Here is a 288,358-nt window from a genome sequence, read left to right as displayed (position 1 = left end):
CATAGAGAGACAAGCAAAGAGCACACGCTCACTCAGAGGCACAGAACACCATCACCCATACACCATCCACGCACATCACAGTATACACCCCAACACATCACCCGCACATCACCTCACACATATCACTCACACCACATCCATGGCACCCCAAAGACACCCCAGGTTTTCAGAGGAGGAGCTAAGGGTCATGGCGGAGGAAATCATCCGGGTAGAGCCACAGCTATTCAGATCACAGGTGCAGCAGACGTCCACTGCAAGGAAGATGGAGCTATGGCGGAGAATCGTTGACAGGGTCAACGCCATGGGACAGCACCCAAGAACAAGGGATGACATCAGGAAGAGGTGGAATGACCTACCGGGGAAGGTACGTTCCGTGGTTTCAAGACACCAGATTTCTGTACAGAGGACTGGCAGTAGACCCACACCTCCTCCCCCACAACTAACAACATGGGAGGAGCAAGTCTTGGCGATCATCCATCCTGAGGGCCTCGCAGGAGTAGCAGGAGGACTGGACTCTGGGAAGTCAAATCTTTACTACTATATCCCCCACCCTACCTGCATGCCATCACAAACTCCTACCCTCACCCCCATCACTCCAACACCTCACATATATCCCACCATCACAACCCACCCATCTCAATACCAAGCCCTGCATGCAACAACAATGCATGGACCCCCATCACAGACCTGCATTGACACCCATCATCCCAGCATGCCCAATAGAGAGACTCACCCATCCCACAAAATCACCACTCACACAAGGCCAAACCCACAGGGAAAGCACAATCAGACAGGGAAACACACCCATTGCACAAGATGGCACACACAAATACATTAACAATGCATTTGCATCCCAACAGGGCCCCTACCCAACGTCACTGGAGAAGAGGTGCCAGCTACATCCAGCCCCCCGCCAGAAGAGGCCCACAGTGATGGCAGCAGCTCTGCACGCCTGGATCACGATGACCAACCTGGCCCATCAGGGACCTCTGGACAGTCGATTACCCTGCCACAGTCCCAACCCACCACAGAGCCTCCCCCCTCAGGAAACACCAGCACAGCACCCACCCAGAGAGCCCATGCCACTGTCTCCAGGACACGTCAATCAGCAGTGTGTCCACCACTATAGGGACCCCAGGCAACCCCACAAACACAGGACAATCAGGGACCTGGGGTCAGTGGCAGTGGGCATACGGTTCAGGGGACAGAGGCACAGGACAACAGGGAAGCTGGCTGGACTGCTGTGCGACGGGGGAGGACAGGCCCAGGGAACCAACCCTCCACGAGGCACTCTCCAACATCCTGGGAGCATACCACCATTCCTAGGAGACCATGGGCCAGGTACTGGCCAAGTTACAGGAGACCCAGCGGCTGCAGGAGGGACAGTACCTGGGGATCAGGGAGGACCTAACTAAAATATACACCATCCTGGTCACCATTGCAGGGGTGCTGGCTGACATGGGCAAGACCATGAGGGAGGCAGTGGCACAACAAAGGGCCCCTGACACTAGCCAAACTGAGGAACAGTTTTCCACCTCCTGCAGCGGTAGTGGACAGGAGGCCCCGCCACAGGACCAACAGGCCACCAGCACCCCACCCACTGCAGAAGAACCACCCCACAAATGGTCCCTGCGATCCAGGCAGTAGACAGAGAACATTGTCAAGACCCCCACCAGGAAATAAGACTCTCCTGATTGTCACCCTTCTGTCCCACTATGTCACCCTGTCCACCTTGAACTGCCATTGCTCCACTTCCAATGCCCCATTGGACAATGCACCTGTGATACCAATAGACTGAACTCTAACTGGACATTCCTCCACCATCACCTCAGCCCCTTGCAATTACCCCCATACTATTTGCACAGAAAATAAACACCCTTGAAACAGAAACCATACTGGAGTCAGTGTAATGATTATAAAGATGTATTATTACAACATTATCCAAGCATTGCACCGTCTATGTTCAGTGAAATATACCACAGGATGACCTTTGGTGGGCAGCAGTACATATAGCAGTAGCCAGAATGGGATACACAGATCTGAAAATAGTGATTCCAAAGGGAACAGTCAGTGTCCATAGACAGAGGGTAAGAGGATGCCATGTACAATTTCCAAAAGTTTACTGTAATGTAAATTAGAGTTACAGTCTCTTACGTGTGTGTCACTGGAGGTACTGCTGTATAATGTTTGTTCTGTTGTCCACATCTTCTTCATCTGCCTCCTCTTCCTCACTGTCCACAGGCTCCACTGCTGCCACAAGACCATCTCCAGGCTCATCCTCCTGCAGAAAAGGCACCTGATGTCTCAAGGCCAGGTTGTGCAACATACAGCATGCCACGATGATCTGGCACGCCTTCTTGGGTGAGTAGTACAGGGATCCACCAGTCAGATGGAGGCACCGGAACCTGGCCTTCAGGAGGCCAAAGGTTCTCTCAATAATCCTCCTTGTACACACATGTTCCTCATTGTAACGCTCCTCTGCCCTTGACCTGTGTTTCCTCACTGGGGTCAGTAGCCATGAGAGGTTGGGGTAACCAGAGTCACCTGTAAATATCAAGGGACAACTATTAGACACACACTAACCCTTAGGGACAACCCCATACCCAGACACCTTCCTATAGTGGGTGGGGACCCTGGGCTCACCTATTAGCCACACCCGGTGCCTCTGGAGTTGGCCCATCACATAAGGGATGCTGCTATTCGTCAAGATATAGGCGTCATGCACAGAGTCAAGATATTTGGCATTGATATGGGAGATGTACTGGTCCGCCAAACACACCATCTGCACATTGATCAAGTGATAGCTTTTTCTATTCCTGTAAACCTGTTCATTTCTCCGGGGGGGAACAAATGACACATCTGTACCATCAATCGCATCAATGATGTTGGGGATATGTCCCAGAGCATAGAAGTTAGCTTTCACTGTGGCCAAATCCTCCACCTGGGGGAAAACGATGTAGCTGTGCATGTGTTTCAGCAGGGCAGACAACACTCTGGTCAACACGTTGGAGAACACTGGCTGAGACATTCCTGATGCCATGGCCACTGTAGTTTGAAATGAACCACTTGCCAGGAAATGAAGCACTGACAGAACCTGCACTAGAGTGGGGATTCCTGTGGGCTGACAGATAGCTGACATCACGTCTGGCTCCAATTGGGCACACAGCTCTTGAATTGTGGCACAATCAAGTCTGTATGTGATGATAATGTGTCTGTCCTCCATTGTCGACAGGTCCACCAGGGGTCTGTACACCGGAGGATGCCGCCACCTCATCATCTGCCTCAGCGGTTGTAGCCAATGGAGAACGGTGAGCAGAAGGTCATATTTCCACATAGAATGCACAACTGTTGCTGAAGTTAGGTCACAGAAGCAGTATGTGAAGTCGAGAGTAAGTTGATGGGCCAATGTCTGCTGTGACGCAGTTAGGTGCCAAGCCATGTGCCCCCCTGAAATGGCGGCTGCCTGACCTGTGAGAAAGGACAAGTGGAAATGAGGTAATTCCGCTGGTGTTGTGCGCTGTCGCGGTAGGCAGTCGATGACCGCCGCACAACTTCGCATTGGTTATCATTGGGCCATTTGGGTTCCAGGAGTCAATGGCGATGTACTCCGGCGGTGACAGTACGCACTGCTGCGGACGTGACCGCTATTTTCTAACAACTCACTCACTTGCTATCTGACCGTCAACAGGAGAGGACATACACTGCAATTGCTGCTGTGACCTGAGTCTGGAAGCGACAATGTCTAGAGTGTCTGGGGAAAGGGTCCCTGCCTTCACTACGGAGGAGTTGGAGAAACTGGTGGATGGGTCCCTACCTCAGTACACGTCACTCTACGGTCCTCCAGACAAACAGGTGAGTACACTGAGAGCATGATGTGTGGGCAATGCATGTTTTGAGTGGTGTGGATGTAAGCCACATGTTGGGGGGTGCTGAGGCATCCTGGCCTGAGTTCTGCATGAGAGGTGGTCAGTGTATGTGCTCAGGGCATGGGTGGGAACTGGGGGGCAATGAGTATGCGGTCTGGACGGGTGAGTAATTAACTTTCCTCCTGTCTTTTGCCTCTAGGTCAGCACCCACCAGAAAAGGGGTATTTGGTGTGCCATCGCCAAGGAGGTGCGGACCCTGTCACAGGTGGAGCACCCACTGCTGCAAGAGATGGGAGAACCTGCGCCGCTGGACGAAGAAAACGGCAGACGCCCAGCTGGGGCTGGCCTCCCAACGTGGAAGGGGTGCCCGTCGCACCATGACCCCCCTGATGTTCCGCATCCTGGCGGTGGCCTATCCGGAGCTGGATGGGCGCTTGAGGGCATCACAGCAACCACAAGGGGGTGAGTACAGATTCTGATTCCTGACTTTGCACGCTTTAGGAGGTAGCTGGTTTGGGTATGTGGGCTGTGGGTGACAATAGGCCAGGGCGATCATGGCAGGGTAGGTCCTTTGTGTGCAGGCTCTGAAGCACTCCAAACCCAATGGTGTAAGTGGGCATATACTACTGGGCAGGGTCCTGTGGGTGTCAGGTGTGCAGATGCTGGCGTTAGCCATTGTACCCCATGGGCTTGTGACTACCTTAGTGACTGGTTGGGCATGGCCTAGTGCATAGGGCTGATCCCTGTATGTTGTGTACACCAACAGTGGTGTTGTTGCTGGCACTGACCAACTGTATCCTCTGTCTCTCCCCCCCTCTTTGTTTTGTCACCCTGTCCTTGTGTGCATTAGCATCATCTGGCGGAGGAGCAGAGGCACAGTCGACGGAGAGAGCCGCATCCCACATGGCCCATGAGGGCGAATCCACTGAGGGTGAAGGCACCAGTGGGACAGAGGGCGAGGGGAGCACCACGACGGGGACAGGAGGGGAGACCAGTGACAGCGACTCCTTATCCGATGGAGGCTCCCTGGCTGTGGCGGACATCTCTGTGCCCACCCCAACAACAGGTACAGCCGCCACCCCCCCTACCAGCACCGCCCTCCCAGCAGCTCCTCAGCATGTTTCCTGTGCCCGCTCACCCAGGAGGGTGGGCATCTCCTTCGCCCCAGGCACCTCAGGCCCTGCCCCAGTCAGCCCTGCTGCCCTCAGTGAGGAGGCTATTGACCTCCTGAGATCCCTCACTGTTGGGCAGCCAACCATTCTGAATGCCATCCAGGGTGTCAAGAGGCATTTGCAAGAAACAAATGCATACCTGGAGGACATTCACTCCTGCGTGGTGGCCCAAGAGAGAGCATTTCAGGCTCTGGCCTCAGCACTGATGGCAGCCATTGTCCCTGTGGCTAGCCTCCCCCCTCCAACTTCCTCTAACCAGTCCTAATCCCCTCAATCCCAACCTACCCCAAGCACACCTTCAGACCAGCATTCACCCAAATCAACACACAAAAGTGGCTCAGGCAAACATAAGCACCACACCTCATCTCACAGGTACTCACACAAGCACCATTCCCATGGAGACACAGCAACATCCACTGCCTCCACTGTGTCCCCCTCCTCCTCTTCGTCCACCCCACTCCCAGTCTCATCTCCACTCACACCTGCATGCACTACATCCTCATCCACTACCTCCATCACCAGCACGCCCATCACTACACACCCCTCACGAGCAGTCACCACCCCCACGACCATGCACACATCCCCTGTGTCCTCTCCAGTGTGTCTGTGACCCCTCCTCCCAAAGTACACAAACGCAAGCAACCACCCACCCATTAGCCATCCACCTCACAACAGCATCCAGCCCATGCACCTTCACCCAAACTCAGCAGAAAGACACCTCCTACAACCACTCCGACTTCCTCCATTCCCAAACCCTCTCCATCTTCCCGTCCCAGTGTGTCTAAAAAACTTTTCCTTGCTAACTTTGACCTCTTCCCTGCACCCCTCCCGTCCTTCCCCTCAGGCCAGGGTTTCAAGATCCCAGGCCAGCACCTCAGCCACCAAGTCAGCGCTCGCGGTGGTACCTGCAAGTCCCAGGGGATCAAAGGGGGCACCCGTCAGGACTGCCAGTGTGGAAGCGACCCCTACAAAGGACCAACCCATTCCGCCACCTGCCAAGGTGAAGAGGGTGCTTGCACGGCCAAAAAGGAGGACCCAACCAGCAAGGCCTCCTCCAAAACTGCATCTGCCAGTGCCAAGGACCCAGCAGCATCAGGCAAGGTGGGGAAGGGCAAGAAAACCCAGGGCAAGGCACTTCAGGCCTTGGAGCCTCCAGGTGAGGGACTGGTGCCCACCATAAGAACTGACAGCCCAGCAACCTGTACCACAGAAGGCACCGCCGCAAGCACCGCCACCTGCGCCGCCATCTGCACCCCCACATGCCCAGCCAGTGCCACTACATCTGTCATCAGCAGCATCCCCAGTGGGCAGCCATCCGGGGATGCAGGAGGTGGCCTGGATCCTCCACCCACCACTTGAAGCACCAGCACCAGCACTATCAGCAGTTTGCAGCCTAGGTCGCCGCAGGATGGAGTGTGGCTCTGCCTCCATGGAGTATCATGCTACCTGTTCCCTGCACATCTCGTGGCTCAGACACCCAGGTGAGGGAATGGGAACTGCCACACCCCAGGTGCAGCATCACTGGGCACAAGGCCCCCTCCAGAACCAGTGGAGCTATGCATCCACTCACCCTATCCTTAGCAGGATGAAGCGCACTGGGCACAAAGCCCTCTCCAGAACCAGTGGAGACATACATCCACTCACCCTATCCTTGGCAGGATGAAGCACACTGGGCACAAAGCCCCCTCCAGAACCAGTGGAGATATGCATCCACTATCACTTTCCTTGACAGGCTGAAGCACACTGGGCACAAAGCCCCCTCCAGAACCAGTGGAGATATGCATCCACTATCACCTTCCTTGGCAGGATGAAGCACACTGGGCACAAAGCCCCCTCCAGAACCAGTGGAGATATGCATCTACTATCACTTTCTTTGGCAGGATTAAGCACACTGGGCACAACGCCCCCTCCAGAACCAGTGGAGATATGCATCCACTATCACTTTCCTTGGCAGGATGAAGCACACTGGGCATAAAGCCCCCTCCAGAACCAGTGGAGATATGCATCCACTATCACTTTCCTTGGCAGGATAAAGCACACTGGGCACAAAGCCCCCTCCAGAACCAGTGGAGATATGCATCCACTCACTCTATCTTTGGCAGGCTGAAGCACACTGGGCAAAAAGTCCCCTCCAGAACCAGTGGAGATATGCATCCACTATCACTTTTCTTGGCAGGATGAAGCACACTGGGCACAAAGCCCCCTCCAGAACCAGTGGAGATATGCATCCACTCACCCTATCCTTGGCAGGATGAAGCACACTGGGCACAAAGCCCCCTCCAGAACCAGTGGAGATATGCATCCACTATCACTTTCCTTGGCAGGATGAAGCACACTGGGCACAAAGCCCCCTCCAGAACCAGTGGAGGTATGCATCCACTATCACTTTCCTTGGCAGGATGAAGCACACTGGGCACAAAGCCCCCTCTAGAACCAGTGGAGATATGCATCCACTCACCCTATCCTTGGCAGGATGAAGCACACTGGGCACAAAGCTCCCTCCAGAACCAATGGAGATATGCATCCACTATCACTTTCCTTGGCAGGATGAAACACACTGGGCACAAGGCCCCCTCCAGAACTAGTGGAGATATGCATCCACTATCACTTTCCTTGGCAGGATGAAGCACACTGGGCACAAAGCCCCCTCCAGAACCAGTGGCGATATTCATCCACTATCACTTTCCTTGGCAGGATGAAGCCACTGGGCACTAAGCCCCCTCCAGCACCAGTGGATCATGTCACCCACTTGAGAGTCTGTGGGCTTGCACTCCCCAGGACCAAGCAGTGGGCAAACCACCCACTTGAGAGACTGTGGCCTTGCACTCCCCAGGACCAAGCAGTGGGCATGTTGCCTCCTCCAGGAGCAGTGGCGTAGTACCATCTTCCGGCTGAGGTGCCCCCCCTCCCCTTCCCCCTGAGGTGCCTGTGTGTTTTCGACCTGATGCCCCTGCAATGTTCTCTCCGTTTTGAGGCAGAGTCAAGTGTGGGCTTCGCCCCTGTTTTTTTGGCCCACTGGTCCACGGACAATTGCAAAGGACAGTGTACGGCCCTCTGTACATATTGTAAATATTTGTATATACTGTTGTTTACAATCGTTAGCTTTATCTGCATTTTCTAACTATCACTGATTTAACTCAATTCCTTTTGTCCTTCCGTTCTTCCAGGGGGTTACGGGGTCTACATGTAATGTTGCTGCATATGTTTTTGTGTATGGTGTTGTGGGTGAGGGTGGGGGTGTTGCATGTGTGTGTCACCCTCTTTTTCCTCCCCCCCTCCACTGTGTACTAGGTGCAGTACTCACAGTGGTTGTCGCCGCCGCCTTCTTTGATGTTCCTGGTGTATTAGCAGATACACCAGCATCGGCAGGACCTGTAGTTTGGGCTCCATGGCGTCCTGGTTCTTCGTTGAGTGTCGAAAGGTGAGTGGTTTCCCTTCCAAAGACTGTTTCCGCCATGCTTTTGATGTTGTTGGTACCGCCCTGGAAAAGCTGGCGGATTGGTGCCTTGTAATACTGTGGGCGGTACATTGTCTTCCGTCTGTCTGTTGGCGGTGACCGCCGCGGTGTTTGTTGCTACCGCCGTGGCGGTCGGAGTTTTAAAGTGGCTGTCTGTGTTGGCGGTTTCCACCGTGGTCGTGATTCCATTTTTTGTACCGCGGGCCTGTTGGCGGTATTACCGCCGCTTTAACACCGACCGCCAGGGTTGTAATGAGAGCCGAAGTGTCTATCCCACACCACCTCTCTGAGGAAGCCTTGGGCTTCTTGACTTCCCTCCTCTGAAGACAAGAGCTAAAAAGCTATTTTTAATGCTTAGGGTAAGGCTCAAGGGTAAGACAAACCCCAAGGACACCAGAGGTAACAGGCTCAGATAGTTAGAGGCTCTCAGAGTCTTTGGATAATGATAGATTTAAACTAACACAAGTCCATGTACTACACTGTACAGACATGTCCTCAATGATGAGATAAGAATGATCCAAGCAGTACTACCGGATGCTCTAAATGTTAAATGGCAAATGCTAATTTGTTTTAGCTAATGTGAGAATGCCCTAGAGTATCTGAATACTGGGATTGGGCCACTGAGCTATTTAATTTGAATACTGGACTCTGGTTGAAAGACGCCTCATGCATGCTTATTGGGTGTAGCAAATAGCAATAAATCAACGAAAAAAGCAACACTCCTTGATATTAAATTTAACAGCCAACTACCACAAAATTCAAATAAAAGCAATAAAGGGAAAATTGCAAAAAACAACTTTAAACTTTTTGCCACAAGACTGCCACAGTAACACGAAGACGTGTCGCCTTGTGGGAAAAGTGTAACAGTGAAAATATAACTAAGGGCCTATGTTCCGCGTTTGGCAGATGGAATACTATGTCAAAAATGTGGTGAATGTCCAACCACAAGTGCAATTTAACTTATACCACTTGCAATACAGCGGACAGCATATTTGCCATGTTTTGACGTATTAGCCTGTCTGCCAAACTCTAAATAAGAGCATATGTTTTGCTATGGTTCTTCTAAATGGGATCAGGCCCAAAGTTCGGCCAAATGGCTAGAGAAAGTAGCCAGATAAGACTTGGAGATTTGTTCCAGTTGGGGCTTTTAGGATTTAGACCATTATCAGAAGTGGTGCAGAATAAAATGGTATTTTTCACACCCAATAAATATCACTACCCCCCAATGTGGGGTATTTATTGGGTGTGGTAAATACCTTCCGAGTTTTGAGCTCAGAAATAAGGTGGGACATGCAAACTCAGTTTTCAACACAGTGATTTCTGCATGTTCTGCCTTTTTTCTGGGCCTTTTTTCCCAGTTAGATTTCATCATGTTTGCCCTGCTTGAATTCATCAGGGCAAACCTATAAGGGTGTGAAAATTATCACACAACTCGGAATTACCAACCCTGTGAAAACTCCAGTTTGCCTAGAAATCACAATTTAGCCCTGAATTTTAATCAATGCCTGAGTCATCATTATGGAGCTCAACATTTACCACAAGAGAGGATTTTGAGGCTTAATTTAATGAAGGTTCAATGAGGATAGAAAGTTGAAGACAGGTAAGACAGACAGCAAGGTCATCGGTTTCTCAAGCCATCCGCTCTCTGTCAGTTGTTCTTTAGCAGTGCTGCAACAGCTTTTTCATGGGCAAGACCACAGACGCCGGAGCAGTTGATTAGACTTGTTGAAATTAGAGCTTTGTGGAGAAGAAAAAAGGCCAGAGTGGGATAAACTGCTGGTGAAGGCTTGGAATGTTGTGTCTTTCTCACAATGACCTTGTGACTACATCTCTGTCCTCCAATGCATCTTAGATATTTTTTATTTTTGGATTGTAAAGCTTTACCACAAGTCAAAGATGAATTGCACTCACAGGAATATCAAAGTTGAGGTTTCCCAGAGTTTGTTCCTCAAACTAAATAGGAAGCTTTAGGATGGTCACCTTATGTTCAAACTTTAGAAAAACACTAATCTGGTATGTACCAATGTCTCTCTGACTCTTAGACAAAGGCAGACAGGTGGCGAATCCTCTTCAAGGTGTACGCAGTGGAGATCACTTGGTAATCTTTTCTTCCTGGCATCAGGATTTTGGAACCTGGGCATCCGGCACCAGGAATGCAGGGTAAGAGAAGCATACAGAGCTCTTGCTTGTCCTTGGAAGTAGAACAAGAAACTGGCTTTGTCAGAAATGGAAGGCAAACGCCGTCTAAAATAACTCTGCCAAGGAGAACAGTTCTTAGTTTATTAATCCATGGAATCAGGAATTCTGTTCTTAATTCAAACCGCTGATAGAAAAATTATGGAGCCAGCTCCACATTTTACAATAGAAAGCCCTACACTTATTATTTAACTTTCCACGGCACCAAGACACCAATCCAAATCTTTCCTTTAACTTACCAATGCCACATTTTATTACTGTGACACCTTCAAATCATGAGAGATTTGATGTTGTGTCAGCACAATTTTCACATTCCCTAAACCTCGGTTCCAAGAAAGCCTATGCTTTCTGGCAAAAATCATCTCTTTCATTTGTTCACTTCTTCTTCAACTTTAAAGTAAAGTCCATTGGTGAGTTAGAACAGATTAAAGACCTTGGGCTAGATGTATCAAAGATTTTTGCATTCGTAAATGGTGCGAATTGCAAAATTCCACTGTTTGCGAATGCAAAAATGCCTTTCAGAATGTATGAAAGGCATTCGCAGTGCAATTTCAAGGAATCTCTAAAATAGCGATTCCCTGAAATTGCGACTCCATTTAGGGAATTGCAAATTGCGATTCCATAAATAGGTAAACGCAAATAGGGAATACCTATTTGCGATTACCAGTGCACATGTATCCTGCATTTCATAAATGCGAATTTGGCATTTAGGAAATGCAATTACCACGAATTGAAGGTTGGTAGTAAGCATGTGCAATTTTTTAAAATGCATTTTTTAAAATTACATGTCCACAAATATTTTACTGGGGTGCATCACAGGGGGCCTTAGGCCCCCAGCACCCTGGGATATGCATTACCTAATTTGCGAACTCCTAACAGGAATTCGCAAATTCGGATCTGCAAAACCATTCGCACCTATGGGCCTAGGCCATAGGGATGAATGGAGTCCCATTCCCTAATTGCAATTTGCTAATAGCGATTGCTATTTTTAAGAAATCGCTATTACCAAATCGCAATTTTCATACATTCCATTTTGCATTTCTTAAATAGCAATTTCTTAAAATTCGCTATATATGAAATGCAAACCGGGAGCTTGATACATCTAGCCCCTTATCTGCTGGCCATGGAACAATCAGCGTGTTTTGATCCCTGGAAAAGCAGAAACCTCTAGTGGTCGTCCCTTTACTGGGAATGGTGTAACATTTCAGGCACAGCTCTCTTGTATATCTGTATAGCTCTATTATGGTCAGTTCCACTGACGTTTGTATATTAGCCTAGTCCACTCACTGAACTAAAGCAACAATTGTTATCCTCTGGGAACGATATAGTTTAGACATAAAATCTCACAAAAAACTCCTGAATCATGATTTCTATATAAAGATAAATACACATTTACAGCTGCTACTAGGGAGATATCGATGTATAATTTAAGTCTAATACAGCTGTTTAAAGAAAGGTTTCTCTGTGTCTACATGCTGGAAGGGGCTCACCGAAATTTGGCATTCTTTTTTTATTAGCAATTATTAATCACCTATCAGCATAGAAGACATCATGGTAACGTAAATTCACATTTATTGCAACAAAGTCTATTACATTAAGCCCATATTTTTTAAGCCCAAAATTCTCCTGCGCAAAGTTTATCCAGGCGTATCAGTGGAACTTCATCTTCAACTTCCCTGACAAATTTACAGAACTGGATTTTGAGTCAACCACAAAGAAATAAAAGTAAAGAAGATACAATACGCTGTATACTGTGAAGCCAGCCTCATAGTTGGAAGTAATCTTTTGTCAGCACAATACTAGACTTTCAGAAGATAATGAAGAAGGTAAAATAACTAAATTAGTACATATACTTTCCTTTGGCCTGGGGTGCCCTTTATTTTGAAGGATTACACTTTCTGTAATTCTGTTAACCATTGTGGTGAGCCTCCCGCCACATCCTCTACTTACGTTTTCATGACATATGGCTTATTTTTGGTCCCAGTGGACTTTTTGAGATATTCTAAGAATCCGGTTAAGTATTCTAAGACGCTACTGTTTACAATGCACCTGCTAGACTGATAGAGGAAATTAAACCCTGGAAGCATTACTTAAAAGAGTGCAGGCTTTATTGATTCAGGGAGTGACCAAGGGAGATATATAGGCTGAACAAGCTGGAAAAAGGTTTCCACACACTGCTCTATATTGTGATAGGCCTGTAACCTATATGAAAAAGCAGAAGCAGAACAGCAGAAGCAGAGCATACTTCACTAAGTAATTGCTCCTATCTTGAGGCCACCACCCAAGGAACTTGAGTGGAAATATAACACACACGTTATAACAGTGAATCAGTGGCATGACCGGCAGCTGTGATGTATGTCACCCCGTAAATTCAGCATCAGTATTTTGAGCCCATGCCAAACAGCAGTGTTTCTTTCTCTCTCCTCTCAGTTGTCTTCCTCCTCTGACCTGGGTCACTCTGCCGAACAAACGTAAAGTTAACAATGAAAGGTGCCTAATTGTTAAAGCAATTAGTAAGTCATGCGCTTGAGCATACAGACTAAATATGAGTATGCCTTATGGTTGCTGATTCGCATTCATACAACATGGAGCAAATAACCAAGGACCATTTAAGAGAAGTCATAAAGACAATTCTTTAGAGCCAAACTAGGAAACAATTACAAACTATGAAAAACCCACCTCACAAATACATAACACATCTCCTGGTGTATGACCCACAAAACACAATTAGTCCAACGAAACAAGCCTATGTTCCCTGTCTCCCCATCCTCTCAAATTTGTTTCCTCTTGACCACCTTTCTAGATCTTTCATGCTGCCCATCTTTCCTTCCTTTAACCAATGTCACATCTGTTCAGTAACCCTTTTTGAGTCCCTAAGCTTGATTCAACTTACCAGAAAAGGTGCAAACATCGCTCTTAGCTCAAGCAGTCGCATTCTTTTCTTCCTGCAACTTTTCCTAGAGCAGTAAAGCACACCGTCATACGCCTCCCACGCCTATACCACCAAAGGAGGTCCAGAAGTAAAAAAAACTATAACCAAAGTTACAGCCTTAAAATTATTCTAATAGACCTCCACCCATAAATCTCAAATAACTAACAAAAAACACCTGCTTGCACCTCCGTACCTAAAAATGAAAAAATCAAGTTTACCATCCTTAGGAATGGTCCTCCCCAGCAGGTGTGCAAGATTAAGCAAAGAAGGCCATAATGCACCCTACTCTGACCCTGAAACCTACTTAGCCCCTGCACTCGACGGACATAACTTTTAATCCATACTTAGTGGACTGCACCAGGTGCCCATCGGATGGCACAGCACAGATAACTATACACCATTCAGGACATGTCAAAAAGTAACTTTACTAGGACATCCCTACATGCACCAAACTGGCAAACAATTACAAGATATGCAAAAGCCCACCTCACTAAAACATAAAATATCTCCTACCATTCCCAGATTTAAACCTCCCTCGAGTACCCAAAGCCCAAACAAGTCCAAAAACATCTAGTGTAAGTCCTCTGAGTTCAGTCCTCTCAAATATAGGTATTTTCAAGTCCCCAGAAACCACACACCGCAGCTTTTCCAGAACCATAAAACAGATTACAAATCCCAAATCCACACACCCTAACCCCTCAACGTCCCTTCTAGACACTTAGGCTCTCATTTTGTCCCTGGCGGACATATACCGTCACATTATAAGTGTAGCGGGTTGGCCCCTGCCAACCCGTCACATCTCCACTCATACCGCCACACCGGTATGAACCACCGGGCCGGAGATGTGCAGCTCCGACCCGCAGGTCCACACAAGAACGCCGGCGGTATTATGAGCCACCTTCCGCCATGGTTTCCGCAGTGGTAGGACTGCCACGAAAACCATGGTGGCAGGGCTACCGGCGACTGGAAATTCCTTCCCTGTCACCGGTAGACGGCTCCCACCCCAGTAATCACCTGACCCCCCCGCAACCTCCTAGAGTCACAGCACCCCCCCACACCCGACTCCCCTGCCAGCAATCATGTACACACACACCCACACGCACCACAAATACACCCATTCACCTCCACTTCCATACACGCATTCACTCACACTCATCCATACACGCATACACTCATCCATACACGCATTCACTCACACTCATCCATACATGCATTCACTCACACTCATCCATACACGCATTCACTCACACATACTCACACGCATCCACACTAACATGCTCACATGCATCCACACTAACATGCAAACACGCACTAACTGTAACATTCATACACGCATTCACTCACATGCATACAACCATGGATACACCACAAAACTCACAAACGCATTCACACATACACACACTCACACCCCACACCCTCCTCCCCTGTCAGATGCCCGACTTAACTTGTCTAGCGAGGTCATCCAGCAGGGAAGGGGTGCTGCTACCGCCAAAGGACACCGCCAGGCCGTCTGTATGGTGAAAATGTGGCTCGCGGTGTCCTACTGGCAGGGCGGTGCAGGTGGTAGCACCGTCCAGGCACCTTGACCGCCAGCATGGCTACTGCCGGATATCCGCCCGAAATGTGGTGGAAATCCGGCAGTAACCATATTATGGCGGGCGGAAGACCAGCAGCCCTGACGGTCTTCTGGCGCCCGTGGCTTTGGCGGTCTCGCTTTGAGACTGCCAAAGTCATAAAGGGGGACTTAGCAATTACATCCCTAAGTGCCAAAAAATAATACGTGTTACCCAATAATGACAAGAGGATGCCAATTGATCTATAAAGATTGTGATCCTCCTGACAGATATTACTCTGTTTGCGAACACTGGCGCCTTGTCCCACACAAAAAACCTAATTTCCTTGTGAACCGTTCTTTGTGCATTCACTATTTCTCCTGGCTTCCTTGTTCCCTGCCAAACCTATCTCTGAAGTAACTCTGTCATCGAAAGAGGCTAACGCATATTTACAGTGTGCTCGAAGTAAGGTATTCATCATCCTCTGCAAGATGGCAGAGGCCCCAAGTAACCCGAAGGCAATACTGTGAATTGGTACAGGCCGCCCAGTGTGGAAATCGCACTTTTTTCTTTGTACTTCAGGTTTCAGAGAATCTGCTTATATCCTTTACATAAATATAGGGTGCTGATCTATTGAGCTTTTTTTAATCTGTCTTTTGTCAGTAGAAAGAACTGGATAAGTATCAAATTAGGATATTTTAATTATTTCCCTAAAAAGTATAGAGAAGAGTACGGTACCATCCGGCTTCAGTACCAGACCCACTGGCAAATTTAATTTGCTTACTGATGGTCCGATCAATCCTTGCTTTAACATGTTTTTCACTTCTTCTATCGTATTTCTTCTTGTTTCCGGTATTCGATAATGTTTTAACCATATTGTTTTCCCTTGCTTTGTTGCTATTAAATGTTGGATAATATGGGTGAGACCGGTACTTGATGAAAAAGTCCCTGGGCATGACGTTGAACAGGAATATAGGTCCTGTTGTTTTAACACACTCAGGTCTAGATCAATGCACTTTAGGTCTTCTAGTCTGGTTTTAAAAACACTGCAAATAGATTAAGTGGTGGTCTCGCCCATTTGTTAGGAGATTCACTTGATTTTTTAAAAATTGTGCTTATTGGCATTTGTATCCTTACAACAGCAGTGTAAATAACACTGCAAATATATTCAAGCATTATAAGATGTTCAATCCAATACAGCTAGTAATCAATACAGTCCCTCAGTATAACATTACAACTAAATTATTAGGTCAAACTTGGGCATACATTCAAAGGTCATCCGGTATATAAATTCCAATCATGTTTCTAAGGTCAGTAGTGTCCATCGCCCATCCTGTTAGGTTCCAGGCGGTGAGCTATAGGTCCCTCTGTCAACCTTCCTCCGACTCCACAAAAGGTGGCAGGATAGTTACCCAGTCATCTGCGAGAGGTCGGCACTGCAGTGCTCAGGGCTGACTGCTCTTCTAGCAACCAACGGTCGACCTCCCAATTCAACCTACAATGGAGGGCCCTCAAGCGATCTTGATGAAGCAGAAAATGAAGGTTTTGATTTATTAACGCTTAAACGTAGTGCTGAAATAATCATGTGTGACTTTAACCGAACTAATTAAGATTGTACGGGGACAAAATGTGCCCTCAGAGTAGTTTGCCATCATTTATACGCGTGCTTTATATAACATGGTGAATTAGAATTGCACTAATCCGACATAATCATAAACGTGTGCTACGATTTGCTTGTTTGAAATGTCTAGCTTAGCATTACTTTAGCGGAGGCTTTGGCCTAGTTGCCCGGTCTCACGGTTTAGATGCTCGTATTTTTCCACTGTGCTATTAAACGTGTATTTTTGCTTGAAGCTGTACTTTTCCACAGAAACTGTTCACATGCTTATCTTAAAGTTAGTGCCAGCCTGGCATATTTTCTCTTTAATTCAAGGTCGACTTGCAGGTGCGGACAATGGAGGCTCTGAGAGTAAGCTAATTGGGAGACAATGTTGCAACTTGCGTACCCATCTCCAAGGATAATGTATGCTTAAGTAAAAGCTTGAGAACTGTCGCTTTTGATTGGTCAATTTGAAGCTAACCTATGAACCCTCCAATGGAGACCCTACAGGACTCGAACTGTTGTCTATAAAAACCAGGTGCACGAGAAGAAGGTAGCCATTACAGCCATTGGGCTATTATCGGCCATTACCCGGACACTACGCCATTTTGACTTCGTAGCTATTATGGCCCACTTTGCTGCGACGCCATTTTGAGAGACTTTGATTCTTTCTCTAATCGAGAGAAAGAGACTTTAAATGATTCTTGCCCTAGAGACTGTAACTTTGATCTGATCCCTTTGCATGAAATAGTAGTTTTATCTTGCCGCTGTGAGGCAATTGCCCCGTTCACCCCTGCCCCTTTGTCCCGTCCCATGCTGATCGAGAAGCGGTACCCATGCTGACCGAAGAACGGTACCTGTGAGACGAAGACTTCCTTGTATGCTGATCGTGATTGGTAAATATGAAAGGAAATTGTAAAATTGCATTGTGTTCCTTTTAGGTAACCAACTGCTGATTTTGGTAAGAGCCCTAGTAAGGAGTTTTTCTAAATTAATGTTGCTAAATTGTTTTTGCATGAAGTCCCACATGCCGATGCTAATTTGAGGTTAGACGAGGTTTCCATCTGTCGCACGATGCAATTTGAGATCTTGTTATGCTGACTAAATGTATGCCATTAGTTCATTACAGATTATCGTATTAGTGATTTGCATTGCCATTATCGAATGCCTTGTGATTCAAATGCTTCATAGATTACACTTGTTTCGACGTTATGGACAGCTATTAATGTTCATATATGTTTATCATTTGGTGTTGAGACACATTTATATTGTGCTAGCTTTGTTAATATAGGGAAATAAATTCACTAACTTTGCCATAAACTGGTGTGGTTATTCCTGACTGAAAGGTCAGGGTTCGCCGAAATGTATTCTGGATTAATTGTAAAGTGTTATGTCGTTCAAGGGGTTGCTTATGTTCGTTATTGATTATTGATTTTGACGAGATTGATCGATTAAGAGTACAGAGAGTTCCCACTTAGTCAAAAGATTCATCGGCCTAAAGAGCGTTCAAACGCAGGTAAATTATTACTACGGACCGCTCTATCAGTAGATGGTAGCAGAGGACGGTTTCGTCTTTTGGGACCCTGTACTATTAAAGTACATGGTGTCGAATTAACGGTTACGCATTTTGAGACCCCATTCGAAAAGTTGAATTAGATTTTCTTGGGTAGAACGGATTGACAAGATGATGATGGGCTAGGTCCACCGCGACTTTCCCGGGATCTCGGAGCTTGCGGATGGAGAGAACGGAGGTGTGGAATCAGCGCTGGCGGTACTAGTGATGGTATGAGTGAAGTTAGGGTTTTGCGCTTGCACAGCTTATTGCCGCAGGGTGTGTGAAAAGGTTGCGAGGATTTTCTTTTTAAGGATAGCGGAGGTGCGACTCCGAGTGTAGAAGTAGAGAAGTCGTCGAACTTCATAGAGTTAGCGGAGGTGCGGCTCCGAGTGTGAGAGTAGGGAAGTCGTCGAACTTCATGTGCGTGTGGCGCTTTGTGCATAAAAAGGTCCACGTGGTTGTTGTTGTTGAGACGGGCCCTGCGAGGTCAAGAGACTCCGGAGTATGTTGATCCATGTTGTGGTCTGGGCGGTTTAGTAGGTTGATCGGGCGTGGTCAACGAGTCGGTACGTGTGTTAGGGAGTGAAAGAAACTTCGACTTCGGGCATTGACAAGATTCTAAGTGCACTAGAACAGATCATTGACAAGTTGAGAGTAGGTCTGCGGGTCAGATTTGCTTGCGAATGTGGGGACTGAGAAAGACGGAATAGCGGCCAGAGGCTAGTGAAAGGTCCCGAGGCTAGTGAAAGGTCCCTAAGGTCCTGAAGCGATTGTGTTACCCTTCCTGTAGTAAACCGACAGATCTGTTTTATTTTTTGGTAGCTCGCGATACATGCAGAAGTTGTTACGAGAGGAGGTGAGTGAAGGAAGACTAGCCGCGAGGCTTTGTCAGCCGCAGTGTGTGTGAGTGTGACGTCACTAAGAGCCGCGCTGGGATAGGTTGGTTGCAGAGAAGGGTCGCGCACGGATTGGACGCAGTCCGTGGGACTCGATTGGAAGGGGAAAGGCAGGTGAAGAGTATTCCGGGAATTAAAGTCACCTATTGATTACAAATTTTGTGGAATTAAAGTTACCTATTGATTATAAACTTGGTTAAATAAAAGACGAGAAAAATGAAATTCTTTAAAGCATTCAGGAGCGCGATGAAGGGGGAGTCTTACATTAAAGCGAGCGTAGGAGAAGAGACGCCGCCCGAGGGTACACCAGCTTACATTGTAATGGAAGAAAAGGGGGTAGCTCCGTGTCTTTGGCTAAAGCAATGGCACAAGTGGACAGAGAAACATGGGAGCGTAGCGTTCCCGATACACGGGACATTCAATATAAGGATTTTAGAGAATTTGAGATTCACGATGTACGACATGAAGGTGCCTCCAAGGCCAGCACAGTTTGAGGCTCTAGCAATTTGGGAACTAATGGCCAGACAGCAACAGCAAAAGAAGTTCGAGACCAGAATGAGGAAGGTAGAAAAGACACTAGCGGATGCTAGGTGGGATAATGTACAGAAGGTGTGGAGGTCAGATGTATTGCAGGGGATCAAATTGTTCCCCGCAATTACTAAGGAAGGAGAAGAGACAGGTAAGAAAGCCACCTGTAAGACAGACAGAAAGTGTTCCAAGGATAGAGAGGACGAGGAAAAGTTGAGAAGAGAAGAGGAGTTAGAGGATGAGGAGTTGATAATGCAATTGCTGAACGACCGTCCACCGCCTTATGCAGAGAATGGACAAGGTCCAAGTACCAGTTCTGCCCCTCCGGCACCGGTACAGAACAATGAAACTCAGAGTTCAGGAGCATCATCGGGACCAAAGGACCCGAGTCTGCTGTTCACCCCGCAGATACCGCAGGTTAGGAGAATATATCCAGATGTGCCCGTGTTGAAACCAGCGGGAAATTATCAGCCGCAGATACCAGGGTACTACAGTAGTGATAACGGTGCAGGAATGATTCTAGATCCAACCGTAAGGGGAGTACAGAATGGTTACAACCAAACAATGGCACAAGCTGAATCAACTCAGTTTTTGATGCCTCAAAAGCAGATGCAGGGAGGAAACGCACATGCTCAAATGACGGGGAGCCAGATGGGCATGCCGGCAGTGATGACCCATGGTGTGGGAATGAACATGCCACAGAACATGGCGAATGGACAGAACCCAGACGCGATATCCTTACCCATTACTGTAGGTCCAGCGGTACCTCTGTATAGTCAGCCTAATTCGGGTCTGAACAGTCAGGGATCAATGCTGCAGAATGGGACAGAAAGAAGGTGCATGGAAAACACTCCAGGGATAACTCCGATAGCGGCTCAGCCAACTGGGTCTGGGTCCTTGATGGAGTTTAGTCCCATATGTGCTCAGTCAACACTGGTGAGGTCGAGCCCCCCACTGATAATACCTCTCACATCGAACACTGAAAAGCTGCCGCAGCCATCGATGGCAGTCGATGTGAACGCTACCCTGATGGGGGTGAATGCGCAACAGCTGACACAGTGGTTCAACAGTCTGAATTCCACACAAAATTCAGCTAGTGGGAAAGGAGAAGACTATATGAATAGGGTCAGGTTGAACATGGAAGCACAAGAATTGGTGGAAGGGACTATGGGTGTGAACAGGTTAGAGTCCTACACGGAAGAAGAGCTGAGGTATCTATGTCCCAGGATTACGAAGGAAGTGAACAAGATACATAAGAGCTTGCAGGAAGCAGCTGACAGAAACGGGGTTGACATAGACAAGACGAAACACTTGAGCAGGAGCTACAGGTTAGATTTTGGGACCACAGATTTTGAACACATGAGGTCAGCAGGCATGAAGACACACCTTAGAGAATTGCTGCAGAGTGCACAAGTGTGGAGGTGCTTAGACAAATGGGAAAGCAGGTGGGTAAAGAGGAAGGAAAAGAGGAGGGACAGTGCTACAGAACACAATGAGAAAAGACCGCAGAGTAGTGATACAGTAACTATGTTACCAATGAGGGAGACAGCAGGGGGAAAATTAGTACATGTACCATGGCACAGAAGCGACATTCAGTCCTTTACGGATGATTTTCCCAAACTAAGAGAAAAACCGATTGAATGGTATCAGCAGACTGATAGGTTTGTGAAGCTTGCAAAATGTCTCTGGGAAGACCTGAACACTCTCTTTGAGATTGTGGTTCCGGCAGATTTGTGGGAGGATTGCAAAAGAGCTGTAGGTTGGCCGACAAGTGAACCAGAGAGGGACAGGGAGACAGGTGCACCGTCACATTTGGTGATGAGCTTGTACTATAAGGTGATTGAGCATTTGAAAACGAAGGTACCCGCGAAGAACGTGGATTGGCAGAAGATTGATCGAACTGCCCAAGAGACTAAAGAATCGATTCATAGTTACTATGAGAGGTTGTTGAAGGCGTTCAAGAATTACAGTGGCACGGAAACAATAGAGGCGAAGGACATGCTCCATTTTGTCTTCAGATTTGTGGAAGGGCTGAGGCCAGAGATAAGTCAGATGATAAAGTCGCATTTGATTTGTTGGCAGTCGAAACCGATTGATGAGGTCTTGACTTATGCGAAATACTGTAGCGACGAAATTGAGGTAAAACAGAAAAGGCTGAAAGAGAAGGTGATGATGATGCAGCTTAAGGCAGCTCAGACAGGTTTGCAAGGTCTGCAAGGTTTGCAAGGGATGCAAGGGTTCCAACAGCAGGTACCGCAACCGCAGTTGCAGTTGCAGGGAAACATGGCGTTTCAGCCACAGGCCAGAGGCAGAGGCAGAGGAGGTTTTGTGAATAATGGTCCGGATTTGAACACTGTTGTGACGGGTGTGCAGGCGATGAAGAAGGTGATGCCGTGTCACCTGTGCGGAATCGTCGGTCATTGGAAACGCGAGTGCCCGATGGTGGTGCAGGAAGGTGCAGGTGTAGGTGCAGGTGTAGGTGCAGGTGCAGGTGTAGGTGTTGGTCAGCAAAACAATGATGTCAATGCATTTCAGACAATGAGGGGACCGAAATTGAGAGGTCCAAGCCCAAATTTTCAGACTGTAAATCAATTGCAGGGATTGCAACCTATGCAGCCGCAGCAGATGCAGATGCCTCGTATGCAGATGACGCAAATGCAGCCAATGCAACAGCAGTTACCTATGGTACCTAATCAGCAAATGCAAATACCATTGGCACCAATGAGTCAGCAGCAAGTGATGGTTCCTCCACAGGTCTCGGGTCAGGTAATGAGTACAAATGGCACCGTACAACAGTTCCCATTACACAGTGAGAGTGGAATAAACGACGTATGGGAGAGTGAAAGTTCAGGAGAAGAAGGAGATTGTGTGCTTGCGGCATCCTTGGAAGTTGATCAAAGGGGTCCGTACGTAGAGGGAAGAGTAATGGGTCATCGTGTCTCATTCTTGGTTGACACGGGAGCCACACGTTCAACAGTTAAGAGCAGTGAAGTACCAAATTTGCCACTCTCAGGGAGGACAGTTCAAGTGGTGGGAGTAGCAAACAGACATCTGACGAACCCAATTACAGATCCGGTACCAGTCAGCATCGGTAACTATCAAGGGGTGCATCAGTTTGTGGTATGTGACTCAAGCCCGATAGCACTATTAGGAAGAGACCTATTGTGCAAATTGGGTTGTTCGATCATGTGTTCGAACGAAGGAATAACAATCCAGACGAGCAGTGACGGGGAAGAAGAGGACAGTGTAGAGGGGGATGAGGTGGAAACTGTAGATGAAGAGTATCCTCTGATTTGTCTTTTCCCGATGATAACTGAAGAAGACATCCCAGCTGAATTACGGGAAACAGTCGGAAAGGAAGTGTGGGACATGACAGGGAAAGAGGTGGGATTGATGAAAGGAGTGGAACCAGTGAAAGTGGCTGTAAAGCCCAATGCAATCTTTCCCCAGACCCCACAATACCACATTCCACAAGATACCCTCATGAAAGTTGCTCAACTCATTGACGAATTTGTAAAGCAGGGGGTACTGAAAGAAGTGTTAAGCAGTCCATGTAATTCACCAATAATGGGACTAATAAAGCCGAGTGGAAAGGTCCGACTCGTGCAGGATTTGAGGAAAATAAATGACATCATAGTCAAGTGCTGCCCTGTCGTACCGAATCCAGCTGTGATAATGTTTCAAGTTCCTTGCGATGCTGAATGGTTTTCAGTCATCGATTTGTCACAGGCATTCTTTTCTGTGCCTCTTCATGAGGACAGCCAATTCCTCTTTTGTTTCAAATTCCTAGACAGAGTGTACAGTTGGTGTCGAATTCCTCAAGGGTTTTCTGAGTCACCGTCAATATTCAATCAGATCCTAAAGAAAGATTTGGAAGAATTAGAATTGCCATTCGAGTCAACCCTAGTACAGTACATTGATGACCTACTGGTTGCATCAAAGACAGAAAGTGGCTACACAGCCGATACCATTGCTCTGTTGAACCATTTGGGATGGAATGGACATAAGGTGTCTCCTTCCAAATTACAGTTCTGTCAGAAGAAAGTGAAATACTTGGGTCACCAAATAGAGAAAGGGACACGGAGAATAATGAAGGAAAGAATTACAAGTATACTCCAAATGAGTCCACCAAAGACAAGGAAGGAGGTGAGGAAGTTTTTGGGAATGGTGGGATATTGTCGCCAGTGGATACCCAACTTCTCGTCTCTAGCAAAGCCCCTACTGAAATTGACCCAAAAGGATGCCTTGGATGAAATTGAGCTGAAAGGAGACGAGATGGATGCTTTTGTTGAATTAAAGGAATGCATGTGCAGGGCTCCAGCTTTAGGTATGCCTGATTATACGAAGCCTTTCACATTGTTTTGTCATGAACGTGATGCATGTTCTTTGTCTGTCTTGACCCAAGCCCATGGTGGCGTGAACAGACCAGTGGCGTATTTTTCAGCTACTTTGGATCCGGTTGCAGCAGCACTCCCAGGGTGTTTGCGCGCCGTAGCAGCAGTTGGTATCAGCCTCACTCAGAGTGAAGGAATAGTGATGGGACACCCAGTAACAGTCATGGTCCCTCACTCAGTTGAGATACTTTTGACCCGCTCCCGAACGCAACACATGACTGGAGCAAGACTCACAAGGTATGAAACGATAATTCTGGGCTCACCGAATGTGCAGCTGAAAAGGTGCACTACGTTGAATCCAGCAACCTTGCTTCCTGGAGAAAATGCCGAAATTGAGAACGCTGAAGACGTCGAGCATGACTGCCTTCAGGTGACTGAATTTTGCACAAAACCTCGACCGGACATCAAGGATACCAAGCTTGATGAAAATGACCAAATTCTTTTTGTTGATGGTTCATGTCTAAGAGATGGGATGGGGATTTTGAAAGCAGGATATGCTGTATGTACTGTAACAGGGGTCTTGGAAGCGGGATGGCTTCAAGGAGTCTATTCTGCACAAGTAGCAGAACTTGTAGCCCTTACCAGAGCATGTCAACTGTCTACATTGATGAAAGTCACCATTTACACTGATAGTCAATACGGGTTTGGGATTGTGCATGACTTTGGACAACTATGGTCACAGAGAGGGTTCCTGACTTCTTCAGGATCCCCAGTGAAGAACGGGGAGAGGATAAGGGAACTGTTACACGCCATTCAAGTGCCAGCTGAAGTTGCAGTGGTAAAGTGTAGTGCTCATACGAAAGGACAGGACTATGTGTCTCTGGGAAATGCATATGCGGATCAAGTCGCAAGATTTTGTGCCTTGAACTGTATATTACTAAGGGATGATTGGAATACGATAAATGAGCCAGAACTCGAACCGGCTGAAGCATTTGCCTTGAAGGTTGTAGATACGATAGATGAACTGAAAGCATTGCAAAATAATGTCAGGGAGGATGAAAGAGATTCCTGGATTAAATCACAATGTATAAAGAGACAAGACGAGTTATGGGTTTCACATGAGGGAAAATATGTTTTGCCAAATAGTCTCTTATCACAGCTTGCGCGGTTCTATCATGGCCAGGCTCACCTAGGGAGAGATGCCATGATAAGATTGTTCAAAACTGATTGGTTTAACCCCAGATTTCGCCAAGCTGCAGAAGCAGTTTGCCATCGATGTGTCACTTGCCAGCAGATGAACCCAGGAAAGGGAACAGTTATGAGCGCGAGTCACATTGGTAGGGCAAGCGGTCCTTTTAGTCGAATGCAGATGGACTTCATTGAGATGCCTGTGCATGGGGGTCTGAAATATGTGTTGGTGATTGTGTGCATTTTTAGTCACTGGATTGAGGCATACCCCACACGTAGAAACGACAGCCTTACAGTTGCCAAGCTATTGTTGAGGGAGTTGATACCATGTTTCGGATTCCCGATCTCTTTAGAATCAGATAGGGGAAGTCACTTCAATAACGAGGTGATAAAGTTACTTTGCGAAGCGCTGAACATTGAGCAAAAGCTGCACTGTAGCTATCGCCCTGAAGCCTCAGGACTGGTGGAGCAGATGAATGGTACGCTGAAATCGAGAATGGCAAAAATATGTGCATCGACAAATCTGAAATGGCCTGACGCATTGCCTTTAGTGCTAATGTCAATGAGAAACACTCCTGATAGAAAAACTGGATTGTCTCCGCATGAAATTCTCATGGGCAGGGCTATGAGACTTCCTGCAGTTCCCGCAAACATGCTTTTGAATATTACAGATGATATGGTGTTAGACTACTGCAAAGGACTGGCTGACGTGGTTCGCTCTTTCTCTCACCAGGTGGAAGCGACCACCTTGCCACCGATCCAAGGTCCAGGACACGCACTGAAAGCAGGTGACTGGGTCGTGGTAAAGAAGCACGTGAGAAAGTCGTGTCTGGAACCCCGTTGGAAAGGCCCTTTTCAAGTGATCCTGACGACAACTACCGCTGTGAAGTGTGCGGGGGTTCCCAACTGGATTCACGCCAGTCACACCAAGAAGGTGTTGTGTCCCACAGATGAGGAAGTTGAAGCGCTGAAACTACCAGTGCCTGATAAAACAGTGCTGAGTGCTGAGACAGAACAAAAGCGAACTGAAAGCGAACAGGCAGAAGCAGGAGAGAAAGAGATATTCTCCGACGACGAAGACACCAACTCACTTGGGGGAGACCAAGGGGAAAGTTCAGACAGCGACGAAGAAGCTGCAGGTGACAAAGAGCCTGAAGCAGCTGAGGGTAGCAAAAAGCCTGAAGCAGCTGAAGGTGACAAGGAGCCTGAAGCAGCTGAAAGTGATAAAGAGCCTGAAGAAAGTAACGGTGACGAAGGGCTCGGAAAAGGTGAAGAGGCAGGAGAGCCTGATCAGAGGAGGGCTTTCCCAGAAGCAGACGACACAGAAAAAGAAAAGGAGAACGTGATCGATTCCCCGGAAGAAGGGGATAAGGGAGAAAAGAACGAAAAGGTTCAAGCTTCCACAGAAAAGATCGCAGGTCCATCAAATGGACATGGTGCAAAGAGAAGACTGAGTATCTCACCAATAAAAGAAAAGGGTAAAGGAAGTTTGAACGAGGGAGGAAGGCCGAAAGTGAAAGAGAAAAGAAAGGAAGTGACTGTTGTGGAACAATCGTCAAGTGAGGAAAAAGACTTGACAAAAGAGGAAAGTACCAGCGAAGCAGAGTCGAAAAGAGAAGCAAAATTGAAAAGGAAAAGGATACCAAACAGGAGGTATTCCGGTCCTGAATGGGCATATGCAGTCAATGATGATTGGACTGACGAGTTTGTATCTCTAAGCATCGAGAACGAAGAAGAAGAAGAGATACCAATAGAAAAGAAAAGTTTCATAGACTCTGTCGATTGAAAGAGTAAATGATATTGCTTGCTACAATATAACGTGAAGGAAACAACCAGCTGAGACATTGTTAAACCGGATGAGACATTTGCTAAACTGATAAAGACTGAGTTATTGCCGAATTGAGTCAAATGCTGCTAACCGATAAGTGACTGGCCTTTTGAAGAAGACGGTGTGAACATTGCGCTTGTTCAGCTTTGTAACTGAATTACTAAATAGTTTCATTTATAGGTGCTTCTAGCTCTCTGATTCTATACAGATCATGACTAGGTACGCTACGCAAAATAACAGAAAGAAATATTGTAAATATGTGTGTATAGGCTTGGTAATTACATGTGTAATAATAATAATGGCAATTGTGATTGGAATGCATGGAAAGGGTGAAAGTGAGAATATCGAGGCTTCTACTATTGCTCCTGTTACTGTCACTGAACTAACACCATTGAAAAGACTAGCATTGGATGAGAGGCTCTTGCACGATAAGAAAGAGCTTTCGTATAACGTTTTCTATCGCTTACTAACAGAGTATGTTGAGACTATGGATGCGAAGGATTGTTATGTGTGTACACAGATACCGACATCGGTAAAGGAAGGGGTAACTTATCACCACATGCCTCTTACATATGGGATTACATGTAGTATAGTAATGTCTAGGTTTTATGGTCAAACTAACATACAGTATTTTTACTCGAATTATGATGTTACCTTTGCTTATGTTCCTATAATAGCGCAGCTAAGCCAGATTGCTAAAGATTGGGATGCTAAAATAATGAGGGAATTTTTCGAGCCAATGCAACCTTTTGAAACGGCTCATGCTCATAGGGAGAACCTTACTTGCTCAGTCTCTGCTGTAGAAATAAGCTTTTTAGATCGCACAGATGATAGAAGGGCACAAATGAATGCGAAATTAGAAAAGGAGCTAAGTAAGAGGACTTCAGTAGATAATTATGATTTTGCTGCTATAAAGACACAAGGGAAAATAGCTTTAGATGCTTGGCATGTAGGGAAATTTTTTATATATCGAGGAGAATCTTATTATGACAATATTTTTGTAGGAGCGAGTGAATGCAAACATACGTTTATTTTTAAGGCCAAATGGACATTCATGATGAACGGACTTGACCCTGTCATTCCAGGTGTATATTACATTTGTGGGCATAATGCCTATTATCGTCTTCCAAAGGGATGGTGGGGGAGATGTTATTTGGGTATAGTGTTCCCAAAGGTTTATCAACTGGATGACGTATCGATGATTCAAAAGACATCTGGATCTCATCGTATCCAGAAAAGAGAGACCGCAGCTGCTGTGGTAGGAGATATATTTGGAGCCATGATTCCTTCATTGGGAGTTGTGTTGAATTCCATCAAGATACGAAAGTTGTCTACTATAGTGGATAACATGTTGACAAAGTTTTCAGGTGCTATAATCCTGATAGATGCTGAGCTTGCAGCGGAAAGAGCTATGACTCTTCAAAATAGGCTTGCTTTAGACATTCTTTTAGCAAAGGATGGAGGCGTTTGCAAAATGATTGGTGCACGTCACTGTTGTACCTATATACCTGATAATAGTGTGAAGATTAAAACTATGCTTGCTAATCTAACAAAAGAAAGTGCAGATTTGAAGGAATTGAAAGAACCAGGAGTGTGGGAGAAGGTTGGAAAGGGACTTGCTTCAGTGGGACATTGGATTGGGGGAATTTGGAATGGAATATTATTGAAAATAATAGAAGGAATATTAATAGTAATAATTTGTGTATTTGGAATTTGGGGAATAAAAAGGGGAATAATAATGATTATGGAAAGAATTAAAAGAAGAAAAGAAGAGAAAATTATGAAAAGAATGGCAGAAGAATACAAAGCGCAAACTAGGGGTACTAAAAGGAAAAGGGAACTGACAGAATTTTAATGGAATAAAATTTGTGGGCGTGGTTTGGTGTGATGACAAGTAGTCATCAGAGGAGGGATTGATGAAGCAGAAAATGAAGGTTTTGATTTATTAACGCTTAAACGTAGTGCTGAAATAATCATGTGTGACTTTAACCGAACTAATTAAGATTGTACGGGGACAAAATGTGCCCTCAGAGTAGTTTGCCATCATTTATACGCGTGCTTTATATAACGTGGTGAATTAGAATTGCACTAATCCGACATAATCATAAACATGTGCTACGATTTGCTTGTTTGAAATGTCTAGCTTAGCATTACTTTAGCGGAGGCTTTGGCCTAGTTGCCCGGTCTCACGGTTTAGATGCTCGTATTTTTCCACTGTGCTATTAAACGTGTATTTTTGCTTGAAGCTGTACTTTTCCACAGAAACTGTTCACATGCTTATCTTAAAGTTAGTGCCAGCCTGGCATATTTTCTCTTTAATTCAAGGTCGACTTGCAGGTGCGGACAATGGAGGCTCTGAGAGTAAGCTAATTGGGAGACAATGTTGCAACTTGCGTACCCATCTCCAAGGATAATGTATGCTTAAGTAAAAGCTTGAGAACTGTCGCTTTTGATTGGTCAATTTGAAGCTAACCTATGAACCCTCCAATGGAGACCCTACAGGACTCGAACTGTTGTCTATAAAAACCAGGTGCACGAGAAGAAGGTAGCCATTACAGCCATTGGGCTATTATCGGCCATTACCCGGACACTACGCCATTTTGACTTCGTAGCTATTATGGCCCACTTTGCTGCGACGCCATTTTGAGAGACTTTGATTCTTTCTCTAATCGAGAGAAAGAGACTTTAAATGATTCTTGCCCTAGAGACTGTAACTTTGATCTGATCCCTTTGCATGAAATAGTAGTTTTATCTTGCCGCTGTGAGGCAATTGCCCTGTTCACCCCTGCCCCTTTGTCCCGTCCCATGCTGATCGAGAAGCGGTACCCATGCTGACCGAAGAACGGTACCTGTGAGACGAAGACTTCCTTGTATGCTGATCGTGATTGGTAAATATGAAAGGAAATTGTAAAATTGCATTGTGTTCCTTTTAGGTAACCAACTGCTGATTTTGGTAAGAGCCCTAGTTAGGAGTTTTTCTAAATTAATGTTGCTAAATTGTTTTTGCATGAAGTCCCACATGCCGATGCTAATTTGAGGTTAGACGAGGTTTCCATCTGTTGCACGATGCAATTTGAGATCTTGTTATGCTGACTAAATGTATGCCATTAGTTCATTACAGATTATCGTATTAGTGATTTGCATTGCCATTATCGAATGCCTTGTGATTCAAATGCTTCATAGATTACACTTGTTTCGACGTTATGGACAGCTATTAATGTTCATATATGTTTATCATTTGGTGTTGAGACACATTTATATTGTGCTAGCTTTGTTAATATAGGGAAATAAATTCACTAACTTTGCCATAAACTGGTGTGGTTATTCCTGACTGAAAGGTCAGGGTTCGCTGAAATGTATTCTGGATTAATTGTAAAGTGTTATGTCGTTCAAGGGGTTGCTTATGTTCGTTATTGATTATTGATTTTGATGAGATTGATCGATTAAGAGTACAGAGAGTTCCCACTTAGTCAAAAGATTCATCGGCCTAAAGAGCGTTCAAACGCAGGTAAATTATTACTACGGACCGCTCTATCAATCTCCAATGCATTGCAAGGGATTGCCGGGCCAGGACTAGACCAATTCCAAAAATCTAGCACCTGCTCCCTTTGCTTTCAGGATAGGTGACAGTCCCAAAAGGCAGACCTCCAGTTTTAGGAAGTCGGCCTGGGCCAATGTATGCTCTAGGTCTGTTGTCACCTTCTGCCAGAAGCGGGTTACCTAGGAGCAAGACCAAGTCATATGTATGAAATCAGTGTCTAGTTTGTTGCATCTTGGACATCTGTTATCTGCCATTCCCTGCATCGTGGTAAATCTTTGTGGAGTAAAGTATATCATATGGAGGTAGCTGAACTGGGTAAAGCGGCATCTGGTGTTACGTGATACCTTATGCACTTGTTCTAATGCCCTGGTCCAGTCCTTGCTGTTAATCTCCCTATTTGGCATAGCCTCCCGCCTCCGTCAAGCAGCTCCATATTAGCCTGAGTTTGAAGCAAGGCCGACTTGTAAAGCCAGGAGGCCATCTTGTGGCCACCCCCAAAAGTGAGGACAGTTTGCAACACTTTGTGAGTTTGCCACTTGGACTGTCCTGCCTGCCACAGTGTATGTATCACCCGGGTTATTGTCGCGTACAGCAGGAATTGTGAGGCAGGTAGATCGGAATCACCTTTCACGTCTCCAGTGTTCACAGTCTATCCACATCAAAACAATCACCAACTGTAATCAGGTCCATAGCCGTCCAAGTGGCAAGTCTCCTTCTCATGAAGAACCCATTGCATTTTGTGGGGAGGCCGACCAATGGGACAGCCAGAGCGTGATATGAGGAATTTTCCGTGAGCTCAGTAAATTTCCTCCAGCTTCGCAGGGCTATCCATAGTAGTTTAGGGAGTGGGTCCAGGGAGAGGCGTTTCCCTCAGTAAAAGGGATATCAACGTCCAATCACTGTGAAGGTCGCTGTAGCAACCCAGTTTGTCCCGGTATAGGCCCGCCAACCATTTAGCCAACCACTGAGTATGAGCATTGAATGATACAATTTGAAGTTTGGGACTCCGAGGCCTTCCTCCTGCGTTGGGTGTTAAAGGATATGTAAGTTATACACCTGCCCCATCCCATATGAGTTCCTGTACCATGGTGTCTAAAGTCCAGAACTACGACCTGGGAATCCAGAGTGGAAGGTTCACAAAAAAGTATGGTACTTTAAGCAATATATTCATCTTTGTCAGCACTATTCCTGCCATTATGGGAAATTTCTTGAATGCCAGAATGCGCCACTACTCCGCAGCAAACTGAGTACTGCCCCAAGGTTACCCACTCTGCTATCCACATCCCAGTGATGAATTTTGACCCCATGATATTGGAGTGCCGGAAGTTCCCACTGAATACCATGGGCTCATATAATCTATTGAATATCGCTACTGGGAAGGCATATGTCTTCTCCCAATTTGTTTTCAAGCTCATTGCTTCTCCCAAAAAGCGCAGCATGGAGGCTCCCCAGAGTACTCTCTACCCTGAATCATGCAGGAAGAGGAGCATAACATCCCTGCAGAGGGATATGTTATGTTCCCTGTTGTGCAGTGGTATGACCCTACCGAGGCCATCTGCCATGATAATACTAGCAAAGGGCTCAATGGCAACTGAAAACAACAGGGGGGATAAGGGACATACCTGCCTAATACCTGTTCGGGTAGAGGTTCCCAAATATTTTGCCACATTTTCAGCCAAGCTGTGCTTTATTGTACAATAGCATAATCCATTTGTCCATTCAGGCAGCGCATTATTGCGCGTAATTATTGCCATTGTAATGTATCAAAAACAGAAAACAACGGCATTCAGGAAGGACTCCCAGGGACTCTCGTCTAGCATTCTGTAGAGGAGTCTGATATTTAAGGAAGTGTTGCGGTGTGGGATAAACCCATTTTGGTCTATGTGTTACAACTGGGGCAAAAGGGGCTGCAGTTGGCCAGCCAGGATCTTACTAAGTATTTTAAAGTCAAGGTTCAACATCGACATAAGCCGGTAGGAGGAGGTCTCTTCCAGACCCTTCCATGACTTAGATGAGGATAGCAGCAACACCACTACCTGCAGGTCAATGTAGGGTACTCGCCTTCCAGGCCTCTTTATACAGCCCCGTCAGATGGAGAAAGAGGAGAGATGCATACATCTGATAAAACTCGTCTGGAAATCTGCCTATGCCAGGATTCTCCCCAGTAGCTAGCTCTTTGATGGCTCCTCTAGTTTCTTATTGTGTAATCTGTTGCCCCAGTGACTGTTGGATGTTATCCGGGAGAGTACGTAGGGCCGCTCTATCCAGGAACTGTTTGATAATATCGTCCTCAGCCAGACCTGACCCACTATACAGGTCATTATAATGCTCTACAAATAGGTCATGTATAGCTATTTATGTATGTTTCAGTGTACCCAAATTGTCTCAGAGCGCCTGTTCTATGCCAGTCCAGCGGTCTAGGTTTACGAGCCATGCTAAAAGTCACCCTGCTTTGCCTCCCTTTGAATGCACCCCATCCACATATTCTTTGTACCGCTGTGATGCCGCAGTGTGTTGTTTCTGTGCCTCCATGAGGTCCAGCTGCCGGGCCAGTTCTAGAAGCACCCAGACCTCCAGCTCATGCAGGGTAATCTTCAAGCAGGTAATCTATGCTTCCAGCAATTTACGGACCTGTGTGCCCAGACAGTGATCAAACCCTGATCAAACCCCTGATCAAAACCTTAAAAGTGTTCCAAACTATGAAAGTGTGTGCTGTGGTTAGATTGCGCTGAAAGTACTCTCTATGGCATTCCCCAGGGAATCCTGAAACAGATGGTCATTTAACAGCTTGGGGCGAAGCCTCCATGTGGGAATTGGAGCTAGCCTCTTTCCTCCCTATTCCCTCACCAATTTATGTCTATGTCTCCAGAAACCCAGCAATTCACAGTGATCCACCCATTCTTGAAAGTATTTGGTCACCCTTCTGGTTCGGGAATCAAGAAGTGGAGGGGTAGACAAGTCAAGAGAGATATCTGTCACACAATTATAGCCCCTGCCCAACATTCGGATCGTATGTGTGGTGGAAGCCAATATCGGCGCTAAAGAGTCTAGGGATACGATCTGATTTACATTGGGTACATAAATGCTGCCAAACTCTACCATCTAGAGTTTGCTCTAGAGTCCTCTGAATAAGCGTGTACCTGCCCTCTCTGTCTGTTCTCTGTGAGGCGCATCTGAACGGGACCCCAGACCTAATCCAACTGAGCGTTCTCCTGGCAAAGGCAGAGTAGTTTGTAGCATAAACCTGTCCCTTCTATCTCTGTTGCAGATTAGAGACCTCAGTACCTGCCAGATGTGTTTCCTGGAGAAGGTAGAAATCAACACCCCTCCTCCTTAAATTAGAATATATCTGGTGGCTTTATGAGCAGAATGCATGCCTCTGACATTCCATGTTATTATGGTATAGTTAGGTATCAGAGAAGTCAAAGAGGAATCATGACAGATTCTGGAACCCTGCCCACCAACTCCGCAAGCGGGACCCCACTGCTAGCAGAGACGCAAAGTGGCATTGGAAACTGACCAACTCAGATAAGGTCAACTCTACAGTTTGGCAACTTGGACCTTAGATTGCCCATTCAATTTGATCAAACAATCCGCAACTCCCAGGACGCACTGACAATGGTCAGGTGCCCAAAACCCATCAAACCATTAACCTGGATACAACTGTGCTCCAATCTCAAGGACGTTCCGTGCGATCCCAGTGGGGTGGGTGAGCAGCCATTGTGCTCACAAGTGGGAGTAGGCCGCCATTCTTTCCCATCACAGTAGTCAGTTTATTGTTCAGCACTCTGTACCAATGGCTACAAGCACCGGCTCAGAGTCCATCAAAGTCCCCAGTCTGCACTGATCCCTTGGAATCTTAAGTGGAAATGGTGAAGGGTGCCAGGAGGAGTTAAAGTAGAGGTCATCCCCTGTGTGTAGCAGAAACAATACACAATCTTAATTTCATTTTTTTTATCCTACTGCCACATTTGTATTTGTTGGTGGTATTCTAAGTTGTGCTTCATATTCTCTCTCATCTCCCTCAACCTACTTTCTGAGTGGCTTACATATTCCAACATATTGTTGGAATTGTCTTTCTCTTTCTCCAATCTTCTCTGGCTAGATCGAGCAAAGTTCTGGGCTTCCTTCCAAACAACAACTCAAAAGGTGAATATCCTGTACTACTCTGCTCTTTGCATCAGAAGGCAAACAAGGCTACAGGAAGCATCTGATCCGATTTCCTAGTTTTAGATTTAAGTAGTTTTAAAGCTGCAGTATAACTTTCTACAAGGCCATCTGTTTGAGGGTGGTAAGCACTGTTTTAATCTGCTGTATACCTAATTGTTGGCATAATTGGGTCATTAGTTTAGACGTAAAGGGCTTCCTGACCTGTTAAAATTTCTCTTGGGAAACCAACCCTTGAGAATATTTCCCCCATCATGCTGGCTATCTGTGTAGTATTAGGTTGGAGTAGTGGGACTGCTTCGGTGTATCGTGTGGTGCAATCCACCATGACAATAACAAAAAAATAACCATATGGGGAAGATATTAAGGGTCTAATTATATTCACCCCAACCCTTGAAAAGGGCACCTCTACATTGGGTAAAGGACACAATGGGGCTTTTAGGGGCTGATACTGGCTATTTGTTGGCATATTCACATTCCCTACAATATTTCTTTATGTGGCTAAAACGCTGGGCCAATAAAACTGGTAGAGTATGGCTTTTTCAGTCTTTTCTCTACCAAAATACCCTACAGTAAATAACTATGGCCCAAATACATACTTTTGTTCTTTAAAAAGTTCCAGGATTATGAGCTGTAAGGGTTGAGATTTCCCTTTCTTCCCATATAGTAACCAATTCTGTTTGAAAACCTAGTGATCAGCCTCATTAATATTGTCTTACTAAGTGGCTCTAGCGCAGGCCTCCTGCAGAAGGGGGGTTCTCTTTCTGCGCTCCCCTTCAGCTTCTATCTGATTCCAATGACTCTGTCTCCTTCCACGTTGGGAATCCTGAAAAGTCCTTGCGTTTTTCATGTCTTTTCAGATTATTTCTTATCTTCATTTTAGTGACAAGCCATTCCTCAACATCCACATCTGTAAAAGGTGCCTCTTACCACCATTAATCCCCTTTCCCCCATGTTTCCTGAATTGAAGCACTAACCTCAGATAATCAGTCCCAACAATAGGTTCTAGTAGCTTTGGAAAAACAGTTATTAGGTTGTGGTTCCGAAGATACAGGCATACTCCTACCACTAATCAGTTGAGGGCCTTTCATTTTCTTTGACCCTATGGGTTTCAATCCATGCTCACTATGTAATTCTCTTTCCATGTTTCCCCCTTCCTCTTTTCCTCCTCTACCCTCTTGAGCATGATTAGAAGCCCCAGCTATCTCAACAGCAGATTCCAGAGTCACTTTGCTAAGTTGCTTAACTCAGCTGTACAGGGGGAGGAATTGTTCTGGATTTGTTTTCTCCAACATATCTTCTTTTGTGGCAGACTCTGGCTTTAAGCATCTGTCAGTCAATATTTTAACCCTATAAAACAAGGCTTGTGAGGTTTCGCCTGGTCCCTCTTTTACTTGTTGCAGTCGTATCCTAAATGTCTCCTCATCCATGCCTAGGCTTTCCAGTATACTTTTCTTAATTAATGTCAGCATATGTGGTTGTTCTGCAGGCATTAGAGGCTTAGTATGCCGTTTGTAGTTTCTCTGTTAGCAAGGGTCCCACGTATTGCTCCCATCAGTCCACCGCCCGAGCGGCGACATGAGCAATTCTTTTGAAATTGTTAAAGGAAAAGTCCAGGAAGTAAAAGACACTGATTAAGATTTTATGGGTCTTCTACACTGCTAATTCAAACCACTGGAGTAGGTCCACATCACCTGCCCATCAACGGTTTGGCTGTTTTGTTGTACTCTGGGAAATGTTCAGCAACAGATGCTTCTGGGAGAGAAGTATGGGTACGGTGGAGTTGGGGGCAAATGGGGTACTGTTCTTAGTTTGTTATTTGGCACCAACCTCGTTTGTAGCCTAGCCCAAGACAAGGTCACATTATCTTTGCCTAATTTAAAAGAGACTCTGAACGCCCTTCTGCAGACACAGTCTACTCACACTCCTGCCCACAACCACTCAAGAGATGAAACTTATTATATTATGAAATGTGAACAGTCTCTTGGACCGCATTAAGAGAACAGCTGTCCTCCAAAAACAACAAAAGCCCCTCATTCTGATGCTTCAAGAAACACACTTGATGGGGTCACACTAGCCTTTCCTCTGATGCTACGATGTCAGGGTGTATCACGCTTGATTTACTTGAGGTTCCTAGTGGGTGGCAACCCTCCTTCAAAGGAGTCTGCCCCTCTCAGTGACCGGCACAATGGCTGATCCCTTGGGTAGATACATAAGGGTGGAGGACCTTCTAGAGGGGAAACACCTTGGCTTTCTCAGTGTATGACCATGGCTGCCCTGACTCACATTCTCTCCAAGATGTCACAATGTACAACAGTGATTGGGGGTGACAATAATACCACTTTGAGGCCAGATCTAAATGTCTTGGGCACCCTGACTGCAGACCTCTGGGAGCACGCTATTAAACTATGTGACTGGATGCAGGCCCTGGGCTTCTGTGATAGCTAGAGAAACTGGCATCCCTTAAGGAGGGAATACACTGACATGTCAGCGTCACAGAAATTCCTCTCACATATAGATCTCATACTCCTTCTTGGGACTTCCCTGCTGCAGGCCACCTTGGCAGAAATACACCCTAGGGTGATATCGGACTACTTTTCGGTGACAGTAGAGCTGGGGTGTGGTGTTCGAGACATGTGACTGATGCAGTGCGTCAATGCCTGGTAACTCCAGGATGAAAACTGCACAGACCTCCTCTCCACAGAATTAGACCACTACTTTACACTGTTGCACTGTTGCAAGCCACTCACCTGAACTCCAGGTAGTTCCGATGGGGCGACAATAATCCCCGAATCCTAATGAGAACTGACTGGGCAGCAATGAAGGACACACTGCAACACTAGAAGCTTCCAAGCGGAATGCTGGTTGGGATGACTGAGAAAGCGAAAAATACCAACACTTCTACGTATTTGGATTTCTCTACACCGGGCACTACTGTGCTCAAGGATACCTGGATTCTGGTTCTGGATATTGGCAATCAGGATTATTCAGATACAAGGGTCTGAACTCGGATGTCCCTATAATGAAACAACACTTTAAAACAGGAAAAACTAACCAGATCTTTGGCATTAACTAACATCAAATCAACATACCGATAATTCACACTAGAACCTCCCAGTGTGATTCAAACATTATCCAGGAATTATCATGAACTGGAATTATCATGTACGAGTATTTCAATGAGAGAAAATAACTGGGTTAATCTCAACAAAACTACTCCAAATTCTTGAGCAGTTCAAGAGTCTCAAGAGTTCAAGGCTTATAAGCAAATATGCAATGGCAATCATATTATAGTTCTCAACTGTCCCAAAGGTCTTTAGAACACAAACATCAGATTCTGATCGAGAAAACACGGATTGAAAACCAACTATGAGCACATGATCCAGGAAGGAACAGTTATTACAAGAAATACAACTTTTCAATAATGTCTTTTCAGTCACAAGATTGATCTGAATATTATTCCTGGCTTTTAGATGAGTTTGATTAATCAGCATTGATCAAGATCCCAAATTAAACAGAAAAACTCATGTTACCTTATTTGGGATGACTTGTGTCCTTTTTCCAGTGCAAGAAACTGCGATGCGAGAGATGAACTGCAAGGTGCTCGCCTTTTACAAGTACTGTGGCACCTGCGGAGAAGATCGGAAATACTAGGTAGGAGTTGGTGCAAGGAGAAACCTGTCGCTGTGAAGGTATGGATGCTGCTACGAAGAGAGGACTGCCGCTGCGAAAGGAAAGCTGACAAAGACTGGAGACAGATAAGCATAGCTTCCAAGTTAAACAAGGCTAAGCAGGGTTTAGTCTGAAACGCCGCCTTTTATAGCCGGCCCAAACGAGGTGCAAGGAAACACATGGTGAAAACAGAGGAACTCGCTAGTCATCATTGTAATTGCACGTTTTTCCAACTATTGTTTTCCATAAGGAAGCTCAATTAAGAACTTGTTAGTCATTATTGTAATTGCACATTGTTTCTCAACTGTCTTTTTTCCATTATAAGGATCAATTCCTCTGATTCGCAAGGGAACAGAAACACTTGCGGGGATCGATCTCTGGGGCAGCAACAGTGGTAGCAAAGCGTGACACAGCCAGGAAATGGAGATCAGATGCACTGCCTACCCTTCTGGAGTGCCACAGGAGAATGGACTGGTGTGCACAACTTGAAAAACTTATTTACATTGTCAGGATTGCGTGTGGAAAGATTCCCAGATATGGTTCAAAGAGCTAAATGCTTAGATCTCTCACAAGACTATGAATACATGTTGGAGGGTGGTTTACAAAAGGTTGCACTGGATGCAGGGGTGATTTTATGTTTTATTTGTTGTACTGTGTTGAAAGCAAACCGGAAATCAATAAAATAAATTGTTTATTACAAAGAAAACATCCAGATCTTCACCTCCTGTATATTTGTATAAATACCATAGAGGGCAAGGCCATATACCCTCGCTGCTGGCCTAACCAATCTGCCAGTTTCCCAATAGCTCTATCCTGGTTGTGAGTCACCTTATCTATCTGTTCTGCTTGGGTCTGCAAGAGTTTTTGGAATGACTCATGGTCTTCCTTTGAAACAACCAAAACCTTCTCTAGGGGTCTTTCTAGTCATTGCTGGCCATCAGCAATTTTAGTGGCAAAAGTCACCATTTCGTCCGATCCCACTACTTACATCACTTTCTGGAGGGATGGTCGTAAATAAGCTTTAGGAGACTTATCTGAGACTGATTGCGAATTATGACTTTATTGGTAACACACTATATTATTATAAAGATAGATAGATAGATAGATAGATAGATAGATAGATAGATAGATAGATAGATAGATAGATAGATAGATAGATAGATAGATAGATAGATATGTAGGAGAAAAAATAACAGGCTTAGATTCTAGTCCCTCGTTCATATGGGTACAGAAAGGTGTGAACGGTCTTTCGTACTGTCTTCCTTCTGTTCTTCTTTTCCAGGTTTGGTGGGAAGTTACCATCACCTCTTCAATAAAGAAGAGTGCCCAGGTAAGTGTTCTGTATATTTTCCTATAAAATTGCCCCTGGCTGATCTGTGGTACGTCTTTTCCCCTTTCCTCTAGGGTATATCATGACTAGGCCTGGGCAGAACTCATGGAGTTTAACTCCGTGGAATTCTGCAGAGTTACAAAAAAAAACTCTGTGAGATTCTGTGGAGTTCTGCGAGTGGGTGGAAATAGGCACGTAGCACTGCTCATGTTGTGATTTAGGGCTGGGAGCTCGATCCACACTGAAAAATCAGTGCAAACGGCACAAAGCTGCACAGAGGGTGCAGCTTCTCAAGTTGATTTTGCTTCTGCTCTTCTACTCAAGCAGCAGCTTTCAGACCGTAAACGGTCATGACCTCCAGCGACTGCCCGCGTTCGAGAAATATCACAGAGTGCCCCCTAGTGACTAAAAATTGCATTTGGGGGCACCAAATCTTGCTTCCCCACTTACGGTTAGTGAGCCACGAGAGAGAAAAAACTCTGCCACCTGTAGGTTGGCAGAATTTAGCTGGAACTCCATGTTACAAGTGTAACCCGGAGAGGTCAAAACTCTGCTATCTCCATCAGCGGAGCACAGTATATTGTCCACTCCAGCTGTGCCACTAGAAATCCTGAGGGTTTGGATCCATGTGGAACAATCCCTCACCAACATTTACCTGTGCCCTCCAATAATAATTTCCTCATTGTTGCTAGCTTTATTGCCAGATGTGTTAGCTATCGTTGGTGGCATCCACCACTCCTCTGTCCTGGCCTCCTCCTTGTTCTCCTCGTCCTTTCCAGTTCAAGGTTTATCTGGGTTTGGGTCAGTTGCCTCCTCCTGTTGCCTCTCTGCCCCAGGGTCGCAGGTGTCCTGTCTCTTTTCAGCTTCTGTGAGTCACAATCCTTCCCATGGATCCAAGCTCCTCTGGGTGTGGCTTCTCTCTCAGTGCTCTCTCCACTTTGCTCCTGTTCCTTCCCCTTCCTCTTTGTGGGTGTTTCTCTCCTTTCCTCCACCCCCGTCCTGTAGGAAGATGCCCATCTTTATTTTCCTTCTTTTCTCTGTCTCCACCTTGTTTCCTTTTCTCCAGCTAATGGTTGTGCTTTCTCTCTTTCAAGTTTATCAACCTGGTTGATGCTTCGTGTCATGGGAACTCCATTTTCCAACTGAGGTAAGTTATTCCTGTTTTCACTCGTCCCTTCACAACCTGTTTATACCTCTTCCAAGCCAAAGGTGGCATTGAATATTACATCAGTACTTTAACTCTTATTTTCCTGACTCCCACAAATCCAGAGTTATTCTGATCTTCAACACATGTGCTCCCGGTGCCAGGACATGCAATCTCTGCCACTGTGAATTAGAAAGAGCATCCTCCATGTTAATGTCAATACCTGGCATATGTCTGACTTTAAACAGCACAATTAAAATGTAGACGTCCTAGCATGGAAACTCACAACAGTTTCAGTACTCTTTTTTCCTTTCTGTCCATTCCTCAAACAATTATCATGTAACTGTCCATATTAAATGTCAATTTCTTGTCAGCCAAAACCTGTCTCCACAGCACTAATGCCTCCTTCTTTTACCTTCAGAACACAATCTAAAAAGGCAATGATTTTTGCCTGCCTCTGTCAGTGCTCTAGCTATGACTCTGTACACCACTTCCCATCCCAAAAGTCCGAAACCTCCTTCACCTGCTGCATCTGAAAAAATCTGAATCCGCCACATCTCATCATTCAAAGCCCACATCAAAAAGAAATAAAGAAACGCCTCATAAATGATTTTCATACTCTCAAGTCAGCCCTCTGTCCAGCTCTCGATATCATTGTATAATGTGGCAACAGTGCTCATGATACTGCTAAACCCAACATCCTAAAAAAAGTAATTTCTGCTCTAACAACTCTACAAGTGAAGTTCAAATACCACAGAATAATTGGATCCTTACTCAGCTCAATCTTCTTTCACAACTACAGCTTCATCTAAGTCGCAAGTACTCTTCAACTTTTGTCCTTGGTAACCTAACCTTCTTCTTCATAAACTCAATTTTAATACCTACAAAAGTCAATTCCAAACTTAGACATTCGGGTTCTTCCTGGTGCTATTGGAATGTCCAACTTATTTGTCAAAACTTGAAATTCTAACAATGCTTTTTCACAAATTCTCGATTTTTGATCGCCCGCAAAATGAAAATTGTCTACGTAGTGAATAACTTGCTCCAAGTCAAAGGTAGCTGAAAATGACCATTGTGAAAATGTACTAAACATCACAAACAGTGAACACTAAGTTGCACAATCCAACGGTAAAACTTTGTCTACAAAGATAGCTCCTTCAAATTGAATCCCAACAAACAGAAATCATTTGGATGTATCATGAGCAGTTTGAAGGCAAACTTTAGGCACATTATGCAAGTCCGTCCCATCACCACATTACCTCACCAACATAATGGCATCACCAACCAAAGCATTTGTGATGGAAGCATCAGCATTTTAATAAAATACTTAGGCAGCTGGCCTTCAGGCAACAAAAGTGATAAATCAATCTGCGACCATCTTTGGTAAACAATGAAATTAGGCAAAGTTCATTCATAAATGGGCTCCACAGCTCTTCCTCCTACAACAACCTTCTTAGTTTGTTACTGAACAACATGTGATAATGCCCTATTAATTTCAATTTTTCTGCCTACCTCTTCTCCCTCGGCCCCTCGTAACTTAATTTAAAACCATCCTTAAATCCCCATCCCAAAATGTTTGTTGCTTTGCTTTCAGAGTAGAAAGCTAATCAATCAAAAATGCATGCACTGTAACTGATGTATGAGCCTTTACCTAAAACCTGTGGTTGTCTCCTAGCACTGTTCTGCTGTCACTTCACCCAGGGGGCAGTCTGTACAAAGCAGTGTGCAATCAGATGATTTCCTTCAAATTTTGCACATTCATTTTTAAACTTGTTCAACACCAGTGAACAATACCCCTTGCTGAAGGCCCAGCATGAACTTCTTAGAGACCCTAGCTTTCTTGGTACTCCTGCCCCCCAAACTGGGTGGGACGCTTAAGATAAAATTCATACTGTTTTGGTAAGCCACATTTGCTGTAAAGTGCCGCTGTTGGCCTTGTAGCCATTCTTTGCAGCCATAATTTATTGACCACCACCCTCCTGTATTTTTTCGGGTTTACCTCAATCCTTGGCTGAATGTCTTCATACCCTAACCTTGCTAATTCTCCAAAGTCCAATTAGGCTTTGCTCATCATATTCATGTATTAAAATAATGTGTCACATCACCCTGGATGGCATTCGCAATAGACACATTTATCGAAAAGGCAGATATCCATATCTCAGTACAATAACCACTCAGAGGTACCTTGACAAATCTCACTTTTCTCCATTGGGCCTTTTATCTGTATATCCCTCTACAACATTATCAATACATCATTAAAGTTCTTTTCCAAATCTTAAGCTTTTTTGCCTGGAGACAAATGAGCTCCGAATGACCCACAGATAGCTACATCTTTTAATATCTTTGCTATCCTTGCAACTTCCATCCTTGTTTAGACCCCTTCTTATACTTTCTTTGTCACATCTTTTGAGATAGCTTATCCCACCAGTCCTTCTTTGACCTCCTACATTTTCTTTTTTATCATTTGTCGCAAGCCCCATGCCTTTACCCACTTTCTTTCTGCCTCTTATCCCATGCCACACTATACTCACCCTCGTTCACATTCACTGACTTAACCTCAACTACACTTCCTTTGCCCCAATTGTTTTCTCAAATCCCAAGATAACCACCACTTTTCATACTTTCATATAGTCTCTTAGATGTCAGTGATGCCACGCTTGCTTGAATCTTGTAGTTCTCCTTCTTCCTGCCCTTCCCGGAGTGTTAATGTGCTCTGCTTTTTGTTATTACACCTACCTGCACCTCATGGGTCCTCAAGCACACCTACCTTTTCCTCTGCTCATGCACAGACTTCAGCACCTTTTTCAGCCAATTAATTATTTTACCCCTATAAAACTACGCAGATCTTCATTGTAGTTCAGTTCAACTGCCTCCATGTCTGGCATCCTACACAATAGCACACTTCTAGTGTGCTTGGTACTACCCAACACCAGCATCGTTCACATCCTAAGACCATGATTTGGCATGCAGAATCGGACAATGCTTCCTGCTATGACAAGAGAGCCACACAGGATGACTGTCTCTCTTTCTGCCAGTATACCAAAAAGTGGTGGATGGAATGCCTGAATTAATTTCGACCACTGGTAATTACTTGGGGATGTATCCTAGTACATTGTTATTATGCAGGCCATGCCACCTCAATTTGGACCCAGCCATATGCAATCAGTACTGATCCTGCTTCAACAGGAACTCTCCAGCCCAAACTGCCAGGCCAGGTCATCCCTGAACCAGACACAAGCAACCCAAGACTGGTTTTAACCAGATTGGGGTTCATCAGTTGGGAGTAATTTGGTTCAGTGGCACAGTGAGCATGGGACTCAAGTACGGGCATACTCATCGCACTTAGTGTGTTGCACTGAACTACACAAAAAAGTGATGGCGAAACTGTGTTGGTCTGGATGGGTCCCCTTCTCTTACTCAGGGCACACCAATTTCAAAGTTATACAAAGTAACATTTCTATCTCCCGACCCCCAGTCGGCTGTACGGCACCTGCACCTACACTACCTGGTGTCTGCCATATTGCACTTTGTTTCCAAAGCCAGGTGTCAAAGTGGCCAGGCATTTAGCCCACCTCTGGTGTCTTGCCACTCTTTCCCACCATCAACATAAACTTCTGCAGGTAGACCAGAGAAGCCTGCAGCTGTTTATGGAAGGCTGCCTGAGATTATGTGGCTGACACTTCAATCTTACCCAGCCCTCCAATCAGCTCTGCACACCCCATCAACTTTAGCCTCAATGGTAAGGTCTCTGAGCAGATGCCGTCCAACGCAACAAAACGCCCAGCATCCACCTTGCTCCTACCCAACTGCCAGTTCTAACTTGACTCCCCTTTATAAATAACTCTCTTACTCTTATCTCTTCCCAGTGGGAGCGAGCAAGCCACCACTGCTACCACCATCCCACTCGCCACTTGTTTCCTCAGCATAGCCTACATGATTCTGTCTAACATGATCAATTACACCGATAACCATTTTTGTAGCACTTCCTTATGAGTGTTAACTACTACTAAAAGGAACCCTTTTTAGCAACATTAGAATAACGTAAGTTTGAGAAAACTACATTACGGCTCTAAACGTATACCTTGGAGTTTGCATGCAGCTCATTGAGGCCAGTTCACAATTCACTGTGCTTAATTAAAGAGATTGTACTTGTGAACTTCAGGTAACACTGGGATCTCTGCTACAAAAGCAGTAACCCACTGAGTAATTACATAAAACACAAATATGTGAACTGCATGTTACGAAGTCTGCTTTTCAGCAAACATATTAAGGGCCATATGCATGAAAAATGGGGTCTGCGAATCGCAAAATGCGATTATTAAGAAATCGCTATTTCCGAGTCGCAATTGGCTATGTTACAAAATTGCGATTCGGAATTAGCGATTTCTTAAAAATCGCTATTTGTGCTTTGCGAGGCCCATTTACCGAATCGCAATTTGCATTCTCGCAATTTGTGATTTTTGGGCGATTCGGTAAAAAATCGCAAAATGCGAGAAAGTTCGAGAATGCACACCTGGAGGAGCCTGATGACATCACCAGCAGGAAATGAGTCATCCCAGGCAGTTTCAGGTGCCACACCCAAACCCGCATCCTGAGTGAGAGCAGCCCAGTCACATAGAGCAGCACTCTGAAGGAGCAGCAACACCTGAGCCAGAATGGAGCCCCAAGGTACTTCACAGGAGAAGCAGGAGAGGAAGCGCAAACTCAAGTTGAGTGAACAGGAGCTGAAGGTACTGACAGAAGAGGTTGTGAGGATCCATGACTGCCTGTTTGGTAAATCATCACTCCAGGTTCCTGAGAGCGAGAAAAGAAGGCTATGGCTTGACATCCAGGGTAAAATCAGCGCCATTGGAGTGGCACACCGGTCCATTGAGGAGATTAGGAAAAGGTGGTACGACCTGCGGTCCCGGGCAAAGGAGAGGGTGGCAAGGAGACTTGCAGAGACCAGGGGCACAGGTGGCGGACCACCAACCGAACCACCTGCCACACCACTGGAGGACCTGGTGGAATCCACACTCCTCCCTGAAACAGTGACAGGGGTCACAGATATCGACACCTCCGCTCAACCGAGTAACAGCCAAGGTAAGTGCAATGTTGTTGTGTGAACCCAATATGTGCATGCATAAAAGCCCCTTAGGAATTAGCATGTCATGGGACAGAGATCTGCCACTCTCAGTGAGGTAGCCTTGGGGGACACTGAGGACAGTTCGAGCCTTAGTAGTGTGGCAGTATCTGCATCAGACACCAGACGGCGCAGTGCCAGGCGCAGCACTGCCACTGAGGGTGACATTCAGGGTGCCAGTGAGTCAACTGGGCACCCGAGTGGTGTGCGTGGGAGGAGGAAGTGACTCTTTTTCCGCATTGACACTGGTGTTCCCACTATGATGTAATAGTGCGGGACTCAGTTCATTTGTTTATGTTAGTTTTTGCCATCACCTGTTTACTTCATTTTTCACCATTCATTACCTGACATAAGGTAATACATTTCTATCACTACAGGTACAGTTGTCAGTGGAGTTTTGTCATTCATACTCACGTCTGAAATGGTTGTGTGTGATGTCAGCACGCCTTTGCCTTCCCTCTGCTGCACTGGTCCTGTCTGCTGGCTGTAGAGGTGGTATGGGATCGTCATCCTCATCTGATTCAGTGTCACTGATTTCTATAGGTATGCCCCTGGTTGTAGCTATATTGTGCAAGATTGCACAAGTAGCCACTATTCTACATGTGGTTTCAGGACTGTACCGTAGTGCCCCTCCACTCTTGTGGAGGCAACGGAAGTGACTCTTCAGGAGGCCAAATGTGCGCTCCACCACGTTGCGGGTTGCCCTGTGTGATGCATTGTATCTCCGTTCTGCTGGTGTTGTGGGATTGAGGTAGGGCGTCATCATGTAGGTGCAAACTGCGTAGGCACTGTCTCCTGGAAGGGACAGAAGGTGTGATGAGTAACTCAGCCATCTGACATGGGTATGTTATCTATGCGCCAGTGTAAAGAGTGACAGTACCTAGTAGATATCCTTCACCAAACTCCCCAGCTAGCAGTCTTGTGTGAATGCCGCTGTGACGAAAGATGTATGAATCATGTGTGCTCCCTGGGTATCTGGCCACGAGATCAGTTATGATATAGGAGGCATTGCATATCACCTGTATATTCATGGAATGTTGGTGTTTACGGTTGCGGTACACATACTCTGTGACTGATGGTGAACATATTGCCACATGTGTGCCATCTATGGCACCTAGGACGTGGGGGAACTGTGCTATCTGATAAAACTCAATTTTTGTCTGCTGTATTTCCTGTGGGGTGTGGGGGAATCTGATGTACTGTTGGAGTTTGCTTAGCATGGCGTTGATAAATGCATTGAAAAATCTGGAGAGGGTGCTCTGTGACACCCCCCCTCAGCCGCTGCTATGACCCCTTGATAGCTCCCTGAGGCGAGTAGGTGTAAGGAGCATAATACCTGCACATGGGTGGGGATACTATGTGTCCTTAGTGTTCTGCGCTGCAGTATGGGTTGTAGCTCAGCTATCAGATCAAGTATCATGGCTGAGTTCAACCTATACCTCTCATATATTTCCTCCTCTGTCAGGTCAAAAAGTGTAATGCGCACTCTGAAAATGCGCTCCTGTCTCCTCCTCCCTCTCCTCAAACCTGCCAGGATCCTCATCCTCCTCGCCATGACGTAGAATGCAGCCATTGTGGAACAGAGTCTGAGGCATTCTGGGCCTCTTTATATAGGTTGCACCTAGTTACCACCTGCTTTCACTTAGTGGTATTTTGCATGTGCAAAATTGCATTCTGCGAAAAATCGCTATTTGCGATTTTTTGATGCATCTATTTGCGATTTGGAATTTGCGATTCGCATTTTGCACCTCCCAATTTCCTACTGGAAATACCGAATCGCAAAATGCGACTCGCAAAAACAGGTTGCACCGCCAAAAATCGCAAATTTTGAGATTTCTTATTTTTGGTCTGCGAATGCCTTTCATGCATCGCAGACCACGTTTTTCCACTCGCAAACGGGCGAATTTACCGATTCGCACCGTTTGCGAGTGCAAAAATATTTCATACATCTGGCCCTAAGTCTCTTTGCAATTTTATGATGAGTCTAACCTTCGATTAGCCTGCACATTGACATCTCCAGCAAGCACGCTACCTATACCATAGTTTGCTGGATACAAAAAGATCTCTTAGCAGGTACCTTAATCTGTTTGTAGTCAGGTAAGCAAGCAAAACTATATTTACTTGTTGACACATTCTTTGGTGACTCAGTTTAAAACAAATAAACGTTTTTGGTTGTCTGACTCCGCCCTCTCTTCAACTGCCTTCCTTTATTTTTTTACATTTCCTGCACTGCATATGTCCTTGTTGGGGCACTCAGTGGTGATTCTGGAATGTTTCAAACGAAAACGTTGCTTCCACTGGATTGAACTAATATAAACACGGCAGCGTTTACATGAGACTCCCTGCCAGCCTGCCCTTATCCCCAGCCCATTGAGTCTGAAGAGGCACGCCGCTTTGCAGCTCCTTCTTGAAAAAAACATCTCGTCGACTGTCTGAATTGAGTATGCGCACTAATCTGTCTCTCTAGGATGCAAACCCGACCGTTGATCCACCGTACCTAACTCGCACAGACTCGGGAAGTAACGTATTAGTCACGTGACCGTGACAGATAGTAACGTATTTGTCACGTGGCGTGTTTGAAAGTGGAGGCGTTGCTCCAATGGGAACCAGCAAGCCCCGTTTCTGCTGTTGTGCAGGAAGTTGGGGCTGGTGATTGAGGAGGCATGGCAGAGTGCACGGAGGTATTGATTATGCATTCCCTTTGTTAGCCCATGTGAGTGTAGATAAGCGGCGTACCTGAGTGCATAAACAAGTAGGCGCATATGAGCTCTTGAAAATGTGAGGTTCGTTTTTGATGTGGGAAAGTGGATAATCAGCTTGCGTGTACCTCAGTGCAAGGGTAAATAATCATTCGTGGGAGCCTACCTCATACGTGCCAATAGACCCGATTCAGACGGGAGACTCCAGATTTGTGATGTACAAAATGTTTTTTTTTTTTCCTGCTGTTGAAAATACTGCGGAGGAACCTACAGAGCTGCATAAAGCTGCCACCTTACTTGAAACCATAAACTGCATACCTCTGTCTAACACTTCCTCCCCCATAATGTTTCTAATTATCTGATCCCATAACACAATAACTGAACTTTAGGGCTCATCACGCATTACATGGAAAAACTTTCCACATCGGATCAAAACAAAAGACAACATTCTTTTAGCCACACCCTGCACTGTGCAGCTTGCTGCCCATGTAGACAAGTGCTTCATAGAGGTAGCAAGTGCTAGATCAGTGTTGCGATACAATAAAATACCTATAAGTGAATGCCAGACCCTGTTTGGGGGAACCACAGCACAGGCCAGGCAGAGGCTGTTGGGCCCAACTGTAGTGGTTGAGGTTATTTACCACAGATTTTCCACGATCTGACATATAATTGCTAGGCTAACCGTGCCATATACAACCTTTTAAGTACTTGTCTGTCAGCAGTTGGAGCCTTCTCAGGGAAGTCGTTAGAGGTGCAAGAGCTCAGAGATCAACACTCAACCAGCTGGTACAATAACATAATGACCGCCCCAGTGTTTCTCTTTCATGGCAAAAGAAAATAGTTTTGATATCACAGCACTATTAAACACTACACAGTTAAATGGGTATAACATAGTGGTCTACTAAGATGCATTCTAACAGTGAAGCATTGCACTCCTCCTTCTTCCCAGTAATCATTTTGCCTCCCGCAATGGAGATCTTGCTATTACCAACCCCTGACCATCTATGGATTTTGGCAAATATTAGGCTCAGGTGTTTATGACTGAAAAATTTCTCCCTGATTCAATGAGCAACTCGGTTCAATGTCTTTATTGTTGTTTTTCAAATAGTCCCATGCAAGTGTTGGGCTTGCTTCATGCCCGAGTCTTTTGTCTCCCTGGTGCATGGTGTAGACTAGGCCCTGCAGTTTACCTGCTTTGATCATAGTAGCCTGGATTATGTGGAGGACTTGGATTGCATTCCTGTCCTCATTTCTTGAGCCTTTGTTTGCGGGGTTGCTTTGGCGATAGTCACGCTTAGGCAAAGGTTTTGCAAGACAGTCTCAGGGAGGGTGGTGTGTGCAGTGGGCCCCAACTCCAGAAGTTCTTCTCTTCTGGTCGGCTGCAGTCCAGCGCTCAGCAGTGGCAGTTGCAGCCTTCAGGGTGAGTTCCTCATGGTGGTGTCCTAAGAGGCAGTTGTGGCCTCCAGCCCGAACAGGATTTTCCACTTTGGCTGCAATTCTTATTCCTCACTGGCAGCCCCACCAGTCTGTTGAGCATGCTGCAGACTGCCAGGCTACTCACTCACTTAAGCTTTAGTGCAATTGTAGTAAATCTTAATCTCGAACTGCAAAGATAGACCGGTGTACCCTTTTCCAGCACAGGGCGCTCCTAGATTGCTCTCTTTAGTCATCAGATTTTTCTGGGGCTCTTCGAGCCAGGCATCTCCTCCTGCAGAGCCGGACACGACCTGCCCCTCTCTCAGTATTCAGGCCGGCTTCTAGGCTCTTTAAGCAGACATTAACTCTTGTTGCACAGCAGCTCTTGAGTACTTTGTGGTCTGCTTCCTTTGGGAGTGCAGAGAGACCTACAAAAATTTCAACAAATAATCTCTGTAACTCATGGGCACCAGGCAGTGAACGTTGGAGACAAGTGAGAAGTGAAAGCTGCAAATCTAAACACACAAACAATTACAGCTCTCAATTACTTTCGTTTCTAGAGTCAATATTGACAGTGAGAGTTATAATTTAAAGTTTTATTAATCAGTTCGTAAATTTCTTTATTATCGAGTAGAGTACAAATTACAGAACATAGCATAAAGCGTGTCACATAAATCTGATCCCTAGTCTAATTTCTTAAATAAGAAATAATATTTAGTTGAATAACTCATGGAGAGTTCTCTCGTATAGCAGTCTTAGAAAGCTCAGTAAAAGACAATAATTCTAAGTCAGAAGGTTATCAAGAATAAAATACAAAATAGAAAAAAAAGAGCAAGTGTCTGAGAGTCTGTCTCGCCACAAAGGCTGTCTGGCTCAGAAAACAAGTATCAAGGACAGGTGTCATAGTCTGGATCTGAGATGAGTGTCTATGTGTGTTCTTTTGCTGAGACATCTTTTATAGTAAATTCAATATTACAATTTTAACAATCATCGAAATGGAGGGTAGAATTTTCAGAGGACAGGTACAGTTTCTGCTGTTGATATGGTAAGTTCTAACAAAGAGCATTCTAACTACAAGATACATTTCACTGAACTTTTAGCTGCTTTGAAATATCGACTAAAGTTGTCATCCACATTGGGTTTCTGTAAGACAGAACTTTTATGTACAATTACGTCTCCTCATTTCCACTCTCACATGTCTTTACACTAGAAGCCCGTTCTTATAGAAACAAATATTAAGATTAGTATGGCAAAAAAGCAGTTTCAGTACAGGTCAAGTAGTTAAGCAGAAAAGAAGAATATATATATTTTTTTCTATTAGCTTAGGAAGTTTGCATCATGTAAGTTATGTGAACAGCCTTGACAGAGGTAAAAGAAGCAAGTTCATCAATAAGGAATTTGCCATCGTTAGCATTTTCTGTCAAGTGCATGTCATGCAGGCTTAAGAAAGGAAAATACATGTTTAGCTTGCAGTGTTTGTTTTAGGCCTATAATTCACTCATACCGTTTTATGTTTAAATGCATTTATTTCTATTAAAATCTCTATCAGCTTCCCCCATTTGATAGTTTGGAACCATCACAAAATATCCTTCACAAATACATGTCAAAGTACACTTTCATCTTCTGTATCTCTCCTTTTCCTTTTCAAATTTTCTCTTTCTTTCAGTCTCTTATATTCTTCATTTGCTTGTTAATTTAAAGAAAGCAAGCTACTGTTATCAATACAGGAACTAAGATAGTCTTAAGAATCACCCCACCTACTGCATTTAACCAACTACCTATTGTAAAAATCCCTTTTGCAAAGCTTTGAACTATGCTAAAGTCTCTAAAGATTGAAGATCAAGTGTCAAATCAGAAGTATTCTTTGCATACTCTATTATTTTTTTCTTTAGTCGGGAATATAAGTGCAAAAATTCTCTATTTTCAGCATCTTACAGACTCTGCCTTTTTGTGCTAATATAGCCAAAGCATCCCAATTTTGAAAAACCATATATCTAAATTGGTATAAGCTCTGTGTTTTCTACTTGTAAAGCTCCAGATGTACTAGTGGCTAATCTGTCTACAACTGATTTTCTCATCATTCAGTACTACTCCCACAGCAGGTAAAATTGCGCCAAAAAATATCACCCACTAATTGTGTTCCCTCATTTACACTATGTGTGTATCTATGTGCAGGTGTCAATGCTAATGCATCTAAGCTCTGATTATGATACATTTTAGGAAAAAGCAAACCTAAATAACAAATACCCTCCTTATAAGCAGGCAATCTAAAGTAAGCATTCTCTCCGCAGAAAATAAACTCCTGGTATTGTTGGATCATCTTCTTGTAATATCTGCCATGATCCCCCCCTGACAATTCAAAAACATGAACACAATCACTATTTCCCAATGGTGTCTTTCTGCTAAAAATCTTCCCTTAAACACACACACTCTTCCTTTGGGTCTTTTATCTTATTTCCGTCTAGGGGCAGACATCTTTTTTTCTGAACTCTTCTTTTCTCCATACATTCTTTTGAACATCTTCCTTTTTATATGCATTCTTTGCAAACTGCTCCTTTCTTTCTTCTAACATTAAGACAGAGTCTTTCTCTAGTGGATTCATTAAACATGTGAGGTTTTTCTCATGTGCCTTAAGTGTTGACAGGAAGAGTGGTCTAAAGTAATGCCATGCAGTCTCCATCTCTCTAGCTTGAGGATGTATATTTATACTCTTCATTAGTGGAATCTTTGAAAGAATCATGCCACAGTTTTGAGTAATAGTATTCAAAATGTCTTTGTCTATATACTAAACTAAGAAATATACTACACAAAATAACAAAGGAATGTGGAATATTGTGAAAGGAAACTTACACGTCAGTAAATCTAGTCTATTCTTGTATTAGTCTAGAATAAACATTTGTTGAGTAATCTTCGTGCATTTCTGCACCTGTACTAGTCCTCAGTTTTTCTGCATCTTCTGCTTTTGCACTCCTACTTACAGCGTCTTCAAACCCTCTCACCTACCGACCCCTTTTCTCCTTGCAATGCCTGTGATGTGAAAACAATGTGCCTTCCTTCTCCTAAAACTTGTATTCCCTGTGGTGGTGTCTGCACAACAATCTAAATTTTGAGTTGTTTGAGTATTTCTTGTTACCCTTATACCTCCAATAGCTTCTTGAACTACTGTAGCTGGTGTACATACAACCTGTGCAGATACTGCTTGTGTCAAAATTCATTTAGTAATTTAAGCAGGAATCGTTATCACAGAAGCTGTAGCATCTGTAGCCATTTATAGTCTGAGCAGTTGCCATTTGTGCTGGAACACTTGTGATCATTTGCTGTGTTACAGACGGTGTAGTAACAGGTTGTGCTACAGTTGGTTGTATCAAAACCGGTGATACAACTGCTCGTTATATTGCTTGTATCAAACTAGTAACCTGAGAACTATTAGGATCTCCAGGAGCCGTAGGTATTGTCACGTTGCTTGTCAACCTTGCTGCAGCATTTGATACCAGAACCACACACAGTGGCAGGCAAGTAGTTAATAATTCATCTACAATATCATCACCTGAATTGGTATCAGATTCTATTTAATCTCTCATTTCTTTATCCTCTTTAATCTTTTTCTTTTTAGGTTTTTCATATTTCTGTAATTGACCACCCTTTTGTTATTACAGGATATAATCTGCCACCTTCTATTGTACCTTTTTCATATCTTTGACTTTTTTAATCCCAAATTGCATCTACATAATTTCTCATTGCTCTTTTTATTTGTCTCTGACATTTCTCTCTCTTTATTTCAAGCCACTTTCTCCCAAGCACTAAGTGCTTCAAACTGTGTAGGTCTTGGACATGGGTACTTGCAAACATTTTCCCAGGGGCCACAAGTTTTGTCTGTGATGTGAACAAGGGCACATTGATATCAGCAGGATGGCAGTTGGGAGCTGGGCAGGATAGACGGTAAGGTCGTTGCAGGGGAAGTGAAGCATACATCTAGTGTCTGAACTGCACAATGTAAAACCAAAAACTAATCCCAGCTTCTCCAATTAAACATAATGTGTGATCCTAGGTAATTGTTTTATTTCACTTTCCCTGATTTTTCTTAATTATCAAATATAAGAGGACCTCAAAATATATAATTTCAGGATACCTTCTCCAGTGTTTCATTTAATAAACTGTAATGTTCATCTTGTATAGTAAAAAACCCAGGGCACCTCAAGAGTGCACCTAACAGCTGACTCGCCACTTAGTTCACTATTGGCATTGCTGTCAGGATGGGGGGGAGGGACGAATGAATGTTTCTACATTCATGTTTGAAAACGTACTTCTTAAAAAATATTTCTCAATGCTCTGATATATTCTGATTGTGAAATAAATTTACGAGTTTCTTCTTGTAAGAGACTGAATTTCTACAAGATAGAATACAAGGCTTCGGAGTATGCTTTAAGATAGCATTTTATTTTGCTGCAGCGGGTCACCCCCAAAGAGTGTCGATGACACTCTCTGGCCAAGAGCAACTGATCTCTTCTCCTTTCTTCCTATGTCTTATTGCAGTACCCATTTTACCACACTATACATTCGGCATAATTTCCAAACACGTTCAAGCAAACATTTCCTGTAACACCGTTGAACCACAAGAACAGCATGTTTAAAGCACAGAAATAACATTTCTGAGAGAATGGGGCGGCTAGGCCCTCTGCAAAGTTTCGAAAGTAATTCTAAGAAACCAGCACATTTGTAAGAAACGAAAATGAGCAGGGCTGCTGAAGGTATACAGTTTTGCTTGTAGCATATACAGAATGGAGATTAAAGGTTAGACAAAAGAGAGCCTTCACGCCAAGTTAAGAAATCCATTTTCCACATGATGTACGACAGTGAAACAGTTCTGCATTTTAATGAAATACTTTTTTTTATTTTTTGAACAGACTTTCATACTTTTATACTGTTGCTGCAAGATGTCTTAAAAAATGAAGATGCTTCTAATCTTAACCGTGCAGGACACCCTAGTTACTTCCTTTCTTGAACTTCAATAAACCTTTAAATGCTTTCCTGTTTATTTAACATCTTTTTAATCTTGGCGCTGAGTCAAGCAAACAGCAGCCCAGTGATGCTGTGGATCAGGGGCTCCATGTAAAGGTTGAGGAGGGAGGGCACAGGCGGCCCTTGTCATACTTAGAGTATTTCTAGTCTAAGAGGTGGCTTCTTTTCACAAAGTTTCTCTCGCAATTTGTCAATAATTCTCAAATTAAATGTACCCCATCTTGGAAGACTCGATGCTCCTTCTTTCTTGGTGATCTTGCACCATTGACAAATCCAAACACATGTAATCCTTTCTCAATCATTATATGCTATGAGGGCGCACCCTCAGGAAGGGCTGCCTCACCCTCTCTTATCGGAATCGTCACATCACCTCTCATTAAATTTCCAAGAGCTTTGAAAAAGTCATGATTGTAATTCAATTTCCACAAATATTAAAAAATCTGATTATAAGCTTCTCATTGTTTTGAAATTCTTAAGTAAAAGTCGAATCTTAGAACCCTTATCTTCAAATCAGAATGCAGTTCAGTAATCTGATCAACCAATAATTTCACTGTTGTTGGCGTAAATCATCCAATCACATTGCAACATTACACAAACTAACCAATACCAGTGCTGCACAATATTACACAACAATTCACTCCTCGTAGCAGTTCACCCTCCTTTACAATTTCTTTGTAAAATACAAAGCTTAAATTCTAATAACTGCGCACATAAAAATAACATCAGTCTTTGTCTGCTTCTTCTAAAGAAATCATTAGAGCAATTCAACACACGAAATTCAATTGGTCTTTCGCACCTTCCAATTTTTCAACAACTATAGTTTTTCACTCACAATGCTGAGCTCTCGACCTGCGGAAATCACCTCAAATGTTTTGTCTCACCATTGTGCAATATAAGAACAACTGCAAAAATGTATACGTCATTAGCTACTTGTTTAGTCGACGATGTCTCACGACTTCTACTTCATCTAACAGACAAGAATACCAAAGACTATATATCTCTATTGTGGGATCTTAGACTACTTCTTAGTCTGATAACCTTTATAAATTTTTTGACAAAACCACATTTAACCATATACGCAAAAGAAATGCACTTCAAAACATCAATAATCAATTTTCAACAAAGTTCGCAATGCATAAACCACATTAGTCATCAAAATTTCTGACGCATCACCCTATTGATACTCACACCCATTGAACTACCTATCTTCAGTTGCTATCAGGAACCACTTCAGGAACAGCACTTAATCAATCTTCAAATTCAGGTTCTGGGCAATTGCGCTTTATCTAACGTGGTGTTTTGCTTTTCACTAATGACCGAGCTGAACTACCCATGCACTGACAAAAAATCTCTGGAAGGCACTTCTTAGTCCAAAGAAGACATTTATAATTTCACTACACAAGGTTCCTAAAAGGAGATTAGCATGTTGAAAGCACACGTTTAAAAATAGTCACACCAATGAAATGAAAACATACACAAATGAATCTCCACTGCAATATACACAGCAAATGTATGTATCTATATTATAATGCAAAGCAAATGATGAATTAAAAATGCATCACCGCAGGGCCTGTCAGGTGCTTCATCTTCCTCCTGCTAGCAAGCTGATGACCCCGTTCAACTGCGAAAGAGAGCTCTACCCTCACTGGAAATCTATATGAGGCATCCGACGTCTGAATCCTGATTGAGGTCTCTCAATCTCCTACTGTCGAACTAAGTCTGTTTTATAACTTAAAAAAAAACAGAGAAAGAGCTTTACCCCTCAAGTTGCGCAAGAAGTATTCAAACATGCTGGCTAGTTTAGGTATGCTTTGAAAATAACACGTTGGGATTTGGCCACAATCCCAAGATGTCAAGTCAAAGCAAGGCCGTTCCCTGCCGTCTGAGTACATTCATATCAACCAAAGCCCTTGGTGGGAATTAATACGAGAACAAGACAGAATGCACAGTTTACAATGTGGAAAATCACTGGCAGACTTTAACATGGCAGTGTCTAATGCTACGATAAAGTCAATAGGCAGAATGAAGCTAAGGCTAAACTGAATACAAAATGGAGTCTGTAACTGGTGAACACTGGAGAGCTAAGGCAGGTGCGAAGTGGTGCAACACAAAGTCAGTGGTCAAAACACACATTTCACTATAAGTGGGCACTTTTTAATTATTGCAGCTCTTTTTCTCAATATCTAACCTTACCTCTGTGTAGAGACTGACATAAATTCCAACTAATAATCTCTGCAACTCTTGGGCTCCAAGGCAAATGAATCTTGGGGAAAAGTGAGAAGTGAAAGCTGCAAATCTAAACACATAAGGAATAACAAATCTCAAGTACTTTAATTTCAATGATGATAGTGTGAGTTATAATTTAAAGGTTTTATTAATCATTAGTTTGTAGATCTCTTTATTATCAAGTAGAGTACAAATTACAGAATTTAGCATAAAGTGTGTCCCCTAAATCTGACCCATACCCTAATTTCTAAAATAAGAAATATTTAGTTGAATAGCTCATGAGGTTTTCGCTCATATTCACTCATATAGCAGTCCTAGGAAGCTCAGTAACAGACAATAATTCTGAGTCAGAAAGTTATCAAGAATAAAATACACAAAAAAGTGTCTGAGAGTCTGTCTAGCCACAAAAGTTGTCTGGCTCATAAAACAGATAGCAAGGACAAGTCTCACAGCGTAAAATTTTCAGAGGACTGGGACAGTTTCTGTTGATTTTGTAAGTTTTACCAAAGAGCATTGTGATAGGGGTAGCGCAATGATGACACTAAGCCCATGGTAAAATAGTGCACACGTGGGCTTTATTTAAGGTTACAGTTAATTCTTTGAGTATATGTTCCGTTGTTCTGCCGGTATTCATCTAGTGTTCCTCTCTCGTCTTCTTTCCAGGTGGGCTCCCAGAAGGCACCTGTCGAGGCCACGCTCTTCCCAGAGAGTGGCCGAAGTTCGGGTGTTCTGCCTCCTGGCCCTCCGCTGCGTCTCGTGGTGCCGCTGGTGGACCCGGTGCTGCCGGTGTCTTCCTTGCTCTCCGCCACCTGGACACTGTGGACTGCTTCCCTGCTCTCTACTGTAGAACCGCTGCCGAGTTTGTTCCTGCTTTCCCCTCCCGTAACGCCGCCAAGTTTGTCTCTGCTCTCTTATCCTGGAACGCGCAGAGATCCTTCCTCCTCTCCTCTTCTTTTGGTGACGGCACGAAGGGTGTTTTCCTGCCTGCCGTCACCAGGAAGTCATTCTTGATTGGTATCCGACCAGAGGATATCCGGGTCGGGAATCACATCGTTACTGGTGCCCCAGGGGCATGGCGGGTCTGACTGAAGCAGTGTCGTCCCGTCACATTCCCCCCACCCCCTAGGAAGTGGCTGATAGAGCCACGCGTCTGACAGGTACTGGGACAGGTCGTCCGCATTAGTCTGACGGACCCCAGGGGAATTAAGAACCTGAAAGGAGAAAGATTATAATGAAAGGAACCACTGGAAGACACGGGCGTTACTATCCTTGTGACGAGCCAACCATGTCAAAGGTGCATGATCAGTAATCAAAGTAACAGGACGCCCGGCTAAATAATAACGTAGGAACTCTACCGCCCACTTGATGGCTAGACACTCTTTATCAAGGGTCGGATAATGGCGCTCACCTGGTAACAGTTTGTGGCTGATATAGACGACAGGATGTAGAAACCCATCCCCATCCGATTGAGACAATACCACCCTCAGGCCCAGATAGGAGGCATCCGTTTGGACTAGGAATGGTTTACTGAAATCTGGACAACAGAGAACTGGTTCAGAGGTCAAAAGAGTTTTCAGGTGCTCAAAACTGTGCCTCTCGAGGTCAGAGAGGTATAGTCTTACCCAATAAATCAGTAAGAGGGGCAGCAATCTCCGAAAAATGGGGTATAAACCGTCAGTAATACCCCACCATGCCGAGGAAAGCCCTGATGTCTTTTTTCCGACGCGGAAGGGGCAGATGAGTAATAGCCTGCACCTTCTCAATTTGGGGCTGGACCTTCCCTTCCCCTATGATGTAACCGAGGTATCTAATGGTATTGTGTTCCAATTTACACTTCTCAGGGTTTGCAGTAAGGTGGGCTGCGCGTAAAGCTTGTATTACGTGGCGTAAAGGGTCGAGATGGTCCTCCCAAGTGGCACTATAAATAACTATATCATCCAAGTATGCGGTGGCATATGGCTGTAAGGGGCGTAGAATCATATCTATGAGACGCTGGAAAGTAGCTGGTGCCCTGTGGAGACCAAACCGTAGAACAGTAAACTGATACAGGCCTGAGGGTGTGGCGAACACCGTCTTTTCCCTATCTTCAGTTCTAAGGGGTAGTTGCTAATATTCCTTTGTTAAATCCAGGGTGGTCATATATGTAGCCTGTCCTAAACATTCCAATAACTCATCAGTCATTGGTATGAATCAAAATGAGACAAAGCATTTAGAGGAGGAGTCACTCGATCCTATGACTCAAACACTTCTTCGAAGAAAAACAACTTGTAACACTCCGAGCCCGACACTAGATGGCAGACTATGCATAACATGTGAATCTGCAGCGGAACATGCCACGAAAAGATGTACACTGGGTAAGTGACATCTTCTCTCTCTCTCTCTCTCTATATATATATATATATATATATATATATATATATATATATATATATATATATATTAATATATATAACACACTCCACAGGCTTGTGAATCGTGATAAAGACATTTTAATGGCAACGCGTTTCGATCTCCCAGAGATCTTCCTCACTGCCAATAAGAATAATGTGCACCACCTCCCTCAAAAACACGAGATACCCTAGACACTGTAAAAAGACTATAAGCCTTTGACAAGGGTGGATGTTTCAGCAAGAGGAGGTGACCGAGAGAGAGAAAACTCCGGATTTTGGAGTCTGAATATATTGTGCGCCTTAACATTAAGGCCCGATGGGTCTGAATCTTGATGAGGAGATTTCGGTCCATATAGGTTGACAGCATTCTGAATATGGGACAATTGGCAATAGCTTTCTTATCTGTGTGCATTACGGTGATGAGTGGTTTTATGGAAGACAAAAGTTAGGTGCATCTCTGGTGGGATGATAGGTGGAAACTTCTCTCAGCACTCTCTTTATCTGATATGTGTACGTATCTATTTTTGTGGGTGCACAGTGTGCTTTTTTGCAGAAGATTGACATGAAACAACAAATTAAAATGATATATTGTTGGATTGATATGTAAGCTAAGTATATACTGTACGCGATGAGATCTAGGCGGTGCTACAAATGTTTCGACAGACAAATCATGTGTAAGAGATTATGATACACTATATGGCCACTTTGCCAGTAAATAGGGCACTGACACGCGATGGGATCTAGGCAGGGTCACAAGTATTTGCTCAGACAAATCATGTGCAAGTGATTATGATATATTATATGGCCACTGGGCCTGTATATAGGGTATAGATATTTGTGTAAGGGTTCTGGAAATGATGTAAATATGATTGCATTTCAAAATTGAATATTACTGGCCAAAACACGTGTGCTGAGTATTTAAAAAATGTGGATGTGTAAATTGGCAGATATATCACGAATATGATTAGAGGTTCATTAATTGTATATATATTTATTTTCGGTCTTCTTATTTTGTCAAAGGCATATAGTCTTTTTACTGTGTCCAGAGTATCTCAAGTGTTCTTAAGGGAGTTGATGCACATTATTCTTATTGGGTGTGAGGAAGAACTCTGGGAGGTCGAAAAGCGTTGCCATAAAAAATTTTTTATCACGATTCACAAGCCTGTGGAGTGCATTTTTTCAGGTACTGGTGACAGTGGTACCTGGATTCCTTTTCTCTTTCTATAGAGCGGTGGCCAGCTTCCGTTCATCGCACTGACCTTGCTAGTGTGGAAGCAGCCGGGGAACGCCGGAAAATGTGAAATATGATATATATATACACACACATATATATTCACTGCAAAAAACAAAGGTTACAGGGACGATATAGTTAGATCCTGAATTTACTTGTACAAAACAATAGAAATTCAGCAGTTATAGTTAGCTATTTCAAGTTAACTATAACTCGCGCCCTTGCCATGCACAGTTTTCTCATCAGTAATTTTATTGAAATGTTGTAGTGATGCCATAGAAGGTGTCATCAACGATATATGTGGAGTAATTAGCTGTGCGTGGCAAAGGCGCAATTTATAGTTACTTGAAATAAGTGTAACTACAACTGCTGAATTTCTATGGTTTGTGTGGGTAAGATGTGAACTTAACTATAACATCTCTGTAACTTTTTTTTTTGTGTGTGTGTGTGTGTGTATATATGTATATATATATATGTATATGCAGTCATTTTGTATACCTAAATATAGTGTAGTACTTCCCTATAATCAGATTTTCATATTTTAACTTTTTTTTCAGGCTTAAAGCCCTACACACACTCTTCCACATATGTAAATAAGATGTATTTATTGTGCATTCATTGATTGCTCTATGTAGTTTGTCCTGTTTTGCTATAATTAAAGTAATCAGGGGTGTGGAATTCATGTAGCCCGACAGGTTGGACATATTGTTTGGGATCAAAGACAACAAACTTTCATGTTTATTTTGTCCTTGCGACATGTAACCCCAACTCCCTTCAGCACAAACCCTTTGGCTGACAGTTTTCAATGCCACATTACGAATCAGGGAAGTGGATTGCCTGCATTTAACTTAATATTTGTGTCCCTATCGTAATGCTGTTTGAACTTGTATTTTTGGTTCAATAATGCAAAGCCTTTATTATTATTAGAGTTACTGCTACAAGGAAATGTTGTAGGGTAGAACTGCACTTCTGACAGAGGTTCCAGTATAAAAATGTGTACACAAGTTGGCAAATTCTACCAATATGAGGCTACATATAGTGCTCCCAGAATGCTCTCTGATTACATGCAAATATTTGCAGAAACTTGAAAGCAAGATTGATGATTCTTTACTTTCAAAATAAAATGTTCACAAAGAATGCAACAGGAAAATAAACATTTTGCTAATGTGTTGTGAAATTTTAGATACCATTTGTGTTGATAGATTTCCCAAAAATATATATAATAGAAAATCAATGTAACCAGTTTGAGCAAGATTCTGGAAAACATGAAAATAAACTATAATTGCCAAAGTCAATAGGCCTACCATTGGTGGTCAGCATAACAAACAATGGCAAAAGCAAAAATATTTTTGGTCTCCAGTAGTCCCTGGCACTGAACTGAGAGCGGGGGAGAGAGAGAGGAGAAATAAAGAGCAAAATAGAGAGAGACAAAGAGAGAAAATAGAAAGCAAGAGAAGTTCTTGGTTAACACCAGACATAATTGGGGCGTTCTGACCCTTGAACTACTGCTTACTGCTATTTCCAGCCCCAGTATTTAGATCTGCAGAAAAGTGGTAAAATAAGGGAATTGCCAGTGTTCAAACCTTACTATCGAATGAGCCCTGGCATAATCAGGGAGGCATTTATTCGAGCTCTTATATAATGAGATTGCTGCCATAATTTATTGCTGCTCTAAGTGGTACCAAAGGGACATGTCGATTTTTCAAAAAAACTTTTTAGCAGAAGAAGGAGATTTATGAAGCAACCTGTCCCACGGACAAGTAGATAACTTATTACATTTGTTAAATTCCACAATCCTGGTAAAATATATATGTGGGAGTATATATACTTCCACATCTAGGTCTATGTGTACATTAATGTATATAACATACTTAAGCATTTTGCATATTAATATTGAGGTACAAGGAATAAATCCCTATATATCTGCATCCTATCCATTCGTACATGCTAATAATTATAGTGACATGTTCATGCACACCCATGTATGCTGTGTGTGTATATATAGACACTGCATATATGTTCTTATTTTTTTGTTTATCAAAACAAATTGTTATACACTTCGATTAGAATTAATTTTCCCTTTATTCATATTTATAGACAGTAATCTGACATATATGTAACTACTGCAGAAAGGAGCAGCAACATATACAGAGAAAGTCACTTAAAAAAAATATATTTTCTATATACAATCAGCTACTGAAGGGTGTAATGTATAACCAGAAGTGTCTTGTTCAATATGGGGTAGTTAAGATTTTTTTTGTTTAAATATTTCTAGATTAAAAAAAAAAATACATAGATAACATACATATGTGTGTTTGTGCTCGAATATACCTAACTTTACCATCCTTATATAAACTATAGACCCATATATCTCCATATATGTACACACCAATAATTATGTCTTTATAGATAGATAGATATATCATACATACACACACATTGATTGTGATGTCTTGTACATACTGTTGCGCTATACACTGTTGTGTTGCGAGTATAGTGGTCATGTAGGAAGAGCTAGCTCTTGACTTATTTTCTGAAGCTGAGATAGTTGTCAGTGAATTCTGTGTTTGACCCAGTAAAGCATCCAAATCTACTTAAATAGCTGTAAATCTAAAACATGAATTGATTTATGTTCATATGACCAATGCCAGTGTAAAACTTAATCTATTTATATTTCAACGTATGAGCCTTCACACTTTACTAGGTGGAGAAATTCACGATCCTACACCACACAAAATATGGAGCTGTTTGAGTCATTTTCATGTCCAGCCTGCACGCTTAACAAAGCCTGGTTTGGTTTATGTGTACAAATTGGATGCAACAACCATTAGGAAGATTATATAAATTACCCCAAGTTATGAATGTTTGTATGCAAACTGTCTTTCGAATTGCACTCTCTATCCTTCCCTTTACAACACTCATGTTCCAAACTCAAATCTTAAAACTGCAGAAAATGCAGCATACTTTCGTTTTTTCCATGGTAGCATAGTGCTACATGCACATTTTCCTTGTCTGCAGGAGTAACCACCCACAGAAGTTTAAGAATCTGCATACACTGTTCATTCTGAGCACTCAAGTTGAAGGAGGTGCCAACAAGTGAATTAGACACTTGTTTCTGGGTTTATACCAATTCAAACCCTTTATCAATTGATCTTCTCAGGAGGGCACTGGAAAAATAAAAACATCACTTAACAGGCTTCCTTAAGAAACACCACAGAAGTACAGTGCTTTTCTTTAGACAAATAACCAACACTGCAAGCTTTATTCAAGTCTAGAAATGATAAATAATTATAAAAATTCAAAAAATGAGTTGTAAATGCTTCCTGTGGCAGAAGACCTCCCTGGTCACTCACTCACTACCTCTGTATCTAAATGCACTGTACATAGTATGAAGGTGTGAACTAAGAAAGAGCATGCCTTAAGGCATTCAGCTGACATATCTCCATTTCTGGTCTCTAGGATAGACAGAGAAGCTCTGGGCTTTTGTGTATAAAGCTGCATGGGTCTCAGAATGACCACTACTGATATGACATAGTCAGAGACTTGAGTATGACATATCTCTTTACTGTTAATCCCCTAGTTTAAAAAAACACATATTGTCATTCAGCATGGATGCCAAAGATTCACTGAAAAATTTAGCTGTGGCAGTGCAGAATAACACCATCATAATGTCATGTTGGACCATCAAACTCCAAAAACTAAAGCTTGCCCTAAGACGTCCTTTTCTTTGGTGCTTTAGTCAGCTAGTATTCTTTTTTCAGTGTGCCATAGCTAGTATGTTTACTTTATGCTGTTGATCATAATTTGGGCCTTTTCTTGTTTGCTTGTGGTGAGTCAGGACCAACATTGCTTCTAAGTGAGACAGTAAGAGCTCTGTTGTACAGTGGAGTCTTTTTTGCATCGACTTGGGTCTGTCTGCTGACCTGATACAAAAATAGTGGCTCCTATAAATACTTTAGAAAAAAGTTCAGTTCTGAAGCACAATTAATGCTAATTCAAAAAAAGCTCAAAGGATACCATTAGACAGCAGTGTGAAATACATTGGAACAAACACAGGGCTATGTACCAGAAAGAGTAGTACCTGATTTATTAAAAGCTAAAATAAATTGACAAAACGTGAATATTGTGAACTTTTGTGTTCGCTGTTACAAGTAAATCACACACAATTGTGAACAGAAAAGTGCCCATAAAACAAACTATTCAGTGGCTTAGTTTGTGTCGTATTTTTTTTCCAGAACAGATATAAATATATCAATATTGGTTCACATGGGGAAAGTGGATAGAGTTTTGACTCATAACAATGAGCAGGGCATCATAAGGAATGAGGTGGAATCCCAGGAAGAGAGAGAGCAGGCTCACGGTTCACAGGGAACTGATAGGTGCCCTCACAAATGTGTCAGTAGATCTAGTCATTAAGAAGGGCAGAAACCCAATTGGCCAAAGGTGTTGGGTTGGCTGCTCCAACTAAAAAGGCATAAAATTAATCAAAGTAGAGCAAACTTGTCGAATCGTAAAGTACCAACACTACAATTTATCACCCGGAAATGCAGAAAGGGTCCTCGTATGACAGGAAGGAAGAGCTGATGCTTTTCTACACAGATTGTTTTTCACAGTTTGTTTAAAAAAAAAAAAAGGTATATAAATAAATATATTATTATAAAAGGATAAAGAGTTTTCAGCAGAACTGTGGGACAATGCCAAGGTACAAATAGTTATGTGTACAGTTGGTAGCCCCGGTGGCCAGCAGCTAATGTCACTTGGTGTCCCATTTATTTTGTTCAATTAGGAATCACAGACAGAGAGCTTAGAACATACCCTCCCCCCAACCGCTTGCATAATTGAGGCTAAGGGCATACGGTGTTGGGTAGGTGAACTTAGTAGGAACAATGAGAAATGAGGGACTGATCGCCTTTAAAAGAAGAGGGAGGATAGGTTTCGTTTAGTGTGGGAGACGTAACAAGCGGTCATGGCTGTGTCATGCGATTGACCTTCGGGTATTCATTATCGCTCCATTAATATTTCGTCAACCGGTCTGGTGACTTTGGAGTGGTTGCTGAGGATTTGTTTTTCTAGTCGAGGAAAACACAGTGTGTAGTCCTTTGCTGCTGGAGTCTGTGCTGTGCCAACTGTATTGGCGTCTCTCACAGGATTGCTCAGTCGGGAGTGGATAAAGAGCTGGAGAGTCCTGAGCTTTTATGGGGTAAAGCATTTGTGTTGAACCTGCATCATATATTCTACGAGGGGTTGCCAGATACAAGCGTATTTATTGTTTGTGCTAGGCAGCTTATGTGTTAGCTGTTCCATGGCAAGAACCTGCCACATCTAATAGAACCAAAAGGACCCAGGCGGTGGGTCGTTTTATTTCCAGTAGAGGGCAGTCTGTTTGGCAGATCCAGCCATGTTGTGTGAGTGTACAGTCAAAGACTGACATGCCCTCCATGGTCCCCGGTCTTATCTCCTGGGAGAATAATGTGAGGGTCAGCTGGGATGGGATAGCCTTGGGTTCCCTTGATGTGTTCTACCATTTCCTTCTAGAATGTTTAGGTAAGTGCGCAGTCCCACCAGACATGCATGAAGGTGCTGATGAAGGATATATATGGTGCAGTCGGCTAGGGGTTGAGGTAACATTTGTACACCACTTTGTAAGCCAACTCCCTTTGGGGAATGCTTGATAATGGTTTAGGTATGTTTTGCCACGGGTGGTTCCAGGCCCTAAAGTAGGTATCTTTCTGCATGTCCATGGCCTACCTTGTTTGGTAAGTGTGCTCTGCCCTGCTCTTGGAATCCTGGCGAAGGCGGTATGTCCTTGAGATTAAGTGATAAGAGAAGATTCCCAGTGGGAACACAAAGCTATCAACCACTCAACACACTGTGTCAACCACTCATTCACTCCAATGATCAATCTCAATAAAATAATATACTTGAAAGTTATTTAATAAAATAATCCCATATAAATACTTGATAAAAACAACCATTAAAAGGCCAGCGGAAAACTTCTACAAAACTAATTAATAAAAACAATATATCTAGGAAACAGAACACAACATGAGGGAGTCAAAACACAAGACATCCATTCTAGTCTATTATATTTGAGCTGTCCCAATTTTGGTATGCACCGGCTAATTGTTTGTGCACACAATCCCTATTCAGTTTTAAGCCTGTTCCAATGGATCCAACAATCCAGTTTGCATCTATGCGTTTCGGTGATCTTTCAAAGTCCTTCCACCACCTTCTTCAGGACAATTGAATATTCTCCCAACATAAAATTGTCAAATCTATACAAAAACAAACAAACAAAAATACATAAATTCCCAAGATCCTTATAAACCCAAAAACCTCCTTTAGGAATGCATCCCATTTAACCACAACCTCCCGTTATTACCGGAGTATAATCAAAAAAGGGGAATACCCCAATCCCTTTATGAAGAGCATCACATGGAGGAATTTGCTACACACAATGAATTATCTCTGTACTTTCCTAGAGAAAATTCACTTACTCCTCTCCCCATCGTAAACCCTCACCACTCGCCTGCATCCAGCAAACAGACACGAGCTCACCAATCATCGCAAATCATTATTCTTATCCATACAATATTTCTTGCTTCACAATAGTCCAAAGACGGATCACTTCTATATGGGCAAGACAAAACAGATTAGTAGGCTATTATAATCCTATCTATAGATTGTCTTTGATTATTTTTTTGTGTCATATGTGATTTATCCTCCACGTGCACAACTCATTTTATTTCACCCAAGTATAATATATGTGAAAATAGAAGAGACAAAAATGGTGGTTAACAGTGATCTTTTGTAATAATAATACCAATGTTGTCCGCAGGGCTTACCATAGAGTCCACTTGTTTTTCAAATTCATCTAAATAGTTAGGAAGAGCCCTGTGCCATCAAATTAGCTCCCAGTCTCTGATCTATGGGTAGAGAACAGGGATAAGGTTGCTTTTTAAATTTCACATAATGAGTCCACTTTCACCATTCATCAGTGGGGGAATACAAACACTGTTGACTCTCAACCGCCCCACTCCACCGTCCTCTACACCAAGAATAGTTGTCCGTCTCAGCTCCTTGTATTTCACGTATAATTACTGCACAAAGACCTTGCTGTAAAGAAGAATACTTAGAAAAAAACATATCTAATCATTGTGCAGAGACCATCGAGGAGCATATTCAGTCGACACCCAACTCAGGTGTCATAGATTTGGCATAGCACTATTTATCATGGTTAAAAAAGGTTCAGACTTGGCAAGTACTTTTAAATGGCAAGTCAAATTGGCAGTGAAACTGCACACACAGGCCTTGCAATGGCAGGCCTGAGACAAGGTTAAGGGGCTACTTAAGTGAGTGGCACAATCAGTGCTGCAGGCCTACTAGTAGCATTTAATATACAGGCCCTGTGCACATATAGTGAAGTAAATTAAATAGTCCAATTGGGTATGATCCAATGTAAACCATGTTTAAAGGGAGAGCGCATCTGCACTTTAGCACTGATTAGCAGTGGTAAAGTGCACAGAGTCTAAAAACTAGCAAAAACGGTGTCCAAAAAGTGGAGGGAGGCAGGCAAAAAGTTAGGGGTGACCACCCTAAGGCTGTCAGGTCTAACATTATCTATGTATTATAATTGATTATTCAATATTCAGGATTCATTACGGGTTCCGCATGGAATTAAGTTAGCACAGAATGTGATTAAATATTTTTCCAGAGCCTTCATACCTTTGGGTAAATACTCTGGATTTGAATAAGCCCCATACAATTTTTTGTGCAGAAGAAAGTGTGGAAATTTGGGGTTTGCCCTATCAAAAAGTGCTTGAAATGCAATTAGAACTGAGGGCAAATGTCTGTGTATGCCATTGGATTGAATGAATGTGAGGTTGGGAGGTATGCTACTCTGAGTGAGGAGTTCAAGAAGGTTTTTGAGAGGGGATTTAGGTAGGTACAAAAATTACAAACACAATCATTGTACCGGAGAATGTGAGACCTGTACGGCAGACAGTTTGGAATGTACCTTTATTTTATGGGACAAAAAAAGGAGATATTACAGGAGTTATGCTCACAATTGAGCCAATTAAATGTTTAGATTGGTTGCTGCCCATTGTCATTTCACTGAAGAGTTTGGGAGAACCAAGATTATGTGTGGATCTTCGGTGTTTGAATGTTGCCGTATGGATAGATAGTTATCCATTACTTAATCTGCAAGAATTAATAGCATTAATGTCCGGTGCTGCTGCGTTTTCCACCATTGATTTAACCAGCGCGTATCATTAGGTCAAACTACAGGAGATTCTAAACACTTCACTGTACTGATTACTCTGGAAGGAGCATTCCAGTATAAACACATGCCATTTGGATTGGCCAGTGCTTCAGCTGTATTCCAGAGGTTTAAGAATGAGACATTAAGAGGCACGGAAGGGGTCGGAGTGTTTCAAGATGATGTGTTGGTTTTTTAAAAGGATATTGAAACAGTTGATGTGAACCTTAAAAAGTGTTGTCTGTAGCTGAGTTAACGGTGGAGGAAAGTAAATGTAAGTTTGTAAATCGGAAGTGGAGTATTTATGGCAGAGAATTTCAAGTATTGGAATTACACTAAAGTATTATCATGCAAAAGCAATTGTTGATGCCCCTGTACCTTCCGATAAGGTTTAGTTAAGAAACTTTTTGAGGTTAGAAGAATTTTGTGCCAGATAAAGTATGTACGTAATAATGAGCAAGAATATAGTTTTAAAATTCTAAATATAGAAATCATACATGAACTGTTTGAAAACACTCATCAATGGGAAAAATGTTGGTAGTGGTGGATGCTAGTAGTTATGGTTTGGGAGTGGTGTTGGAACAAAGGAATGAATCAGAGGATTGGGTTGTGGCGGATGGTTCATGTGTTCTTGGGTCAGCTGAAAATAATTGTTCCGTGATCGAAAGTGAATCATTAGCATGTACTTAGGCCACAGACCATTTCAAGATTTATTTGTGTGGCACAAAGTATTTGCTTAGAACTGATCATAAACCTTGTTTGGCACCACGAGGTGGGAGGAACTAGGTCACCAAGGTTGGCAATAGTAGCGTCTAAAATGAGAAGCTTACCATTATTCAGTTGCACATGTTTCTGGTAAGTTGAATAGACAAGCCAACAGATTTTCTAGGTTGCCTTTGGATGAGACTAACTGGAGATGAAAATGGACGAGGAATGTGAAGTTCCTGCCACGTTTGAGTGTGTGTAGGGATGTTTTGCAGCACATGGAGGAGTTGCATATTGGGAAGAGTGGGCAAAGGTGATGACAAAGGATCATGATATGGTATTTGTGAGGAAATTTCTTCTGAAAGGATGGTTACGGATGATGGGGTGCTGCTCATTTCAAGGAAGATGAAGGAGTTTTTGATGTCATCAGGCATTATACGTACACCTATTGCATTGTATGACCCGAGTCAAAAGGTCAGGTGGAGAGGTTTCAACAGAATTGTAAAAGAGTCAATCCATTTAACTCTCAAGTCATGGTTGTGTTGGAGGAGGACTTTGCATGCCACATCACTATATTATAGGGTAAATCTTAATTCTGTAACTGGCAGGAGCCCTTTTGCATTGTTAAGAGGAGGAAATACCATGACTACACTGGTACCTTGGTGGTTACTGAAACACCAGCAGGTGAAACATGAGATGAATAGTGATATAGAGATGAAGCAGCAAGTGAAAAAATTTAAAGAGAAGAGTAAACCACATGTTGAAATTTCATAGGAAAGAAAGAACAATTCTGGGCTAGCAGTGGGAAGTTTGGTTTGAATTAGGAAGCTGGGAATTGTATCTAAAGGACATTCATTATGGTCTTATCCACAGTGGGTTTTGGAAATCCTGAGAACTGCAGTGTGTATTCAGGGTGGAAGAGTATGGAGCATGGGTACAGTGTATTTATGTAAATGGGAGGTGCAAGAGTTAGCAATGAAAAATGATGATGATGGAAATGCGTTCTTGGATGTTGGGGACAAGTAATTGGGCATAGTTGCGGAGAGTGTACCCTTTATAAGGGAAGAAGTGGTGGATGGTGATAGGTGTTAGTTTGAGATTATGACTATTACTAGTTCACTATCAGAATAATGTGTCGAGTTAAATTTTAACATTGTTTTGGTATACACAGATGTGTTCCATTGTTACTGTGGTTCTTCTGGTGGCATCAGAGGGATTTTGTAGTTCTGTTAGAAGGAAGCAGGATGTGTGGTAGTCTGGATGTACATGTGAGTGAGATGTTGTTGGGATTTGGAATGTGGAATGCAAGGAATGCGGTTAGAACAAGGACACGAAGAAGAAACCATGTTAACATATTGCTTCATCTAACTTGTATTACAATAAACGTACTTGGAAGATCACCTTGGCAAACCTATTACTTACAAGTTTCTAAAGCATTATTATTCTGTTACTCTTAAGTGAAGTCCACCTATCACATTGCCTATTTCTAAGTTTTTAGCACATGCTTGGTACATTTGAACAAATGCATTGACAAACTATGCAATAATGCTACTATTTTATGACATCTTTTTTTTAATCTGTATTTTTCCTTAATTTCATTTTACAATGGCCAGACAGTGAAGGCTTGTCTTTGAGCCAGTTGTCTGGTAAATTACCCAGTCTTATGACTGGCTCTTTAGGAACAGTGTCAGATTGTTAAGCTCTCGAGGTTGATAGAGCTTTTTTGCCAGAAAAGGTCTTGTTTTATATTACCAGACACACAACATGTTTTGTCGCTTCTATATTTCATCCTGGCATTTACCATAGTACCAAACTCTGTGTGATTAAGATGTTACACATCACTGACTGCTTTGTCAGGCCTGTCTGTGCATCATAACATGATTCCATTCAGAAATGCGTTTAATCCTGTATCTTCCACAACTTTGGTGTTCTGAGTTTTCTGGTTAGTTGCTGGGGGAGTTATTGCTGTGTTTGTAGTTTGTGACCCCCTTAGACCAGAGGTTTGAAACTTTTTTATGCTGCCCCACGCACTCCCCCAAGTGGAAAAAAAAAATCATCAGGCCACCCCTCCAGAATTTTTACAATTATTCTAATAAATTGGCAAATATGTCTAGGCGTATTTAAACATTTTTTTTTTAAATGCAATAAATTCTGTTCTGCTTAAAAGAAAACACTGTTATCTGCGTAATGCTTCTATTACCAGAGCCTGGTGCCCCCCTGGGATCACTTGAGGACCCCCTAGGCGGGCCCACCCCCCTAGTTTGAAGACCTGTGCCTTAGACTAAAGGAAAGTGGTGTCCGGGGCTTTCTTGGCTTCAAGGTGGTTGGAGCACATTATAAATGGGGTAGATAGTCTTGTGACTCTATAGTGAGAATGTTTTATTACAAGAAGATGGCACTTGTCAATCAGTATGACTGACAGGCTTTAAACTGTTATAATTATCTCTAGTCTTGTAATAGAATGTATAAGCTCACTCACTATTGAGATGTGAATGTCCCCTGCATGATATACGTGTGTTCCCCTGTCCTAAGTGGTGAATGAGTTTGTATGTGTTATACTGACTTTTATTTTTGCCCTAATGTCAGATCTAATCTAAGCAAGTGTACAGAGGCCTAGGGCGGTCTCTGACTATGCAAGGGTCGGACCTGTCATGTGACTCAGAGGGGCACATTCAGCACCTCTTTGGTTCACATAAGACTGGTCAACTTGTTCTAGTATAGCATAAAAAGCAGGAGTGGCAGTATATTGTGTTTTAAGTATGATAGTGTGACCAGACCTTTTTACCTGTGTCACTGAGATTGTGGCTTACAGGCCCCTCTTTTGGGTACCCCTGGTTTGGCATGGAACAAGATGGAGCATTTTTTGGAATACTTCCGCAACGTCATTAGTACTAAATAAATTATTTTCCAAGCCCTGAGGAAGTCAATGAGATTACCTTCTCATAAGACGAAACACGCGTTGGCTGTTTGTCTGTTCACCAATACAAGGAAATCACACCTTAAGAATAACTTGGATTTATGATAGAACTTCCCGGTCTTCAGTACATTTGATTGCTTGAAAAGGACCATACTATATCCCAACACGGACTTTTTCTTCACGAGTGCCTTGGTGTCCATTTGTGTATGCTGTGTTTTTCTTTGAGAAGCCAAGGAGGAGTGGGGAGGACCCTCCTGCCAGGAGCACCGTGCCCATGAATAATAGACTTACAGAATAACTTGTTGATTTACTGTGAGCGCCTATTCCTATGAACTCTCTTCCCTTTTATTTTCTATATCTACAACGGTCATATAGCTGCTCTGACATCGTCCAGCAGCCCATTCAATGCTGCATCTACCTAACCAGCCAGACAGGGCTACAACATCTGAGCCGGCACCTGTGTGAGGTGCCAAGGCCACCAATCGAGGCTGCACTGAACACAGACGGTTGAGTGAGGAGAGCCACAGACTGTGCCAAGCCTCCACACTGGCATCCGAGGAAAGCTTTCAATGTCCCTGGGCCTATGGGGAAAAGCTTAGCCCCTGGGTATGCTGTACCTGAGCATGAAAGACTCAGAAACTAACTTCCAAGCCACAACACCACAAGGAGTAAGAGTTTTTTGTAATGAAGTGATTGCACGTTTGACTGATGGGGCACAGAATGTATATCTGAGCCTTATTCATGCTTCTACCATAATTGCTGGGGGGAGAAAATTATCATGGGTCACCTGGGTGACATATATCATAAGGGGGTATTAGCAGTGTAGTGCTTACTACAAGGGAGAGTCGTGACCAGGATCGCTATCCTTTATATTGGATTGAATTGTTTAGTCCTTAGTACTACTGCAAGATTATAAAGCACTTTCATTTCTAAAAAGACAAACCATAGTAGTAAGAACCCCCAGACACCAATGGCAAAAGACCTCAGCCAGCACATTTAGGGCCGAGTAGCCACTCTGCCCCGTGGCCCTACGAACGGGGTGTGACATTAATGTGACAGAAGGTTTAGATTAAATTTACAGATTCAGAAAAGGATTATCCTGCCCTGTTGCGACCTGAATTCTCTGTGTTCTATTCTAGTTTGATTTTACAATAATAATGGACCCGCTAGGAGCTACTGAACCTGTTGGCTGCAGTAATTTCAAGAGCCTGTTGATTTCACCTCAGAGAAAGATGGGTTCTACTGATGCCCGGATTTTAATTTACTGAGCTGGTTTTGCTGCATATTCTATTGAAGATGATGTCTCAGGGCTAGCTATAATAAATATAGGATAGCCTGCAAGGGGATTTGTGATGTGCTGTGACACGAAAATGTGTGGTGCTTACTCAACACAGCTGTTATTTGAAGTGTTGTTTGACATCTAAGCTGTGCCATTATGTGAGTTGGTTTTCTTTGAAGCCGGAAGTTTAACTCTAAAGAAGTTACAATCTTGGCATCTGCGTCTTTAATAGAAAATAAACTTGCCGTCATATAATTGAGAGAGAGCCCACTGTTTGATTTTAATAATATAGATAAAAGCTACTTGAGCAGCTTTCATCTACATTGATTTGCACATTTTTAGAGGGCTGTTTTACAAGCTCTGTCTGGGATAGGAATGAGAATGTGTTTAATTTGTGGAACTGTATAAGAAAGGTGGCAGGGAACATTCACAGTATGGTTGCTTTTATGGAACGTTTGCAGATATGATGGCATTGTCGACGTTTAATCTATGTTTTTGTTTTTTGACTAATTGCCTAATTTTAATTCTGCAGTGTATTGTGTGCCTTGTGTTTTTCTTTTCTTATGACATGTTCTTTTGTGATTTAGGAACAAGTAAAACTGATTTTCGGATTGAAATATCTCGATGCAGTCTATTCCATCCCAGTCAAGCAGCAAGCCCCGTTGTATGGAGTTATTCTTACTCATGGAGCTGGAGGAGATATGAATTCCAAACAGTTGGGGTCTCTTGCATCATACCTGGCAGCTCATGGGATTCTGTGTCTCAGATTCACCTGTAAAGGACCGAACCTCGTTTATAGAACAAAAGCGTATAAAGTAGCATTGGTAAAATATTTTTTTACATGGTATTGATTGGATTGAGGATGTCCTTTATATCAGACGTTAGTAAAGCTCATCCACAATAGTCTACTAAGAAAATTTCCCATAGGAACATACCGACTCATCTAGGTTTACTGACTAGGTAGTTATTGTTTTTATGTGCCTACTATTACTCTGTGTGTGTGGGGCGGTGGGGGAGGGGCATGGGCAAGATGCCATTCCTCGAGCATGTTGCATTTTTAAATTACAACATGCAGAGCTGTGAGGTTCCTGGGTTCCATACCTAAGTAGAAGATCAATTGTGTTTTTTATTTGCAATACTTTTAGCCCCAGATTTATAACGGGTTAACAGGGCTTCTGAACCAGAATGTAGTGGGGGGAAGGGGGACAGCACTCAATATACTACTCTCGCTTGGAACCAGGGAACTTTACAACTGTAAACAAGGCTGACTCAGCCTTTGATCCAGTTAAAGATCTTGTTTTGACCCCTTTATCGATAAAATTCGAAATACTCACACTGTGAGTCAGTAGAATGTTTTATATACTTTCAACGTGCAGGTGTCTCCAGGTTAGCCAGAGCTATTTCTGAGCTCTAGTTTTCTAGAAGATTGTTAGCCTTTTGTACAGACATTAGAAACAGTCTAGAACAGTGGATGGCCTGTCATTTGATGGTGTACTTAAATTAATCGTTTCTGCCTGTGGGCTTTGCTTGGTTTATTTTCTTGCAAAGACTTTCATACTATCTCAGATTACGTTTTGTGTCGTACTGAAAGCCATTGTTATTAATGCTGAACCCCAAACTGCAGTATGCCCATTGCCCAATTCACATCGGTGCTTATTATTTCTTGAAGGAGCAATCGACGTTTTAGCAATGGCAAGCCATTCTCTTTGATTATTAATTTGTCTTTCTAAACAATCCCTTTTTTCGTTGTTTTAACAGTTTAATTACATTCTACATACAAATGTGTACAATAAGGGATCAAGTGAGAATTTTAAATAAACATTAGTAACGAAAGGCACTGTATTACACAATTATAACATTACATTAAGAGCTACATTTTCCGTTGCTATTTACCGCATGGGTGATTGCCACAGTCCGGGTGCAGGGACTGTGGGAGGGCATGGTAGTCTTAGGTTGAGAGCACTGTGTACTGTCTAGTGATGCAGGGCTGAGCAAGGACCGAGGTGCAATGCTGCCTGCAGCCTTAAAACAAACATTGGCAAAGCCAGTAGGTTGCATCTATGAAAGAGCTATTGGCTTTGCCAATGTGTTTTACCCATGTTGTACACCAGAATGGCTGCTGTTCCACATGGCTAAAAGGTAGTGGCATAGAGGAGAGTGGGATGGAGTGGAGTGGCATAGTCACGTAGGCTGATGTGGAGTGGCACAGAATTGAGTGGCGAAGTATGGAGTGGAGTGCAGTGTCATGGAGTGTGGGAGAGTGGCATAGTGTTGTGCAGTAGTACAGGGGAGTGGTGTAAAGTGGATAGATGCAGAGTGGAGAGCCGTGAGGGGCATTGAGTTAAAAACCACAAAGCAGAAAGGTAAGCAATTGGTGGAATGTGTTCAGAGAAGCTTTCTGAATGTCCCCAAGAAGTCTTTGCAAACCAGACAACTGTACTGTCTGGTAGACTTCGACCTAAAAACTACCATTATCGCTGTTACAGATTTTCCAGTTACAATTGTATGATCTAAATGAAAACCTGTGTATTGCATTTTATTTTATTGTATTCCATTGTTCTGTAATTGCATTTATGTATTGAATTTTCTGATGGATACAACTACCTGTGGATTCCTCACCTAATGAATAGAGTTACCTAATGAATACTCCCATGGCGCCAGCATTCCGTCGAATGCTGGCGCCATGGGAGTATTCATTAGGTAACTCTATTCATTAGGTGAGGAATCCACAGGTAGCTAATGTATCCACCAGAAAAGTCGTTACCGAAGGTAAGTAACTCGTTCTTTAGGAACTGTACTTATCTCTGAACTGTAGTGCAGGACTAATTGTCAATGTTTTACCATAAGTAAATCTTGAACATTGTTAAACGTACCGTAAAGTCTGCATGCTGCGGTAATGACACTAGCAAGCAAGGGATTGCTACTGCACCACTTAGATTTTGGTGACTTTCCTGCCAACCACTGAACTGTTTATACCCTGGCCCTGTTAAGAGTTGATTCCTTCTGGCAGAAACCAACTTCATTACTATTTCTTTATCGAAACCCCAGGTTCCGGACTGCACATACCTTTTTTCTCGGCTCTTTTTTGCCTTGATCAGGTCTTGCTTACCACCCTTGGTTGGGGAGGAAGTCATTTATATCCTTTTGCACCCTAGAAGATTAACGATAAAGAACAGCTGAATGACCTTGTCCAACTGCACATGATTTATCTCACGTGCCTTTAATGTTTCACCTATTTTCTTTTACTAGCGTCATTAAATAAACACACTCCATTGAAGGCGGGGGCCTCCTAGCAACATTATTTTCTTTTATTGCGTGCTTAAGCAATTTTGTAACATTAAAGACAAAAATAAATCCATCCTGTGTTTCATTAAGCTCCATGGCTGACGGTTTATCTAACAAGGAATACGAGGGATGGAGGAAGGGCAAGCAAGATGACGGGCAGCAGGAAGGGGGAGGTAATGAGCAAGCAATACCCCATGATGGTGGGAGAGTATGGGGCAAGCAGCCACGGGGGCACAGGAGGTAGCAAGCGACCACAGGAGGAGGGTGGTGGGTGGGTAGGACAAGTAAGAATGCAGAGTGGCGGAGAGCGACTTGAAATACATGCAAGTGCTATGGACGGAGCAGCAGGAAGGGAGAGTGGGAAGGGGCAAGAAATAGCACGTTGGGAGCAGCGGAATGGCTCTGATTAAGTTGAATCATCCTGTGCTTTGGTCCCTGCTCCACAGCAAGCATCGGAAGTAATTTTTCAGTTGCACTGGCCAACGAAGAAGGCTGCACAGAAGAGTGGTGGTAAAGCAGACAAATGGGAAGAAACGGGGGCTCCAAGCTTTTTTTGTAAACATTAGTGTCTCGCTAGCAAGACGCATACACTAGTGCATGCTCTCGCAGACTTGACCCTACAAATGTGGTTGTGTCCTTAATAAGCAGAGAAGAGGCTGGTCCCCATTAGCAAAGTACAATAAAGAATGCATCCTTTGCTGTAATTTCTATAAATTGCGTGTACAACCAGCGTAAATCTTTTGTATCAAGCAAACAAATGAACACAATTTCTTTCACTTGCGTTTATAGTTTGTTTTCCCCACATACAGTATACTGTTTTGAAAAAAGCGAGAGAATATTGCTTTCATTTTAACCAATACCATTTTCCCATGCTCCAAACACAAAGAAAAGCAATATGTCGAGTTTTCACCAGTGGTAGAACTGCAAGTAGAAAAAGAGGAAAAAGCATTATCAGCGAGTTTAAACTCCAAGCTTGTCACAAAAAAATAATCTATACAACACAATATTTCTTATCATTTTTGTATACCCAAAAAACATTTCTCCAAACAGGAAAAATTGGGATAACAGCCCAGTAGATGATCTTCTACATGGGGATATGACTGGATCAAGATCTGAACTCATTCAACCCCACTACTAGTGCAGTGTTTCAAGGGTGTGGATGCATTGTATTTCAGGATCTTTCTGAGTAGTTTTATAGGATTTAAAGGCCTTGTCCTGCTAAGTTTTGTTCTTTTAAGGGTCCTTTTTTTACTTGAGATGGTGTCAAGACGTTTTGACCCTTTTTAATTTGAAGGTTCCCTTTAGGACAGGGACCTTGTGTGATGCACTTTTCTTTTTCTACAGTGTTGCCACTCCAGAAGAAAAAGGGGTGTTTGAGTGGGAAGGGAGCCAGCAGAGGGAGGGAAAAGAAGGCCTTAAAAGTTACTTAAGATGAATGGAAACTCTGCTAAAACATTCTGATGGAGTAGTGGTGCAAGGATCCACAGGATTCTGGTTCTTTTGGGCACCAATTGTGAGGAATAATTAAATATGTGTCAACAAAAAGTGACACAAAAATGTGAACTATTGTGCTATCACCCATTGCCTGGAGCACGTACCTTGCTGGAGTATTTCATATGTATTTGAGCTAAAAAAAAAAAAACATATCATTGATTATTACAAAGGTTTTACACAGCAGCTCTTTGTGTTTAAAAAAAAGTGTCAAGATACTGTGTGGTAAGTGCACCTTTTTCCAACCTTATCCTTGAATGGAAAGATTTCTTTGAGATCGCTCTAGGTGAAAGGATTGGATGAGCTCTTAGTTAGCAATTTAAATACAATGCTACCCTGGACATCAGTTGGGCTTACCTGATGGCCTGGATTAGATTAGGAGGGAATTAAATGTGATTATTTATGAAGATTTCCTTACATAACGAAGGCATGATGGAAAATGTACTTTTAAGTATCCAAGTACAGGTGGGTAATTTATTGTGAGTGTAAATTAAACATGTTATTGAAATTAGATCACAGTTGTCCCAAATTATTCTGAGCGATGTGGTGTGCCACAGATTGCATCCTACTGGGATTGTTTACAAGTCATATATCTTGTGATCTGATCTGCAATCATGCAAAGTGTAGTTTAATATCATAGATACGTCTTTACTGGGAATGTTTAAACACATTGTCCCTTGTAGCCTGATCTGGGATCATTGGAAAGGTAGTTCAGGCCAAGCAAAACAGGGCTAGAGTCACATTCTTAAAAACAAATGACATGAGAACTTTATTGACAGTGTTTCAATTTATTAGCTAAAATGTAAAGTGCCTGAAGTTTCATGAAAATGGCATCTGTTGAACATTTTTAGTGCTGTCACTGGTCAACTGAGCTAGGATGATGGGAGTGCAGTTCAAATTGGACAAAATACAAGGCTAGTGTCACGTCCTTACAAGTTAAAAAAAAACTCTTAAGAAGATACAGTGATTTCAGATAGCTCATTCATACCTGAGTTAATGATGTCAGATTTGAGGAACATAAGGATAACCTTCGTAAGTGGCAGTCGATCTGTGCCTCCTCCTCCTCCTATGTGGTCGGCTCGTACTACATCCAACACTGTCCATGTGATTTTGTTCTCATCATGGGGAGGTTCAATAAAGTGTTCAACCAAAACTGCCACGGTAATTTGTAACAAATGCAGGACTCTTGCTAATCCTCTTTCTCATTTTTGATTAGTTTTCCCTTGTAAAGTTTATTGCAAGGGTCAAGTACCCATATGTGACATTCTTGCATTTGCAATTCGAAAATATCGTATGAATAGCCTTCTAGCCCATGTGTTGAAATCATGTGCCCTTATAGTTTGGGAACATTTACCGTTTATGATCTCCTTGAACAGGTTCCAAATTCCATCAGTCTCTGGTTGTGGGTTCTGTGTAGTCTCTAACTAGATGGTCTTTGATATTTCTTTCTCCTTTTTATATTAAAAGGTTGGCAGGGCAATAGGGTTTTTCAAAGTAAATAGAATGAATCAGGAAGACTGAAGCTTTGTCTTTTATCAAGTATAATTGGTAGGTGAGAACCGGGTTCTTGATTTGCATGTTTTAATTTTTTTTCGGATATTGACTCTTGGGTAGTTTTTCTTATAGATATTCTGTATGCATATTCCTCTTTAGAAAAGAGCAAAAGAACGATGGATTGGGATGCTACCCCAAGCGATTGAAAGTGGTTGGACAAATTGCAAACATTCCTCTCATCACCTTCTGTGTGTTTGATGCATCCTTGTGGACTCTCACATCTAACACCAAAATACAGTTTGATGCTGTTGCTTTTCCCTCAACAGCTTAAGAGACCGAGGTCTGGTAGAACAAAGCTGAGTTGTAAGCAACCAGGCATGGGTACAAATGGATTGTTTTGGCATCCTGCCTTTGCCCTTTTAAGTGCATCCGAAATGTTTTATGTAAACCCAACAGACTTGTTAAACAGGCTATGACACTAATATCCAAGGTGGGCCACTGTGATTGGAGCCCGACTGGCTGGTGGGACAGAAAAATGGCCCAGCCTATGTGTCAGCTAACATTTGCCTGTGACGGGGAGCCCTATTTGAAATGTGCCTTAAGTGTTTTGTGAAACATTCTGGCAGACGTACCAAGCAGGATGTGGCATTCAAACACGACTTGACACTTTCATGTCAAAAAGGGTCATCCCTGCACCCTATGCATATTCTGTCAAGTTTAGATGAGTCATATCTGCCATTTCAGGACAGGTTATTTGCTTCTAGGAGCAAGCTCACACCTCATTCAACTCTTTTTGAATGCTAATTACTAGTTGGCAAAAGCTGGAGAGTAAAATGCAGATTCAGCTTCCTGGGAATTTTGGCAGGGTAACGGTAACTTTCTAACAGTTAGATTTCTGTAATATGTAGAAAAATGTCTTACTTTTAAATACCATGCACACTTCCTCATGGGCAATAAGGCCTACTTAGGAGTGTCTTATTAATATTTAAAAGGAAAGTTTAGGCCTGTCAAAAGGAATTATTTTGACAGATCGAATTTGCAGTTCAAACCTGCACAGCCAGGTTACTAATGGTAGGCCTGCAGTCATGTTTAAATTGTCAGTATAGTGGATGGCACAATAGGTGCTGCAATCCATTTGTGACAGTTAACTTACAGGCGCTGGGTACACTTTGGTACAATATTCTAGTCACTTATGTGTAAGTTAGATTTGCCAACCAGGGGTATGCCAATTTCATCATATTTGAAGAGGAGCACAACTCGTCACCACTGGTTAGCAGGAGTACGGTTCACATAGTTCTACGGCCAACAAAAACAGTCAGTGCAAAAATATGTTGGAATACGCAGCAAAATATGGTAAGTTCAAACAGGCTTAAAAAGAAATCCACATTGTTGGATAATGGTTCTAAAATAGATTCATACCCAGTAACAACGGGTGTTCATTGAGGTCTTGTGAGCTGTTTTTGAGTTTAGGAAGTAGATATCAAATTGGAGTATTTTATTTAGCAAAAACTCCAATTAGTTTTGACCAGTCCAACCTTCTGAACGTCCATGCTCTAATTGATGAGCAATGTCTTCCATTAGTTGCCTATTTTAGTCTATCTTCAATTTTCTGTGATGATTTTGGTCAGAAACCTGTTGAGCCCTTCTGTGGTGTAGTCCTCCTGGTTGACAACTACTTATGCTCTGCATTTTTTTAACTAAATCTTTGTTCCCTTTGAGTCCCAACAAGTCTTCTGTCTGTGATCTTAAAATGTTGGGTTTGTAGTACTTTATTCACTATTAACCAACTAGAGAAGAGATCAAAGTTTTTTCGAAATGTTAAAATGTAATCAGGTATCACTGGTACAAAGGTGGACTTCTTACACAGGCCTGCCCCTTTCACATGTGTATTAAACTTTTTGTCTTGACAATTCTTGAAAGAAGCCAATAGTTTTAGTCTAACTAAACGAAAACCTATGAGTCCAAAGGGGACTAAAGAGAGCCATTTTGATAGTAGTGACATTTGGTTATTGAATAGAACTGAGTTGAGAATATTGTGAACTGGAGTTGTGTCCTTATTTCCCATGGTTGTTTGCCTCATCATCTTCCTCCTGCCTCTCTCTAGAAAAGGCTATAGAATACTGCATCAGTTGCACTCAGTGCTTAATGTTCCTTTTTCTGGGCCTTGATCGTTGTTTGAATCTGATGACAAGGTCTCTAGGAAAGGTAATTATTCTTGTCTAGATTGACATCTAAAATCTGTGACTGACCTAGTAGATTCAAGTGTTCATTAGAAATCTTCTTTCAAGTAGGAGGAGATCACCTCTAGCTTGAAGTTTTTTTTTTTTATCCTTCAATAGTTTAGTAAACTTCTGATCTAGTGTGAATTCCTTTAATTCTTCAATATGTTTCTTTATCCTTACTAAGAGTTCCTTACTTTTTGTTAGGATCTCACTGTTCTTTATCTCTTCTTCGAGTTTCTGAACTTCTAAAAGGTTTTTTTTTTTTTTACAAAAGAAATTGGGCTGTTTCTATAGAAAGGACCATCCAAACTCTACTACATTTGGTGCCTGTACAGCTGAATTCTTTTGTTTTGTAATAGATGTGGTCTTCTGTGAAATTGACAAGAATATTTTTGTTTTATAGAATCTGTTTTTATTAGTAGGTTTGAAGTATACTTCAAGCCGAACACGGCACTTAATGAACATATACCAAAATTAACAATGGAGATCACTGCCACAGTCAATCAATCAACATATTTATCACTATTATCCTCACTGTGAGACTACATATATATTTTCAGACTTTATACATATACTTCTAAAGTCGTTACTTTACTTCCATTCCCACATGGGTAGTAATGTGCCCTCTTGTTCTCCTATGACTCATCTGTTGTGTCACTCAATGATGGACTATCTCTTTCTTCAAAGTTAGTTATTAGTGTGCCCCAGGTTTGTGTGTCTTTTGCAGATTTATTATCTGTTCTAACTTGTCTAAGGCGTACCTATTCCACCACCACCCACGCCAGCACGTCCTTTTTCCTATGCTTCACATTTGGTTCCAGTTGACCTGGCCATGTGGACTAGAATATTTTAAACTTGTATCCCAACTTGTGCCCGCCTTTAAGTGTTCAAGAAGAATGTGACAGTAAGAAAGTGGATTATTATTTAGGGTGAAGAAGTGCATGCTTCAAAGGACAAGGCCATCACCTGATGGCATAGGCATAAAATCAATTAAACCCGTGCTTAATCCCTGGTAACAAAACACAGTGCTGTCGGGCTTAAATTAAAGGCAATATGCAAAGTATTTAAGCAATGCATATACTGTAGAAAACACAAAACATAATAGAACACAACCAATTTTAAAATAATAAGACTAATTAGACCGAAATGACAAAAATTTAAAAAAGGGAACCAGAGATATGAATTTATAGAGACTGAAATGAAAATAATGCTAAAAATCACAAAGCACCAGTGTTATGTAAAATGATGGTAAAACATTGAGGCCACTTTGGGTAAAAAAAATCAAATTAGTCGTTATTTGGCAAAATTAGTTACAATGCTAGCCTGTCCCTGTTCTACCTGAGAGGGGCCTACCTGCAGTTTGCCGAGATCTCTCTTGGAGAGAATTATTTTGGTCACCGGTTTAGATGCCAGAAAAGACGTTTCTTTATACAGTTTCCCTTGCATAGAAGAGGCATTAAGGGAAATGCATTTTTATGCATCAATACAATAATACACGAGGAAAACATTTATTGTAAGTGTAATTTAACAATGGCATGGGAATTGGATCACAGCTGTCTCAATTAATTTTGCGTGGCGTTGATGGCCATGGATTGCACTTGACTGAGATTGTTCACAAGTCTTGTCTCTCATGGCCTGATCTGAGATCATGGGAAGTGCAGTTCAAGCTGTGCAAAATAGGGGCTAGCGTAAGTCCTAAAAGTTATGTGCCTACTGCACTGCGCTCTCCAGCCATACTTTTAACTAGGTGCAGAGCTGAACCTTTTAAAATTGGGTATGTTGTTTCCACCCACAGGTAGTATTGCCGAGCAGCATCCCACACACTCCGTCTCCCCTTTCAGTACTGCTTCACCATGCTCTTAAAGAAGGTGGGCCTCGGTAGAGGCTAATAGTAAACAGTCAAATTTATATCCATTGTCATTAAGAGTGATGGTATGGTTGCAGTAAAGCCAGCGTTGTATGGACCCCAAATTCTTTCATGCTTATTTAGGCTTATTTATTCAGCATTGAGCATCATATTCATGGGCCTGTGGCAACATGTATCTGCTCATCCTCCTGAGCCGTTAGTTTATGGAGTATGTTTTTTCCAGTTTTGAACAATATTCATTTTGGCATGAGTAAACCAAAATTGCTCAGTGTCTTCATAGTATAGGCAGTGTTTAAATTTTCCATAAATCCAAGGGGAGTGATTTTGGGAGTTGTTGTTCTCTTCCAACCCACTACATCTTGTGAGGATTTAACATCATCAGTCTTAAATTTCAGAAGGCAATCCAATCCTCTCTACCTATGGATAAAGTGTTCCTTTCATGAACACACCTTGGACAGAATTCAGAGAAACATCCAAGTTCTGGTGATTAAGATGCTCTTGTGTAGTAAATTTGGTGCAGGTATTTAGACCAAGGAAACCTTGCAGAGACAGCTATTATTCTGGGTATCAATTGTGCCTCTCTCCACTCTTCCTCAATTGGTGTTCCCAGGTAAGCCTCCTACTTGGTCTTCAGCATTGTGAACAGATCATGGCTATCTAAAATTTGTGATGTATAGACTTGGCAGGCCTTGCTGTGAACCCGCATCTATTGCCAGTTCTCGCTCTAGCGTGCTGAATTCCTGGAATGCTTTTTTTGACTTGGGTCAAAGGAGTGGTGCAGTTGAATGTATCCATGGAACTTAATCGCTTGTATCTACTATTCAGATTTTAGTTACGCAAAGTTTGTGATAATTCCGTGTGTGAGCATGTCTTCCAGTTTTGATATGCAACAGTGGTCTCACCACCTAAAACCTTCTAAGCCCACCACTTGCCTAACCGAAGTTCCTGCCTATAGAAGTGCCTCCCTTCTAAAACCTCCTGTCCACCCAAAAGCATTTTTTAATGCTTTTTGCCGTGATCAAAACACCATTTGTGTCACAGGAGGAACCCTCTTCGGGATGTAACCATATGGAGCATGTGATTGGTGTTTGTGCATTCAAGGGCCCATTGCTCCAACTTAAACCCTAGTCAGTCCTTGATTCAGATAACTAGTCATTTAAAACATTTAAATATGCCATCTGAGATAATGTGTCTGCCACCCACAACCTGTGTGGCCCCCAAACGTTCCCTACACAGCTTGCTGACTCCATCCTAACAGGTTAGTTCTGATGGATACAACTACCTGTGGATTCCTCACCTAATGAATACTCCCATGGCGCCAGCATTCGACGGAAATCTTCTTCCCAGCTTCTGCACGTCGCCGACGTCAGTTCCCTTTTTTCCGTGCATTCGAAACGGTTATCTTCGAGGGAGCTACTGTTACTTTCGTGGTTACAGTATATATTTTCTGCTGTGTGAATTTTCTCTGCGGTTATTATGTCTCGGAGAAAGTCGGGTTTCAAGCCCTGTCGGGAGTGTGGGGGCAAGATGTCTGTTACTGATCCTCACTCCGACTGTTTATGGTGCTTAAGCTCCGATCACGACATCGCAACATGTGATTCATGTCAACACATGAATCCAAAAGCCCTAAAAGAACGAGAGGCTAAACTCTTCATGGCGAAGTCGAAGAGGAAGGAAAAAAGGCATCATAAGAAGTCCTCCTCGCCGAGGTCTCATCGGCGTCATCGAGACTCCCGGCACCGTAGGGATTCACGGCGTCATTCCAGCAAGGAGTCTCGTTCGAGGTCGCCTTCGGCTCGGCGTCGAAAGACTTGGGAGGTCAGTCCCACGGTCACGACACATCCGTCGACGCCGTTGCCTTCTCCGGCGTCACCGACTTCGCCTGGACAGACTTCAGTGATTGAGGTGACGCAGCCTCAGGTGTTTTCTCCGGCGTCGCAGACGTCGAGGCTGGCGTCGGGGTCGCCTTCGATCCAGGCACCCCAGTATCCAGCTTTTCCTGCCCCTGGAGCCGATAATACCGCATTTTTGAATGCGATGTATACCATCTTTCAGCAGATGGCTCCAGGAGGTGCTCCAATTGGTCCGTCGGGGCCGTTGGCTTTTTCCTTGGGTGCTCCGGCGCCTTTACGGCCGGCACCCTTTATGCCCTTTCTCCCTTTAGGGGATGTGGGCTCAGCTCCGATGTTGGCCCGGAGGTTTCCATCCCGTCGACTTTGGGATTTCGACCTGTGACTCCGGCGTGACCATCAGAAGCTCCAAGACGCGACTCTCTTCGTCCGGCTCCTACTTCGGCGCCGAAGCTGCCTGTGGCGCCGGACATGGCGTCGGATTGATCCAGAGATCGGCGCCGATCCTCGAATTCGGCGGAGGCCATGTCGACTCCGCGTATCGAAGAAAGGCTGCACTCTAGAAGGCGTGCTCTCCGTCTTTTGGAAGAGCAGGAATACCAACGAGTCTTGGAGGAAGGAGAGATTGAGGACTCTGGTGATGGACTTCATGGTCTGGATACAGCCAGTGGGCTGGATACTTCCCCTGAGTGGGACCTATCATCTCCAGGGGAGTATACGGAGGAGGCTGCTACCTTTCACGCTGTGGTAAGAAAGGCAGCTAACTTTCTGGAACTGCCTTTGCCGGTGGCAGAGGCGAAACAGAATTTGCTGACTGAGGTGCTACATCCGGCTTCTACTGCAGCGGAGCCTCTTTTGCCATTCAATGAGGCTTTGCTTGATCCGTTGTTAGAGGTGTGGTAGAAGCCAGTATCTTCCTCGGCTGTTCATAGGGCTGTGGCCAGGAGATATCGGGCTGCGCCATCTGACCCTGGCTTCCTGTCTAGACATCCTACGCCGGAGAGCTTGGTGGTGCAGGCCTCCTGTTCTTCTAGATCAGCGCCTGGATCTTTCCCGACGGTACCAGGGGACAGGGACTCCAAAAAGTTGGACGCACAATCCAAAAAGATTTTTTTGGCCTGCAGTATGGCGTTGAAGGCCACCAACGCGACTTGCATTTTGGGGAGATACATCCATGCTCTTATGGATGACATATCATCTTCGTATACGGAGCTTCCCCAAGGACTTTTGAGCATTGTTTCGGATGCCCAGGCTGCCGCCACCCATATTATCCAGTCTGGGTTGGATACGACCGACTCGGTGGCTAGGCGATGGGCACGGCTGTGGTGGCGAGGGGACAGGCTTGGCTCCGCAACTCAGGGTTCTCTGCGGACGTGCAGTCGACCCTGTTGGACCTCCCGTTTGATGGGGACAAACTGTTTGGAGCCAAAGCGGATTCGGCCTTGGAAAGGTTTAAAGAGAGCAGAGCCACGGCCAAGTCACTGGGACTGCAAGCCCCTTCTTCTGCCTCCTCTAGGTTTTTTAGGAGGTTTCGTGGTTTTGGACGGGGTTCTTCCTCCTCTTCCTTTCAGGGGAGATACCAGCAACCTGCCTCTTCTCTCACCTTTAGATCGATTAGAGGGAGAGGTAGGATCCGCACCAGGGGAGCTTCTCAGCAGCACTCTGCCTCTTCCTCGTCCTCTGGAGGGGTGCAGCAGGGGAAGCAGCCTTAGGCTTCCACCAGTCCCCACTCACTCCTCTCCTGTAGGGGGAAGGTTACGACACTTTCTTCACAAGTGGCAGACTATTACATCGGACACTTGGGTTATCAGCATTGTGGGGAAAGGCTACACCCTTCCCTTTCGGGAGTTTACGCCCCCCATCCCGCCCCGCCCATCGTATTGTTCAAAAGAACATCTCCTGTTGCTAGAACAGGAAGTTCAAATCCTCCTATTAAAGGGCGCGGTGGAGTTGGTCCCAGAGCAGGAAAGGGGTCAAGGTTGTTACTCGAGATACTTCCTGATTCCCAAGAAGGATGGTCGGTTGAGACCAATTCTGGACCTGAGGATCTTGAATTGGTTCCTCAAGCAGGAAAAGTTCAAGATGCTGACCCTAGCTCAGGTGCTTTTGGCGTTGAACAATGGAGATTGGATGGTGTCTGTCGACTTGCAGGATGCTTATTTTCATATCCCGATACTCAAGTCGCACAGGAAGTATCTCTGGTTTGTGGTAGGGTCGCAGCACTATCAGTTTGCGGTCCTCCCATTTGGTCTTACTTCAGCACCTCGAGTCTTCACGAAGGTGATGTCGGTGGTTGCGGCAGAGCTCAGGAGAAAGGGGATAGCAGTATTCCCTTACCTGGACGACTGGTTGATCAAAGCCAAGTCCCCGGAGCTTGCGTCGCATCATCTATAGTCAACAACCCTGTTGTTGTTCGACCTGGGCTTTTCCGTGAACGTGCCCAAATCTCACCTAGAGCCCTCTCAACGTCTCCTGTTCATAGGGGCAGTACTGGATACAACATTGGATCGAGCCTTTCCTCCGCCTCAGCGGATTCAAGATATTCAGGAGTTGGTTCCAATGTTTCGAAATGGAGTGGTCATTCCAGTCCTCAAGGTCCTTCGTCTGCTTGGTCTGTTTGCCTCCTGCATACTGTTGGTCACCCATGCTCGCTGGCACATGAGTGGTGCCTCCGAAGGCAGTGGTCTCAACACAAAGGAGATCTCAAAAGTTCTGTCAAAATCTCCAGAGATGCTGCTGCGGACTTGAAGTGGTGGATTGCAGGCGACAATCTTTCTCAAGGAAAGCCGTTCGCGCAGTCACCACCGGTGACCACGGTCATAACGGATGCTTCCACTCTAGGGTGGGGAGCTCATCTGGGGGATCTGGAGATCAAAGGGCTTTGGTCTCCAGAGGAACAGATTTTTCATATCAATCTGTTGGAGTTGCGGGCTGTACGTCTGGCTCTTAAGGCCTTCCTCCCTTCCCTTCGCCGTCAGTCGGTTCAGGTCCTGACGGACAATACTACCGCGATGTGGTATATAAACAAACAGGGAGGAGTGGGGTCGTACCTTCTCTGCAGAGAAGCTCTTCGACTATGGTCCTGGGCAAAGGACCATCAGATTTGCTTGGTAGCAAATCACCTGGCCGGAGTCTTGAATGTATGTGCGGACAATCTCAGTCGCCATTTCTCGGCCGACCACGAGTGGCGTCTCCATCCAGATCAAGTCCGTCTAATCTTCCAGTTGTGGGGGGGTTCCTCGGATAGATCTGTTTGCCACCCGGGAGAACATGCACTGTCCGTTATACTGCAGTCTCCAGTGTCCGGTGCAGGGGGCTTTGGGGGACGCGTTTCAGAGGACCTGGTGCGACCAGTTGCTTTACGCGTTTCCCCCCCATACCCTTGATTCCTCGAGTATTGAGGAAAATTTGCCAAGACCGGGCCCAAGTAATCTTAATAGCTCCGGATTGGCCAAGGAGGGTATGGTATTCCGATCTTCTCCAACTCTCTATGTGCCCTCCGCTCCGTCTCCCTCTCAGGGCAGACCTCCTCTTGCAGTCGCAGGGGCAGGTTTTACACCCCCACCTCCAGAGCCTGCGCCTTCATGCCTGGAGATTGAACGGGGCAACCTGAGTTCCTTCTCTCTCCCGCCTGATGTAGTGGATGTTATCTTAGCGGCCAGGCGACACTCCACTAAAACTATCTACGCTAATAGGTGGTCTAAATTTGTGGTATGGTGTGGAGAGAGACAGATTGATCCCTTACGTGCTCATTTGTCAGATGTTTTATCTTTTGCTTTGTCTCTAGCGCAGAAAGGTTGTGCAGTGGCTACTATTAAAGGTTACTTGTCTGCCTTGTCAGCCTTCATTTGTCTGCCAGACCAACCATCACTGTTTAAGTCTCCTATTGTTCTTAGATTCTTGAAGGGTCTTCTAAATAAATATCCTCCAAAACCATTCGTTATGCCACAATGGGATTTGTCCTTGGTCCTGACTTTCCTTATGGGGTCCCCTTTTGAGCCTATGCATTCCTGCTCCTTAAGGTATTTAGTTATTAAAACAGTTTTCCTGGTGGCCATAACATCTGCAAGGAGAGTGAGTGATTTGCAGGCTTTATCAGTAAAACCCCCTTATACAACTTTTTATGCGGATAAGGTGGTGTTGAGGACCAAGGCTGCTTTCCTTCCGAAGGTTGTTTCACCCTTCCATTTGGCCCAGACAATCACTTTGTCCACGTTCTATCCTCCGCCTCATCCTTCAAAGGAGGAAGAAAGACTACATCGCTTGGACCCAAAGAGGGCGTTAAGCTTCTACATTGACAGAATGAAGGATATCAGGCTGGAGGATCAGCTGTTTATCGGATACGTGGGCAAGAGGAGAGGAAAGGCAGTCCACAAGAGAACACTCTCCAGGTGGGTTGTTCTTTGCATTAAAATCTGTTACTCTTTAGCAAAGAAGGATCCTCCTGATGGTATTAGAGCTCATTCCACCAGGGCTAAGTCGGCCACTTCGGCTTTGGCTATGGGTGTTCCTGTGGTCGACATCTGCAAGGCCGCAACTTGGTCGTCCCTTCACACTTTTGTGAAGCACTACTGCTTGGACTCTGAGGTCAGAAGGGACGGCCATTTTGCACGGTCAGTGCTGCAGGATTTCTTGGTTTGACCATACAGGTACCCACCACCGAGTGCGGTACTGCTTTGGGACTCTATTCATTAGGTGAGGAATCCACAGGTAGTTGTATCCATCAGAAGAACGAGTTACTTACCTTCGGTAACGACTTTTCTGGTGGATACATTAGCTACCTGTGGATTCCTCACGGTCCCACCCGCCTCCCCGTTGCCTGTCTGGTCTAACCAAGTAATCCTTGAGTGTGCTCCTCTTGGTCTTTGGGGCTGTAATAGATTTTGTATATATGGATACTTGTTCATGTATATATATATATATTTCCTCGCGTATATGCATATTTGATATATATAAATGTTTTGTTTTAGAAAGAAACAAGAGTCCTATTAAATCTATGGCCTTTTCATGGAAATGTTGTGTACTTTACAATGTTATCAGATGTTGCCTTGATCTCTCATTGCATAGGGTTATTGTTCTCATGCACGGAAAAAATGTTGGTACTGACGTCGGCGAGGACCTCTTATTGCCTGTATGACGTCAGACGGCGTCGAGTGGGCTAATGTGACGTCCTCGTCGACGTGCAGAAGCTGGGAAGAAGATTTCCGTTGAATGCTGGCGCCATGGGAGTATTCATTAGGTGAGGAATCCACAGGTAGCTAATGTATCCACCAGAAAAGTTGTTACCGAAGGTAAGTAACTCGTTCGTCTCCAACTGACTTAAGACTTCGGGTCTTCCCAATGCTGTTACCCCTTTTGCCAGACCTAACGCGACTCCCCTTTATTAAAAACTCCCTTACACGCATACCTAAGTCCCTCCTGTAGTCTTTAATAGACCTATCCTCTAAATCATAGTCTGTAGGGTGTGCCAAGTGCCTGAAAACTTAGGGGTTACATGTTGCCCAGCCCTCTAGCACTGCAGGTGTTCATTCACACAGCATAATAAATGGCGTCTTTACCATCCAACCATACAAGTAAACCAATGTGCAGGCAATAAAGTGATTTTGCCCAGGATTACAGTTTGATCACATAATGAAATTAAGATTCATAATAAGACTCCTCATGCTGAATCTACAAACTCTGCTGGAAGCAAGTTACACCTGAATTATGAGCCCCAATCAGGGAGAAACCAACCTTGGGTTGCTTGTGTTCCAGTTAAACGAGGACCTAGCCGGGCGGTTCGGGCTGGACCGCTCCTATTGGAGCAGGGTCAAAACTGATTTGCATATGGCTCGGTCCAAGTGAGGTGGCATGATGGGCAAAGGGAGTGGTTGAAATGCTACCCTGGGCGATTGCCAGTGGTTAAACTTGTTACAACCATTCCTCTCATCGCCATTTGCTTGTTTGATGTTCCACCCTAAACGGAATGGGTATGTCCAGATGTGGCTCCCATACTCGCTGAGCCACTGGAACCAAGCTACAAGTGACAAACCCCAGTCAGAGTGAAATTGGTTTGGGTTGCTTGTGTTCCATTTCAGGGAGAACCTGGCCTGGCAGCTCAGGCTGGACTGTTCCTTTTGGAACAGGGTCAAGTTTAATTTGTAAATAGCTGGGTCCAAACTTAGGTGGCTTGCTGGGCAAAAGAATGATGGGTTGAAATGCTACCCTGAGCGATTACCAGTGGTTAGACTTGTTGCAAGCATTCCTCCTATCATCTTTTGAGTGTTTGAATCTACAAAATAGCCAGTAAACCACACTGAATGTTCCTTCCAACCATTGTCACATTCCCTTACTGAGTGCACCAAAATGGTTTGCCAAATTGTTCAATGCGTGCGTGGTAAAACGAATGTATACATATCTGTGAACTTTAATATTCTGGTTGTAGAATCCTGAGGCCTATAGCCGCTTTTAGACAAATGTTTATGTTTATAAATACACAAATACAACACAGCCAGCTTGGGCAGGAGACTCAGATTTTGGTGAGCAAAAAATTAAGACGATATTTAGCTTTCTCCCTCTTACATTTTTTATCCAATAAAAGTCAATGGGAGAATGAATTTTGCCTGATATTTTTCTAATACTCCTTCTTAAGGGCTCCTACATGTTGGCATATATGTAAATCTTTATATTGAAAGAAATCCCTTTTGTAAGATTAACAACTCTTTTTGTCACAGAAATGCCTCACTTGAACATGAAATGCAGTGTTTGTATAGGCAGGATCCTGCAGCTGTTAGTGAGGCAGATCACGGCAGGCCTCACTAAAATGTACTGATTATGACCCAGTGGAATTCACCAACACCAGAATACTCAGCGGTATCCACCCTTTGTGTTCAGACCAGCAACTGCTAGGGGTGAGCTAGGTCTTATATTTTCTGTAGTTCCATCTGGGTCCAACAGATATGCTTCGCTTAGCTATTACCACTTTTTTTTAGTCTCATCCTGGGTGGAAGTTAGTTACAGCCTACACTTAGATGTCTTGACAACAAAAAGACACTCTCCTTGTAGTCACTTCATATGTGGTTAAAGATAGTATTATTTGTAGGTAGTTTTTGTGTTTTTCTTCTCCACAAGCTATACATGGGCTAGGTTAATGCATCTGTCCACACGAGTGATTACACCAATAACCATTGATTTAGCACTACGCGACACGTATTTATTAGTACCCAAAGGAACCCTATTTAGCAGCCTTGGAATAAGGAAAGTTTAAGAAAAAACAATACGATTCTAAACTTAAACCCTGCAGCTTACTTGCAGCCCCTAGATGTTGGTTCACAATTCAGAGAGCTTTGTTACAAAGATTCTAACGTATCACCTGCAAATAACAAGCATCTCTGCCACAAAAAGAGCACCCAAGTTGATTATTTGTATAAAATACTCCGCTTTGACCTGCATGTTAAAACCACTTTTCGGCAAACATATTACCCCTCTCTGCTGTTTGGTGACGAGTCAAAGCTGTGTCTTGACTACACACAGCTATGCCCAGCAAGTGCATTACCCACTAGGTTACTTTCAGCTGTTATACCCTGGAAAAAGATGGCAGACTGAGTGGTGATTCTTGAATGTTTTAAACCGAAATCTCTGGGTTTGGCTAATAAATGCTATGGTAATCTCAACCAGGAGGCTTCTTGCCACCCTTTTCTTAGATCCCGGCCCACAGAGTTCACCAGCAACCAGTGCTGCTGGACCAATTTTTAGAGTGGGAGAGGCCACCACTGTTAATGCATCGAAGTCATAGGGCCTGTGAAAAAGCCAAATGTTACACAAATAAATACTGTAGCAAATGAGCCACAGCCAATTCAGCAAGAGCAGTAAGGGTGTGGTATGCATATGGTGGTGCATTTTGGAGCACACTGTTGCAGATGTATTGATATAACATAGTATGGTAGCACATTGTCATTTACAGACAGCACAACTTCCATTAAGATGGCCACTACATTTTCACAGAGGTACTTTTATTGATAGAAGTATATAGCACACAAATGAAAACGTGGGGAGATCGATTGTCGGTGACTAATTATCATTTACACATCACTCAAGTGTATTGATCCTATTAAAAAGCTTTGCTTTTATCAGATTTCATACTTACAAAACATGGATTTATTTGTGCTTAACTATTGGTGTATTTGGATGTTTTTAAATATTTGTACAATTCACATACATGTATTTAAATTGTATTGTGCTGGAAATAATTGGCATCCTACAGTACAGCCTTTCCATTAGATATTATAAGTGTGTGTAAAACTCCAGTAAGAATGTGCATCTCTGCTGTGTAATCCAGCAAGACTGGCACGTAGTTTCACTTTAAATATCCTCTCACATTGTAGTAAAAAAACGAAACAAAAACACCAATCTCCATGTTAAGGGAATAAGCAGCAATTTCTCAGAAGACGTTCAACCTCTGGCTTTAAACGCATAGCGAAAGAATTATGTTGAAGACAAAATGTAAAGGTATCTTTATTGCCGATTCAGCTTCTGAACTTCAGCATGGTTATTTATAGGAATGCTGCCACACCCGCCCCCACCTTCCAGCACCTATGACCACAACATCCGCCTACGTTCTGCAGGTAGGCACCCCGCTCTGCAGCTCCGTTATTATCAAAACTTCTCTTTCTAACGTTTTAGAAGTTTACGCAGTCACTGTCGCTTCGCATTGAAAACACTTCCGTGGACCACTTTACCCAAGCCGCGCTGACCGAGGAAGTGACCCATTTGACGTGCTTTTTGCGTGATGATGCTGTATTGAAAGGGGCGTTGCCCTAGTGGGAACCCATTGCAGTAGTGCTGCTGATGTTGTGCGGAAGCTGGGACCTGTGACGTAGAGGAGACATGGCAGAGTTTGCAGAGGTGACTATATTTACCTTTGTGAGCTCGAGGTGCAGCATGTTGTTTAACATACTTATCCATTTCATATGGACGAGTTCGTTTTATTGTTTCCATATGGGAATGAGGCACCCTGCCTCTTCAGTGTGAATGTAGATAGTCGTAATAGATTCACGTATTAGAGTGGGCTACGTGCGGGGGCTTTTAAAAAAAAATTTAACCTCTAAGCTGCTGGGCCTCGCCACCCCAGTGCTGAGCTCTTTTTTGGCTATTTGGGTGGTTTGCGCTTAGGCCTTCATAACTTCTTGTCCACATAATCTATCCACGCCAAATTTGCGTCCTTTTTTCCCAACATCCTAGGGATTCTAATGGTATCCAGAGTTTGTGGTTTCCCCTGGAGGAGACCAAGAAATTAGCCAAAATACAGTGAAAATTTCGTTTTTGTTTAAAAAAAATGGGGAAAAGGGGCTGCCGAAGAAGGCTTGTGGTTTTTCCCCTGAAAATGGCATCAACAAAGGGTTTCTGGTGCTAAAATCACCATCTTCCCACCTTTCAGGAACGGGCAAACTTGAATCAGAAAACCACATTTTTCAACACAAATTTGGCATTTTACTGGGACATACCCCATTTTTACTATTTTTGGTGCTTTCAGCCTCCTTCCAGGTAGTGACAGGAATGGGTGTGAAACCAATGCTGGATCCCGGACAGCTAAACATTTCTGAAAAGTAGGTAAAATTCTGAATTCAGCAAGGGGTCATTTGTGTAGATCCTACAAGGTTTTCCTACAGAAAATAACAGCTGAAATAAAAAAAAAATGAAATTGAGCTGAAAACAACAGCCATTGTTCTTTGTTTTACTCTGTAACTTTTTCCTGCGATGTCAGATTTTTTAAAGCAATATACTGTTATGTCTGCTGGACTCTTCTGGTTGCGGGGATATATAGGGCTTGTAGGTTCATCAAGAACCCTAGGTACCCAGAGCCAATAAATGAGCTGCACCCTGCAGTTGGTTTTCATTCTATACTGGGTTTACAGCAATTAATTTGCTGAAATATGAAGAGTGAAAAATAGGTATCAAGAAAACCTTTGCATTTCCAAAATGGGCTCAAGATAAGGTGTTGCGGAGCAGTGGTTATTTGCACATCCCTGAATTCCAGGGGTGCCCATACTAGCATGTGAATTGCACGGCATTTCTCAAATAGACGTCTTTATTACACACACTCGTATTTGGATGGAAAAAATGTAGAGAAAGATAAGGGGCAATAACACTTGTTTTGCTATTCTATGTTCCCCCAAGTCTCCCGACAAAAATGGTACCTCACTTGTATGGGTAGGCCTAGCGCCTGCGACAGGAAATGCCCCAAAACACAACGTGGACACATCACATTTTCCCAAAGAAAACAGTGCCTACCTGTAGATTTTAGCCTCTAGCTCAGCCGGCACCTAGGGAAACCTACCAAACCTGTGCAATTTTGAAAACTAGAGACCTAGGGGAATCCAAGATGGGGTGACTTGTGGGGCTCTGACCAGGTTCTGTTACCCAGAATCCTTTGCAAACCTCAAAATGTGGCTAAAAAAACACGTTTTCCTCACATTTCGGTGACAGAAAGTTCTGGAATCTGAGAGGAGCCACAAATGTCCTTCCACCCAGCGTTCCCCCAAGTCTCCCGATAAAAATGATACCTCACTTGTGTGGGTAGGCCTAGCGCCTGCGCAGGAAATGCCCCAAAACACAACGTGGACACATCCCATTTTTTGACAGAAAACAGAGCTGTTTTTTGCAAAGTGCCTACCTGTAGATTGTGGCCTCTAGCTCAGCCGGCACCTAGGGAAACCTACCAAACCTGTGCATTTTTGAAAACTAGAGACCTAGGGGAATCCAAGATGGGGTGACTTGTGGGGCTCTGACCAGGTTCTGTTACCCAGAATCCTTTGCAAACCTCAAAATGTGGCAAAAAAAACACGTTTTCCTCACATTTCGGTGACATAAAGTTCTGGAATCTGAGAGAAGCCACAAATGTCCTTCTACCCAGCGTTCCCCCAAGTCTCCCGATAAAAATTATACCTCACTTGTGTGGGTAGGCCTAGCGCCCGCGGCAGGAAATGCTCCAAAACACAACGTGGACACATCCCATTTTTTGACAGAAAACAGAGCAGTTTTTTTGCAAAGTGCCTACCTGTAGATTTTGGCCTCTAGCTCAGCCGGCACCTAGGGAAACCTACCAAACCTGTGCATTTGTGAAAACTAGAGACCTAGGGGAATCCAAGATGGGATGACTTGTGGGGCTCTGACCAGGTTCTGTTACCCAGAATCCTTTGCAAACCTCAAAATGTGGCTAAAAAAACACGTTTTCCTCACATTTCGGTGACAGAAAGTTCTGGAATCTGAGAGGAGCCACAAATTTCCTTCCACCCAGCGTTCCCCCAAGTCTCCCGATAACAATGATACCTCACTTGTGTGGGTAGGCCTAGCGCCCGCGACAGGAATGGATCACACAAGGGTCAATGGTAGTCCTTGCATGAGGGCTACTGTTAACCCTGGAGTGATTCATTCCTGAAGCAGGCACTAGGCGCAGGCACTCTAGCGGGGTTGTGTTTTTATCAGGACAAGTGGGGAAACACTGGGTGGTAGGAATTTTGAGGATCCCTGCACATTCCTGTAGTTTCTGTGATAAAAAAGAAAGGAAAAATAGTGGTTTTAATCAACGTTTCACTTTTGCAGGGTATTCTGGGTAAGAAAACTTTGTTAAATCCAAACACACCACATTTACGTGGGCTGCCTTGGGTGTCTAGTTTTCAGAAATGTCTGCGTTTGGTAGGGTTCCCTACATGGCTGCCGAGCCCAGGACCAAATACTTAGGTGACTGTCTTAAAAAACGAGGCTGTTTTGTGGTAGGTAATTATAATGGCTCCCTGCAGATCCCTGTACTTCTGCTCATTGGAATGCAAGGAAAATGTGTTTTTTAAGCACATTTTGTGATTTCAAGGGGATTCTGGGTGAAGGAAAACTGGTGAGAGCCACGCAAGTCCTGCACCCTTGGACTCCCCTGGTACTAGTTTGTTAAAGTTAACCCACCACTTACACTGGTTGGTTTTAGCACCTCCAGAAATTATGGTTTCAAAGCATGAATACTTATCAAAGTATCTGAATATTGAAACCAAGCCTTCTGAAGGTGGGCCATAAAGCCGCGTCCAGGCACCAACTTCTTTATGGTCCATTCACACGCCATTCACGCACAACAAACAACCCTTTCATATCGCCAGCCACGAGCCCAATCCAACCAATCACTGCACTCACATTAACTTACCGCTGCCAGACAAGGGCCTATCACATTCACACGCCACAGAACGGAATAAGTTTGACTACATTTTACCACCTGTCAAGTAACTGCCTCCTTCTTCCTTAACATTACCAAATGCATGCGTAACAATCCTTTACTAATGACTCCTGTGACAGCCACCTGAGGCTCAGGAAGACATGTTTTTCATGCACCTTTAACGCACTCTCTGTGCTAAATCCAACTCCTTCCAGTTTGTGGATGCAAGTTGGGGGTGTCCGAGTATGCCGTACAAAGCGATTCCTCGAACTGAGTGAGCATATATACCTTTGAAACTAAGGGAGACATGCTGGGGATTTCTCATGATGTTACCTAAAGAGATGGTCATAGGCTAACTGCCTCCTTCTTCCTTAACATTACCAAATGCATGCGTAACAAACCTTTACTAATGACTCCTGTGACAGCCACCTGAGGCTCAGGAAGACATGTTTTTCATGCGCTTTTAACACACTCTCTGTGCTAAATCCAACTCCTTCCAGTTTGTGGATGCAAGTTGGGGGTGTCAGAGTATGCCGTACAAAGCAATTCTTCAAACTGAGAGAGCATATCTACCTTTGAAACTAAGGGAGACATGCTGGGGATTTCTCATGATGTTCCCTAAAGAGAAGGTCATAGGCTATGAAAAAAGGGTAGTGTTTGGTACATAGGGGAGTCCATGAGAACGTAGCATATGCCCCAGCCAACATTATGTGCAGTGATGTGACTATAATGCACTTATACATCAAACTGAACATCTACTAAGTTCTGATGGAGGATGAACATGAAAAGCAGGTCAAAAACTGACCTATACAAGTCATTCTCCTTCAGTGCTGGGATGGCTCCAATGGGTTTGAATCCATAGGTGTAGATGATGTACATCTGTACTACCTTTACTATCTGCCTTCTACCTGTGCAATAACCCTGTGAAGGCACTCCTACCATAAGCTTTCCTTACCCATTCATGTCTCTGTTCTCATCAGAGTCCTGGCTAATCCTGTATAATTGCCAAGTGAACCTATACTAGTTTGTGGATGCAAGTTGGGGGTTTCCAAGTATGCCGTACAAAGTGATTCTTCGAACTGAGAGAGCATATCTACCGTTGAAAGTAAGGTAGACATGCTGGTGAAGAAAGGGTACTCCGTGACAATGTGGCATATGTTCTGTCCACTAGTATATGCAGTAGGGGGAATATAATGCATGTTAATTGAACAGAACACCGACCACGTTCTGACGGTGGATTTAGCTCTCAAGCAGTCCAAAAGGAAGTCCATGATGAAGTAAAATTCTGTGGCTCCTTGCCTAACGAAGCAGTTGCCCATGGACGTTCGGTATCCATGCACTGCCACTGAAAGGATTACCCAATGGCAGCTCAACCTCAGTTGATTTCCCACAACTTTGCTTTAGTATGATACAACGTAAAGCAAGTAGGGATGCAGCGGCCTGGTTATGATGGACACTGGGGACAGTAATACCGACTCTCCTGCCGCTTTCCATGCTTCGAGCACACTTTACAGCGACGACATGGACGATCCTTTTTGGGTGGTTTAGGAATGCGATCAGCAAAGTGTCGCTCCTGCAGCCTTGCCACATCCTCCAGAACATATGAGGTGGAGGCTGCTGCTTCTTCTGTAACAGCAGTGAGGCTTTCAATTGCAGACAACTGGAAGTCAAGGAAAGTCATGAGTATTCCTGTGGTTGTCTGACGGTAAACAACATACGCATTACAGTATATGTTGCCATCTGAATCAGGTGGGTTAACAGTTTCTTGTACCAAGTGCGAGTTTTACGACACGTATTGTATGGTTGAAGAACCTGGTCGTTCTTGTCCACTCCGAGCATGTACTTATTGTAATCAAGTATACAGATGGGCTTGTGGACTTCGGCCATCTGACCCCAAACCGTGATGGGAGAAGTGCTCTCATCATGAATTGTAGTGAGCACGTATACATCACGCCTATCTAGGAACTTGACTGCGAGCAGTTCGTTAGAACGCAATGCAGTACTCTGGGATTTCTGGAGCTTCTTGCAAACAAGCTCCTGCTGGAATCCTTTGCGGTTACAACGAACTGTACCGCAGGCCACAGTGCCAGCTTTGTAGAGCTCACTGAACAGCTCTACTCCTGTATAGAAATTGTCCACATAAAGGTTATAACCTTTGTGAAGAAGTGGCTGGACAAGTTCCCATACAATCTTACCGGTGACCCCTAACGCAGGAGGGCAACCTACAGGGTTTAGGGTAGAATCCTTCCCTATATACACTCTCAAGCTGTAAACATAGCCAGAAGAGCTCTCAAACAGCATGTACAGCTTTATGCCATAGCGAGCTCTTTTGCTCGCAATGTACTGTCTGAAAAGCAGCCGTCCATTGTACAGGATCAAGGACTCATCGACTGCTATATTCTTTCCAGGAGTATAGATCTCTGGAAACCTGGCAGACAAATGTTCCACGACAAGCCGAATTTTGAACAACCTGTCATGATCTGGATGGTCCCGGGGCAATGCAGCAGAATTGTCATTGAAATGCAGCATGCGCTGCAGTAGCAAAAAACGATCTCTGCTCATGTATGGTGCGAAGATGGGAGTTACCCAAACCGTGCGAGTCTTCCAGTAGGACTGCAAGGTGGGTTTCTGCACTAACCCCATTTTGAGCGTAAGGCCCAAAAATATCTTCAACTCTGCCAGCGAAGTGGGAGTCCACTGGCGTGCCCTAGAACGGGGCACTATAGTGCCTCCGCACTCCCTCAGAAATTGGTCTGCACGCAAATTTGTTTGCTGCACAATTTTCTGAAGGAAGTCAACATCCAAAAATAGATAGATGTAGTCGACTGGCAAAAAGTTAGCTGTATCGACTTTACATCCAGCGTCACCAGTAAAAGGTGGAATTTGGGGCTGAACTAAACAGGGGGGCTGCCAAGAGAGCACTCTCTCTGTGCTTGCGGCCGCAAGCACGTGATCTCTGGGTTCGGCTAACCCAATGTGGTCCCGCTGCCAAGAATGTGCTTGCGAAGGGACAGCACGGATGTCGTCATTGTCTCCTTCAGACAAACTGGAAGAGGTGTCGTCGGATGGGACTCCGCCGACTGAAAAATTATTCCCAGATTCTGCCCCATTGTCCTCTCCCTCAGATGCTGTCTCAGTGTCTGCTGTCTCAGTCTCTGAGCCTACATCAGAACTGTCCTCCATAACCTGAGTTAAGGCTTGATCAGCAGTCATCCAACGAGACGCCATCTCTGCTACTGGCTAAACTGTCCCTCTAAATTACTAGCCTTCGTAGAAGGCAGATAGTCACAAAATTGCTTGTGGGTATGTTTGTTGTGTACAATAGGAAATGTCGTCACCTTACCTTCGCTTCTTCTCCAATTCTGCAGATTCTCTGAAAACACTGAAAAAAATAATGTATTACTTCACCTTACCACACACCCAGTGCAACAGTCATTTTTGGTGCTCTGCCTCCCATTACCTCCTCTTCTAATTCCCTCAGTACTATCCAGCAAAAGTGCCAATCATATCTCCATAGTCCCCCTGGCATAACATTTGTTTTAAAGCGCAGGTAACGCTTGCCTTTACTAATCCACTCAGCTAAATACATATAAATGTATCTCCTTTGCAGCAGGACAATAAACCATCTGCGCTACGTTATGGCAACTGCCACTACAGAAAAGACATGCATGCATGCATATATATATATATATTTTGTGATCAAGAATCTCACCGCACTCCGCGAGGTTCAAATTGGCATCTTTTATTGCAAGCAACAGCCACGTACGCGTTTCGACTCTCAAGGAGTCTTGATCACAGTAAATGAGTCCCTCTTTTCTTTCAGTTTTTAATACTTGCAATAAAACATGTCAATTTGAACCTCGTGGAGTGCGGTGAGATTCTTGTTCACAAAATATTTTCGAGGTTGCTCTCCTCCATCACCGAGCAACGGCAGTGGAGTGCGCTGCGCAACAATCTTTTAACCAATTTGTGTTGCATATATATATATATGTTTAGAAACAAAGTGGTCGAAGGGTTGCTGGGCGGCGCACTCCACTGCTGGTGCCCAGTGACAGAGAAGACCAATCTCGAAATGATGTAATGCCGAAAAATTTCACCGCACTCCACAAGGTACAAATAAACGTGTATTTTATTGCAGTCAATAACCACCAACTCGTTTCGACTCACCAATGAGTCTTGATCACGGTCCTCGTGGAGTGCGGTGAAATTGTTTGCCATTTTATATATATATATATATATATATATATATATATATATATATATATATATATCTTTTATGTATATGTGTGGTTTCCCTGGGAGGCCAATTGTGGCTCCCAGAAAACAACACACAAAAGAAAAACAAGCATTTACAATGCAATGCGTCTCGCATCTGCTCAAGTTAGAGCTATTAGCGTTATAAACTCCTAACCCAACTTTTCTTCCCTCATAAATTGAAAATTAAACACTTTCACATAAGAGAGACGATTCACAGCGCCACGGCCACCATGAGCATCAGGTGAAGAGATACACAAAAGAAAAAGAAGTTCGCTCGCAGTTAAACGTAACAGCAAAAGTGCAAGTAGCCATGTACCAGGGGCGATGGCCAAGGTGGTAACAAAACCTCCCCAAGGTGGGAAAAGGTAAACCATTTACCAATGTAATCAAAGGATTTTTAAAGGGCAAGCCCACGAACGAGTGGTAGTGATGGGCGTGAGGTGGGCGTTGTTAAAAGCCCAGATACACACCAACACGTCAGAAAAGCATGCACGCTGCAATGTGCTCGACCTGAAAAAAAAAAATATATATATATATAGAGAGAGAGAGAGAAAACAAGACACTCATTTTACAGAACTTTTTTTTTCATACATGTGTGCTTGCCCTTGGCAAAGCACTCATGTATAAAAAAAAAAATGGCCCCATAGATGGTCACCCTAAGGCAGTGGTCTTCAAACTTTTTAACGCCGCGCCCCCCCAGTTCAAAAAAATAAAAATCATTGGGCCCCCCTCAGAATTTTTCACAATTATTTTAGAAAGATGGCAATGTTTAAATAGATTCAAACCTATTTAAACACTGCAGTTAAGTACTGTTAACTTTTTACAACTGCAATAACATGCTTCTGCTTAAAATAAAGGCATGTTATCTGTATAATATTTCTTTTGGCCAGAGTTTGGCGCCCCCCCTGGGATCACTTGAGGCCCCCCAAGGGGGGCCCGCCCCCCAGTTTGAAGACCTCTGCCCTAAGGGCTGACCACCAACAATTTGTTTTTTTTGTTTGTTTTTTTCTTACAATGTTTACCCGGGGGGGGGGGGGGCGATCGCCCCCCCCCCCCCCCCCCCCCCCCTCCAGGGAAAACTAGATTTTCTTTTTTTTGGACCCCCAGGGGTCGGCCCGTGTTCTGAGGGCCGACCCCGCCATTTTGTTTTTAATTTTTTGGGTTTTCTTTTGTTTTTTTTAAATGTGGTGGGCGCGATCGCCCCCCAAAACAGTTCAGATTAATAAATAATGCCCCGGGGGGGGCCTTTTACAAGGGGGCCAACCCCCCCCCAATGAAGATCCCTGGTGCCTAGGGGCGTTTCCTGGCCATGGATCGCAACCGCGCTGTGATCCATTGCCAGGAAACGGTGCCAGGGAGGCATCAATGGAAAGGGGAGAGCCTCCCCTTTCCATCGATGCCTCTCTGGCATCTGGGGAGGCCGTTTTGGCCTTTTTTTCCCCACCGGAGCAGAAGAGAACGCTTACCTGATTCTCTTCTGCTCCGGTGGGGAAAAACAGTGACGTCAGCACGCCTTGCGGCGCGCTGACGACACAAAGGGGTGGAAGGGGGGCAGGATGGAGACGCGGAAGTTGTTCCGCGTCTCCTACGGGGAAAAAAAAATAAAAAAATACTCCGGTGCATTGCACCGGAGGATTTTTAACCCCCTCCCTAGTGTCGGCCACTGGTCGTGACCCGCACCAGGGAGGGAGTGTGGGCGTCGGGCCCGACGCTCTCATTGAAACGGTTAAATTCGAGCTGGGACCAAAACCAAGACCGTATTTACGTGGCCAAGTTTAGTGGTCATCAGGCCTTCTTTTGTTATCCTTGGAGCAATCTGGAGCCTCACACCTACCTGCAAATGCAATGGCTGGGAAAGGCACAGAGCTTGTTGTCACTTCACTGGTACTTAAAACAGACAGGAATTTGACTGGGGCCAGTCCCTAGATATAACAGATATGCATGCACAGTAAGAATGTTGGATATGCTAGTATGTTCTTGTATTTACACAAATCGCAATTTTACTGTCACTCTTGTTTTATTTTGTTTATAGCGCTACTTATCCCAGTGCAGGGTGTCTGAGCGCTTTACATCACATGTACACATTATACAATTACAATAAATCATGTAAGTTTAAATCTATGTACAGGATGTGTTACATAGGATAGAGCAGCTTACAAGGTGTAGGAGTCACATGTCCTCAATAGCTCACTGTGCTATATTATAAGGATTACAATTTGTGAACCACAAGTAACAATAGGATTTCCGTTTTAAAAACAGTAGCCCACTTACCTAGCTACATAAAATAAAAATCTGTCATGATGTGCTTTGCAGGACACACGTTAACTATCTATGCTATTTTGATTCAAAACAAACTGGAACTAGAAATGACAGACATCTCTCCAGCAAGTATGTTAACCACCAGAGTTATTTTACCGTTATTATTATTCTCTGAGATTTACAGGGCATACGAAGATCTTTGCTGTAGGTCCCTTAACCCCATAAGACTTTTTAAAATGCAGTCTTTGCAAACAATTAAGCAGAACAAATTTATTGCCAAGTTTCTTCTTGTGACAATTTCTTTGTGGCAGAGATTTTAAGAAATGAATGTGGAAATTGAGGCCCAGATTTTCCTTTGGGGTTGTCACTTTTTGGCACAAACCCAACACAACATCTCATTTGTTAAATCTGGTAATTTTCTCCAATGTACTCCTTATAGACCTGCTAAACATATGTGTAAGGTCTTAAGTTCAGATGTCACGTCTTGTGATGTCACTTCCTGTGAGGTTATGGGTTGTAATGCTACTTCCTGTGATGTCACTTCCTTTGATACCTCGTGCGATGTCACACACCGTGATGTCTCTTGAATACTGTCTAACTTGGTTAGTCCTCCCACTTCTTTTTTTAATTTTTTTTTAGGACTTGTGTGTATGTGTATATATCCTGAGAGTGAGTTCCCAGTGGCAGTCACCACTGGGTATAGTTACAATTGCTTTTCCATAGACGAGGCGTTTTTTTAGTTTGCTAATAACTTTGATGCCTTTAACACATCTTTATGATGAAACCTTACAAAAAAAAACAAATTCACTTTAGCTCCTCCCTGGAAAGTTGGGGTGATCAGACTAGAGGGGCCAAGAAAAAAAGGGGACGACGACTAAGCAATAGTTCCCATGCAATTTCCATAGACTTCTTTAAGAATCTCTGCTACAAAAAGTGCTGATCATAATTACCCCAAATTTGGCAGGAAGCTAGATCTTGGCCCACAGATTGTGCCTTTTGTGATTTGGTGTTAATCCGTTCAGTAGTTTTTGAAAAATAAAGGTTTAAAAATATTTGTGAATCTGGCCTGCAAGAGGCTCGCGGGAACGCCAGTTAAAAAGAGAGCGTTCTGATTGGCCCAGGGAGCTTTTTTTTCCATTGGCCAGTTTGCTCTGATTGGCTGCCAGCAAAAATGTTGCTAGCAGGAATTACAAGACTCGGGGACTTAGTCCCCTGTTCTGAAGTAAAGAAAAAAATAATATAAGGGGGCAAGGTAGGGATATCATGTCCCCTGGGTCCTGTGAGAGTAACCCAGAGGTACTGCCCCTGGGGCCAAAAATAAATAAAAAATAACACAGTTTTTGCTGCAATACTGTGGGATTGCAGGGAAAAAAATGGCGATTGTCATGTTGTTATAAATCTATATGTTGAGGGGGGGGCGTCAGTAGGCCCCCCTCTCCTCAGCCCATCTAGAGGCCCCAGGGACTCCATCTCCTGATCCCGGTATATTTAAGCGGAGTGAAACACGCAGCCTCCCTCCTCGAGCCATTTCCATCTCTGGGGCCCCATCCATTTCTCAAGGGGGCAGGGGAGGCACAGACCCCCGTCCACAAGCCGTTTCGGCCCTGGGGAACCTATCCCCTTGGACCCAATATACTTATTTAGGAGAAAGGGATAGGTGAGCCCCGCCCCCAAGCCGTACCCTGCCCTGGGGACCCCATCCCCGGGACCCATAGATTTTAATAAGGGTGAGGTTGGCTGTGTGCATCCCCCTCCCTGAGCCTTAAAAAGGCACTGGGGAGTCCATCCCACATCAGGTCAGCTTACTTGCTTTGTCCCGGGGAGCCCATGCCCGGGACACAGTCATGGGCAGGGAAGATCCAATAGGACGGTTCTCAAATCTCCCTCCAAATGGGAGGAAACACATAGTCTTCTCCCAGTCTGTGGGAGCTTTACAAATGCTCCCACCAGCTGGGAGCAGACTTTGTGGTCTGTTAGGGAAACAGAACAATATATTGCTCTCACCTGGAGGGAGCAGCTACTCCCTCTGGACAAGAACAGTGCCTGCTCCCACACCCAGGGCCACCAACATTGTGCTTGGTGGGTGCCCCAGGTAGATGCAGGCCCTGAGGCCATAAAAGGCTCGGTAAAAGGTAGCCATGCGACCCCCCCCCCTCCCCCCCCCCCCATCTACGTTCAAGAAAATAAAATCAAGCACCTTCCTAAGGGTTGGGGTCCCCTGATGCTGAGAAGGCTTGGGTACGGGGCTGTACAGCCCTCTACCCTTTTAAAATAAATACTGGCCTGGAGGGTGGGGGCCCTAGTGCCTAATAAGGCTCAAGGAGGGAGACTCGGGGATATGTAATTCCTGTCGCCCGATGCCCGGGACATAAGGTTTGTGGTCAGGGGCAACAATTTTCATATTTATTTTGTCCTTGGGACAAGTAGGCCAAAAGCCCTGCAGCACAAAACCTTTGGCTGCCAGTTTACAGAGAAGGGAACTGTCTGCAGTTGAGGTAAAATGTGTGTCCGTATGTTAATGCTGTTCGAACTTGTATTTATGGTTAATTAATGAAAAGCCTTCATTATTAGGGTGAGGGCTGTAAATAAACTTAAGGTCACACTGCAGTACTGACAGTGGTTCCAGTAAAAAAAAAAAAAAAAAAACTTGTACACACATTTGAAAAGTTTAACAATATGAGGCTAAGTATAATGCTCCCAGAATGCTCTCTGATTAGATGCAAATAGTTTCATAAACTTGTAAGCAAGAGTCATGATTCTTTGCTTTCAAAATAAAATGTTCAGGAAAAAAATGCAAGTAGGAAAAAAGTTTCGCTACTATGTAATTTTGGGTGCTATTTCTTTGAAGCGTCATTTAGTAAAATATGTTGATGCATGCTAGAATTTCCCAAAAATATTCCTGATGGAAAATCAGTGTAACCATTGTTAACAAGATTATGGGAAGCATGAAAATAAACAAGCACCGGCAAAGCCAACCGATCCCAAAAAAATTGTGAGTCTTTTGGTTTCGTCAATGTGTGTCTTGTTCCGACATAGGATGTGTAACACTTAATTGTTGTAGGAGCTGCCAGACCCTCACTATTGTAACAAACACTGGCAAAAAGAAAAAAAAGTTTTTGTTCTCAAAAAGCACACATTGCCACCAGTGGCGTAACAAAGGCCTTGCAGCCCCCCTTGGTGGCGCCCCCTCAGCACAGCATCTGCCCTGAGTGAGTCTGGAGGGCGCCCTCCATGTTCTTTGCAGGGGAGCCCCCTCCAGTTTTGTTACGCCACTGATCGCCACAGTAGTTCCTGGTACGGAACAAAACTACTTTGTGTGCTAATATGCTCCTTGTGGAAGAGCAGAATGTGACCACTCACAGTAAAACCAGTCGATAGAGAGAGAAATAGAAGTTTAATAAGAACAAAATGTCTTTGTTAACGCCAGACCTAATTGGGGAACCAATTCTCAATAGAAAGTCACAAAAGTACACCCATGGTACGTCTTTGAATTAGTGGCTTTCGTGAATTTACAAGAACTTACAGTAGTACACCAGGAAATCATACTCCTAAAAAATATTTGTGAACTGTATTTTAGCACGAGCAAATATGCATGTGTAGACTTGCTCATGTGAAAATCTGTTGAGCATTTACAAGTTCACTTTCCCTCCAACCACTTTTTTCCCAACCTTGGAAGAACTTCTACTTCTGCCATTGTCGGGAGTAAACTTCCAACCTTTCTCATTATGAGAAAAGATTAGAGAAGAGCTGGTGAAAATCCTTAAAACATGCAAGTTAGTAGGTTTGCAGACTCAAAGGCATTCCATCCCTGGAACTATTGCTTACTGCATCCTTCAGACCCAGTATCCCAGTATGTAGATCTGTGGAAAGGTGGCAAAATATGGAAATTACTATAGTAGGGATTGAAATTGCAAGTATTCAAGCCCTACTATAGTAATAGGCCTGGCATAATCAGAGGGGCTATTATCAGTGATGCCATAATTTGTCACCGCACTACATGGCACCAAAAGGACAAGTAGATTTTTTTTACAGGACACGTAGATTTAAGAAGCAACCTGTCCCATGGACAAGTAGATATATTTTTTTATTTCTGCACCCCAGGAGACCACACTGCCCCCTTCCCGTTTTTAAGTTCAGTGGGCCCTGGTTGATAGGTTCCCTGAGGCCTGAGAAGACTCGAGGAGGGGGGCTGCGTGGTCCCCTCTTCTTTATTATATACGGTCCCTGGGGCATAATAAAGCTCGGAGAGGGTCCCCTTTTTTATTGGGTTTGACCCTTGGGCTCTGTTGGTCCGTAGCCATGAGAAAGCTTAAGAGGGGTCTGCGTGGCCAACGTCCCCTTTTTTTTTTAGTTGTATTTGGCCCCAGGGGATGGGTTCCTGGGGCCTTTTAAGACTTGAGGTGTGGTGGACCACACGGCCCCATGTATTGCTTTCACTAATGACCGAGCTGACAAAAATCTCTGGAATGCACTTCTTAGTTTAAAGAAGACATTTATTATTATTCCACCACAAGGTTCCTGAAAAGGGAGATTAGTAGGTCGGAGGCACATGTTTAAAAATAGTCACAGCAATGAAAGGAAAATATATCAAAGAGATTCTCAACTGCAATGTACACAGCAAATATATGTGATTATATTATAGCATAATTGCAAAGCAAAGAATAAAGTAAAAATTCATCACCGTAGGGCCTGCCAATGCTCTTCATCTTTCTCATGCCATCAAGTTGATGACCCCTGTTCAACTGCGAGAAAGAGATTTCCACCCTCACGGGAAAATGTCAGGCATTTGACGTCCAATGCTAACTGAGGTCTCAGAAATTCCCCTATTGCCCAGGGCCACCTTTTATAGCTTAAATAATTATGGGAAAAAAAGCCTTCTGAAAGGCCCTTCCCTCTCAGATGTAAATATTCCAAACATGCTGGCTACTGTAGGTCAGAGTTGGAAGAAACAACGTTGAAAATTGGCCAAGATTTCAAGGCTCCCTCTTCTAAGTCCAACTTCTAACTAAAGAAAAACAAAAAATATGCGCTTCCTTATCGTGCTGTTCGTGTTCGATGAGAGAAAATACGTAAAAAATAAGCTTAGTTTACCATGTGGAAAAACACAGCTCACCTGCAATGTCTCAACTGCAATGTCTAACGCCTCAATAAAGCCAATAGGCAGCTAAACTAAAATCAAAATGTAATGTCTAATCCACGATAAAGCCAATAGGCAGTTAAACTGAATACAAAATGTAACCTGCAATTGGTGAACATTGAACACTAATATGCAGAGTGGTGAAACACAAAGTCAGCGTTCCAACCTGATTATTTTCACTACACCCAATCCCCCTTTTATTGGAATTGTCTCTGGTGAATGGGATCTCTGGAGCCAATTAAGGTTCGAAGAGTGGGCTGTACGCCTCCCTCTTAATATATATGTTTTAACCCCAGGGTATGGGGTCCCCTGGGCCTCAAAGCCAACCATGTGCTGTGTGCGATGTGGGGTTGGCAGCCTGCTTGGGAGTTTAGCCACAGGGCTAGGTGGCTGCTGCGCATAGCCAAAGGCTGTGCGCAGCATGGGGTTGGCTGCCTGTGGGTGTTTGAAACCTGGGCCTGGCTGCAAGACAGGCCCTGCGGCTAACCCCACGGCACGCACGACCAAAGGCTGTGCGAAGTGTGGGCAAAGCTGCGTCCGGGTGGCTGCTTGCGGTGAGTTGGGCGCTTGGTCTGTCTATGGGCAAGGCCCTGTGGCTAATCCCACCCTGTGTGTGGCAAACGATTATGTGCAGTGTGGGAAGGGCTGTCACCAGGGGGTGGGGTTAGCTGTCTCTGTGTGGATCTGCTAAGGGTGATGAGGCCACAGGCCAGGCCCTGTAGCCAGCCTCCTGCTGTGCACTGCCAAAGGGCGTGCACAGTGTGGGGTTGGCTGGGGGTTGTCACCTGTGGTCAACTCCCTGCCCATATGGTATTAAAACATTACTTAACTAAAAAAAATAAAAAAAATAACAAAAACTAGAAATTCATTGGAAAAAATAAAGGGTAAAATAACATTATAATTGGGTGTGATAAAAAGATCTAGTTAAAAAAAACTCCTTAGGAATTCTCTGAAAAATCCAAATGTTAAAGTGACGTTCTATTTCGATGAATGTCAGTGACAACATTAACGTTTTGAACTAAGAAAATTGCAGAAATTCAATGGTTGTAGTTAGCAAAGCTAACTGTAACTTTCACCCTGGCTGTGCACTGCTTATGATCTCACATATACTCACTACATGTTCTGTGACATCACTGATGACATCTCAAATGAGTGTGGTTATTTTATTGTTTGCTGCTATTCGGTGTAAGTGTTAAGAGAATGTTTATGTGGTTCATAGGTGTGTAGAGGTATTCAGGACATTATGAATGTTTGTGTACATGACTAACACTGTATGCCGGTACCACTTGATGACACATGTAAGTTTTTCTGTATTTGAAAAAAGGTTGTGAAAGTGCAATGATTGTAGTCTCTCTAGTGCTGTGGGCATATAGGGTGCGCTTTGGGAGCAGGAACAGCCTTGCTCCAGGTTGTTTGGATGTTAAAAAAACTAAAAACTATCCTGTCCTACATACATGTCAACTTTTTCAAACTGATAAGTGGGGTAGTGTATTTGCCTATTGACTTATGTTGTAGCAAAGGCAATTTTAGACGGTGACACCTAAAATAAAGCTGTTTTTGGCTCGTAAATTGGGATTCTCACTCCTGAATCGGGTGTTTGGCGTGTATGGTCCTCCAGCGCTGCTCCGTCAGCCTCTTCCTTAGCAGCTACTGTTTCTCAAACAGCTGATTAGGCTCTTACCTATGCCAAGCAACCGAAGAAAAGTAGAAATTGTAAACAAACTTTTCTACTTTTCTTTGGCATCTGGACTACCAAAAAGAGGGGAGAAGCGCAGACAGGAGTCTGTGGCAGTGGCCTGCCTGAGAAAAAGCTGAAGGTGCTCTATAAGAGGAAGATCTGTTTTTTCACCCAAACATTCAGGTCAGAGTCTACTCGGGTCTCTCGCAGCTCTCCTTATGTTCTTTGTGGGTGGGCGAAGAAGGGGTATGTAAGGCAAAAACATATGTTAATTGCCCACACTTATTATACGCCCTTACCTGTGACACGGCCCCATAACTACGGGGAGGGTATTTAAATGCTGTTATTGCCCAGAGGTGCGAGTATTAACGCTTAAACTCTACACAGCTTTAAGAGATATTTTAACAGTCTTCCTGCTCAAGGATCTCTCCCTCACCAGACTCCAATCACAGATTCCCCAAAAGTAGAATGCCAATTACAATATCCCTAACCTAGTAAGGTTGGCAGTTGTGCAGCTGTGCTGCAAAGATCTGCGTTGATAATGCAAATAGCTGAGCAGAAACTGAGTTGTTTTTTCTCATACTATAAGGACATTCCCCTGAGTTTCAGTGTAGCACTTTGGGATGGCCCTTAATATCACACCTAGCACTACTCACAGTTTTAAATGTGCTCCTCTGCCACTCCCATGCCTACTAACTTCCACCTGCCCAGTGGTTCTGCCGGTTGTGTAACAAACATTGAAGGAAATGTGGAATTTCGGTTTATAGTGGAATTGTGTGATTGGCACTCGCAAATACAACAGTAAAGGGATTACTGAGAAGACAGATCTGGTTGTGAAGAGTATAAGGCTACAATCTAGAATGGATGCTGGGCCAAATAAGGGTTTACAACTGGCATGTATGTGAATTAAGGAGTATGTGGCAAACTTCAAATGGTGGAATGAAGAAACTGGTCATATCGCAAGACTCTTGGCTTTATTACGACTTACTTCTTCACTGCTAATCTTCTAGTAGTAACAGACATGCATGTCCAAAAGAGATGCTAAAGATTCTCTAGAAGATGGAACTGTGACGGATAGTACAAACCCCTAATTATAATGTCACTCCATAGCATCCATCCTCCAGTAGGCTGTGCTTTCATGAAATCGCTTAAGTCCTCAGCACTTTTTCAGTGTCACGTTTATGTTTACATTAGATTATTAATGCTTTGTGTATATATATATATATATATATATCATATACATCATATACATCATATACTTGTGAGCAGGCGGGCTCTGTTGTGCAGTAGATGCTTCTTTTGTTCTTCAACGGCATGTCCTAGGTGTTTGACAACTAACCCAATGTTGTTTCATAGGCATCTATGAGCAGAGGCTCTACACCAGTTCCCTCCTCACATGTTCGGGTTGCTCCACTGCAGCCTATTTTCACACGGGTGATTATTTTGGGTCCCTCAACTCTAATTTTGCTGTGGTAGGTTATTTCTGCTGATGCGCTCGGAGGGAAAGGTTTGACTTTTTTCAACCTAGTGTCTGTCTGACACTTACTTGGTAGCTAAAGTGAGTCTCCCTGTTCAGGTAAATATATTAGAGAGGAAATTAGGGTTTGACTTTGGGTTTTGTTCGCAGAGTTTTTCCAGAGTTTGGAACTTTTCTTACATAAATGAGTAAATATTTGAACACATGATCAAATGAAGTAAAGGGATAGTATGTTTGAAAGGTTTTCTTTAGACATTATTTTATTTGAGGATGTGACTTTGAAGGAGCTGCTGACCATCATATATTTCATTATCATAATATTCCTAGTGTTAAAATAAGCAGCTGCTTCTTTTTCTATCAAGAGCCATTCTAGGCGGCTCACTTCTATGAATCTTTCTTTAAAGAATGGGTGTCATGGAAGTCGTGGCTTGAAGTGGGTTGAAAAAATTAAGCCTGTTACATTCAAGAAAAGTTGTGGAAAAGGGTACCTCTGATTCTTCTATGGAAGACCGTGAAGAGAACGTCCCAGAAAGGAATGTCTGAAAAGGACAATGTTCAAGATACTGTAAAAAAACGTGGTCCAGTCTGCAATTGATGCAGCAATTTGGTCCATGTACGATGCGATTGTCAGCTCCAGTGATTCATCCTTTGATAAGTCCATTAGCTAATTTCTCCTATGTCACTGAGATAAGGCTCAGATATGTCATTGTTAAATTAGGCTCAGCCTCAATCAATTTCATTGCGAGCTGAAGTTGGAAACCCTGCAGTACAGAAAATGGTACCGTTTGTGGCAACACCCACAGATGTTAGTATATGTTTTTGTGGGTTATGTCAACAATTGATATTGTCATGTCTCCTCCTTCAAGTAAGAGGCGGTGAATATGATGTTTTTTCTGAAAGAGAGCAGAGTTCCCTAAGTATCCTGTTTTGTATTGAAGTTTTGGGAAATCGGGTCTCTAGTTGGGAGAGGTTTGCACTCTGTCCAAGTACGGGCCACAATCCTAGTCTGGGCAAGTAAGATACACACTACAAGTTTACCTGTGCTCACCCTCTGGTAGCTTGTCATGGAGCAGTCAGGCCAAGCTAAAGAGGCAATGTGTAAAGTATTTGTGCACACACACACACACACACGCGCACACACACACAAAGTAACACAGTGAAGACACCGCAAGAGGACTCCACACCAGTTTAGAAAAATAGCCAATATTTATCTGAGTCAAACTAGACCAAAACGACAAACAATCCAACATACAAAAGCCAAGTTATAAATTTTCAAAGATTATATCAAATGCAATGCTTATGAAACAATAGCTCCAACTCAGGGCTATTTGGAAGCGCTGGACCGGGGCAAATCCATAAATTCAGTCTGACCGCGATGGAGCTCGGGCCAGATACATGAGTCACACAGACCTGCTGACAGTAGCTTAATTCCATCGAGGCTCAGTGACGCTGTGTTAATCCAAGGAGGGGATGCGTTGCGTTTGCAGGCGATGCATCATTTCCTGATCGGGCAACGCTGGTGATGCATCGAGGTCGAGAAGCAATGATTCCTGATTCTGATGCTTCGGTGCTGCATTAGCCAGCCGGGGCTGCCTTGTAAGTCAGGGTTGTTGCGTTGCACAGTCGGCAAGCGATGTCCGCGGCTTCGGTGCAGGCAGCGTCAAAGTGGTGTTTCTGCAGTGGGATGTGCCTGTTTCAAGTGACGCGCCAGGGTTGTGCGTCAGTTTTTGTGTTGCAGCACCACACTCGCCTCCAAGCCCGCTCATTCTCTTGGAGAAATTTTAGATTGCACTATGTAGAGAGTTTAGATCCATTTCTCTCACTCTCAAGCAAGAAACAGCAGGCGTACACAGTAGAGCAAACAGCACATTGATCCTTCTTCCTGGGAGGTTGTCCTCCATTCAGAAGTGTTCAGAGTATGTGCTTTTGAAGGGTGTGGGACTTCAAAGACTGTTTTTGAAGTGTTCCAGTTCCCCTTCAGCCCAGTCCTGTCTGCTAGAAGGTATTGGTGGGGGTGGAAAGGGGGGGGGTGTTATCAGTCCTTGGTGTGGGGTCAAGTCACAACCCTTTAAAGTGTGAGTGAGAGCCCATCCACCCTCCCTGCTGAGGATGACCCACTGGTATGCGGATGAAATGCAGGGGCAGTGGAGTGTCCTCTGTTTTAGGGCCGTCTGGATGGAATGCACAGTTGTAGCCGTCACCTAAACCCACACGGACCAGACGTGGATTGAAGGCAGGCTAAGGCACAGAATGGTTAAAGTAAAAAAAAAAAAAAATGCAATCTTTCTAAAAGTGGCATTTTCAGACCAACAATTTAAAAACCACCTTTACCAAAAGATGTTTTTAAATTGTGAGCCCACAGAGACCAAGCTCCATTTTTCCATCTTTTCCCAATGAGAAATTACTCTTAAAAGATGTTTAAGGCAATCTGCATACTAGCCTATTGGAGAGTTAGTCCTTGCAATAGTAAAAAATAAATTTTTTCACGACCTGGACATGTTAAACTTAAAAGTACATGTCCAACGTTTTAAATACACTGCACCCTGCCCTTGGGGATAACCAGGGCATACCTTATGGGTGTCATACATGTAATAAAAAAGGATGGTTTGGGCCTGGCAAGTGGGTACACTTGCCAGGTCGAAATCATGGTTTAAACTGCACACACAGGCTCTACAATGGCAGGCCTGTGGCATGTTTAAAAGGCTACAGTAGTGGGAGGAACTACTAGTGCTGCTGACCCACTAGTAGCATTTGATGTAGAGGCCCTGGGCACACTTAGTGCATGTTACTAGGGACTTACTAGTAAATCAATATGCCAATCATGGAGAAGCCAATGTTACCATGTTTTAGACACAGAGCGCATGCACTTTAGCTCTGGATAGCAGTGGTGTAGTGTAGCCATATTTTAATGTAGCCTTTGCACGTTTGCTTAAAGTATTAGGCCTCTGTACACTTTGTCCTAGATTCATTTTATTTAGCTTCGCACTGTTATTTTACAATAACCAGTTTCACGGTCTTGTTTTATTTTCTTCTATCACACTGTTTAGCTTACTTCAGCACTGAAGTTCTCAAACAATACATTCCTGCTCGCTCTGTGCTTCAGTCAAGGATACAGTCTGGTACATTGCCGATAGATGTGGTAGAAGTTTAGTCTTTAGGGTTCGTAGAAAGTACACATTCTTACGTAGGGACATTTCTTAGAACATCGGCGAGTTAGTTATAAAAACACTTCCTAGTCCTGATACACGTAAGAGGGAGATTCCGACCAGGAACCCACAACTAGACGCCGACTGCCCTGTTGCAGATGCTGATCCCGATCACAGGCCTTTGCTCAGGTATGAGGGTCGATGTCCTCCCGGGGAACCTGAAAGGCAGGCTTAGAGCTTAACATGCTGTGCTCAAAATAGAACTTAGGAGAGAGAACGTAATCTAGTTGCATTATGATAGCGTTATTCTTATGTTTCACTCTCCTCGTTACTATTTAAATCCTACTGTGTTGTATGGTTCTGGTTATTGTGGCTCACGCCTTGTTATCTAAAATGCAGTCGTTTTTATTAAACCAATCTTTAAAACTCAAACTGCCTTTGTCATTTATGTATGAGACCATACTGTGTATGAGAGAACTGGTTGGGATCTGAGTGACCACGACTTCCCTGGGAAGCACTAAGATGTCATGCGCTCGGCTGCCCAATTGTCTCTTCCCTTTGGGAGATATGAGGCACTGCTAGTTAGCCGGAACTAAACCCGGATTTGGGGTGACAAGGGTCCTCCGCCGTGGGTTAGACTTAGTCCCCCACACTGCGAACGATCTTGCCGCCCAAAAATCCAGTAGTCTCATTAGGATAATGAGAGCCTACGTGACATGGCGCCGCCAACATTTGGTTTGGCTCTAATTTTCGGGTCCACCAGTCTCTCTCGGTCTCATATATGATAATGATCCCTCAGTTCCTTTAACGGAGACGTCCGTGGCACTGAGGACTTCCACCACCGCGATATAGGTAACCCTCAATATAGCAGATGGTTGTTCAAGCTTGAACCTTAAAAGGAAAGACCCCGTTTTGGTGTGCCCTCTCTGAACCAGTGCTGATTTTCTAATGGCAAATCCCCAGGTAATACAAATAGCTCTTAATATGAGACAGCCGCTCACAGCACATTTGCTTGCATATGGTCTTACGATCCAGGGTGGTCCAGTCACGTTTGTGGTGGCCGCCCATGCAGCCTATAGAACAGAACTTTTCTACTCCTGGGTCACATTCCCAGCAGTTGATGGGAATACAAATGCATTTCACACATATACGGTTGCGAACGTGCCTGGCCAGTACAGGGCGTACGCATACCTAGAGATACCTCTATCTTAGCAAGAACATAATAATTGGCTTGATGGCGCCCTACCCCATACTATATTGCCAGTAAGGTTAGGTCCACTGAGTAATGATGGTCCGACCTGGCCTTTATTGGCCACATATACACCACATCCTGCGGTTGCAAGTATGCCTGTGGCTGAAGTTCGTCATTTATATACAGACTTAACGGCTACATATAGACGCTTAGTACAATTTGTGATGCAGACACTAAATACAAACCCAGCATGTGCTGCTCCAGCACAACAACATGCAGTAGCTCCAGGTATAAACACGGCGACTGTTCACTCTATCATGGGTAAAGTTCCAGCAAAACGGGAGGAGACTCCATTTTGTCTGGCACAGAAAATTAATACGCTGGTGGCGGTATTTCCCCATACGGGACCTCAGGACAAACATAAAATATTAACTATGTGTTTACCATTTGGCATGGTTCCCACAGTGGAACATTGTAATACATGGGGCATGGTGTTTGCCGCGCTCTACACAACGGCACACGGTACACCGACATTAGCGAACCTACCGGAAGTGCTTAAACAGATTCAGGATGAATACGGGGCTGCCCCAGCCTTAGATTTAGGAATGCAACTGATGGGCAACTTTGCCACGGTTTCTTCAATAATACTAAGTAATCTTAAAGGGGAGGCAGTTGCACTTGCTGTGTGTAGGCGTCTTCGTGACGTCCCACAACTCGATCAGGTGCGGGAACTGCCTAAAATAATAGCGGAAACATATTCCAGTATCGGTCGAGATAGCCCAGGGGCTAGACCGCAAAAACCACAGTTTCAGGGAAAAGTTAGTAAAGACAATGCTAAACAACAACCTGAGGGTAATAAGAAGCGCTGGGAGAAAAAACAACAGACACCTAAAAAAGAAAGGGGAGAATCTCCGCGTACAGAGACCCCGCAGAATAGGTATAATCTCAGAAATAGGGATAATTTGAAAACACCTGATAGATATCAAAACACTGATACACGCCAATCTCGTTCCTTTCAGGACTCATCAGAAAAGAGAAATGAGAGAGGTGTGCGGTCAGAGCGGAGAACAGAGTACGTGAAACCAAGACAGGAATCACAACGCTCTTCGGAGGTTTCTGTCAAGAAGGAAGAGAAACCGATACAACAAAAACAGCAGTTTAAAAAGAAAAAAGTGACGGCAGTCTCAGTTAGACATGCCACACAGGAAGAGAGTTCTCTTGAAGAACAAGACTTGGGCACTAGCACTGCTAGACAGTGCGGCAGAGGTCACAATAGTTTGCCGAAATCTTCTAGAGCATCTGGAGGTGAAAGCAACTGATGACTTCATACAAGTTGAAACAGCAGATATGCGTGTCTCTGAACCCGATAGGGTGTATACAGTGACTTTACAATTGGAAGGAGACATTGAACGCACTATAAACGCGATCTTTTGGGATCGTGTAGTCAAGATATGACATTTTGCTGGCTGAGCAGGATTGGCCGCCTGACTTTGTTCGCACTTGCCCATTTGGGGAGGAGGTTATTAAACCTTTGTTCTCGCCACTTGTTCCAGGGGACTCCCAGAGTCCTATTGCATCAAATGGGCTCTAGCACAAGCACCTGCCTTATATAGAAATCACGTAGGGTGGGATAGGGATTCTCCATATCATGTAATTCCGATTAAAGGTGAACCTCAGCCACAACCGCAGTATCCTATAAAACATGAAGCAAGGGCACCGGCGAGGGAAATACTTACACAACTAGAATACCAGGGAGTAATTGAACCCTGTGTCTCACCGATGAATAATCCCTTATTCCCTGTAGCTAAACCGGACCATTCATATAGAATAGTCTTAGACTACAGACATTTGAACGGACATACACGTACATATGCTATACAAAATTCACATAGCGCCCCACTGATGAACAACATTGTGCGGGAAAAATACAAAACAACTTTAGACATCTCGAATGGTTTCTTCTGCCAGAATATAGCAACCGAAAGCAGGGATTTGACAAGCTTTAGCGCGTTAGGCTCCCAGAAAAAATTCTGTCATTTGTCTCAGGAGTATAAGAATAGCCTGGGACTGTTTGCGGCTCGTGTGACTACAATTTTACACGAGTTGGACCCTGAAGCATTGTCTTATGTAGACGATATATATCTCACAGATGACAAGTTACTACACCATTTAAGATGGGTAGCCCGCTTTGTTGTAGGGTTTGCCAAAATTGGCTACAAATTTAACTTCAAAAAATCTAAAATTGCCTTCCTCCGCGTCATATTCCTGGGATATGAGCTGTCGAATGAAGGTAAGAGCCTAGCGCCACAATTTTTAGAAAAATGTGCACAATTGCAACCACCTAATACGATTAAGAAACTCCAACATTGTTGGGATCTGAGTGACCACGACTTCCCTGGGAAGCATTAAGATGTCATGCGCTCGGCTGCCCAATTGTCTCTTCCCTTTGGGAGAGATGAGGCACTGCCAGTTAGCCGGAACTCAACCCGGATTTGGGGTGACAAGGGTCCTCCGCCGTGGGTTAGACTTAGTCCCCCACACTGCGAACGATCTTGCCGGCCAAAAATCCAGTAGTCTCATTAGGACAATGAGAGCCTATGCGACAGTGGTAAAGTGTGCGGAGTCGAAACAGAAGGTCAGTAAGCAAAACGTCAGGGGAAACCATGCCAAAAGATGCCAGGTCCAATAGAACTGATGGGGAGTCAGACCTACGTCACCAACATGTCTCTGTTGTCTGAAGACAAAGTTGCTCTAGAGAACCAGCTGCTAAAGACCATCTCCAGTCTTGAAGGGGCTGGATTTTGTCATCAACTATAGAAAGTCAGTACTTGCTCTAAGTCAGATGATCCAGTTCTTCATTTCATTTCAAATTCAATGAAGGTGTCCATCTTTCCCCCAAATTCCAAGATCAAAATGATAAAGAAGGAAATTCAAATACTGCTGAAGATGGGCAAATTCTGTCTTCCAGGGCTGGCCATGATAGTAGATCTATTGTCAGCATCTATTCTGACGGTTTACTCAGAGCCTTTACATTACATGGATCTTCAGTGATTGAAACCCCTTCCTTAAGAAAGAGGCCTCAAGGTACACCCCTTTAATGTCCCTCTCTGCAGAAGCTCGGAATGGTATGGCTTTGTAGCTCGCACAGTTGCAAGTTTGGAAAGTTAGACGTAGTGTTGACCTTAACTCCAGATGTCGTGTGTCAGACATCTGTAAGCTAGGGTTGGGTGAGGATTTTCAGATGCGATGCGATCACAGGTGAAAGTGGTCTGTAGAAGAAAGACAGTTTTGTATAATAAGAGCTTTCTAGTTAATTTGCAGTAAGACGTTTATTACATTACAGTGCAGAATTGTGTTCTGGTTTGGATGGACAGTGCCTCACTAGTGACATATCAGTAAACTAGGAGGAGCCTGCTTCCAGGCTCTGGGGAATCTCTCCAATATGTTTAGACACTTCTACCTGGAGAACGGTTTAATAGTTTAAGCTGAATATACCCTGAGCACGTCTAATTTCGTGTCTGATTATGGATTAAGAGCCATATGTACACATTTTCCCATTGACACAGAATGGGAAAAACCCTTTGCTACATCTGGCCCTAAGTTCCTTCATGACAAAAGAGAATGAACTCTCGACCGGGGGATTGTTCTTCAGAACAAATCTTTAAGGGGCTATCTTCAAATCGATCTGTTTACTTACCATCTCAGACATAAATACCTGCGGTTGACTTTGGATGGTTTGGACCCTAAGCGTCTGGAGCTCTCCCTTTGTTTTATGAGGCTGATGCCGCTTTTCCTGATCTTATTCGGTGTCTGGGGAGCCATACATGACTTACCAGTGCTAGGACATATGCAACTAATGGTTTTGAAAATGTCAGGGCATCCTGGAATCTTCTTGAGCTTTTGCACCTATAATTGTAAGTCATTTTGAATACCTGGGCTCTATCATCCTAATTTAGTTACAAACATGCCAAGACTCTGTGATTTAGCTTGTGGTGGAACACCACACTTACCCAGGTTCTGCCCTCTAGTAGAGGAACTTAATTTTCTAGTGTTTCTCTTTTCATGTGGGAAAGCCTTTAGAACTTTTAAGGCATATAGATTGGGCATCTTACCAAGCCATAGTTTGATGAAAGGAGAACCTGTAGGACGGCATTTTCTAGTAAGATGAGCATTGCTTTCTATTTACATCAAGGTTGTTCCATGACACAAGCAGTCTTATGATGTAAAGATTGTCCTTAATTTCATCGTACAGTGGACAGGCAATGGTCTTTGAGAGAACTTTTAGCAAAATTAACCATACTATTATATTTGGTCTCTTTTAGTAGATTGTGATATATGAAAGCTCTAGATGTTGATAATGCATCTTTTTTTTGTCCAAGCAGTCACATTTTACAGGACAAACAAAATATTTTTCAACCTCCATATTTTATCCTACATTTCACAGTTGTACTAAACTGTGTGTGAATAAGCGTTTAAGATGGTTTAATACATTATAAAGTATTGCCTACAATTTTCAGTCCTCCCTCTATATCATAACTTTTAATTTCATTCAGAAAACGTAATATTCCTGTATCTTCCACAAAAAACTGGCGCAAGAGCTACTGATGTTTCTGTGTTTGGGTCACATTCAACTCGAGGGGCAGTGGCTTTCAGGGCTTTCTTGACTTTTCTTGGTGGTGGGAGGACATTATGAAGGTGTCAGACTGCCTTTTGGAACCTACATTCAAAACAATTTAATACAACCCCCCTGGGCTTATGCCCTGCAGTGTAAATGACAAACTTTAAAGTGTCATAATCAAACCTCCATTCTGGTATAGAATGTACAAAAGGGATTCAATTAAAGACAGAGAGATGACGATTATCCTGCCCTACTACTCTCTTAACAGTTTGTGTTGCCCTCTAGTTGATTTTACAATAATAATGGACCTGCAGTTAGCTGTTGGCTGCAGGTATTTCAGTCCCCTATTTGGTTCTTGTGTTTTTCTAAGAAAACATTTCATTGTAGACAGTAATTTATACAGGATATCCTACAAGAGGATTGTTGGTATCTGCTAATAATGGGGTTCACTCTGATCTGTCACTGCTCCGTGTTCCAGTGTTACTTTGATATTCCTGTTGTATGGGTATGCATGTTTCGTTTTATTTGTTGCTGAAGGCTTATCAGTAAAGTTATACTTTGTGCCTCTGCTTCTGTAATTAAATAAACACTTTCAGCCATATTAATGAGGGAGAGTCTACATGTTGATTCTAAAGTGCATAGGGAAATGCTATTTGAGCAACTTGTATCTAGTGTGTGTGTTTGCGTTTAGGGGGCTGTTTTATAAATCGTCAGGAATGAGAATGAAAAATCTTTCAGTTTTTAGAGTTAAGAGGCATGTCAGAAAGCACTGAACTTCTGGTTGCTTGTAAGCAACTGTTGCAGATTTCGTAGCAATTTAGTCTAGGTTTTTATATGTTGACCTACTGCCTTTTCTGTGCCTATGGTTTCTGCTTTTTGTCACTGATGTGTTAATTTGTGATTTTTAGGCAAAAACACGATTGATTACCCCTGAGCTGTATCTCGATGCAGTCTATTCAGCACCAGCCAAGATGCAAGCCCCGTTCTATGGAGTAATTCTTGCTCAAGGAGCTAGAGATTATACGAATTCTCAACATTTGGTGTCTCTTGCATCACACCTGGCAGCCCATGGGATTCTGTGTCTCAGGTTCACATGTTGTAAAGGCCTCAGCCTTGTTTATAGAATTAAAGCATATAAAGAAGCATTGGTAAGATACTTTAAGCTCCTATTAATTTGATTAAGGGCTTTTCTTTGATATCAGACGCTATTAAAGATCATTTAAAATAGTTTATTGTGAAAACTAACCAAAAGATCACACCCATTCAACATGATTACGAAAGCTAAGATAGTTGATGTTCCTATGTGCCCTGCTGCGCATGCACAAGGGGGTGTAGGGTGTGTGTGTTTTTTTTAAATATTTTTGTTTGCGTACTTGTCCAGAATTTATAATGGGCAAGTGGACATGTAGTTATCAGAATTCAAAGACAAAGATTAAGTTGGATGTCAGCACCTATATTTAGGTTTTTGTCCTCAAAAAATGCGGTAAGGTTAGTTTATCATCTTAAATAGTGGAACACACACTCCTCCAATGAGGTAAAACAGTGACTCGCAATGTTTAGATAAAAATAGTTTTTACCTTACTGTTGTCCTGAGGTGCTAGAAACATTGACAAGACCAGCAGGACTCCAGTTTCTTAAGGACTCCCACTGTTTCAGGATAAGCTTACCACTCCACCAGCCATATGGAGTGAATATTTAATGGACGAGTGTGCATGATTAGTATCTCAAACTTTGTTGAATTTAACTTAAGAAAGGTTAGCCTTGCCTGTTTGACAATGCCACCAGTCCAGGAAGCAGGTGAGAAGCTAATTATGGCATCATTTGTATGGTGCTGTCAAAGTTTAAGCAATGGCAAGCCATCCTGCTTGCCCATTGCCTTTTGATAACTGTTCTTTTTTGCAGTAATCAATGCCATAGACATTTGTAACAATAATACAGAATCTCACAAAAGAAATCAGTGCAATAAAGAACCAAGCAAAACCTTTTAAATAAACAATAGGAATGATCAGGGAACAATTATAACTTTACATTCAGTATCTCATTATGAGTAAACTGTTGGTGATCCAGGGATACTGTCCCTGGCATCTCTGATGCCAACTGGTGTCCCCCAAATCAAAAAACTGGAATTATTGGTTACTCAACTCAGAATAAGAAGTAATATCCTGACCTGGAAAACCCAGGAATTTTCTGTATGAAATTCCCCCTTCCAGGCCAAATAATAGCCCCCTTTCCGCTGCTATTTACTACCTGCTTTGAGCAGGTTGCATATGGGGATTGCGGTGGGGGAGGGCATGGCTGGGCAGGTCAATGTTGGGGGAGCGTTGTCTACTCCCTCTGTGGTACTGCAAGACTGAGTGGGAGCCGGGCTGTGCCTCTGTCAGCAGCCTGTCTGTCTCCAGCCACGATTTTACTCGGTAAGGAGCCATAAAACCAATCATAGTATGGTGGAGTGGTATTGTCTGAAGGTCCACCATTTTTCTGGCTGGGAATACCCCCCTCTATAGCCTCCCTGAGGATTTCGGTGGAAGCTAAAAGTAAGCAAGCACATTTGGACCCATTTGTCATTTGTAGGCATTGTATTGTTGAAGAAAAATTAGTGTTTCACAGATCCAAAATTCTTTCATACTGTCAGGGCAACCGCAAACTTGATAAATGTGGGCCTCTAGCAACAAATGCCTGCTTTTCATTCATGTATTGAGCCTCTTTGTTTCTCCAGTGTTGAACTGTATCCATTTTGGCAGTGAGTAACCCTATATTGATCAGTATCTGCGTTTTCTGGGGGTGTTAAAATCTTCCATAAATCTGAGGAGAGTGATTTTGGAAGTTTATATGAACCACCAACCAAGTATACCTGAGAGGATCTCATTAACCCATCTCTAGAGTCTCTAAAGGACACTATGGCCCTCATTACGATCTTGGCGGTTTGGCCCGCCATGCCCGCAGTGGCGGCTGAAGCCGGTAGCCGGCATGGCGAGCCAAACCGCCATATTATGAACATGGTGATGGCCACCAGCGGCAGCCCTCACCCACCGCCAGGTTCCCGCCGTCAGGCAGCCTGGCGGCGAGTTGAAACACCATCCGCCAGGGTAGCGGTGCTACCCTGTGGATAATGTTTCATTTCTCGCCAGCCTTTTCCTGGCGGGATATCCCGCAAGGGAAAGGCTTGCGGAGGGGGTGCCCCTGCACTGCCCATGCACTTTGCATGGGCAGTGCAGGGGCCCCAGTGCAGAGCCCCGTCGCGCAGGTCGATCTGCGTTATGGGTGCAACTGCACCTGCCGCACAGAGGCATTGACGGCGGCTCCATGTGGAGCCGCCGTCAATGTCCCAGCCGAGCCTTTCTGTGAGCCAGCGGGCGGAAACAATGTTTCTGCCCGCCGGCCCACAGATATGTTCATTATCTGGCCGGCGGGGTTCCGGGGTCGCTGGTGGTCAGTGTTTTGACCGTCAGCATAAACACAGCGGTTTTTCCGCCGTTTTCATAATGACCACCTATATTGCCACACCTAATAGAGAGAGATTTCCTTTCAGAAACATATCTCGAACACAATTTGGAGAAAAATCAAGTTTCATATGATAGAGGCACACCTATGTTTTATAAGTTATGTGCTGGTAATTGTACCAAGGGGAATTGTGCAGCAGTAGCTCTTTACATTGCCATCATGTTCCCTCTCTCCAGCTTTCCACAATTAGTTCCTCCAGGTCAGCATCCCAGTTTGCCTTTTGCTTTGTTAACAGACCACAGCTATGACAAATCAGTGATCTGTAGACTTGGAAGACTTTGCTGTGAAGTCTGTCTCTTGTCAGTATTGGCTCCAGTGGATTGGATTCCAATTTTTTTGTTTTTGTTTTTTACTGAAAATCTCTTTATTGATGTTTCAATCAGGAAAGACAGTAGCCTCAAAGCACAGTTTATTTTTTTTAAATTCTTTTTATTTAACAAAATTGGATCACAAATGTCACAGATACATTGTTTGATATTTTTTTCTTCAAAACACGCAGTTTGTCAACCTAAAACACAATAGTGCTTGTGCAGCCTCCAAATATGCAAAAGGAATTCGTCCCAGCCCACTCCTAATCCTCCTGAATTCCCCCTTGATCCCCAATCAAATCTGACTCCCTGTAAATCGCCTATGCTCGCCATACCTTCTCCCACTTTTTGGGGCATCCTCTTCCCTTGTAGATCGCTTTCTTAGCACCTTGGCACCAGTCCAGGCTCAACTGCCATCCTGTCTCCCGGGGAGGGATCGGACTCTCCCCAAGTTCTTACTATGTTAGGTTTTGCTATCGCCAGGCCAACCTCAACCAGATTCCCTGCTATCTGGGCAATGTGGTTTCCCCTGAGATCCCCAGCAGGAACCACCTAGAGTATAGGGGTATCTCCAACGCTGTGACCCGAGACATCACCTGGGCTATTTTGGACCAATATTCTTTTGTCCGGGGGCATCCCCATAGGGTGTGTATGAATGTTACGTCTTCGTCACAACCTCTTAGGCACTTTGAGTTTGCCGCTTTGCCTATCTTATGTAATAGCTTCCAGGAGCATGACCATGTACGACATAGTATGACCTATGTAATATTTTAAGCTGAATTAATCCGAATCAGGCCCTGATGGCTATCTCCCTCGGGCCTCCGAGGGCTTCCACCCATTCCTCATCTTCAAAGGCTCCCAGATCTTCCTCCCATGCTTTCCTTAGTCTGCTCAGCAAATCTGGTGAATTATTTACCAATTTCTTTTTTTTTATAGATTACCGAAATCCCTTTTTCATGAATAGGTTTGGTGAGTATCCTGTCCTCCAATGGGGAGGTCTCAGGCAGTCGCTCACCCTCCCTAATATGTCTCCTGAGGGCATGTCCCAGTTGCATGTATTTATAATATTCAGTTTTTGCTAGTTCATATTCCTCGCAGAGGCCCCGAAAACCAATGAAGGCCTGTCCTCTCCATATATCTCCCACTCGCTCAATCCCTATTAATTCCCACCTTTGAAACCCCTTCCGTTCTCGCACCTCTGCCAGCAAGGTTTTATGCCAGAGTGGGGAGAATTCAGTAAGTTTCCCTCTCCCACCCAAATAACTGTTTGCTGCCTTCCAGGCCCTGACTGCCGCCTGAGTATGATGTGGTAAGTTATTTTCTTGTCTTGTATCGTTTAATAGGGCATCCAGACTACCTCTTCCCATTTCACTTCTGTCAACTGTATAGGCCGGAGCCTGTTGGTCCGCAAATATACATTCATTGACTATGAGGAGAATCTCAGGTATGGCTAGACTTCCCTTGTATGCACCTTTCTTCAACTTGTCTCGGACTATTCTAGAGGTGCCCCCAGTCCATAAAAGTGAGCAAACCTCCCTTCCTATCTTTCTGAAAACCTTATGTGGGATCTTGTAGGGAGTGTTTTGCAAAATGTAAAGAAATTGTGGTAATCTCATCATTTCATACAGGGCTGCTTTTCTGATTAGGGTCTGTGGAAGATTATGCTAGTGAGTAACGCCTCCCTTAGGCCTCTCTAATTGAAAAGCAATGTTTCTGCGCAGGAACTCCTGAGGGTCACGCATCACATGTATACCCAAAATTGCATAATCCACCCGTGACCACTGATGCCTCGCAGTCCTAAGGCAGTTGAGGGTTTGCGCCCATGAGGAGAAAGACCACATACTTTGACCAGTTTATAGTGTAGCCTGAGTGGTCTCCAAAAATGTGAAAGATCTGCATGAGCCTGCCAATAGAGAGGGAGGGCTGCAACACATAGAGCAATATGTCGTTGGTGTACAATGAGATCCGCTCTTCCAATCCTCATGGCGTCCAAATCCCCCTGATCAATGGATCCTAATGAATCCATGCCGCTAATGGTTCCAGCGCCAGGGTGAAGAGCATAGGGGACAAAGGGCTTCTCTAGTGGGTGTCTCTCTTCAGCTGGAACTCCTGAGAGACAACTCCATTAACTTTCACCCTTGCCATGGTAGAGCTATAGAGCAGCTCGATCCAGCCACGGAACCGCTGCACCAAACCCGGCCTCTCCAATGTGGCAGAAATGTAATTTCACTCAAGGGAATCAAACGCCATATTGGCATCTAAGCCCACCAGAACCGCCTGCTTTGCCGGTGGTCAGCCGTCATGTGGGGCACCCCATACAGGTGCTGGAGGTTGAGCCTCGTGCTCCTATTGGGCATAAAGCCCAATTGATCAGAGTGAATCTGTGATGTATTGACCCCCTGGAGTCTGGTCGCATGGGACTTAGCTAAGACCTTGGCCTCCATATTCAACAAGGTAATGGGCCTTTAGGTGCCGCAGGCCGTCAGAGGTTTGCCCTCCTTATGGAGAACTACTATAGTTGCGATTCTTTGATCTGCCCACAAACTGCCCTTTGCACAGGCCTCTCGGAGCATTGCCAACAGTGGTCCGACAGTTATGCTCACCATCCCCTTATACATCTCCACTGGTATTCCATTCAGGCTGGGAGCCTTCCGCAGAGCCTGCACCAGTTTCTCTTCTTTCACATCTGCCTCCAGTGTTTCTCTGTAATTCCCTGTGAGTTCCTGCAGGGGAATATCCCTCAGGACGTCAGCACAGTCAGCAGGTGACATTTTTGTCATGGGAGCGTAGAGGCCCTCGTAGTATGTCGCGAAGGCCTCGGCTATGGCCACACCAGTCTGTGGTGACTGCCCATCTTTGTTGTTCACCCGAAGCACCCAGGAGCGTTCTTAGTCCCTTTGTCTTAACCAGGCCAGAAATGTGCCTGCATTTTCGCCTGCATCATGCAGTCAATGCTGTATTACTAGGGCATGCACCCTGGCATGGTTTTCAGTCAAGGTTCTCAGATCATGCTGGCGTAGTTGTAATTTGTGACCATCTTCTGGGGCCCCAGTGGCGTGGGCTGTCTCCTCCAGTCGGGCTGTATCTTTCTTAATAGTATTACATTCTAATCTTGTTTCTTTCTTTTGTGCCCTGATTAGGGCCTGGGCCTGACCTCTTATGACCGATTTGTAAGCCTCTGACGACGGCACAGACCCCTTATTTTCTTTGAAGTACTGGTCAGCCCCCTCCCTTGCACTTCCCTGTCTCAAAGCACAGTTTAGACAGCAATAAAACAATTGTGACAGCTTTATATTCATTTGAAGATTGGTACAAATCTGGTGTTGTATATAGAGGATGGAAAAAGTACAGGCCGTCTGTTGTCACTCGGTCTTGGCGTTGGGTCAGCAAGCCCCACTGTAAAGGGGGGAAGTAGATTAGAGGGGCGGGGTGTAACCAGGTGAAGGGTACATCAACAAAGTAGAAAACACAAATCAAAGGAACAGGTCTGATCAGGCTTGGAAGCAGAGTGCATTAGTGGGGAGGGTCCACCCCAAGCCCTCACGAAGTCTCACTTACGTAACATGTACGGTAGGTGTGTGTGTGGTGATATGTGCCCGTGCCAACATGGGACATCAAAGAAACAGCTCCAATGCTCTCCGCTTAGGTGAGTTCAATGCCTGAGAGATTGTAAAGGAGGGGGCGCCAGGCTCTGAAATTTAGCATCTGACCCTGATAGTTTGTGTGAGATTTGTTCCACTAAAAATCACATGCATTAGCGTCTGATTCACTGCACAGGTTGTGGTTGTTTGGTTCCAGGCTAAGGCATTCAGGTGTCTAGCTGCCTGAAGCATGTGACTTATGAGTGGCCAGTTCGCTTGGGTCATGTACGCTAGGTTTAGGGGCTTTAGTCCCAATATCACAGTGAGACAGGTGGCAGGAAGGGAATAGCCTATCACTTCTTTTATACAGCTTAGGATTTCTTTCCAAAAGGTGTTGATGAGGAAACAAGTCCACCAAATGTGTGAAGGTGCTCAACTCCTGGCCACAGTGCCAACATAGGGCTGATGTGTCAGGGTACCTGGCCGATAGGTGGGAGGGCTTGTAATACCATTGGTACATGAGCCTATAAGCTCTTTCCCTCTGAGCCATACTGCAGTACATTTTAGGGATATCACATCACAGGGGGTCCCATTGCTTTAAGCGTTATCTCCTCTGGAGCTTTTGAGTTCCAGTATGTTGGTATGGGTGTGTGCCAAGAAGAGCTGAGTGTTGAAGTGTTTGGTAAGTGTTAGATGTGAGATCCTGTGAGACATCATAGGTTCAAACCAAGTTTTCAAATGGGGTGTATGGTCAAATGACCCCTGGGTAGACAAGAGGGGTGTAATGCCCAATGCCTCAACTAGAGATATTGCATTCTTGCCGATTTGGGAAGCTGGTACTCCATTTTATATTTCTCAAAGGTTTTCAAATGAGGCTCTTGGAATAGAACGCATAATGTCCTACAGTCTTTATCTGTCCAATCTCGGAAAGCTTGGCGTGGCAGGACAGGGGGAAGTCTGGGTTGCGGGAAATCGGGTGTTAAATGAGGGGAAGGAAGTCAACCACTTCTTTAGGGTCGCTTTGCCCCAGATGTCTAGGACCGTCTTAGTCGGGGTGGCAGCATAGGCACTTCATGACTGAGCATGCCTAGGAAGCCAGGCCATGTCCCATAGAGGTTGACATGCTACTGCCCTGTCCATGTAGAACCAGTGGCTTTCACTTTCCCGGGCTACCCAAGCCGAGACGAACTGCAAGTGTGTAACCCGGTAGTATTCAATAAGGTTGGGGCACACCAGGCCTCCTCTGTCCCGGGGCTGTATCAGGAGTACATTAGAGATTTGGGACCTCTTCCCATTCCACATGAACACACGTAGGTCATGTTGTAGCCATGAAATGTTGTCCTGCAGGATTGAGGTAGGAAGGGTCTGAAGTAAGTATAAGACGCAGGAAAGGATGTTAATTTTGACCACAGTTATCTGTCCTAGCCCCAAGGTATAGAAGGATCTCCAGCGCCGAAGGTCTGCCAGAATCACGTGGCATAGTGGGGGCCAGTTAGCAGCGGTCCAGGTGTCAAGCGTGGGTGTCAGTTTGAGACCTAGGTAGGTAATTGTGACCGAAGACCAATGAAAAGGTGCTATGCTCTGTAATCCAGTGAACTCAGGTTTCGGTATCATCAGGTTTAAAAAGGCTGGATTTAGACATATTTACTTTGAAACTCGAGGTGGCGGCAAAGGCCTCTAGACAGGAGACCACCGCCGGGAATGAGGCGGAAGGCCACGTTAAAGTAAGGAGCAGGTCGCCTATGTAGAGATTAACCTTATGTACCTGTCCTCTAAAAGGGATTTCCTCTATTTCCTTCATGCAGAGGATAGGTAATACTTAGCGGGTCAATCGCTAGGGCAAAAAATAGTGACGATATGGGAAAACCTTGCCTGGTGCACCTGCCAAATAATATAGGGTCAGTGAGGTGACCATAGACCTGGACTGTGGCTGCTGGTGCAACATAGGAAGCCATGATATTAGAGACCATGTTGGGGCCCAACCTGATTTTCAGGCAGAGTGGCGAAAGGCCCAGTTCACTCTGTTGAATGCCTTCGCCGCTTCAAGCGAGAGAAGACAAGCTGAGATCTGGTGCCGCTGCACCTTTTCCACCAAGTGTGCCACACTGCGCACATTGTCAGCCTCCTGTTGATTACAAACACCCCCCCCCCGGTCAGGATCGACCGGGCCGGGTAGGTAGCGTTCAAGTCTAGTGTCCAGGACCTTGGTATAGAGTTAGGCGTCAGTATTTATTGGTGCTATGGGGCGATAGGAAGAACAAAGTGCAGGATTCTTGCCCGGTTTGGGGATAGGAGAGGACTCTGCTGCTGCCATGGAGGGTGTGAGACCTGTGATGAGTGAAAGAGTTAAATAGCTGAGTCAAATTTTCACCCAACTGAGGGCAGAATATTCTATAAATGTTGACCGGGAGGCTATCTGGCCTTGGTGTTTTCCCTAGCGGTAGAGCCCTATGGGCATGCGGATTCCTTCCATTATGATCGGGGCATCTGAGTCTACTGCATGTTCAGGCTGGAGCAGGGGCCACTCACACGCTGCCAGATAAGAATTGATTACAGTTTGAGGGACATCTTCCTGCTCGTAAAGAGTCTGATAGTAGGCGTGAAATTCCCGCCTTGCGGAGCATGGTTATGTGCACTCTAGCCAATTTCTTTTGTAGTCTGCGTGCCAACAGTGAGCCCACCAGGAGAGATCCCTCTGTCCTGTTCGTCCTGTGGTCGCACAGCTGACCCTGTAGAATAGCTAGTTGATGCATAGTCTGTCTAGTGGGCTGTCCTTCTGTTCTAGAGTTTTAATATCAGAAGTGAGACCAGTGTCCACGAGATGAGCCTCTCAACCCCACGCGATGGCCACTGAGGACATTATTCCATGGATGATGGCCTTAAATTAATCCCAGAGTGTGTGCAGAGATACGGCCTTCTCAGTGTTGTGGGCAAAGTAGTCAGTGACACCCTTACTGATCCTGTCAATGTGTGTACAGGGTACCGGAGGAGCCACAGCAGTAGACGCCACTGCGGTGGTCTTTCTGGATAGGGGGTTGCTTGAGACCACGTCTGTTCAACATGGGCATGATTGGAGATGGAGATGTCCAATATCTTACCTTGTTTTGAGGGTAGGGAGGACGGAGTGTGTCACAGAGACATAGCCTATCCTGGTGTAGGTGAAGTGCACATGAGGGTAGAAGTAGTTGTCCCTTGTGTCGGGATGTTTGTAGGTCCATGCCTCAATCAGACCCAGCTGTTAGATCTCCTGTTTCAGTTGTGCCGACATTGCCCCTGATATATACCTGTATGTCGGTCTAATGTTTGGTCCCAGACTTCATTAAAGTCCCCCCTGACTGTTATGTCCTCCCCTTGTCCCCTGGAGCTGTACCCGCAGGGTGCATTGGGTATAGGCCTCTTGTGTACTGTTTGGGGGTATAAATGTTAAGCATGGTTAGGCTATGCATCCCTGACTCAGATACAGGGCTAGAAAAAGACCTGCTCTATCTCGCATTACTTTGGTGATGTAGGGGCCGAAAGCCTGCTTGCAAAGGATACCCACCCCAAATGTTTTAGATTCGGTGTATGCCCAGTGGCGCACAGAATATCGGGTATGGGATACTTATGCTTGTCAACTCCTTAGAGGTGGGTTTCTTGTACAAAAAGGACATCTGGATTGTGTTGTATGATGTATAGCCATACGTGCCTGCATTTGCGTGGAGAATTTAAAGTACAAATATTGAGGCACAGAAGTTTGGTGCCACTAGTCAAGGACGTCATTGTGTGACTAAGGTGGTCGTTATGAACATGACGGTCTGGACCGCCACGCCGGCGGTCATTACCCCCAACGGCATGGTCCAGACCACCATATTCTGAACACAGTAGTGAACTGGCTGCAAAGCAGCCAGTTCACTACCACCCACCGCCAGGCCAGATTTGACCGCCGGGCCGACTGTGGGCACATTCAACCCGGTGGTGGAGGCGGGACAGGTGGTGGGATTCTGATCCCATTTCCACCAGGGATTTCTAGGCGAGATACCCCGCTAGGTAATCCCTGACAGAAAGAATACGGGTGACAGGAATAATCATTCTTGTCACCTGTATGTGACATGCCTGGCCCCTCCCCCCCTTTCCACTATCCCTACCCACCCCCCAAGCCCCAAGAAAAGCCCCCACCCCCAAATCCTGAAAACCAACCCCCCCCCCAACCCTCCACCCCCAAAACCCCTTGTAGGTCCTCGGAATCCCCCATCCCTACATACAGGTCCCACCAAACCCGAACCCCACACATCCACATGCACCCATTCACTTACATGCACACAGGCATACATGCACTCAGACACCCCACCCCCACACACACACACACATACACTCACTCCCATGCACTCACACACACAACCTCCTTCCCTCTCGGGCAGCCCTGAACTCTTCTATCACGCTGCTCCACATTTTAAAGAGGTATATTGTGAAATACATAGAAATTAAGGTTACATGTACTAGTGCATGACCTGGGAAATGTGCCTAAATGTGGTGTGGACAGAAAAGACTAAACACGTGTGTACATAGCACAACTGGGTACTGTTGTCAGAAGAATACAATATATACACGTACTCACAAGAACATATTCAGAAATTGTTTACTAGCTTTCTCTCTAGGTATTGTAGTATGAGTACAGCTATAATTACGTGGTGAAGCCTAAGGATTATATCAGGAGGTGAGCAAATCCAGGGTGAAGGGATTCAGTATGTTTATAAATTAGTGGATAACAGGAGTTCTTTCATTCCTCTCTTAAACCTGATTCAAGAAGGGACCTTCCTTAGTTGTAGAGCAGTGTTGTTCTATATTCGTGGTACTGTTCTGGGAAATGAGTGATTCAGAATTTTTGCTATACAAGTTTTGAAATTTTATGAATTAGTCTTTTTGCTTCTGGTTTCTTCTACTGTGTGTCATTTTTGAGCTAATTAAGTAGTGATTTGGTGGTGTCTGGCTTTGTATGTTATGCATTCCTTCTTGACAGTGCAGTGTTTTTCTACAGGTAACCAGTTCTGTGATATCAGGACAGCCAATATGTGTTTTCTTATAACTGACTGGTCTTGCTGCAGAGTTCAGTACCAATTTCAAATGCAGTAGTCATGATTTAGGGAGTCCAGTAAGATTGGCGCAGTGTGGAATTAACTAAGGATTGAACTATAATGTGTAGATCCTGTTCAACTATTTCAGGTTGCAAATAGTGGACAACTACCATTGACCGTTTTTTCAGTGTTATGCAAATGATGTATTTGAGTCTGTTGTGAAGTATAAAAACTAAGGACCAGTCTTTACTCACTATTGTTCATCTAATTCCTGCGGGGTTTGAATCCATTATCTAGTTGTTGACTGATGTCATGTTAATGATATGAGTGGTTCAACAGGTTGGTTAAATACTGTAGAGACTAGTATGGAGCGTTGTGGTATCCAATGAGGTGATAGGGTTGGATCTGAGGAGACGTTTCCCATCTTAATTGAAAAACAGTTTTTCAGGTAGGATCTTAATAATTTATGAATGGTAATATTCATGTCCATCTTTTTTGAAGAATGTTGAGAGCTTTGTAGTCAACCATGTAGAAGGTGCTCTGAGGTCAGGACTCATTACAAGGCATGATTCACCTTTGTATATAATATTTAATGTGTCATCGATGATGAATATTGTTGCAGTCTCAGTGTTGCATCCCTGTTTGATGTAGTTGTATTTTTATAGCACTTACTACCCCTGATGAGATGCTGAATCGCTGTTTGGCGAGTAGCACACTACCCCGGAACCCAAAATAGATTGGTAGTGGATTAGTATAGAGAAATGTAATTTGTTGATTCGAGCAGTGGACATGCGAGTCTGTTAGTTGGATTCAATAGGATACAGGAGGAATAGCGGAGCGATGAGTCTTGAAAGTGTTATTTGGGAGATGATAGTAGTAAAATAAGGTTTGAGGTTAGTTAAAGGAGGGATAGAGGAGGGAAGAGTCTAGAAAGTGTTAATTTGGGAGATCATAGTAGTGAAAGGAGGTATAGGATGAGTCAAAAGAAGGATAGAGGAGGGAAGAGTCTAGAAAGGATCACTAGGGCGATCATAGTTTGATGATGTTTGGGATGAGTCAGAGTGGAGGTAGAGGATATAATAATGAGAAGGATATAGGATGAGATAATGGGTAATGTACTGGAGAGGGTTGAAGATTTTTTATATTTCTACACTAGGAGTAAAGTAGTAAATTACCTAGTGGCAAATTTATATATCTAGGTGCGCAAAGGATTCAATTCCCCTCCCTATCTTGTGCAGAGATCTGATTGGCTGATAGCACTTCAACAACAGTCGTTGAAGTGTTGTCAGGCATCTTGGGACACGGCTGAAGCCAAGTCACAATAAAAAAAATAAAAATAAAAAAGTATAGAAAAGGTGCCAGGGTACAAACACCCTGACCCCTTAGCCCTGGTGGCGAGGTCCCAAAGGGACCCCCTTCCAGTGCTAAAAAGCATTTTCTGATGGATACAACTACCTGTGGATTCCTCACCTCATGAATACTCCCATGGCGCCAGCATTCGACGGAAATCTTCTTACTAGTCTCTGCACGTCGACGAGGACGTCACTGTCTCGCACGCGACGCCGTCTGACGTCATACAGGCAATAAGAGGTCCTCGACGACGTGCAGACGTCAGTTCCCTTTTTTCCGTGCATTCGAAACGGTTATCTTCGAGGGAGCAACTGTTACTCTTGCGGTTACAGTGTATATCTTGCTGCGTACTCTTTCTCTGTGGAAATAATGTCGCAGAGAAAGTCTGGATTTAAGCCTTGTCGTGAGTGTGGAGGCAAGATGTCGGTGACGGATCCTCATTCCGATTGCCTTTGGTGTTTGAGCTCCGACCACGACGTCTCGACTTGTGATTCATGTCAGCACATGAATCCGAAGGCCCTTAAAGAACGCGAGGCGAAGCTGTTTATGGCCAAGTCAAAGGAGAAGCATCACAAGAAAAAGTCTTCTCCAAGACATCGGCGTCATCGAGACTCCCGGCGCCGTAGAGAATCTCGGCGTCATTCAAGGGAGGCTCGTTCCAGGTCTCCGGATCGGCGCCGAAGGACATGGGAGGTCAGCCCCACGGTGACGCCGCATCCTTCGACGCCGTTGCCCTCTCCGGCGTCTCCAACTTCGCCTGGACAGGCGTCGGTGATTGAGGTATTGGAGCCTCAAGTGTTTTCTCCGGCGCAGACGCCGAGGCCGGCGTCGGGGTCGCCTCCGAGTCAGGCACCCCAGTATCCGGCTTTTCCCACCCCTGGAGCCGATAGTTCCGCATTCTTGAATGCGATGTATGCCATCTTCCAACAGATGGCTCCAGGGGGTGCTCCGGCTGGGCCTTTGGCCTTTTCTTTGGGTGATCCTGCGCCTCTTCGGCCAGCACCCTTTATGCCCTTTCTCCCGTTTGGGAACGTGGGCTCGGCGCCAGTGTCGGCGCCGGTGGCCGCTCCGGTGGCTTCGGAAGGATTGGCCCCAGGGATTTCCATCCCGTCGACGTCGAGATTTCGGCCTGTGACTCCGGTGGGTCCATCCGTTTCAACTGCTCTTCAGTCGGCGCCGAAGTTACCTGTGGCGCCGGATGCGGCGTCGGTGGCTTCGGAAGATCGGCGCCGATCTCCGACTTCGGCGGAGGTATTGTCGACTCCGCGGATTGAGCAACGACTGCATTCAAGGAGGCGTGCTCTCCGGGTACTAGAAGAGCAGGAGTACCAACGAGCCCTAGAGGAAGGAGAGCTAGAGGACTCGGGTGATGGGCTGCGTGGACTGGAGTCGGCCAGTGGGCTGGACACTTCCCCTGAGTGGGACCTTTCGTCCCCGGGGGAATATACCGAGGAAGCTGCTTCCTTTCATACAGTGGTACGGAAGGCAGCTAGTTTTTTGGACCTGCCTTTGCCGGTGGTGGAGGCGAAACAAAACCTTTTGACAGAGGTGTTGCATCCGGCCTCAGCCGCGGCGGAGCCTCTATTACCTTTTAATGACGCTCTGCTGGATCCGGTTTTAGAGGTGTGGAAGAAGCCGGCATCTTCCCCAGCAGTTCACAGAGCCGTGGCCAGGAGGTATCGGACGGCTCCAACTGATCCTGGTTTCCTATCTAGGCACCCTACGCCGGAGAGCTTGGTTGTGCAGGCCTCCTGTTCGTCCAAGTCAGCGCCTGGTTCTTTTCCGACGGTGCCTGGGGACAGAGATTCAAAAAAGCTGGAGGCGCAGTCGAAGAAGATTTTTTCGTCCTGCAGTCTGGCATTAAAAGCCACCAATGCAACCTGTATCCTTGGGAGGTATATTCATGCTCTGATGGATGACATCTCCTCTTCGTTTACAGAGCTTCCCCAGGGTCTTTTGGATCTTGTCTCTGATGCCCAGGCTGCTGCGACCCAAATTATCCAGACGGGACTGGATACCACCGACTCGGTAGCCAGAGCAATGGGCACAACTGTGGTGGAAAGGAGACAGGCCTGGCTCCGTAACTCGGGCTTTTCGGCAGATGTACAGTCCACATTGTTGGATCTCCCGTTTGATGGGGACAAACTGTTTGGGGCTAAGGCTGATTCGGCCTTGGAACGGTTTAAGGAGAGCAGGGCCACGGCTAAGTCGTTGGGACTCCAAGCTCCTTCTTCCACGGCCTCTTCCAGATTCTTCAGGAGGTTTCGTGGATTTGGGCGTGGCTCTTCCTCCTCTTCCTTTCGGGGAAGATATCAGCAACCTGCCTCTTCCCATCCCTATAGATCTTTTAGGGGGAGGGGTAGGGTCCGCACCAGGGGAGCTTCTCAGCAGCACTCTGCCTCTTCCTCATCCTCTGGCGGGGTGCAGCAGGGGAAGCAGCCTTAGGCTTCCACCATTTCCCACTCACTCCTCTCCTGTAGGGGGAAGATTACAGCATTTTCTCACCAAATGGGAGACTGTTACGTCGGACACTTGGGTTCTCAGTGTTGTGGGAAAAGGCTACACCCTTCCCTTTCGGGAGTTTCCGCCCCTCATCCCGCCCCGCCCTTCGTATTGTTCACAAGAACATCTCCTGTTGCTAGAACAGGAGGTAGAAGTCCTCCTTTTAAAGGGCGCGGTGGAGTTGGTCCCGGAGCAGGAAAGGGGTCAAGGAGTTTACTCAAGGTATTTCCTGATTCCCAAGAAGGATGGTCGTTTGAGACCAATTCTGGACCTGAGGATCTTGAATTGGTTCCTCAAGCAGGAAAAGTTCAAGATGCTGACCCTAGCACAGGTGCTTTTGGCGTTGAACATGGAAGACTGGATGGTGTCTGTCGACTTGCAGGATGCTTACTTTCATATCCCGATACTCAAGTCACACAGGAAGTATCTCCGGTTTGTGGTGGGATCGCAACACTACCAGTTTGCGGTCCTTCCGTTTGGTCTTACTTCAGCACCTCGAGTCTTCACGAAGGTGATGTCGGTGGTTGCGGCAGAGCTCAGAAGGAAGGGGATAGCAGTATTCCCTTACTTGGACGATTGGTTGATCAAAGCCAAGTCCCCGGAGCTTGTGTTGCGTCATCTGCAGTCAACAACACAGTTGTTGTTCGACCTGGGCTTTTCGGTGAACGAGCCCAAATCTCACCTAGAGCCCTCTCAGCGCCTCCTGTTCATAGGGGCAGTACTGGATACAACATTGGGTCGGGCCTTTCCTCCGCCTCAGCGGATTCAAGATATTCAGGATTTGGTTCCAATGTTTCGAAATGGAGCGGTAGTTCCAGTCCTCAAGGTCCTTCGTCTGCTCGGTCTTTTTGCCTCCTGCATTCTGTTGGTCACGCATGCTCGCTGGCACATGAGGGCTCTTCAGTGGTGCCTCCGAAGGCAGTGGTCTCAACACAGAGGGGATCTAGAGGGTACTGTCAAGATCTCCAGAGATGCTGCTGTGGATTTGAAGTGGTGGATTGCAAGCAACAATGTTTCACAAGGAAAGCCGTTCCAGCAGTCGCCACCAGTGGCCACAGTCATAACGGATGCTTCCACTCTAGGTTGGGGAGCTCATCTGGGGGATCTGGAGATCAAAGGTCTTTGGTCTCCAGAGGAACAGATTTTTCACATCAATCTGTTAGAGTTACGGGCTGTACGTCTGGCTCTCAAGGCCTTCCTCCCTTCCCTTCGTGGTCAGTCGGTACAGGTCCTAACGGACAATACTACCACGATGTGGTACATAAACAAGCAGGGAGGAGTGGGGTCGTACCTTCTCTGCAGAGAAGCTCTTCGACTATGGTCCTGGGCAAAGGACCATCGGATTTGCTTGATAGCAAACCATCTGGCCGGAGTTTTGAACGTGCGTGCGGACAGTCTCAGTCGCCACTTCTCGGCAGACCACGAGTGGCGTCTCCATCCAGATCAAGTCCGTTTAATCTTCCAGAAGTGGGGGTTTCCTCGGGTAGATCTGTTCGCCACTCGAGAGAACGCGCATTGTCCGTTGTTCTGCAGCCTTCAGTATCCGATGCAGGAAGCGTTGGGGGACGCGTTTCAAATGACCTGGTGCGGCCAGTTGCTTTACGCGTTTCCTCCCATACCCTTGATTCCTCGAGTATTGAGGAAGATTCGCCAAGACCGGGCTCTAGTAATCTTAATAGCTCCGGATTGGCCAAGGAGGGTGTGGTACTCCGACCTTCTCCAACTCTCAACGTGCCCGCCGCTCCGTCTCCCTTTCAGGGCAGACCTCCTCTCACAGTCGCAGGGGCAGGTTCTACACCCCAACCTCCAGAGTCTGCACCTACATGCCTGGAGATTGAACGGGGCAACCTGAGTTCCTTCTCTCTCCCGCCTGAGGTAGTGGATGTTATATTAGCGGCCAGGCGACACTCCACTAAATCTATCTACGCTAATAGGTGGTCTAAATTTGTTGCGTGGTGTGGAGAGAGGCAGATTGATCCTTTACATGCTCATCTATCGGACGTTTTGTCTTTTGCTCTATCTCTGGCGCAGAAAGGTTGTGCAGTGGCTACCATTAAAGGTTATTTATCGGCCTTGTCAGCCTTCATATGTCTTCCAGACCAACCATCTTTATTTAAATCTCCTATTGTTATCAGATTCTTGAAAGGTCTTCTAAATCAATATCCTCCAAAGCCATTCGTTATGCCGCAATGGGATTTGTCCTTAGTCCTGACTTTCCTTATGGGGTCCCCTTTTGAACCTATGCATTCTTGCCCCTTGAGGTTTTTGGTTTTAAAAACAGTCTTCCTGATAGCTATAACATCAGCAAGGAGAGTGAGTGAGTTGCAGGCCTTATCAGTAAAACCCCCTTATACAACTTTTTATGGGGATAAGGTGGTGTTGAGGACCAAGGCTGCTTTCCTCCCGAAGGTTGTTTCACCCTTCCATTTGGCTCAGGCAATTACTTTGTCCACGTTCTATCCTCCGCCTCATCCTTCCAAAGAGGAAGAAAGACTGCACCGTCTGGACCCAAAGAGAGCGTTGAGCTTCTTTATCGATAGAACAAGGGATTTCAGGCTGGAGGATCAGCTGTTTATTGGATACGTGGGCAAGAGGAGAGGAAAGGCAGTCCACAAGAGAACACTATCCAGGTGGGTTGTTCTTTGCATTAAAATATGTTACTCTTTGGCAAAGAAGGATCCTCCTGAGGGCATTAGAGCTCATTCCACCAGAGCTAAGTTGGCCACTTCGGCCTTAGCCAGAGGTGTTCCTGTGGTCGACATCTGCAAGGCCGCAACTTGGTCGTCCCTTCACACTTTTGCAAAACATTACTGTTTAGATTCTGAGGTTAGAAGGGACGGTCATTTTGCACGGTCAGTGCTGCAGGATTTCTTGGTTTGACCATTTAGGCACCCACCGCCGGGCGTGGTACTGCTTTGGGACTCTATTCATGAGGTGAGGAATCCACAGGTAGTTGTATCCATCAGAAGAACGAGTTACTTACCTTCGGTAACGACTTTTCTGGTGGATACATTAGCTACCTGTGGATTCCTCACGGTCCCACCCGCCTCCCCGTTGCCTTTATGGTCTTGCCAAGTAATCCTTGAGTGCGCTCCTCTTGGTCTTTGAGGGTGCAATAGATGTATATATAATATATTTATATATATATATATATGTATATGTGTATATATTTTTATGTATATACTTGGTGTGTGTATATATTTTGAAAAGAGAGAGTTTTATATATATATATATATGTACATAAAAAGATTTACAGTTATTCGTACAATGTGGTGTATTTTTACAATATAATGGATGTTGCCTTGCTCTTTCATTGCATTGCCTGGTTGTTCTCATGCACGTAAAAAATGATTGGTACTGACGTCTGCACGTCGTCGAGGACCTCTTATTGCCTGTATGACGGCGTCGCGTGCGAGACAGTGACGTCCTCGTCGACGTGCAGAGACTAGTAAGAAGATTTCCGTCGAATGCTGGCGCCATGGGAGTATTCATGAGGTGAGGAATCCACAGGTAGCTAATGTATCCACCAGAAAAGTCGTTACCGAAGGTAAGTAACTCGTTCTTTTTGTTCTTTAACGAGCGGAATCACAGTAAATCTGCGAATCCGACGTAAAATAAAAAATTTAAAAAGCAAAGCGCGTTACTATAATGCTCCCAGATGGGCCAAGTTCCAGAGATTTTGTATTAAAAAAAAAAAAAAGGCAGGGGGGCTCTTGGCAGCCTCCCGCTGCCCTGGGGACCGCAACCTCCCAGGGCTTAGTAGTTTTATGCGGGGGGCGCGGGGCTGGCTCCGGACATAGTTGTTTGCTGTGGATTGTCTTGGCTTGGCTGTAGCCAAGCCACAGCAAACACTTTGGATTTTTGACAGCGGGACCTGTAAAGCAGGTCCCACTTTCAAAATCTGAAGTTTTCATCTCTACCCCCTGTAAGGGCTTTTTATTAATTTTTTTTATTTTTTATTAATCAATAAATAAAAATATAGGGACCGAGGAGGAGCCCTTGAGGGTTCCCTCGCGGTTCCAGATAGCCCATAAAGGGCTTTTTAAGCACATTTTATTGAATTTTATTTATAACTTTCTAAGCCCTTTGGGAGCTCTGACCTTCACTCGGTACAACTTCATATTGGCTGCGCTATGATTTCAGTACTCATTGCACACATCAATGGTATAGATACACATATTGAGTATGAAGCATTAATTCTTGTACAGCATTGTGGGTGTCCTCTACTTAGAACAGCTCGCATTCCCTGTCTGAGTGTGCATCTCTGTCCTATCATCCCTCAATGTCGGTGTTCCCATAAGGGTAACCTAACCCTTTTCCCCCTTCCTCCTCCATTGTGTGCGCCTCGTTGTTTCAGGTTGTCTCAGTGTACCTAATGTCTATTGCTGTGGTAGGTGTCCCCCAGCTGGATTTCTTCAACTCCCTTGTCTTTGCTTGTCTCACTGTATGTTTGTCAGGTGTCGGGGAGTCAGCCTCGCAGTCCCTGTGGCAGTGGCCGTCCCGTGTACCTCGCCCTGGGATGTGTCCCTCAATTACTCCCAATTATATACCAGGGTGCCCCAATCCCATGCTCTTTCCATCAGCCCCTGACCTCACCTAGCCTCCCGGTGCCCACTGTCTCCTCTGCCCTCACCCTTTTCAGTACTTCCCTTCTCCATGTTCCCTTCTGGGAACCACAAATTGTCTTCCAGGTTATTGCTATTTCTCTTTAAGCTAGTAAAAAATGGGCAGATCCTGGAACTGGTTTGTCACCTTATGACGGGCCGTGTGCTTATACCCACTGAGCAAACAGTGTCTGGGATCGTAGGGAACCTCCTGTTCTATGACTTCTGTTAAGGAGGTAATGACAGAGCCCCAGAAATTCCGTACATTCAGACAAGTTCAAAACATGTGTAAGAATTCTGCCTCTTCATCGCCACATCTCTGGCACCTGGCCTCTGCCAGTCCGAAATGTCTCCGAACTCTGCCTGGTGTCCAATATGCTCTGTGTAGGACATATTTATGAGCTTGAACTGAGCGTTACTGGAGACCTTGGGATAATAATCCTTCCATTCCTCGTCTGTGATTAAGGTGCCCAGTTCCTCTTCCCACTTCTTCTTAAGAGTTGTGAGCAGTTGGCATTGTGCTACCCGTATTTTCCTATAACGGCAGGTCACCGCTTTATGGGTGCCTGTGGCACTCGTCAGATACTGGCATACTCCCGATAGGGGAGGTTCTGCCCGTCCATCCTGCCAATGTTCAAGAACCTCCTCAGTGACTGCTCTACACAGGAGAAAGTGTCCTGGGGGAAGATTGTATTGACCTCAGAAGTCTTCAAACAGTAAGAGGGAGTCAGCTTCATACAGGATTCCCATAGAGGTCACTCCAGCTGCCACCTAACTCGAGATTTTCCTCAAATCCCCCTCCTGTGAGGCAGCACCAGCAGACATTGTAATGGCATTTCAGGCGAGTAAGGTGCGCCACACTTCGACCTGCGAAGATATCGCAGCCAACATCTGTGCATCACTTTCAATTCATTTGAGCTGGATGCAAATGGGGGACCCAGACAGAGGACCACCCTGGCCTACGACTGAAGGTCTGGGATAAATGGGGTGATCTCCCCGTCGGGTATCGCGCCATGCTTGTGACAGCAGCTCTCACTACAGCAAGCGTAATTGCCGCTCCCAAGGTGCCAGTAGGGAGCTTGCGTGGTCCCCCTCCGAGTGTATGCTTGTTGTATAGGCTTTATAGTCATAGCAGCGCTGTCTGAAGATCTGGGTTGTCTGGGCACCTCTGTTCTAGTGTGCACAACTCCTGTTCAGCCTTCTCTTTGTCATGGAGCAGCGCTTTGCATTCCCCTTGGCTGCTGAGATGCATCGTCCTCTCATCACTGCCTTAAAAGCATCCCATTCTATCAGTTTTGAATTTGTCAAACCCTCGTTTATCTCAAAGTAGCCAGTAATGGCTGAGCCAGTGGTGTCTGCAAAAGCCTGATCTTCCAACAGAGCTGGTTGGAGCCGCTACGTGGGTATCGGAGAACGGTTGCAGGCCTGCCCAAGCCCCAGCAGCAGTGGAGTAATGATCTGAAATCATCTGGGTTATATATTCAGTCAGTTGTGCCAACTCGTGTACGTCTGGAAAACACAGAAAGGTGTCCAACCGCACGTGCATGTCATGCATTGGTGAATAAAAGGATGGTGAGTTCGCCAGGAGTCAATCAAGCCCCATTCCCTTTCCCAGTGTCGGTACTCGTTGGTCGTCTGGATAATCGGGGAGGATGGCAGCGGTGGATGTGCTCTATCTAATGTTGTATCTGCAATACAATTAAAGTCCCCCCTTTGGAGAGGGATGCCAGGAATCCGGATTGTTAAGTGTTAGGACTGTATATGTTCCCAAATACTATCTCCCACCTATCTAATTTCCCAATGGCTATAGCATGGCGACCAAGAGGGTCTGCGATGGATGCAGTGTGATAAGGAACCCCGGGTTTGGCGCCCTCACTCAAACCATCAAACAACCAAGGCTCAAACTTGCTCATGCCGTCTGTCGTTCAGCCTATAGTTTATGAGGGGGTGGCAATTCCGGCATCGTGCAGCGGTGGGCTTCAGGTACCCCCAGCTCGCATCTCGCCCCCTATGTCTTATGTCTGCAATGTAGGATCTAGGTGATATGTTATATGTCAGCCATTGCAAGTAGTGTGGGTGTAAAGGGTGGGTGTAAAGCGTGTGTCATCACAGCGTCCAACAAAGTATATCAACTGAGGAAATAACAAGGTTCATTAGATAAGTTCATCCGCAGCTATTGGGATGACCACCTAGATAAGTTCATCCGCAGTTCCTGGGGTGCCCACTGGTAGGACCACACCCGAGCGGGCCGAAACTGTTGACTCACTGAGTCCGTATGCTCCCCACTCGCTCACTGGGTCGGGGACATAGGGCTCAATGATGACCGCCTCAACCACCTGCTGACGTTCCTTTTGTACTTCCTCCACTGTGGTTGGGTCAGTCAAGGCTGGTGGTCTTCTCCTGCGGGAACGAGGTCGACGTTTCCTCTTTAGTTACCGGGAGGGGCTGCTCAGGCCCCGGTTAGGTAAAAGTTCCAGCCAGGACCATGCATCCTGCGGTGTGGTGAAGAATTCCACCACTCTGAGTTGTGCAGGAAACTGCCTGGAATATGAGATCCCCAGTTCTTTGAGTTTCCGTTTTACAGTGGTAAAAGCTGTTCTCTGGCGCTGGACTTATCTAGAGAAGTCAGGAAATATTGATACTCTTTTGTTTTCTACCATCAGGCTGTCATGCACTCTCGCTTGTTGTAATATGTAGTCTCGATCCTTGAAGTGAAGCAGCCGTGCTACCACTGGCCTTGGCAGAGCAACCGGAGGGTATGATCTAGAAGGTACCCTATGGGCCCATTCCAGCGCACAGAAGGGGAAGAGTCCCTCCAGTGCCACCAAAGTCTTGAGTCAGTCTTCCAGAAAACGCACCATATCTGGACCTTCAATTGTTTTGGGAAGCCCTAACACAATGATATTGTTACGTTGTGCTCTGTTCTCCGCGCCTTCTGCTCTTCTCTCCAGCATTTTTAGGCTGGCTTCTATGGATGTCAAGGACCAAGGCAGGGGTTACCTCTGAGAGTTCCCGTTGCGGTGACCCTTTCTGCTAAACAACGATGGCCATTGTATAAGAGGCCCAGGTCTATGCTCAGTGCGTTGATTTTGACCGCAAATTCTGTTCTTGACGCCGCTATGGCCTGGAGTACGTATTGTAGTGTAGGAGTGGCGGGTGCTATTGCCGTTGTTGCTGGCAATGCATGCTCTGATTCACCACTGGCTGTTCTCTTACGCTGGGGACCTCCCAGATCCTCGTCTCTCATTTTGAGGGTCCTTTCCCATGTTGCGCTGTGGTAGCTATTACCACCAGTTTCTAGGTGGTCACTAGTGGGTGGTGGTGCTCCACTGTGTGCTGCACATGTGTCCCCCCCCCCCTAATACGTGCAACAATCTCACTCAGTGCTAATTTTGCAGGTTGGGTCAGTCGTGTTCCTAGTAGCACATGGTCCCCCTCTGCTTTACCTGTCCAGGGCTCCCCGGGGGCAATGGAACTCATCAGCGAGCGGGCAGTCGCGTTAGCGTCAGATATGGGGCTGTAGTCCTCAGCGCCACCCGTCCTCATCCGCCTTTGATCTAGTTCATCCCAGAGGATGCTCAGCAAGGTAAAGGAACAACAGTCATCCTTCCACTGGACCTTCCTGGGCCTCTCGCTGTAGGGGGGCTCCCTCCAGTGGGTTCCACCGGTCAGCACACTTTCATCTGTGTTTTCCCTTCTAGAATGAGGGCCACACACCTGGGATGGTAATTCAGGGTCCCCAGCATCAGCGTAGCGTGATCCAGCAGGTTGGCCTATCTCTGCCGTGTAGGTTTGGTCCCCGGGGAGATAGGCACAGCTGCAGCCCAGCCCACGGCCCCTTCAGTATGCTGCTCCCGGGCGTGCTCCATGACTCATGCCACCTCTGAGGAAATCATAGGGCTGCAGCTCTGGGAGGCACGCATCCAAGTATGAGCCTGGGGGCCTCTGAATAACCAGGCCCCCAATCGCTGCCAACTACCCCCTCCCGTCGGTGCTGCAGTCTGTTGTAGGGTTATTTCTGTACCGGGCCTCCGGTGCCAGTGCACCACAGCTCATGCGGCACTGTGAGTCTCCGAGCTGATGGCCGCCATTTTAGGGCGGCATGTCTTCGCAGCTCCCATCGTGGCTCCCTGGCACTCCCCCGTGTCTGATTCTCTGTGACGGGAGCGCCCTACAGCCACAGTGGTCCAGGATGCAGCCTTCTCCTTTCACCCCTTTAGAGGAGGGGCCGTGTTTCCAGTATGCTGCTCCTGGGCGCACTCCACAACTCGCGCCACCTCCTTGGAATTCGTAGGGTTGCAGCGCACGGCGGCACGCCGCGGCTGCGCTGCGGCTGCGCTGCATCCAAGGATAAACCCGGGGTCTTCCAAAGCACAGGGTCCTCGGTCGCCCCCAACTGCCCCTGCTCGTCGGTGCCGTGGTCCAGCGCGGGATTATGCCCGCATCAGGCCTCCGACTCCAGCGCACCACAGCTCACACGGCACCGGGAGTCCCCGAGCTTATGGACGCCATTTTAAACCGGCATGTCCTCGCAGCTCCTGTTGTGGCTCCCTGGCACTCCCCCGTATCTGACACTCAACAAGGAGAGCGCTCCGCAGTCATGGGGTCTAGGATGCAGCTCCCACCTTTTGGCCCTTTGGAGGATGGGCAGTGGGGGGTCCGATGAGGCCGCAAGTCCCGGCGCTCCGGTGCCCTGCTGCCTACTCCATTCGCCACCTGGCCACGCCTCTGCAGTAACATTTTTTAGGAAAAAAGCTGTGCATGGCGGGGGTGCGAGTTATAGTTGCATTAGGGCATGAGTTCTAGTTACTTGATATAACTCTAACTATACCTAGTGAATTTCTATGGTTTGGTACGTTTAAAATGTGAGCCTAACAAGAACGTCCCTATAACCTTTTTTTTTTCTTCCAAGTGAATATATAGATACATTACTCCATAGAAAGGTATACATGTATATGGACAATAATGAAAGAGATATAAAGTTGTATTATAAAGATATAAAGTCCCATATGTGCATGTATAAATAGTTTGAAACTCAGACTTTCAAGTGTTGCTGTACATAAAGTAAATTTTTTAGTGTTTTTATATTATTTTATTTGTTGAAATTGTATGTGTTTTTGTTTATTTCGATGTATTTTTTTTTTTATATTTTCCCTAATACTTCAATAGTGAAGCACTTGGAGATGGTCGTTATGATTCTGTTTACACATTGTGACAGATAAAATAGAACAGAGACCCATAAGCATCTAATCAAATAACTTATATGTAAACTATACATATTTACCTGTAAAGAATACATTTTATATATGTGTGTATCTATATATATATATATATATATATATATATTTTTTTTTTTTAAATGTCTGGACAATTTGCGGTTCCGGATCTGCAAATTTTCCAGACATTTAAAAAAGGAAAAAAAAGGTGGTCTCCCATCACAGTTTTGATTACATCAAGATGGTGTCAGAAGCGGCACACTTTTGTAATAAATATAGAAATGTCAGGGGCACGGACTTGGATAATTGAGACCAGGGAGGAACAACATGTTGTTTCTGAAGAACGCATTTTTATTTAATCATCAGACATACAGACAAAAACGCAGAACAGCCATGGAAGTTTCCTTTTCTCCAAGGTACACAAATCTCACCATTCGATGGTGGGAGAGAGAAATAGCTTGGCGAGAGGAAAACCAGATACATATAGAAAAACTTGCTTTGTGGCTTAGATTTATAGATGATTAATTTCTGATATGGACAGGATCTGAGGAAGAATTTATGTAATTATTTGCGATTCTAAATCAAAATGATCAGGGTTTGAAATTAAGATACAACATAAGCATAACTGAAATTGATTTTTTGGATGTGAGAATATATGCAAAAGAAGGAAAACTAGAGACAACTCTTTTTTGTAAACCACCTGCGACAAATAGTATATTGCATGGAAAGAGCTTCCACCCAAAACATCTAATAAAGAGTATAGTGAATTCTTGAGACTACAGAGGAATTGTTCAAATGATGAAGAAATGTTACGGCAATACAGTGAAATGAAAAAAATAAAGATGCCTGTAGATAGTATAGAAAAAGAGTACAATAAATTAAGGAATAAAAAGAGCAAGACAAACTAAGAGAGACTTACTCTTAACACATGACAAAAAGAAAAGGGAATAAGTAGATTAACAAATAAGAGTGATACTGGAGTTTAACAAGGAGAACTTTTCAATCCACAAGATCCTCAATAAATATTGGAATCTGCTATAAAGAGATCAAGATATTAGGGACAAAGTTGGACCAAACCCTCCAATAACCTGTAGGAAAGCACCCTCATTGAAATATATGCTTCTGAAAAGCCATTTCTCTATGCCTCTAAAAGAACCATGGCTAAGTAAAAATGATGACTTTTTCAAGTGCAAAAAATGTAAAGCCTGTAAATTTGGATTCAATAAATTATGTTTGGAAGAGTACACTGGAAAACGAATAGAGATAAATCAAAGATTCACTTGTGAGACCAAATATGTGATAAATGTCATAGAATGCACATGTGGAAAAAATATGTGGGAAGTACAATATTCAATTTAAAAAAAAAAAAAAAAGAATTTTGGATCATATAAGGGCAGTACAAAACAAAGATACAAGCTATGGGATAGCAAAACACCATAATCAACATCCAGAGGAAAATTGGACAAGCATGAACTACTATGGCATAGCACATGTGAAGGAAAATAAGAGGGGGAAATAGAGAACTGATACTCCATAGATGAGAGCCACGGTGCATTTTAAAATTACGAACAAGTTGGCTCAGACGTATGAAGAACTCCATATGCATCTTTAATCAAGGCAGGAGAAACGATTAATAGTAAGAATTAATAAAACATTGAGTGGACAAATACAGGAAGAAATAAACTGAAACAATCATAGAAAACCTCAAATTAAACCTACCCAGCCTGAGGGAAAAAAAATCAAATAAAAGTTAAGAAACTTTTCAGTAGTATCTCACTATAAGGAACAAGAAAAATAACTGCCACAGGAATCCACTAAGAGCTTAAAAGATAATTGTCGAAATGCCTTATAATAAGACTCATGACTTTTTATGAGAAAGGAGTACAGAGCCATTAAACACCATGCAAACTGAAAACATCAAATTGAAATAAAAAGGGAAAAGAAGTCGGAGAAAACAAGAATGTTGCAGAAAATCAATGTCAGAAAAGAATCCCAGTAAATTGTTAAACTTTTCATTTTTTAATACACAAGGTTTAAAAAGAAACCTCAACTCCCACAATGCCTCATTATGGTTAAGTGGGATATAGGATAAATAAGGTGAAAATAGAAGAGGACTTGCATGCTGTGATCAAGACTCTTGTAGTTGAAATGCGTTGGTGTGGAAACTTTCTGTGTGGCAATAAAATATTTTGAGATGAATCATTTCCTGGAGTGCGATTTCATATTTTCTGGTTTACTGTGATTTTATCAAAACAAAGAGGGAGACGGGGAGGTTTATTAAGGTCCCTGACTAAAGCGAAAAACAAAAGGGTACACTGTTCCTAATAGAGAAAGTACACAAGATCACAAGTCCTCAAGGCACTTCTAAAATTAGAAGCAAGAGCCCTCCACATCCAATGGATGCCATGTTTCATCATAGGGCTAGCTCCTTGTCAGACCAGCTCTGCAATGTCTGACGGGCCCCATTCAGGGGCTCTTTGCCGGAGATCTTGAAAAAACTGTGAGCCGGGACAGATGCAGTAGGAGTAAGGTAAACCTACTCTTTTAGAAAAAGCAGGGGGGGGAAAGAAAAAGATTTAAAATTGGCTCAAGGACCTCAACAAAAATTATTTAATTTAGGTTGATTAGGTTATTCCTAGTTAGAACATGCCCCCTGTATTTTACCCAAACCTTCAGTGCAGGACTGACTGGTCTGTGCCAGCTTGGCACTGAGACGAGTTTCTGCCCCCCTGGGGTGAGAACCTTTGTGCTCTCTGAGGACAGAAACAAAGCCTGCACTGGGTGGAGGTGCTTCTCACCTCCCCCTGCAGGAACTGTAACACCTGGCGGTGAGCCTCATAGGCTCATGCCTTTTGTTACAGCATCCCAGGGCATCCCAGCTAGTGGAGACCCCTGCCCATCTGGACACAGCCACCGCTTTTGGCGGCAAGTCCAAAGGAGATAATGAGAAAAACAAGGAGGAGTCACCCACCAGTCAGGACAGCCCCAAAGTTGCCCTGAGCTGAGGTGACCCCTGCCTTTAGAAATCCTCCATCTTGGTTTTGGAGGATTCCCCCAATAGGATTAGGGATGTGCCCCCCCCCCTCCCCTCAGGGAGGAGTCAGAAAGAGGGTGTAGCAGCCCTCCAGGACAGTAGCCATTGGCTACTGCCCTCCTGACCTAAACACACCCCTAAAGTCAGTATTTAAGGGTGACCCAGAACCCAGGAAATCAGATTCCTGCAACCTACAACAAGGAGGACTGCTGACCTGAAAGTCCTGCAGAGACGAAAGCTGACTAGGCCCCAGCCCTACCGGCCTATCTCCAGACTCAAAGAACCTGCACAGCGACGCATCCGACAGGGACCAGCGACCTCTGAAGCCTCAGAGGACTGCCCTGAACCCAAAGGGCCAATAGACTCCCATGAACTGCGGCACTGTTCAAAAACAGCGACAACTTTGCAACTTTCTTGCAACTTTTAAAGAACTTACTCTTCCCGCCGGACGCGTGAGACTTCACCCTCTGCACCAGATGCACCCGGCTTGAGCTCCAGAGAACCAACACTACAGGGAGGACTCCCAGGTGACTGCGACCTCGTGAGTAACCTGAGACGACTCCCATGGACGCCCACAGTGACGCATGCAGAGAGAATCCAGAGGCTCCCCCTGACCGCGACTGCCTGTAACAAGGAACCCCAGGGACCAGAAGGAACCGAACTTCAGTGCAGCAGTGACCATCAGGCGACCCTCTGCCTAGCCCAGTCGGTGGCTGGCCTGAGAAGCCCCCTTGTGCCCTGCCTGCACCGCTAGAGTGACCCCCGGGTCCCTCCATTGACTTCTGTTGAAAACCCGACCCCTGCCCCTGCTAAGCACACTGCACCTGGCCGCCCCTGTGCCGCTGATGGTGTGTTTTGTGTGCCTACTTGTATCCCCCCCCTCCCCCCCCCCCCCAGTGCTCTACAAAACTCCCCTGGTCTGCCCTCCGAAGACGCAGGTACCTACCTGTTGGCAGATTGGAACCAGAGCACCCCTGTTCTCCATAGGCGCCTATGTGTTTTGGGCCCGTTGTTGCTGGTGCAGTGACTTTGGAGTTGCGTTGAACCCCCAGCGGTGGGCTGCCTATGCCCAGGAAACTGTTGATTTTTGCACTTTTAAAATAGCTTATTGCCATTTTAACTAAAACTGTGTATGTTACTGCTCTAATCCAAAGTTCCTTACTTACCAATGTGGAGTACCTTGCATTTTATGTATTTACTTCAAATCTTGAATCTTGTGGTTCTAAAATAAATTAAGAAAATATATTTTTCCATATAAAAACCATTGGCCTGGAGTTGAGTCTGAGTGTGTGTTCCTCATTTATTGCCTCTTTGTGTACAACAAATGCTTAACACTACCCTCTGATAAGCCTACTGCTCGACCAAACTACCACAAAGTAGAGCATTAGAATCTAATGTTGCCACTATCTTACCTCTAAGGGGAACCCTTGGACTCTGTGCACACTATCTCTTACTTTGAGATAGTATATATTGAGCCAACTTCCTACAGCGGGCAAGCGTGGGGATTGTAGCAGAGTATGGTGAACAGTGAAGGGAAATCTGCGTGGGCGAGTGGACAGACGTCGGGTTGTGTTCACTGTGTGAAGGTGGGTGTAAATAGCAGTTAATCACTGGTGTGGTGTAGCACTTGTAGCGTGTATGGAGGACACAAGGTTTGATTATGGGGTAAGATGATCTATCCCCAACTCCTGTAAGAAATGCATGAGGAGGGTGGCCCATTGAGGATAAAGGGGTTGCTTGGCAGTCGACTTACCTCCTTTTAGTGGAGGGCGTCTTCTTCCACTGCACCCCATTTGAGTACCGTTCCATGCCATGCATGTACCAGTAGGCCTGTGTGTGAACGCCAGTGGAACATAAGCACACATTTGGCAGGAAGGATTGCTAGGGCTGCATAGCTAGTGCATCCTTTCTATTGTTTCTTATGCTTGAAAATGCCTAGAGAGCATGCCTTAGATGTGTACATATCTGGAATTTCTGTGACATCGTGCATGGTTGTGCGAACTGATTGCCAATAACTCTGCAGGACAGGACTGTACCACAGCATGTACATAAGGCTCCCATCAGGGGCTTAGCAACGTGCACATCAGACATGAGATATGCTCTATAGAGTAGAACTAATTGTATATTCTTAAAGCGGGAGTTGTGGGAGACCAGTTGAGGAAACTCTAGTGCCTGTTCCCACTGTCATGCAGCACCCTTCGAAAGTCCCCCATTTTTCCCACAGTGTAACAAGGGGGATGACCACAAGTTCATGAGTGGCTTTAAAGAGGCATGTGATAGTGACGGCTGTCACCCATGGTGAGGATAATCTGCAAAACAGGATGTGTGGCGGGTACCTCTTCCGAGACGACCTAGAGGGTACGACAGGTATGACTGAGCTGCCTTTGTGAAAGGAACTGCCCCAGTGGGAGGTCGCTCTCCACAGCCAGTTGATCAAATGAGAGGAGGTGGCCATCGAAGAAGAGATCACCCAGCATAAGCAAGGATCGTTCCGTTCACTAGTAGAATAAAAGCCTGTGAAACAGGGGAGACCGACCAGGGGTAACGTCAGGGCAAACACCTGGGCCCTCGGCGAAGTATCTGCGCCATACATGTCTGAGGCACCGCTACGTGGAAGGACCAGGGAGAGGAGGGTAAATCTCTCGGAAGGAGTACGCCTTACATCGCAGACACCGACATAAGCCCCTGTTCAGTACATGCCTCACCCAAATACCCTCCAGTGGAATAACCATTGGAGTTGTGCTGCTAAAGGGTGTACCTCAAAGGAAGGGCCACCCACACTTCCCCGGTCCATCAGCAACTGTAATTTTTCAAGTGCAACTCAACATCATTTGTGCATAGAAGAGTGTTGAGCTCCCTGAAAAAGGAGCACAGCAGGATAACTAAAAGGTTAGTGAAGTAATATAGAAGGCGAGGCAAAATTTACCATCTTCTCCAAGGCGATCTTACCTATCGGGGCCAGGGGTAGAGACTGCCAATAGTGTACTTGGATTCTGTTTCCCACCAAGGCCCTGCAGATGTTTCCCTCGTATAGGTCCAGGGGACATGAGGGGAGTGGAACAAAGGAAACGGTCCAGGCGCACAAGTAAATTGTGGGGGTATTGAGTGAAAGGAGTAGAGCCAGGTCCTAAGGTTTTGAGACCTCTAGGCATCCTTGAGTGACTAGAGGCGTACCCAGTTCTGGAATCGATCTGTGTGTGTGTGTGGATGGGAACAGGGTAAAGGGGGTGGAATCTGTCCAAAGTGAGGTTGAGCATGCAGTTGTAATCCCCTCTCAACACCCACGGTAGTGTGGTTATATGTGCAAGTGTGGCGGAGAGGGCGTCCCAAAAAGTTCCCAGATCCTCATTGGGGTCATAGATGCTACAAACTAGCAGTGGCCGTCTGTGAAGACAGCCCTCAAGGAGCAAATATCAACCCTCTGTATCTATAGTTGTGCTTATTTCCTGGAATGGGACTCCGGGCTGGGCCCATGCCATGGCATCTCGCACATATGTGTAGTGGCACAAATAAGCCTCCGCAGCAGCAGTAATGTTCACATTATTGCTCCACAGTGCAATTCAAACTAAGTATGTGGAACAGACATCTGCATGAACACAGAGGTAACCCCTTTCAAATAAGATTGTCCGCTGTCTGAGATGTTACCAGAGGGGTAGTCTGAAAGTCCCTTTGAGAGTCATTGGATGGGAAGGTGTCATCATCTGATGTGAAGATATCTGGGCCTTTCTCATTGCCTGTGGCTGTGCTGTTGACTTCCTGGTTAGCTGCAGCCTGCAGAGCTCATCTGCAGTCTTTGATAATTTGTTCCAAATTAGGGGACTTCGTCAGGGTGCCCTAGGATTTAGTTCCTGCGTGTGACCTGCCCCTTCTCCACAGCTTGTCTTGGGGGGACTCGGTGCAGGTTCAGTGCAAGCTAGAGTGGACTCCCTGTGGTGTTGTTCATTCCAATCCCAGGTTTCCTTAGGGACTGTAAAAAAGATCGTGTTGCCGTCAGATATTATCTTGAGGTGTGTGGGAAACAGCAATTAGTTTAGCACACCTGGTTGACGGAGACACCGCTTGATTTCCAGGAAGGAGGAGCGCTGCTGCTGGACTGCTCAGGTGTAATTGGGGAATAGCATGATGATTTTGTCCTCTACTTGGAGTTTACCCACCTCTCTGGCAGCACAGAGGATAGCATCATGGTCCTGAAAGTGCAAGTGTTTGGCCAGCATGTGGCAGGCAGGGCTCCCTGGTGGTGGGTGTAGAGCCGGTCCGTGATGAGCTCTCTCCAGGGAAAAGAAAGAGGTGAGATTCAACGGTGGTGTGATCAATTTGAGCCAGTTTTCCAGGTATGTGAAGGGGTTACGACCTTCAATCCCCTCGGGGAGCAATAGGATGTGGATGTTGCTCCAGCGAGAGCGACCCTCCAGGTCCTCTGGCCTATCCTCGAGATGTTGAACACATTTTTGTAAGTCCCAGATTGCAGACTGATTGTCTGTCGACAGCGGCTGTAACGTTGCAAGTGTTTTCTCTCCATCTGAGACTTTGTGCCAAAGATTACGGTGGTCATCATGCAAGAAACCTGAATTCTGTAACTAAAGTTCCAAGCCTGGTCTCCATGAAGCCCATGGAGTTTTCTGTGGCTGCCAGTACCTTGTCTAGCTTGTCCGAGTTGGAAAGGGATGGGGTGCTTTCCAAAAGTGGAGAGTCTGGGATAATGGAGGGTGGGAATGCTGAAACTGGCATCAGGGCAGGAATAGTGGAATGCAGTCTGCCTATGGTCAATGACACCACAAGGCTGGAGTTGTCGGTGTAAGGTGAGGCTCAGAGTTGTGATAGCTGAAAGGCAGGAAGACCAGTATTTGTTGGGTTGAGGGGAGGAGGAGACGAGTGCTCACGTCAGTTCCATTGGCAGCACAGAGTAGGCGCCCCACTGTACTGAGTGGATCCTGGAAAAAGTGAGGAAGGGCAAGGTTAAGCATTGAGATAACACAATGGAGGAGTTACAGATGCTGTCTGTGGGCCCATCACTAAAGCACAAACTGGTGTACAGGGGGCAAGGAAGTGCTCTTGAATATCCTTGGATATAGACCGGCTCAATACACACTTTGTAGCTCCTGTTCAACCCTGCAGGTAAGGCCTAAATCTAAAACTACTAAAATACTGCTTTCCGCACACTTAAAAAGCACTAATAGGTCTACTTTCCTAAAGTGGTATTTTAATTGTTTGATCTGATAGAGAAATCTAGTTGCAGGCTCCTTACCTTAGAATTTCCCCCAGGCATCAGTGTAGATCCAGAATTTTGTTCTTGAGCAGTATCCCTGCGCGCGCCGTTAGGTGACGTCGATTGGCTCCGCGTCCGTTGGCGTCCATGCCAGATAAGACATTGCGGGTCCTATATTGACCCCAGCATGCTGACGTCAGTTCTTTTCTTTCAGTGACCAAGGTTTCCTGACTCAGCGCCCTAACCCTGAGAGCTTGGTTATCCAAGCCTCCACTTCCCAGGGTATGTACTCCTCCACACCCTCAGATAATGGAATCCAAGAGGCTGGACACACTTGGGAAGAAGATGTTTACTTCCGCCAGCCTGGCATTGCAGCCCATGAACACTGCATGCCTTTTAGGCTGTTATTCACACACACTGTGGAATACAGTTACACACGTGCTGACAGGTCCTGGAGTAGGCCTGGGTTGTACTTTCCCAAGCAGTTGCTGATGGGAGAGAAGCAGCAAAGTTTAGACTGGACATGACTGACTCACTGGGCAGAGCGGCCACTTCAACAGTGGCCTGGAGGTGCCACGCCTGGTTGAGGATGTCTGACTTCTGGGGGGGTGTCCAAGCTAACCCTATGGACATGCCCTTTGATGGCATCTGTCTCTTCGGATAGAAAGCAGACTGAGCTCGAGCGCTTCAAGGATTCTTGTGCTACGGCCAGGTCCTTGGGCCTTGCAACTGCCCTTCGTCCCCTTCAGTCTGCTTTTTACCCCTTTTGTTGCTACGGAAGGGGCACCCAACCACATCCATTCTCCTCCAGCCACTGTGCCCGGCATGCTGTCCAGCCGCTGTGTGGCCAGGGACCTGGGATTCAGTCCTTATGGATCAGGGAGCCAGCAGTCTGGCTAGTCCCACCCCTCTCCCCCACACAGCTGCCTCCACACCTTCCTAGTCTGACACTTTCCCACTAGGGACCACTCAGAGGCAGGATCCGCCATCACCTGCTCCCCTGGCAGTCCATCACGTCAGGCAGGTGGGTTTTGCAAATAGTCCGAAAGTGCTGCTCCCTTCCATCCATGCTACCATCCTATGATTGAATGACGGAGGATCATTTAGCACTTCTCTGAGAGGAAGTAACAGCTCTCTTGGCCAAGGGAGCCGTAGAGAGGATCCCTGTGCCAGAAGTAGGTTGTGGTTGTTGTTCCCACTATTTTCTGGTGCCCAAAAAGGACAAGGACATCTGCCCTATTTTAGACCTTTGGTCCCTTAATCTCTTTCTCAAGAAGGAGAAGTTCAAAATGCTCACTCTGGCTCAGGTTTTATCTGCCATGGACTCTGGAGAATGGATGGTAGTGTTGGACTTGCAGGACACTTAGGCCCTCATTCTGACCTTGGCGGTCGGCGGAGAGGCGGCGGTCGGACCGCGAACAGACCGGCGGTAAAAAAACTGGCATTCTGACCGCGGCGGTCACCGCCGCGATCGACCGCCACTTCCCCACTCCGACAGCCACGGCGGTCATGACCGACGGGCTGGAGTCTGCGCACTCCGGTCCGGCGGTCGACCCAAGACCGCCAACGGTATCATGACCCTGCTTACCGCCGCGGTTTCTGGCGGTCGGGAACCGCCATGCGAACCATGGCGGTAGGCACTATCGGGGCCAGGGAATTCCTTCCCTGGCACTGATAGGGGTCTCCCCCACCCCCCACTGCCCCCCGAGTCCTCCCCCCACACCCTCCACCCCCCTGCCACCCCCCAGAGGTGGTACGAACCCCCTCCCCACCCCCACCCCGACATGCACATACACGCACCCTGACATGCACACACCCCCAACATGCACATATACACACCCCCTACACACACACATACACAACGGGGACACATACCCGCACACATACATGCCGACATGCGCACCCGCCGAACTACACACATTGCCCATAGGCACAGCAGCACTCCCCGCCCGCATGCACGCACTCACACACCCCCTCTACACACTCACACGCACACCCCCATGCACGCACACATCACACAACACCCCCCCACCCCCTCCCCTCACGGACGATCAACTTACCTTGTGCGTTGGTCCTCCGGGAGGCGACAGGAGCCATGGGTAGGTGACCGCCAACAGAAGACCGCCAACAGAAGACCGCCACACAGAAATGTGGGTCGTAATTCTGTGGGCGGTGTTCTGCTGGCGTGGCGGTGGAGGTTGACCAGTCTCCACTTTCCCGCCGACCGCCAGTGTGGCTGCTGGCGGTTTTCCGGCGGAACGCTCCCAGCGGTCGGAATGTGCACAGCGGCATACCGCCGCGGTAACTCGACGGTCTTGCGGAAAGACCGCCAAGGTCAGAATGACCCCCTTAGTTCCATATTCCCGTCTTGCCTTCCCACAGACGTTACTTGCGGTTTTCGGTGGGCCATAAGCACTTTCAGTTCATTGTGCTCCCCTTTGGCATTACCAGTGCCCCTCGGGTATTCCCCAATGTGATGGTGGTGGTCGCAGCTCATCTGCACAAATCATGGGTTTCAGTCTTCACCCTATCTCGACGACTGGCTGTTGAAGGCGAGCGTGCCCTAGGCTGTCGTTTCGCATGCCTAGACTGCGGTGGACCTCCTGCATTTGCTTGGGCTCACTATAAACGTGCCAAAGTCCCACCAGACTCCCTCTCAGATGCTCTCTTTCATCTGAGCTTTTTCTAGACACAGTGCAGTTTCAAGCTTATCCTCCTGACTGGTGAGTCCAGGATATTCAGGCTATGATACTGATGTTTCAGCCTCTATCTTGGATTTCGGCGAGAATGACTCTGAGGCTGTTGGGCCTCATGGCCTCCTGCATCCTGCTGGTGACACATGCCAGAGGGCATATGTGGGCTCTGCAGTAGGACCTGAAGTTCAGGCAGGCAGCATCAGGGGAATCTCTCCAACATGGCCCAGATCTCGGAGGGAACTGCGCAAGATCTGCAGTGGTGGCTAATGAATCACAATTGGGCCATAGGCAGATCCCTCTCGTTTCCCCAACCATATCTGGCAGTAGTGACAGGTGCATCACTCCTGGGATGGAGCGTACACCTGTTAGAGGAATAGATCAGAGCTATCTGGTCTCTGGTGAAGTCCGGACTCCACATCAACCTTTTGGAGCGCTGGGTGATCGGAGTAGCATTGAAAGCATTTCTTCCCTCTGAAAAGGAAGGTAGTGCAGGCGTTCACGAAACAACACAACGGCCATGTGTTACTGCAACAAACGGGGCAAAGTGAGGCCGTGAACCCTTTGTCAGGAGGCTCTGCACCTCTGGACATGGCTGGAACAACCAGGTATTTCCTTGGTGGTTCAACATCGGGTGGGCTCTCTGAACGTCAAAGCGGAAAAACTGAGCTGAGAATATGCTTAGTCGATCACTGGATGGTGTCTCCATCTAGAGCTGGCGCAAGTTCTCTTTCAGCAGAGGGGTGAGTCTGCTGGTTAGATCTGTTCGCCTCCACAGAGAATGTGCAATTTCAGCAGTATGGCGCTTTGGAGTTTCCAAGGTGGCAATCGCTCAGCATTGCTTTTTGTCTTGAGTGGAGCTCAGGCTTCCTGTACGCCTTTCTGCTCATACCACTACTACCCAGAGCTCTCAAGAAGATCAAGAATGACCATGCCCAAGAAATCCTTGTGGCTCAAGACTGGGCATGAAGAATTGGCTATCATCAAGTATTGAGCATGGCCATCGATTCTCAGATCAGACTGCCCCTTTGGGAGGATCTTCTGTCACAGCAGCCGGGGAGGGTTCTTCACCTGAACCTGTCCAGTCTCTGCATTCTTGTGTGGAGATTGAGCGGCAGCAGTTGACAGCTTTTGACCTTCCGCCCAAAGTCTGTAATGTTATCTTGCCATTCAGGCTTCCCTCCACCAAAATGGTATACGCCTGTCGTTGGAAGAAATTTGTGGCATGGTGCACAGACAAGTCTGTTGACTCTGTCTCTGCCCCTCTTTCTGGGGCCCAGTTGTTTATCCCTTCTCTTGCCCAGCAGGGCTCTGCTATGGGCACTTTACAAGGTTACTTATCTCCTTTCTCTGCATTTTTTAGGTTGCCTGATCAACCATTTTTGTTTAAGTCTTCTTTCGTTAATAGGTTCCTTAAGGGTCTTATCCATATGTTTCCTCCATCCTCTTTCATTATGTCCCAATGAGATGTGAGTTTGGTTCTGATGTTCCTTTTAAGCCTCTTCACAATTGTCCTCTCAGGCTTCTAACATTAAAATCAGCCTTCTTTGTGGCCATTACATGTGCCCACAGGGTCAGTGAGCTGCCGGTATTGTCATCCTACCTTTCCATCTATCCTGAGAAAGTAGTGCTTCGCACTAGAACTATCTGTTTGCCAAAAGTGCTCACACCCTTCCATGTAGGCCAGTCCGTCACCTTGCCTACTTTTTATGCACCCCCACATCCTTCTAAGGAAGAGGAGAGACTCCATTGCCTGGACCCAAACAGAGCATTGACGTTCTACCTTGATCGTACCAAAGAGTTACGGGTGGATGATCAACTCTTAGTTGGTTATGTGGGTGTGAAGAAAGGTCGGGCAGTGCAGAAGAGAGCCATCTCCAGATGGGTCATTCTCTGCATTAAAATGTGCTATGGACTGGCCAAAAAGCGACCCCTCTGAGGGCTTCCGTGCTCATTCTACCGGCTGCAACCACTGCGTTAGCACATGGAGATCCAGTCCTTGACAACTGTCAGTCGGCAACATAGGCATCCATGCACACGTTCACCAAACACTACCGCCTGGACAGTCTGGTCTGAAAGGAAGGGTACTTTGCCCGTTCGGCCCGTCAGGACTTCCCTAGTATGATCTTGGTTTGCATACCCACAGCCAGGGATGGTATTACTTTGGTATCTATTCTAACGTTAGCAGTCTGCAACTAGATGTCTTTATCAGATGGACAAGTTACTTACCTTTGGTAACGCCTTACATGGTAGAGACAATATCCAGTTCCAGATTCCTTACAGAGCCACACACCCTGCCAGCTCTGCAAACTGATTTCTAGGGACAGGGACTCCCCTTTCAGGGCCTTAGTTTTGATGCACCAGTGGTCAGTGTTCTTCATGGCTCTGCGCTTCTGACGTGGAAAGATGTAAAAAGAAACTGAAGTCAGCTCCCCAAGGTGTCACCTATATAGGACCTGTGCGGACGATGGCGACACTGAACGCGGGGATGATCGACGTCACCAAACGGCGTGCAGGTGTGTACTGCTCAAGAAAAATCTCCATATCCAGACTGTTGCCTGTGGAAATTCTAAGGTAAGGAATCTGCAACTAGATATTGTGTCCACCAGATAAGGCATTGGCAAAGGTGAGTATCTTGTCCTTTACTGTGCTTTCCAATGATTTTCCCGGAAATGGCAATCCCTTTATTGGTCTGAATTTGTGTAGTTCTCGGTTGTCAGTAGTAAGCTTTTTTCATATGGTATTTGACCTGTCCTTAATAATACTGTCTGGGAAACTTTCCTCTTCCAATGTGCAGTTCAAGAGTTTTATTCCATATAGAGAGTTGCGAGTCACCAGGTCTTTCATTGGGGAGGCTGGAATAGGATCTTAGTCTTGAGAAGGAGGTTCTAGATTTTTAACTCCTTTTTCAAGTTAGATTAATTTGTTCAACCGAGTCCTATATAGGAAGGATTTTATTTTCGTTTTAGGTTCATTATCATGCAACACTAGAATGATGAGTCTAGCATTTTGTATTATCAAAGAAAATTGGTTACATATGTTAAGACATGATTGGTAAGCTTTGTTTACCAATTTCCTTTACAGTGTTGATTAGTTGTCTTGAACTGATTTCTACTTAATTTAATTCCTATTGAAGAACACAGCTTTGTTTTTCTTATATGCTTTCCGGCCACATGTAATGCCATTACATTTGGGTATTGACTGCCTTTGTCTCTATACGCTATGCAGTTTTTTACAGCATTCCTGTAATTGTTGAGTACTTTGGAGAATTGTGCTGCTCTTTTCCCGCCAGTTTGCAGATAATTAGTGTCATTTCGTCAAGGCTGAAAACACAAAATTTGTTTAGTATGTTGGTATCTTTTTACAGAATGAGAGATTAGGTTACTGTCTATGTTCTGCCCTGTGCTTTCTGATCAATGGATCTGAGGTTTATGTATTTTATGAAGCAGCATTGTGTTTGGTGGAAGAGAGAGAGAAAAAGGAGTTTCAATTTCATCTGTAGGTGTACAAACCTATGGAGCAAAATGAGTTTGTGTTAAGCTGACCATCTCTGGGGCAGATTAGGTCCAGAGTGGAGCCTTTGTTGAGGGGGATCTGAGCTACACATCGCATGTCGGTGTATTTTCTATTTTCTTTGAGAAAGGACACAGATGTTTTAGCTGATGAGCTTGACATGCCTCCCTAGTTGATATTGAAGTTTACTAAAACTGATGCTTTCGGGTTAAAGAGGTTTTTGCAGATTATGTACCCCAAGAGTTCTTTTAGAAAGTAGATATTTGTCCTGGGCAATGTTTTTTTTTTAAACCTGTTTTAAACCTTTATTTTTTCAGTGGAAACAAAAATAACAGTACAGCAGGTTAGAGGATGGATGGGAGTGCATACAAGGCAACAGAGACGGTCGAGTAGGAATAGTGGAAACAGGGCACACAATCCTCCTTTCACTCCAAGATTCCACTTCTGAGCAATCCCCACCCTCATAATAATGCCCAGGACAGATGGCAGCTTGTTCATTCATGAGCTTCAAGCGTTCCAGCCGTCCCTCATTCACTCTCTGAGTCGTCCTTGGCTGTGGTTGACAATACTTCTCTGCACTGGGGTTAAATTGTTGGATCTATTATCTACTTTCACTTCCTAAACTTGTTAGCTGATTTTATTTAAGATCTTTCATTTAAGAGATTGTTCATAAGTTAGGACCACTCCATACCCTATTTTGTTCTCTCTAACCATGATCAGCATGTACCTTTGAGGTAGCATTATATCATTAAAGCATTAAGAAGAAAGAAGACCATTACGCTGTGTTTCAGTGAGACTTAAAATATCTACATCATCAAATGTGATGGTGTCTCTTGTTTCACGTTTTATGCTGCTGTCAATCTGCAGTTGCATAGTAGGCAATCAAAAGATCGTTGATCATTCATTTATTGGGCAGGGTGCTTATTTTTATAAGGTTATTTGGGTTTACAGCTTAGAGAGAGTGTTTAACTATGCTGCCTGTTGCGCCAGAAAGGTTGGTGTGGTTCAATGTTATTGTAATCCATGTGTGTATTTTTCTTTTTTTGGTAGGGATAATGCCCTATTTGGAGCTATGGCAGTTTGATTTGCAGAGTTCTGGACTGGAGTATTGTCTCTGGATGGGACTGATTTTTATTTTTTTTAAAGATCTTTTTAATTTAGATTTGTAATATATACAACAGTGGTGGTAGGACACATCAATTCACATCATTACAGCAAGTGTCCGCTCACAAATAGAGACATATGTATGGCATAGTGCAAAAGGGATTGTGAAGAATAGCATAGTTGTAATGTAAAGTGTTGTTTAGAGGGCCAAAGGGGTCTGTTCATGACTAACCACAATGGTGTTAACTGGGAGAAGGCAATGAAACTGGGGAGGAAAATGGGCATGGTACCCTGGCGGCAGGTTTAACTCTTTTAAGAGTGATAATAGAGGCAGCTTGTCTTGTTGATGAGGGTGTAAGCATAGCTCAAGACAGGGTGCCTGCTATAGGAGGCCGGCTGCAGGGGTACATAAGAAGGAAAGATAAAAAGGGGGTGAGGGTGGCGGGGGAGCACTGTCTGGGTCAGTGAATATTAGTTGTTGCTGTGAACGTTGGCAGTGGGGAGGCAGCAGGTTAATAAAATGGATGAGAGGGTTCTCATGGAGGCAGATCGTCGTTGCTCTATGCTGGAAGTCCATGAGGGGGGTGGCCAATTGGGGGAAAATAGGACGCTAACAAAGGTGTCGAATCTCTTCATAGAGGAGGCCTGCTTTCTCTGCTGTACTTCATTTGTGCAGCGCCTCATGCCATGCTCCCACCGGTGGGGTTGTTGGGGAGCGCCATTGGAGTGTGAGTGTGCGCTTGGCAAGGGGAAATGCTAGTGCTGCAAAGCGAGTATGTGCTTTGTGTTTCTTCCTTCGCCTGAAGATGCCTAACGCACATGCTTCCCACGTGTGCAAATCAACAAGCTCTGTGACCTGTTGTAGGGTAGTATGTATTGCATGCCAGTAGCCACATAGTGTTGTGCATGACCATAGTATACACTTGAAATCAGCATCTGGGGTGTGACAGTTGGAGCAGCTACCGTGCGCATTGGGATAATAGAGTTCAGTTGGACATGGGTAAGGCACGCTCTGTGCAGCCTAAATAATTCAATGTTTTTTTAGCTGGAGTACCATGAGACCTGTTGTGGATATTCTAGGGCCTGTTCCCACTCCTTATCATTAGGAGCCCTCCTGAAGTCCTCTTCCCATCTATTCTTTAAAGCAGTGAGAGGGGCATCTAAGAGGTCATGAATGGCCTTATGGAGTCAAGTGATGAGGCTCTGGATGGGAGTGATGATTGTGAGATACAAGGTTAAACAAACAAGCTGTTGATTGGAGATTTCCTGTGTGTTTAAATTTAATGAGGAACATTTTCTGACCATTGAGACTGTGAATTTTGTTTCATTGTAGTTAGATTTTAATGATTGTTTGTCCTCGTTGCTTTCCATCCTCCATCAGCATTGCTGCTTCTTTAGTCTATACTGAGAAGTTTGTAAAAGCCTTGCATCTTGCCATCCTTCTTCACCCAAGAAGGCATTCCCAGTGTGCAGCTTAAACCGTAAGACTGTCACATGATGAGATTTGTTCTCTCTGTCTCTCACCGACGTATCTGCCATCTTACCCAGCTACTCAGTATCTTCAGGGACGATTGGTCGCATTATACTAAATGTTCCTCATGAGTATTAATAGTTTGCCTCTTCGATTACTGAAGCCAGAAGCAGACATCATTTTTGTAGGCATCTGAACAGATGATTAGCTCAGATACCAGGGTCACTGTACCCATGATTGTCATGTGCAGTTTTCTTGGTGTCATGGTGTCTCCACCATCGCCTGTTCAAAGTCTCAACAATGACTGTATCTGACAACACTTGATTCACTGCAGGATCCACAATGTCGTTTCTCCTACCGGTCAATAAAGCCCCTCGTCACCAGTGAAAAGACGGGAGGAGGTCACACGAAGGAGAAGTCTTGAATAGCCCAAGGTAGACACTAGCACCACAGCACTTTTCCATTCCCCTCTTCTCGTCCTACTTGGTTAGCTTTAACTATTGTTGGGCTGCCTCAGTCAAGGGTGAAGTTCGGAGTCAGCATCGTGTCCTCCTCTGGCGGAAAACAAGAGCAGGGTCTTGTGACGTATGGAAGTGCTGGCAGTGTCCTATTCAGAGTCCGAAGTGCAATAGCCGAGACGAGACGACGTTCGAGACGAGAGGCATTTCCGGTTCCGGGTTCAGGTCAGCGCGCTGAAGCAGAGTGCCGCACACAGCTCGCCCGCACCGGTGAGCCTCCCAGGATCAACCGGGAGCGCCCTACCCATAGCTACCCTACCCATAGCTTGACTGTCAACTAAGCTGCCACCGGTGCCCCCAGCACTGTGACAGCGAGCAGAGGAGGACAGCGTCCCCCATCCCCTCCCCCGAACTGCGGACCCCCGCAGAAGCGGCCCGATCGCGGGTGCGGCTTGCGGGGGCATAGGGGGTCCTTTGCCTGTAAATCTTTGGGTGGCAAGAAGAAGAAAGGACCCCTCAAGGACGGCACTCCAGGCATCAAGCATCAGGCTCAGGACACTTGCTATCGGCCCTCTTCTCCGGGTGCTCCAGGTGCTGCCTGCGACCACCCAGCAAGAGGCAAGTGAGCAACAGAGGGCGTAGGGAAGCAAGGGCGGAGGGCAAAGGGGCAAGGGAGGCAAGGAGGGCAACAGGGCGGAGGGAACTGGTCCAGGCTCTGGTATTGGTCCCACTGCAAGGGCGCACAGCTCCCCCCACCCCGACCCACCCTGGTAGATCCACCAGGCAGTCCGTGGTCTCACCCCTCCCCCCCCCCCCACCTCTTTGCCCTGCTCCTCCACCCGCCCTTGCCCAGGGCAGCAAGTGCCAGGTGCGGGAGAGACCAACACGACACAATAAGGACTGGCACGGTCCAGCATCTCCGGACTCAGGCCCTCAAAAACTCCAAAATCCCCTGAGGGTGATCGCACACTCATATATCAACATCCGTTAGAGCCTCTTTTTGGAGGACGGCACCCTAACTGCCTCAAAACAACAAAAGGCACAACAAGGCCCTTCTCCCTCACTCCAACAGCCCGCCCAAAATCATCCTGCTCCAAGGCAGCAAAACATACCGATCATGAGATCAGGCAAAGCACGAGGCAGTATTACCAACCGTCCAGCAAAACAAGGAAAGAGAAAAAGGAAGGGAGACCTGGCTCTGGATGAAGCAACCCCAAAAAGGAGAGCAAGCAGCGAACAGGATCTCCCCCACCCCCTCCCAGGCAGGAGGCAAAACCTAACAAAGGGCGCACGCGGGGGAGGCGACCAAATTTCCAGCATGGAAGAAACTATCTGGGGGGGAGCCCGGCTTTTGGAAACCGGCGACTCCACCGGAGGGGGTTCCAGAGACCGTAGCCTCTCCCAAGCATCACAAGATAACCGATTATTTCCTTACTACTGGTACCATTGCCACCAGAAAAAGGTTCGACCCCCTGGCTCCAACCCAAACAAGTTTTGGGGAAATAACCCCACCCAGCCAAGACCGGCAACAGCAAGGAAGCAGCGAAAAGAAACTCAGAATGAATTCTCCTCCTCCCCCCCCCCCTATCGCCAACAGTAGTGATTAGGAAAAATCACCCCACGAAAGTAGACGCATCAAGTATAGTTCAGGACAATGCGATGCCAACTACCCCTTCACCAGGATCCCTCTACAATCCTAGGCAAGACTTAACTCTATGTAATAAACCCCTAGACGCCACTAAATTTCAATGGACATCTAGTCCAGCGCAACTACCCATCCTGGACTCAGAACTGGTAGCAATCGCAGAACATTTAGAACAAGAATCTCAGGAAGGTGGCCCATTCTGTCAAAGTCCAAAACTTCACTCATTCCCAACGTATAACTGTGAAAAAGAAGAACAGGACCTCTGGGGTATAGAACAGGTCATCACAAACGGGCCAGTAAAAACAGAAATAGTGACAGCTGCACAGAAAGTCCCCCATAAAACAACAATAAACAAAGTTCTATCAAGTGGTAACCAAGAGCCCGACTTAAAGTCACAAGCCCCTGTGGCAGTCATGTCGGAAGAAATGTGGGCTGCAATCCTAAATTCAATGCAAGCAACGGTCATGGCGCTGCAATTTCATTCAAACAAAATGGACATTCAAGTTGACTTGCTAAACACCCTGGCAGTATTTGTCTCCGGGATTGACAGTAAGTTGGAAAAATTAAACGCACTTATAACAAGGGCGCAAGTCACCCACTCTAATGACTATACAATTTGTTCCTGTAAAGAGGTAGTAGAAAAGATATCTCAACTGCCGCAAATCTTAGAGGGAATACTTCAAGAAATCCGCTCCACCCGGAAGGATGAACATACATGGCCCAAACCACTCGCCACCATGCTAAAATCTACTCCGAGGGAGCAGAAACAAAAAGAGCAGCAGCCCCATTCCTCCCTTGCGCCCGTCTCATCGTTTTTAAGTGAGGAGAGAATATTGGCTGACAGCCGCCAACTAGCAAGTGTCCACTGGGAACCCATGGTGAATCATCCTCCGCTACAGCCCAACAATAAGCCTGGGAACCCTGAGTTTCCCACAACTTGGACCCTCTCAAAAAGAGAACGAAATCGGGCAAGAAAGGGAAGGAAGTCCGCCCAACCCCATCAACTCAACTCATCAAAGGACCCATCTAAAGACCAGGCGACGTCAAATGGAGGGTATAATAGAAACATTACTACCCACACAAGTACAAGCTCTAACACAATAATAGATGTGACAACACTCCCAGCCACAGCAGACGTCACCCACTTAACAAGGTCCCCCCTGAGACCTCCTGAAGCGATTGGCCCTATAACGAACCTAAGACCAAACCCCACAAGGGCCCAGCAGAGCACAAAACCAAAACCCATTACGCCTGCGCTGCCTCCCCAACTAACACTGGTCAATATGGGCAGCAAGTCTGCCATTAGTCAGAGGGAAGATGGCTATATGGAGCAAGACCCGCGCATAGAGCAAAATCAGTCACGTATAACAGACCCGAATACCCTCCAGTTACTCTGGATTCCAGAATTCACCTCCAGGTCCCCCACAGATGTTCTTAATCGCTCTTCGATCTTAAGAATCATAAAAGCCTTACTGGATCTTCAGTTTGTAGCCTCGGAGGACCTGGCAGCTATAAAATGTATCCAAGCAAGAGGCAACCAACACACGGATCCAACACTCACCATCTTCTCGGCACCAGATATCCCAAAGCGGATCTTGAATAGAAAGGACCTATTGAAAGCCTGGGGCATTGAGGTAACCACATACAAAGGAGACCGCTATCCAACTCCGTTACTAGCCTCACAACACCTGGGAACTCCCAAAGGCACATGGTCGGTTCTGAAAGGAGTACATCAGGCCAGCAGACCCATTGAAGAAAGGTGTAGCCAGGAGAATCCACCTAAGCACCCGCTGACAGTCCAAGTATGGAGAGAAAAAGGGGGGGAAAGAGTGGTCTTGGGTCAACAAAAGTATCCAGATAGGGAACAGGTAGCGACGGTTTTACCCCCAAGACCGAGGGGCAACAATTGAATTGGTAAGGATCAACCCGCACATGGCATTTTATCCATTTGCTCGTGGAACGTAGGTGGCCAACGGTCAAAACTGGAGGATCCTGCAGTAATACATTTTTTCAGCTCCTTCGACATTTTACTCATACAGGAATCCTGGGCAATGGAATCAATACCGATAATCGGATTCATGGAATATCTTAGCCCAGCAACGAAAACAAATAGGCCTGGAAGGCCAAAGGGAGGCCTCGCCATTTACGTTAGCACCAGCCTTTTGGTAAAAATCTCTGAGCATAAGGAGGAAGACCAACCTTTCCAATTGCTCCAGCTAGACGATTGGGGGGAAAACACACAGGAGCCATTGATTCTGGTCAACACATACATCAATCCTAAAAATTAAAAAATTGAAGCAAACAAACTTCTAACTCAACTATTAAGGATAAAAGGAACAATAAAATCAGCATTCTGGTTAATGTCGGGCGACTTCAATCTCGGCTTATTCAACAACCCCACTGAGGATCACATCCAAACAGTTGTAAGAATGCCCGCCCAAACCCTCCCAAAAAAACTTAGGAAAGATAAAATAGGGGAGAGTTTCATACGCACCTGTGAATTAGTAGGCCTCTTCGCGCTAAACGGACGGAAGTGCGCGGATATTCCACCGGCATGGACAAGATTCTCTGGGAAGTCGGTCTCCTATCTAGACTACACTTTGGTGTCCCCTGCTTTATATAAGTTAGTAAACACCTTTACCATCATGGACCGCACGGAAAGCGACCACAAACCACAGGTATTTGGGATTTGTGCATTACCGCAAAAAACAGAGAAAGTGGCAGCCCTAAACGGGACACTAGGCTCCGAAAATCTAAAGCGACTCAAATGGTCCTCTGACACCATTGAAAGACAAGCAGAAGAGGCCCTACAGAACCTAGAATCAACTATCACAAGTGGGGCAAAGTTGACAACAGTCTGGGAGAACTTCGCCCTCAACCTCATAAAAAAAGATTCCTTAAGTAACACGAGAAAGGGAGCACAATTGAATCACCGCCAAAGTTCACTTTTACCGCTGCCAGTGCGCAAAAGGAAATCAGCAGTAGGTAAATTATTAAGGTCACTGCGTAAATGCCCAGATAATGGATCAATATTGACCGCCCTTAGAGAGCAAAGGAAATTGTATAAAAGGGTTCTATGGACCTTTTAAAAAGGCCAACAGGAGGCCCTGTGGGCCAAACTACATTTTGCGACCAAAACATCTGACTCCAAAAGATTTTGGAAAATCATCAATACAATAGACAATGGTGCAAAAGCAGGCAATAACGTAAATATAACAGAGGAAGTATGGGTATCCCATTTAAAGTCACATCTAAAAGAATCGACCATCAAAGAAGGCCCCCAAATGCAGTCACATATGATTGGTGGGGATCCCAACACCCCTGAACCTTTGAAATTTACGGCACCAGAACTATTAAAAATCATTGGAAAGTCACAAATGGACTGTGCCCCTGGCCCCAATGGCTTACCGCAAGCACTATTTAAACAAGACACGGAAAGATGGGCCAATTTCCTGGCAGCAATGTTTAATGAGGCGATCACAACAGGCATTGTCCCGGCATCCTGGAAAGGCTCAATAATCCACCCCATATATAAGGGTGGGAGCGCGCTCTCCCCAAGCAACTACAGACTAATCACTCTTTTAGACGTTGACCTCAAGTATTTTTCCTGCTGTGTGCTTAAACATCTAGAAGCCTATATTTTTGAAAATGTCAAGCCTTTAAAGTCTTTGGAGAACAACTGCAGTGAGGATCCATGGGTATTCACATTTTTTGACATTAAGTTCTTTATTTCTATTACTGTTGTTAAAAAGGGAAAGCAGCTGTTCAGAGGAGCAAATATTCTCACACAAAAGTTCTTGCTTGTTCTGTACATAGCACTGTTAATAATGCAGTAAATGACATGTTTGTTATTTACCCGGTTTATGTGCTGTGGTTATCAACCTTGGTAAGTTAAAAGGCTGAGTTGGTCCTGGTGATAGTCAAACGTGACTTATGGGTCACAATCAATTATTAGAAGCCAGCCCTTGGTGTTGTTTAATCATATTAATTTCGATTTTTATCCAACCATTGGTGGTGTGTTTATGGATGTCCACCCGGATTGTATTTATGATGGGTGTGCCGATGAGAAGTACAGATTAAGTATAAATGTTGAGCAGCGCTGGTGAGTACTGAACCTTGAGGGACTTTCTGGACTAATGAATGGAAGTAGTTTTATGTGCATATCCAGCTGGAAGCCTCTTGAAGCTAGAATTGTAACATCCACTTCAAACAGTGGAACAGAATTTACAAAATAGGCAGGTCTTGAGAGACTTCAGAAAGCATTATAGCCCTCTGAAGAGTGGAGAGAGGGATCGTTAACCAATTCCATGACTGAGGTACCAGACCAGAGAAAGCTCTCCCTCCCAACCAAGGTATTCAATGGTAAGAGACTATTAACAGAAACCGGGCTCCAAGGGGAAGAAAATGTTCATGTACCAGAGGACTGGGTCCCTGACTGTGGAGGACAAAGTAAGTCTGAATAAGACCTTGAAGCTGAGCCTAAGACGGGCACTGTAAAAACTACAACAGACTGCTGAGACATGCTCAAAATTCAGCATAATTGAAGAACTGTCCAGCTGTTATATTTCCAAGTAACTTGTTTTGCGTAAAAGATTTGTCTTCACAGACCTGAAACAGTTGTGAATGGTGTATGTATGTGTGTGTGTAGGAGGCTGGCCTCTATGTAGCGTGCAAATCTAGGCACACTATGCAGGGGATCTAAGCAACCACACATTGGTTTACAAGGGTAAAAACTAGATCACGTAATGCTCTAATTTTTAAGGTAGCTTGGTCAAGCAGATAGGCCAATCTCGGAGAAGTGCAAAGCATTTGTTGTAGTCACAGTATCAATCATGCAACTCACACACTCAAGGGAGTAACTCGAGACCAATTTATAAAACTACTTCATATTTTTATGTCATTTTTAAGACCAATATTATCAAATTGGTTAAGTACTTTTTGAGATATGAATTTTTGAAGTTTCATAAAAATTGTCCTTTTTGTGCGTAACTATGCACTATAGGAATCAACGGAAGATCACCTTTAAAAATACATATAAAATCATACAGTTGGTATACCAAGTTCTTCTTTTGCAGGTTGGTCGCGGTCCTTGGTGGGCACAATGTGCCAGCTGGAGAAGTTCGGGCAGCTCACAGTTCCAACGGGAGCAGTGGGAGAAGGTCTCTGGAGCTGGTGCAGGGCCACTGCGGGGGACCACTTGGAAATGCACTGCACAAGTAAGTTTAAAGATGGCTCCTTGGGTCCAACAACCGCTCAAGTGACCACTTCCTGTGGGGAGAGTCACTTCCCTATACCTTTTTAGCTATTTTCTCTCCATCCAAGATGGAGCAAAATGAAATGGAGTGCCCACCTCACAGGCAATACCTTAGGGGTGGTGCATGCCAGGTGGGGCCACTCTTTTTACTCTTTGTGTAGTTTCCTGCCTTTGCTTCCATCAAAAGTGAGGGTTTGCAAAAGGGATGACCATCTGCTGCTAGCACCAGGCCTGTGGGTCCAGTTTCAAAGGCAGTAAGCCATTTGAAGCTCACCACCAGGGCAGTGCACATTCCTGAAGGAGAGGGTGTTAGCACCTCCACCCAGGAAGGGCTTTGTTCTACAAACCAGAGAGAAAGATCTCTCCCCGAAGGTTTGTAGATTGGGTGTATGCAGGTGGCAGGCTGGATAGGACCAGTCCGTAACCATGCCAGGGTAGTTAGCTTTTGCAGGGGGCACCGCTAAGGTGACCCCTAGGTACATTTAGGGATAAATCCAATACTGATACCAGTTTGGATTTATCATTCTGAGTTGTTTGATACCAAATAATACCAAATAACCCAGGGTTCAGAGAGGCCATCATGTAGCTCGGAAACTCGTATGGACCAGTGTCCAGCACATTTATTAAAATGGCTGTTCTTTGCACTTACTATGTCCCAGGTCTGGCAAGGACACAGTGGTGGTATATTGCTCATGCAGCTATGCTCTCCATGTAATATGGTGCACCCTGCCTTAGGGCTGGAAGGCCTGCCAGAGGGGTGTCTTATCCATAGTGTATGCAGTGCATGGACATGTCGATTTTGTGTTTTAGGCTTGCACCAGGACACTCAGCCTGCAGTGGCAGTGCTGGGTGCATCTGGATGCATGGCCCTAGAGGGTGGCACAATCAGTGCTGCTGCCCTCAGGGGCCTACCATTAGTACCCCATGCCCCGGGTACCTAAGTGCCTTTTTACTAAGGACTTATGGTGATAGCTCATGTTGTATCCAATTGTGCCAATGCAGCACAACAGTTTCAAGGAAGAAGCTCTGGCCCAGGGAGCCTGGTTAGCAGGTGCCCTGGGCACTATCACTTTCTTGACTACATCATACATCGGGCAAAAAGTGGGGGATAACCATGTCAAAAAGAGGCATTTTCTCACAGTGTGACTTGCAATAACAGTCCCTTTCTGAATGTTTAATTAATTACCTCACTGGCTGCAGTTAGGTGTAGTTGAAGTAACAAATTTTATTTGTTTAAGTTATGTTGATTGAAGTGTCCCAATGTTTTTTTTTGATTGCGTACAAGAGCTCTTTTGGTGCCCCCGCCAGTTTTGTTCCAAGTGGTGCTGCAAGTGAGTGAATGTTGTTTTTATATATATAGGAGATGACAGAGTCAAGAGCTTTTTCCAATTTCAGAATGTTGACAGATACCATTTCTTCAAAAGCTTTATCACCTACTTAGCATCTTTTTGCTAGTAGGAACTCAAAGAATTGTTGTGAGGTGGATGTTGTATTTCCTTGCACACGGGGTTCCCTGCAGGCGAGGGGTGGTTCGAGAATGGAGGGGAGCCTTGGTGACAGTTGGCTGTCAGGCTCCTTCCCATTCGAACAGACTTTGACTAAAACTAAGCATTACCACTTAACCTGCTTCCCTGCTTTGTTTCACTGGTGATGCGGAAGCAGAGACCCATCGCAACCGGGAATGACTGAGAGCAGAAAGGAGACAAATCTTAAGGCATCTTCCATCCATGGATGTGGGGGAAGTATAAGATGATGAATACGGTGGTGAATATGAGATGGCATTGAAACAGTTAGATGCAAATTTTGGAAAAAAAAGACATAAGGTTGTGAAGAGGTTCGAATTTCTTAAAAGAAGCCAGATGCCTTGTGAATCTGTGGATAGTTATGCGGCTAGTCTGAGATCGCTGCCAGCCACATGCAGTTACAAAGGGTTTCTTGATGAGATGTTGAGAGACCAGTTGGTGTTAAAGGTCAACACCTCAGTTGACATGAAGAGATCAGAAACTACTGACGAAGAATTGAAAGAGTTGGCTTGCAAGGAAAGGACAGTATGAGTCAGGATCCCCCAGAGCAGCTCCCAAGTCTTGAGGGGTCTGTCCTGGTCAAATTGCAGCTTTGTCTGCGTTTTGTCTGTTTTACCCATTTTCACAGGGGGCAAGTGCAGCTGGGGCACTAATTGACTATGGAACGCAATCCCCGCTAGTGCAGTGCGTAATGCCAGGTTATCCAGGGTGGTTGCCCAGATAGTCCAGTACAACTGCGCTGGGCCCCAGTGCATCTGTTTCCTTCCCCCACACACTTATGCACCTAGGACGGAGCAGCCACCAGGTCAATAGTCTAACGGGGACCACCAATGCACTCACCACTGCATGTATCAAGCGCCTGCCAAGGGCCCCATAGCAAGGAGATCGATCACAGATTGGGTATATTGATTTCAAAAGACAATGATAGCACTCACTGTTTCGGCTGTCTCTGGGCCAAGTTTTTCTTTCAGCTGTAGCAGGTGCCAAAGGGCCCGCAGCCCGCTCCTAATGCCGCAGGTGTCCTGTCAGGGGCCCCATTCTATCACCGGTCTGCAGGAGTATTTCTCATTTGATGGCCAGCGGTGATCACAGGCTCACCCTGCCAAGAGCGGACAACGCCTGCTCAGGTGAGCCGCTGGTGTGCGGCTGTCAGATGGCAACCGCCTGTGGCAGGCAACATGCTGAGTCCACTCCAGGCCCACGAGGCAGGGCTAGGGAGGCCTTGTGCGCTTCCCGCATCCCCGCACCACAACAGCTCCACACACTGCCGACAGTGCTGGTCCCAGGACCGCGCGATCCGTCACACTTCCAGGGCTGGACCTGCATTCACAGCTCTGCAGCCACGCCCCGGGGACCCCAGGCTCCTCTTCCGGGTCGCCATCTAGCAAGGGCAGGCCGTGTAGCGAAGTCAGCAAATTAACCTCGCCAGGGCTGCCAAAACTCACCAGACAGGGGGCATAGGTAGAGGCCACAGCATCGGTGTCTCGATGCACAGTCCTTTGGTGGCCAGGGCTTGCAGATGATGTAGGATTTTCAGGTGGCTGCCGGAACTCTATCAAAATGCGTCCATCTTGCAGCCCAGCAAGCTCCACCTTGGTGGGGAATCTGCACAGCACTTTTTCACATTTCAAAAAGCCCAGATATTGCTATGTCTAGCTTAATTTTTCAGTTCCTGCAAGGAACTCGGGGGACCTTTACAGTGCCCAACACATGGGGGAAAAAGTAGCAATTTTGGCCTGGCAACTTTGTGTTTAAAAAAAAAAGTAATAAAGTATATGTGTGTGTGTGTATGTATATATATACATACATACTTGCTGCTGATAGGCACATCTTGTGCACAGGTTGACCTATCTCCCCTTTGAACTACACTAAACCGAAAAAGTTGAGACCTGGCTACATGACCAGCCAACTGGCATGTCACGCTTGTAACCCTTGTGGGAATAATTATTTGCCTCAGGCCTCACCTACCATCATATTTCAGTTATTTGGAGCTCCCTGGCCTGCACCAGTGGCTTGTGGACTGCTGGAATTCCCTGATGACGACCAGTTTCTGCCACCCCAGTGTGATCATAATTGTTCTCTGCGTGGAGGAGCAGAAACTGGCAAAGAATGGTGGTACAAGAAGGGCCAAGCTCTTCCACATTTCCCCACCTCAATCTGTTCTTCCCTCTTACTCTGGAGTCTTTATGGATACTGGCTGTATACACTCAGCATGGCAAGAGCAGGCTTTTCTTAACATCTTTAGTCACAGTCTTTCTGGTCAGTCCGTGGGCTTTCCTGGATTAAGAAGGACCTACTGAGAGATTGAGTGCTAGACATTTCTATTGGTCAAAGAGCTGCCACCCACCACAGCAGGTAATGGTGCAGGGATAGGTGAAAGAACATGACACTCACAAGGGAACTTGGAGCTCCCTCCTCTTAAGAATAAACTCCCAATGTTTTGGCCACTGTAGTGTTTATGTGATTGTTTCCTGTTTTCGTGTTGAACAAGGTGGTGATGAAGATAAAGTATGTTCCTATGGATGCCCACTTTCTTTTCACTGACAACGGAGGAACATGACCCAACTGGCCACGAAGAGGTTCAGGTTGTTGAAGCTGTTCATTAATGTTGGCAGCCTGGTTGCATATTTGTAATGCTTATTGGGCCTGGAGTAGCCTGGTATGATGCTGAGATTGAGTTTTGTCACCTTGTGTCTTTGCACAAGAGGTTGTGGAGGAATGTTGGTGGGACAGTTGCATATTTGTTGGGAGAGTTGAGGTGGTGGTTGTACTCAAAATGTGTGAAATTAAGTTCATTGCACTATCATGAGTGTGTTGTTTTAAGGTGATTGTGTTTGCTTTTAGGTTTGAGAAAGCGGTGAGTGTCGAGGTTGCCATCTGGTGCATGGGTAATCTATTATTGCGAAGCAGGGTTACTCATAACATTTAAAAAAGTGAAATGTAATTGTAGAATGTAACAAATAAGCATTGTTAACTAAGGTTAAAAATGTGTGTGTTATTATCTCAAGACTTAATTTGTCAGTCATGAAACATCAAAAGGTGGAATTTACATATCTAATTCCCAAATCTCGAAACACACAATTAAGATTTACAGTATTCAGCTGCATATCCCTTTGCTACTCTTGGAGTTTTTCACAATAGTAAGTCTAGTTTATGGGTGAGAAAGTAATTGGTCCAAGAGGAGTGGCTGTTGTAACTGTTGTAAACACCAGCAGTCCTAACTTTGTGATAGTCAAAAAAAAGAAACCAGAGTACATTTTCCTACCCTATTGACACACCTAACGCTAGTCCTAAAAAAATTACAAGCAAGTTTGGAAATAGGTTTTGAAACTGTTTGAGTAACCCCAATATTTTTGTAGCCAGGCTAGTGGCAACCCATTCTATACCAAGAAAAATATTTCCAATTTGGGGAATCAAGTTAAAATATAAAAATTCTTATTTCCAGTGCAAAGAGAAGATGATTTATATCTGGAAATCTTTGAGTTCCATAAATTCCCAAGGCTTAATTATTGGGCCAGATACACAAAGTATTTGCACTCTTAGGTTGCACTTAAGTACTCAAGTTCCTTAATTTATTTAGTGAGATATTCTCGTAAATATCTACTTGAACATAAAATTACACTAGTGTTGTTAAGTTTTATGTGTGAGAAAATATGCTTATGGGGGCGAGTTGTGGGTGTTCCATGGTGGGGTCGTGAACACCCACAAACTTGCAGTTTTGTCAGTGTTTGCATTTCTTACCATTGGTGGTAATTGGGGTAGAAGCACACTCAAAATAGGGTATATATATATATACATGCACACACACACACATTGGAGAAAGAAGCAAGAACTCTGCAGATGCACTGATGAACTATATTTATAGATGCTTAAATATCATGCTTATGCATGTGAGTGCTCCTCGAAAGTACGAAAAGCAAACTTTTCCTCGAGTATCATTAGATTTTTTTGATAATGAAATAAGAGTAAGTGTATAAAAAAAAAAAAATTAATCATTTTTGTTAGTTCGGCCCTTTGGGATTTCAGAAGCATGAGAAAATGTAAATTTGTCATAGATTTAAATCTGTGATGCATAGACTCCCTCAGTTTGTTGCATATCTCACTCTCTGACAAGTATTCGCTAAAAAGATTAGTGTGAAGGTGGCCCAAAATGAACGAAATGATGCAAGACTTCATTTATTAGGTTACTGACAGAGGTGTGAATGGACATGATTAACTGGCTAAAATAGCCTGGGTACTGGAAAACAGAAACATTTAAGTCTAACAACTCATCATGGAATAATGAATTTTGGGCCATTGTTTATCACATGTATCAGAAGTTTGTTCAATATATAACATATGAAATATCTTTAAACAATGAAAGACAAATTAAGAAAAGGGAGGAGTGTGTTTAATTACCATTAGTAAGTCAGTCCATAGATCTTTATTCACCTAAAAATAGCCATAAAAGAACATAAATTCAACAATAACATATGTAAACTACATCAACTTTACCAAATTCATCTTAAAATGATCAAATACAAAGATAGTAAAATGCAGCAAGTTCGGACGTTTGTCTAAAACCAAGTTAAACTACAGTGCAAAAAAAAAAAGATACTGGATGGACATTTAGGGCCTGATTTAGATATTGGTGGACGAGTTACTCCGTCACAACCGTGAAGGGTATCCTGTTTGTCGAAATCTAAATCCCATAGGATATAATGGGATTTCAGTGTACGGGATATCCATCACTGTTGTGAGGGAGTAAATCATCCACCAATATCTAAATCAGGCCCTAAGTCCTTAAAGGAGTATTATACTTTATTCAGTCCGTTTCCTCGATTTGATTGCACTTCTAATGAAATTTAAAACTGCAAAACATACATCAGGATTTTCTAATCTCTGCAGAAAGATCAAGGCGAACTTATAGGTTCTACTGTGCGCCAGGCAAAGAATGGGCCTCAAGAACATGTGGTGTGGAACTGAATATAATGTGCAAAAGAGCATAAAGTGACACATGCTTTGTCTGGAGGTATTGTCACAGGGGCAACACAGTAATGTTCGAAAGAAGTTGCCTTGGAAAGAAAAAGCAACAATAAAGTGCACTGTGCTCAGTCTTAGGATAGTTACATAAAAATGATCCCTAGGATTAGTTATAAACTACAAGTAGGGTTCCATCCCTGGGGACGTACAGATGTCAGAGTACTTAATTATACTAGACATACTGGCTGTACAGGCACTCCTTTGCTTCATGCGATATTCCTGGTAACACTGCTTGCTTTTTGCTTTACACCACAAACAATCCAGGAGTTCCCAGTAAGTAACATATACAAGCCAAGGTATACAATGTGAATCATCAAGAGTCAGGCAGTCCCCAGTGAATTCCCTCGAAGGTCTTGCTTCCTGCTTAGCCCAACAGTTGATCCATGAAATCAGGGGGGCAAGGCTAACAGTGTCTTCTTAGCAGGGTAAACCGACTTCTTCATGGCAGATAATAGATGCCATACTTCTTGGGGTACCTAGTAACCTGCAAATGAATTGATTTTTGGTACATTGCTGGATGCTAATGTTACTATAATCCCAAATACCTGCCCCATATGACCCAACGGGGATGCACTTATTCTTATAAATATGAGCTAACTCTTTAACTAGCTTCTGATGTAACTTGCGGTCTCCCACGCTAGTCTACTGAAACGCCTGGAAGCAATTGCCATTACTGGAAACGCCTTGAAATAGCTTGCTTCCTTTTTGGATATGGAAGGCTTCCAAGTTAGTGAGGGGTCGCTTTATTTCACTATTCATCAGATGTGATAGAGACTTCTAGCTGCAGATTCCTTACCTTAGAAGTCCCTGGCCTCATCTTCGAATCCGGAATTTTTCTGCTGAGCAGTACCCTGCGCGTGCCGTCGGGTGGCGTAGTTCGGATCCGTGTGCATCGTCCGGCTCCGCTTGCGTCGTCAGCTTTGTTGGAGACGTCTATGACGTCACAGTTGCCTATACAGACGCCGCCTAGGCGCACATAAGTCAGTTCTTTTCCTTCAGCGCCGGTTAAGTGCAGACCAGACTACAGCTACCCTTTCTTCGACGTTCGGCGAGGTTTTTTTGACTGTTTGAAGTCATGCCTTCGAGAAAGACTGGGTTCAAGCCGCGTGGTGCGTGTCATTGCACCATGTCGGTGACGGACCCGCATCGTGTTTGCCTTTGGTGCCTCGAGAAGAATCACGATTCCACCTCGTGCTCCGACTGTCAGGCCATGGCTCCGAAGGCCTTGAGGGAGAGATCCCTTAAGTTTCTTGCGGTCCGACAGCTGTCTTCGGTCTGTGCGACGCCGATGAGGTCACGGTCACGCAGTAGGAGGAGGTCGCAGCACCGTTTCTGGAGCCCCAAGTCCTCTTCCTCGCATTCGAGGTCATCTGATCATTCAGGTAAGAGGCACAAGAAGAAGAAGAAGTCCAAGCGGACTTCGAGGCGTCTAGGGAATGTCGATGCTCCAAGCGCAGTTCCGCTGAGCCAACTCCGCCTCTTCCCCCTTTTCCGGGGACCGGAGCGACCCCCGCTCAAATAAAGGAATTTTACGAGGCCATGCGTCTCATTTTTGAGCGGGCTGCACCCTCGGGTGGGTCTTCGGTCCCGCGGGATCAGCAGGGGCCCCTTCGGGTTCGACGTCAGCAGCTTTGGCGCCGTTGGGGACCCAAGGATCCGATTCCGGACCGGCGCGATCCCACACAGTCGACCTCCTCCAGCGGCAGGTCCGATGTCGACGCTTCCTCCACCGGCACCCACCGGTGGTAGCCCCATCCTCATTCTGGATGAGCCAGTGCGGCGACGTACAACAACGACTCTGACTTCGACGGTGACGATTCGGCCCAGGTCATTGCCTGAGCATTATTTAGAACAGCTAGGCACAGGAGAGGAATGGGAGGGGTCTGAGGAGCCTTTGGAATATGACCTGGAACAGGACTGGTGTGAGGATCTAGGGGAGGCCAGTGGACTGGACACATCTCCAGATACTGGCATGCTGTCTCCTCCTAATGTGGCTATGGAGGAGGGAGCTTCTTATGCTACGGTGGTGCGTAGGACAGCTGAGGTCTTGGACCTAGACTTGCCTATGGTGCCAGTCAGGACGAATCTCCTGACAGAGGTGCTTCGGCCGGGGGTGACTACATCACTGTTCTGCTTTCCCTCTTATCTCATAACCAAGCTTACAGAACCTCTCTGGAATGCACTTCTGAGTTTAAAGAAGACATATATTGTTATTAATTCCCCACCCACAAGTTCCTGAGAGACGAAATTAGTAGACTGGAAGCACACGTTCAAAAGTAGTCGCAGCAATGAAAGCAAAATATAGCAAAGTACTTCTCAGTTGCAATGTACACAGCAAATATAGGTGATTATATTGTAGCATAACTTCAAAGCAAAGCATAAAAGTCAAAATTCATCACCGTATGGGCAAGGCGGTAGGGCCTATATTCAGCTTCATCTTTCTGGGGTCTGCAAGTTGATGACTCCGGTCAACTGCCAGAAAGAGATTCTCTACCCAAATGGGAGGCAGGCAACTGACGTCTAGTTCCTGTCTGAAGTCAAGCAGATTTAATCTACCTCACCGTAGCCCAGAGTCATCCTTAAAAGCAAACTCAGTGTGAGAGCCGAAGAACCTTGGAGAGAGGCCAATTCTCCTGAGCTCCCTGTTCTCAGACTGGATTGCGAGGTAAACACAAAATCTACGTGCTCTAATCAGCTAAGGTCTGGTGTGAAGAAAACAGCTTGGTCCATCTTGTGGAAAAACACAACTTGGAAAAACACAACTCATCTGCAATGTCTCAACTGCAATGTCTAACCCCACTTTAAAGCCAATAGGCAGCTAACCTAAATATCAAATGTAATGTCTAATGTCATGTCAAAGCCAATAGGCAGCTAAACTGAATACACAACGTAATGGCTAACGCCATGTCAAAGCCAATAGGCAGCTAAACTGAACAAAACATATAGGCCCTCATTCTGACCTTGGCGGGCGGCGGAGGCCGCCCGCCAAAGTCCCGCCGTCAGATTACCGTTCCGCGGTCATTCTGACTTTCCCGCTGGGCTGGCGGGCGGTCGCCTTCAGACCGCCCGCCAGCCCAGCGGGAAAGAGGCTTCCACGATGAAGCCGGCTCGGAATCGAGCCGGCGGAGTGGAAGCTGTGCGACGGGTGCAGTTGCACCCGTCGCGTATTTCACTGTCTGCGCAGCAGACAGTGAAATACATGTAGGGGCCCTCTTACGGGGGCCCCTGCAATGCCCATGCCAGTGGCATGGGCACTGCAGGGGCCCCGCGACCCCCCCTACCGCCATCCGGATCCCGGCGGTCGGACCGCCGGGATCTGGATGGCAGTAGGGGGGGTCGGAATCCCCGCGGCGGTGCAGCAAGCTGCGCCGCCGTGGAGGATTCAATGGGGCGGCGGTACACTGGCGGGAGCCCGCCAGTGGTGCCGGTCCGACCGCGGCTTTACCGCCGCGGTCGGAATCCCCATTGGAGCACCGCCGGCCTGTCGGCGGTGCTCCCGCGGTCCTCCGCCCTGGCGGTCAAAGACCGCCAGGGTCAGAATGAGGGCCATAATGTGCTACTGGTGAACATTGAGCAACTAATATGCGCAGTCATTGTTCCAACACAATTAATAGCATCACAATCACAGCCGATGTTGCCCTTCAATGAGGCCCTAACAGACGTCCTTCTGGGTACATGGCCCAAACCCAGCACAGGGGGTCCTGTGAATAGGACAGTCGATCGCCGCCATAGACCCGCTCCGAGCGACCCTAGTTTCCTGACACAACACCCCACCCCTGAGAGCTTGGTAGTCCAAGCCTCTACCTCCTGTGGTGCTTTCCTTTCCGCTCCTCTGGATAGGGAATCCAAGAGGCTGGACCAGCTTAAAAAGAAAATGTTTTCTTCCACCAGCCTGGCATTGAGGTCCGTAAACACCTCTTACCTTTTGGGCCGTTTTTCCCATACTTTATGTGCACAGGTGCTGCCCCAGGTCCCGGAGGGCATACAGGACACTCTCACCCAAGCTGTCAAGGATGGGAGAGATGCAGCCAAGTTTACGATCAGGTGTGGATTGGACACGACCGACTCGCTGGGCAGAGCGATTTCATCGTCAGTGGCCCTACGTCGCCACGCCTGGCTACGTTCAACTGGCTTTTCAGGGGATGTCCTGTTAAGTTTGATGGACATGCCTTTTAATGGTTCTCGCCTTTTTTGGTGAGAAGGCAGACTGCGCTTGAGAAGTTCAAGAATTCTCAAAAATCTTTGTACTATAGGAGACTTAAACAAAGATGGTTGATCGGGCAAGCGTAAGAAAGCCAATAAGGCAGTAAGGGTCCCTAAGGAGGAACCCTGTTGGGTGAGAGATAGAATAAACAAAAGGATATTAGAAATAGAAGAAGAAAGAGGATCAACCGACCTCTTTGTACAATATGAAACAAAACGTTTCCATCGGCAGGCGTAAATCGACTTCGTAGAGGCACGCCTGGCCGCCAGAATTACATCACAGACTTCAGAAGGGAGGTCATAAACCATCAACTGTTGCCGCTCAACCTTTACGCATGAATCTGCAAAGTTGACAGGTTCGGGTGTAGAACCTTCCCCTGCTGCTGCGACAGAAGATCCTCCCGAAGAGGCAGCCTGATTGGAGGACTGATGCTCATTTTCAGAAGCTCTGGATACCAGACTCTCTGTGCCCAATCCGGAGCCACTAGGATTACTTGGGCCCGGTCGTTCTTGATTTTCTTGAGAACTCTGGGCAGAAGTGGTATGGCCAGAAAGGCGTACAGGAGGCCTGAACTCTACTCGTGACAAAAAGCACCACCTAGTGATAGCCCACTTGGAAACTCCAATGCACAAAACTGCTGACATTGTGTGTTCTCTACGGAGGCGAACAGATCTAACCAAGGCTCTCTCCCCACTGCTGAAAGAGTCCTTGCGCCACCTCCGGATGGAGATACCATTTGTGATCTACTAAGCATTTTTGGCTGAGCTCGTCCGCCCTGGCGTTCAGAGAACCTGCCAGCTGTTGTACCCTCGGGGTTATGCCCTGGTGTTCCAGCCATGTCCATAGACGCAGAGCCTCTTGACAAAGGGTCCACGACCCCACACCGCCCTGCTTGTTGCAGTACCACATTGCGGTAGTGTTGTCCGTGAACACCTGCACTACCTTCCCTTTCACAATAGGAAGAAATGCTTTTAATGCTAGTCGGATCGCCCGAAGCTCCAGTAAGTTGATATGGAGCCCAGATTCTGCCAGAGACCAGTTACCTCTGATCTCCATCTCTCCCAGATGGCCGCCCCATCCCCGAAGTGATGCATCTGTCACTACTGTGAGATCTGGTTGAGGAAGGGAGAGGAGTCTGCCTTTGACCCAATCGCAGTTCACTAACCACCACTGCAGATCTTTTCCAGTCCCCTCCGAGATCTGAACCACGTCAGTAAGATTTTCCTGATGCTGTGCCCATTGGAACTTCAAGTCCCACTGCAGAGCCCTCATATACCATCTGGCATGCTTGACCAACAGGATGCAGATAGCCATGAGTCCCAGCAGCCTCAGAGTATGTCTCACTGAAATCCAGGATAGAGGCCGAAACATCGGTATCATAACCTGAATATCCTGAACTCACTGCTCGGGAGGATAGGCCCGATACTGCACTGTGTCCAGAACAGCTCCGATAAAAGTGAGCTTCTGAGAGGGAGTCAGGGATGACTTTGGCACATTGATAGTGAATCTCAGCTAGTGCAGGAGGTCCGCCGTCGTGTGGAGTTGGGTGACGAGAGCCTGGGGCATGGAAGCCTTCAACAGCCAATCGTCGAGGTAGGGTAACACTGAAATCCCTGACCTGCGCAGATGAGCTGCTACCATCGCCATCACCTTTGTGAACACCAGAGGAGCACTGGTGAGACCGAAAGGGAACACAGTAAACTGAAAGTGCTCGTGGCCCACCTTGAACCGCAGGTAACGCCTGTGGGCTGGCAGGATGGGGATATGAAAGTACGCGTCCTGCAAGTCCAACGCTACCGTACATTCTCCTTGATCTAGGGTAGACAAGACCTGAGCAAGAGTGAGCATCTTTAATTTCTCCTTCTTGAGGAAGAGATTGATGTCCCTTAAATCCAGGATAGGGCGAAGGCCCTTGTTCTTTTTGGGAATCAGAAAGTTCCGGGAATAACAACCACTTCCTACTTCTGACATCGGGACTCTTTCTATGGCTCGCATGGCAAAGAGAGCCATAACTTCCTCACGGAGCAAAACCAGATGGTCCTCCATCAGCCATTCCTTTGTCGGAGGGATAGAGGGAGGGAAAGACTGGAGGTGGGGGGGAGTAGCCCTTCTGTATGATCTGCAGAACCCATTTGTCCGTTGTGATGGAAAGCCAGTGAGGGAGATGAAATTGAATCCTCCCTCCAACTGGACAAACATGGTCCTGCAGAACCATACTAGGAGGGCTTGGCCGCAGTGGAGGGGGGCTGTGTGGTGGCCCACCTCTGGCCAGACCCTCTGGGTCTGATGATACCACGACCACGTCCTCTTCTGGGATGTTGTGAAGCATGAGGATGGTGGCTAAACTGTGGTTGGCGTGGTACCACGCCCCTTCCCAAGCCTCGAGAGAGGCAAAAGACAGACTGCTGCCGTACCTGAGCTGAAAAGCCCAAGAATCTGGCCGTAGCTCTGATAGAGACTTCTAGCTGCAGATTCCTTACCTTAGAATTCCCTGGCTTCAGCTTCAAATCCGGAATGTTTTTGCTGAGCAGTACCCTGCGCGCGCCATCGGGTGGTGTCGTTCGGATCCGCGTGCATCCTCCGGCTCTACATGTGTCGTCAGCTTCGTTGGAGCCGCCTATGATGTCACATTTGTCTATATAGATGCCGCCTCGGCGCACGTACGTCAGTTCTTTTCCTTCCGCGCCGGTTAAGCGCAGATCGTACTAGAGCTACCCTTTCTTCGACGTTCGTCGAGGTCTTTTTTGACTGTCTGAAGTCATGTCTTCGAGAAAGACCGGGTTCAAGCTGCGTGGTGCGTGTCATTGCACCATGTCAGTGAAGGACCCACATTGTGTTTGCCTTTGATGCCTCAAGAAGGATCACGATTCCACCTCATGCTCCGACTGTCTTTGGTTGGTGCGACTCCGAGGAGCTCACGGTCCCGCAGTAGGAGGAGGTCGCAGCACTACTTCCGGAGCCCCAATCCTCTTCTTCGCATTTGAGGTCATCTGATCATTCAGGTAAAAGGCAAAAGAAGAAGCAGTCCAAGCGGACTGCGATGAGGAGTCTAGGGAATGTCGACGTTCCAAGTGCGGTTCCGCGGAGCCGACGCCGCGTCTTCCCCGTTTTCCGGGTTCCGGAGCGACTCCCGCTCAAATAAAGAATTTTACGAGGCCATGCGTCTCGTTTTTGAGCGGGCTGCACCCTCGGGTGGGTCTTTGGGCCCATGGGGTCAGCAGTGGCTCCATTCGGGTTCTACGTCGGCGGCTTCGACCTCGGTGCCGTTGGGGACCCAAGGATCTGATACCGGATCCGGACTGGTGCTGATTCCTCACATTCGACCTCCTCCGGCACCGGGTCCGATGTCGACGCTTCCTCCACCGCCGCCCATCGGTGGTAGCCCCATCCTCATTCCGGATGATCCGGAGCGACATCGTACAACGCCGACTCTGACTTTGATGGTGCCGGTTCGGCCCAGATCATTGCCTGAGCATTATTTAGAACAGCCAGGCACAGGAGAGGAATGGGAGGGGTCTGAGGACCCTTTGGAATATGACCTGGAACAGGACTGGTATGAGGATCTAGGGGAGGCCAGTGGACTGGACACATTTCCAGATACTGGCATGCTGTCTCCTCCTAATGTGGCTACGGAGGAGGGATCTTCTTATGCTATGGTGGTGCTTAGGGCAGCTGAGGTCTTGGACCTAGACTTGCCTACGGTGCCAGTCAGGACAAATCTCCTGACAGAGGTGCTTCAGCCTGGGGTGACTACATCAGAGCCGGTGTTGCCCTTAAACGAGGCCCTAACAGAAGTCCTTCTGGGTACATGGCCCAAACCCAGCACAGGGGCTCCTGTGAATAGGACAGTCGGTTGCCGCCATAGATCCGCTCTGAGTGACCCTATTTTCCTGAAACAAAATCCCACCCCTGAGAGCTTGGTAGTCCAAGCCTCTACCTCCTGTGGTGCCTTCCCTTCCGCTACTCCGGATAGGGAATCCAAGAGGCAGGACCAGCTTGGAAAGAAAATGTTTTCTTCCACCAGCCTGGCATTGAGGTCCGTAAACACCTCTTGCCTTTTGGTCCGTTTTTCCCATACTTTGTGCACAGGTGCTGCCCCAGGTCCCGGAGGGCGTACGGGACACTCTCACCCAAGCTGTCAAGGATGGGAGAGATGCAGCCAAGTTTACGATCAGGTGTGGATTGGACACGACTGACTCTCTGGGCAGAGCAATTTCATCATCAGTGGCCCTACGTCGCCACACCTGGCTATGTTCAACTGGCTTTTCGGGGGATGTCCAGTCAAGTTTGATGGACATGCCTTTTGATGGTTCTCGCCTTTTTGGTGACAAGGCAGACTCTGTGCTTGAGAGGTTCAAGGATTCTTGAGCTATGTCCAGATTCTTGGGCTTTTCATTGCCGGTATGGCAGCAGTTTGTCTTTCAACCCTCTCGAGGCTTCGGAAGGGGCGTGGTACCACGCCAGCCACAGTTTAGCCACCATCCTCAGGCTTCACAACATCCCGGAAGAGGATGTGGTAGTGATATCATCAGACACAGAGGGTCTGGCCAGAGGTCGGCCACCACACAGCCCGCCTCCACTGCGCCCAAGCCCTCCTAGTATGGTTTTGCAGGACCACGTCCATCCAGTTGGAGGGAGGATTCAATTTCATCTCCCTCACCAGCCTTCCATCACAACCGACAAATGGGTTCTGCAGATCATACAGAAGGGCTACACCCCCCCCCCCCCCCCAGTCTTTCCCTCCCTCTATCCCTCCGACAAAGGAACGGCTGATGGCGGACCATCTGGTTTTGCTCTGTGAGGAAGTTATGGCTCTCTTTGCCATGTGAGCCATAGAAAGGGTCCCTATGTCAGAAGTAGGCAGTGGTTGTTATTCTCGCAACTTTCTGATTCCCAAAAAGAACAAGGGCCTTCGCCCTATCCTGGATTTAAGGGACATCAATCTCTTCCTCAAGAAGGAGGAATTAAAGATGCTCACTCATGCTCAGGTCTTGTCTACCCTAGATCAAGGAGACTATACGGTAGCGTTGGACTTGCAGGATGCGTATTTTCATATCCCCATCCTGCCAGCCCACAGGCGTTACCTGCGGTTCAAGGTGGGCCACGAGCACTTTCAGTTTACCGTGTTCCCTTTCGGTCTCACCGGTGCCCCTCGGGTGTTCACAAAGGTGATGGCGGTGGTAGCAGCTCATCTGCGCAGGTCAGGGATTTCAGTCTTCCCCTACCTTGACGATTGGCTGTTGAAGGCTTCCACACCCCAGGCTCTCGTCCCCCTTTCTCCACACGACAGCGGACCTCCTGCACTCGCTGAGATTCACTATCAATGTGCCAAAGTCATCCCTGACTCCCTCTCAGAAGCTCACTTTTATCGGAGCTGTTCTGGACACAGTGCAGTATCGGGCCTATCCTCCCGAGCAGTGAGTTCAGGATATTCAGGTTATGATACCGATGTTTTTGCCTCTATCCTGGATTTCGGTGAGACAGACTCTGAGGCTGCTGGGACTCATGGCTATCTGCATCCTGTTGGTCAAGCATGCCAGATGGCATATGAGAGCTCTGCAGTGGGACCTGAAGTTCCAATGGGCACAGCATCAGGGAAATCTTACCGACGTGGTTCAGATCTCGGAGGGGCCTGCAAAAGATCTGCAGTGGTGGTTAGTGAACTGCGATTGGGTCAAAGGTAGACTCCTCTCCCTTCCCCAACCAGATCTCACAGTAGTGACAGATGTGTCACTTCTGGGATGGGGCGGCCATCTGGGAGAGGTGGAAATCAGAGGTCACTGGTCTCTGGCGGAATCTGGGCTCCATATCAACTTACTAGAGCTTCGGGCGATCTGACTAGCATTAAAAGCATTTCTTCCTATTGTGAAAGGGAAGGTAGTGCAGGTGTTCACAGACAACACTACTGCAATGTGGTACTGCAACAAGCAGGGCGGTGTGGGGTCGTGGACCCTTTGTCAAGAGGCTCTGCCTCCATGGACAAGGCTGGAACACCAGAGCATAACCCTGGTGGTTCAACACCTGGCAGGTTCTCTGAACGCCAGGGCCGAGAACCTCAGCCGAAAATGCTTAGCAGATCACGAATGGTAACTCCATCCGGAGTTGGCGCAATGGAGAGCCTTGGTTAGATCTGTTCGCCTCTGTAGAGAACACGCAATGTCAAGCTATTGCTAGACGGCGCTTTTTGTCACGAGTAGAGTTCAGGCCTCCTGTATGCCTTTCCGCCCATACCACTTCTGCCCAGAGTTCTCAAGAAAATCAAGAATGACCGGGCCCAAGTAATCCTGGTGGCTCCAGATTGGGCACGGAGAGTCTGGTATCCAGAGCTTCTCAAAATGAGCATCAGTCCTCCAACCAGGCTGCCTCTTCGGAAGGATCTTCTGTCGCAGCAGCAGGGGAAGGTTCTACACCCGAACCTGTAAACTTTGTAGATTCATGCGTGGAGGCTGAACGGCAACAGTTGATGGTTTATGACCTCCCTTCCGAAGTCTGTGATGTCATTCTGGCGGCCAGGCGTGCCTCTACGAAGTCAATTTACGCCTGCCGATGGAAACGTTTTGTTTCATATTGTACAAAGAGGTCTGTTGATCCTCTTTCGTCTTCTCTTTCTAATATCCTTTTGTTTATTCTATTTCTCGCCCAACAGGGTTCCTCCTTAGGGACCCTTAAGGGCTATCTTGCTGCCTTATCGGCTTTCTTACGCTTGTCCCACCTGTGCCTTTGGTCATGCCTTAGTGGGATCCTAATCTTGCTCTTACCTTCCTAATGTGTGCTCCTTTTGAGCCCTTGCATAACTGTCCTCTCTGGCTGCTCACTATTAAAACAGCCTTTTTGGAGGCAATTACATGTGCCAGGAGAGTGAGTGAGCTGCAGGCTTTATCTTCAAAACTGCTGTATCTCACAATATATCTGTAGGAGGCTGGCCTGGTTTGTAGTGGGTACCAAGAGGTACTTAAACCCTGCACCAGGTCCAGGTATCCCTTATTAGTGTAGAAGAGGTGTCTAGCAGCTTAGGCTGATAGAAAATGGTAGCTTAGCAGAGCAGCTCAGGCTGAACTAGGAGACATGCAAAGCTCCCACTATACCACTGGTGTCATATGCACAATATCATAAGAAAACACAATACACAGATATACTAAAAATAAAGGTACTTTATTTTTATGACAATATGCCAAAAGTATCTCAGTGAGTATCCTCAGTATGAGGATGCCAAATTTACACAAGATATATGTACACAGTACCAAAATTATGCAGTAATAGCAATAGAAAACAGTGCAAGCAATGTATAGTCACATTAGATTGCAATGGGAGCACATAGGTATAGGGGCAACACAAACCATATACTCCAAAAGTGGAATGCGAATAACGTATAGACCCCAAACCTATGTGACCTTGTAGAGGGTCGCTGGGACTGTAAGAAAACAGTGAGGGTTAGAAAAATAGCCCACCCCAAGACCCTGAAAAGTGGGTGCAAAGTGCACCTAAGTTCCCCAAAGAGCACAGAAGTCGTGATAGGGGAATTCTGCAAGGAAGACCAACACCAGCAATGCAACAACAATGGATTTCCAGACGACGGGACCTGTGGAACAAGGGCACCAAGTCCAAGAGTCACGATCAAGTCGGGAGTGGGCAGATGCCCAGGAAATGCCAGCTGTGGGTGCAAATAAGCTGCCACCGGATGGTAGAAGCTGTGGATTCTGCAAGAACGAAGAGGGCTAGAAACTTCCCCTTTGGAGGATGGATGTCCCACGTCGTGAAGAAGCTTGCAGAGGTGTTCCCACGCAGAAAGACCGCAAACAAGCCTTGCTAGCTGCAAGGGTCACGGTTAGGGTTTTTGGATGCTGCTGTGGCCCAGGAGGGACCAGGATGTCGGCAATTGCGTGAGGAGACAGAGGGGGCGCCCAGCAAGACAAGGAGCCCACTCAGGAGCAGGCAGCACCCGCAGAAGTGCCGGAACAGGCACTAAGAAGAAGAGTGAACCGGAGCTCACCCGAAGTCACAAAAGAAGGTCCCACGACGCCGGAGGACAACTCAGGAGGTCGTGCACTGCAGGTTAGAGTGTCGGGGACCCAGACTTGGCTGTGCACAAAGGAAATCCTGGAAGAGTGCACAGGAGCCGGAGCAGCTGCAAATCACGGGGTACCCAGCAATGCAGTCTAGCGTGGGGAGGCAAGGACTTACCTCCACCAAACTTGGACTGAAGAGTCACTGGACTGTGGGAGTCACTTGGACAGAGTTGCTGAGTTCCAGGGACCACGCTCGTCGTGCTGAGAGGGGACCCAGAGGACCGGTGATGCAGTCTTTTGGTGCCTGCGTATGCAGGGGGAAGATTCCGTCGACCCACAGGAGATTTCTTCAGAGCTTCTAGTGCAGAGAGGAGGCAGACTACCCCCACAGCATGCACCACCAGGAAAACAGTCAAGAAGGCGGCAGGATCAGCGATACAAGGTTGCAGTAGTCGTCTTTGCTACTTTGTTGCGGTTTTGCAGGCTTCCAGCACGGTCAGCAGTCGATTCCTTGGCAGAAGGTGAAGAGAGAGATGCAGAGGAACTCTGATGAGCTCTTGCATTCGTTATCTAAAGAATTCCCCAAAGCAGAGACCCTAAATAGCCAGAAAAGGAGGTTTGGCTACCTAGGAAGGAGGATAGGCAAGTAACACAGGTAAGAGCCTATCAGAAGGAGCCTCTGACGTCACCTGATGGCACTGGCCACTCAGAGCAGTCCAGTGTGCCAGCAACACCTCTGTTTCCAAGATGGCAGAGGTCTGGGGCACACTGGAGGAGATCTGGGCACCTCCCCTGGGAGGTGCAGGTCAGGGGAGTGGTCACTCCCCTTTCCTTTGTCCAGTTTCACACCAGAGCAGGGCTGGGGGATCCCTAAACCGGTGTAGACTGGCTTATGCAGAGATGGGCAGCATCTGTGCCCATCAAAGCATTTCCAGAGGCTGGGGGAGGCTACTCCTCCCCAGCCTTCACACCTATTTCCAAAGGGAGAGGGTGTCACACCCTCTCTCAGAGGAAATCCTTTGTTCTGCCTTCCTGGTCCAGGGCTGCCTGGACCCCAGGGGGGCAGAAACCTGTCTGAGGGGTTGGCAGCAGCAGCAGTTGCAGTGCAAACCCTGAGAAGGCAGTTTGGCAGTACCCGGGTTCTGTGCTAGAGACCCGGGGGGGTCATGGAATTGTCTCCCCAATGCCAGAATGGCATTGGGGTGACAATTCCATGATCTTAGACATGTTACATGGCCATGTTCGGAGTTACCATTGTGACGCTATACATAGGTAGTGACCTATGTATAGTGCACACGTGTAATTGTGTCCCCGGCTAGTGACAGGGTGCCCGCACACTAAGTACCAGGTAAAGGTTAGACATATAGGTGACTTATAAGTTACTTAAGTGCAGTGGTAAAAGGCTGTGAAATAACGTGGACGTTATTTCACTCAGGCTTCAATGGCAGGCCTGTGTAAGAATTGTCAGAGCTCCCTATGGGTGGCAAAAGAAATGCTGCAGCCCATAGGGATCTCCTGGAACCCCAATACCCTGGGTACCTCAGTGCCATATACTAGGGAGTTATAAGGGTGTTCCAGTATGCCAATGTAAATTGGTGAAATTGGTCACTAGCCTGTTAGTGACAATTTGGAAAGAGAGAGCATAACCACTGAGGTTCTGGTTAGCAGAGCCTCAGTGAGACAGTTAGGCATCACACAGGGAATACATACATATAGGTCACAACCTTATGAGCACTGGGGTCCTGACTAGCAGGGTCCCAGTGACACATAACAAACATACTGAAAACATAGGGTTTTCACTATGAGCACTGGGCCCTGGCTTGCAGGATCCCAGTGAGACAGTGAAAACACCCTGACATACACTCACAAACAGGCCAAAAGTGGGGGTAACAAGGCTAGAAAGAGGCTACTTTCTCACAATATCCTGACAAGGTAGTGTTAATAACTCGTGCCTCTTTCCTCCCCAAGGTGGTGTCCCCTTTCCATCTGGGTCAAAATATCACCTTGCCCACCTTCTTTGCACCACCGCATCCCTCTAAGGAAGAGGAGCGTCTCCATCGGCTGGACCCAAAAAGAGCGTTGTTATTCTACCTTGACCGCACAAGAGTTCCGGGTGGACGACCAACTCTTTGTGGGCTACGTTGGTGTAAAGAAGGGTCAGGCAGTACAGAAACGGTCCATTTCGCGCTCGGTCATTCTATTTATAACAATCTGCTACGCTTTGGGCAAGAAGCAGCCTCCAGAGGGCTTGAGAGCTCACTCTACCAGAGGGAAAGCTGCTACCACTTCGTTAGCTCGTGGTGTACCCGTGTTGGACATCTGTCAGGAGGCAACGTGGGCTTCCTTGCACACGTTTGCAATACACTACTGCCTGGATAGCGAGGTGAGAAGAGAGGGGCATTTTGCCCGCTCATTCCTGCAGGACTTTCTAGTATAAAAATAAATCCTTCAGACCCACCACCATGGGTTATAGCTTGGGTATCTATTCTAAGGTAAGGAATCTGCAGCTAGAAGACACTATCAGATGAACAAGTTACTTACCTTCGTAACAAATTATCTGGTAGAGACTCTATCTAGCTGCAGATTCCTTACACCCACCAAAGCCTCCCCGCTCTGCTGTAATTTTTTATATATATATATATATATATATATATATATATATATATATATATTTATGTGTATATGTTTTTTGACATTTTTGCCTTTCTTAAAGGCATGTAAGAATTTTTACTTCTAACAGTCAAGTGAAAAAGATAAAATCTATAACTGTTAGTTCTTCCGTGACTCTGCTCTTCTGGCGTGGAAAGTTGTGGGAAAAGAACTGACGTACGCCCGCCGAGGCGGCGTCTATATAGACAACTGTGATGTCATAGATGGCTCCAACGAAGCTGACGACGCACACGGATCCGAAGGACACCACACAGTGGCTCACGCAGGGTACTGCTCAGCAGAAAAATTCCAGCTTCGAAGCTGACGCCAGGGAATTCTAAGGTAAGGAATCTGCAGCTAGATAGTCTCTACCTGATAATTCGGTACCGAAGGTAAGTAGCTTGTTCTTTAGGTGCAGAGTTCCTCAAGGCTTCTTACTGAGCCCCACTGTTTTCAATATTTATGTCCGTCTGTTATCTGACATTACCAGTGCCTTTAGGTTCTCAATGGTGTCATATGCTGACAATACGCAGCTTATAGTCACGCTATCTCCTGATGCCATATCCACTTTGACAAATTGTAATGGTTGTTTGGAGAAGGTATCCGAATGGATGGCGGGCAGCTACCTAAAATTAAATGGAGCGAAAACAGAGGTGATGGTGATAGGCAACAATCCATCCCTCTGGCAACAGATCAGCTGGCCCACGGTGTTAGGGGAACACCCAGTACCCAAAGATGATGTGAAGAGCTTAGGCTTTACTCTAGATAATCAGCTCTATGTCCTCGCAGGTCAACAAGATAGCTGGTCGCTGCTTCGAACTACCAAGAACAGTTAGGAAAACCCTTTCATGGCTACTTGCCGAGTCTAGAAGAACAGTGATCCAGGGGCTGATCCTGTCACGCCTTGACTATGACATTTCACTCTATTTAGGTAGTCCTGAGGTGGGAAACTTCAAATCACTCAGAATGCTGCAACCCAGACACTTCTAGGGATTCCAAAAGCACAGTCAGCCAGGGAAGCACTTAAAGCTCTCCATTGGCTGCCCATAAGCAGCAGAGTACAGTTTAAGGCACTTTGGTACATCGGGACAAACACAAGGTGGTCCTGAAAGATTTCCCTGGGGCACCAACACCCTGGGCATATTGTTTGGGGCCAAGGACAGCAAGTTTCATGTTTATTTTGTTCTTGGGACAAGTAGGCCCAACCCTCTGCAGCACAAACCCTTTGGCTGCCAGTTTACAGGCAAAAGAACTGTCTGCAATTGAGGTAATATTTGTGCCCATGTGTTAATGCTGTTCGAACTTGTATTTATGGTTCAGTAATGCAAAGCCTTTATTATTAGGGTGAGCTGTCAAAATAAACTTTGTAAGGACACTACTGACTGTAAACTACTGACCAGTAAAAAAAAAAAAATGCAGGTTTGAAAGGTCGAACAATATGAGACTACATATAATGGTCCCAGAATGCTCTCTGATTAGATGCAAATGGTTGCAGAAGCTTGTAAGCAAGATTGATGATTCTTTGCTTTCCAAATAAAATGTTCAGAAAAAAAAAAATGCTGGTAGGAAAAATGTTTTGCTAAATTACTGCAAAGTTTTAGGTGCTATTTCTTTGAAGCATCATTTAGTAAAATGAATTAATGCATGCTAGCATTTACCAAAAATAGGACCACATAGGAAACATGAAAATAAACAAGCATGGGCAAAGCCAACTGATCGGACGCTGATGGTCAGTCTTTTGGTTTTGTCAATGTCTGTCTTGTTTTGACATGGCTTTTGTAACACTTTATTGTTGTGGGAACTGCCAGGCCCTCAACATTGTAACAAACACTGGCAAAAAGCTAAATAAAAGGTCTGAAAAAAAAAAAAAAGCACACATTGCCACAGTAGTTCATGGCACTGAACAAAACTACTTTTAATAAAAACAAAGGGGGTCATTCTGACTCCCGCCGGCCGCGGTAACCGCAGGGCCGGCGGGAGCCGCCGAATGACCGTACCGCGGTCAAATGACCGCGGCGGCCATTCTGGCTTTCCCGCTGGGCTGGCGGGCGACCGCCAGAAGGCCGCCCGCCAGCCCAGCGGGAAAGCGCCTTCAACGAGGAAGCCGGCTCCGAATGGAGCCGGCGAAGTTGAAGGCGTGCGACGGGTGCAGTGGCACCTGTCGTGATTTTCAGTGTCTGCTTGGCAGACACTGAAAATCTTAGTGGGGCCCTGTTAGGGGGCCCATGCAGTGCCCATGCCATTGGCATGGGCACTGCAGGGGCCCCACGACACCTGTTACCGCCATCCTGTTCCTGGCGGCGAAAACCGCCAGGAACAGGATGGCGGTAAGGGGGTCGGAATCCCCATGGCGGCGCTGCAAGCAGCGCTGCCGTGGAGGGTTCCCCAGGGCAGCGGGAAACCGGCGGGACACCGCCGGTTTCCCGTTTCTGACCGCGGCTGTACCGCCGCGGTCAGAATGCCCATGGATGCACCGCCAGCCTGTTGGCAGTGCATCCGCGGTCCCCGGCCCTGGCGGTCCATGACCGCCAGGGTCGGAATGACCCCCAAAATGTCTTGGTTAACGCCAGACCCAATTAGGGGCCCAATTCTTAAAGAAAGTCACAAACATGCACCCATTGTATATGTCTTTGCATTAGTGGCTTTCATTAATTCACAAGAATTTATAGAAGTAAACCAGAAAATCGTAGTCCTAGAAAATATTTGTGAACTGTATTTTAGCACGAGCAAATATGCATGTTTAGATTTGCTCATGTGAAAATATACTGAGTGTTTACAAGTTCACTTTCCCTCCAAACACTTTTTTTTCCCCAACCCTGGAACAATTTCTACGTCTACCCTTGTCAGGAGTAAATTTCCATCCTTTCTTAGTATGAGAAAAGATTAGAGAAGAGCTGGTGAAAATCCTTAAAACATACACATTAATAGTTTTGCAAGGATTCAAAGGCATTCCAGCCCTGGAACTACTGCCTAATCCTTCCTCCAGCCCCAGAATGTAGATCTGCGAAAAGGTGGCAAAAAAAGAAAATTGCTATAGTAGGGCTTGAAATTGCTATAGTAGGGCTTGAAATAGCTGGTATTCAAGTTCCACAATAGTATTAGCCCTGGCATTATCAGAAAGGCTGTTATCAGAGCTCTTACACAATGAAACTCCTGCCATAATTTGTTACCGCACTACATGGCACCAAAGGGACAAGTAATTTTTTTTTACAGGACAAGTAGATTTATGAAGCAACCTGTCCCGTAGACAAGTCGATATTTTTGTAAATTCCACACCCATGTTCTCCACCAGTTGGTAACAGTTTATCAACTGAACAAGGTCCTTAGATCCAGCAATCTTGGTCTCCTTGCTGTGCCCGGTATAATTAGTGCTAGGTGTGGGGGTCGATTGTTCTCATATCTTGCCCCTCTTTTCCCATAATCTGTTTGCTTTCTCTCCTGACTGTTCTTCTTCAAGCACTGGGAAGCCAAGTCTCAGGTAGCCATGCGCTTTATAAGTTTGGTGAATAGAATAATTATGGTGAAATTAAACACTGCCTCATTAGTTTTTTTAAATGGTTGATTCCTCAAGGTTAGCAGAGGGTTCCATGTAAGAGAAGAATTTAAACAAATTCCCAGATAATTAATAGATCTGGTTCTACCACGTTTGACACCTCCCAGCCTGTGTGACTTTTGAGGGACACATGCCATTTCCAGGGCTTTTGTGAAATTGACCTTTAAATCCAGGTCCTCCATAAATGATACAAATCAGTTCAGTAGTGTTTGAAGACCATTTGCCGTTCTCAAAATGATAACTACGTCATTGGTGTACAGTAGGATGGAGACTGGGTGATTTCCCATCCTAGGCACATCTTTACCTTTCGTTATCAAGAATCTCTTAACATTATTTATATATAACAGGTAAAGAAAAGGTTCCATAATAGAGCCTGGTAGCACCCCTCTATGTTATTTAATAGGGGAGATTAATTCTCCTCTTGTGGTTTATCGAACTGAGACCGAAATGTCAGAATGGAGGCGTTTTAGCATTATTAACAGTTCTTTTTCTTCCCTTATGTGTTCAATTATAACCCATAGCTTACTTTGATTTACCAAGTCAAACATGCTCGTTAGGTCCATAAACGCTAGGTGGAGTGCCCCCTCTTTAGCAAAGACATGTTTCCCAGCCAGAAGGTATAAATTCAAACAATATTCAACTGTCCCAATCCCTGGTCGGAATCCAAACTGAACTTATGAAAGAATGTTGTTTTCTTCAGCCCAGGCTTCCAAGCGGGACAAGACAACCCTCCCTAAAACCTTTGCACAAGAATCAATTAGTGAATTTGGACGATAGCATCTAGGTTGTCCTCTGTCCCCTTTCTTAAAAATCGGGACAACAATTGCTTTACTCCACAACTCTGAGCGGGGGCCAACTATAGCAGCTCTTATTACATGAGTCAGATGGGGGCCCACAGTGAGGTATTTAAGTGAGGTAGCTTTAAAAATATCAACAGGAACACCATCGAACCCTGGTACTTTCCCTGCAGTGCTCCCAGAGATAGATGGCACTTCCTTTACATTAACTGCATTCTTAAACTCTTGCAGCATGGTTTCAGATAGGGACAATTTATCCACTAATAAAGTGTTTCCAAGCTCTAACTCCTCTACATAGAAGATATCAGTATAGTGTTTAACCTATACCTCTTCTGTTATTAAAGTCTCCACCTTAGGTAGACCAGGATCCTTAAAATACGGCCGATTTACGACCTCCGAGAATCTCATACGGTCCCTGGCCCTTCCTGCTTCTATCAGATCTTCCCAGGCATTACATCTGACCTCTTTTTCACATGCTTCAAAGGTTTGTTTGTTTATACAATGCGCTTATCATCATCTGTGGGCATCTGGGGTTCATGTGCAAAGCTAACGTTAACTGTTTGTGGACTTTTGTGCATGTAGTATCAAACCAACTAAAGGACTTGACCGTGGGGAAGCTGGTTTAGATTATACAAATGAAATGGATAGGCAAGTTTTTTAAATACTGTCGTGTATATCACATGGTTTGGAATCAGCTGACAAACAACTAGCAAAGGTCTCCTTATTGTCATTCAAACGTTTAGCCATAAAAATATCGGGAGCCACCTTATTCCATTTTACTCTTATGCCTTTAGATTTAGAATATTCACCGTTGGGCAACTTTCTCTACAAACCGTCCTTGTTCGCAAATATATTCTAAGAGGCTGTAAGAGGATTGTGATCACACAAAGATCTGATCTGAACATTTTAAAAACAATTGTACCCCCTTTATCACTTCTATTAAAAGTAGGGATATTCCAAATGACCAGCTCATTTACAAAAATTAAGTCATGTATCCTTAAAATTTTGTTTAAAAATTCACCTTTTACCGGAGTGGCGGAATGTGAGAATTCATTATTACTCTGACCAAGCAAATGGCATACACACTGACAGCTGTATTCACAAATGGGAATATTAAAATCTCCTGCCCAGATCAGCAAAATAGCGCGGGGTTTCGTATTCATAAACCTTTCTAAACACTCATCATACTGGTCTATCGGCTCTCCTGAAGTGTAGTTAAAATGATCTTTTTTTTAACATATTTATTGACATTTTTTAATTCTTATAACATTTTAAGTATTACATTTTGTATATTTCCACCAACATTCCTTCCAAACAAGCCCAGCATACTAACCCTCCCCCCCCCTCCAAATGGTCTCATAACATCATCTCACTTTTCTTGATTTGTTGCGGAGAAGATCATGCTTAGTGTCAAATGACTTTGTCCTCCAACATTTTCCATTATCCATAGCTACCCCTCTATAGCAGGATTAATTACATATTGTCTATACTACTATGATATGAGGGCATGACTCCTTATAATGAGTAGTGGGGTAAGGAAAGGGACTCTAAGAGTTAATATAGCAATAGCATTTTATGGTGTAGGGGGAACGAGACCTTCGAAAATGAAGTCAACTCAAATAAGAGCAAGATTTTATAAAGAAAACAAACAACCTTTAGATCAAACTGTGATGTCTCAGATTGAGGAAGCTTAGTCCGGTATCAGGGCAGGTCAGCGGTACACAGCAATCTGTATTGGTCTATCTGTAGGTAACACTCCCTTCTCACTATATGATATAGCAATCTGTGAGTCCAGTGGTGGGATATTGGGGTGGTATTAGTACTGTGTGTCATACCCGTCCCTTGGTTCCTCCTCTATCTCTCCAGGGCCACCTTCGTCGTCTGTGCTGTCCCTCTGGAATCGTCTCCTGTCCTTTTGTTCTGAGTCAGCATCTTGCCCTTGGCATTTCCAGGTTCCATTAATCTCCGTCCAAAGTGTGGCTGAAGCGCCTCCTAATTCTCTGCGGTCCTCCCTCTGGAGGGCCCTCTGTTCTGCCGTTGCCCATGTTGTGACTTCTCACACCCATACGTCCAGTACAGGGACCCTTTCGGACTTCCAAGCCATCATAATTCTGCACTTGGCCAAGGCTAAGTCAAGAAATCTAGAGCCCACCTTATGCTTCTTGGGTCTAGAGAAGGACGCCAGTAGGGAGGCCTCGGTTGTGCTTGGGACAGTGTGTCCAGTGTAAGATGTAACCGTTGAAGAACCACCTGCCAAAACACCTGGAGGGCAGAGCAGTGCCATGTCATGTGACATAAATCTGCATCGAGTTGTTCACATTTCGGGCACCCCCGTGCAGCACCTCCATATATCACCTGGAGACTGTGAGGCATTAAATAAGTCATGTGGAGAAAGTAAAATTAGATACATGTAAGTCTAGTTTTACAAGAGACATTTTAAGGATAGGCCACCATCTCACACCAGTCCCTGTCTGATATCTCCTTCCCCTAGGACACCATCTTGTTTAGTCCTCAGGGCTGTCAAGGGTGTCTGTCCCATGTCACTCAATGATTTATAGAACCAGGGAATTAAGCGACTAGAAGAGCCATAGACAGTAGTAATTGTAACGTGGCGTGTGTGGTTAAAATTATTATAATAAAAATTTATAAGTAAAATATCAAAAGATGACTGAAGTAAAAGGAGTGTAACTAAGAAGAATGGTGAAGACCACACCTTACTTGCTTGGCGAACATTAGCTTTAACAGAAATGAACATAGCCAGATCCCCTTTTGCTCTATCGGCTGGAGAAGGTGTTGCATGGTGAAAGAAAGCATGGTACCCATTGATATGGAAACACATGATGATATACTTTCTCACCAAGGATAGCCAGTCATAATTATTTAATTTGGTACGAGCACCTGCAATGTTCCAGGAGATAAGGCCCATATTTGATTCCAGTGGACAAGGGGATGGATTTACCAAGAGGGTGTGTTGAGCATAGCATTTATAGTCATTGTATCTGGGGTAGTTACGTGGAGCGGTTGTACAGCGTTTTCAGGGCAGGATTGTCAACTATTAGAATTTGGGCCCTCAAGTGGATGGAAGCAATTTGATGTAATGATATTACAGCCAATATCCTTGGCCCCCTGTGAATTAGCACCGGTGTCTGTCGACTGTAAGTCATCCTAGGGGGTCTGAAAAGTACCCTAAGGAATGCACCTGGGTACCAGACTGAAACCAAATTATACCATATAGATCATGTAACAGGTGTCTAACCGATGTGGGGTCCTTAGAATTTACCACAACGCACTCTCCTTTTTGTACCATTTTTTGTGTGGTTCAGTCCAACCCACCCTCCTAACTAGGAGAATATGTTTGTAGAAATCAAAGCGAGTTTCTAGTTTTGTGCCTAGCCAATGTGCTACCTAGCATTTTTGGGGAAAATCATCCTCTTTAGACCTAGTGGGGACCGCTGGCACATCTAGAACAATTACATAAGGGGAACAGCCTGGTGATAAATGTATAATATTAGAGCAATAAGGTATTCTATGATCCCCTCTGGCAGCATCAGGCTGTTGTTGCCCTGGCCTTCTTAAGGTGTATGGTTACGATTTTCCACACCTGCAGAGAGTGGCTCATTGTCTTGATTTAAAAATTGGGAGATAGGACTTAATAGAGATGGGAGTGCTTCCCTAAGAGCTGTTCAGCTAGGAGCCTCCTCATTGATCATAGGCGGAGTCATTCCTTTGGCCAATTAACTATCAACAATAACTGCTATTTTAGAATCAATTCTTTTACAGAAATTGTTCCGAATTTGTTCAACTTTCAATAAAAAGTCTGAACATAGGTTTGTTACTTGCTTCTGAATAGCTTTCAACACATCTGAGCATTTATTTTCAGTATCCCTAGGGTTCTTGCCTGCCCCATCAGTTCTCACATTCAAATTCTCTGATGACTTAGTGCCAAGGATGCAATGCTTCTGAGCACATGGGCCCGAAAGGGGCCCATTTGTATCACCTTTCCTCTTTTTCTTATTTGGGGGTGGGGTTAATAGGCTTGCTGGGCTGTCTCCATTTTCAAGTTAAAGTGCCAAGAGTGTCATTTAGGCTAAGCAAGGGCAATCGTCTCTTGTAAATCTGAGTTTGCTGTTAAATTAGCTGCTTTGGCAATTGTGCCAGAGTTGCAGGCGTCTTGGTGTTTGCCGCTCCCTGAGTTAACAATAACCCAAGATTGATGTTGGACTGTGCCAATTGTTTCTTCAGCAGTCTCAATTTCTAGTAAGAACACCCATTATGGAATTTAGGTGGTTAGTGATAGTGGCTGTTGTTCTACACCTTTCCGTTGTAATAGGTTTATTTTTGAGCCCTGTGAGCTTCCTTTTCCCCATATTTGGTTCCCAAAAAGATGAAATATTGTATCTTTTTCCTGGCGCTCTAATCGCCACACCAGGAAGGGTGGCCCAGCCTCTTCCGGGGTCTGACAGGTGCAGAGAGACCCATTCTTCACCTGGGTATGCACCTAGATTTGTAGCAAGCTGTGGGAAGTGTCCTGCGCTTTCAAGCGTGCCGTGGTGAGTTGCGGCCCCCTCCTTGCCCCTGACAAAGCTGGGTGATCTAGTCACACCCCAGCCGGAGCCTCCGATAATGATGCTGGCTGGCAAAACCTCCAGAGAACATATCCCGTGCTGCGGCAAGTGTCCTGCGCTTTCGGGCGCACCAAGGTGAGTTGTGGCCCCTCCTTGCTTCTGAAAATGCTTGGGGATGTGGTCCCACCCCAGTCGGGGCCTCCAAAAATAATGCGGGCAGTACATGTAGGAAAAACCGCCAGAAAATGTATCCTGCGCAGCAAGAAGTGTCCTGTACTTTGAATTGCGCCACAGTGAGTTGTTGCCCCTCCTTGCCCATGAGAAAGCTGGGGGACGGTATCCCACCCCAGCCAGGGCCTCTGATAATAATGCAGGTGGTATGGGCAGGGAAAACCACCAGAAAACAAATGAGTGAATCATGTAAGGTATGCTAATGTACATCAATAGAAGCACTTGGTGTTGGTGGAGGACACAGTAGATGAAAAAGAAGCATGGAAATAGTAAAAGGAATTGATAACATTATCACAGACTAGCAAAATGTAGGGTTCTAAAAGTGCCAAAAATGTGTCATATTTGAGATCAGCAAACTCAGACGCTCATACAGAAAAAGTAGAACCTGTGATGTACTTGTGCATCATAATACAGTTAAAATGATCTCTTTAAAGTATTTTTTTAGGTCTTAATATGTAAAAAAAGAGATTATTCTTGCCAAAGGGAATGGAAAACAAGCATTTGCAATGTACTAGATCTTGCATATTTCGAACAAGTTAATTGTCATCTTTTGACAACAGTGCCCATGAGCAAAAACAAAAGAAAGCATGAGAAGAAACTGAGAAAAGACAACTTGGCAAAATAACAGAAAGTTACCTTTAAAAAGTAAAACTTTGCAATTTTGTGCCTGCTGAGCACGTTTTTGACAGTCTCAAGCCTTCTGTTTGCGGGGCACTAGACGTTAAAAAGAACAAATAGTACCTCGATCACGTCGAGTTGCAATAATGAGTGCTTGATCCCTGCTTTACAGATAGAGACGGAAATGTTGCCAGGCGTGCCATGACTAATTACGAGGCTGTAAAGAAGAGTGCCACTCAAACCAACAAATGGAGAGCAACATGTTGGAGGCTGGCCTAGTTTGTAGTGGGTACCAAAGGTACTTACACGTTATTCCAGGTCCAGTTATCCCTTATTAGTGAAATGTAGTCATTTTCTAGCAGTTAAGCTGTCTAGAGGTAGCTGAGCAGCCAAGGCTAAACTAGGAGACATGCAAACCTTTTGCAATATCACTGTAGTCACACAGTACTCACACACATGAAAGAAAATACTAATTGTTTAAAAAATAAAGGTACTTTATTTTGGTGACACAAATATCAAAAATACCTTGGAGACTATACTCCCTTAGAAGGTAAGTAATATCCACAGTATATACACTAGAATCCAAAAACAGGTACGTAAACAGTTAGAAAACATTGCAAATAGTGAAAATCACAATAGATTGCAGTGGGCCTAGGGGAAACACAAACCATATACTAAAATAGTGGAATGCGAAAGTCAGTTTCTCACCTAGGCAAGTGTAGTGTGTACAGGGGTACTGGGAGTGTAAGAAAACACCAAAGGCAACTAATAACCCCCCAACCCAGAGCCCAGGAATAAATCACAGTAAGTTTCCTGAAACACACAAGAGGTTGTGATAGAAGATTATGGAAGAACCAGAAGAGACTGCAAGACACCAGTGATGGATTCCTGGATCGGAAGACCTGTTGAAGAAGGGGACCAAGAAGCACTAAAGAGTCCAGGTAGAACAGGAGCCCCTGCTAACCCGGATGAAGGTGTAAAAGAAGAACCACCGGTGAGAAGTAGTCAGTTATGCACCCAAGACAGATGCGGTTTCCTGGTTGATGCAGAAGATGTCCCATGCCGGATGGGTGATTGCAGTCTGGTTTGCGTCCCTGGATTCCGCCAACAAGCCTTGGCACGCGCAAAGCTCACTGTTAGCGGAAAATGGCGCTGCCCGGGGCCAGGAGGGACCTGGTGGCTGCTACAGAGGAGGGAGAGACAGAGGGGGCTCTCAGCAACTCAGAGAGCCCTCAGAAGACCAGGCAGCGTGCACAGGAGCCCATAGCACAGGGACAACGAAGGTGCAAATGGAGGCATACGCAGCACAACACAAAGGGATCCCACGCCGCCGGAGAACCACTCAGGAAGTTGTGCGTTGCAGGATGGAGTGCTGGGGGCCTAAGCTGTGCTGTGCACGAAGAACTTCTTGGATGGTCGCACACAAGCCTTGGCAACTGCAAGTCATGCGGTGCACGGGAGTACTGTCTTGTGTGGGGAGGCAAGCTCTTACCTCCACCAAAGTTGGACAGCTGGACCTTGGGACTGTCGGGGTCACTTTAGTCCACCACCCATGTTGCTTGATCCACGCTCGTCATCTGGAGAGGGTACCCACGCCACCGATCGTCGCTGCAGAGAGGTGCCTGCTGAAGCAGGAAAGTAACTGTCACTCCACAGGAGATTCCTTTGGTTCTTCTGGTGCAGGCTGAAGACAGGAAGTCCTCAGAGGATGCACAACCTTGAAGCAGAGGCAGTTGCTGGCTAGCGCTGAAGATACAATGTTGCAGAAGTCGTCTTTGCTTCTTTGTTGCAGTTTGTAGAGTTGCTGGGGGGTTCACGTGCGGTTCCGTCGGTAGAAGATGAAGTAGAGGATGCAGAGGATTCCTGCTGGAGTCTTGCAATCCGAATCTGAGGAAACACCCAGAGGAGAGATCCTAATTAGCCCTGAAAGGGGGATTGGTTACCAAACCAGGTAAGCACCTATCAGGGGAGGGTTCTGGCGTCCCCTGCTGGCACTGGCCACTCAGATGCTCCCAGAGTGCCCCACCACCTTGGAATCCAAGATGGCAAAACCCAGGGAAACTCTGGGGGAGCTCTGGGCACCACCCCTAGGGTGGTGATGACAGGGGAGTGGTCACTCCCCTTTCCTTTGTCCAGTTTTGTGCCAGAGCAGGGACTGAGGGTCCCTGAACCAGTGTAGACTGGATTATGCAAGGAGGGCACCATCTGTGCCCTTCAAAGCATTTCCAGAGGCTCTGGGAGGCTACCCCTCCCATGCCTGTAACACATATTTCCAAAGGGAGAGGGTGTAACAATCCTCTCTCAAAGGAAATCCTTTGTTCTGTCTTCCTGGGCTTGAGCTGCTCAAGCAACAGGAGGGCAGAAACCAGTCTGTGAGGTGGCAACAGCTGTCCTGCCTGGAAAACCTCAGAAGGCTGGTGTGGCAGTACTGGGGGTCCACTGTGGAGCCCCCAGAGTGCATGGGATTGTGCAATCAACATTAGAATTAGTATTGGGGTACAATTTCCAGTTGTTAGACACCTTACATGGCCATATTCAGGGTTACCACTGTGAAGCCTGACATAGGTATTGACCTATGTCCAGTGCGTGCGTAAAATGGCGTCCCCGCACTCACGAAGTCTGGGAAAATGGTCCTGAATGATGTGGTGCCACCTCTGCTAGTGCAGGAGTGCCCTCACACACAGGTACTTTGCACCCAGCCTTCAGGGTTGGAAAGCCTGACATATAAGTGACTTATAAGTGACCTGGTGCAGTGTAAATGGCTGTGAAATGGTGCATGCACCCTTTCACACAAGCTGCAATGGCAGTCCTGTAGTAGCCTTTGCATGGGCTCCCTATGGGTGCAGAAGTAATGCTGCAGCCCATAGGGATCCCCTGGAACCCCAATGCCCTGGGTACCTAGGTACCATATACTAGGGACTTATAAGGGGGCACCAGCATGCCAATTTGGAGTGAAATACTGAGTTAACACTATGAAGTGATCAATTTGGAAACAGAGAGAGCATAAGCACTTGGGTCCTGGTTAGCAGGACTCCATTGACACAGTCAAGCATACTTTCAAAAACAGTGAAACATACTGACAAGCAGGCCAAAAACCATAAGCACTGGGTTCCTGACTAGCAGGATCCCAATGACAGTCAAAACACACTGACATCAGGCAGAAATTGGGGGTAACAGGACAAAAAGAGGGTACTTTCCTACACCAAGCCATTTACTGAAAACAACAGTGTCTCGCAAGCAAGACGCATGCACTAACACATGCACCCGCAGGCTCGACCCTAAAAATACTCATAGTCCCATCACTAGCATGTAAGTGCTGTAGGATTCAAATATTGGCGGGTGTTCTGACCTCGTCTCTTGATAGTTGTGTCCCACTTCATGAACAACTGGGCAGTGGCGTAACGAAACTTGAGGGGGAAAGGGGGCTGCAAAGTACATGCCCTCCCCAGACTCACTCAGGAGCTCAAAGGCCAGGGTACTGTGCTGAGGAGCCCCCTGGAGCTAGTCCCGCACTTACCTAGCTGCTAAGCAGCCAGTCAGATCAAGTGTGTTTTTTGAGGACTGTTATATATGGATTTCCTCCTAATTTCCACTCAGTATAGTTAAATATTCCTTTGGCCGTTTGAGTATTCATTTCCATCTTCAATAAAATCCTTCATAACATTTGTGTCTCTTAACGTTGTACTTTTTATTTTTTCAGGAGATGTTGCAGAGTTCAGAGTATAAACTTGATGGTGTTTTTCTTGGTGGTAGGTGAATGCTTCATACATGCTTTCTACTTGTTGTTGTGTTCATGTTTAACCATCCTGGACATTAAAAGGTCATAGTGTAACAGGCAGGTGATTATTAGACTACCATTAAAATTGTGAGCTTGTAATAATTATTTTTGGTCACTTTAAAAAGAACCATTGTATTGCTTCATGAAAGCAATTTGTGAGAAATACCAGTTGATGCCATTTATGTAAGTTATTCTTTAAAAAGGCAATCTAATGTACGGAAACAATTATTCTTTCCCTGTCCTTCATCTACACAAGTTATTACCAATAGGTATTCATCATTGTCACTGTTTGTGTTTGCTTGAGTTTTGAGATGTGTTTTGACGTCCCTATTAAATAGGAGAGCCCCATTAAATAAGACTGGACAGTGCATACTTGGTAGGGTTTTGCATGAGTTTTAAGAGTAATCAGCGTTCCCATTGAAGAGGGAAACTCAGCTCTCTGCACCTGATGTTGCAATAAATGTGGAGTGTTGGGTTCTTTGTGGCCTTAAGTCAGTAGCTTTCTTCAAATAATTTATTGTATTATCTACATAGATGTATGCATTAAATTAAAATACAACAAAGTAACCATAATGATTCATCTACTGATATTATAAGCTAAGAACAGAATACATTTTCTTTCTCAAACGGTATAAAAAGAGAAAGAAAACACAGTGACCCGTTACTGGTGACTTGCTATGTGAAGAAAAAATACTTTCCCAGCAGAAGTTTCAGTGCATTCTCCGAAAAGTACCTGGAGCTCTGAACCTAGGCACTTCCATAGATAATCAATAATAAAGTATTAAGCTATTATTTATGACCGGATTTAGAACTTGGCAGGACGGGTTACTCTATCACAATAGTGACGGATATCCTGTCTGTCGAAATCTAAATCCCATAAAATATAATGGGAATTAGATTTCGGCGAATGGGATATCTGTCACCGTTGTGACAGAATAACCCTTCCGCCAAGTTCTAAATCAGACATTTGGTAAGGTTGAGAGTGGCATTGTACTGCAACCGATCCCTCACACCAGTTCAGAACAGATTTCTTAATTTCTGAACAGTGCAATATTTGACAATTGGTCAAAAGTCAACAAATCCAAACAAAAACAAAAATCAAAGAAGCATGTATTAACCCCTTCGCTGCCAGGCCTTTTCCCCCTCCTGTGCCAGGCCTTTTTTTGCCTATTTGGGGCAGTTCGCGCTTAGGCCCTCATAACTTTTTGTCCACATGAGCTAACCAAGCCAAATTTGCGTCCTGTTTTTCCAACATCCTAGGGATTCTAGAGGTACCCAGACTTTGTGGGTTCCCCTGAAGGAGGCCAAGAAATTGGCCAAAATACAGGGAAAATTTCGGTTTTTTCAAAACAAATTGAAAAAGTGGCTGCAGAAGAAGGCTTGTGGTTTTTCCCCTGAAAATGGCATCAACAAAGGGTTTGCAGTGCTAAACTCAGCAGCTTCCCAGCTTTCATGAACAGGCAGACTTGAATCAGAAAACCCAATTTTTCAACACAATTTTGGCATTTTACTGGGACATACCCCATTTTTGCAATTTTTTGTGCTTTCAGCCTCCTTCCAGTCAGTGACAGAAATGGGCATGAAACCAAGGCTGGATCCCAGAAACCTAAACATTTCTGAAAAGTAGACAAAATTCTGAATTCAGCAAGGGGTCATTTGTGTAGATCCTACAAGGGTTTCCTACAGAAAATAACAACTGAAAAAGAAAAATATTGAAATTGAGGTGAAAAAAACATCAATCTTTCTCTACGTTTTACTCTGTAACTTTTCCCTGCAATGTCAGATTATCGAAAGCAATATACCGTTACGTCTGCTGGACTCCTCTGGTTGCGGGGATATATAGGGCTTGTAGGTTCATCAAGAACCCGAGGAACCCAGAGCCAATAAATGAGCTGCACCCTGCAGTGCGTTTTCATTCTATACCGGGTATACAGCAATTCATTTGCTGAAATATGAAGAGTAAAAAATTGCTATCAAGAAAACCTTTGTATTTCCAAAAAGGGCACAAGATAAGGTGTTGAGGAGCAGTGGTTATTTGCACATCTCTGAATTCCGGGGTGACCATACTAGCATGTGAATTACAGGGCATTTCTCAAATAGATGTCTTTTTTTACACACTCTCCTATATTTGGAAGGAAAAAATGTAGAGAAAGACAAGGGGCAATAACACTTGTTTTGCTAATCTATGTTCCCCCAAGTCTCCCGATAAAAATGATACCTCACTTGTGTGGGTAGGCCTAGCGCCCGCGACAGGAAACGCCCCAAAGCGCAACGTGGACACATCAAAATTTTTGGAAGAAAACAGAGGTGTTTTTTGCGAAGTGCCTACCTGTAGATTTTGGCCTCTAGCTCAGCCGGCACCTAGGGAAACCTACCAAACCTGTGCATTTCTGAAAACTAGAGACCTAGGGGAATCCAAGGAGGGGTGACTTGCGGGGCTCGGACCAGGTTCTGTTACCCAGAATCCTTTGCAAACCTCAAAATTTGGCTAAAAAAACACATGTTCCTCACATTTCTGTGTCAGAAAGTTTGGGAATCTGAGAGGAGCCACAAATTTCCTTCCACCCAGCGTTCCCCCAAGTCTCCCGATAAAAATGATACCTCACTTGTGTGGGTAAGCCTAGAGCCCGCAACAGGAAACGCCCCAAAGCGCAACGTGGACACATCCAAATTTTTGAAAGAAAACAGTGCCTACCTGTGGATTTTGGCCTGTAGCTCAGCCGGCACCTAGGGAAACCTACCAAACCTGTGCATTTCTGAAAACTAGAGACCTAGGGGAATCCAAGATGGGGTGACTTGTGGGGCTCGGACCAGGTTCTGTTACCCAGAATCCTTTGCAAACCTCAAAATGTGGCTAAAAAAACACATGTTCCTCACATTTCAGTGGCAGAAAGTTCTGGAATCTGAGAGGAGACACAAATTTCCTTCCACCCAGCGTTCCCCTAAGTCTCTCGATAAAAATGGTACCTCACTTCTGTGGGTAGGCCTAGCGCCCACGAAAGGAAATGGCCCAAAACACAACGTGGACAGAACATATTTTTTCACAGAAAACAGAGGTGTTTTTTGCAAAGTGCCTACCTGTGGAGTTTGGCCTCTAGCTCAGCCAGCCCCGGGGGGGGGGGGCAGAAATGCCCTCAAATAAATTTAAGCCCCCCCCAAACAACCCCTGCCTACGGGGTCGCTCCCCCTGCATGACATTGGCGCCAAAAAACAAATCCCAGGTGCCTAGTGGTTTCTACCCCCTTGGGGGCAGATTGACCTAAAATCGGCCAATCTGCCCTCAAGGGGGGCAGTAATGGCCTAAATACAATTTGCCCCCCAAGGGGAGCGACCCTTGCCTGATGGGTCGCTCCCCATCTCTAAAAAAAGAAACAACAAAAAAAAAAAAACACAAAAAAACAATTTGCCCTGGCGCCTAGAGGTTTCTGGCCCCCCTAATAATAGGCCGATCTGCCCCCAGGGGGGGCAGAAATGGCCTAAAATAAATTGCCCTCCCCCCCAGGGAGCGACCCCTGCCTAAGGGGTCGCTCCCTTTGCGTGAAATTCACACAAAGAAAAAACTCCCTGGTGTCTAGTGGTTTCTACCCCCCTTGGGGGCAGATTGGCCTCATCAAAATAGGCCAATCTGCCCCCAAGGGGGGCAGAAATGGCCAAAATATAATTTTCCCCCAAGGGGAGCGACCCTTGCCTAAGGGGTCGCTCCCCACCAAAAAAAATCAAATGAAACATTAAAAATAAAATAAAAAATAAAATGGTCCCTGGTGCCTAGAGGTTTCTGCCCCCCTTGGGGGCAGATCGGCCTAATAATAGGCCGATCTGCCCCCGGGGGGGGGGGGCAGAAAAGGCCTTTCAGAAAATATGCCCCCCCTGGGAGCGACCCTTGCCCAAGGGGTCTCTCCCTTTTGTCAATAAATTTAAAAAAAAAAATAATAATCCCTGGTGTCTAGTGGGGTTTCAAAAGCCGGATTGCAAGCCATCCGGCTTTTGAAACCCTCGGAGAGACTTCAAAGGGAAGGAAATACTTTTCCTTCCCTTTGAAGGCCCTCCGGGCCTCCCCAGTGATTGAAAGAGAAATGCTTTTGCATTTCTCTTTCAATCGCACTGGAAGCATAGGTTCCAGCGCAACTAGGGAGGCCCCTGTGACAAATCAGCGCGCGCTCGCGCGCTGACGTCACAGGGGGGGGGTGGGGGAGGGGCCGGGGGTGGAAGGGGAAGGTCTTCCCCTTCCATCCCCGACTTGGGGGGGGGAGGGGCATGCACGGGGGGCGCGCTAGCGCACCCCCAAGTTCCCCTGTGCCATGGACGAGATCATCTCGTCCAAGGCACAGGGGAACTGTAGCCTTGGACGAGATCATCTCGTCCAAGGCACAGAACAGGTTAACACAGAGATGTTATTATGTGAATAAGGCATGCTTGTAGGTATTATGTAAGTAATTTAAGTATAAAAGGTTGAAATAGTAGTACAAGAGATAGCCAGACTTCTGCTACGGTGAGTGTGGTCTGTGTCGCGGCCCTGTGGACACGCACGGTTGAGCAGCAGTGGTTGCACAGCATTGTGTTTAAGCTCCTAAAGAATCTCCTGGGAGTGGCAAAAGTAGAACCTTAACAATTTAAAAAGCTGGCAGTCTTTCCCGTTAGTCCAATGTACAGAATTTGAAAAATCCTTTGGTTTGGACTCAGAACACCATTTGAGACATCTGGCTATCTTTTCCCATGTATGTGATGTCAACTGTTGAATAACTGGTCTTGCAATGTAACTCTTTATTAATTCACACACTGCTGCAAGTAGGCTTCTTAAGGCAATATGAGATGACAGAACATCTGCACTGATACCTGTTTTTGACTACACAGCCCTTTTCCTCACGTATGTGGTTCTGAGAACTTCACAGTTACAGGCAGTTTTGTTGATAAAATAACACTCATCTCCCATCACTGTTTGTATCTTCTCTCAAAACATCTTATAAGACCTAAAGGTCATATTCCAGGCAATGCCCACGACATCTTTCCCACCCTTTGTTGAGCCATTATCTTACGCTCTGACTTGTATCTCGATGGGGGTATATAAGGCGGATGTATGCTCTCTAGGACCCAATTCCTGACTTCTGGATAAGGTTTTACACAAGATCCCCATCTCTTCTGTGATGTTGCTAGGGACCCTTGCTCATCCTCTAGTCCTCCGCCAAGGAAGACCATAGTAGAGCTTCCAGGGGATGGGAGCTCAGAACACGCCGCTTTTGAGCTACAGCTCGAAGGGAGTGTAGGAGTTGGTATGATGGAGAACCTTGGGAAGATTGGTGGGAGCCAGGTAGAAAACAAGTTGTAGCCAGCTCTGTATGTTTGGATGCATGGGATCTGAGCTAGACGGATGGCAGAGAGGTGGAGGAGTCTGGACTGTTACACAAAGAAAACTCTATTGTAGAGATAGAAGGTACCCAAGAGGTGAAGAGCTCTCCGAGTGTGGCAGAGCATTTTAAAAGGGCCCTTTTCTGAATGGGCAGCCAATGGAGGGATCTTAGGTGAGTCGTCAATGAGGTGTGGGCAAGCAGATTCAGGACAGGATGAGGGGCTGTGTTCTGGATGACCTGGAACCTATTTATCAGATAGGCTAGAATGCCTACATATGAGGCTTTACCGTAGGTTGAATGACTGTTTATAAAGTTCTGAACAATAGACCTACGAGAGTTACTAGAGAGCCACTGAACAAACTTCTTGAGCACCTTGAGGAAGCCAAAGCAGGTGGTTAATACTGATTTGATTTGGTCTCCCACACTGAGGTTACTATTTAGAATGATTTCAACGTTTTTGTCATAGAAGGAGTAGTGGGGAAAATTCCATTGGCTACCAGCTGTTCTCCCATAAAGACGCAGTGTTTCCGAAGCTCTTGACCTCCATCTGACTGCTGTTCCGATTTAAGCAGTGCATTCATAATCAGTGGACCCCTCGAGCATATAGGTATTCATCCCTCCAAGTTTGTCAGGTCCCTGCATGATGTACTGCTCCAGTCCTGTTTTTTTAATTTGAATTCTAGTCTTGTTTATTCCATTTAAAACAGGCCTGCAAGTCCCAGAAATCAAAGTACAAAACATGGGGCAACACATCACTGGGGAAACTTGGCAGTCATGAGTATTGAAGCTTGTACAAGTGGAGGCTGAGTTTTTGGAGTTTGAGAGAATGAGTTGTGTGTCATCTGCATAGGAGATTCTGTTGAAGCCTTGTTTCCTGATGGTGCTTGTGTGAGGGGCCATGTGCGGTAAGATCAGTAAGGGCTAGTAGGATAGACTGAAAATCTGACTGAAAGAAAGGAATGGAACCAGTTAAAAGCTTCCAGGCAGTTGCCTTTATCATGGAGGCCCCTATGAAGGATGCCATGGAAACCTGTGGCGTTAGCCACCGAAAGATCTAGAAGGATCAGAGCTGTTGAGATTCCCTGATCCTATATGTGGCAGATATCATTGGTAGCAGCGATCAGAGCTGGCTGAGTTCTATGGGTCGCTCTGAAGCTGGATTGGCATGGGCTCAGGAGTTAGTTAACTTCGAAATAGGATGATAATTGGGCGTTGCATGCATTTATGAGGAATTAAGCTTGGAGAGGGGGAGGAGAGCTATCCGTCTGTAATTTAAGAGAATCTGAGGGTTGGAATTAGGCTTTTTAAGTTTCAGGTTAACCTTAGATGCTCCCATGCACAGGAAATCTCTGCATGTAAAGGAGACACATTGCATAGAGAGGTGAGTGCAGGGCCCACAGTGCCAGAACTGAGAGAGAAAATAAAGTGAAGGCATGGATCATTCGGCTGGAGAGTAATAGTTTGATTTGTACCTCTGTGGTGAAGAGAGTAAAACTGGAAAGAAAACTACCCGATGAGGAACATGAATGGGTGTCTTAATAAAGGTAGTTGGTTGAGAGCGGGATGTGGTGCAAACGTGGCGTAGATATTGTGAATCTTACTTACGAAAAATTCAGAAAATTTGAAGCGGAAATCCTGAGCTGGGGTGATCGGAGCCATACAGGCTGTGGACTGTGAAAACACTTTATTGATGGCAAACATCCACCAAGAGGAGTTAGAACTATGTTCAGTGTGATCCACAAAGTTGGTACCGAGGGCAAGCCCAAATTACAAGTGATAGTTGTTTAAGGACACCTCTATAGGTTGCGATGTGTGTTCCTGTACTATTCACCAGCTCTATGGTACTCGACGATCATCAGAATACCAGCTTGCAGAAGGAGATTTGCAAGAAGCAGAAAAGGTTTTAGGTGGGGCAATGGAATCAAGGGAGTGGCTTTTCCATGTATTTAGTAAATTAGCCGATATGGAGATGTTGGATAAAAGGGCTAGCGAGGAGGTGGTAAGAGCTTTGCTGAGTTTGAGAGAAAATATACGTTTCTACGATCTGGAGGTGGCAGTTTGTTTGCGCACGTCAAACTGGGAGAAGGACAGTGAAAATGGAATTTAAAGGTGAATAGAAAGTGATCCGAGCAGGTCACTAGATGATTGAGCAGAAGAGGAAGGTTATTGATGTTAGTAAAGATGAGGTTGAGCGTATGTCCCACTGAGAGGTTGAAGCCAGAAACAAATTGCGAAAGACCCTGACTGGCCAAGTCATCAAGAAGAATGCTGGAGTCAAGGTTGTGGGAATGTCTAAATGGAAATCACCCAGGACAATTGGGTTGTGATATGGAGGATGAGAAGTTCTAGCAGGACCGCAAGTTTGGAGCCAAAGCCTTCCTCAAGCCACAGGGGCTATAAATGAGGATGCAGAAGAGGGAAGGAACGTCTTAAACACTAACCAATCGCCTGCACTGAATTGAGGCTGGAAACAGTGAGATTGTCTCTCTAAATGACAGCAACTCCACCTCTGGGTTTGTGGTTTCTGTTTTGTCTAGCGATTTTGTATCCAGAGGGTATCTCAGTGGCAGTATCCAGATTTACAGTTATTGAGCCAAGTTTCAGTAGTGACAAGTAAGCCCAGAGACTGTGGGCTTGATTAACAAAGGAGCTCTGCACTGCAGTTACTCATTGTGGAGGTCCCGCCACGAGTACAGGCCCCTGCCACAAGTGCGTAGGCCATTTGTGAATCAGGCCCTTAGAGTGTAAAGTCCCTCAATTCTATTGATATTTGAGAAAAGGGCTGACATTGATATAGAGGCATGATGGGCCTGTGGGTGTGATGTTTTCTGGGAATGGTGGTTGGCCTAGGCCCGACAAAGGTGGGATGGGGCCAGGAGGTCAGGCAGAAGGAAAGTTTGGATTTGAAGCAGCTGAAGGCCCCACTTTTCTTTGGGGTGGGTGGAGTATGGTGCAGTTGAGCGAGGAGAGGAGAGCTCCTAGATTATGCAGAAGGGCGAAGAGTAAGCAAGTCGGTGGTCCTTTGGTGTGCCTGTTGCATGTCTGCACTTCGGCCTCCATTTTAAGGTCCCCATACGGAGGGGAGTGCATTGCTCCACAGAGGATGAAACAGAGAAGTAGTCACTTCTAGACCGTTCTGCCGTTCCTTGGTAGAAAACGGGCATGAGAAAGATTAAAACTGGAAAAATAAGAGATAAAATAATTGAGAAAGCCAGCAATAAAACAAGCCCTGTCAACTTCACTAGGAAATACAAGGAAACAAGCAGACAGCAAATAAAAGCCAAATTAGGACACAGGAGATTCCAAAGGGCCAGGCCAGATTGGAGGACTGAGGCTCCGACCTGAGAAGGAAATGAAAGCTGGTAAGTGTGGTAAAAGGTAATTCAAAGCGGATCAATGATGTCTGGGTAATTAGAGTCCATGCTGCGGCCACCATTTTATGGTTCGAAGATGACTGGGAGGTGGTGCTCTAAAGAGCAGAAATTTGGGGGGGGAGCAGTCTCCATGGTCCGGGTTGACCAGTAGGGCAGTGTTGCTGGTAGGGAACAGCCCAAAGAAAGATTAAAACTGGCAAAATAAGAGCTAAAATTACAATGAGGAAATAAACACTTAAACAAGGCTGGGCAATGTTAGAAGGACATACAAGGAAAAAAATTGTCAGCAAATAAAAATCAGTAAGGACACAGGAGGTCTAAAAGGGGTAGGCAATTCCTGGTCAGAGGACCGAGGCTCTGATATTACAAGGAAGTGAACACAGCTAAGTGTGGTAAATGGTTATTCAGAGTGGATCAGTGAGGGCCAGGCCCCTATTGTCTATAACTTGTTGCACAATAATACCCAGTCTGCTGCTATTTAGGGTAGACCACCAAGGCCTTGCCTTGTAGGACTCTTCAAGTGCTCCCCTGGCAGTAAAATGTCATTGCAACCTCCTCTTTGGTCAGATGCTTCAGTATGATGCCACATACTTTCTACTTGTTCACTAGGAGGCTAGAGCTCTGAACCCTAAAAGGAATCTGCTGACCCCTTCAAACTCCCCCCCCCCCCGACTTCCCTTTGAGGCATCCCATGAATGTTTTCACCACTGATTATCAATCAACACTTTTAATCTTTTTATCACCTGTCATATTAGCTCTGTTCCTCAGTGTCCTCATTGCTTTGTATTGGACTCCTTTTTTAGAGTCTAGTATGTTTCTCGCTTGCAAGACTGTTGTTAACTAAAAAGGGCTTGGAGCCTGCTTGTTGTTTGCCGCTTGTTGTCTTGCATCGCACTCTTTTTTTTAAAGCCTTGTAATTTGTCACTGCAGGCCCAGCATAATTTCCATTCCGGTCTGTAGAGCAGGGGCAAGCACTGATTGATCCAATTTAAAAAGTATCCATCCTATGCTCCCGACGTGATGGCTGTACTGTTTTGTTCTTTTGGACTTTTAGTCTAATGACAACATAAGGTGTGTGACTGGCAAAAACATGCCCTACAGGACAAACAAAGTAGCAAAGTTTTATTTTCTGTAGTTAACTCTTTTTTTTTTTCTTCTATTTTGCCAAGTCTTCTTTTCTTACTTTGCACTCGTAGTTTGTTTTCTTTTGAGTGGGCACTGTTCTCAAAAGATGACGATTATCTTGTTCTAAATATTGCAAAGCTACATTGTACCTTTCTTATGCGTAATTTCAGAAATCATACTTTAAAACATAATCATGCAGTACACCGCTCTCCACCCCAATTCAATCTGCTCCACTCCAGTCCAAGCCAATCCACCCCACCTCACCCCACATCAATCCACCCCACGCAATCCAGTTGACCCCAGACCAATCCTGTCCAATTCAGTCCTCCCCACTCCAGCCTAATCAAGTCCATCCAGTCAACCCCACTCTAGCCCCATCCAATCCACCCCACCCCAGTTCAGTTCAGTCCACTTTAGTCCAGTCCTCCCCAGTCTAGTTCAAGCCACCCCACACCAGTCCAATAAATCCAATCCACACCACTCCAGTTCAGTCTGATCCACCACACTTCAATCTCATCCACCCCACTCCAGTCTCATCCACCCCACTCCAGTCTCATCCACCCCACTCCACTCCTCTCCATTGCACCATACTACAAACCACACCATTCCAATCCAATCCACCCCAATCTAATCCAACCCACCCCACCCCAATCCAGTCCACCCTACCCCGCCCTTGTTCTATCACTCCAATTCAATCCTCCCACCCCAATCCAATCTAATCTACCCAGTCCAGTCCACCTCACACCATCCCTATCCACCCCATCCAGTCCACCCACTCCAATCCACCCTGCTCTATCCCAATCCAATCCACCCTACTCTACTCTAATCCAGGTCATTGTACTGCCTTAACCGACTCCAAACCACTCCATTCCATTCCACCCTACTCCACGACACTGCACTCTACGACACTTTGCCACTGAAAGCTACTCCCCTCTGCTCAACTCAACAACACTCTACTCCCCCTACTCCACTCTATGACACTCTACTCCAAGAAATCCACTCTGTCACTCCACACCACTAACTTTTAGCCATGCTGAAGAGCAGCCACACTGGTGTACAACATGGCAAAAACACATTGCCAAGCCAATAGCTCTCGTATAGGCGAGACCTATTGGCTTTGCCAATGCCCTCAACAACATGGCAGTTAGAGACTTTCTAAGCCACACAGCTCACCTTAGAATGTGTGATTGGTTTGTAGCCTATAGGACCCTGCTAGAGATTTTAATAAAAATAAAATCCATTTAAATAACTGATATGAGTGAACTGTAGGCCTCACTAAATGCTGCATTTGAAACATGCATTTTCCTTTCTAAGCTCTGCATGACCTGCACTTGCTTGACTTGTTTGATATGATAAAGTTAATACATTTCAAACTGCTACAACTCAGCTGAAATATTTCTTTAGTGGCCTTTTCATGACTTCTCATGATGCAGACTAACTGTGCTAACAAATAAAGTTATATTTTTTTGTTGATTAATAACTGCGTGACCTGCATTGGAATCCCAATTCACTAAACTAATCTTAAAATTTGCTTCTTTATGAATAGGCTTCTAATATAGTAATGTGCGAGAAAGGAGATGACTTAAAGTGAACATACATAAAACTTACATGGCTGTCCTTTCTCTCAGAAACTCGGGCCTATGAGAAGATTTTGAATTGTAGCAGAGTAGTTAAAACTTCTAAAAAGTGTATCTTGTATTTTTAATTATCTTTGTTTAAATTTACCATCTCAACGGAAACTGTTGCTGTCTCACAATGTTCTCACTTTTCTATTGGCTGATCTAATACTTTATCTGAAGAACTGTTAAACTTTTGTATCAGTAAATTTTGTATTAAAGTGTCCCAGGGAAGGAATATTGAGAATCTTAAAGATTAGAGCTTTGAGGAGCCTCAGACCATTCTTTATCACCCTCTTGCTGCAGATGCTGACACTTTTCTCTCTTTAAAGCTTCTGATAGCTTTAGTGGCCAGACGCTCGGACATTTGTTCCTTTTAGCTATTTTAGATTTTATTACTTGACGCTGTCTGACTTAGATGATTCTATATTGCTGAGTCTTAAATTCACTTTTGCAAGAAAACTCTTTAGGGGATACTTGATTTCAAGCCATTTCCTGACTTCAGAAATATATAATAGGGATCAGATTTATGGGACATGCTTTATGCAGTGCACTGTAATTTACCCTTGATTAACAAAGACACAGAAAACAATCTGAGAACTAATGATTAATAAAACTTTTAAACTTAACTACAACTCTCATTATTGATTTCTGAGAATTAAACTGAATTAATTAAAATTTGTATTAATGTTTGAAATGCAGTTTCTTATTTCCCCGCTAGTTCCCAAGATCCTAATGTTGTCTGTAAGCAGTGGAGATTTTATAAATTTTAGAATACTCTGCACTGCGCCAGCTCCATGTATACTGTATCGCAAGCTCTCAAGAACTCCCAGGTGTCATTGCTCTTTCCCCTTGTATTCTAGCTGTCATACTTTGCCTTCCATTTCAGTTCACTAGCATAGAGAGAAGTAGAGGAAGAAGCGGGCCTAATGCAAATGCCGCCACTCAGGGCCTAACGCAAATGATGCCACACTGTACTTCATATTTTATTATTAGTGGTAGCACTATTGGTCATTTAGAGTCCCTGCATCTTGCTTATCTGAGTTAAAGCCCATCATGAAAATCAGTGATACCTATGTGATTTAAGAGAAGCTCGGCAGCTGCATAAATAGACAGTAAACAAGGCGGCCTCAGATAGAACTCAGCCAGGGCTCATACTTTCTGGCTTTAGCTCCGGTTGCGGACACAGCATTTATACTTTGTGGTTCCTCAGAACCTCTATAATGTATCTGCTTTTATAATAACTGTGTTATTTGCTGCAGCTGAAAGTTATTATTCTTTTCACGTTTTTGTCAGAGTCACATTCCCTAGTTTTAGTTATTGCTTTCTGGAGAACGTTTGACACGCTTGGTGCCGAAGTCCTCCTCAAGGCCTGCAGCGCGGAGGAAGAACATTTTGGTTACGACACTTCGCTATGTATGTCCGAGAGAACTAAAATGGACTCAAACCAGATTCACTTGCGCATGTGAGATTCCTTTACTATCACTGAGCGCATTATCACATCAGGAAAATTGGCAAGGTGTGCAGGAGTGTGAGGGGAGCTTGCCGTTCTGAGTGACCTCTACAGTGCAGGCGCTATCAGTGGCTTTCGAGACCAAACCAGTTGTCATGGATTACCAGATGACCATTTCTTGATAGATAGGGATAAAGTTGCCACAATTCACAAGTGGTGGAAGATGGGAGGTTGTGGAGCACCAATTCACTCCAGTCTGAACACTATTTGCAATATAAATTGGAGGCATGAAACAGTATTCCTCCTCTACCGATCATTAGCCACATGACCCAAAATTGTGCTGACAATGCTACATAATATATGGGTAGAAGACTTAGGAATACCGTTGAGTGGTGGAGACAGAGCTAATATACTGCAAAACACTCCCAAAGTACCATGAAAACTACGTTTAAATTGATGCAATATTAACACTTTCATAAGGTTTACATCACCCCCAAAATAATGATAAACCATATGTTCCCCCAGGCCGAAGCCGGATGCCCTAGGTGTAAGGATCTAGGGGCTGAATTCCTTCACATGGTGTAGAACTGACTGTTTTTTAATCCATATTGGAATGTTATATTACAGTTTATTAAAGGGGCTAGGACAGGACTAACCTGAACACCTCTGCATTATACCTGTTGGCCTTCTTGCCAAGAACTAGGGCCACTAAGGTGACCAGTAGATTCATAGACACTGCGCTAGTACTTGCTACATGCCAGATATCTTTGAGTTGAAAGTGCCCCAGGGGGCCTCATATACTGATATGGTGGCATGAAATCAAGAGGAGGGCGGCTGTCAGGAGAAGGCACTTTAATCTGAGGCAAGGAGAAGTGTTTGAAATACCAGATTGCCAAGGCTTGGGGCGTTACAGTCTTGGCAATGCAAGCACTTGAACACGAAGGCAGGGTGTTTTTCCTTCTGATGATATTTCATGAGTGAAAATCGATATACAACCGAAATCAGTAGACTGAACTGCTCCGGCCCTATTGATTTCCATCCCTTCTCGTACTGAGTATTTCCTGAGTTGGGGTGGTGCCCACCCACATTGTATTAGACGTATTATGTAATCTCAGGCAACGCGTTTCGCAAAAACAGCAGAATTATTTACCTATCTTGGTTTGTTCTATTACTAGAGTATTTAAGTTGTTGTATAGCTTGTACAACCGATCCTGATGTCAAAATAGTACTCGATTGTGGACGAATACCTTTGAATTCTGAAATAAGCATACCCATTCGTAACCTGTGCAATGTGTACACAGACTAATGGTTTGGGAAGCTTCTCCTGGGAACTGCAATCTACTTTGTTACCCTCTATGCATGAATAATGAATAAAAGAGAATGGTTAGTCTGCATGCTCATATATCCATGTGTGACTTATAGGTGCCAATCCTGCCAGTGTAGGCTGTGAATAAGCAATCAAAGAACATCTCTGAACGAGAGGTCTTCTGTAGAGATTTGCTACAGTGTTCCTTGCTCACAGATAACTTACTGCATCTTTTATGAATTAATAAATTGTTTCAACAAAGGAAACATACAGAAATGGCAACAAAATTTGCTGTTTTAAATATCCATGAAAAACATGGTTTTAAAGCCTAATATTCATACCTTACAATGGGTGCATTCTATAATTTATGTTTTCCTCTCGTGGACATGTACGACCATTTTTTTAAACTTTAAAAACATTTGTATGTGTCCTAGGTCGCTCAATGGGATCGCGAGCTGCTGCGGCCATTATGAGCAAGTTATGTGAAGATGATGCTGACTGGAGCTTTGTTCGAGGTCTGATATGCCTGTCATACCCACTCCATCCAGTGAAGGAACAAAGCAAGCTTCGCACTGAAGATTTGCTTCTCATTAAACATCCTACACTGTTCATCTCGGGGTCTGCTGATGAAATGTGTGAGAAGGTGAGTAGGATCCGTAAAACACGTTTAAAACGTGGATTCCATTTCAAAATGCTTAGAACACATCCAGTACAGGTGAACAAGCCAACAAATACATAGAAGGAGCAGAGCCTCGCGTCTGGTTTGGCTCTAAGAGCCAGAAGACATGCTAGGCCATCAAAGTAAATGATGCAGCAAGCCTCAAGTAAAACTGTGATGAAGACTTTCCAGTTAAAAAATATTTTGCTTCTGACATGCTTTTGTTTCACAGTATTGCATTAGATTATATTAGTGTACGTCACAATGTTGAGATGTGTAAAAAATAATAGTTTTTAAACATGTGCTATTCCACACCACATATGTGCTGATGACACTGCCTTGAGTGAACCAAAAAGTGTTAACGTGTCGTGCACACACTCTGTATAGATTGTAAAAGCAACCACAAGCCCTTGGGATAGTGCATACAAGTCTACAATGCATTTAATACAAAAATAGCCAGCGAGCATTCAAAATAAGAAAGGTGATTGCACTTCGAGAAAAATGAAACTTAGAGATAGGTACTAATGAGCTGGTGCCAGGCTTTTCTTGTAGGAAGAATGAGAGAGACTTTGACAAAACAGATTCATGCATCACTAGCAAGTGCTGCATCTTGGACTAAATCCAGGTCTTCAGTGATGAATATGGGACTAGCACCTCAGCGCTGAAAAACACTTTTTTAGGTCTTTCCTTAGACATCACATGCGCAGTGGTTTGTGAGATCTTTTGCTAACATAAACTTAATGGGGTTTTATAGCCAGCACATTACTTACCTTTGGTTTGCTTCGTCCTCAGTGTCATTTATTTGCTTCTCATTGATCGGCACATGCTGTTTTCACTTTCTCTTCTTGTGGTTGTCCCTTTGATGGAACAAGGAGCAAGTGCTGTTTAATTGCTTCATTAGAATCCTTCTGCTGCTTGGACTTGGGTTCAGGTACTTTTTTTTGTTCATGCTTCCCCCGTCATTGTTGCATCCTCATCATCATTGCTTGGCCATTGTTGCTAGCACTCCCATCATTGTTGGTTGCCCCTCCTGTTGTCGTTGCATGCCCTCCCATTGTTATTTGCACCTTTTCCCCCGCCCATTCTTGTTGTTTACCTTACCCCCTTGCGTCGTTGCTTGCTGCCCCATCTACTACAGGTAAAGTCACTCTACAAACATATACACTTAGATTAGCAGCCTCTCACTTATTAAAAAAAAATATGTCTGAGTGAAAAAGTGTATGACATCTCTTCCCAGTAGCATCCATAGACTCTGACGACCCATCTTTGATATTTTGCAGGGAAGTCCCGATTGTTTGGCAAAAATATAAATAAATGTTCTGTCACCATTAGAAAAATAACACTGGTTTGTCCAGACTAGTAGAAACAACATAGCAGGCAGTAGGGTCAGGAACCAACATTGTGAAAGTCTGGGTTCCAAAAAGTCCAGGAAGAAAGACTTGCTGGCACGCACTTGTTTTTATTAAATACATCTTTTATTGCAAATCATCTCTGCCAAAGGCACATCTCCATTTCATATGAGCAAGCCTATCTCTCTTCTATCTTTCATTCCCCTTCCTCATATTTCCAAGAAAGAGCAACGGCTACATAGGCTGGACTTGCTGTCACCTGCTCCACATGGTGATTACTTTGGGATTTGTTCATAAGTAAGGAATCAGTGGGAAGCATCCATTAGAAGAAAAGGTTACTTTCTGTTGGTAACAATATTTCTGGTGGATTCACTATCCCCCCCGGAGAGCCTTTACCACCATCCTTTCTCATCTGCTGTGTTAGCCTCCTTCATAATAAGGTTCTGGGGTATGCAAACAATAATGCTTTTTGTTTATTTTTTGCTGTTGGTAATACCCTTCAGTTCCTCTCTGTATGTCTCAGTTGGGTGACAAATAAATGCAAGCAACTGTCAGCATATATCTGCCATTATCATCAGTTTCTAGCTGGGTGGTGTCATGTGGCTCCACCTAGCATGTTACAGTATTTCTGCTTGAAGCAAAGTTTTACAGATCCAGGTTAGTACCTGGGGTCATTCGTAAGGTTAGGAAACTGTAAAAAGATATAGAATCCACCAGAAATATCATTACCGAAGAGAAAAAACCTTTTCTTTGAATAGTCAGTGTTAGCAACACTCTTAGCTTGCTGAATCCGTGTACCCTTCCCGGAGAGTGATGATGGTATACTCCCTGCACAATGATATCCCTGCAGGAAAATAATTGGTGAAACCCAATGAAGAGGTGCAAATGTTTCTCCTCGAGGTAAACAAGCCCCCGGGTGAGTCCCTGGGAATGAGCCAGAGGTAACAGACTCTAGTAGCCTTGCCTTTACTAGTGGTGAAGCAATGATGATGACGATGCTGACAGGCTTACAAAAGTCCACATAGGTGATTGAGACTGAGAGGGCCTCCAGGAAGGGTGCTATGGCGGATATAGAGGAACACGTTGCAAAATATAATCTGAGGTATGTCAGTTGGATTGATCAGCCCACAAACTGGAATCTGTGATTCAGGAGTTTGAGTCCCAGAGAGTTGCGACTGCTTTGATGACAATGTTCTTGCTTTGATTTCACAGCTTTAATTGAAGATACTTGGAAAACGCTTGAACAGGCACCCGTGTACAAAACCTAGATGTAAGAAGTTCCCTGACAGTGAGGGGGGCATTAAGTTGGCAAATAAATCAGAAAGGTTTAGGTACTGGAGGCAAACCATGCATATTGTGTCAGGGTGCTTAAGGCGAGAAGACTTCTCACAAAATCTTCTGGGGATAAAGTGTCTCTGTTAGTGGAGCTGGCAAGTCCTGAACAATGTGAGAGAGTATCGAGTGGCAGTGAGGACAAAAAAATAGTGGTAGACATCTTTTCAGATCTCAGTGCACTGTGCAACTGAATAGGTAGAATATGTAAGTCATTAAGAAATTTAAGCCAGTGGTCTTGATACCTTGTTGTCATATGTAAGAATTGAATTGTGAAGTGGGACAGTAGGAGGACATATCTAGGGACATATCTAAGTGCTCCTGCTCGTTAGTGAATTTACCAGCAGTGGGCAGTAGAGAGGAAGCTACTGCTAAACCTGTAATGTCTTTAAGTGATCTGCTTAAAGTCAATTTTCACCACAGGCTAGAGGTTGATGGTATGTTTTTAATATCTGAGGTTTGGTTTCCATTTTGGTGCATATAAAATTCCGATTTTTATGAAAATCGTTCCTGAGCTCGAGGAGGTTCCTCTCGCTCCCTATGTGTAATTTGTGTTCTGGACTTAATCCTTGATTCCCCAGTACTTCCACAAATTTACATCCTATGGTGTTGCATAGTATCAGATTTAGTATGTATTCAGTGTTGCTTGCCCAACTTCTGTAAAGTCAGTCATTTATGCTTTTGTTTCCTTCTGGGATGTTAGTGATGCTGTATCAAGATTCCTCAAATTGAGAAAATACTTAAATATAACAACTGCAGCAAATGTTGCCATCTTTATCTTATCCGACTTCCACCTTGCACAAGCATAGTTTTAGGGCATTCTCCTATTCAACTGCCCATACATGTAAGGTACTATTAGGACCATGTACATCTGCCCTCCCCCAAGGCGAATTTCTGTATCTCTTTGATCCTCAGTATAGACATGGTTGCTGTTGTGGTCAATTTATGCCCCATACAATATGCTCAAACACACAATGGAGTACCATTTCAGCTGAATAACTAGGGGAATTCGAAATGGTAGGACAGTTGGTATTGTCATTTGATTTTAATTTTCATTGAATTTTGACTATCTTTTGCACACTTTTTTTTCTCCCAAAAAACTATATCCCTACAGGGAGATTCTTGGATATATTTAAAAATGTAAGTGTGAACTTGTATTACGTTTGTAGCTCAATCTTTATTACAAGTTAGAGATTCAAATCTTATTATTGACTTCTCTTTTTGCCCCTATTTATGGTCACTGTTTTGTGAATTCAATAATTAGTTTGTCTGAGAAACAAGGCACAATCTAAAAAAGTGACCCCTTACAGAATTCATAATTATGTCTAGTCTTGAATGAATGAATCAATGATGGGGTGTTTATATAGCACACAGTTACTCACAGAGTAACCCGGTGCTTTGGCCTCTAATGTTGGATTGGCGGCAAAACATAAGCCAGTATTCCCACCACCCTTATGAATAAAAACATCCTTCCTCTGTCATTATTCTCAGTTCAGTGGGGTAACAAAGGCCCCTACAGCCCCGCGCTCCAGGGGCTCCCATTAGCACAGAACACTGTGCATGGGCGGCAGGCCCCTGACTGGGTCCAGGAGGAGGGGGGCCCTACAGGTACTTTGCAGTGAGGGGCGGGGGCTTTACGTTTACTTATGCCATTGTCTCAGTTGTCTCGGAAGCTGATTCCACAAACTCGGTCAGGACTGTGAAGGAGGAACCAGCTCTACGTTGTTTCTTTAAATGGGGGACTGTAAGCAGCCTAGTCTGACTGGACTGCAGCATTCTCCCCGGCCTATAAGCCCTGATTCATTCCTTCAGATAAAAAGAGCCCGTATCGTAAAGGGCTTGATGCGCCAAAGTTAAACCTTTAAACATTATTCATGTGGGCACCGGTAACCAGTGCAGCCTTTTGCTAAAAAGTGACACAGATAAATGCTTTGGGAGCTTAAACAGTAAGTGGCCCGCCATGTACTACCTGTAAGTGCTGTGTTACATATTCTGGAAAGCCCAAATACAGGACATTACCACAATCCAGCGGTGTTAATGTCAAAGCCCTTACCACAGTGGACTGCACCTTCGCTGGAAGAAAATGTAAACGTTTGCGGAACAGGTGAAGAACCCATACACAGGCTTTCACCACTGATGATACCTGTGCCTTAAAGGATGATTCTGCATCAAACATTATTCTCAAGTTCCATGTCACATTTGTGGGTTGGGGGGGTTCTGGAATATTGTTTGGCTAAGACCCTATCCAACCCGGTGATGGCTCTGGCCCAAACAGCAGGACCTCTGACTCAGAAAGAACAAGCTCCAGTGTAACCCAGAAAAGACAGTCAAGAAGTGCTTTTAAACGGAGAGCAACTGTTTCTTCTGAACTCTACTGCATTCTACATGGGTTTCAGACCTATTTCCAACAAAACGGCAAGCAAATAGAACCTGAAAAACTAGGAATTAATGACCACTTCTTAAGGAAGTGCAAAATTGTTGGGTAAAAACATATGTTTAAGGCGTGTGTGGCTTTTTATACACATGCTTTGCATAATCCTGCTAGGTAGTGTTTGGTCCAAATGTGTGCAAGTTATTTTTTGTTTTTCTTAGAAGAATTTGTCTCAAGTCACAAGGTATTGTGACTCCACCTCTTGTCTGCAATGCGCATGGTCATCAGCTCCATTGTTAGATTGTTTTCTTTCTGCTGTCTGGGTTGGATATGTACTGTCATATCTCTGGATCGACACCCTTGCGGTGTTCTTTTCAGCCTTCACGTTTCCTCTCTGTCCGTCAGTGTTGTATTCAGTCACGCACCCCTTCTTTTGTATCTGGTCAACGCCTGCAGTTTCGTCCAGGGTGGATCTCCAGATGACCTTGGACCCTGGAGGAGACCCTTTCCTTTCCACTTGGTACATTCTCACAATGCTGCCTCACGTCTGTTGGAATAGACCCCTTTTAGATATTGCCCACTGTGTCGAATGAAATAACCCTGGGCATACCTGCACCACGTCAGTAATGTTTGCCTCCCACCCAAGAAAGACGAGGCCTCTTGTGACGTGTGCCGGTCATTCTGGTTGACAAAGACGCTTCATGACCGCTGGGCCCATCAACTCGAGATGTCGCACAGAGGTGGACACGACACCCCAGATCTCTTTGGCACCCAGGACCTTGAGGGGGAACATCACTCTGAGCCGCTGGCCTCCGATAAGGCAGCTTTCTCGCCAGAAGTGAGTTCCGGCTCCAACATCAAGAGCAAAGACATCCTTCCGGCTCAACAGTTCATTAGTACAACTCCTTCTCCCCCTCAACATCTCTCTGAGCTTCCACCCCACAGAGACAGGTTGCCTCGAACAGAAAATGTTACTTACCCTGTAAGCATCTATTTGTGTTATATAGTGCTGTAGATTCACATGAGCCCACCCTCTGGCTTCTGCATTTCTCATTCCTTTTTACTTCTCATGCATGGTCATCCTCTACCTCTCTCTCTCTCCTGTATCACTTTATTCCAGCTCCATCCTCATCCTGCATGCAGAAAAAAATGGAGCTGAAGACCCTGCAAAATTAAAGCAAGAGGTGGAGTCACAGTACCTCGTGGCTTGAGAAGAATTCTTTGAAGAAAAACAACTTGCACACATCCGGGTACTGCACTAGATGACAGGAATATGCACAGCACATTAATCTACTTCACTACTTGCCACAAACAGATGCTTACACAATACTTTGCATTTTCCTTGTCCTCTCCGTTTTTCTTAAAAAGCAGGAAAGAGGGCCATTTTAGCAAATCTTTTGTTTGTTAGATTTCGTTTAGACCCATGTAAAGTAAATCACAAAACTGCAGTCCCAGATTCGAAGCAAATGTGGTCTTGATAACCCTTTGTACAAAGAAAGTTATGTAGAAACGTTTAGCATCCTAGGGGGGAGGATTAGCAGCCAATGGTTAATAATTAGCAAATTATTATTATTCTTTGCGAAACCGCTCTTTATTAATGACATACAAATATTCACATTGTGTTTACATCTATTATTTTCTATATATACTTTTAAAGTTACATATATCTTTGTTCAGTTCAATAGTATAGCACATGGTGATCACATAACTCTCCAATACGATTATCATTATCCATTTCCAAGTCTAAAACCCCCTTGACCTCGTTTCCTCTCCCAACTGTCCTCTCCCATAGACTTTAGCCATATATCCGGGTTCTTTCATTTCCATTATAGCTTGTCATTGCTGCCTTTGGGGCCCCACATTTGTTACCGGTTGCCAGAAGATCCACCTTCAAGCTGCTTCACCACAAAGCAATACATGGAATAGGACTGCTTTTCATCAGGAATAAAATCACCAAATACATTCAACAAACAAACCTCCACTCAAGTTCAAGTTTATTTATTCGATGCATAGTTAACAAAAACCAGTACATCACATCTTTCTATCTAATCCAAAAATATCTAAATCATAATATATATAATCCAGAATATCAAACTGTAACCCCTAATATGCATTAAAATATTATTTATTAATCTTCTAATAAGTACCTCCTATTCCGAGGTCAGTATAAACTACCCATATATGTCTAATACCTTACTTAACTATGCCTAAAAATAACTTCATGAATACTTTGCAGTGATTTATTGTTTTTTTAAAGAGAATTAAAACTTTTTGTAAATGCTATATAAAAATTAATATATATGTACTAATTAAGATCTTTTTTTAAACATTTTTTGTGTTGTTAAACGTAAAAACGTGGTAAATTTAGCATTCAAAACAACGTCAGAGGGTTTAAAACAGGCAATCACCGCTTGCCTGCAAGTCCGTATCCTCCTTTGATTGAATGCTGCCTTCAATAGAGATTTGCGTTCATTTCGTAGGCCATTACAAATACAGATCAAGTGAATTATATCTTCCTTACCCCGGCCACACAAACTGTACTGAGGGATTGTTGCAGGGCGTTCCCACGGGGCTAGGTAGGCACCACCAGGAATGATGCCAAATCGGTATTTGATGAAATGATCTTTGTCTGTCTTTGTCCACCCGGCTTCCAGGTAGGACTGACATTTTAAAAGTTTATACTAGTTTATTACCACCTCTTATCCATGTTCATTGATCTTTTCCTTGTTATTCGATTTAGGATTTAAAAAAAAGCAAAGTAGGAAAGGTGTGAGTTCCATAATTCCACTGCTTCCAAGTCTGTTAATGCCTGATCTAAGTACTCTCGAGAATTAGCCTTAGGGTTTGAACTAATCTCCTTCCAAAATGCGTGGCAGAGCTGATTTTCCTTTGTTAGCTGTAAATGTTTCCAAACTTTGATTTAACTGGCTTTCCTATCTATACATTGGTTTAGAAACCCAAACTTCAGCCTAATTTGTGCTTGGGAGGTATATCCCGTAGCTGGAATAAGGACCTAAAAATGTTCCCAGTAATTTTATTTAAGGTGATAGCATCTTGTCCACACAGACCTTCGCTTTCGTATCCTAAAGTTGGAATTAGTTTGGCTGCAATGACTTGAAGCAATGGCCAATAGTTAGGGCCCGTAAGCAATTTCTTTAAAGTGCGGAAAGTGAATAGTAGAACATTTCCTTTTCTGTATAGCTCCTGTTTTTGAGGAAGAAAGGAGCCCTGTTCATCAAAAAGTACACCCAGGTATCTATACTGGTTTACTTGTTCCAAAACACCCCTTTGTGTATTACATTTTTTAACTCTCAAAGTTTTTTTGCTAATTTCCATTACCTTGGTTTTTTTCTGATTTATTTCCAATCCATTTTGCTCTGCATATTCGGATATCTTTATGATGAGCCGCCGTAGCCCTACCTTAGTTTGACTCAGGAGTACTACGTCGTCAGCATAAAGCAAGTTTGAAATAGTCATATCACCAAGCTTTGGGGGGGGGGGGTGCATTTAGTTCCGCAGTCAAGTCCTATAAAAAGAGATTAAAAAGATATGGTGCCAGCACACAGCCCTGTTACAATCCTTGTTTTGTTTTAATTTCCCTTGAAAGGAAAGATCCATCCCCTCTCTTAACTCTTACCCATGTATCTGTGTATAACTGTTCCGTAGCCTTTAACAGATTCTCCGGTATCCCCCAAGAGACTAATTTCTCCCATAGGAGAGGTCGCTGTACCAGGTCAAAGGCTGATTTAAAATCTACAAAACACAGATACAAAGGTTGATTTTTTTTGTTTGTACTTATCAATAATCAGGGATAGAGTTAATATGTTTGCGGCAGTACCCAGGCCCTTTACAAAACCTGTCTGACTGGAGGGAATAATTATATTTTCAAATGCCCACCTACGAAGATACTCCAGTAAAATCCCTGCATAATATTTAGCTTCTACATCCGTTAAGGTAATTAGTCGATAACTCTCAGTTTGTGACTTATTACCTCCATTGAATATTGGATGGATTATCGCACCCCTCCAAGATTTTGGAATACTTCCTAGCGCCAAACAATGGTTGAAAGTCAAAGCCAATTTTTCACCCTAAAAGGCAGGATTCAGTTTAAACAAGGCATTTGGGATCCCATTTGGACCCGGAGCACCCCCAGTTCCGCTGTTTTTTTTTTTAGCTCATAATTTCGGCCATTGAAAATATTATTTTTTTGGTTTCCAATTGGGGTGTAAGGGGTTTTAATTTTACTTTTTTCTAGGCTTAACTTTTTTGCTTCCTCTTCCTAGTTTGTTGTATTAATATTCCTTGGTGTAGTTAGTGCAGGGTTAAAGTTAGGAAGGCCACATCCTATCTCCAGGCATTGCTGGCCATGGTCGCTCATATCTGATTTTACGATGTAACATTTTGTAATTAGCGTAAGCAAAAATAAGGATGCTGCAGTATAATCAATTGTCGCTTGTGTTTCAGTGGCGTAGCAGGTAGTTTCCAGCGGAGTATCTCGCAGATATCTTCCATTTAGAAGTCTAAGCCCAAGAGCATTCAAGATCTTTTACTAAGGAGAGTGCTACTATCCCGGCTTTTCCTGTCTCTGTTACCCCCAGGGACTGCTGTGGTACTGCCCATAGTAGATCTTGCAAGATAGTTTGTGAATTCCTTTCAAAGGGGTTTAATAATTTCAGATTAAAGTCCCCTGCTACTAAAAGCTCCAGGAGTCCTAAATCCTGATGGGCAGTTAAAATTGTATCTATCAATTTGGAAGATATATATTTTCTGGATCGTGCATCTGGATGGATATAGACATTAATTAGCAGGAGTGGGCTGGAATGTTCCTTATTCCACCTTCTAACTTCACTAACAAGAAGTCTTTGTTTTCCTCATATATTCGAGTACATAATATGTTTATTACTGCTAAGATAAAAATTGCTAGTCCCCGCTTTGGATGTCCATACCCTTTCTCCTTTATGGCTGGGGAAAGAAATCCCATAAATCCGTCAATTGAAAAAGAGTCTGTGGCCCAAGCCTCCTGGAGAAAAATAATTTGAAATTTCTTTAGTAAGCTTGATAGATCTTTTTGTTGGGTATTTGATCTAACCCCATTTATATTCCAGGAGCAAACTTGGAGAGGGTTTTCATGCAAGATTGTCAATTTATTGTGCGCCCTACTACCCGTAAGTCACTGACATTTTTCTCAATGGATTATTTCCGATATCCAGCCTAAATCTAGCTGTGGTAAGCGTGTATTAGATATGGTATGCGCTAAGGGGTAATCTTCCATTCTTCCAGTTGCAGAACTAACTCTTCTGATGGATACAACTACCTGTGGATTCCTCACCTAATGAATACTCCCATTGCGCCAGCATTCAACGGAAATCTTCTTCCTAGCTTCTGCACGTCGAAGAGGACGTCACATTTGCCCACGCGATGCCGTCTGACGTCATACAGGCAATAAGAGGTCCTCGCCGATATCAGTTCCCTTTTTTCCGTGCCATTCGAAACGGTTATCTTCCAGGGAGCTACTGTTGCTGTTCGGCAGTTACAGTGTGTTTTTTGGCTGTGTTTTTTCTCTGAAGTTACTATGTCTGAGGAAGCCAGGTTTTAAGCCCTGTCGAGAGTGTGGGGGCAAAATGTCGGTAACGGACCCACATTCTGACTGTTTGTGGTGTTTAAGTTCCGATCATGATGTGGCCAGGTGTGATTCATGTCAGCATATGAATCCGAAAGCCCTGAAGGAGCGGGAGGCCAAACTTTTTATGGCAAAGTCGAAGAAAAAGGAGAAGAGGCACCATCGGAAATCCTCCTCACCGAAGTCTCATCGGCGTCATCGAGACTCCCGGCGCCGTCAAGAATCACAGCGCCGGTCGAGTAAGGAGAGGTCCCGGTCGAGGTCGCCATCGACTCGGCGTCGGAAGACTTGGGAGGTCAGTCCCACAGTCACTCCACATCCGTTGACGCCGTTGCCTTCTCCAGCCTCGCCGACTTCGCCCGGATCTTCGGGCCAGCCGCCTTCAGTATTTGAGGTTCCACAGCCTCAAATGTTCTCTCCGACGTCGCAGACGTCGAGGCCGGCGTCGGTGGCGCCTTCGATCCAGGCACCCCAGTATCCGGCTTTTCCGGCCCCTGGAGCCGATAATACCGCGAAATCGGAACTACCTATAGTATCCATTTGTTCATCTAATTTGGCAGCCCTCTGATATTCTAATACCTGACTCCCTACTGGTGGCTCTCTATCAGATCGTGCTTTGCTATTGAACCACTTAAGTACCCTTCATCCAGGGGTGGTCTTGGCCTTCTTCCTTTTTTTGCCTGATATTGGGCCAAATGGGCTCCGGTTTGAGCCCCATGGTACTCTGCATATTCTGAATTTGCGACCGTAATTGTTATACCTTCTTCTTCAAAAGGCCTCCTAATTATTATGGGACTAGGACTCGTTACAACTTGTGTCTCCTGTTGATGTAGTTTAATATTTTGAGGTTCCTGCTCTGATTTGCCTATATCATTTGTCATTACCATAATTCGTTGGTCATTACTTTCTATATCCCCCTCATTGGAGTGTAATTCATTTTCATGTTGCCCCCTTTGGTTATGAATAGAATGGCCCCTCGCTCCAAAGTTGAATAATGGAAACAATTTATTTACCGTTGAAAAACTCATTGTGTTTGTCACGAGGTCATTGGGCATTGGCATGCATTCACCTATGACCAGGCTAGAGGAGGTGTTAGATTTTTATCGCCGGGGGGCCTATTGAGGCCACCCCTTTTTTATTTCTCACTTTTCAATGCTTTTTCTTTTGTCTTTTAGTGGGTGGCTTTACTGGCTGAAATGGGAGCCCCACGGATTTGGGAGAATCAAAGGAGCCTATAATTTCCTTACCATCTTCTTCCTGCTCACATTTTGGTTCTTCAAGGGATTCTATCTCTTTGTCCTTTGACTTCATTGTACACCAAATCGCTCTGATCCCAGAGTTTTTGCTTCCCCCCCCCCCCTTCTGGGAGAGTGGCCAACTTGTCGATTATGGGCTCACAAGTGCATTCTATTACTGATATGTTTAAATTTGCTAGTTTCTGGTCGATCCCTGCTACTGATTTGGCCATAGTATTCAGTATATCCACCTGGACATCTATTTTAGAGGACTGATAGGACAGAGCATCCAGTGTTAGCTGCAAGGTTTTAAAAAAGATATCCCAGACCGCATTTTGATCCAGCTGCTTTTTAGTATTTTGTGCTTGCAGTGTGTTCTCCTTATTTTCCTCCCTACCTTCAGATTCACTTGTTTTTTTCATTTGATATAGAGGATGCATTTAGGGATCTGAGATATCCATTTGTGTATCTGAGACTCCAATTTTATCTTCTTGCAGGGACACTCCCATATCTTTATTGAATGACTTGTTAAAGATATACGTGGTGGGGCTTGTGTCCCTGTTTTGGCAAGAAAGATTAGTGTTTAATTGGTCCAGATTATTGAAATTTTCAGAAATATGAATAGTTTCTAACGAATGATCCATTTTCCTTACTTTACCATACTCTTGTGAACTCACAGCAGGTTCACTTAAGGAAGAATCAGTCGCGCCTTTAATAATCACATTTACCGCAAATGGAAATCGAGTGCCTAAATAGGGAAAAATAATTTGATTTTCCAAAGATGGAAAGTTTGTGGTAACAATGGAAGGTGAAGACGACCTGAGGGTCAGTAATTCTAAGTCGTTAATTGAGCCCCAAACATTATCTTTAGGGTTGTCTTCCATTTGATTATTATTTTTTCCAACGGTAGGTTTTTCAGCCTGCCCTTCCTCCTTAAACCTACTATTATCATCTTGGTCATGTAACAGGGTGCATTCACTTTTTATGGGGGAGATTGGATGAGGTAGGGTCGCGGAGCCATTAGGAAGAGAAAAAATCACATCCAGAGGTGCCTTTAAAAAATCAGTCTTATGGGGGACCCTTACAGATTTTTTTAATCCTGCTGAAAAAACAGGTTATAGGGGCGACCAGGGATTGACCCTTTGTCTTCGTTTTCCCTTCCCTTCCCTTTTTGGTGTTGATGGTGATGGTAAAAATAGGGGCTTACTTTGTTTCTTGATTCTCTTAGATTGTGGCTGAAATACCCTTTCCTTCCCTGACCTCATTTTCGCTGTCTGTGAAATTTTCCTTTAGATATTCCTCCTTACTATATCTGACCACAACCCAGAGGCAAGGGGCGTGAGCATGTATGATCCTCTTCAAATGCTGCCCAAGCGAGCTGCTGGCTCCTGTCAAGGTCCAAGCAATTTTCGTCCCTTTTTTCTTTTCCGTCAGATAGACATGCTGCCACACCTCTGGCTTGAGGGGCACGTGCCGCTGGCTCCTGTCGTGGTCCAGGCAGTCTCCTTTCCCTTTTTCTTTTCCGTCAAATAGACACGTGGCCACACTTCTGGATTGAGGGGCACGAGCATGTGCACATGTAGTCCTGCTCTGGTGCTAACCCAGCCAAGATACGTTTCAGGTCACGGAGAGATTTGTGAGAGGGAGTCTGTGGTTGAGGCAGCAAACTGCACCACAGAGATCCGTGGCCGCTTCCGCTGACCGGACTCTGTTTGACACTCCTGTGTGTTCTCTTTTATGGAACCACCCCTCTGGAGGTCTGGGGAACCCTTGGGGTCACCCGGCATACCAATAGTCTTTTAATACTTATCCGGATATGCTGCCATGGGAGCTGATGCCCTGAAAGGCTGCATACGTCTTCTCCGGGGCAGGTTACACAGGTTACGCAGGATTGCCAGCTAGATTGCCAGCTGGTCATATAGCTAGGCCCCCCAGCTTATGATTCGGCGTCTTTGTCCTTTCAGTGGGGGTGGCCTGACTTGGCGCGATCTTGTGATCTTGGTAGACTGTAGCGCCGGGACAGGTAGCTCAGCATCAACGGAGGACGGGAGGCGTTCTATAGCAGGCAGGATAGGTAGGGCCTTGCTGAAGAAAACGCGGTGCGAGGACCACTAGCGTGGGGGCGGGGAATGCTAGGGAGCAGGAGAACACCCAAGCGGCACTTCTGCCTCTTACCGTAATCCTCCTGATCCCGATCCCGCTTGGTTCCCTGCCCGTGGCGTGGTACGAGCGGCGCCAGATCCTATCCTCGTCACGCGGTCCTCCTGGCCTCCCTGCTGTGACTCACAATGTGCCGAGAGCCGAAGCCGTGGCTCCTGGCTAAATGCGGCTGATGTCTAGAACCCCTTCGGTTCTACCCTCGCTTTCTGCCCCGCTTTCCTTGCTTTCCCACGGCGCGGCTCTCTTCCACTGCTGCCGCCGCCACGGCAATCACGAACTGGAAGCAGTAGCGTGGATCCAGAAACAGAGGAGGATACCACCATACAAGAAAAATAATATAGGTGGTACATCTTTCTCTGTTCAAGCGGCCAAGCTATGGAATTCATTACTCCCAAATATAAGAGCCACAGATAACTATCTTATCTTCAGAACACTACTCAAGTGTTGATTCTTTCCTACATAACCACCCCACTCAAACCGCAATGGACTGCATATCCCAGTGTACGTAAACATGTTATAATTTGATTCTGTGTATATATCTAGATATGTATATTTCTTTGTACCAATACTTCTCTTCTAATAACTATTTTATCTTAAAATATATACATACTCTTTAGGCCTGTTTAACAAACGTATCTTTTGTTTCAATTAAATGTATATATGTATGTATTTGTACGTGTAGGTGTAAGTTTCTATATATATGTGTGTGTGTGTGTGTATATATATATATATATATATATGTGTGTATGTTCAGAACAACAGCTGACAGCAACTCTAACGCCGCACTCCAGGATAGTTGTTATACTTTTTTATTGCAGTCATATAAATCACCAACCATCACCACCAACGCGTTTAGATCTACTGGTCTCGTTCACCGTGAACAATCCTCTACCCCTCCTGACTCACTCCAAACCTCAGTTTATGATTATGATCTTCCAAACAACCCGACTAAATCCTCCCTCATTCATCTCTTTTGACTCATCCCAAACCCCATTTAACTACCCTTTCTGTCCTTTTCTACAGACTCTTACGTCCTCCACCTCTCCTTTACTCATCCCAAACCTCATCTTACTACTATGCTCTCCCAACAAACACTGTTGAATTCTTCCCTCCTCTATACCTCCATTATTCTATTCAAATAAACTAACAGACTCAGATGTCCTCTGCACAAATTAGCCCATACCTCCCTATGCTAATACTTTTACTGTACTCATATTTCCCTATACTAATCCACCAGTAATCCTTTTAGGTTCCGGGGTAGCATGCTACTTGCCAAAAAGCACTTCAAAGCCTCGTTAAGGGTAGTAAGCGCTATATAAATACAATTACAATTACAGCCTTTAGGCAGCCCTTATACTTTGCCCTTACCACATGGTGGGCCAAAGACTTTACATAATATTTTCAGCACAGAGATTGATAACCATGACAAATGGGACAACTATGTTTCCAAGTATGAGGAATAAAACTGGTAAAGGACGCTGGTAAGAAAAGCTTCAGTTTGCCATTGGGCTATGTCAGTAGTCTTCAAACTTTTTTATGCCGCGCCCCCCACCCTTCCATCCCCATGGGTAAAAAAAAATAATTGCGCCCCCACCCAAAACATTTTCACAGTTATTTTATTAAGATGTCAATTTCTAAATATGTCTAGGCTTAATTAAACAGTGTAGATAAGCTGTATTACTGTTTTTAAAAATGCAATCAAATCCAGGCCTTACTAACACGTAAAAGTATCCACAGCGTGATTACAGAGCAGTTTACTGCCGCTCATTATTTTCCTGCTAAAAACAAAGCTTCTTTTGGCCAGAGCCTGGCACCCTCCCGCCCCCGCTGGATCACTTGAGGCCCCCCTAGAGGGGCCCACCCCCCAGTTTGAAGACCCCTGGGCTACTTACATCCCTAATGTGGGCTTTGGGTCCCACTGCCCTCACTCCAGCAACGCACCCCAATCTCACCCTCATGTTCTGCACAGAGGAAAGTGCCTCTTTCGCTGTCATGATGCAAAAAACAGCAGAGGTTCTGGATTTACAACTACCCACTATGGAAGTAGAGACTAATGTCTTGACAGAAGTACTTCAACCTATTCCGGCTCTACAGAGCCACTATTCCTGTTAATGAGGCTCTTACGAATATTCTTCTGGGCACTTGGTTGAAACCTTCAAGTCCTACAGTTAACAGGCTGGTTGTGTATTGCCATCGCCTTGCAACAGATAACACAGCATTTTTCACTAGATGCCAGAGTCTCTGGTGGTAAGGGCGTCCACCAGCAAAATGAATCCCAGTATGTTCCTTACTGCTACTCTGCCTGATTGCAAATCCAAATGCATATAGACATTTAAGAATTTGATGTTTTAAATTTTTTATCCAACAGCCTCATCCTCATGTCTGTGAATCCCATCTGTCTTCTAATCTGCTATTCTGTGACACAAGTTTTACCAGCTGTTCTGAGCTACTTTCCTGCGTCCCTTATGCAGGCTATTCAGGATGGTCACAATGCAGCAAAATTTGCAATTCGCTTTTGATTGGACAGAACTGACTGCTTAGGGTGAGCAGTGGCCACTAATGTGACCTTTTGGCACTACGCCTGGATGAGATCTACAAGCTTCTCTGGGGATGTCCAGATATCCTAATGGACATATGTTTTGAGGGCTCTCACATTTTGGGTGAAAAAGCTAGCTCTGCATTAGAACATTTCAAGGAGAGCAGCGCCACAGCACATTCCTTGATCCTTTCTGTTTAAAACCAATTGCGCCAGTAGTTTCACCCTCTCGTGGCTACAACAGAGCTTTTCCATTTTGCCAGCGCAAGACTCCTCCTCCAGCCTAGCTGGCCTTCTGTAACCAGGGTGACGATTCTAAGAGAGAATGTTGAGAGCAGCAGGAACAAAGTGCAGCTGAATCCCCGGCTCTCCATCAGCAGCAGCCCCCAACCCGCTTTAGTGTGTACTTGCAAGCACACAGCAACCCTGTCAGAGGCAGGATCCAATATTTTGTCTAAGACTGGCAAGCTGTTACTTGAGACAGGTGGGTCCTCCAAATTACCCATTGATGCTATCCCCTCCCATTTTTTCTTCCCACCCCCTTACACCATAATCAGGGAAGGAAGTACAGCCCCTCTTGTAATGGGGCCATAGAGTTGGTTATAGCCTCAGAACTGGGTACTTCTCTCGCCATTTTCATATGCAGAAGATTGGAGGCCTTTGTCCTATTTTAGATCTTCACCCTCAACACATTTATGCGGAAGGACAAAATTGAAGATGCTCACATTTGCCCTACCTCAATGACTGTATGTTGAAGTCAGGTAAATCCCTTGATGGGATATTTAAATGCCAGGGTGAACTAACCCAGTCGCAGACGCCTAGCTGATCACAAAGGACAGATCCCCACCTGGAGGTTGCTCAGGCCATCTTCGAGTAATCGGGAGAATCCTGGCTTAGTTTTTTCACCACTGCCAAGAATGTGCAGTGTCAGCACTTTTGCATGTTGGAGTTTCCAAGGAAGCTCTTTCTCTGAGACTCCTTCTATCTAGTAGAACTCAGGACTCCCCTACACCTTCATGCATGCCACTGCCTCTCCTGCCCAAATGTCTACAGATAGGAAACAACCCGGGCCCAAATCATCCTAGTGGCATAGTTTCGGGCCAGAGGAGTGTATTTTCCAGAACTCCTGGGCATGAACATTTGTCCTCCGAACAAGCTGCCGATTTGGGGGGATCTTCTACTGCAGCAGCAGGGCAGGGTGCTGTACCCTGACCTGCATAGTCTACATTTCCATGCCTGAAGATTGTGTCGGTAGTTGGCCTCCTGTGGTCTTCCTCCTGAGGTCTTTAATGTCATCTTGGCAGTGAAGGATCGCTCCACATAATCAATATATGCAAGTCATTGGGACAAATTTGTTGATTGGTGGTGCGCCTGTCAAATTGACCCATTACAAGCAAAGTTGTCTGAATGCTTTTTTGTGTTTGCCAGATCAGCCTTTGTTATTTAAATCACCTGTTGTGATGAGAATTTTAAAGGTTTACAGCATGTGTGTCCTTTAAAACTCTTGTGGGCTCACTCCACCAGGGCGAAAGCTGCTACCACTGCTTTAACATACAGAGTGCCTGTCCTGGATATTTGCCAGGTAATTCACAGTCCTCCACCACCCCACATTGGGAGGTACTCCTGTGGTATCTATTAAAATGGTAAGTGATCTGTAATTAGAAGTATCCATCTGAAGAACGAGCTACTTACTTTCAATAACACTCTTTTCTGTGGATACTCTATCTAACCACTGATTCCTTACTGACCCTCCACTTCACGGTTCTCTTAACTTGACTCTTTTCACATCTAAAAAGGTCCCGAATGTGGACATCTGCACACTAGTCATGATAATCTGTTAAGGGGATCCACATCTGAGGGTGCAGACAACCTAGAAAACTGACAACTGTGCAAACGCTTGGCGATTATTTTTTGACTTCACTTGTCATTTCCTGTGCAGAACAACTTTGACATGAAGCCAAAGTGCGCAGGAAAACTGCTATAAAATTTCTGATCCACTCAGTTGTCTTATATTCAAAAGATGAGGAGTCTGCGGTTAAATAGAGTGGACCCTCAGGGTGGCAAGACGTGGTCAGCCTAAATATTTGTGGCCCTCCTGAAAATTTAGTTAGAAGCAAAATAAGCTCTGCATGAAGTTCTTCAAAGAGCGAATTTTGCTTTTTTAATATCAATTGTTGTTCTTTGGCTAAAAACCAACGGCGCAAATTAAATCTTTTGAAGGATTATGATCCGGATGCTGTATTTCTTAGTGAAACATTGCTGCATGAGGCTTCCACACCAGATGTTATTGTAGCTCTTCCATCTAGCTATGCTATTGTCAGAAAAAATCAGAAAGGCAGGACACGTGGTGGAATTGCTATTATTTCAAAAACAAATATGTGTGCAATACACAGGATCTGAATATTCCAGAGTGCGAAGCTCTGTTTTTTACTCTTGAGCTGACCCTAAATTTACAATATCAGAGGCATTGGTCTATCGACCACCAGGGTACGCTGGTGTGCTATGTTCCCCGGCGCACCTTCCCCCTGGGTCTTGAAATGTGCTAATTTCTTTGTGCTGGGTAATCTGAATAGCCATTTAGAAGCTCCGTTGAATAACTTGGCATTGGCTTTCAAAGAAGATGTAAGTGTGCTTAACCTGGCTTTGGTTAATTCCTCCCCTACTCATATAGCAGGTCACCTGCTTGACCAAGTCTTTTCTAATATGGAGATGCTGACCTTTGAGCCACCTTTGCCTTTAGTGTGGTCTGTTCATTTGGCAGTGACTTTTCTGATTAGGTACCAGACTACTTGGTGTGTTAAATCTGGCATGGTTCCGGGTAGGGCAAGCAACTGGGCGAGATTAGATGTTGGTGCTCTCAATGCACAATTGCTGTGTACTATCTCTGTTCCTAATCAAACTATAGATGTAGATCAACCGTGGGTGGATCAATGGTTTAGGAATGCTCCATATGTTGTTGTACTGGCAATGCCAAGATCCTCATGGAGAATTTATCCTCCTGTTCCATGGTTTAATGACACTTGACAGCTTGAAAAAAAACTCTGTAAAGGCCTAGAAAGAGAATGGAGGAAATCGTATAACGAAGACCACGAGGCCATTTATAAATCAGTCTTAAAGAAATATCATGGGGTATGTAAGCTGGCCAGAGCTGCATTTTATTCTGATAGGGTCATAAAGGCCCAACACTGTCCCAAAATTCTATTTCACATGGTAAGGGAACTTGCAGACCCTAACAAGACATCTCCGGCACCATTGATGTCAGCTAATACGTGCAAAGAATTGGCCAACCTTTTGTTAAAAAGGTGGCCAATATTATGTCTACTCTTTCAGAAGGCCCGACGGATGTTATGCTGGCCTGTGGACTTCCCTCTAGTATAGCGAGGGAGGAAGCGAGCTCAGAAGGGATTAAACATCAGACATCTGCGGCTGGAAGGCCAGGAACTGGCACAATTGGCCCTGTTGGATCTTCCTGAATTCCTGACCTTACTGCAGACAGTTAAGTTGGAATCCCCTTTTAGATCCCCCTCCAACCGTCCAGGATAAGCCTTTTAGATTTGAAGGTGCTGCAAAGACTAGTTGGGGTACTTAATTTCTCAATGAAAGTGGGATAAGTTCCAGAGATGTGGAAACATGCTATGGTTCTCCCTCTTTTGAAAAACCCAGTCTTGATCCCACTATTTGGGTTGATTTTAGACCAGTTTCCATGCTGCCCACCCTTGTGAAGATCTTGGAAAAACATGTCAATGCACAGCTAGCAGCCTTTATGGAAAATCACAGTCGGGCTTTAGGGTGGGACACAGTACAAAATCCACTCTCCTGGGGGTCACTGAACATCTGAGATGGATCCTGGATGAGGGCGGTACAGTGGCACTGATTTTACTTAGTCTCAGTGTGGCATTTGATAATATGTCCCATTCTGTTCTTCTGGCAAGGTTAGTGTCTCTGGGGCTGCAAGGCGCCAGCATGACTTTCCTCATTTCTGGTGAACCGCTCTTTTCAAGTGTTATCTGGTAGTGTGAGATCCAAGGTTCATGCACTGAATCAATGTGTTCCTCAGGGTTCAGCGTTAAGCCCGATGCTCTTTAACATCTGTCAGCCCCCTCTCAGAGCTGGTGGAGAGCTGTGGCTTGACCCTTTTCTCATATGTGGATGACACTCAAATCATCTTTACTTTGTCATCCGCAGAGGAAAATAGAGCAAGCACCTTACAGTTAGACTTGAGCAGGATCTCCACGTGGATGAGCTTAAATTGCTTCATGTTGAATGGAGAGAAGACGGAGGTTGTCGTCTTAGGAAGGAGTCCCTAGATATAGGGTCCTATGCATTGGCCAGATGGGTTAGGCCACCTTCCGTACCTTTCAGTGCAGGTAAAGAATCTTGGATTCTGGCTGGATGCGAAGCTAATGATGAAGACCCAGGTAAATAAGATAGCTCCTACCTGCTTTGTAGCTTGGAGACGGGTTAAAAAGATTACAGGCGTGCTACCCTTCTCTGCTCAGAAAACTGTGATCCAAGCCTTGATCTTATCTAGAGTTGACTACAGTAAAATCTTATACCTGGGGGCCAAGAAGGTAGTCATTTGGCACTTGCAAATAGTACAAAACACAGCAGCCAGGTTACTCTTTCAGCTACTGAAATATTTTTTGGTATCACATCTGTTTCAGGACCTTCACTGGCTTCCAGTAGACAAGCGCATAAAGTTTAAAGCCTGTGCTACGTGCACAGGGCTAGATCGGGCTCTGCATCACAATACTTATAAGAAATGGTGACTCCATACTAGCCCACTGCATGCTTTGGTCAGGTTTGCAGTCCATATGCAAAGTGCCAAGAATTTATTAAGCACACATGGGAGGACACTCATTTGCTTACCTAGGCATCAAGCTGTGGAAAAATCTGCCAGAGACCCAGCGTATTTGCCCTTCCTTTATGGCATTTCGCAAGGGTTTAAATACCTGGCTGTTTTAGTTGTTTTAGAGTAGGGGTGCTTTCACTCTACAGGGTCCAGCATCAATGGGGTGGCTGTGTGTCTTATAAGACACAAATAATAATATCCAACATAAAGAGCAATACAGAAGGTAAGTTAAATTGCTTGTTACTGCCACTAGAATGATTATTAATATATTAAAAAGCAAACATGAAGCCCCACCAAGGTAACCAGAAAAAAGAAGTAAATCAAGGGGTTAATACATTTTGGAGTGATTGCTGTACCAAAATAGAAGAATTTGAAACTCTGCTCATAGCACATGTGGAATTGAGGTTATTGCCAATTAAACATTTCTGTTATAATGCTGACAAACTCTGCATATAAACTCTAAGCCAAATAAAATCTGTTTTACGTCAAGCAAATTGGGGTCCAAAAGCCTAATTTCATCATGTGAACAAAAATAAAGTACAATGCTTCAATTAATATTACTCCAGAATATACACTGGTTGTTCTTTCAAATGGAGTCTAGTCTTCTCATTCAGAGGGCATTTAATTTACCAAATTAAAACAAGACGTTTTAACAGTCTTCAAACTACTTAGTTCTTCAGTCAGTAGCAAAGCATCATATACGATTTGTTTTGCAGTAACAATCCATTGTCAAATATTAAGTACCTCTAAAAGGATGTCCTGGAGATGGCTGACGCTCCTTCTTGCCCACTTAGACAAATTCAGGGGGAAAGGTAAATGGAATGTGAAAAACTGCTGAGTGGTACCCTTTGTAGGAGGCTGGCCTGGCTTGTAGTGGGTACCAGAGGTACTTACACCTTGTGCCAGGTCCAGTTATCCCTTATTAGTGTAGAAGAGGTGTTTCTAGCAGCTTAGGCTGATAGAAGGTAGCTATGGCAAAGCAGCTTAGGCTGAACTAGGAGACATGTAAAGCTCCTACTATACCACTGGTGTCATATACACAATATCATAAGAAAACACAGTACACAGAGTTACTATATGCCAAAAGTATCTCAGTGAGTACCCTCAGTATGAGGATAAGCTATATACACAAGATATATGTACACAAACCAAAATTAGGTAAGTAATAGCAAGAAAAGTAATGCAAACAGTGTAGAATTACAATAGATTGCAATAGGAGCACATAGGTATAGGGGCAACACAAACCATATACTCCAAAAGTGGAATGCGAACCACAAATGGACCCCAAACCTATGTGAGCTTGTAGAGGGTCGCTGATATTGTAAGAAAACAGTGACGGTTAGAAAAATAGCCCACCCCAAGACCCTGAAAGGTAGGTGTAAAGTGCACCTACTACCCCCAGAGAGCACAGAAGTTGTGATAGGGGGATTCTGCAGGAAGAACAAACCCCAGCAATGCCACAACAGTGGATTTCCGGACCTGAGTACCTGTAAGACAAGGGGACCAAGTCCAATAGTTGCGACAGTGTCGAGAGTGGGCAGGAGCCCAGGAAATGCCAGCTGAGGGTGCAAGGAAGCTACCACCGGGGGGAAGAAGCTTGGAGTTCTGCAAGAAAGAAGAGGACTAGGGACTTCTCCTTTGGAAGACGGATGTCCCACGTCACGATGAAGCTTGCAGAGGTGTTCCCACACAGAAAGACTGCAAACAAGCCTTGCTAGCTGCAAGGGTCGCAGTGGAGGTTTTTGGGTGCTGCTGTGGCCCAGGAGGGACCAGGATGTCGCCACTTGGAGGAGGAGACAGAGGGGGTGCCCAGCAACTCAGGGAGCCCTCACAGAAGCAGGCAGCACCCGCAGAAGTACCCTTACAGGCACTTGGAAAAAGAGTGAACCGGAGTCCACGCGAAGTCACAAAAGGGAGTCCCACGACGCCGGGGGACAACTCAGAAGGTTGTGCACTGCAGGAAGGAGTGTCGGGGACCCAGGCTTGGCTGTGCACGAAGGAAATACTGGAAGAGTGCACAGGAGCCGGAGCAGCTGCAAATCACGTGGTACCCAGCAATGCAGTCTAGCATGGGGAGGCAAGGACTTACCTCCACCAAACTTGGACTGAAGAGTCACTGGACTGTGGGAGTCACTTGGACAGAGTTGCTGAGTTCCAGGGACCACGCTCGTCAGGATGAGAGGGGACCCAGAGGACCAGTGTTGCAGTCTTTTGCTGCCTGCGTTAGAAGGAGGAAGATTCCGTCGACCCACGGGCGATTTCTTCGGAGCTTCTGGTGCAGGGTGAAGGCAGGCTACCCCCAGAGCATGTACCACCTGGAAACAGTCTAGAAATCCGGCAGGATGAGGCGCTACAATGTTGCTGGTAGTCGTCTTGCTACTTTGTTGCTGTTTTGCAGGCGTCCTGAGCAGTCAGCGGTCGATCCTTTGGTAGAAGGTGAAGAGGGAGATGCAGAGGAACTTTGATGAGCTCTTGCATTCGTTATCTAAAGAATTCCCCAAAGCAGAGACCCTAAATAGTCAGAAAAGGAGGGTTGGCTACCTAGAAAGGAGGATTGGCTACCAAGTGAGGTAAGAGCCTATCAGAAGGAGCCTCTGACGCCACATGCATCGCACTGGCCACTCAGAGCAGTCCAGTGTGCCCCCAACACCTCTGGTTCCAAGATGGCAGAGGTCTGGGACACACTGGAGGAGCTCTGGGCATCTCCCCTGGGAGGTGCAGGTCAGGGGAGTGGTCCCTCCCATTTCCTTTGTCCAGTTTCGCGCCAGAGCAGGGCTGGGGGATCCCTGAACAGGTGTAGACTGGATTATGCAGAGATGGGCACCATCTGTGCCCATCAAAGCATTTCCAGAGGCTGGGGGAGGCTACTCCTCCCCAGCCCTGACACCTATTTCTAAAGGGAGAGGGTGTAACACCCTCTCTCTGAGGAAGTCCTTTGTTCTGCCTTCCTGGGCCAGGCCTGGCTGGACCCCAGGAGGGCAGAAACCTGTCTGAGGGGTTGGCAGCAGCAGCTGCAGTGGAGACCCCGGAAAGGCAGTTTGGCAGTACCCGGGTACTGTGCTAGAGACCCTGGGATCATGGAATTGTCACCCCAATACCAGAATGGTATTGGGGTGACAATTCCATGATCTTAGACATGTTACCTGGCCATGTTCGGAGTTACCATTGTGACGCTATACATAGGTAGTGATCTATGTGTAGTGCGCGCGTGTAATGGTGTCCCCGCACTCCCAAAGTCCGGGGAATTTGCCCTGAACGATGTGGGGGCACCTTGGCTAGTGCCAGGGTGCCCACACACTAAATAACTTTGCACCCAACCTTCACCAGGTGAAGGTTAGACATATAGGTGACTTATAAGTTACTTAAGTGCAGTGGTAAATGGCTGTGAAATAACGTGGACGTTATTTCACACAGGCTGCACTGGCAGGCCTGTGTAATAATTGTCAGATCTCCCTATGGGTGGCAAAAGAAATGCTGCAGCCCAATGGGATCTCCTGGAACCCCAATACCCTGGGTATCTTAGTACAATATACTAGGGAATTATATGGGTGTACCAGTATGCCAATGTGAATTGGTAAATTTAGTCACTAGCCTGTTAGTGACAAATTTGGATAGCAGAGAGAGCATAACCACTGAGGTTCTGGTTAGCAGAGCATCAGTGAGACAGTTAGGCATCACACAGGGAACACATAAAGGCCACAAACTTATGAGCACTGGGGTCCTGGCTAGCAGGGTCCCAGTGACACATAACAAACATACTGACAACATAGGGTCCTCACTATAAGCACTGGGCCCTGGCTAGCAGGATCCCAGTGATACAGTGAAAACACCCTGACATATACTCACAAACAGGCCAAAAGTGAAAAGACTCCCTGGAACAGTAAGAAGAGATTTTAGTAGCTGAAATAGCTATTCATATGGTGATCATAGCTTCAGCCAGCATTCTTCATGTAGCTATATCCATAACCGGTGCAAATATCTGAAAAACAATATTCTCCTTTATTCCAGGGGCATAAAAGCATGACAAGGTCTAGCCAAATTAGCATGTAATTAAATACTTAAAGCCACACACAGTTGAGAAGTGCCTGTTGCACCACAACAGCTTAATACTGAAAAAATGCCCCAGACTTCTATAGGGTATCTTACAGCATAATCCTTTTGTTGTATTCTAAATGATTTTAGAAAATCATGTCTGTTGATTGTTACAGCGCAATCCACCTATGAATAATTATTTGCTTAAAGTTATAAGGTCTTAAAGCATCCAAGACATAACTGAAGACAAGGAATACCAGACTACAGGGTTCTTGAGGTTCTGGCATAACTTCTTTGAAAATCCATTGGAGATGGAGATTCCATACAGAGTGATTGGGAAGCACTGAGAAGAATCTGGGAACTTCCTTATATACTGAAAGCTAAATGTGGCTGCCACACAGGAAGTCTCCTGAAACCCCTCAAGACTACTAAATTTCACAAGATTACGGCCACCATCGTAGATTTGGAATAAGGCCACTTAATAACATACAGAATACAAAAGAGCATTCTTCATGTTTGTACTGGAAAGTAACGCTGTCAAGTTTACATGTCTTCCATGGAGCTCTGGTGCTAATATCTGCTAAAGGAGAAGAGGGGGAAGGACTAGTACTATACAACAACTGCTAATGCCATTTCCCTTGTTATCCCACATAGCCTGGCATCTTCTATGTGAAGTGGTTAAAGTCTTTACACTGTGCTGGTACCTGACATTCACAATACTTTAGCTGCTGATTTGACAATAACTCTTCCTGTGGTATATATCTGATAGAGACTTCTAGTTGCAGATTCCTTACCCTAGAATATTCCCCAGGTGTCAGTCTGGATCCGGAGATTTTTCTTTGAGCAGTACCCCTGTGTGCCGTTAAGTGGCGTTGGTTGATACTGCATCCGTCGTTGGCATCGTGGTTGCTGGATATGTTTTTGCGGGTCATACGTAAGCGCCACCCCGGTGCTCTGACATCAGTTCTTTTCTTTCCACGTCAGCCAAACGCAGGTCCGGAGAAGAACTACCTGCGGTCACTTTTTGACAGGATTTTTGACTTTTTGTCAAAGTTTTTGGGACTTTTCTGATGCATCGAGGATGTCCAAGAAGACCAGCTTGAAGCCCTGTGACTCCTGCCACCGCATGCTGTCGGTGCTAGATCAGCACATGGTGTGTTTACGTTGCTTGGAGCGCGATTACGACCCAAAGTCATGCTCTGACTGCCGGGCTATGAACCCGAAGACTTTGAGGGAATGGTCCCTGAAGCTGCTTGTGACTCTGCGTCGGACTCCGCCTCGCTCCCGGTCTCGGTCGAGAGGAAGGTCCTGAGACCGCTCGCAGAGCCACCACTCCTCTTCGTCCCATTCTAAATCTTCAGGACATTCGGGTAAAAAGAAGAAGTTGAAGAAGCATGAGTGCTCTTTGATTTCACCCTGTTAGTCGGACGATGCAATGCAGAACAAGATGCGTCCTTTCTCTAGGCTTTCATCTTTGGAGCCTACTTCTGGGTTGGCTCCACTCCTCACCAACTTCCTGGGAACTGGAGCTACCCCTAACCAACTCAGAGTTTTAAAAGGCCATTTGTCTCATTTTTGGGCAGGCCAGCCCTGTTGGAGAGCCATTGCCTCACTGGGATGTCAGGGGCCCCTTTGGGTTCCGATCCGGCAGCTTCAGCCCCGGTTCCGGGGGGCACCCAAGGATCTGCTTACAGATCCGAACCGGCGTTGTTTGTACCTCGTCCTTCCCTGTTTTCAGTTCAAGCTTCAACGCTCCCAACGCCGGTTCCACGGGTCAACCCTATACTCATCACTGACTCCGATACGGAGCCAGAACGACATCGCTCAACGTGATTCTGTCCATGGCAGGGGCTTTGGTCTCTAGATCGGATTTCAACCCTTATTCTTATGGGTCTGAATTCGGCAAGGGTATGGAGGGGTCTCGGAACCCTTTAGAATAGCAACTGTAAGATCTAATGGACTGGGCTTTGGAACTGGGCAAAGCCAGTAGGTTGAAGAACTCACCTGATGATGGTGTGCTTTCTCCCCATCCAAGCCTCAACCTCCCATGGCGTGTTCCCTTCCGCTCCCCCAGATAGGGAATCAAAGAGGCTGGACCATCTTTAGAAGAAGTTGTTCTCTTCCTCCAGCCTGGCATTGCAGTAGGTGAACACTGCATGCCTTTTGGGCCATTATACCCATACTTTGGCTGCCACAGGTCCCAGAGGAGGGCCGGGCCATATTCTCCCAAGCCGTTGCTGATGGAAGAGACGCAGTTAAGTTCACCAATAGATGTCTGCTGGATACGACCAACGCTCTGGGCAGATCGGTTGCGTCTACGATGACTTTGACATGCCACATCTGGTTATGTACATCTGGTTTTTCAGGGGCTGTCTAATATACTCTGATGGACATGCCCTTTGATGACACACGTCTCTTAGGGTAAAAAACGGACTCAGCACTCAAGTGCTTTAAGGAGTCTCGGGCTGTAGCTCAGTCCTTTGGCATCGTGGCTACCCCCCCCCCCATGCTGCAGCATCCAAGCCTTCCTGATCTGGTGCTTCCCCACCAGGGGCAAGTCGGCAGCAGGATTTGCCATCACCTGTCCCACTGGTCCACTATCACATCAGACAGGTGGATTTTGCAAAAAAAAACGAAGGGGCTACTCCCTCCCCTTCAGGACTATTCCTCCTTCCATGACACCATCCTATAGTCGCATGACGGAGGATCATCTGGCACTTCTTCACGAGGAGGTTACGGCTCTCTTGGCCCAGGGAGCCAGAGACAGGGTCCTTGTGCCAGAACTAGGTTGCGGTTGTTATTGCCGCTACTTAATGGTGCCCAAAAAGGACAAGGGCCTCCGCCCTATCATCGACCTCCGGTCCCTCAATCTCTTCCTCAGAAAGGAGAAGTGCAAAATGCTCACTCTGGCTCAGTTCCTATCTGCCCTGGATCTAAGAGACTGGCTGGTAGCGTTGGACTTGCAGGTCGCCTATTTCCATATTCCCATCCTGCCTGCCACAGACGTTACTTGCGGTTCGTGGTAGGTCACAAGATTTTCAATTCACCGCGCTCCCCTTCGGCCTTACCAGCACCCCTCGAGTGTTCACCAAAGTGCTGGCAGTGGTCACAGCTCATCTGCACAGGTTAGGGGTCTTTCTATTCCCCTACCTCAGCGACTGGCTGTTGAAGGCGAGCTCACCCCAGGCTGTTGTCTCCTACCTCCAGACTACGGCTAACCTCCTGCATTCACTGGGGTTCACTATAAACGTTCCAAAGTCACACTTGACTCCCTCTCAGATGCTCCCTTCCATTGGAGCTGTTCTGGCCACAGTGCAGGTTTGGGCCTATCCTCCTGAGTGGTGAGTCTAGTATATTCAGGCTATGATACCGATGTTTCAGACTCTATCCTGGACTTCGGTGAGAATGACTGAGGCTGGTGGGCCTCATGGCCTCCTGTATCTTGCTAGTGACTCATGCCATATGCAGGCTCTGCAGTGGGACCTGAAGTTTTAGTGGGCACAGCATCAGAGAAAACTCTGTGACATGCTCCAGATCTCGGAGGGGACTGCACGAGATCTGCAGTGGTGGCTTTTGAACCGCGATTGGGTCAAGGGCCGATCCCTCTCCCTTCCCCAACCAGATCTCACCATAGTGACAGATGTGTCACTCCTGGGATGGGGCGGCCACATGGGAGAGGCAGAGATCAGAGGCGCCTGGTCTCCGGCGGAGTCCAATATCAAGCTTCTGAAACTCAGGGCGATTCGACTGGCATTAAAAGCATTCCTTCCCAATCTCAAAGAGAAAGTGGTGCAGGTGTTGAAGGACAACACCACTACCATATGGTACTGCAACAAGCAAAGCAGAGTGGGGTTGTGGACCCTTTGTCAGGAGGCTGTCTGCCTATGGACATGGCTGGAACAGAAGGGTATATCCATTGTAGTTCAACATCTGTCAGGCTCTCTGAATGCCAGAGCGGATGAACTGAGCAGTGAATGCTGTCTCCATCCGGAGGTGGCGCAAGGTCTCTTTCATCAGTGGGGAGAGCCTTGGTTAGATCTGTTCACCTCCGCCGAGAAAGCGCAATGTCATCTGTTTTGCATGTTGGAGTTTCCAAGGCAGCACTCGCTTAGCGGCTCTTTTCATTTCAAATAAAACTCAGAACTCGGGCCTCCTTTACGCCTTTCTGACAATACCACTTCAGTTCTCAAGAACGCCCGGGCCCAAGTCATTCTTGTGGCCCCGGACTGGGCAAGAAGAGTCTGGTATCCCGAGCTCTTGAGCATGACCATCGATCCTCCAATCAGACTGCCCTTTTGGGTGGATCTTCTGTTGCAGCAGCAGGGGATGGTTCTCCACCTGAACCTATCCAGTCTTCGCCTTCCTACATGGAGATTGAGTGGCGGCAGTTGACAGCTTTTGACATTCCACTCGAAGTCTGTGATATTATCTTGGCAGCCAGGCATCCCTCCACAAAAATGGCATAAGCCTGTTGTTAGAAGTCTGTCGACCCCCTTTCTGCCCCTCTTTCTGAGGTTCTTCTATTTGTACTTTCTTTGACTCAGCAGGGCTCTGCTTTGGGCATCGTCAAGGTATGTCTGTCATCTCAGTCTTCCTGCACTTTCCTGACCAACCCTCCTTGTTTAAATCTCCCATTGTGGGACGATTTCTTAAGGGTCTTACCCATCTCTTTGCTCCTTCCCCATTCATATGGATTTGACCTTGGTTCTGACTTATCTGATGTGCTCCCTTTGAGCCACTTCACAATTGTCCTCTTCGTCTGCTTACTCTGAAAACAGCATTCCTTGTGGCTATTACCTCTGCCCGCAGAATGAGTGAGTTGCAGGCTCTTTCTTCCAAGCCACCTTTCCTCTCTGTCCACCCTGACAAGGTGGTGCTTCGTACTAGGGCTTCTTTACTCCCTGAAGTGGTCACGCCCTTTCATGTAGGCCAGTCCATCACCTTGCCTACTTTTTTACGCGCCCCCACATCCCTCTAAGGAAGAGGAGAAATTCCACAGCCTGGATCCAAAAAGAGCATTGGCATTCTTCCTCAGTTGTACTCAAGATTTCAGGGTGAATGATCAACTCTTTGTGGGTTATGTGAACACAAAGAAAGGTCGGGCAGTGCAAAGAACCATCTTGAGATGGGTTGTTCTCTGCATTAAAATGTGCTACGCTTTGGCTAAGAACCCTGAACGTTTGCGTTCCCACTCTACCAGGGCAACAACTGCCACCACTGAGTTAGCCTGTAGAGTTCCAGCCCTGGATATCTGCCAGGCAGCAAAGTGGGTGTCCTTGCACACATTCACTACACACTACTGCCTGGACAGTCAGATCTGCAAGGACAACTACTTTCGCTGTTCGGTCCTGCAGGACTTCCTAGTATGATCTTGGTTCACAGACCCACCTCCGAGGATGGTTTTTCTTGGGTATCTATTCTAAGGTAAGGAATCTACAACTGGAATTCTCTATCAGATAAATAAGTTACTTACCTTCTGTAACGATTTATCTGGTAGAAACATATTCTAGTTGTAGATTCTTTTCCAACCCATCCATCCTCCCCGCTCTGAACTAAATTCTAGGGGCAGGGACTTCCCCTTCAGGGCCATAGTTCTAGTGCACCAGTATCAGTGTTCTTCAGGCCCCGTGCTTCTGGCGTGGAAAGTTGTGAAAAGAAACTCATATCAGCACGCTGGGGTGGCGCTTATGTACGACCTGCAACTTCATATCCGGTGACCACAACACCAACAATGGATGTGGAGTCGACAGAAAAGAATCTCCGGATCCAGACTGACACCTGGGGAAATTCTAAGGTAAGGAATGTGCAACTAAAATATGTCTCTACCAGATAAATTGTTACCGAAGGTAAGTAACTTGTTCAACAAGTCCTTGTCTGTAGGCAAATTCATTCTACACCTTCAGGTTTATCATAGACCAAAGCCTTAATATGATCGAACATATGTCTAAACAGAAATAACCTGCATCCTTCAGGTTCTCTACCTGCTGAGGAAACTAAAACTATCCACCCCACTCACAGCCTTCAGGACAGAAATGCAAGCCTTAATAATTATACATCTTTGGGATCAGCTGTGGCTGAGGGCCCAACCCACCCGGGCCACAATCCTTCAGGCAATTAAGGGCTCCCATCGAAACATAAACAAAATGGTTGAGAGAGTGGGGACCTGGCTTTCCCTGCTAAGGCAAGTCCTAAAGAATCTACACACATGCCCTAGGTAGAACAGCGCATCCCCCACACTTGAGAACAGAGTGAACTCAGAGCTTAAGGTACTTAAACGGTCGCAAACATCGACTGATATGCTGGAGTGGAGGGTAGAAGCCGCTGAGGAAAGATCCTGCTAAAACAATCTGTGGTTAGTGGGCCTTCCAGAAAGTTAAGAGGGCCAAAAACCAATCGCCTTCCTTACAGATTGGTTCAGATCATACCATCTGATTTGTGACTGTGCTTCATCATAGAAAGGACACCCTGGGCACTGGCACCTAACACCCTACCAGGGGTCCCTCCCTGCCCCTTCATTAGCAGGATATTGAACTATGTAGATAGAGATGCCATCCTTTGACAGGCCTATCAACATTCAGGCCTGCCAGCTATTCCCAGACTGTACCAGTAAGTACAGCTTCAGCAAATCCTTCCTTTGGGTGAAGCAAAAACTGAGAAACCTACAACTACCATACATGTTACTTTACCCTGCATGGTTGAAACTCCTATTTCAGGGTAAATCCTACTTCTTCGGCATGCCTGAATCAGCATTGGACTAGCTGGAAGAAAGAAAATACCTCACCAAAAATCCAGGTGAGCCCATGACTGGCGGCAGGGAAGACCTGCACCATAGCCTCTGCACACTGACAAGCACCCTAAAGAGAAGAAACAGGAACTGTAGGGGTTCCAGGGTGAGAGGGGTGCATTTAGAGGACAATACCATGTCAGTGTGCTCTAGAGACAGTGTTGAGATGCAACTCCCCTAGAGATTAGCGTGGATCTCCGGGTTGCCCTGGTGGACATGGTTGATCTCAGTGGGTGAGCCACTATAATCTTGCTTCACGATAGACATAACAGAATGGGCACATTATGGAGCACAAACCTAGCAGCTAACCGAGTCTCTCCTGACTTCCTAAAACTGACATTAGTTGTTTTTATTTTTTATTATCTGGTTCTTTTATTTCTCTCTGCTTTTCTTCTCTTCCTATTTGGTATTTTCCTTGTTATTCTTTTTACAAGTTACTCTTATGTGGGTGACAGATGTTTCAAGTTTAGAAGTGTGGGGTGGGGGGAGTTGGGGAATGGGTATGTTTCTAATTTGCATTCATTAAGGTACAGGCGCACCACAGAGAAGACTAAGGATTATGCCCAGTCATGCCACGCAACATGACATTCCTGGGTTATTTGGGGTTTATTAGGGTCTACCATGCAGGGTACAGCAGGGGATGTAAAGGGGTGGCAATTCTACTACATAAATCATTCTAGCTGGTGGTGACTGATGCGTTTGCAGATCCTCTAGGGTGCTTTCCTAGGATTACTGGCATGGTAGAGGGAAAGGTGTGGTCAATATTTAGCATATATATTCACCAGGCCCCGAAACTCCAAACTCTTACAAAACTCACAAAAGCTATAGTGATAGACCCAGAGGGGCGTATTATTGTTGGAGGGACTTTAACATCCTTATGCAAGTGCTCCCTGATGCTAACGATATGAGAGTCACACAGACAACAACCACACTAGGCGTCTTGGAAGACTCACTGGGATTACGTGACAAGTGGAGGTACTTACATCCAAATGCCAGAGAATACATATACTTCTCAAACCCCCATGCTTCTTACTCCAAAATAGATGACATATTTGTTTCAACAGCATACCTGCAAGGGGTTGAGGGGGCATCCGTTCCCCCAAGGGTGGTGTCAGATCGCTCCCCGGTGGAAATAAGACTCTGAGGTATAGGAGGGGGTTGGAGCATGCATTGGAGCCTTCACACCAGTTGGTCCAAAGTTGCAGATTTCCGCTATAGTGCCAGAGAGGAGAATACAAAATATTTCATAATAAATACCTTCCTGGATTCTACTCACATGAATCTCTAGAATGCCATGAAGGCTTTGATACGGAAACAGATATCATATTTAACAGGGAAGCAACATGAGAGAAATAGGGAACGTCAATCCCCAGAACACTACTTCCAGGCCCTGGAGAGGCAACAGATCTTGTCCCTGATGGACGAAGGCCAGCAACAGTTGGAGGTAATCAGATTGGCCCTAACCCCAAAACTTACAGGCAATTCGAAGGCAGCCTTGAAAATGGCTCAACAATGCATGCATGAATTCGGAGACAAATTGGGTAAGCTTACACACTGGCTAGCTTCCAAGGAGGCAAACTCAAGAATGGTGCTAGGCTTGAGAGTGACCCCAGTAAAATGATCTATGATGCCCATGGGGTGATAGACGCCTTTGCAGATTACTATGATGCCCTCTATAGCTCCACCCATCTCCGGCATTGAAGCCCTGCACACCATTGTAGGTGATATAATTGTCCCCAGGTAATTGGAAGATGGCACTGCATTTTCCAATTACAGCAGATGAATGTTGGAAATGGCCCTTTTGGCAGGGTTTTCCCTGTACTTTTGGCTTCTGACCGCCTGTTTTTGATCTTCTGCTGAATTTTGTTTTTGTTGGCTTTAGGACTCTGGGCACTTTACCACTGCTGACCAGTGTTAAAGTGCAAGTGATCTCTCTGTCTAAATAGTATTGCCAATTGGTTTATCAATGATTGGCATATTTGATTTACTAGTAAGTCCCTAGTACAGTGCACCATGTGCCCAGAGTCTGTAAATCAAATGCTACTAGTGGACCTGCAGCACTGATTGTACCACTCACAGGAGTAGCCTTGTAAAAACATCTCTTACCTGCCACTGCAGTGTCCGTGGGGGCAGTTTTAAACTGCAATTTCGACCCGGCAAGTGCACCCACCCAAACCTTCCCTCCTACTACTTGTAAGTCACCCCCTAAGGTAGGCCCAAGGCAGCCCCTTGGGCAGGGTGCAGTGTATTTAAAAGTTTGTACTTGTGGGTTTTACATATCCTGATAGTGAAATACTGCTAAATTCAGTTTTCACTATTACAAGGACTATCTCTCCCATAGGGTAGTATAGGGATTGCTTTGAAATATCTTTTAAGGGTAGTTTCCCATTGGGGGCAGATAGAGATATGGAGTTTGGGGTCTCTGAACTCACAATTTAAAAATACATCTTTTGGTGAAGTTGATTTTAAATTGTAAGTTTGATAATGCCACTTTTAGAATGTGGGCATTTTCTTGCTTACCCATTCTGAGTCTCTGTCTGGCTGTGGAATACATGTCTGGGTCAGGATGACAGTTGGGCTGTTTGTGAATTCACTCTAGACAGTCACACAAAGTATGCTGAGGTGTGCCCTGCATATCCTGATGGGTCTTCCTGGGCTAGAGTGGTGGGAGGAGCTGACACTTGCACATGAAAACAGCTGTGCCTGTCCTTACACAAAGCAGTCTCCAACCACCTGGAGTGTGTCTGAGGCCAGGGCAGAAAAGGTAGGATATTGTGCCCTACAAATACTTTTTACTTTGAAGTTTGCCTACTTCAAAGGCAGAAATGGGTATAAGTACTGGACCTCTGAGACCACAATCGTAGAACGCTTCTGGACTGAGGACATTCTGCCAGGACGAAGAGCTAGATGCTGTAGAAAGGACTGCCACTTTGCCTGTTGCTTTGTTTTGCTTTCCTGCTGCTTGTTGCTTCTGTCCTGGGAGTGAAAAGACTGGACTTTCTAAATCCTGCTTTCCCAGGTTCTCCAAGGACTTGAACTGACCTTGCCTCCTGTTTGAAGTCTCTTGGATACCAAAGACTTTTGCTGAGAGTCCTGACTCGCCAAGTGGTGCCAAATCCAGTTCCTGGGCACATGGGAGTGAAATCTGGTGCAACCCAGCAGAAACCAAGTACATCGACTCCAGAGCAACTTTGGAACCGGCGCTGCTGTCCAACTCCGCGCCACTGCCTGCACCAGAGTCGTGGTCCCTGCTGCATGTAACGACCGCGGCTGATGCTGCAGGCCCGATGCCATTGCAGCACCTCCGAAGTCCCGTCACAGCATGAGTCCCAAGTGCCATATCACTGACATCCGTGACACCCAACTCCGCCACAGCACCTGTGTCCACGTGGTGTGATAGTGACACTGCGAAGTCGATGCCTCGCGTCTTGAGCTGCTGGATATATCGACCCTGCCGGATCGAAAGGAACTGATGCCTCACCACCAGTGCCACTTCATCGCCCCTGCAACCGTAAGGAGCTGACGCCTCATCTCCCCTGTCTCACAGTAAGGAACCGACTCCACCTCTTAGGTAGCAGTATGGAACCGACACCACACCGGCTCCATCAATACCTCACCTCCCGGACTCTGTGCATTGTCTTTGTTTCCTCCTCGTTTTCATAGGTACTGTACCTGGGGTATGTGCGACTCTGTGACCAACCCACACTCCTTCTCGAGTGGCGTCAGGCTGTTGGAAATGACTATGTCAAGATGTTGTGATAGCCACTTTTAGAGCTATTGTGTTTCTAGGTGCTTTACTGAGATTTAATCTTTACAAAATTGTATCTTTATTTGTGTATGTCAGATTTTTGTCTGAGAGTGTATAGTATTTTTGTGGTTGCGCCAAGCTTCCAAGGGGTGAGCAGGGGTTATCTTTGCTGTGTGACTCCCTTACCCCGCCTAGAGGGAGGGTCCCTACTTGGACAGGGTGCAAACCACTACCAACTAGGCACCCCATTTCTAACAATAAACTTCTCGGCCACACAAGTCGCGGATTAAGATCTAGGAAGAGAATCAACGTATCTTCAATAAAGCTTGATCCTAGCCATCATGAAGGCAGAAGAAAAGCATGATGAAAAGAGCCCTATCCACATTAATCTCCCTTCCTGGACAATTGCAATGGATACATTTGTGTTAGAACGGGGGCTCACGCACACCACCAACTGCTTAGGGGATGTGGTCTCAGGAGGAGCAGAAAAATCTGCTACACAAGTGTGTTGGACAAAACTTACCTGAAGCCATTAGTTTCATCCATCTCAATTATGACGATTGTGATACAGATGGTCAATACAGCAACAATTTACTACCTAGAAACGCAAAGGGACTGAGGATCAGCTCCTTCGCAAGGTAAGCACAAACATGTCACGGTTGCTTCTAGCATGGAATTTACAGGTAATGGCAGCGCACCCACCAGGAGTACTAAATCTAAACAGATGGACTTGTGCTACCCGAACTGGGACCCTTACAGTAGCAGATGCAAAATGGCTACAGCTCCATTTTGTTAATTTCAGTAGTCACCTCTGAGTTTTGTGAATCAAAGAAGAAGATGATTCTTACCTGTGCAGACTGGCCTTGGCATTCGTAGAATCGCAATCGGATTCTTGTGTCAAGGAAACAATACAAAAAATTGCTGTGCCAACAGATACCCTCTCGAGGAAACCCATAAGAGTCCTCTGTAAAAGAGTTTCATCGTTGAACTTGTCCATGGGACTCCTGAATACCTCCAGATTGCCATTTAAATTTGTCTCGACTGCATGAGTTTATTGGAGGCAAATCACTCATTAACAGGTAACTTAAGACTGAAGACACATGGTGTATAGAAAAATATATTTACCAAAGAACGTTAAGAAGAGATTTATTTATTGAAATGTTTCGCAAAGCGCTCCGTGTAGCCGTTAGATGGCACTATAGAAAATGTCCTTCATTCAGTAGATTTTTGTCGTAAATGTTTTGACGGCCACTTCAAAACGAATTAGTTCTTCTTTGCGTCCTGTGAGGCCTGGCTAGTTGTCCACTTTAAAGTAATGCTCAAACTTTCTCAGAGAGGCTATGGCTTATGTGGCCTCGTTGACCATATTTTTTCTGTTAAAAGGAAGAATTGTTAATTGTATTTGTATTTTTCCGTTTTTTTAGCAAACGTTAAAACGACAGCAAATGTTAAATTTAGATGGGCAACTCTTTTTTTTAATTTGCAGAAAGAGATAGAAAAGTGTTCCATGATTCATCACATCGATAGACGTCTTCTATGATTTTAACTTCAATGGAGATTCTTGTGATCAAGGAAATAGGATTATAATGAAGTAGCTTTCCCTTTTTCTGAAGAAGGGGGTGTTCTACAGTTGAAATTCAGATCCATAAATACATATCCGGTGTGATATTCTTGAAAAAGACAAATTTCCCTGAAAGTAAACTCATACAGTTTCTTATGTCTGTTCGGATCCCCGTGACCCAGAAATGAAGAACTGGAGAAGCAAGCTTTCACAATGTTGCAGTGATAAATTATGGAACATTTTCACTATGTGAAAAGTAACTGCTTTGATGAGAAAATTTGTTCACAACTACCTTAAAGATTTTATTTCATTCAGTGAGCGGGATTACTTCAGAACTGTTAGACATTGAAATGGTTCCATTTATTCACAAAGTCCACTTTGACGTTGATGTGTTTTTTAAAATATATTTATTCGTTTTTCAGCAAACTGAGCCATTGCAGCTAATATGTGCAAAAGTGGCCCACAATTGGCATCTCTATGTCATATGTACACATCTTTATAGAGCTCGGTGGTATACGTCATGCCCATTGAGATATCGGAAATGCAAGTAAAGAACTTCTGAACAATGTATAATGTAAAAAACATAAAGAAAACTGCAAGCCAAGAACAAACCAACAGAAAGTCTCACCCCTTACCCTCCCACCCTATTCTAGTCAGTCACTGATCAACATATTAACAAAGTTCTCCAGTGAAGCAGTACCCGAGGCACAGCAGGCCATGCAAAGTCCAAACACCCATATAAACACTGCTGTGCGAACAGCAGGATTATGATTATTGTTTGAGTCAGGTGAGGCACCGATCAAAGTGGGCAGTCATCTGTTTTGCCTGTAAGTGCAATTAAGATAGTCTCACTCATCTATTGCAGGACCTTTATTATTACGCCTCCTGAGCACTGTGAGGGGGCCACCTCTGCTTTAGACCATTTACTCACATCCAGCGACCATTTGTGCAAGACTGGCAGTTTTTGGCTTTCCAGCCTATTGGGATGTTCCTTTTTGCCACTATCAATGCCAAATCTATAAAGAAGCAAAGTTATTGCAGTGACTTAGGTCTGACCCAAGAGATATTGCCATGGTTCCAATGGGATATTGGTACAGGTTACCTCCCTAACCACCTCATCGACTCCTTGCCAGTATTCCTGGTATGACAACACTCCCAGACCATGTGGGAGAAATGTACTGGTGCTTTCATGCATCTGGGGAATGTGTCACTAGCCCCGACACATCTTACTGATCATGTAAGGTGACAGGTATGTCTAATATATTTAGCTGAGTTCGTATTGGAATTGTGCTTTGCTCGTGACCGAATGAGCATATTCATGAATTTTAGCTCAGGCTTCCTCTATTACAGCCCTACACAGAGAGGCCTTCCAAGCCAGTTTAGAGCAGGACGTATCTACATGAAAGGCTGGAGATAGAGCACCCTGGAGCAGTCACTGTACCACCACAGCTCCCCAACATAAGGAGGCAAGTGAGTGGGCTGGACATCTGAGGGCCATTTGGTGCATCCAGCCAGGTTCATAGTTCTACATTGAACACTCCTGAATGGGCAGAAACTGTCCCATGTCCATTCCTGCCTGCTCACTAAGATAAGCAAATGTCCTGTATGTGCCACCTGACAGCAAGTCCCCCACCGCGCTTATTCCAGCTGCTGACCACAGCCTTCTGTCACCCTTCCCTGATAATGCAGTAATCTTAATGCTTCATAACAGGAGCTCCAGGAAGCAGAGAAAAACTCTTCCATCCACTCTGATGTAGCACTGCCAGTAATAATCTCACTGCTGACACCGCCCATGGCTAGGGAAGAAGTCCATCAACAAATAGATCAAGGGCATACTGCTGAGCGAGGACCTCACCACCCTTGTTTCACAGTCATATCAGATTCCCATTCACTGCATTTGCTAATACAACTGAGCAGCCAGATAATATGCCTCAAGATGTGGAAGGCCCCTCCCTCCTTCCGTCACTTGCAACATTATTTTGGCCACCAAGAGCTTTGTACGCTTGTCTGGCCACCCCAGGTGGGAAAACAGACTATTCAGATCCTTGAAGAATAAACTCTTCAGCGGTACCCGTAGGTACATAAAGTAAAAGAGGAATATTGGGAAGACCATCATTTTCACAGTTGCCACTCTACCAATTGAGGATAATGGAAGCCCCTTCAAGAATTGAATAAAGGAGAAATGTTACTCACTTCCCCACCCAGTTTACACATTATCATTTGGTCTTCTAAACAGTAAACCCAGACCTCAAAATACTTAAAAGTATCTGGTGTCCATGCCAAAGGTGTGACAAGCCCCAAACGGGGAGTACGTTGCATCCGGATTATGGATCAGAAATAGACAGGACTTAGTCCAATTGGTCTTTAAGTCTGGCATGTCACTGAATCAGGATAGACGCTCTATCACTCCTTCATGTGCGGGTCTGCCAAATATAAAAGGGCATCATCCGCATATAGTGAGATTATGTGTGATGTATGTTGCAGTTGTGTACTCGAGTCCTTCTGCCTTCTCGTGGAACAAGCAAGCCAATGGCTCTCGGGCCAGAGCAGATAACAATGGGGAAAAAGGATACCTCTATATATAGACCAGTGGTGCAAGAACTCTGAGCCTGTTCTCACTGTAGCTAGATGGCAGTGTACAGCCACCAAATCCAGTTTACAAAGCATCCATAAGCCCCATCCCTCGCAGCACTTCAAACAAGTAGGACCAAGACCCTACAGTGTTGCTTGTACCAAGCTGCTTATTTCGAGTTTTCTGCTTGAAATTTTAAAATACAATAAAAAGCAACAGAAAATCTAAAAAAGTATAGATTAAACAACCTCTAAATTACAGCAACAAAATAGCCATAGTTCCCTGTTTCTCAGATATAGCGAGATGCCTTAAGTGTTAGTGTACCTGGGAGGGAGGGGGGGAGCTTGCTGGGCTCGAAAATGGCCACACACTGAGCTTGCTGTCGGCCACTCATTAATCCACCATTATCATCATGCCTGAAAACGGCAAGCTGCATTTATTTACTGTGTGACGACTGCTGCTTTCCTTTCTCTGGGCTGCGAGAGCCCTTCCATACTTGCTGTCTGTGCTCCAGTGATCTGGTGCCTGCATTGCGCCTGGGCCTCGAGGTGAGGTGGGTGCGAGGCCTATTTCCCGGGCCGGTGCCCGGTGGAGGTGATTCCCAGCGGTCAGGCGCCCTGTTCCAGGAGCTGCAGAAGGAGACGGATTTTCTCCAGATGGGGATTGTGATTTGTGCGACTGCAAGGGGGAATTGACAAGCTCCCGCAGGTACATCGGAGGCCTGGCAGTGCGGCACATCAGAGTACTGTTCACGGCAAGTGGAACTGTGCCGCCGGCTCACTCTCAGAACAGCTGCAGGGAGTGCGGCATGGACCTTAGAGCTACTGGCTCCCTGTGGGCCTTGTTTGGCCGCGCCTCCCCCGGCCCTCCATAACAACAAAACAGGTGAGCGCATGTTGATGTTTGGGCCCGCCTGCCAGGGTGATTGTTTTGGTTGGAGCGGGGAGCTGCCTCTGTACCAAGCACCCTCGCACTTGACGCGTTGTCTCCTCCCTCAGACACAATGGACAAAACACAATCAAAGCTTCAATTTGATCTTCGCCGGGCCTCCAAAACCCACAAAAGTGGAGCAGGAAGTTTGGGACCGCCACCAGAGGAGTCGTAAACTATTGGAGAGGCATAACTGAAACATATTGTAACTGCTATGAAACACAGCCTTGCTAAAATCGACGGTAAGATCGATGCGCTCTCTGTTGGAATGGACAGGATATCTGAGCCACTAGACAAGCATGCAGCGCGCCTCAACACTATGGAGGGGCGAGTGTCGGTGACTGATGCATCAGTCAATGGGACTCACCATTGAGACTGATGCTTCATAGCCACATTGCCTTAATGACCGGAATTCTTTATATTTCCACAGGTCTTGTAACTATGCCCCCTCATGGTATTGCTCCGTATCAATCTTGGGATGAGCGTTTTAGCCAAATAAGGCTGTCTGTCCTATGATGTCTGCTTTAACTTACTTCCGCTGTCTCACCATATAGAAATGCTCCTTATAAGACCTTACCGTTGTTGCAATGTGCGATTGTTGTATTATTTTCTTCATATTTTCAGGCATACATGACTAGTTAGATGGCCCCTTCGCTGTGAGATGCGGCAAGGACAGACAGGCCGTACCACCGACATATGTATTGCTTATTTGGCTGGGGTATTTGGGCCAGATGGGGTGGGCTCTAGAACTAATATGTTTGTTTGTTGGGGGTGAGCTTGGCTTGTGTACATTACTGTTCTCAGTTAATGGCTTATCCAGAAGTGTTTCCTGCGCAGTGGGGCTGGGCATGGTGGAGCTCATGAAATGGAGCAGAGTCAATGACTGAAATAGGGCAAGCGGTGACAGATTCTACAACCCGTACATCTGTGAGATTTTTTATATGGAATGTTAGGGGTCTTAATGATACCAGAAAGACACAAAAAGTAATTGCGTATCTCAAAAGGCACAATATAGAGGTATCAATATTGCAAGAAGCCCATTTAGCTGCAGGAAACAGTGAATTGACACAGTGTAGAATGCAGGGCTATTGTTATCCAACGTGCTTTACCTCACAAGTGTGGAGTGCTTATACGTGTCAGACAAGGACCTGGGGTTCGTCTACATGAAGTTTCTATAGACCCAGGGGGAAGGTATGTTATGGCTTCCTGTTACAAGGGGGACTTAACAGTGTTACATGTTGGGGTGTATGGTCCTAATTACGACGAGTGGCGAGTTTTATCACTCCTAAAGTGCTCATCTACTACAGTGGCGTGATCTTCCACAAATTTAGGGTAGGGACCTCAACTAGGTCCTGAATCCTGAGATCCACCACTCCCAGGGCCCTCCACGTAACCCTTCAGCCGATGCGCATGCCCTCACTAAATAGCTACTAAGGAGGGCCTCCTCGAAGTCTGTTGATACAGGTCCCCCAATGGGAAGGGATATACTCCACTCACAGTTCTTCAGTACCTGACATTCACGCCCCCATAGATTTTTGGCTTATATCTAATTGACTGATTTCTCGGGTCAGGCAGTGTGAACCATTGCCTCGCACCTACTCCGATCATTCCCCAGTAGTATTGGAGCTGGGGCTTATTGGGTGCAGAGACACTCAATTTGCCTTGCGTTCACCCCCCGTCCCTGACCCACTCCCTGCTGAATACAGCATTCAGAGACGAATTGGCTCAGGATATTGAGGAATTTTTCCTGATTAATGTGGGAACCATTGACAAATTTGTAACAGTCTGGGAGGCCGTTAAAGTCTACACCAGGTTAGTCACACTCTCCAAACATGCAGGGGTCCTTAAGTCCATACGAGAGCGCTTAAACTGTCTCGAGGGGGAGATAGTGAAGTTGGAGAGGAGGCACCAGGACACATCTGATGATCGCCTTCTAGGGGATATCAAGACGAAAGTAGATGAATTCTACGAAACAGCCCAAGCGAAGACTATCTTTTAGGAAAATACACTATTGCATGCTCTTACGGGGAGAGAGAGCGCTCCAGCGCAATACTGGTGGCACTGTTGTGCCCAAGTAGGGAATCCGACGTAATCTTAGAAATTCTAGACAAGCAAGAACAACCCCTAAGCAATCCAGACCAGATAGTTGACAGAGTTCATCGCTATTTCGCGAACCCATATCGACGCGTATTCCAATTAATGAAGCTGCTAGCATTGATTACTGATGCACATTGCAATGACTTGGCTCACCACCGAACATATGGAACCTCTTGTGGCGCCTCTGCAACCAGCAGAGGTGTGCGCAGCCCCTAAGGACATGCAGGCAGGGAAGGACCCGGGTATCGATGGGCTCACTGTAGCCTTTTACAAAGCCTACCAGGACTAATTGGTGCCTCACTTAGTCACGTTAAATAAGGAGATGTTGAAACGGCGACCATGCCCGATTCTGTGTGAGGCCCTAATAGTGACATTGTAACCCCACTAATCAGTGTTCTTCCTATAGACCACTATCATTACTAAATGTGTACTCTAAAATTTATGCCAAGGTTCTGGCTAACAGATTGGCTCTGCTCTTGCCCGGTGTGGCGCGTGCTCAGCAGACTGGCTTCATCCCAGGACACAGTATCACCTTCAGCCTTTGAACAATCGTCTGTACCATCCAGCATCTTGACCCAGAGGTGAGGGCAGGTGCGGTAATTTTAGACGTGGAAAAGGCCTTAGATACTGTAAATGGGGGTTCATGCTGGCTGTACTGTACCGGATTGGAGTTGGACAGGTATTCCTGTGCTTAGTTCAGGTTCTTTATACTTTGCCAACCACCCAGATCTGTATCAGTGTGTTTGTTTCCACTCCTGTCACGATCATTAGGGGCAGCAGGCAAGGTTGCCACTTGTCTCCCATGCTATGTGCATTGGTGGTGAAACCTTTAGCGTGTGCACTCCTTTAGTAACACGGAGATAAGGGCCAGCGCTTCCCAGGTTACAATTTAATCATCTTGGGGTTCGTGGATGATACGCTGGTATATGTACGCAGCCCACAAAATAAAGTTTCCCGTGTTGCGATAGGTGGTGCGCTTTGGGGGAGACTCTGGTCTTTCAGTGAATTGGGACAAATCCCTTATTTTTCCTCTCACTCTGGCGATGACACCTGTGTCTTTTGAATATCCCCTACAGTAATCGCCGACCCAGTACGCTTACTGAGCATCCAAGTGCATACGGACATGTCAGTGGTTCTCCTTGAAAACTATGGTAGAGCTGTGCATAAGCTGTCTGAGGCTGTTGACTGCTGGATTAAACTGCCATCATCCCTGATTGGCAGATTTGCGATTACGAAGATGGTTCTATTACCTAGATTTCTATTTCTGTTTCAGAATATTCCAATGTTACTACCCTGAGTGGTATTTACCAACCTACGGTCACTTATGATAAAAATTGGCCTGGGTGGGGAAGCAGCCGACAGTACGCTGGGAGTCACTTACTCTGCCGTATGATATGGGAGGCCTGAGTGCTCCAGACCTGGACACATATTACACTGCTGCGCAGAGCATGTTTGTCCATTTCTGGTTACATGGCCCAAGCGATTTACTCACTTAAACTTGGAGAGCGATGGCGTGCACCCCTGCACGATACCCCTAATCCTAGTTAGCAACCCGAAACAAAGTATAATGTCTTTGACTCCCTAAATGTCACATTATACACCTGGCACATCTTCCTGGAATGGCAGGCTGGTCTTCTTCTGTATTCTCTTCATATTCCAGTAGCTTGGTGCTCCTGGTTCCTTATGGGTCGCGAGAAACGGACTGTCACACCCTACACACGCTTGGGATCGATAACATGGGAGATTTCTTCCATGATATTCAGTGGGCGTGTGGGAGAGGGTACGTGAACGTAAAGAGGTGCCTACCGCTCTTAATCAATATTACTATTACAGAGCCAGTGACACATTTAGGGGGCTTGTTGGGTGATGATCTCCTTGAGCCCCCCGATGTGCCCACATTGTCCGCTCTAATAGGCTAGTTGCCAGAACTTACATATATGCTCAGAAGGCACACAGACCTGGATTGACTAAACCCCGACATGAATGGCAAAGGGATCTTGGCATAGTTATATCTGATAAACAATGGCAATACTGCTGTTCGGTCATTAAGACTGTCTCACTAAATGGCAGACATAGGCTGGGACATTATAAATATTTCAGTTTAGTATATTACGCCCTGGAAAGATTAATTAGATATGGTTTGAGAGACGCCGCTGATTGGCAACAATATGGTCAGAGTGTGGCAGGATTTGTGCATACTGCGTGGTTCTTCCCTAGAGTGCGTGAGTTCTGGCAGGCAGTATTTGGCGAATTGGAGGCTATCATGGGGGTATCAATATAATGCAGTCCGATTCTAGCACTATTAGGATATGATATAAACATAGACATGGATGTTAGGCGTTTGGTAGCCATAGGTCTACTGCTTGCTAGACGTAGAGTTGCTATTAGGTGGCACATGGCCCACTGCCAACCTTTAGCCAATGGCACACGAATATGGTTTACTGCAGCACACAAACGGACACGTATAGTGAATTACTTCCGCCCAAGGAACACTTGGGGGCCATACCAGCACTACCTACTCGGCAGAGAGGCAAGGTGACGGTGGGTGAGAGCATGCCCAATGAAGTGGATGGGGGATGGTGATGCTGTAGGTGTCCAAGGGGTGCTTATGGCCCCAGGTCCCCAGTAATGAGGGTGATTGTTTTTTTCTTTTGATGATACACCTCTGTCTTACTGTTCTAATTATGTATATTTAGGTCCCAATGGGGAATTGCTTTCTCCTGTTATCGTATGACGAACTATAACCCCGCTGATGCCGAATTATGCCGAGGGAGAGGCAGAGGCAAACGTGTGCAATGGTCCAGAGAAGAACCACAAATGGTCACCAGGAGCCAGGGCAAGCACCAGCCCCCGAAAACTTAGTAGTAAACCTTTCCACAAGAACTCTCACGGACATGGAGATAACAGCACTTAAGCGAGGTTTAGGGTTTGTCCCTACTCCATCTGAGGATCTTTTTCGACTTAATTGCGAACTGTCACAATTTGTTCGCAAAATCCGACTGCAATTCTATTTTGACGACCTCCCAGTGAATAGCACACCGGGGGACTCTGGGCTTAGACCCAAATCCACATTTGTCCCCCCTCTGTCGGCTGTCCCCTGCGAAGTTCAAACATTTGAAAAAGCTGTTCTTGCGGATCTCACATCTATACGCCCGCAACGTCCTTTCATCAACATCTCGACTATCGAGAAGAAGGCTCTCGAGGGATTGTCTAACGATAATTCCGTCGTTATAAAACAAGCTGACAAGGGAGGCGCTATTGTTCTAATGAACACTGGCGACTATCGCAAGGAATGCCTACGCTTGCTAGGGGATGAGACCTACTACGCCTTGATTCTGCGTGACCCTACCCCAAAACTTCAAACTCAGATAAGGGTTATGATCTCGAAGGCATCCAACAATGAATGGATCACCCCTAAAGAAGCTTCTTTCCTAGATGCAACCAATCCGGTAACTCCCTATTTCTATTGCTTACCTAAAATCCACAAAGGTACACAATTCCCTCCGGGGCGACCAATTGTGTCTGGGATTGGTTCGATCCTCGAGCCCTTATCGTTCTTTTGCGATCACTTTCTACAACCACTTGTAAAGGGCTCCTCCACTTATTTACAGTACACTAAAGACGTATTAAATCTGATTGAGACTATTAATAACACAGGAGATGTCCAAGCACTAATTACTATGGACGTGGAGGCTCTCTATACTAATATACCCCAAGATGCAACTCTACAGGTAGTGGAATCTCTACTACAGCACAATAGTGACAATTTGACATCACCCATTGCATTTATCATGCAATGTGCCACATTAGCAATGAAAGAAAATTTATTTCGCTTTGAAGATCAATTTTATCATCAGATTAGAGGTACTAGCATTGGAAGCACCTTTGCTCCCAGCTTGGCATGCCTCTATATGTATAACTTTGAAAAATAATTAATTTTACCAGCTTCTAATCCTTTCACCGATAACATAAAATTGTGGCGTCGGTACATTGACGACATCTTGGTTGTATGGCAAGGCCCTTTGGCTACAGCTAGTTCACTGACCGAGTGGGTAAACACACTAAACCCATATTTGAAATTCACTTCTACGGTGTCGGATAAGGAGGTTCATTTTTTGGACTTACTGATTACAATTGAACAGGGGAAATTATTAACCTGTACTTACCAAAAACCTACAGATCGCAACAGCCTGCTAATGTACGAGAGTCATCATCCTAAATCCCTCCGTGACAATTTACCATTTGGCCAATTCTTGCGACTACGACAAAACTGTTCCTCAATACAGGAATACAATACCCAAGCAGATGATCTTCAGACAAAACTCCTTGAACGACATTATCCCCAACACGTCATCAACCGAGCTCGTAAGAGAGCAAGGAACAATAATCGTGACTCTCTACTTCAAACTAATACTAGAGTCACGAATAGACGGTTGACTTGTGTGTCTACTTTCACCCCACTATCTAACCAGATAAAAAAACTGATTAATCAAAGGTGGCCTATCCTCAACAGTGGGGGCAATACCATTCCTAGGCCCCTATTTGCATTTAAACGATCTAAAAATATTAAAGATCTGATAGTCCATACCCGTCCAAAAGACACATTGCGAACACAGACACAAACTACACTCTGGAACCTTCCACCTGTAACTGGACATTATCCCTGTGGACACTGTAATGTCTGTCAATTGACTAGCCCCAACAAAACTTTAGATTTGGCACATATAGGCCAATGGCACCTGACAAAACACACGAATTGCAACACTAAAAACTGCATTTACATGATTACGTGTCCATGCGGGCTACGTTATGTGGGCATGACTTCTAGACCAGTTAAAATACGAATTAACGAGCATAGGAGCAACATCAGGTGTGGACGCATTACAACAAAATTATGCGCACACTTCCTAGATGCCCCCCACAGTCCCGATGATTTAAGTTGGGTCGTACTTGACGCCCCTAGAATCACTACTGACTCTCCACACTCCTTGTTCAGACTGGAACAACGGTGGGTTTTCAAGCTTCATACTGATACAGATGGGTTGAATTATGCCATTCCCTGGACTACATTGTCCACCTAATCAACCCCTTTTAAGGATTTACCACCGAGTATTCAGTATCTTCAATCTATATTTGTTCTGTTTTTCAATTTTTATTTCATCCTAATTGGACTAACTGTGAAAGATTATGGTTTTAGGGAGCCCCATTTTATGTATTACTCTGCGGCCCATACCTTTCTTTTGTCTACTAGGGCGGTTATTTCCAGCTTCCCACTCCAAACCACTCATTGTATTAACTGACATAACTCACTATCCAGTTCCAGCCCTTCCAAGATGGCCGACGATGTTTTTAGTCCATTGTTTGTTTTGACTACCACCCACGAGGCTATTGGAGTAATGCTCGTTCTAGTCTATTATATCTCTGTTCACAAAGATGGCCGCCGTAATTTTGCTTGAGTCCTTCTTTTATTTCTGAGACCTGTTCCCGGAGTGTAGTCCTTCTACAGTTTTGACAACCCTCTCCCATTTTTGCCGGGAAAACTTCTCTTTAAAAGACTCGCACCGAGTCGGGAAGTTGTCTTTTTGGGAGAGCACGTCAGGGTAGGTTCCCCTGCAGACTGCCGTGATCCACAAAGTAAGTGACCTCGCGTTTGTGTGTTTATCGCTTTTTTCGGTTACTTATTTACTCTGGGGACGTATATTGAGCTCAACTAATGACATCTCTCAAAGTATTAACAGACTTAGGTCGGGGTAATCCCTTAATATTCTATGGATAACCACGCTTTGCCAGTGTGTTTTTGCCTTTGTAAATCACCACGCAGACTATTACACTCTGTTACAGTACTCACCAAGCCTTTTTTAGAAATATTTTCTGTTGTAAAACTGTTTTATTCCTCCCAGTTTTCCTTCAACAAATGTCATAAATGCTAGTGACGAGTCTGTGTATGAATTTCCAAGTGACATGGACTAATAATGTGCTTGATGTTCATAATCAATTTAACCAACCGACCTCTAGTAGTGAATGTGACTGTTTTGGTTCTGATTGATTACACTGCATTCATGGTGTCTGCTTTACCACTTTATTAGAACATTGGAATGCCGGGGGCTCCATTGAAAACAATGGAGTGCTGCGGGCTTTTACTGGCCGGTAAAAGCCAGCAGCGCCAACATTCCAATGTTCGCTTTGTTCACAGCAGCAGCTGTGAACAAAGCCTCACGGAGCCCGAGGGGATTTTAATCTCCGGCTCCGTGATTTTTTTTTTTTTTAACAGAACATTCTTCCCTGTGTGGCAGAATGTTCTAATAGCCTTAGAACCCGCCGTAGCGGGCTCTACCGGCTATTAAAGTCCCTCTCCCTTGTTAAATGCCCTCGCCTTCGGCTCGGGCATTTAACGCGGGGAACGGGCCTTTAATAGCCGGTATAGCCCGCTACGGCGGGTTCTAAGGCTATAGTGACCGCTTTCGGCATGCTACTTCCCAAGGGGCCCCCCATGTACCAAGGGATGGTAAGCATATTGTCTTATTATGTTTTTACACAACTGGTTACTACACACTGTTGTGTCACGGGTGTCCTTCCTTATTTTTCCGTGTGTTTTGATCAAAATGATTTGTTTGTATTTTTCTAGGGCGACCATTAGAGGTTTCTGACAATTAGTGAACTTCAATGTAAGTGACTATATGATTTGTTTGACATTTTTGCAAACTTTCGGTAATATAGACAGGAGAAGTCTTATTATGTATTGGTCCTGAAGAAGCGTCATAGGATCTTGTTAGACCACTGTACGCGAAACATGTTGACCATGTCCTAGGAGCCCGACGATAATCTCCTTAAGCTCCAGCACCATGCAGAAAGTGGTTGAGCATTATTCCTCATTTTACACTTTCCTTCTGTTTTTAATCTTGGTCCCGGTCTTATTCCATTGATTGATTAATTAAATTGACTCTCTTCTATTAAGACTGGGAACCAATTTTAGCTTTCACTCTCCTGCCAGGATTAGCGCCTGACCGCAACACCAGGTCTTGTAGTGTCCGCTACCACGGCTGCTACCTAAAAGATCTCTGGCAAAGAGCCCCCTTACGGGGAGCCCGTCAGACATTGCAGGGCCGGTCTGACGAGGAGCTACCCGATGATGAAGCATGACATCCTCTCGGATGTGTGAGGGCTCTTGCTCCTGAACTTTAATGTTCCCCTAGTGATTATATTTTTCCATTTGGAACAGTGTACACCTTTTTTGTATGTCAATATGATCATACATTAAAATTGATGCCAAATACTTGTGACTGTAATATACTGCTCACTGCTGTGCCCTGTCGAACTGTATGTATTCTAAATTTGTTTCAGAAAAATAATTAAAAAAAATAAGTTAGTGTAACCTATAAGGCTGCCATGGCTGTGTATGGAAATTAGTTGTGATGAAAAGGAAAGTAAAAGAAGTACTGGCAAAGTCAATAGTTTGGTGTTGGCCGCCAGCCTTTTGGCAGTTCATATTTTGTTTTGTCACAGTTTTTGCAAAAAGTTATTGTTCTGGAAGGTAGCAGGCCCTCCTTAAATTTAAAGAAAAAAAACCTAATTACTAAATGTTAACGTGTGTTTCTGGTCTCAAAAAAGTACACATTACCATGGTACACCCTGCACTGACGGGAACTATAGATGTGCTCCTGTTGAAAGGGCAGCATGTCTTAACTCCTAGTGAAGTCAGTCAGTGGCTGAAGTGGGCTAACATTGCCCTCTGAGGCATGCTGCAGTGGGTGGAAGAAAAAGTGAATGACGCAGTCACCAACTACTGGATGAAGTCTGGCTAAAAAACCCTATAAGTAACTGGTATACTTACTTTTAGGAGAATCTAACTGCCTTGGCTAACACAGTCCTAAAAAAAAAATACATTGGTCGAGCATCCTCGCCTTTGAGAAATTATGTAAGAAAGGAAGGAAAGAAACAAGGGAGCAAGGCAGACAAAAGAGGAACAAAGGCAGACAAAAAAGGAAGGAAGAAGGGCAAAAAAGGAAGTAATGGAGGGTCGCAAAAAGAGAAATGAGGCAAAAGGAAGAAAGGAGAAAAGGCGGCAAAATAAAGGTAGAAGGAAATGCTACAGCATTGTACATTTTCATAAATATTATAGGTCTGTTTTTAAGTGATGTGTCCAGACCCACAAGATAATGAGCGGACGCCAAGGCTCGAACCTTAGTCTCCAGTTCCACAGCTAGGCCACAAAGCCTGTCTTTCCCCAAGTAACAGGCAGTTGAATAACAAGGGATTAAAAAGACAAGCCTGAAGTTCTCGTCTTGTCTCAGGGAGGCACAGCCAGCAGAGGAGGGGGTTAAGACACGTGATAGGATCTCCAACTTTTAAACAGTCTTGCATTAGAAATGTAAGCTTTGCAATAAATGTTCTTGCACTATCCCTTTACATAAATATCCAGACTAGCCCTTCCAGGCCGAATCCACTTGAAAATACATGCTACATCAACGTGTCGAACATCACATAGAAGCAAAAAAGGTGGCTCCCAGCACAAAAACCTCCCTCTTAGATGACCTCTTTCTATTGCTAAATTAAACACTTGATATATATATAACATTACAGCTACCAACTTCAGTAGTATCCTAGAGGTGGTCATGGAAGAAAACATTCGTGTTTCAGAGACAAATCCGTGCTTTCTTTCTCTCTGTTGAGGAAAGAGTGACTCATCTCGCAGCCTTGGAATAGGGTAAGGGACATGTCCAAGATATCTTGCGATTTGGTCAGTAATCTACCAGATGAGGTAGCACAAGAGCTTGCACATGATTACACAGTGTGCTCGCAATTCCAAATGCAAGCCGCTACGAGTTGTGCACATCTCCTAAGGAGCTACATCCGGAAGCAGTGAAGGTGTGAGCAACCTACAATGTGTGCTCACAACAAATCTTAGCCTGTGGAAGGACGCGGGAGAGAATATGAAAAGTGATTATGGGGTGCCAATGTCATTCCATTGCTACAGGGATCTCTTGCTCTGCTCTGGGGCAGAGCTGAACGGGAGCCAAGATGGCAGAGTGGAAAACTCAGGCTAGATTAAATCTTTCCTTTACTCTTGTCAAGGCGGACATCAGTAACCCCTCTTTTTGTGGGACTAGAGAAACAGTTTATCTTTTTGAGAAAATGAAAACGGCTTGCTGTGCTATCAGTTTTCACAATAAAAACTAGTCCTGGGCATATTTTGTGAAATTTCCTTTGTGGAAATTAGGTGATATTCCCGAAAAATATGCGAAATAATGTGTTATTCCTTGAAATTGTGGTCAAGCTTTTGTGCTATTTTTTTGGATGCAAAAGCATTTCACTCTAATAAGTATCCCAAAACTGCACACAATGTGAGCAACAGCCACTCACATTCTGTTTGTTAGCATTATTTCCATGCTCCCACAAACTCTAACGAAATCTCAATTGTGTAACGTAATCTTGGGTATTTTGTGTGAAAAGCATGAAGGGAAATGCCAGACATTATGTGAGGTTAGGCCAGTATAAACAAAATTTGGGTTGGGGGAATAAAAATGTGGCTGTCTGATGACCTCTGAAAGTCTTAGTGTGGGTGTTGACTTGTGCACAAAGCTCTGTTAGGGGAATTAAGGGCGCCATAGACTCAATCTCACAGCCCTAGAATAGCGACTGGGTTTGTGGCCACCGCAGATGCTGGTTATCCTAACAGCATCCACACCACCACAGTGCTATGGACCATTTTAAAGCATCCCCAGTTAAAGCAGAAGTAAAACAACTCACAGGTAGCTTCCAAAGAACCTAGATGGAAAAGCAAAGTTCAGACCCAGGAAAATCGCTTGCTGGGTCCTTAACTCTTGGCTTCCATGATGGGCTGGTCATCCTAAAATCCTCATTCCTTCTTTTTTTGTGACACAGGATTATGGATGCTTCCGCCAAGTCCAGAAGTTTAAGATCGTGATACCTATTATCTAAAGATATTTTATTTATGTTTTTGCTTTGGGTTTACATTGACCCCTGTGTGTTCTATACCAGTTCTTAAGCTATTTCCTAAATATTAGTTCTCGGTCTGTATGTCATTAGGTAGTAGACACTATTTAGTGAAAAAGTATGCGATTAGTGAAAAAAAGAGTGGCCTAAACTTTGCTCCTAAAAAAAATATAAAGGAATTTTTACTGCTAAATACAATGTGACTGCAGTCCTACTTGTCCTTCCAAAGATGGGGACTTTACCATGCAGCTGTATTCTACTGGCTGACAGGCCATCCCTTACTTTTCCGCCACCTTTGTTGTGTTATTAGATCTGAAGCAGGAATCTAAAACTTCAGGACGCGAAAGAGGTGGACAGACATGGAATACAATGGCCCTTATTTTCTGGGGTGAACTCATCAGGAGCTTGCAAAGTCCTCTTCTCATGACCACTGCAGACCTCATGTCACTAAAGACACTGCAATTTCAACACACAAAGTGCTTTTGCCTAAAAAGCCAACGTTGACTGAAGGTGTCATTAGTGAGCACTCGGCAGGTATTTAGATTGGAGACCTAAATCATAATTCTTAAATATGAATAACTCAGTTACCAAAAAACAAAATACTGCAAAATTGCTGCAGTACTTTCAAGTGTGCCGCAAAATGTACATTTTTGTGCCGCAAAATATCCAAATCCATGCTGCAATATCCTGGAGGGGTCTGTTTAAGTAAGTATATTATTATACATACTATTGTAGTAAAATCAAAAGGTTTTGACTAACCTCAGACTAAAGATGGCTTCAGTTTTAGAACACCCTGCAGCTGTTTGCTGTTGAATGTACGGACTGTATGCACATTTGAAAAATAACCTCACCAACTTGCTTCACCTGGTACTTTTCAATTGCAGAAAAAGGCAATCCTCAAATTGCAGTTTACCACAACTAGATCTCTATATTTCAAGGTTTTTTGATGTGCAACAAACTGTGTTTGGTAGGCATCCATATAGCTAATCGTGAGCCTGTATATTTTCCTTTGAATTGCTAATGTACTATTGCTCTATTCGTCTTTGTAGAACTTACTGGAAAATGTGGCCAGCACAATGAAGGCCGCAACCAAAATCCAGTGGCTGGAAGGAGGAAACCATGGCATGGGAGTGACTGGAAGAACAGCCGAAGATATTGCTAAAGAAATAAATACGCATGTTTTGTCATGGATAAAAGATGTTATCAATGACTCTTAAAATTATCTGCATCTTGTATTAAGGAAGATCTGCATTCACATATGTATGCATTTCAATAGGGTGCCTACCACAGATGTCGCAAAATGCCTCTTCTCAGATGGATGTTATTGTTACCTGGTTGGTTCAGGAACACCTCACTGGGGTAGAGTGTTTATTCTGGGGATGATACATTTAGACTCGGTATTGATTTTGTTTCATATATTAACACGTTTTCAACACACATGTAATCTCGGAGATTCATTCTTAAATTAACTCAAGATGAAGATTCCACAGGGCGTTCTGAAAATGGTCTTCTAAGCATAGTCGCTTGTTGTACGGGTAGCAGTACATGTTGTGCGATTTTACATCTAATTTAACTGTTTACAGCTAAGAGGTATTTTAAGATCTCTATTAGAAGAGAAAGGCATACCTTTCAAGTGAACTGGTGTATAAACAACGATTTACCAGACTGCTCACCAACCCCATTTTACATTTATTCCAGAATACACCCACTCAGTTGCTTCTTCTCGTAGTTAATATTCTACCCACGTGTTGCTGCTGTACTTCATAGATTCCAACACTCGCTTATCTCTTTCTCTTTATGACTTTCTTCATTCCGAAACTGATATCGTAATGGCGGCGTATTTGACAGTTGTGGATTCCCTAATCCTGTATTTGTCAATAAATGATTGCTTATTGCTCTCTAATTTCGTGCACTTAACAACCATCCCATAAGCATACTTTTTTAAATGATTTCCTTGATATTTTATATTTTGTTTGCTGTTTGGGAAAATTATTGTGGCACTCATCTTAATGTAGTGTTTAAATATAGCTGATAATTATAGTCCTATGTAGGACCGAGATCCCCGAAGACGTTAGGTAAAAAGGCAACCAGAATCCTGCATATTTTTCGATTCTGAAGGCAGGCAAAGTGAGCAACATTTCTGCCATCCTGGGACTGTAAATCATCTGCTCCTACCAAGCAAGCAGTATGCTGTTGATCATGTGCCCACCATTGCTTTGTAGTGGGCAACCATACCTAAGGAACCAGCTCAGAAGTGCACCAATAAGAAGGCTGGTGCTGTTCATGTGATTCACCGATGTTGTCCAGTTTTAACTGTCGCACATGTTCTACCATTTAGAAGCCCTTAAAACTGCTCATCTCGGGAAGGCAGTAGATCTGGAGCACCACAGCAAAAGCTTAGCACTAGTCACAGAGCTCACCACTGCTGCCCAATATGCAACAGCCAAGCATTTCCCTCTATCTGGCTCATTTTGTCTAATGAGCACCAGAGGGCGTGGTTACAGCCAAGATGGCAGCAAGTGCATGTTAGGGCAGGTTCACTCTGGCCGTCATTTGCAGCTAATAAAAAAACACTCTCCTCACCGTCTTACCTGTTGGAGGCCCATGCCGGAAGCTCCCTGAGACACGATGAAGAGGGGCTGCAGGTACTGTGCAACACTTGTGAACTGCAATCTGAAGTTGAGAGGAGGACGGTGTGAGTCACGAGATGGCACTGGAGATCTTAGGTGCAGTGAATAGCTAGACAGAGGAACCCATGGTGGTGAGCCAGACATCGAGGCAATAATGGCAAGAGATTCGGAAGGCATTGGGTTAGGAGCTGCAATTGTGGTCCATGCAGTCCGGTGCCTGGCTGAGGATCGGGCTGCGTTGGCGCTGCAACTCAGGCAAATGCGATGGCCAAGGGCCAAACAGAGACCGTGAATTCCTTGACGAGAAGGAGCAGCAGCTGTGTTGAGCGCCAGTGACCCGCAGCATACTGGGTCCATACGCTTGACACTGGAACAGTTATTCGAGAGTCCTAGAAAGAAATATTCTGTTTGATTAGAGGAGTGTTGCAAGTGCAACAGCAGGGAAGCACATGGAAGGTTGAAGCCCCAAAGTACCCTAAAGTGAATAGGGACCATCGACGATCCGTACAAGAGATGAGCCATGATCCTATAGAACCGAAAAACACTTTCAATTTATGAGTGCCTTCTACTTGAATATATATATATATATATATATATATATATATATATCTCTCTCTCTCTCTCTCTCTCTCTCTCTCTCTCTCTCTCTCTCTCTCTCTCTCTCTCTCTCTCTCTCTCTCTCTCTCTCTCTCTCTCTCTCTCTCTCTCTCTCTCTCTCTCTCTCCCTTGCTACAATATGCCACAGAAAATGATGTTATATGTATTTACCTTAAGGATGCAGATGGCCTCACTATAAAGTGACTGAAGTTTGACAGTGTTACATGTTACCAATTAGAATGTATTAGTGTGAAAAATTGTAGAATTGTGGCTTTATTTGAAAACTAGTGTCCACCTAAAAATAGTAAGATAATGTCCAGATGTACTTAACCTAGATCTGATTCAAATGTTAATGAAAATGTGTGATATTTTAAAAACAGGTGCTAACATGAGACAGTACTTTTGATTAGCAATGGCGATTCTAACTGGGCATTTTCTAAATACCTTACTGCAAACTGGAGCAGAGTTTAATGATTACGCAAATCAGTATGATACTATACTCACAGAATACCATTGGTCACGTCAAAAAACATTTTTTAAGATCTGCACAAGACTTAATGGACAAATAAAACAGTATTTCGATAGACTTTCTGATCTCCTGGAGGCACCTGGAGAATGAGCTGATGAGAAAACCTAATCTTTGATTAGAAACTTGTTCATTTCTGTTACTTTGTTTATTTTCATAGAGCGTGTTAAAATGTCCGATTATTAAAGTATTATTACCAAATAAGGATGAGCATACTTATGGATGATACGCACATTTTGATACTGACACGGATCCTGTATTCAAGTTTGCATCAAGTAAATTGTGAAATAAAAATATACAAGACAAGGGAATTGATATTAACGACTTTTGTATAGTATGCACAAACTTATTTCTGATACATATGTAAAGTTGTGTAGAATTTGGCAAGCCTGGTGGGTTTTTGGCATTATCCTCACTCACTGCTGTATGACTTCTCACATTCGTCTGCAGAAATTATCACAAATCGGTCAGCAAAGGTTACTAGGTGCTTTGCAACCAGAGGACCAGGGTCCAGTGACACTATCAAATCATGGACCACTTACCTGTAATTTTGAGACAGTATGGACCACAGGTTATGAAGTAAAAAACTACAAGACATGAAAATCGATATTGACGAGATTTGTGTTTTTGTATAGTATAGAGGACAATGGGTAGTGAGCTTGATGAGGTATTATATAGAGATCGAGGAACAGTGGCTGATATCCAAAAGAGCATAGAAGAATACCGGAGAAATAATGGAGGTGAAGGCATAGGCCCAGCCATGACATGAACGCATTGAAAGCAGCAGTAAAAGAGAGCAGATGCATCAAGGCTTACGCTGATGCGAGCGGTCCAGCTGGGGTTAGAGGAGCAGCACAGTATCACAAGTGACTAGTGAAAAGTCTTGGCCTTCATTCAGAAGGGTTAAAATTATATGACAAAAGGCAAAACGCGTCCTCAGCTGAAAAAATGTAAAATATTATGAAGGTGGTGATAACGTGGGGGCATTATTGGCAAATTGAGAGCTCCAGCAAACGAGATGCTATGTCACCGAGGCAATCTGGGACGAAGACAGCTGTGAATCCACAGAACATGGGAATTTCTGCATTTAATGACTATTACTGTGCCCTCCAGACAGCAAGCATTCAAAGGGAGTGGATGAGTGAGGCTTACTTGGAATTGGTATCTTTGTCAAGCCTCACACCTGAAGCAAAAGAAAAGCTAGAGAGCCCCGTAACCAAGGCAGAGATCTTAAGAGCAATCATGTATCTTAAAAATGGGAAGGCCGAAAGAACAGAACAGATGACAACATAACAGGTTTTTACAAAATGTTTGCACATAATATGTGCCTTAGGTGATTTATTTAACTCTCTATAGGCCTGTTGAGTGATTTCTTTAACTTGTTTAGGGAAACACATTCTAACACACTAGCATGAAGTGAGGTGATAACCTTCGTAGTGTAGAAACGAGAGAAATACTTTGGGTTCTGATTTTTCTGCACGCCAGTCTTTCTTTAATGTTGACAATGATCTTTATAGCAATACTGGCAGTTACGAAGGGGGTCATGCCATCTTTAGTGCACCCCGGCCAAGCCAGACTGATCCGAGTCACAGAAGCAGGCAATAATACTAAGAAGATACTTCACATGATAGACGTGGTGAGGAGACAGATGTAACGCTCTAGTTGGTCAAGGCTATGCCCTGACATAGGTCCCTGCCTACTGCCCCATAGGATCAAAAATATACCTCCCTGACGAGGCCCAATGAGGCTGAACCGATTTGTGGTTCTTGCACTCTCTTCTGGAGAGGGGCTTCGCTTTGCAGTTTGGGAAAGACTTCCCATGAGGAAGCAGGGGCAGTTCTGATTTGCATAAGGAAGACCTTTGTCTAGACTGGTATACAGTAAGTGAAGAACAATGGGTTGGGAAACTACACTGAGAGATTGCCAGTGGTTAGACTGTTTGCAAATCTTTCTCCCATCCTCTTTTGTATGATTGATGTAACACCCTAAGTTGTCAAGTGTATTCTCAGATGTGGGTCCCTTACTCACTGTGTAATAGGATGGAAGCTCTTCTTCACTTACCAGACCTAACAAGGCTGGAACTGATCTGGAGTTGCTTGTGTTCCCTTCTGCAAGGGAACATGCCTGGCTGTTTGAGATTGAAAAGTCCCAAGAGGAGCATGGTCAGTACTGATTTCCATAAGGCAGGCCTTTGGAGTGGCACTGTGGCCAAAAAATGTGTTCTATTGCTAACTCAAGCTATGAACAGTAGTTAGACTGTTTGTAAGCACTCCTTCCTTTGCCTTTTGTGAGATTGATGAGACAGAAAAGGGAAGCAGTGTTGGTGTCATTGAGCGCTGAAACACTTTTGACAGAGTGGATTGGGCGATCATGAGCTATGTTGTGAGGAAGATAGAATTTGAGATTCCCCCTGATTAGGTGAAGATTGTGGGCTATGGTCTGCCATAGTTATTGCTAAAATCAATATCTACCTTTTAGCTAGGGTCCCAAGTGGAAAGGAACACTGCAGGAATGTCCCATATCCTTACTATTGTTCACACTGTATCTTGAACCCTTAGCACAGAGGATTTGAGACGACCATTAGATCATGGACAGTAAGCTGGGGTTAGATGTATGCAAAATAGCTATGTTTGCTAAAAATGTTCCTTTGTGCCTCACATAATTTGAGAATGTAAGCGCAGAACTGCTACAGAAATTAGACAGCAATAGGGTAGTTCTAGTATTTAAATGTAATAAAATATAGTGTTGGGGGTAATCTGACCAGTCTCCATAGCTGATGTCTGAATTGTACCTCCAGGATAGGATGGAGAGTGGGAATTAAGAATTCAGTACTGCCTAGTATATTCTATTCTTGCTGGAACTGCTTATCTGCATGCAAACAGCAGAACTACTTCAGTACGTTTCCAGAAACAGTGGACTGGAAATCCCTGGTACAATCAGGCTCTGATTCTTGTAGGGAATGAGTGAAATAACGTATTGAGGAATATAATAGACCACTTATTAGCAGGGCGATCACTTTGGGAGACACCCTGAATTCCAAGAAAGCACAGACATAAATACATGTATTGGTTTCTGGTACTCCAAATGACCATGAGAACCCAGGACACTGAGTAGAAGCAGCCTGGGAATAGTGTCGTAGCTTTCACTCTTTTAGCACGTGGGAAAATTAGGACTTCACACCTGGTCTTGAAAAATTTACACAAATGGAGTGCGGCAGATATATTAGGCTAAGTGACCTGTTTTACAAATAGCTACTGAATGCATCTGAGTATCATATGCAGGAATATGATATAAGAGAGAATCACACTACTGCTGCATGCCACTTAAAAACTCTGCACTCTGGTTGGACATTTGGAAAGGGGCTACATAAAACCTTATGGTGCTGAAGAATCACTTTGAGAGAAAGGAGACTTGGGTGCTCATTACGGCTCTGGTGGTCTAAGCAGAAGACCGCCATCTGTGCTTGGCACCAAAAGGCCACCAGTGTCGGTGGTCTCACAACTGCCGTATTACAAGTCACAAACTGCAGACCTGCCAAAATCAGCCAAAACTCCGACACCGTCGGCCTGACCGAGGGCGGGAGAGAGGCGGTTCCACCACTAGAACTGCCATGCTGGCAACATCCCACCCTCCAAATTATGACCTACAAATCAGAAAAGCAGTCTTTGCACGGCGGTAAACCATTGGCGGTCCAAACAGCTGTGGTCAAAAACTCAACTCCACCAGAACACACCACCACATTGGACTGTACGAATACCCCACACCTAACACACATACACACACCTGATCATTGCACTATAAAACACCTTCCCACACATACCCATAACCTCTTGCATCCTGAATTTTTCACAGAGAAACAGAAGAACGCACAAATAGAAGACACTGCACCTGGATACCATAGGCACCACCACAATTAACACGCAGCACACACTACACAACTACACCCCTGCACACAACAAACACGTCACCACTGCACATAACCACCACATACAAGTACACCGAACCCCACAACCCTACCTCACCAAACAGCACATCCCGCAACCCTGCACATTACACATCCCACCACCCACAACACATCCACCATGTCACAACAGAAACACCCAATATTCACAGATGAGGAGTTGGGGGTCATGGTAGACAAAATCGTCGCAGTGGAGCCACAACTATTTGGAGCACAGGTCCAGCATACATCCATAGCCAGGAAAACTGAGTTATGGCAGAGGATCCTCGACAGGGTGAACTCAGTGGGAAACCATCCATGCACAAGGGAGGACCTCAGGAAGAGATGTAACGACCTCCAGGGGAAGAACCATCCATAGCGGCAAGACACTAAATAGCCATCAACAAGATTGGCGATGGAACACAACGTCCTCCCAAGAGTTAACATGGTGGGAAAACAAGGTCTTGGCCATCCTGCACCTAGAGGGCCTGACTGGAATACCAGGAGGACTGGACTCTGGTAAGTCAACAACACTCCCCAGGCACCATGTACTCCTGCACAGCATATACCCCCACCACCTTTACACCCCCTCACATCACCCTTACGTGCACCAATCTTCCCTGAATCCAAAACCCTCCCCACTACCACTAATCCCACAGAGGCCCATCAAGTGCACAGAAATCTCCCACTGTAGCAAGTACTACAACTACGACAAGGCAACACTCCCCACCCTTGTATAACTGCTAATTCTACTCCACATTTAGGACACCTGCACGTACAACCATGTCACCTCATTCACCTACAGGATACTTGGACTGCTCACTAGTACATGGCAATGACAGAATCGATGATCACAACCTACCATACTACAAGCACACAACAGCACTATCCATCAGCCCTTAAACATTGCCAGTGGTCAAGCAGCAGTCATTGCCATCACTGGAAAGCATGTCAAGGTTATGATTGTGAACAACAAGTACATTTCAACAATGTAACACACTTCCTCTCCATTCACAGGTATCCCTACTACTGCTGCTTCCCAGCAGAGGATGCCAGAGACAGACAGTCGGACCCTGGAAGTAGGTCCAATTTAGGGCTACAACTCTGGATACCTGGACAGGAACACCTCACCTGGCCCATCCTGGATGACTGGTCAATCCACCAGCCGCGCCCTGCCCCATCTGAGTCCCCCACCTCTGTGGCTACAACAGCACAGGAAACCCCTCCTCCCCAAATCTGTGTCCCAAGGACAGATCAATCTATAGTGTGTCCCACAGTACAGGGACCTGAGACGACCCCTAACATCCAAGACGATGAAGGTCCTGGTGTCAGTGGGAGTGGGCACACTTTGCCAGGGTCACAGGCACAGGGGCCTAGGGGGCAGTGGGAGGGCAACTGTGGTTCAAGGGTTGAGGTACCAATGGGACACGACTGGCTAGGAGACTATCTCCAGAGTCCTGGGAGCATACCAGCAATCCAAGGACAGGATGGGTCAAATACAGACAACACTGCAGGAGAACCAGAGACTGCAGAGGTAATCCCACCAGGAGGCCATGCAGCAGTGGAAGGCACACAATGTCACCATGGCCTCCATTTGTGGTGTGCTCACTGAACTTACCAGCATCCTACGTACGTCCTCCACCCACCAGCAGGCCCCTACCAGTAGCCAATCAACACCTGTGTCATCTACATCTGCCACAGTTACTGCAGTGGAGGCCCAGCTAGAGGACCCACAGGCTATGAGCACCCCTGCAGCTGAGGATCCCTAACGCACACAAGGTCGTCCATCCACCTAAGCCCAAGACCAAAACACCGCCAGTAAGTGATCTCTCCTGAACATTCTCCCTTGTTTGCCACTGGACACCCAATTGACTGTCCACTGCCAAAACTCTATTTCCCCTTGGCGGCTGGACCTGTGAAACCCCATGACCCCACTCCTCAGCAAATGCACTTTGAATCACAATAAACACATTTCAGCACAGTCATGGCTTATGTGTCATCATTGTCACTATTACTATTTAATGTGAAAGATGTAAATTGAATTGGACATATAGGTGTCAATAAGTCTGACAGATGTGGCAGGAATTTCCAGCAGGTTGGTCATGGCATCCTTCCTGTACTGTAATCCTATGCCAAGGGAGCCAACAGTTGTGTCAGAAAGCAGAGTGGAACCCCACATCCGACTTGAAGATATAATAAGATAGGGTAAAGCTTCAATGATGTCTCCCATGTTGCCCATCCAATACATATACAGGACATAATGCAATCCACAGGAATCATGTTGCAGTGGGGAGGTCACCACAAATCTACAAGGTAGGTCTGTAGCTCACACACATGCAGAGTAAAAGTACCATTCCTCATGGCTAACATCACCAACAGAAAACCTATCTTGCAATGTCTAGAACAGGTAGGTACCAGACATCAGCTTTAGGAACAGTGTGGATGGGTAGCTGGACTGTCATGTGATAGGATTAGGCCAAACCATACACATTAAAACTGCAGTCTTGAAACCATGCAACATGGGGAACCATATGCTGAAGCCATGCCATGCCAACAGCAAGTACCACATCCTGCAACACAAAACTGTGCTTCGGCTGTGACACCTTCCCTCATGGTAAGACAGCATCCCATCAAAATGCTTGACACAAACTGATAGATGTAGTGCACCCATATCTCCTGATGCTAAACACAGGGAGGGACAATGTCACTAGGCAGACAGGGTCAAAGGTCCCATTAACTTTAGACCACACAGCATTCCATGGAAGAATTGCTGAATCAACTCAGTCCTAGAGTTAGCTGCATCCTCCTCATATGCCTCCTCGTCCGTTCCAGAGTCATCAGCCTGAGCCACTGGTCCAGCTGCCACCTCCTCCTCATCCAACAGTGGAATGTGTCTTCTCAGTGCGAGAGTGTGTAGCATTCAACATACTACACTGATTTGTCACACTTTCTGTGGTCTCTGCTGTAGGGCAAAACCGGACACGTAGGCATCTGAATCTTCCTTTCAGTAGCCCAAATGTCCTCTCGATTACACGCCTTGTTCGGCTGTGAGCCTCATTGTAACTGTCCTCCCCATCTGTTGTAGGGTACCTCACTGGTGTCGGGAGCCAGGGCACGTTCGGGTAGCCGGAGTCACCTCTGCGCATAAAGGCACAAATCATTAGGGAACTATGAGAGACATAGAGCTAAATGTGAAGTAAAGTAGCATAGACATTAGACATAGACAGTGGTACCCTTACCAATGAGCCAGGCTCTGTCTCTGTAGTCGCGAAATCATTTGTGGGACACTTGTTCCTCAAGATGTATGAATCATGTACAGATCCTGGAAATTTTGCTGTCGCATGGGATATGTATTGGTCGTCAAGACACACCACTGATCGAATAGTGATTCTTCCTGGTCCTGTAGACTTGCTCATTGGACCTGGGAGGAACTAAAGTGGTGTGGGTGACATCAATGGCCCCTATTACATGTGGAATGTGTGCAATGTCATAAAATGCTGACTTGACAGTGTACAGATCAGCATGTTGTGGGAACCTGGTGTAGCTGTTCAAGTGCTTGATTAAGGCATCCAGTACATCCTGTAACACAAAACTGAACATCGGCTGTGACATTCCTGCAGCCCATCCCACTGTCACCTGAAAAGATCCTTAAGCGAGGAAATGCAGGACAGATAATACCTGTACTGTTGGTGGGATGGCATGTGGATTACATATGGCTGGCAGGAGATCTGGCTCCAACTGGATATACAGTTTACCAATGGTCTGACTGTTCAGACGATACGTCTATTATGTGTCTTTCTTCCATGGTAGCAAGGTCGACTAAGGGTCGGTAAACCGGTGCATTTCTCAATCTCCTCATTGGACGTTATCTAGCCATAGGACAGAAAACATTTCAGGACATCTGTTACACTGTTGTTACTAAAGTACACCAAAGAAGTGGTAAACCGGACAAGTCATATAAGGTATTTGAAATCTGACACAGGGAAACAGTTAATCACAAAGTACACAATTGCGACATCCTTGCTGTGAATTCCATTGCTATACTTGCCACAAGGGGTCTGTACAGAGATGGATGTCAGACATAGTAAACACATTCCTAAGTCGGATACAGTTATCAAATGTCCACACATTACAAAGATTATACATCAGACATATTGGCAGGTGACACTCACTTCCCTAGTGAGTTCACATGAGTTGACATCTTACACCAAGCAACTAGTGATTAACTTCATGCTATGATGCACTAGGATGACATAGAAATCATAAAATATATGTCAAATGGCAGCTGCCTGCCCTACATGCAGAGGACAGATGGAAGCAACCTCATTCTGCTGGCGTTGGTCGTCATGGCGGGAGGCGGTCGGAACTGCCCTGCAACTCCTCATTGGTTAACATTGATCTCTATGGGAAACTGGGGCCAATGATGATCACTACCGGTGGTGACGGTCATGACCACGGCGGACGTGACCGCCATTTTCTATAGCCCAGCTCACTTGACTCCTGACACTCGAGCAAGCAAGACCTCCACTGCGTGAGCTGTTGTGGTCTGTATCTGAAAGCCACAATGGCAAGTCCTGCAGGAGATAGGGCCCCAGCCTTCACCCTGGAGGAACTATAGAAACTGATGGAAGGGGTCCTACCTTTGCACAGACAGTTGTATGGGGCTCCAGATAAATAGGTCAGTACAATGTGGTATACTTATCAGGTAGGGTGTTGTTTGACGGCCAAAGTGTGTGAATATAGACATGGCATGATTGACTGCTGGGGTTGTGTTGTATGAATGATAATGGCATATTGTGGACTCTGTTTGAGCATGTGCTGCGCAAGCTGTGTGTAGGCCACTGCTG

The 288,358-nt window shown here is 45.2% G+C and overlaps 1 protein-coding gene across 4 annotated transcripts; it reads left to right on the top strand.

Annotated features, from left to right (window-relative positions):
* The first annotated feature begins 48,616 nt into the window (after positions 1-48,616).
* On the top strand, positions 48,617-279,886 carry TEX30 (testis expressed 30). 4 transcript variants are annotated; one of them, XM_069205190.1, is made up of 6 exons: positions 48,617-48,762; positions 74,811-75,047; positions 123,280-123,519; positions 207,731-207,779; positions 222,462-222,670; positions 276,868-279,886. In XM_069205190.1, exons 1-6 carry the CDS (start codon positions 48,745-48,747, stop codon positions 277,033-277,035), a joined length of 921 nt encoding a protein of 306 aa, XP_069061291.1. In that variant the 5' UTR covers positions 48,617-48,744; the 3' UTR covers positions 277,036-279,886. The 4 variants fall into 4 exon arrangements, with proteins under 4 accessions (XP_069061291.1, XP_069061293.1, XP_069061295.1 ...); XM_069205192.1 differs by lacking the exon at positions 74,811-75,047 and having other exon boundaries at positions 48,622-48,762; XM_069205194.1 differs by lacking the exon at positions 123,280-123,519 and having other exon boundaries at positions 48,623-48,762.
* Positions 279,887-288,358: the final 8,472 nt, after the last annotated feature.

Source organism: Pleurodeles waltl, chromosome 8 (assembly GCF_031143425.1).
Source record: "Pleurodeles waltl isolate 20211129_DDA chromosome 8, aPleWal1.hap1.20221129, whole genome shotgun sequence".
Classification (NCBI taxonomy): domain Eukaryota; kingdom Metazoa; phylum Chordata; class Amphibia; order Caudata; family Salamandridae; genus Pleurodeles; species Pleurodeles waltl.
The sequence above is the reverse complement of the archived record's forward strand: the minus strand, read 5'-3'. Positions and strand labels throughout refer to the sequence as shown.

What these genes read in the sequence shown, in the direction of transcription:
- TEX30 (XM_069205190.1), top strand. An exon ending in AAGCATATAAAGAAGCATTG is followed by an intron (nt 123,520 to 207,730) that starts GTAAGATACTTT and finishes TTATTTTTTCAG; the next exon opens with GAGATGTTGCAGAGTTCAGA. An exon ending in TGATGGTGTTTTTCTTGGTG is followed by an intron (nt 207,780 to 222,461) that starts GTAGGTGAATGC and finishes TATGTGTCCTAG; the next exon opens with GTCGCTCAATGGGATCGCGA.